Here is a 286,231-nt window from a genome sequence, read left to right on the forward strand (position 1 = left end):
AGCACAGTGTCCCAGGTGGAGGTATAAACCTGGGGTTGAGCAGCATGGAGATAACACCCAAAGCCACACTGCTTCTAACAAAATGCTGAAGGGTCCCAAGGTGGGGAGTGGAGTGGAGCCCTCCCTGGGACACTCAACATTTAAAAAAAAAAAATTTTTTTTTTAATCTTTATTTTTGAGAGAGTGACAGAGTGAGAGACAGAGAGACAGAGGGGAGGCACAGAGAGAGAAGGAGACACAGAATCCAAAGCAGGCTCCAGGCTCCGAGCTGTCAGCACAGAGCCCGACGCGGGGCTTAAACCCACGAACCGTGAGTTCGTGACCTGAGCCGAAGTCGGACACTTAACCGACTGAGCCACCCAGGCGCCCCTGGGACACTCAACATTTAACTGTAGTCTGAGTTAAAGCTGGCAACAGAGGTGAGAAGAAAACCAGGAGAACTGGATGTTCCTGAGAAGGTGGTCGGTCCTTGAAGCACGAGGGAGGAGTCCATTGTGGTGACTTCAGCTAAGACTCTGGGGAGCCAGCATGTGCTTTGGCTCCGCTCTTGTAAATCTCTGGGGACCGCGGTGCTGTACTGTGGCCAGAACAGGAGGTGAGGAGGCGACTATAGGGAAGTCTCAAGGCTTTTGCCATGAAAAGAGAACAGTGGGGCAGGAGCTAGGGGGGCACATGGGGAACGGAGGAGGAGCCCGGGGCTTCTGACCCATCGTTTCTGTGTTCTTTAAAAATGAGGTGAGGCCATTGCCGAGGGGGGCAGGGGTACAAAAGGTTAGAGGATGAGCCAAGGGCCAGACAGCGAGCACTGCAAGGGGCCTGGAGATGAAGCGTGGCGGAGGTTGCTAAGCAGAGACCTTGTCTCTGGGGTGCAAGTAGCTGGGCCCCAGGCAGGGATCTGCCAGGGCAAAAGAAGTCCAAAAGTGGAGGAGTGAGAGTTGGACCAGAAGATGGAGGCAGCCTTTCTGTGCTAGAGATCCCAGTTGGGGACCACTTTGTTCTTCCCACACAGCCCTGGCCTGGGATTGAGGAAGGGAGGGCTCCTCTCTGCTGGGGCCAGGGCCAGGGCCAGGGAAAGGGAAAGGGTCGGGAGGGAGTGTGTGGGTAGAGCTGTTCTGGGGTCAGTTATCTATCAGAAACCCTTCCCTGCCTGTTCCTTAAATCAAGCTGGCCATTCTCTATCAACTCAACCCCCCGGGGCCCAGGGCTCCCGAGGTCCCCAGTGTCAGAGGGTTGTACAGGCAGCTCCGAGCCCAGTTCAGAACATGATGTTCCCACCAGGGCAGGGGCGGGACTCAGGTCCCCCACAACCCTACCTCCTCCCCTGCATCCATAGCCCTGGGAAGTATGCCAGTTGGGGAGGGGCTGGCTGCAAATCACTCCCGATTTTGTTGTTGTTATGGAACAAAAGGCAGGAAAATTACCAAGAAAAGGCTCCCACAGGACCAAGATGGAGGCGGCTCCTAGCACATTGTCCTGGACACACACCTCGTCCTCACCATGTCCAGGCTGCAAAGAGCCACAAAGGACACTGGAAATTCCCGTTGTGCTGGAAGGCCGCCTGGTCTCAGCGAGCCCTACTCTGGCACTCTTAATGTACCTTTGCCTTCACTTTGTAAACCTGGCCTATGACCAGTTCCCAGGTGCAAGGCTAGCCCTCCTGGGATATAAAACTAGCTTTATCCATTTTTCAGGTATGAGAATAACTCACATAGGTTTTCAGTTGTGAGGCCAGTTCTCTGTCAGGGGGTGGGCCTGCTTTTTGCTGTGAGCCAGAGATGCCCAGCTTAAAGTGATCACAAGGGAGAGACCATACCAGCCACTGAACCCCAGCCCCCTACTGTGGTTGGGCCTAGGCCCAGCACAGGCAGGGAGGGGCCGGACTGGAATTCCACTGGGCCAAGGCATGTAGGCAAAGCCAAGGGCAGTGGAGTGGATGCCCTCCAATAGCCTGCTTCCTTCTTTACAGAAGAGGAAGCCAAGGTGCTGGAGGGTCTCCAACTCCTCATCTGACCAGCCTTAGCCTGGAGCTGCCAGTCCAGTGGAGCCATCTTGAGTTCTGAAGGGTCAGTGCCCTGAGTTGGGGGGCTGGGGGTCATGTGCTTTCTGTCTCTCAGCTCTGTCCTGGTTAGGAGAGCACTCTGGCTTCCAGAGCTGGAAGCTTCAACAGCCCCTCATCTGGGGTCATATGAGTCTGTATGTGGCCTCATTTTGCATCGTGGGCATGGGGCTGTGGGCCAGCTCTGGGACAGGACGCCAGGAGTCCAACGTGGCTCATGTGCTATTCCATCTTGCTTGGGATTGATGCACATCTGCCCCAAAGGCCTCTGCCCTGATTGTCCTACAGATCCAAGCCTCGGCATCAGGTCCCCCACTCCTCCAGCTGCCCAGGCTGGGCTCATGGCAGGCATGGGAGAGTGTGCTGCAGATGTCCCCTCGAGCCTAGGCCTTTCACTTTCAAAATGAAAATGTCCAGGCTAGCTATGCTTGGATGTTATGCTGGAAAGTGCTGGTTTGCTTGTCTGGTGGGTCTAGACTTAAGCTTTTCCTTTTTACCAGTTTGCCAGAAAAATAACCAACTGCAAATCCCTGCTTCCTCATTCTGGGGGCCTGAGGACCTGGCCAGAAAGGAGATTGCTGGATCTGGCTTTCCTCAGAGTACACAGTGACTTTTGACCCTTGGCTCAGTGCAATTCTGCACAGGGAGGAAGTGGTAGGGCGATGGCCAAGAAGGCCATGGAGATTTGGCTGGTACTACTTAGACCTCCTTCCCCAACAGCTGACCGGCAAATGCCCATCCTTCTGCCTATCAGGATGGACTGATTGGTGGGGTCAGGTCCTGGCTTTCCTAGTGTCTGTGGGTAGCTCCTTTCGTTTCACACTCCAGCCTGGGCAGCCTCCTGCCCTCTAGTCTACAAATGGGTTGGGCACTGCTTGACTTATGCACTTAAAGACAAGCCAGATAACTGGTTTGATAGAAGAGAAAGAACTCACAGGAGCAAGGATTCTGGTTGGGAAGAACTCAAAGAAAAAGGGGTAGAAATGTCACCCAGTAGAAACAAATTTCAGAAAAGTTTGATTTTTTAGCACATGACATTACAAAATGCAACCTAGACCCAAAAGGCATCTCTGGCCAAGTTTCACCATGATGTTTAGGATGACTAGGATGACGGTGACAATTTCTGAGGAGTCCCTACCTGGAGGGAGTCTCCTTCAAATCTCAAATCTAGTCTTTCTCCTTTTACAGTGCCTCAGATGCTTATGTAACCAGAATGGTGTGATGTGGGCTAGAGCAGTGAGGGATAGTGCATGCTTGGCACTCACTTTACGAAGAGGCAATGGCAGCCCTGAAGGAGAAAAACAGCATGACCAAGGGAAGCAATAAGGTATTGGGAACATGATCATCCTTGAAATAGGAGATCCGGGCTGCTGCCTGTGAGTCTGGAAACATGGGCTCCATCATCAGTGGAAGAAAGGTCCAGAATGCCTTGGTGAATCTTACTATCATTGTTCTTGCTAATTCCTGGAGTTTAAACACAGTGTCAGGAATGGCCACAGCAGGTCACCAAAATGTGCTCAATGAATAAATAAACTGAGTTCAGACCGAATTTCTAACACTCTCATTTAGAACTTGGGTAATACTCATCTAAATTCACAAGTGGTTATTATTCAGTATGTTCCTGGTCAACACCCTGCATTTTATCTGCATATCCCCCATATAACCAGGTAACAGTATCTGTGCCGTCATCTGTGACGGAGCATTTGTCTGTAGAGGAGATGGGTAAAGGAAGCGAAATTTATACTTAACATGATGCCTTATGAGACAACCACAGATTCCTTAATCACAATATAAGTAAACTGTTTTAATTCTGTTATAAAATGAATGCACTAAGATCACCGAGGATATATTCAGGTACCTTTGATGGGGCAAATTCAGAGCTTCATGTTAGAACATTCAAGAAAGCAAAGTCCTCAAGTGACATGTACTCTGAGACTGTGAACAATATGATCTTAACATTGTCCTGGCGCTTAATAACTGTTCATAGCAACACCACCACTAAAACCACAAAGGCCAAACCATTTAATTTTAAAGGCCATTTTGGCTTTGAGAGAGTTCAACTACTAGTTTCTTGAGCCCCTAGGGGATATTTTGTATGTTCACCCACTACTTGACGCTTGTGTACCACCAGGTCAAGGCAAGATCAAACTGGAACACGATTTTATCGTAGAACAGCTTCTTTTGGTCACTTGGAAAGAAACTGCAGGCACACTGAGTTATCACAGAATCATTGCTAGTTCTTGTTACAGCCATGTTACCGAGAAGGAAATGGTAGAAGTAACACTGCCAGACAGGAGTTTTCCGCTGAGCTTCATTGGTGAGTTTATCTTCCCTGCAAGGGATATACTGGATGCCCTTCCACACCATCTTCAACAACTCAAATACCATGCTGTCATAGTTAATTTCATGTGTCAAGTTGACTGGGCCATGGGGTGCCTAGATATTTGGTCAACCATTGTTCTGGGAGTTTCTGTAAGGGTGTTTTGGGATGAAATTAACATTTAAATCAGTAGATTAAGTAACACACATTGCCCTCCCCAATGTGGGTGGGCCTCATCAAATTAGTTGAAGGCCCAAATATAACACAAGGACTGACGCTCAAGTAAGAGAATTTTCCTGCCTGACTGCCTTCAAACTGGGGCATTAGCTCTTCCTGAATCTTGAGCCTGCCAGCCTCTGGAAAGGAACTACACTATCAACTCTTATGGTTCTTAACCTTTCAGATTCAGACTAGAATTTAATCATCAGCTCTCCTTGGTCTATAGTTTGCCAGCTCATCATACAGATCATGAGACCTGCCTGCCTCCATAATTGCATGAGTCAATTCCTTATAATAAATCTCTTTACACACACACACACACACACACACACACACACACACACACACACACACACAATCCTTATTGGTTCTTGTTGGAGAACCCTAATACATATTCCTAGGTCTCCTCTCTAATTTTCAAGAGCTCACATCCCAATCCCAACAATGTATCTGCCAGATGGGTACTATTATGGCCTGGAACCCTGAAATGAGAGGACAAACAACACAGGGCTGCACCAGAAAGTCAGACATGATTTGTCAGCCTTTATTAACCAAGAGCAAAGCCGAGCCCTAGAGTTTCCTTTTAAAAAAACCCAACCTTGTTTATGGCAAACAATGATTTAATTATATGTTCAATACTACAGAGCAAGAATTGATCACTTTCTAATCACTCATTCTTCTGAGATTAAAATGTAAGTGTAAAACAGTTAAAATAAGATTGTCCCCAATGATTTAAAAACAATTCCAATTGACAGACATTTCAAACACTATGTGTAGAACTCAGGACCAAAAAAAAGACCTTAAAACATTTTACCTTTGAGGTAGCACAATAATGCTGAATTAGATTTCTTTTATTACAATGAGCTTAAGAAAACAATGAGGAATCTACCTTTTGCTCAAGGTGGGCTAAATGGTTTTCTGCAAATCCCCCATGAGGTTAGTGACAGTTTTCTTTTTTCTTTTTCTTTTTTTTTTTTTTTTACGTATAAAGATAGCCCTGCAGTGTGTAAAAGGAAACCCACAGGGGAAGGCTGCTTCCCATAAAATAGACATTAGAATCATTGAGGAACGTCAGCAGTCAAGACAGGAGGAACAAGAGGTAATTGTAGTGAAAAACCAAACAACTTGTATCTTGTCAAGAATGGTTTACAAGTACATGTCAAGAACAAAAATTTCAACATTAGCCCACTGAAAACAAAAATTAAAAGATGACGTTCATGGGTCTTTTCCCTTCTTCTCTGTGCAAAAATGTTTTCACTTTTTTGAAATGAGAGAAGATTGTTTCTACACTGCAACATGACATGGAAATTTTGTGTGCCCAGGGTGCTGCTGGGCACCAGCGGCACTTCTCACTGACTACCATTGTGAGCAGAGAATCTGGGCAATAAGAGGATGAACATGACCCCTTCCTGGCTACAGAGCCATTTCTTGCCACTTTGCTGCTGAATTCACTCATTAAACTGCTCAAAGAAAAACTGCACTCTCACTTGAGAATCTATAGCACTTATATATAAAGACTATCAACTAAGAGGATAGCCCACTTCAACCCTTTCTTCAGAGAATACAGCCAAAAGAAGACAGTGGGTGTGATAAACTGGGGCCAGAAGGAAGGATAATACTGTAGGTTGGACCTCAAGGCTCTCAGGAATATTCTTTACCATTCCAAACAATAGCTAAAATCCAGGAAAGAGGGCATGAAGCTCTAACCCATGGAAGAGAACAATGTAAAACAATTAACACAGGGATCTCTTCCTAATATGCTCCTCCCCTTGAGGCTCACCCAACAGTTCAGGGCTTGCCTGACATAATGTGGACACTAGAGCCCTCAGCTGAGCTTGGTCTGCCACCTTTGAATCTCCATGCTGCAAAGAGAACTGGGACACTGTCAGACTCCTGGCACCTTGGTAATGGTTGTATCCTGTTTCACTCACCCTGGTCCTTTTAAGGTCTTCCTCAAGCCAAACCCCCAAAGGGCCCTGTATGCAGTGACGGTTTGGACTCATGATCTATATATCAATCTGTAGTTAGAGCAGGAGGACTTAAGACTGATGGATTTTACGCTGTAAAACAGCAACCATCAGTGAGTTGGGGGTATCAAAGAGGCTTCTGTGAAGAGGAAGACTGAACTGGGATGTGCAAGGAGGCAGGCTCAAAAGGCCCATGCCTAGCAGCCTGCAGGAGTGACTCTGGCACTAAGCTCACAGCCAGCCCTAACTAAAGCTGGCATGGGGGGTACAAAGAGGGCATCTGCTCAGTATCTAAACAGCGTCCTCACATAGTTGGGGCCAGACCTCTGTGACGCTCCTAAAGCTCAATGTACCTGCCACTTTTGGAATAAACAGGGGTGATTCCTGTCTGCTAAAGTGCAAGATCTGCTTTCCTAACTTACTTGATAATAAAGCAACACCCTGGAGAAGAACAACCTTGGAAAATCGTGGGAAAAACCACATGGGCTTTCCCAGTGCTAGCTGCCTGTTTTGGGGTATTAGTTACAACCTCTCACGATTCTGAGACCTGCGATGCAGGCTACCTAGGGCAGTGTGAAAAGAGTCCTTCTGCTTTCACATCACAGAACGCAAGAAAAAGGGAGAATTGACCAAAGTTGTGGTAGGTCACCCTTCCGGAAATCTCTCCACCACACTGTCCATGGCAAAAGCAGAGAGCCTGGCTTATGTGGACAATGGAAGTGACATGTGGGCTCCATCACTATCTATAACAGGAATGACTCAAGCCCCAGCATGTGATCTCTTAGGGATCTATTGAGTTACACAAATTTAAAAAATAAATCATATTGGGAAGGGCCTCTTGATTTAATATAAACTTGGCTACAACATTCAAATTATCTCTATGCAGCCTTCACACTACTCTTAGGATCTCTTGTAGTTTCTTGATTCTAAGTCATTGTGAAGGAAAAAAAAATCCATTCTGAAATATATTTAATTAGGATAATTCATCAGCATTCTACCTGATAGAATTAAAAGGCTAAAAAAGTTTTAAAATAAGCTAAATTACTTTCCTCTGGGGTTAATAATTGGAACCCCAAATATCCCAACACCTTAATTAGAAAGGTTTTTACAGTAATTCTATGAAATTGTGAGTAATTCTGATTTTTAAAAACAAAGCGTTGATCTTCAGGATGGATGCCTGAGTCAGCTGACAAACGATACACGCGAATAGGTCTAATAAGAATTCCCTAAACACAGAAATAATTTTTTTTTTTATTTCAAAAAAAAAAAATAGCTGCTTCTTCTTTAAAGAGTTTAAAATTGATAGTTCAACAGCAAAGCTATGTGATAACACCGGAGTAGAAGGAAAGGGCTCTCTTTGTAGTAGTACAACCTCTTGCTGGCACACCGCCATTAGCTGGTAGGGACAACTGGGAACAAGATGGCAGGAGTCGCCCAGGGAAGTATTTGGGTCAGATAAAGTGATGGCACGTCCAGACCCTGGCTCCTTAGAAATGCATAGTGATTCACTCATGCAAACTGCACAGAGATAAATAAAACAAAACAAAACCTACTAAAACAGAACAAAACACCCCAACCCAGAAAACCTTCCCTGGCTCTCTGCTACGTGAAGAATGTGCTGAACCCAAATTTTCTGCTCTAACACAGGTCCTCATGACCAATCGGTGTGCCCTGGCGCACTGACCTGCTGGGCCCTGGGCAGGGCCCTTTCCTAAACAGCACTGTGAGTTTGGAGACAGCTGTCATGGGTATAGCTGTCAGCAGACAGTACAATGCCACAGGACCACAGACCTCGGTCCTACCAGCTGCCATTTTCTACTGTAAAACCAAAGGCTACAATTGTGAACAAACGTGTGGACTTTCTCAAAGGACAAAGGAGAAGATCGAGGGCTACAACATTTCCTCCCTTGAGAAAGGTCGGGGGTGGGTGTCTACAGTTATACACAGGTTTGTGCAGACCTGTGGTGACTTCCAACAGCAACAGTAGCAGCCAGAGAGGAAAGGAAGATGATTACACTTTGGACTTTGTATCAGGCACTTAAATTGTTGGAGAGACATGCCGTTTTGAACGAAAGATGTGACAACTGGGTTGGAATAATCATTACAAGTGGTCTAATAATGGGCTTTCAGAAGCAAAGTGGAGGAGGTATGGGTCGAACCTCTGCCCATCTTTTAGTGCTGACTTTCAAGTTTTCTAAATGCCCACGGCCATAGCAATGGCAGTGGCGGTGGCAACAGCAGGAACAGTTCTGTTGTGTCTGTCTTCCATGTATGTTCTGTGGCTGACCAGAAGGTTTTGGTGTCACACTGAGAAGGCTCTGTGGTGTGGCACACCTACTGCCCGGGATCGATCAAATCCATGCTGGAGCCAAACATCTTCACCAGTTGTTCCTCGTAGTGTGAGATGTTTCTCTTCATGATGTCCATACACGGCCCCAGAAGCCTCTCAAATGCTTGCACATCCATAACTGCATTGTTAAAAAGAGGTGCATGAGAGAATGAATTCTCTACATCATTAATTCAAAGTCATTTCCCACATGCAAACTTTTTCTTTTTAATTTAAAAAAAAATTTTTTTTTTTTTTTTAACGTTTATTTATTTTTGAGACAGAGAGAGACAGAGCATGAACGGGGGAGGGGAAGAGAGAGGGAGACACAGAATCGGAAACAGGCTCCAGGCTCTGAGCCGTCAGCCCAGAGCCTGACGCGGGGCTCAAACTCACGGACCGCGAGATCGTGACCTGAGCCGAAGTCGGATGCTTAACCCACTGAGCCACCCAGGCGCCCCGCAAACTTTTTCTTAAGTATACCCATTCACGTTACAGGGGATAAGACTGTGGGATCCTGGGCACCTGGAAAAAGGAGGGATGTTTCTACGTGAGTACAGCCTGACTGTGTCATCTCGGTTTGTGACTTTGCAGAGCCTGGCAGCACCTTTCTCTTGATCCCTACAGAATCCTGGACACCTGCCTCCATTTCTGCTCTTTTCACAGGCTATACTGCTGTATTGCTAAAGGATATATACCCATTTCTAGTTGGTCCCACAAGCTGTTCATGCCTGGGTGTGTGAGAGAACTGGTGGAGTCAAGGCTTGCTGCTGGGAAAAAAATACTGCATGTTAGAAAAAAAAAGTATTATGCATAAAGAATTTATTTTTCTTACCTAAGCATTTGACGTCTCCCACTGCATAAGCTGAAGCAGCTCTGGGTTTGTTGGTGACCAGTGCAAGCTCTCCAAAGTACTGCCCCTTATGGCAACGGGCAATCTCGACCTCCTGGTTCCCACCATCCTTGTTTGCTTTAGTCTAGGGCAGGTGGAAAACATGACCTAGACTGATTCCAGAATCACAGCTGGACATGTCCAGTCACACACACTTGCAGTCCCGTCTCAGTACACTTAACACAATTATTTAGACATTCACTCTGCAGAGACCATGTAAACTGCATGGGCTAATTACTGCACCATGTAAACTGCATGGGCTAATTAGTCTCTGGTTTAATTAGAGGAGCTGGCTTTTACCTCGGGCTTCATCCAATTCCTAACAACCTTTTAGAGGTAATGGATAAATATCAAGAGGTAAAGAGCAGACCATTTTCTTTGGAAGATTTATATATATATATATATAATTATATATATATATATATAATATTAATATATACTACACGATTATATAACATCAGTATATTATATATTAACATAAATATATTTATTATGTATTTTTATTTATTATACATACATATATGTATATGAATGCTCTCTTTTTGGTAGATGCTGACTTCTGAGGCACAGGGGAAAAGACAGGTCATTTGCAAATTCCTTCTAAATGATGTCAATGTTTCTCTTAGGTAAAGTCACAATCCTAGGCTACTTCTTGATTTGAGATCATGTCTTTCTTGGCCAATACTTCACAGTGACAAATTTTCTTTTTAGGTACTGTCTGCATCTTAAGTTAGTGGTTCCCAAGGCACCTGGGTGGCTCAGTCAGTTAAGTGTCCAGCTCTTGATTTCAGCTCAGGTCATGATCTCATGGTTTGGTTCCTGAGTTCACGCCCCAAGTTGAGGTTCATGTACAGCCTGGCACTGGACTCAGCACTAACAAGCCTGCCTGGGATTCTCTCTCTCCTCTCTCTCTCTGCTCCTCCCTCATGCACACATGCACACTCTCTTTCTCAAAAACAAACTTAAAAATAGTTTAGGGGCGCCTAGGTGGCTCAGTCGGGTGAGCATCTGACTTTGGCTCAGGTCATAATCTCATGGTTCGTGGGTTCGAGCCCCGTGTCGGGCTCTGTGCTGAGCGCTCAGAGCCTGGAGCCTGCTTCGGATTCTGTGCCCCCCTCGCTCTCTGCCCCTCCCCCGCTCATGCTCTGTCTCTCTCAAAAGTGAATAAAGATTAAGAAAAATTAAAAAAAAAATAGTTTAAAGACTTGGATGTAAATTTAAAAAAATAAATTAAAAAAAAAAAACAGTTTAAGTTAGTGGTTTCCCCCCCTACCACCACACATTTTTTTAGAAGAGCTGAGTAACTAAAAACAATTTTTTATAATGTTCAACCTGGAAATTTAGTGGTTTAACTTTGTATTAAGAAATCGAGCAGGTTGTAATTTATGCTTATCAAATTACTGAAAATAATGTACTATATTATATTTAATATCTAGAGGTTTTTTGTTTGGTTTTGCTTTTTTTTTTTTTTTACAAATCCATTTGCCAAGCTAAGCAATAATTTGTTTAAGTAAAAAGATTATTTAGAGTTTATTTATAAGAATTAGTCTCGGGGCGCCTGGGTGGCTCAGTCGGTTAAGCGTCCGACTTCAGCTCAGGTCACGATCTCGCGGTCCGTGAGTTCGAGCCCCGCGTCGGGCTCTGGGCTGACGGCTCAGAGCCTGGAGCCTGCTTGCGATTCTGTGTCTCCCTCTCTCTCTGCCCGCCCCCCCACCCCGTTCATGCTCTGTCTCTCTCTGTCTCAAAAATAAATAAAACGTTAAAAAAAAAAATTTAAAAAAAAAAATAAATAAATAAAAAAGAATTAGTCTCAATCTTTAAGAGCTACTTTAAGTTATAGGCAAATAACCTTCCTTGCACACTACTGCCCTGACCTGTTTGCTCTGCAGTTGATCTGCTCCATTGGAGCCAACACTCCACTTCCAATTTCTGTAGCATTCTCTGGGGCTGCAGACACTTATGTGCCCACCTAGTCCCTTCTCCAGAGTAGCATTTACCACATGGTCATGTGAACACCAGCCCCCTGAGGGTTTTGTTATAATGCAGATTCTGATTCAGTAGGTCTGGGGCAGAGTCTAAGATTGCATTCCTGACAAGCTCTCCCAACCCCCAGGGCCACAGTGCTGCTGGTCCCACACACCCAACACCACTAGGCTGTGATCAGGAGGTGTCAATGAGTATTTGAGAAATATGCAAACATGTATCACTAGTCCAAAAACAATAAGTAAAAGAACATAGATGTTTCAACCTATTGTTTCATGTGAAACAGCAGATCCATTTTTAATCACAAATCAAGCCACCTTACAGGGAGTAATCATATTTATCCTTCTCTATATAACCTTTACTAAAGATATTCTATAAGAGACTTCATATTAGGTCAGTATTATATTTAACTATTTTAACAAATTCTATATTCTTTTAAAAAATGTTTATTTTTTATGAGAGAAAGAGTGTAAGCTGTGGAGGGGCAGCGAGAGAGAGAATCCCAAGCAGGCTTGGTGCTGAGAGCCTGACGCGTGGCTTGATCTCACAAACTGTGAGATCATGACCTGAGCCAAAATCAAGAGTTGGATATTTAACCAACTGAACCACACCCAGGTGCCCCTAAATATTCCATATTCTTAAAAAAAATTTGAACAGAGAAATCTGGTGAGGACGGATTTATGATAAGGATTACTCCTCCTATCTATTGGTCATTTTAGGTCTTCCTATCCATGAAATGGTATGATAACAATGGTCCTACAGACCTCCCCTTCCAGTGCTCTAGAAAGGAAGTTTTTTTCATATTCAACACCCACATGTATGTCTTTATCATGTATTCCCCCCACTTTCTACTAGGGGTATTTATCTTTTTCTTATGGATTTGTAGCCATTATTTCTCATATTATTAATTATGTAACAGACGCAAAGGCAATAGGAACAAAGAGAAATATACTAAATCCCTATCACTGGAGGGACTTAAACATGGGTCTTTGCCAGTCACATGCCTCATATAACAATGACACTAGATACTAGACACACTTCCCATTTACAGCAAACAGCTACTTTCTGTGCATGCACCTGGTATAACTTGCCTCGTCACACACAGACTCACCTTGCTTCTGATCAGGATGCTCACCTCGCCGGACTCTATAATATAGAAGCTATCAGCCTTTTCACCCTGGAAAGGGAGAGGAGGTCATCAGAGCTATATATTGGCACAGGACACAGAAATAGATAATTTTCTCATTGCTCAAACTCCAATTTGTATTTATTTTTCAACTCTACAAAGTAATCAGTGCCTAACAAATTCAGAACAAAATGAGAGGATCCTGGTCACCAGGGACTTCAGTCCAACTATGACTGACACATCTCTCACTTCCTAACATGGAATATTCACATTTCTCTCCACAAATATGCCCAGGCTGCCAACTGCGCACAGCATCACTATCTTTGCTGCTCATGTTAGTCTGCTATTGAAACCTGTGACTGGGACCAGTCGCCAAGGCTGCCACAGACAATATCAAGGTGACTCCTGGCTACCTCTGGGCATGGGGCTCAAGGATAATGCAGCCCTCCAGAGGACAGTGTGGATCTGAAGAAAGCCCTGCCTTGGGGAGGGAGGTACTGTGATGTGGGTTGATGTCAACCTTATAAGCCTCAGGCTTTTCTTTCACTTGTTTGGATTTTAAACCACTTGGCTGAACCAGTCATTCAGGTAATTCAACAAGTAATTAAGTACTTACTATGTGCCAAGGCACTGTTCTAGGCATGTGAGACATATCAGTGGGCAAAACAAATATCCCTACCCTTGTGGAAATTACAGTCTAATATGGTAAACAAACTGTAAACAATCAACATAATGAATCAGCAAATTATACTGTTGTGTTGGAAGGCAATTAAGTACTACAGGGAGGGAGCAATGTGGGATCTGGAGTGCTAGGGAAGGAGATGGCTACAGTATACAGCAGAGTTTCATCTGAGGGTGAGATCTGAGCAAAGGCTGGAATGAGGGGAGAGAGGCAAGCAGACACTGAGAAGAGGATTGCAGGCCAACTTCAGTATCTGACCCCTTCCTCTTAACGTGTGGGGCAACAACCATCTACACTGGATAATTCAATACTAGTCCTGTGTTCTCATTCCATGTGGGTCTTATGTCTTCAGTAGAGTCTATACTTCTGAATTTTCCTAAGACTTAAGTGTCGTTGGCCACTGCACAGATCTCCAAGTGGACATCTTACAGCTGAGGCTGCCATTCTTAAGTAGTTAATCTAGTCCCAGTTCATTAGATAATAATCATTGCTTTATGTGAGTAAAAAGCACAGCTTTAAAAAGGGCTGTCTGTGGGTTTCTGTGCTGCCATGTTGGGTAGGTACCCTGTACCCAGCAGAGCTAAATCAACCATCCTCAGACATAATGACCTGTGAAGAAAGCTGGGCTGTAGGAAGAAGCTGCTGGCATGCTGGTGCTGAAGAGTCACAGCATCCAAGCACAACTGTCCAAGGGGGCTTAGGGCAGCAATCTCTAAATGCTGATGACCATCACTGATCTTCAGGGATGTAGGGAAACTTCTCTTGGTTTCAGCTCAGGTCATGATCTTATGGTTTGTGGGTTCGAGAACCTGTATTGGGCTCTGTGCTGGCCGCCTGGAGCCTGCCTGGGATTCTCTCTCTCTCCCTTTCTCTCTGCCCCTCCTGTGCTCTCTCTCTCAAAATAAATAAATAAACTTAAAAAATACTAAAATGCCCATATTGGAAAAAGAAGACAGGCTAGAAAGTGAAAAGCTAAGCAACCAATTCAAGAGAACTGGGGAAAAAAATAGCAAAACGAAGTCGAAGAAAGGAAATGAGATAAAGACAGAAAGTAATGAAATAGAAAACATTCAACCAGATTAATAAAAGGCAAAAAAGTGGTTCTTAAAACAGACTGAAAGAATTAGTAAGCCCCTTGCAAGATTGAACAATAAAAAAAAAGAGAAGGCACAAAACGACAATATCAGGAATTAAGATGGGATCATTCTAGATGTTGTAGATACTTAAAAGGTGTTACAGGAACATTCTGACCTACTTTGTGCCAAAAACATTGAATTTTAGATAAAATGAATAAATCCCTAGCAAAATAGATCTTACCAAAACACACTGAAGAATAGAAAACCTAAATAGTTTAACAATTAATAACTTAATTTGTGGTCAAAATCTTCCCACAGGGGCACCTGGGTGGCTCAGTTGGTTAAGCGTCTGACTCTTGGTTTTGGCTCAGGTCACGATCTCATGGTTCTGTGAGTTCAAGCCCTGTACTGGGCTCCACACCATCAGTATGGAGCCCACTTGGGATTATCACTCTCCCTCTCTCTCTGCCTCTCTCTCTCTCTCTCTCTGAAATAAGTTAAAAAAAATCTTCCCACAAAAGAAACATCACTAAGTTCCTTAAGATAGCCAAGGAATTCTAGTCTTATGCAAACTCCTCAGATAATAGTAAGAGAATAGAATCCCATTACGATTCTAACACCCTGATATCAAAATCTGACGAGGCTGCTATAAGAAAGGAAAATTACATATCAGCCTCACTTGGGAACACAGCCAGAAAATCTTAAACAAAATATTAACAAATTGGATTCATCAACATATGAAATGGATACTACACAATGGCCAAGTCAGTTTATCTTATCTCAGCAACACAAGGCTGCTTTAAGATTTGAAAATCAAATCAATGTAATCACTGAAGTCTTGTTAATAACAGCTAAAAACTAGAAACACACTTAATCTCCATCAGCAGTGGGAAGACAAATAGTTTATTTACATGCTGGAATACTATACAGCAATGAAAACCAACAAACTACAGCTGCACACAACAATGTGGGTGAAATGTTGAGCAAAAGAAGGTACAAATAAAAGAATACATACATTCTAATTCCAATTTAGAAATTAAAGAAAAAGACAGCAAGACTTAGCCATATTGTTTATACACAGGTGGTAAAAATTATAAAGCAAAGTAAATATATGACTATGATAAAAGTCAGCATAGAGACATAGTAGAGGTCTGTGACTAGGAAGGGCAGAGCAGCTTCTGAGGTGTGAGGGTATTTCTCTGAAAACATCTAAAAAGTACATTTCTGGATTATAGAGTAAATTCAGCTTTATAGAATAAGGATAAACTTCTCTCAAAAGGGGTTCAGCTAAGTTATTCTCCTATTCACTGTGAATAAAACTTCCTGCTACATCTTGGAATTATCAGATTCTTACCTTTTGCCAAACTAATAGGTATGAAAATAGTTCTCACTGGGGAGCCTGGGTGGCTCAGTTGGTTAAGCATCCAACTTTGGCTCAGGTCATGATGTTACCGTTTGTGAGTTTGAGCCCCATATCGGGCTCTGTGCTGATAGCTTAGAGCCTAGAGCCTGCTTTAGATTCTGTGTCTCCCTCTCTCTCTGCCCCTCCCCTGCTCTCATTCTATCTCTCTCTCTCAAAAATAAACATCAAAAAAATAAAAAAAAAATAGTTCTCATTGTGGCTTTTAATTTGCATTTCCTTGATTACTCAATGAAACTGAAGCCAATTCATTTTTCACTGATGCCAGAACTATACTCTGAGAACACAATTCTCATAGTGATATCCTTCCTCTCTCTCAAAAACCTTTGAAAATGCTTTTCAAACATTTCACCAAGTTTTTTTTTTAATTTCTTTAAGTTTATTTACTTATTTTTGAGAGAGAGAGAGAAAGCAGGGGAGGGGCAGAGAGGGAGAGAATCCCAAGCAGGCTCTGCACTAACAGCATGAATCCTGATGGGGGCTCAAACTCATGAACCATGAGATCATTACCTGAGCTGAAGTTAAGAGTTGGTCACTTAACCGACTGAGCCACCCAGGCTCCCCTTGAAGTGTATTTTTATATACTAGCAATAAATAATTAGAAACTGAAGAAAGGAAAACCACTTACAATATCGTAAAAAATGTAAAATATCCAGGTATAAATTTAACAAAGATGTGTACGACTTGAAAAGTATAAAATACTACAGAGAAAAAGTAAAAGGTAACCTAGGGGCACCTGGGTGGCTCAGTCGGTTAAGCGTCTGACTTCAGCTAGGTTATGATCTTATAGTTCATGGATTCAAGCCCCACATTGGGCTCTCTGCTGTCAGCACAGAGCTCACAGAGGATCCTCTGTCTCCCTCTCTCTCTGCCGCTCCCTTGTGCTTGCTCTCTCTTTCAAAAATAGACATTAAAAAAAAAAATGACCTACATAGAGATATACTAAGTTCATGAACCACTGACAGTAAGCTTTTTTGATTAGAATGTAAGTGACTGACATCAAGCTTTTGATTATTGAGGCAACCATTTCAAAGACACCTACCTTGAATAAACATATTGCCAGCCACACTAAATAAAGAGCCAGGCTGCCCCACCTATGAAGTCTCCCTTTTATTTTAAATGTTTATTTATTTATTTTGAGAGAGAGACAGAGAGACAGAGAGAGAGAGCCCGCGCGAGCGCGCACGCGAGTGGGGGAGGGGCAGAGAGAATCCCAAGCAGGCTCTGTGCTGTCAGCACAGAACCTGATGCAGGGTTTGAACTCACAAACCATGAGATCATGACCTGTGCTGAAATAAACAGTTGGACGCTTAACTGACTGAACCATCCAGGTGCCCCATGAAGTTTCTCTTTTAGAAAGCCCTGAGAAATGCAGAAAACTGACCACTTGAGTGACCCCACTTTTCTCTTCCCACAACCCTAATTCCTGCTCTTACGTTTTAAATTTGCCAATAAAGAGAGAACCTGCCAAACCCTGGGCAGCCCACCCTCATCCCCAATAAAGACAGAATTCCAGGTCCCCACCTCCACCCTGTGACCTCACTGTGTGGCCCTGGGTGTGCCATATACCCTCCAGGATCTGTGAGTAATAAACTTTGTTTTTTCAAAGTTCCTTCATGGTTGTTGCTAAGCCTTGCAGTCATAACAAGAACCACAAGGGCCAGTCCAGACACAACACTGGCTCTGGAGAAATGTCTGTGGGGACTTTTGAGAAGTGGTACAGGACGAGGTGAGTGCCCCAGGCATTCCTAGCTGACAGCATCACTACTGATGGCCTGAGACTGACACAAAACACTCACTATTGTTACAATGTCAATTTCTCCCCAAATTGATCTATAGTTTCAACATAATCCCCCCTGAAAAATCTCATTGGTAGAAAGTATAAAGCTGGTTCTAAAATATATACAGAAATGCAAAGAGCATTGAGGAGCCAAAATAATTATGAAAAAGAACAAAAATTTTGGAGGGCTTAAACTATCTGATTTTAAGACTTAGTATAAAAAGTTTTTATAATCAAGACAGTGCAGTATTGGCACAGAGACAGACATGTAGATCCATGGAACAGAGACCAGAAATAGACCCAAAAATATACGGCCAAATAGTTTTCAGTACAAGTGTCAAGGCAACAAGATAGGATAATCTTTCCAACAAATGGTACTGGAACAATTGGACATCCACATGCAAAACCTTGTAAAAACCTTACAACAGCATAAAAATTAACTCAAAATGGATCACAGATCTAAATGTAGGAGTTAAAACTAGGAGATATCTATAACTACTCTGCTCAACATAGTAGCATGTGGCTATGGAGCACTTGAAATATGGCTTCTAGGGGCGCCTGGGTGGCGCAGTCGGTTGGGCGTCCAACTTCAGCCAGGTCACGATCTCGCGGTCCGTGAGTTCGAGCCCCGCGTCAGGCTCTGGGCTGATGGCTCAGAGCCTGGAGCCTGTTTCCGATTCTGTGTCTCCCTCTCTCTCTGCCCCTCCCCCGTTCATGCTCTGTCTCTTTCTGTCCCAAAAATAAATAAATGTTGAAAAAAAAAAATTTCTTAAAAAAAGAAATATGGCTTCTATAGATTTAGGTGTGCTGTAAGTACAAAATATACATTGAATTTTGAAGACTGAGGAAAAAAAAAGAATATAAAATATTTCATCATTAAATTTTTATATCACTTAGATGCTGAAATGGTATTATTTAAAGATATTAAGTTAAATATGTCATATTATTAAAATTAAGTTCACCTTTTGAAAAAAACTTGGCTGCTAAAAAAATTCTAAATTACATCTGTCTCACATGATATTTATTGAATGGTGGCCTAAAGGTAAACATTATGAGAAAATTTTATTGACCTTGCAAAGATTCTTTTAAAATAGGACACAAGAAGAATGAACTGCAAGAGAAAAAAAAAACTACAAACTAGACTCTTCAAAATTAAAAACTTTTGCTTTTTAAAAACTGCCATTAAGAAAATTAAGAGACAAGGCACTGCCACAGCTTGGAAGAAATAGTTGCCAATCATCTGCCTGATAAACGATTTGTGCTTAGAACACATAAAGAACTCTTACGACTTAATAATAAGAAGCCAAATCACCTAATTGTAAACAGGGCAAAAGATTTACAAAAACTTCACCAAAGAAAACATAAGGATGGCAAGCAGTCACAGGAAAAGATGCGGCAAATGCAAATTAAAACCAAAATGAGACACCACTTCATACCCACTAGAATGGCTAAAAGTAAAAAGACTGTTGATACTAAATGTTGATGAGGATGCATAGCAACTGGAATTCTGGTACAGTGCTGGGAGGATGCAAAGTGGTAGAGGCATTTTAAAAACGGTTTGGGGGGCGCCTGGGTGGCTCAGTCGGTTGAGCGCCGACTTCGGCTCAGGTCACGATCTCGCGGTCCGTGAGTTTGAGCCCCGCATCGGGCCCCTGTGCTGACACCTCAGAGCCCGGAGCCTGTTTCAGATTCTGTGTCTCCCTCTCTCTGACCCTCCCCCATTCATGCTCTGTCTCTCTCTGTCTCAAAAATAAATAAACGTTAAAATAAAAAAATAAAATAAAATAAAATAAAATAAATAAAAATTAAAAAAAAAAACGGTTTGGCAGGTTGTTAAATATGCTTTTACCATATGGCTTAGCAATTCCATAAAAACATATATCCACACAAAGACTTGTATAAAAGTGTCCACTGCAGCTCTATTCATGATTGCCCCAAACTGGAAAGACCTCCAATTCCCTCAACTGGTGAATGGAAAGATAAATTATGGTATATCCGTACAGTGGAATACTACTTAGCAATAAAAATAAACTATCTGCTGACACATACAACATGAAAAAAAAGTCTCAAAAACGTTGTGCTAAGAAATCAGACACAAAAGACCACATTATGATTGCATTTATATGAAATTCTAGAAAAGGAACTTCTGTAGTGTTGAAAAGCAAATCAGTAGCTTCCAGGAATAAGGGGGTGGAGCAGGGGATCGACTACAAATACAAGTGAGGAAACTTCTTGGGGTGATGGAAATGCCCTGTACTATGATTGCAGGGATGGCTACCAAACTCTAGAATTGTACACTTAAATTTGGTGATTTTATTGTATATAAAATACACTGTAACAAAGCTGCCAAAACAAACAGAACAACATAAAGCACAGTTTCTAATTCAGTAGGTCTGGGGTGGGGCCCAAGAACTTCATTTCTAATGATTCCTATCAAGTTCCCAGATGACACTGATGCTGCTGTTCTTGGGACCTCACCTGGAAACCTCTGTCTAGGGACACTGTCAAAAGGGGTCTATAATAAGCTGAGGTCATCTTAATTTGTGCCCATTCAGCACCATCTAGCACTCTCATCTTCAAGAGCACAGACACTCCAGAAAACACTGTAGCTTCTCATACCTCTTGACATACCTTCTAAAAACCTGCTGACATACTCCTGAAGGCCTGGGGCTTTCAGGATGACATGAAGGCCCTTTGGGAGTAAATTAAAGCATCTCAGGTTCAGAAGCAAATGTGACTAGTCAACAGGTCCCATTCCTGCAACTCAGTGCTACATTCTTACCATACCAGGACACCTGTCCTGGAACACAGCTCACACCCACAGGCCTTGTTCATATTGTTCTCTTGCCCTGAAAGACCTTTCCCTGACCTCAACTGCTGAAGCTGCACTTATTCTTTAAGCCCAGCCCAAATGGCATTTCCCCTACAAAACATTACAGAATACTTCCTTTCCTACATTCTGTCATTTACACATTCCTTCATTATAGTGTTTATATCTGGTCCTACTTGTATATTGTAATAAGTGTTTAGAGAATCAAACTAATTTCTAATTGAAGGAATTATTAACAGCAGGAGTCCTAGAAAACAAAGGCATTTCAAAAGGCCATATAGTTTTTTTGTTAGTCCTTTTTCTCTGGGAGTTTCTCTCTCGCCTGCTGTGATTAATAAGCCTGGTACAGGGGTGGGCTCAGGATTTAGGCTTCACCAATCTGTCTTTCCTCCTCCTAGCCCCAGCTCTGGCTTCATAATGGGGAACACTACCCAACCCAGGCCAACCAGGTATCTTCCCAGTGCTCTTACCAAACCACAGGCAGAAGTTACACCTGGAGAAGTCTTTACACATAATTAAAAACATCATCAGAGCAGACAAGGAAAATTATTACACAGTATTCATCACAACGATCCAGGTCACTGTGTGATGATCCTCACAGCATCCAAAAGTCACAAGAGAGAAAGGCACAAAGGAAACATTAAAGACAACTTACAAATCTGATCAATTACTGAGGACTGAAGGCTGGCTTGTGTTGGATTGACTAAGAGGGCACCTTTGTGCCAAACATAGAAGGTAAAGGGCACAACCCTTCAACTTTCTCCAGACTTTAACACCAATGGATGAAGTTTACTCAGGGTCAAAAGAGAACTATGTCCAAAAGAACAAACACCAGAAGCCACAGAAAGGTGAATGGAGGCAAGAGATGTGCATATGTCCGTAAGAGGAACATCAACGGGCTTCAGAGGACTCTGCAGGAAGTGTGCCCTAGTAGCTGGCAACATGAGCTCCCAAAGTGAGAGGACAAGGGTTGCACTAGTCCTTCAGGAGGGTTGACTCTCTCAGGAAAGGAGCTGCACAGGGCCCCACTCACCTGTGTGATTATGCGCTCTCCGTCCTTATAGACCTTCTCTCCTATTACATCCACAATCTTCATTCGTTCTGACACCTGAAACAATGGACATACCCACAGACTCTAAGGAAAAGACCTCAACTGAAAGTCACAAATGATATCTATACAACACAGAAATGGGTTAGAATAGTACAATTTGAAAGCTTAATAGATTAGTTTTAAATCTTAAATCTCCATAAACAGACTCTTATTCATACACTTTACCTCTAGTGATTTAAGGAGAGGCACAGATTCAATAAATGACTCAAACATCCTTCTCTTTTTTGCATTGTTTTTCACTATGATTCTTCTAAAAGTCACACGGTCCTACAAGAAAGAACATGAAAATTCTGGTAAATGCCTCTGTAAGAGAACATCTATGGATGGTTTAATTAACTGGGTGACAGCAAATATCAGAGGACCATGGAATGTACCGGGCCAACTGAGTGTTTGATGACATTTTAATCTGAGTCATCGCTGGAAGAAAAAGACTTGTAGCTTGTTGTGTCAGACAGATGTCCCACACATCATTGCTTGCTATCTGGTACTCCATGAGTGCCACCTATGGGTCATAAATAGAATACAAAATACAAAACTCCCAATCGAATACTTGTAAGCTCACAGTCATTGTTCAATGTGAAAAGATGCACCTTTAGAAAAAGGAGATAAAACAATCTGAGGGCTCTTGCCCTGAAAGACGTTACAATCTCAATGGGGAGACAATATAAAATATGTGGGAATAAAAAAGCTATAGTCCAAGACAGCATATGAAATGTGCTAGGTGAACTGTAAAGACAAGAGTTAGTGTCATGAGAATTCTCAGGAGGGAGAGAGTGTCCCTAATCACAGTTAGGCTGGAGTAATCAAAGATAGTCTTGTTGCAAAAATATAAATTTTGGGGAGACCTAGAGTAAGGGGAGGATTTAAATTAATGGAGAGAGAGGGGAGGCAGGAATGTGAAAGGTCATTCGACCCCAGCAAGTCATGGAGGCAAGGCTAACCAGAGCTATAGCCAGGCTCCTCTCAGATACATGTATATGTGTGTAGGGAGGGACACACAGTCAGGAGAAGGTTAATTGCTTAGTTTTAGGTTTCTTGTATCTAAGTTAATTGTACCTTTTGTCCACCTCAGGCTGTCGGGAGTGGAAAGATTTTTTTTTTCTTTCAGAGTACATAATGAAATCCTAAAGGCCAGCAGAATGAAACACAGCAAGGGGGTTAGGAGATGTTTAACTGTAGGTTTTCTATTTTAGTATTCTCTATGATGGGGTGGTAGTGGGGTGGAGACACCACACAGAAGACAACTGAGTTGAGATCACCCAGGAGCCTTTTAAAAATATAGATGCCCAGGTCCACCCTAGATCTGCTGCTTTATGATTCTCCTCTCCCTCTGCAGGGCCTACACATGAGTTCACAGCTTTGCTGCTCAGGACATTGTCTATCTGTGAGTATCAGGCCATTGTCATCGTAAAACTGGCTCAGATTAGAGGGAACGTACTTGTGCACAGAACTAATTAAAAAGTCCTGCATCTCTTGCTGCCTGCCTGCTTTCTTCCTCATGGACCCATTGTGCAGAAGGTGCTGACCACACAGCCCCCAGGAGTTCTAGACCCACACCCCCCAACTCCCAGGCCTGGGGAATGCAGGCATTTCTCTTCCCTAGAGGTTTCAATCAGATTTTGGCCTGACTCTCCTTGGCTCACGCTGCGTCCCCTGCCCTAGATGAACTAACTAATCATATGGCTGGGCAGTTTGCACTGTGCCTGGCCAGGCTGGACTCATGTGTCTCCTGGGCTGGGGTGGAGTGGGAAGGAGAGGGAAGGCTCCCCTGGAAAGATGCTGGGTCACAACAGACCCTAGGGTTTCTGATGCGCAGTCAGACTGAAGTACACCAACCAGATACAGCCATGTTGGGGATCACACAGTCACAGGCATGACACCCCCTCCCTTACATCCCCCCCAAGTGTTAGAGGCATGCAGCTCCCTGAGAGTTGAAACTCTGTTCAACCTGGTGCCCAAGCCCTGCAAACCTCTAACCCCAGCCCCATGGCTTCCCTGGCTAGGACTGCCATATCCTAAAATGGAAATAATACGCACCTCTGAGGGCACAGACAGGCCTTATACTCCTAGCATGAGCTATGGCGGACTGCAACCCTCCCTCTCAACTGCTGTACAAGTCATGTCTGCTCTCCAGTATATAGCCAAATTCTGTTCCATTTCTTCTCCATCTGTCTGCTTGAAAAGAGCCATTCAATCTTGGATTGTTCTAATGGGTTGCATCATTTGCCACTACTTTTTTAAAGTCCAAGGTTAGGGATGTATCATTTAAAATATTACTGTCATACTGTGGAATATTACTCTACTATCTTTAGACTTCAGTTTCTACATGTTTTCTGGGCCAATCTAGGCATGAGTGCTATGGAAAGAGGACAAGCAATCAGAAGTAAGAAAATGGAAATTATAAAATTCTCTTCCTTCTCTTTGAGTAGGCATTGTCAGAAAAATCCAGTATTTAAAACACCCACCTATAAAGTCACAAAGATTGCTACAATTGCAATAGCAAACTCTTTCTAGCTGAAGAGAAAACAACTGATAGCTCTCACAGTGACTTATTTGTGTTCCAACCCTTTCTACGTGTACTTCCCTCCTTTTTTTTTTTTAATTTTTTTTTCAACGTTTTTTATTTATTTTTGGGACAGAGAGAGACAGAGCATGAACGGGGGAGGGGCAGAGAGAGAGGGAGACACAGAATCGGAAACAGGCTCCAGGCTCTGAGCCATCAGCCCAGAGCCCGACGCGGGGCTCGAACTCACGGACCGCGAGATCGTGACCTGGCTGAAGTCGGACGCTTAACCAACTGCGCCACCCAGGCGCCCCTACTTCCCTCCTTCTGCTGTGCAAGGCCAGCTCCCGTGGCTGCAGAGGGCATGAAAAAGCACCAGACACCAAGCCAGCTTTCTGGGAACTTCCAATGGAGCTGTGAAGAGGAAACCTGAACCGTGAAATAGTGGCTCCAGCAGGCAGCAAGTGTTCAGAGTCCAGCAAAGAGCCTGAAGTTTAAAAAAGAGAAGGAATGCCGCCCTCTCCTGTGACTGCAAGTGTTCCCTAAGACGGTTTCTATCGACTTTTACTCTAGCAAAACAAAGTGGGAGCAGGGACTAAGTGTAGTGGTCATGGTGGCAGCTGCCCCCAGTAAGGGAAAGAAAGTAGAATCCAACTTGAGAATACCCCCCTGCTTTGGCCTCAGAAGGCATTTCCAAGACCTTACAAGTTACAAGTAAGAAGTCAGGCTGTAGAGGACGTTCTGGGAGTCACTATCCTGGAGGTGGTTCTAAAGCTTTTGAGAGGGCTTGGGCTATTAAGTACGTGAACAAAGAAGGAGAAAAGCAGAGGCCAGAAGGGCATATATATATATTTAAGTTTATTTTTGAGAGAGAGAGAGAGAAAGAGGGAGAACCAGCAGGGGAGGGAGGGGCAGACAGAGAGGGGGACAGAGGATCTGAAGCAGGCTCCACGCTGACAGCAGACAGCGGGAAGCTGGGCTCAAACTCATGAACCATGAGATCACGACCTGAGATAAGTCAGATGCTTAACCAACTGAGCCACCCAGGTTCAGAAGGGCATATTGTTAGGCCACTTAAGACAGAAGCGAAAGGAAGAAAAGACTGCAAAGGATAAGGCTAGAAAGTAGAAAGACAAGGCAGAGATGTCAGGAGAGGAAGCTTCTGGACGAGAATGGTGATAAGCAGCACCACGATCATGGTGAGCAGGTGTCCCCATTCTGTAGCCCCTACCTTGTGTGGCACCAAGGCTGCCTGTCTTATGCCCCTGCTGAATTCTCATACCCCAACCATGAGGTAGGTGCTTTTACAGTTCAATTTGTTAAAAAATATTTTTTTTTTCTATTGAGACTTTCTCTTTGACCCAGAGGTTATTTGGGAATGTGTTATTTAATTTCCAAGTGTTTGGAGATTTTCTGGTTATCTGTTATTAATTCCTGGATTTCTTCCAGTGTGGTTAGAGAATATGCTGTCTGATTTCAACTTTTAAATTTGTCAAGTTTTATTATATATGCCAGGATATGGTCTGTCTTGGTGAATGTTCCATAGGCTTGATTGAAAAGAATGTGTATTCTACTGTTGTTGTATGGAGTGTCCTATAGATTTCAATTAGATCTTTTTGGTTGACGATACTGTTAAGTTCTTCCACATCCTTCCTGATTTTCTGTCTAGTTGTTCCACCACCTTTGGAGACAGAGGTGTTGAAGTCTGCACTTCAGCAGACTAATTGTGAATTTGCCTATTTCTTCTTTCAATTACTTTTTTTAAATTTTTTTTAATGTTTATTTATTTTTGAGACAGAGCATGAATGGGGGAGGGTCAGAGAGAGAGGGAGACACAGAATCGGAAGCAGGCTCCAGGCTCTGAGCCATCAGCCCAGAGCCCAACGCGGGGCTCGAACTCACGGAGTGTGAGATCGTGACCTGAGCTGAAGTCGGACGCTTAACCGACTGAGCCACCCAGAGGCCCCTCTTCTTTCAATTCTTACTTCAGGTTTTGCTTCATGTATTTTGAAGCTCTGTTGTTTGGTGTATACATAGTTAGGATTGCTATGTCTTCTTGGCAGATTAAACCTTTCATTATTATGTAATGTTTATGTAATCTTTGTCCCCAGTAACTTTCTTTGCCGTGAGGTCTATTTTATCTGATATTAATATAATTACTCCTGCTTTATTCTGGTTAATGTTTGCATGGTGTGTGTGTATATATATATTTCTATCCTTTTACTTTCAATATACTTACATCATTTATTTGAGTGAGTTTCATGCAGACTTGTCTCTGTCATTTAACTGATATACTTAGATCATTATATTTACAGTAATTATTCATATATTAGGGCTTAAGTCTACCACTTTACTATATGTTTTCTGCTGTTCCCCTGTTTTGTTTTTGTTTTTTGTTCCTCTGTATCATTTTCCTGTTATTCTTGTGGGTTACCTGAACACTTTTTAGAATTTGATTTATAGAACTTTTTATCTTATTTTTTATTTTTTAAAATTTACATCCACATTAGTTAGCATATAGTGCAACAATGATTTCAGGGGTTGCTTCCTTAATGCCCCTTACCCATTTAGCCCATCCCCCCTCCCACAACCACTCCAGTAACCCTCAGTTTGTTCTCCATGTTTATGAGTCTCTTCTGTTTTGTCCCCCTCCACTTTTATATTATTTTTGTTTCCCTTCCATTATGTTCATCTGTTTTCTCTCTGAAAGTCCTCATATGAGTGAAGTCATATGATTTTTGTCTTTCTCTGAATGACTAATTTCACTTAGCATAATACCCTCCAGTTCCATCCACGTAGTTGCAAATGGCAAGATTTCATTCTTTTTGATTGCCGAGTAATACTCCATTGTATATATATACCACATCTTCTTTATCCATTCATCCATCGATGGACATCTGGGCTCTTTCCATACTTTGGCTATTGTTGATAGTGCTGCTATAAACATGGGGATGCATGTGTCCCTTCGAAACAGCACACCTGTATCCCGTGGGTAAATACCTAGTAGTGGTCGTAGGGTAGTTCTTAGTTTTTTGAGGAACCTCCATACTGTTTTCCAGAGTGGCAGCACCACCTTGCATTGCCACCAACAATGCAAAAGAGATCCTCTTTCTCCGCATCCTCGCCAACATCTGTTGTTGCCTGAGTTGTTAATGTTAACCATTCTGACAGGTGTAAGGTGGTACGATTTATAGAGCTTTTGAGTACATCTGTTTGCACATAGTATTTTAGCAGTTGCTCTAGGCATTATACTTATATATGTAACTTATTACGGTTTACTTATGTCAACATTTTAGTAGTTTGAGTAAAGTGTAGAAGCTTTATTTCCATTTGGATCTCTTTACCCTCCCCCCTCCTTTTGAGTATAATTGTCTTAAATATTTCCTTTACGTACACAGAGAACCACATCAGACAAAAACTTTGCTTTAAGCATCTAAGATAATTTAGAAAACTCAAGGGAAGGACAGTCTTTTATATCTCCCCATAGTCTACTTCTTCTGTTGTTCTTTCTTCATGTTCCAAATTTCCTTCTTGTATCACTTCCCTTCTCTATGAATAACTTCCTTTAGCTCCCCCCCCCCCTTTTTTAAAGTTTATTTATTTATTTTGAGAGAGAGAGAGAAAGCAAACACAAGCAGGGGAGGGGCAGAGAGAGAGGGAGAGAGAGAGAATCCCAAGCAGGCTCTGCACTGTCAGCACAGAACCCAACACAGGGCTTGAACTCATGAACTGTGAGATCATGACATGCGCCAAAAATAAGAGTCCGATGCTTAACCAACTGAGCCACCCAGGCGCCCCACCTTTAGCCATTTTTTTTAAGGTAGGCCTGCTGGTGACAAAGTCTTAGTTTCCTTCTACCCAAGGATATCTTCCTTTCTGAAGAATATTCTCGCTAGGTACAGCATTCTGAGTTGACAGTTCTCTTTTTTTCAGCACTTGAAAAATGCTCTGCCACTCCCTTCTGGCCTTCGTGGCTAGGAAATTTGGTATCATTCAAATTGTTGTTCCCTTATAGTTAATGAATTTTTTCTCTCTTTCAAAATTTTTTCTGTCTAGGGGCGCCTGGGTGGCTCAGTTGGTTGAGCATCTGGGTCATGATCTCATGGTTCGTGAGTTCAAGTCCTGCATCAGGCTCTCTGCTGTCAACACAGAGCCCACTTCAGATGGTCTATCTCCCTCCCTCTCCACCCCTCCCAATCTCTCTCTCTTTCTCAAAAATAAATAAAGATTAAGAAATTTTTTTGTCTAGTTTTCTGAAGTTTGATTAAGTTGTGTCTTGGTATAGATTTCTTTGGGTTTATACAATTTGGAATTCACTCATTTTCTTGAATTTGCAGGTTTATTATCTTTCACCAAATTTGGGAAGTTTTCAATTATTATTTCGTTGAATAATTGTTTAGTTCCATACTCTTTCTCCTCTCCTTCAGGGATTGTATTAATTCAAACATTGTATCTTTTGTTACTATCCCACACACTCTGTTCATTTCATTTAAGTCTATTTTCTTTCTGTTGTCCAGACTGGGTGATTTCTATTTTTCTATCTTCAAGTTCATGGATACTTTCCTCCCCCATATTCATTCTGTTATTGAGCCCATCCAGTGAGTTTTTATTTTGGTTAATGTATTTTCTAGTTCTAAAGTTTCCCTTTTGGATTTTCTTTCTATCTTCTATTTCTCCACTGAGACATTTTATTTTTTTAAGTTTATTTATTTACAGAGAGAGAGAGAGAGAGAGAGAGGAAGGGAAAGAGAGAAGGAGAGAGAGAAAATCCCAAGCAGGCTCTGAGCTGTCATTGTAGATGCAGGGCTCAAACCCACGAACTGCGAGATCATGACCTGAGCCAAAATCAAGAGTTGGATGCTTAAGCAAATGAGCCACCCAGGCACCCTGACACCTTCTAATTTTTTTCAAGTGTGTTCTATTTTTTTTCAAGTGTGTTCATAATTGCTTGTTGATAGCTTATATAATTGGTTATATGACAACTGCTTTAAAATTATCATCAGCTAATTCCAATATTTTTGTCATCTTGGTGCTGGCATCTGTTGATTGTCTTTTCTCATTCAGGTTGAGAATTTCCTTGTTCTTTGTATAACAAGTGATTTTCTATTATATCCTGGACATTTGGTGTACTATGCTGTGAAGCTATGTATCTGATTTAATCTTATTTTGCAGCACTGTTTAGGTACAGTGTGCATGTACATGTGGGAGTGAATGTTCATCTCCCCTCTGGGTCCCATTGATACACCCTGGAAGGGAAAGTGGTGTGCCAACTAGTGACACCACATATCACCTCATTTTGCCTCTCTGCTGATGGGTAAGCCTGTAAGTTCAGCTTGCTGCTGGCCCCAGTGACACTGTGGAGAGGTAGAAGCAGTTTTTCCAAATACCGGTATTTGGTATTTGGCTGGAGCAGGGTGGTATTATCTGTTCTGCTAGGCTGCTCTTTTCCTGCTCCTTTAGCTAAAGCGATCAGGCTTTTCTTGGGGTTGTTTTTGTATGTACTTGTTGGTGGATCTAGGCTGAAGGCTTTTCCACAACGCCACCTGGGATATATATGGGAAGCAATAAAGAAAACCCAAGAAACTCACTCTCTTGTTCTTAAATCCCACGATCTCTAGCCATTCTACCTTCTTTCCATCTTCCAGGGTCTTCCTAAGTTTGTTTGTTATATGATATCTGGACTTTTTTTAGTTTTAAGAGAGAAGACTACTGAGGAATGGGACTATTCCACCTTGGCCTGGACCAGTACTTGGCTTGGACATCAATGCATTTTAAAACTCAGTTTATTTTCCCCCATTACTTATTGATCTACGATTTACCCTTGGATTTTTCAATCACTGGGCCCCCGAGTGTGTGATCTCTTCTGAAGCTGTTTTATCTTTCATCTCTCAGAACATTCTTTTTTTTTTTTTTAAACATGTATTCACCTTTGAGAGACAGAGAGAGATAGAGCACGAGACGGGGAGGGGCAGAGAGAGAAGGAGACAAAGAACCCAAAGCAAGCTCCAGGCTCTAGGCTGTCAGCACAGAGCCCAACATGGGGCTTAAACCCACGAACCATCTGATCCAAAGTCAGACACTCAACTGACCAAGCCACCCAGACACTCCTCTCAGAACATCCTTAGTTCTACATCAGTATATCACAGAAAGGTGCTCTATTATGTCTTTAATAGGCGATTTCATTTGAGAACTATGTTGATAATGCTATGGTATACATTTAATTCTGCTTGTAAAGTAAACGTAAACAAATTATCACAGATGTCAATACCTTAAAAGTGATATTTAAAATTTGGAATTTATACAAGAGAGTAATTATTATGTTTAAGGAGGTAGTGAGTTATGGAGTGCCTGGGTGGCTCAGTTGGCTGAACATCTGACTCTTGATTTCGGCTCAGATCACGATCTCACAGTTCGTGAGATTAAGCCCTGTGTGGGGCTCTGCACTGACAGTGCAGAGCCTGCTTGGGATTCTCTCTCCCTCTCTCTCTCTCTCTGCCCCTCTCCCACTTGCTTGTGCATGCTCTCTCTCTCTCTCAAAATAAATAAACAGACATTCAAAAAAAAAAAAAAAAAGAAGGAAGTGAGTTATAGGTTTTGAAGGCTTGATGATGCTGAAGGAAGCAAGGTGGACTATGGACAATACAGGACAGGGATCATAGCAGGGCTGTGCCGTAGACATTCTAGGAGAGTTCTCTTTCCCAGAATATGGCAGCCAGCCTTTCTAGTCACCTAAACCTATTGGATATTGCATAGACCAATGCACAAGTGGGTGGCGGGCCATAGAGAAAAGTGACTCCTAGAGATGGAAAACACTGTTGGCAGAGCTTTCCATGACAATTCTTTTTCTAGGCTGCCTCTTGTATAGAGAGTTATCTCTCCCCTCGCTCTCTTCCTAATAAAACCATGAACAGAAAGTGTAATAAGAGCTGACATGACTGCAAGGTCATAAGACTGTCTTTTCCCTGTAATCTGGAGTAAATGGTTTGTTGACAAATCACTTTGGAGAAATGGAAAAACACATTGGTGCAAGACCTTTCATAATGTCTTTTAGAGAACTGGCTATAAAATATAGTGTGAACCAACAGCCCAAGGACAGAAAACCAGAAGTAAGGGGAATCAATACTGTGCCATACAAGAGGAATCACTTCACTAACTCACCAGTCCCCAAAGGGAGCCTTCTGAAGTGGCAACGATGGTAGCAGCTCTCGGGGTGTTGTACATCAGAGCAAGTTCTCCAAAACTGCCACGGTTGTCATACTGACCAACTGAGCGAGTTTGATTATCTTTTGTTACTAAAATATCATAGGTTCCCCTGGAAGCATAACAAGAAATAATTTCATTTATTACTTCTAATAATAAACTTAAGAACCTGGCAGGTGGCACATGAATAGAAGGTACAAATGATATAAGACAGGAGATTTCCAACAGATTTTTACTAGTATACAGAAATACAAAAGAGTTTTGCATTTTGACTTTGTATTCTGTGACCTTGATAAACTCACTTATCAGTTCTAGTAGCTTTTTTGTAGCTTGGGATTTTCTAGGGAGGATCATGATATCAGCAAACAAAGACAGCTTTACTTTTCCTTTTCCAATCTATATGCCTTCCCTTCCTCCCTCTTTTTCTTCTTTTTCATTGTCTTATTGCATTGGCTAGAACCTACAGTATAATACTGAATAGAAATAAGAGCAGATATCCCTGTCCCGTTCTTGATCTTAAGGGGAACACAGTCGATCTTTCACCATTAACAATGATGTTGGCTATAGGCTTTAAAATAAATTCCTTTAATCTGACTGATGAAAAACCACATCTATTCCTAGTTTGCTGAGAGTTTTTATCATGAAAACGTGTTGCATTTTGTCAAATGCTTTTGCTAAAGGGATCAAAATGATTATATGGGATTCCTTTTGTAGTCTGTTGAAAACCAGGATATAGAATTGATTAAAATAAAGAAACCAAAAGGTACAATTTTCTATCTATTGACTACTAATGACTGCTCGAGAATAATACTCAGAACTGACAAACATTTAGACAAACAGGTGCTCTCAATACATCACTGACGCAAACTTAAACGTATCAATGTTTCTGCAAGATAAGTAACAACATATAGCAAATTCCTTAAAGAGACCCTTTTACCTGGTGATAACCATTTCTAGGGATTCTATAGGAGATAATCTGAAGAGGGTGGTTCCTGTCAGGTCTGAGAGGGGGTCAGAAGGAGCTGCTGAGATGGTATTAACAGCTCAAGAGCTTATGACACACTAAGGCCAGCAGATCAAATCCATATATTTCATGTCTCCCAATATGTCTTATACATGGAACAGAGCCAGAAGGGGCCAGGGACATGAAGGGTGAGGCAGTGTATTCATGTATAAAATTAGGCTGGGACTGAAAGATCCAAGTGACAATATAGCAAAATGGCTTCTTCTTCTTTTTTTTTTTTTTTAAATACGTGTTGACTTTTAAAAAAAATTTTTTTTTTAACATTTATTTTTGAGACAGAAAGAGACAGAGCATGAACGGGGGAGGGTCAGAGAGAGGGAGACACAGAATCTGAAACAGGCTCCAGGCTCTGAGCTGTCAGCACAGAGCCCGACGCGGGGCTCGAACTCACGGACCGCGAGATCATGACCTGAGCCGAAGTCGGCCGCTCAACCGACCGAGCCACCCAGGCGCCCCGCAAAATGGCTTCTTTATGAAATCAATTCACTTGAACACTGGCAAATAACATGTTTATAGAGAACATCTTGCTTAATTGTAAAAGAGACTTTCTAATGTTGATAATGGCAACCCAAATATGGGTTGTACTGAGGACTAAGGACAGCAGTAGATAGAGGGGGCAGGCTGTGGACAAGAGGCACAAGCTTTGAGAAGCTTGTACACCTGCTCCTAACTCCTCTCTGGGATGAACAAAAAAGCATAGGGTAAAGCACTTGCCCTGAATCATGAATCTTAATAACTGTAGCCACACGACTGCAAAGCTCCATCTCCTACCGTTCTATGACATAAAAGTTGTCTCCATCATCTCCTTGGTCAATGACATGCTCATCAACTTTGACTGTCCTTTCAAACATGGCATCAAGGACTTGAGAAAGTTGTTCCTGCAGGGGATACACACAAAGAGAAAATATGGCTTTTACGTTTGCTAGGGCAAAAAAATGACTATGCTCATCTCAGTTTGTGACTACACAGTGGAAGTACACATATCAGACTGCTCCCATATTCAAGCAAAAACCTAAAAGCTGTCTGAAACAAATGTTTTTCCTGTGACCATTCAGCTTTGTATCTCCATGAACACAGCACAGTTGCCAAGTTTTCTGAGGCAGTACTGCTTTGAAAAAACATTTCATAATTTATGCAAAAACAGGTATATAAATCATTGGTGTCCATTCTCCCAGCCATGCCCACATGACTGTCAGGTGCCTTGATAGCTCTACTATGTCATCTGTAAAGCCATGTGATGCCATCTTCCTGTAGGTGTTGATCTTAACAGGATCATCAAATCTAAAGGGCTGAGATGGACTTAGAAATTACCTCACAGAGCAGCACAAGTGCTCTGACTAGCCACACACATCACTTAACCTCTCCAAGCCTCAGTTAATCCATATTTTAAAAAGGGTTTAATAGTTTCTAGCTCATTGATTTTTATGACTAAAAAAGAAAAACCTAAAGGAACTATTTATCGCACAACAGGTACTCCAAAATTGACATCTGTTCTTGGACAGCTATTATTGCTTCATTTATAAACAACACGTACAATTGCTTACTTACCAATAACTATAACCAGAAGGTAACTATACTGATATAATGACAACAAAACACGGCTATTAAATTCTAACAAAACAGTGGTCTCAGTCTAGGGGCAGCATCCCTTTGTCAGGGAGGGAGATCAGTGACTGTCAGTGGGCACTAAAGAATATCAGTTTCAGCTCAAAGAAAGACTTTATCTTTGGAGGAATGTAGACTGAAGACCTGACAAGGAAAAATTGTACGGCTGCAGAATTCCGTGTCATTTAGTGTTCTGTCAGTGTGACTGTGCTGCCTAAAATAACTGAGTATCACTAAAAGCATGTCTTTAGTTCCACAGTCCCATGTGTGTTGAATACTGTAAAAGCTGACAAATACTAAAAAGGAAGTGCTATTCCTGTACATTCCACATTCACGTGGAATGTGAGCCCAGTGTTGCCAGAAGTCTCAAGTTTAGATACAGGTAACAATTCAAATTTTCCTGTATAATACGGACCAAACACACCTAGCTGTAACTGGCCTGTGGGCTGTCCACTGGCAGCCTCTCAGTCTGAGTAACTTTACTCTGGCCTGGACTCTTCAAAAACATCAGTGTCATGACAATAAGGTGTAAGGGGAGAATTCTAGGTTAGAGATGACTAAAATGACACCAGGGCAACCAAAAGCAACATGTGATTCAGGATTGAAAAATAAAACAAAAAAGCTATAGAAAATTTTACTGGGAAAATCAGAATATGGCCTGGATGTTAAATAACAATACTGAACCGATGGTAATAGTGGTACTGTGCTAATGCAGGAAAATATCCTTGTTCTTAGAAAATACATCTTATAAAGTATTTAGTGGCTAAGAGTCAAGACGTCTTAAATATATTCATAAATAGCGCTGAACAAAAAAAAGCAGCTCATATGTATTTACGTGTGTGTACATATACAAAAGCAAGAAATGTGGCAAAATGTTAACAACTGGGGAAGGGTACATGAGTGTTCATGGAGCTATTCTTTTGACTTTCCTATAAATTTGAAAATTTCAAACAAGAAATTTGGAAAATAATTTTTTTTAATGTTTATTTATTTTGGGGAGGGAGAGAGAGAGGGAGGGAGGGAGGGGAAAGAACGAGCCAGGGAGGGGCAGAGAGAGAGGGAGACAGAGAATCCCAAGCAGACTCTGCTGTCAGCACAGAGCCCAACATGGGGCTCAAACTCATAAACTGTGAGATCATGACCCAAGCCAAAATCAAGAGTCAGATGCTTAACTGACTGAGCCACCCAGGCGCCCCAGGAAATAAATTTTTATTTTATTTATTTATTTTTATTTTTATTTTTTAAAGAATGCTTTATATCCGATACGGGGCTTGGACTCACGACCCTGAGATCAAGAGTCGCATGCTCTATTGACTGAGCCAGCCAGGAGCCCCAGGAAATAAATTTTTAAAAACTGAAATAAGGGTGCCTGGGTGGCTCGATTGTTTAAGTGTCCAACTCTTGATTTCAGCTCAGGTCATGATCTCAGTTTGTGAGACTGAGCCCCACATGGGGCTCTGTGCTGTCAGCTTGGGGTTCTCTCCTTCCTCTCTCTGCTCCTACCACTCTTTCGAAATAAATAAATAAACTTAAAAAAAAAAACTGAAACAAATATACTCACCACAATGGCTATAATTTTGAAAGATAGACAGTAACAAGTGTTGGTAAGAATACGGAATAATCAGGAATCTCCTATATTGCTGAAGGAATACAAAATGGTACAACCACTTTGAAAAAGTTATGGCAGGTTTTTATAAAATCAAACATATCTACCCTATGACTCAGCAATTTTTCCCTCAGGTATTTTACTGAAGAGAGATGGGGGGGAAAAACATTCAAAAAAAGACTTGTACAAAATATCCATAGCATTATTCATAAGAGCTAACAACAAGAAAGAGACTTAAAAACAAAACAAAACAACAACAACAAAAGAGACTAGGTATCCATCAACAGAAAAATGGATAAGCAAACTAGTATTTTCATATAGTGGAATACTACTCAGCAACAAACAAGGAATGAACTAACATCACCAGCAATAACACATACTGATATCAGTGACCCCCTGATATGATGTTCAGGGAAGAACACAATATAATTTCTGTTGCAGGCTGGCTAAGAATGTGTGTACCTACTCTAGTCATGAGGAAACATCAGAGAAATCCAAATTTGAGGTACATTCTATAAAATAACAAACCAGTAGTCTTCAAAGTGTCCAGATCATGAAACACCAGAAAGGACTGAAAACCATGGCAGACTGAAGAGAAGTTAAGAACTAAATGCAATGTGATTTTCTGGATTGGATCCTTAACCAGAAAAAAACAAATTGGTGAAATCTGAATAAGGTTTCTAGTTTAACGAAGAGTATTGTAAGAATGTTAATTTCCTGGTTTTGATAGTTGTCCTATGGGGATGTAAGATGTTAATACTGGGGGAATCTGGATGAAATCTGGTATATGGAACTCGGTACTATCTTTGCAACTTTTCTGTCAATCTAAAACTAGTTCAAAATAAAAGGTGAAAAAGGAAAAGGAATGAACTATTGATCTATGCAACAGGAATGAACTTTGAAAACTGAGTGAAAGAAGTCTCACACACAATACTGTAGGCTTCCATTCATATGAAATCCTATGAGAGACAAAATTAATTTACTGTAGAATAAATCAAAATAGTAGTTGCCTCTGAAAGGAAGGGGCAAGAATTGATCATGAGGGGGCATGAGGGAATCTTTTGGGGTCGTAGCCATCTTCCATAACTTGTTAGGGAGTTTGGGTTACCTAAGTGTACAACATTTATCAAACTTCAGAGAATGTACATAAAACTCCTGCTTTAAAAAAAATTTTTTTTTAATGTTTATTTATTTTTGAGAGAGAGACAGCGGGTGAGTAGGGGAGGGGCAGAGAGAGAGGGAGACACAGAATCTGAAGCAGGCTCCAGGCTCTGAGCTGTCAGCACAGAGCCCAACACGGGGCTCCAATTCACAAACCATGAGATCATGACCTGAGCCGAAGTCAGATGCTTAACCCACTGAGCCACCTAGGCACCCCAAAATTCATGCACTTAAAAAAATTTTTTTAATCTTTATTTTTGAGAGAGAGAGAGAGAGAGAGAGAGAGAGAAAGAGTGTGAGGGGGAAGGGGCAGAGAGAGAGGGAGACACAGAATCCAAAGAAGGCTCCAGGCTCCAAGCTGTCAGCACAGAGCCTGACATGGGGCTCAAACCCACGAGATCATGACCTGAGCTGAAGTCAGAAGCCCAACCAACTGAGCCACCCAGGCGCCCCAAAACTCATGCATTTAAAAAAAAATGTTGTATTTGAAAGCGAGAGAGCATGCACATGTGCTCGTACATGGTATCAGGGGAAGGACAGAAAGAGAGGGAGAGATAGAACCCCAAGCAGGCTTTGTGCTGTCAGTGCAGAGCCTCACACAGGGCTCGATCCCATGAACTGTGAGATCATGACCTGAGTCAACATCAAGAGTTGGACGCTCAACCAACCAAGCCACCAGGGGCCCCAAAACTTAAGCATTTCATTGTATGCAAACTGTATATAAAAAACTTACAAACAAATATTGAACTCTAGTTCATGCCAAAGTGTTTAAAGGAAGGTACAATGATATCTGCAACTTACTATGAAATTAACCCAAAAAAGTAAGATGGGTTAATGCAGGGGCCAGCAAACAGCTGCCTGTTTTTGTAAATAATGTGTGTGGGTTTTTTTAAATTCATTTATTTATTTTGAGAGAGAGAGAGAGCACAAGCTGAGGAGGGGCAGAGAGACACAGGGAGAGAGAGAGAATTCCAAGCAGGCTCTGCACTGTCAGCACAGAGCCCAACATGGGGCTCAAACTCACAAACTGCAAGATCATGACCTGAGCTGAAGTCGGATACTTAATGGACTGAACCACCCAGGTGACTGTTTTTGTGAATACTGTTTTATTGGAACACAGCCACATCCTTTCATTTATGTATCGTCTATGGCTGCTTTCCTGCTATAATAACAGAGTTGAGTAGTTATGACAGACATATTTACTACCTAGTTCTTTAAGAAAAAGTTTACTGACCCCTTTGCTGAAAGATGGGTATATGGTATACAATGCAGCAAGCATAGTAAAATGTTAATGTTAGAATCAAAGCAGTAGATAAATGTGTGTTCCATAAAAGTCTTTCAACTTGTATTTGAATATTTTCATGACAAAAATGCCAGAAAAATATAACTAAATCTGAAATTTTCATTACCATTTTTCAACATTAAAATGGTAAAATAAAATGGTATAATGGTATTCTTCAACACTAAGAAAACTCTGAATATTAGACTGACACAGCAACTTCCCTTAGAACATTAAAAGGGATTTTGTTCAGTAGATAAAGAAGCAAGTCCTCTTTCCCTTGATACAGATGGATCTTCTAGGGAAAATAAGTGACACAGACCAGTATTTCTCACAACCAGCCTTTCCTTGAGGTCATGGGCCTTGTTTTATTCCGCCTGAGACTAATAAAGCTCCTGCTCTCTATCTCCATCAAGGGAGGGAAGACAGGTTCAAGCATAGGTCCTACGCCAGAGCCCTGAGGACACACACCACTCCCCATGCCTGAGTTCTTTGCTGAGAAGTAATCACAAGAGGTGCCCCACATTCAAGGTCTGAGAAGAAGTCACACACTTCCAGTGGGTTAATTGCTACCAGAGAAGAGAACTCCATACTAGCAACTTTGGATAAATTACTCTGCAGCATAAATTCAGACCCTCCAAATGCTTTCAGCCAGGGTCATATAAACCTGAGCATTTCCTTTCAACATGGCCAAAGAGCATGGTCCTTGAAGGATACTGTCTTTGAGGAAGTACCAAAGCAATTCAGAGAAATACTAGAAGTCATCTGAAAAGCTCTTTATGATGAGTTATGGAAGTCAACACAATGCAAACATTGTAAGGAGGATGAATCTAAAGTTTTATACCTCATATGGCTGAGGCTAAGATTACAAAAACTTTTTTTTTAAGTAGGTTCCACACCCAGCACAAAACTTACAACCCTGAGGTCAAGACCCAACCTGAGATCAAGCGTCAGATGCCTAACTGGTTGAGCCACCCAAGCACCCCCACAGAAAAACTGTTTAAATGACAAATAGGAGAAAAGCCAAAATACAAAAATATTTTTAAAAACCAATGTTACCTGATCAAGATTTTTGAAAAGGAGAATATCTTTGCAAGCTTCCTGAAGTCTGCATCTCTGTTGATCAGTTTTAGGATGAATCACCTGCCAATCCAAATAAAACCAGGGAAATATTTTTATTCCAATTTAAAATCTGACTTTATTCACACATCAGTACATTTCTTTCTCCTAAGTGGGAAAAATTAAGAGCACATTTACTGTAACTTTAATTCTATACAAATACCAAGCGGGATCCTGATCATGGAGGGGCAATGTGATGGGGGTGAAGAGCACTCACCCTGGAGCCACTCACTGACTGTGTAACTGGCAGCAAGTCAGTTACCCCCCGGGAGCCTCAGTGTCCTCATCTGTAAAGCAGAGGGCTATAGACTTGTTCATTCAACAAATATTAAGCATCTACTGGGTGCCAGGCACTGTTCCACTTCTGGGGACACAGCCAACACACAGATAAAAACACCAGCTCTCATCCAATAAATATGTAAAACATGTTAGAGAGTGACAGGAGAAAAATAAGAGAGCTAAGGAGAAAAACAAGGTAGAGAAGGGTGATAAAAAGTGTGTGTGTGGAGGAGGCAGATAAGGCCTCACTGAGAAGGTAGCATCTGTGTAAAGATCTCAAGGAAATGAGGATAACTTCAGGGAGTGAGCCATGTGGACATCTCTGTGGGAAGAGCACTGCAAGCAGAGGAACAGTAAATGAAAACAAGGCCTTGTGGCAGGTAAAGAGCATGTTTGAGAAATAACCAGGAGATGGGTGTGACTGATGCAGAGTGAGGGGGAAAGATCAGGAAGAGACCAAGTTGGGGGGCTGGGTGAGAGTGATGCCCAAATCACAGAGGGCATTATAAGTCACAGAACCAGAACTCTTCCCTAGCCAAATGGAGGCAATTTGAAGCTTCTGACTGAGAGGTGAAAGAGATCTGACTCATGTTTTTAAAGGTTCATACCGGCTACTGACTGCAGAACAGCCTTGAGGGAAGAGTGGAAGCCAGGAAACTAGTGCAATTATTTCAGTGCCAAGATGCAGTGGTTAGGACCAAGGTGGTAACCATGGAGGTGTTGAGAAGTAGTGGAATTCTGGACATGTTTTGAAGCCTGAGCCCATTGGATTTTCTGAAAAACTGAATGTAGGTATGAAAAAATAAGAGGAGCTGAGGGTGACCCTCAAGTTTTGGGCCTGAGCCTTCTTGGGAGGATGGAGCTGCCATAAATTGAGCTGGGGGAAGACTGTGGGTGGAGAAAAATGTTTAAAGGGAAATGATCAGGAGCTCACCTTAAGTCTGAGTTGCCTACTGAAATCTAAGTGGAGACGGCAAATAAACAATGGCTATAAATGCTGCAGCTCAAACATCAACAATTTAGTAGTGGTGGTGGTGTTATCTACTAAATCAGTGTTGTTGGAAGGATTAAACAAGTTCATACATGCAGTATTTAAAACAGTACCTGGCATTTAGTAGGTGCTCAAAAACTTTTATCATTATTACTGATAGTCAATAAATGTTTATTTAACCAAAAAGAAATAATCAGTGCCTAGTATAGCTGTTATAATTCAGAGACCTAAGTCCTGTCTTCACCCTAAAAAAAACTATGTTGCTTAATCTGACGAGAAATAACAAAATGTCAAAAGTATTAAGTATTTTAAATTTGTGATATTAAAAAGTTAGTAAAAAAAACTGTTTTAACTTTTAAAAGTCATCAAAAATTTTTACAATAGCCAGAATAAATTTTTTCAAAATCTACATATCTATTATAGTCATACAATGGGAATAGCGTTTTATTATTAGAATACTGCAGAAATCTTTCATGGACTGCTCATTTTAAGGTACACTTGAAAGATCATTAAAGCTTATTTTATAACATCAATCTTTGAAAAATGGTGGTTCATATTTGCTTTTATAAAAATAATTTTGTAATTATATAAAAGTTTAAAAATCTGAGTTTTTAAGAAAAGACCAAAAGTATACCATAGTCCTGCCATAACCACTGTTAACATTTGGGATATATCCTTCCAGAGATAATTCTCTGTATTAATAAATACAAAGATGGATAGATGGATAGATAAATAAATATATATGTGTGTGTATACATATGTATTTTAAAGTTTATTTACTTTTTTTACTAATCTCTACACCCAACACGGGGCTCAAACTCACAACCCCGAGATCAAGAGTTGCATTCTCTTCTGACTGAACCAACCAAGGGCCCCAGATAAATACATTTTTTTAAGTTATTTTTTTATTTTAGAAAATATACCTCATATAAACAACATTCCATGCCATTAAACTTGGTCCTGTACCATCATTTCCAATGGCTGAAGAATCTCTTGATTTGAGTGCCATAATTTAGCCCCTCGTAATCCTCTAGTTTGGGTCATTTAAGTTGTTTCCATTTTTTACTATGACAACACCTCAATGATCCCTGTTTGTACATCCTCAGGAAGGATCTCAGGAAGGATCCAGCTGTTTGTTAAGGATGAGTTCTCCTTCAGGTAACTGCTGAGTCAGTTGGCTTGACTATAGTTAAGGCTCTGACAGCTACAGCTAGGCACCCCTTCTTACCACAACCCCAACTACTCTTGTTTTCATTCTTCTTAATATTTTCCAATCTGGTAAATAAAAAAAATAGCATCTTGTTGAGATTTTAATTTGTACTTATTTTAATTATCAGTATGATTAGATTTGGCATATAGAGGAGGAGAAGAGTGAGTGGGGAATAAAACAATTCTACCTAATACCTTTACATTAGTATCTTACCCTTGGATCAGTATCTTCCTCTTCCTCATCAGGGTTATAGGTCTCAGCACAGACTAAATTTGGAGAGGAAAAAAAATAAAGAGAAAAATGAATAAAACAGATGTAAGCTTTTACGGGAAAAATAGAAGGTGAACATAGTTTCCTTTCATTCACTGTTTTCTAAAGCTGTAGTAATTTTTAAAAGCCTTTTCTTCAATTAACAAATATATTAAGTACCTACTAATGCCAGGCATTCTATCAGGTGCTAAAATTCCAGCTTCCTAGGGATTGGTAGCCCCAAATAGAAGAGAGTTGATAAAATGTATCACATACTAAATCCTATGGTAATGGCAAGGACAAGTAAGGAGGTGCTATCTTTACTGAATTTTAAAGCAAGGGTGGAAAACCACAAAGTACAATATATGCAACATAAACACATATCCATCCATGTGATACTATGGAATTATCACACACAAATACTATATGATTTCCCTCATATGTGGAATTTAAGAAACAAAACAGATGAACATAGGGGAAGGGAAGGAAAAATAAGATAAAAACAGAGAGGGAGGCAAACCTAAATGGATGATGGGTACTAAGGAGGGCACTTGTTGGGATGAGCACTGGGTGTTATATGTAAGTGATGAATCACTAAATTATACTCCTGAAACCATTATTACACCATATGTTAACTAACTCGGATTTAAATTAAAAAATAAGCCCCACGTTGGACTCTGTGCTAACAGCTCAGAGCCTGGAACCTGCTTCCAACTCTGTGTCTCCCTCTCTCTCTGCCCCTCAGCCACTCATGCTCTGTCTCTCTCAAAAACTAAATAAACATAAAAAAAAATTGTTTTAATTAAAAAATAAAATAAAGGACCTGTGAAACACACACACACACACACACACACACACACACACACACACGGATAAATTACAAAAAGAATCAATTAAAATTGCTCAACATCACTGGGGCGCCTGGATGGCTCAGTCGGTTGAGCGTCCGACTTTAGCTCAGGTCATAATCTCACCGTTTGTTGAGTTGGAACCTGACGATGGCTCTCTGCTGTCAGCACAGAGCCCACTTCAGATCCTCTGTCTTCCTCTTTCTTTGCCCCTCCCCTGCCTTGCACACACTCTCTCTCTCAAAAATAAACATTAAAAAAAATTGCTCAGCATCATCATGTACATGAATGACTTTAAAAATAAGAATGAATTTCAAACAAAACATGATACTATGTATCAGTCTCTATTCCGGGTACAATATTATCTAAAAACCAACTTGATTTTGTTTTTTAATTTTTTTTAATGTTTATTTATTTTTGACAGAGAGAGAGAGAGACAGAGCATGAGCAGGGGAGGGGCAGAGAGAGAGGGAGACACAGAATCCAAAGCAGGCTCCAGGCTCTGAGCTGTCAGCACAGAGCCCAACGCAGGGCTTGAACTCATAGACCGTGAGATCATGACCTGAGCCGAAGTTGGACGCTCAACCGACTAAGCCACCCAGGCGCCCCCCAACTTGATTTTTTTTAATAGGGAACCTGTGTTTGTGCCGGCTTCCTGCAAGACTTGTCTTTATTGCAATTCAAAGATTTAGAAAATATTCACTGAACATTTGTTTATAATAGCAAAATATCAGAAATGGTATAACTACCTATTTGAATAATACAGCTATAAGGAAGAATGAGGGGGGCACCTGGGTGGCTCAGTCAGTTAAGCATCCAACTCTTGATTTCAGCTCAGGTCATGATCTCAGGGTCCTGAGTCAAGCCCGCACATCGTCTGGCTCTCTGTTGGGCTCTCTGCTGGGTGTGGAGTCTGCTTCAGATTCTCTCTCTCTCTCCCTCTCCCCCTCCTCCCCACACCTGCTGGCTCGCTCTCTCTCTCTCTCTCTCTCTCTGAAAGAAAAAGAAAGAAAGAAAAGAAAAGAAAAGAAAAGAAAAGAAAAAAAGGAGAAAAAAAAGAAAAGAAAAAAGAAAGAATAAGGAAGATCTCCATGGGCTAATAATGAGTTCTAGGGGAAAAAAGCAAGGTGAGGAATATATATAGTATGCTATGCCTTCCATAAGAAAGGACTTCTATGAGAAAGGAGAGCTAAGAATGGGGAGAAATAAATATGTAAATATGAATATATACACAAAATGTTTTTTTACTTATCTATTTTTCCAAAGGGAAACAAGAGAAGAATAAACCAGGAAATTAGCATGCAAGGAATCCAAATGGTTCTTGGTCCCTATACTCAATGCTAACAACTAGGGGACAAAGTGACACTGCTCTAAATTTAACTCGTGGTTTCTTAAACACATTTACTCACTGCAGCCTTGGTCTAGCTGCATCCCAGCTTTCCCTTCCCATTGATTCTCTGAACTCATGGAATACCTGAGAAATGGTATGTCCAATAGACAGGACTCCCTTCCCTGCCTGGCCTATAGTACTCTAGTGTGGACCACACCTCTTGTACTGTAATGCCATCAATATTCTGCCTGTCCAACAGGGACCCAATATCCTTACACAGAGAAAAATCAGGGAGTTAGAAGGGAGTAAGAGGACAAATACCATTCTAGTCCCTAAAACAGCATCAAGTGATGCTCTGCAGGGAGGTCTCCTGAGTTCCTAGCTGGCAGAGGCTTTGGGTAGCTGAGCCAGGTAAGCGACAATGGGAGGTAGATAAATGCCTTTTCCCAGCCATTCCTGATTCCACAAGATGAGGTCAGTGTACATCTATCTCAGATCTGTCCTAAAGATTAAGACACACAGCTTCCTGAGTTCCTAGATGCTACTGCTGCCACTTTTTGCTTCTTCACAGGTATCTCAGTAGGAAATCTGAGGAAGCTGCACTGAGGGCAGACACCATGTTAAACTGCAAGCCTCTTGGTTCTCTGTGCTCTTGATTAATGTTGTCATTAACAGCTCAGTTTTCTAAACTAGAAATCTGTAACTTATCAGGGCTTCCTTCGTTCACCTTTTATCCAATGAATATATCAAATTCGACTTCAGAAATATTCTCATATCTGATCTTTATTCGATCTATTCCAATTCCTTGGTCCGGGAACTCAAAATGTCTTCTTAGAAAAATGCATTTAAAAACTTTCAATTTGGAGACAGATGGGTACATAGGTATTACTATACAAACTTTCTCTATTTCTGCATATGTATGAAAATTTTCATTTAAAAAGTTTAAAATAGTAAGCCTTCAATGAGGAGACTGGCAGCATTTTACTGATAATGATACAGTCTTGGACTAGCCTATTTCCAGGCTTGCTTTTCCTCTGATTTTGAAGGGAAGTACTTCAGCAACTTAGCTTACTTTTATATTTTTAGACATTAACGTAAGTGATGCAGCAAATGTTACAGTTTTAAAGTCTTAAGGTACAGAAGTATGATTTAAACAAAAGTAGTTATTCCCAGTAAAATTATTAATGTTTCAATTTGTGGAAAAGTATTATGCTTTTATTTTTCAAAACTGGTTTTGAATTTTTTCCCTTTTCTTTTGAACTTCAGACTTACCTCCCTTTGCCTTTTCCCTGTTTCCACCCAACCTCTCTACTTCTTCCTGGTCTTGATCCCAGATCATTTTTCTCATCTTCTATATAAAGAATCCATTTTTAAGTGTCTATGTGATTGTTGCCCCTTGTGTTTATACACATCAGGGAGCTTGTTTCAGTGCACAAGTGACCTGGGAGAAGCCCAGAGTCTGTGTGATCCCCTCTGAAGCCTCAAGAACTACACTGAGTGTCATGAGATGCTCAAGACCTACTGAAAATGAAGACTGAAAGAGTACTACAATCCCTTGTTCACGGGAATTTGTTTTGCCACAGTTCTCCAGCAGATGTCACTGGTTAGCAACATGAAACTGTACAAAGTGACCAGAGACTATCCAGCACAATTTCTTCTTCCAAATTTTAACTGATGCTTCCTTCATCCAGAATGTGAATCATTTTTTAAAATATTTTACTTCTAAGTAATCTCTAGTCCCAATGTGGGGCTTGGACTTATGACCCTGAGATCAAAAAGTCACACGCTCTACTGACTGAGCTAGCCAGGTGCCTCCAGAAAGGTGAATCATTAAATGTGCTGGTGAAAGAAAACCCTTTCATTTCTACAAAGAAATGAGCCGGATCCTGGTCACAGCCTGAGACCCTATGCTGTCCTGCGAGCTCCCATGAAGAATTAATTCAGCCTGTGCGTATTAGTCAGCTTGGGCTGCCATTACAAAATACCAGTCTGAGTGGCTTAAAGAACAGAAATCTATTTCCTCACAGTTATGAAGGATGGAAGTTCAAGATCAAGGTATTGGCACATTGTTTTTCTCCTGGGGCCTCTTCACTTGGCTTGTGGATGGCTGCCTTCTTGCTGAGTCCTCACATGGTCCTTTGTCTCTATGGTGCACTCATGGTGTCTTTTCCTCTCTCTCTCTCTTTTTTTTTTTTTTTAAGTAGGCTCCATGCCCAACTAAGGGCTCCAACTCAGACCCTGAGATCAAGACATGAGCTAAGATCAAGAGTCAGATGCTTAACCAAAAATAGCCACCCTACTTCCTCTTCTTATAAGGAAATCAGTCCTACTGGATTAGGACTCCACCCTTAACACCTTACTTAACCTTAACTGCCTCTTTTTTTTCAAAGGCCCTATTTCCACATACAGTCATACTGGGGGGTTAGGCTTCAACATAAGAATTTGAGGGGGACACAATTCAGTACTTAACACTGGATTTGTAAGTTATCTTAAGTAATGCTTGGTGATATTTCAGCTGAAGATAGCTATTGGTGGAAAAAATCCTGAATACTGTGAAAGGATATTAAGACAAAAATCAGTATTCCACTGTAAGTACGTAAGCCTGAAAAGGCAGAGACACCTGGTGAAGGAAAAGCACCTATCACACAGACATGAGTGACTACCATGGCACCAGATTCTCAGCAGACTCTACTGACTGGGCACGTTCATCAGATGCTCCCTGCCTAAACGTGGCATGATGCCAACACACAAATTTCTGATTAAAATGCTTGGAAGCTTCAACATGTGTTTAATAAATGAAAGGGTTTTCTGGGGATGACATATTTTAATTAACAGAATCAGACTAACATTTCAAACTCAAAGACAGTTAATACTACTTTAGGACTATTTCAAGAAAGCCGCTTTTAAAGAATTTATGAACTCTTTTCATTTGATGAATTTATCACATGATGTAAAAGGACTGCTGTGCTAGAACTTAAACTTGGAAGGCATAGCTTTCAATCCCAAATGCTTTGCAATGGAGAGGCAGCGTCAAGCAGGGAAAGAGCTCACCTCTGAACATGAACTGGGGTCTGAGCTTGGCCCTACCCACCACTATTCACTATTTCCCTATATCCTAGATCTTTGGTCTGTCTCTTCAGTGGTAAGAGGAGATGGGATAATGATACTAAAACCATGTAAAAGGTTAATAATAGGAGGAGATATTTAAAACACAGGGCTGGGCTCACAGGACATACTCAATAACTGCTAGGTCTCTTTATGCTGCTTTACATTCCAAATTATTATTCGGTCAGACACACTGAGTTATCGTTGGAAGTCTTCTGCAATCTCTGACACAGCACATGTCTTCACACAACTAGTTATTGCTAAACTCTATGGATCACATAAGGAGCCCCATTCCCTACCTCTCTTGCCAAACTTCTTTTATCTCCTCACCTACAGCCAGAGCAGCAAGAGCTAGTTCATCCCCCTTTGAGTCTTAAGACATCCTTTTACCTAGAATGCATCCTTCTTGGTACTAGCCACACAGTAGCCATGTTTTACAACTTCCAGTGCAATTTCTGCCTCCTTCAAAGAAGTGTCTCTTGATTTTTTTTCTGCCCACAGTAATTTCTCCTCCGGATTTCTTTTTTCCTTTTTTTTTTTTTTTTTTTTAATTTTTTATGTTTATTTACTTTTTGAGAGAGAAAGAGAGAGACAGAGTGTGAGCAGGGGAGGGCCAGAGAGGGATGGAGACACAGAATGTGAAGCAGGCTCCAGGCTCTGAGCTGTCAGCACAGAGCCCGACGTGGGGCTCAAACCCACAGCTGTGAGATCATGACCTGAGCCGAAGTCAGACGCCCAACCGACTGAGCCACCCAGGTGCCCCTCTCCTCTGGATTTCTAACCTGTTCTTTTGTTCCTTCCTTCTATCCATCCATCCACATTTACTGACATTGTTCTAAGTGTTAACTATATGCATCAATGAACAAAACAGACAAAAATTCTCTGATTGGAGCTTACCTTCTGGCATAGGGAGCTAGATAAGAGGATAAATGAGAGAGAGAGAGAGAGAGAGAGAGAGAGAGAGAGAGAAGGAGAGGAACAGTAAGGAGAAAATAAAGTAAGGGAGATAGGGTGTGTGTGTGTGTGTGTACTGAACCTTACTAAAGACCTAAGTGAGAAGAAGTCTTTCAAGTGACAGTCTAAAGGATATAAATAATCCACAAAGATGGTTTTGAGGAGATTTGGGAGCAAAAGTCTGATTAGACTGGCCTCAAGAGAGAATAGAAGAAGAAAAACTAGATACAGCAAATATGGACAACTCCTTCAAGGAATCTGCTATAAAGATAGAGAGACAAAAAAAGTGGTGGCTGGAGAGTAAAGAGTGGTTTAAAAAAGTCGTATTTTATTTTTTACGAAAGGGAAGTCAATGCTACATTTTTTTGCTGAGAATAATAATCCAGTTGAAGGACGCAGATTATGCAGGAGAAAGGCAGTAACTGCTGGAAGGATGAAGGGATGAGATCTAATGTATAGGTGGACACTGGACTCAAATGCAAGTAAGGAAGGATAGATGTGGTAGGAGTCTATGGAAACTATCTTCTGTTGCTTTTATTTCCTTGGTTAAGAGAACAAAATCATCTGCCAGGAATGAGAATTTGGGAGGAGGTACTGGTTTGGGGAGAGAGAAGGTAAGAAACGCTTATCTAGGAGAGCAGAGTGAAAGAAGTATGGAGACACAGTATGAATGCTGGCATCTAAAGCCTACTAGAAGTTAATGATCAGGTGCTCAAAGTAAGGTCAGCCAACGGGCCTGTGTATTTTCCCTCAATCAAGTACAGCTGTGGTGCACATACAGCCTAAGAGGACAGTTGGGATTAACCAGAATGTGTTTTAGACAAGCAAGGAAAAAAGAAAAAGGAAACTGAGGATATGTGCCACAGAGTGGTTATAATCACTGAGCAAGGAATTTAAGGTTAGTAAAAGAGGAAGTGAGGAACAGTAAAAATGAAGCAAGATCAAGTTGTCAGCGGTGGAGCAGGGCAGCAAAAGAGCCCAGGCAACATCAGGCAGCGGGAGACTGGGATCGCTGAGTATGAGTTGTGATGCCTGTCGTTCCAGAGTATGACCACGGGGGTGAGTGGTTGAAGTAGGGTGGAAGACAAGAGGTGAAGAAATGGAGGGCAAGATTTGAAGAATTATCTAGATGGAAATAAGAAGAAACAGCCCGTGGATTATTAGATAACTAAAACAAGGAAGAGAAGCGACTGACAGAATATAATAACGTGAGGTTTGAAGGCGAGGGTTTTAGGGAGGAGGGAGAGAGAATGGTTTGGAAGCAATAAGGAACAACAGAAACATTCACCCATCTATCATCAATGTTACAAGGAAAATGGAAGAGAAGAACCATCATCTGAGAAGCCTGTAGGGCAAGCCAAGCTTCAGCTAGATCAGGAAAATAATACACTCCAAAAACAGGCTGAGATTTTAGGGGATTTAGATGAAAACTGACTGAGAGGGTCAGAGGGTACAAGGAAGGGTTCTTAGAGATAGAAAGTACTCAGGACAGTGCTACCTTTGGGCACATTATCACCTTGGCTGTTCGAGTGACTTAACCTCTGCTTTGTCCTCAGTTTCTGCATCTGTCCACTGGGGATAATCATGGCGTGTACCTCATAGTACTAATGTGAGGATTATGTTCAAGGACATAAGGAAGGCAATTAGAGAGATCTTAAAATGTACACCTACCACACAGTCTGCACTAAAAAAATGTTAGTTATTCCTACAGGCTATTTTCTCTCCCTGCATAATCATTTTGATTCTTCTAAGAATCTTTTACTTTCACTTAACATTTGAATAATATTAAAAAGTTTTTTTAATTTTTTTTTAACGTTTATTTATTATTGAGACACAGAGAGACACAGAGCATGAGCAGGGGAGGGGTAGAGAGAGGGGGAAACACAGAATCTGAAGTAGGCTCCAGGCTCTGAGCTGTCAGCACAGAGCCCGATGCGGGGCTCGAACTCACAAACTGCGAGAACATGACCTGAGCTGAAGTTGGTCGCTTAACCAACTGAGCCACCCAGGTGCCCCAATATTAAAAAGTTTTAGGGGCGCCTGGGTGGCTCAGTCGGTTAAGCGGCCGACTTTGGCTCAGGTCATGATCTCGCGGTCCGTGAGTTTGAGCCCCGCGTCGGGCTCTGTGCTGACAGCTCAGAGCCTGGAGCCTGCTTCAGATTCTGTGTCTCTTTCTCTCTGACCCTCCCCCATTCATGCTCTGTCTCTCTCTGTCTCAAAAATAAATAAACATTAAAAAAATAAAAATAAAAAAATAAAAAAATTAAAAGTTTTAAATCTTCAATAAGACTGTAACCTCTAAGGAGGAGGGATGATATCATGTACTTGTCTGAGTTCTCCACAGAGTTCAAGGCCTAAACAACACTGACAGAAAGCCCAAGCAGCAATTCATGAACTAACACCACCTGTGACCTCTGCAGAAGATGTCACTGTACTCTCTCATCTCCGAGATCTGTCTTACACATGTCAAGAGATATCACTAATTGTCTGGGGAAAAAGGGGTATAGGGCAAGGATAAACAGAAATGGGAGATAATAGTGCATACAGATCTCACACCAACCTTAACTGCCACTCTATTTCTTCTCTGTAGCTGTCTCTCTACACATAAGAACATATTTTTTTCTATCTCCTTTCAACAGACTTTGGTGTACAACTTACCAAAGGCTTTCTGAAACATAAATGAGCAGATTTTCTCAAAGAAAAGGATGGAGGGATAGAAAAGGGATTCCAAGTGTTACTAGAAATTAGGTCATATGATAGTTTAAAATCAAGAAACCTTCCCAAGAATGAAGAGATATAAAAGAATGGTGTGAGGGGTGCCTGGGGGGCTCAGTTGGTTGAGCGTCTGACTCTTGACTTAGGCTCAGGTCATGATCTCAGGGTCTGTGAAAATGAGCCCCAAGTCAGGCTCTGTGCTGACAGCACAGAACCTGCTTGGGATTCTCTCTAACTCTCTCTCTCTCTCTCTTTCTTTCTCTGCCCTGCCCCGCTCAAATGTGAGCATACACACTCTCTTTCTTTCTCAAAATAAATAAATAAACATTAAAAAAAAAAAGAAAAAGAATGAGGAACACCTAGGTGGCTCAGTCAGTTAAGCATCCGCCTTTGGCTCAGGTCATAATCCCACAGTTCAGGAGTTGGAGCCCTGTGTCAGGCTCTGTGTAGACATCTCAGAGCCTGGAGCCTGCTTCAGATTCTGCATCTCTCTCTCTCTGTCTCTCTCTCTCTGCCCTTCCCCCAACTTGCACTCTGTCTCTCTCTCAAAAATAAACATTAAAAAAAAAAATGATGTGATACATACAGCTCACATAGTAATTCTAAAACACATTAACCTCCCTACTATACAATCATAGAAACTCTAAATGTATCCAAAACTCAAACATTTTACTTATGAGGAAACTTGCAGAAAATATATTTATCAGTTCTGTAAAAAAAAGGAGGACTCTTCTTAGCTTCAGAGAAATCACGAAAAAAAAGAAGATATATATATTCAATAAATATTTAGTGAGTGCTTGCTATGTGCTAGGCAGTGTTCATGGTACCAGTCACATATTAAAATTCAAGTCAATAAAAAATAGCAAAATTAAAATAAGCAGCACAACCAACTTGGGAAACGTTGCATTGAAACTTTCAAAAGGTTAAAAATGATGACAGAAATTTGCTCAAACTTACAAAAAAATAATCGCGATCATAATAGATAAAAGAGAAAAATACTACCAAACTAGTCCCATAGGAGAAAATAAAACATTTCTCATATTTGGAAAACACTCATTTTTGTTAATAATCAAAGGAGTGCCAAATAAAACAATCTGAGGTACTATTTTACATCTAAATTAAAGTAGTAGGCACCACCTATATCAGTGAGACAGTGGCAGAAGAGAGGCCTTTGTAGGGTGTTCTTTCTCCCTGCAGTCTATTCTGTAGAATGCCTCTGGAAAGCAATACACAGAAAAATCCAGGCAATGCTCAAGTCTCCGACCAGAGAGTGCTACTCAGCACTATAACTGAGGAAATAATTTTAGTGGTTCAACAGTGTATGCAAGAAGTTAATACAGCATAATCTAGAATACCAGAGAAATAGCAATACAGAAAGTAGTTTTTATGAATAGACATTTTCCCAAAGAAGACATCCAGATGGCCAACAGACACATGAAAAGATGCTCAATATCGTTTATCATCAGGGAAATACAAATCAAAACTACAATGATGTATCACCTCACACCTGTCAGAATGGCTAAAATCAACAACACAAGAAACAAAAGGCGTTGGCAAGGATATAGAGAAAGGGGAGCCCTCTTGCACTGTTGATGGGAATGAGAATGGTGCAGCCACTCTGGAACACAGTATGGAAGTTCCTCAAAAAGTTAAAAATAGGCGCGCCTGGGTGGCTCAGTTGGTTAGGCGCCCGACTTCAGCTCAGGTCATGATGATCTTGAGGTCCATCAGTCTGTGCTGACAGCTCAAAGCCTGGAGCCTGCTTCATACTCTTTGTCTCCCTTTTGCTCTCTGTTCCTCCCCAGATCACACTCTGTCTCTCTCTCTCTCTCTCTCTCTCTCTCTCAAAAATAAACATTAAAAAAAGAAAAATTGGGGCGCCCGGGTGGCTCAGTCGGTTAAGCGTCCGACTTCAGCTCAGGTCACGATCTCGCGGTCCGCGAGTTCGAGCCCCGCGTCGGGCTCTGGGCTGATGGCTCAGAGCCTGGAGCCTGCTTCCGATTCTGTGTCTCCCTCTCTCTCTGCCCCTCCCCCGTTCATGCTCTGTCTCTCTCTGTCTCAAAAATAAATAAACGTTAAAAAAAAATTTTTTTTAAATAAAAAAATAAATTAAAAACAGGACTACCCTAGAATCCAGCAACCACACCACTAGGTATTTACCTAAAGAATACAAAAATACTAATTCATCTCTCTTCCTCCGCCCCACTTGTGCTCTGCCTCTCAAATAAGTGTTAAAAATTTTTTTTTAAAAAATACTAATTCATAGGGATACATGCACCCCAATGTTTATAGCAGCATTATCTACAATAGCGAAATTATGTGAATGGCCCAAGTGTCCATCAATTGATGAATGGATAAAGAAGATGAGGTGTTTATATACAATGGAATATTACTCAACCATAAAAAAGAATGGAATCTTCCCATTTGCAATGACATGGATGGAGCTAAGTGAAATAAGTCAGTCACAGAAAGACTAAGAAGCATATGAATTCACTTACATTGGAATTTAACATGTGGAATTTAACAAAACAAATGAGCAAAGCGTTGTTAAAAAAAAAAAAAAAGAGAGAGAAAGAGGGAGGCAAACCAAGAAACAGACTCTTAACCATAGAGAACAAACTTATGATTACCAGAGGGTAAGTGGGTGGGGGGATGGGTTAAACAGGTGATACGGACTAAGAAGTACACTTGTTGCAATGAGCTATATGCAAGTGTTGACAAAAAAAGTAGTTTTCAGAAGTCATAATTATGAACATGGAAAAATACTAATGACATAAATGAGACAAACTAATATGTACATATATACTCAGAACTTGAAACAGAATGGAGGAATTGCAGGTAATTTTTATAATGTTCTGTAATGCTGCTAACTTATCTTTTTATTTACAAGATCAGTTTATTTTTATTTAAAATAATCCCATCTTAAAACAGCATTTTGGCAGTATGTTATGAAAGAGAATACATACCTGATACTCGCCGATCAAATCTGCCAGGAATTGGGACTGCAAAACAAAGAAGAAGCAACATTCAGGCATCATTATGTCACATGACCCCACCTTTAACAATAGAACTAAAAGCACTTTAATACCAAATGTTGGGTCAATTCATACTCTTCTATAATCAACCACAGAGAGTAGTTCAACATGATCATATAAAGGCAACATAAAGAAGAATTTATCTTTTTGAAAACAAGCTCATTATAACTTCAATGTACTCAAGGTGGCAAATTTACTTGTTTACATTCATGTTCATCTAATTTGTATCATATTGGGACACCTGGGTGGCTCAGTCGGTTAAGCATCCAACTCTGGATTTCAGCTCAGGCCATGATCTCATGGTTCATGAATTCGAGTCCCACATCTGGCTCCACACTGGCCGTGTGGAGACGGCTTGGGATTGTCTCTCTCTCCCTCTCTCTCTTTCAAAGTAAATAAGTAAACTTAAAATTTTCTTAAAAATAATAATTTGTATCATATCAAATGAATAAGAAGTCTACTGGGGCACCTGGGTGGCTCAGTCGGTTAAACATCTGACTTCAGCTCAGGTCATGATCTCATAGTTCATCAGTTCAAGCCCTGTGTCGGGCTCTGTGCTGACAGCTCAGAGCCTGGATCCTGCTTTGGACTCTGTGTCTCCCTCTCTCTCTGTCCCTCCCCTGCTCATGCTCTCTCTCTGTCTCACAAAAATAAATAAAATGTTAAAAATTTTAAAAAGTCTACTAAATTTATTGGTAATGATATTAAAAAGTTAAATTTTCTTCTTTAATATTCTTCAAAGATAATACCAAGACTGCCAGATAATAGCATTTAAATTTCATTTTACTTTTTATTTATTTTTTTTTTAATGTTTATTTATTTATTTATTTGTTTGTTTTAATATATGAAATTTACTGTCAAATTGGTTTCCATACAACACCCAGTGCTCATCCCAAAAGGTGCCCTCCTCAATACCCATCACCCACCCTACCCTCCCTCCCACCCCCCATCAACCCTCAGTTTGTTCTCAGTTTTTAACAGCCTCTTATGCTTTGGCTCTCTCCCTCTCTAACCTTTTTTTTTTTTTTCCTTCCCCTCCCCCATGGGTTTCTGTTATGTTTCTCAGGATCCACATAAGAGTGAAACCATATGGTATCTGTATCTGTCTTTCTCTGTATGGCTTATTTCACTTAGCATCACACTCTCCAGTTCCATCCACGTTGCTACAAAAGGCCATATTTCATTTTTTCTCATTGCCACGTAGTATTCCATTGTGTATATAAACCACGATTTCTTTATCCATTCATCAGTTGATGGACATAAATTTCATTTTAAAACAATTTAATAAGTTTTACACTAAAGTGAAAAAGAAATTAGCTGTTAAGTTATATTCTCATTCAAAACGGGTAGGTTTTCTCCTGCCCATGGTTAGTGTATTAATCAGAAAAATGTACCACATGTCTTTAGGTTGAAAAATAAACATAAATTTTCTCTTTGCTAATTTTTCCTGTTTTTTACCTATCATTCCTTATGTTTGGTGGTTATCTAAATTCTCAGTACTAAACTATATCATTTGAATAATGTAGGGTTTTTTTTTTAAGATTTTTTTTAAAGGAAACTCCACCCAATGTGGGGCTAGAACTCATGACCCCAAGATCAAGAGTCACATGCTTTACCAACCGAGCCACCCAAGTTCCCCAAGGTGGGTTGTTTTTTTTTTTTTTTTTAACTTTCAGAGCTTAATCTGATTATCGTAATTTAAAAAATTATGTAAATATCCCTTCTCACCCTCCATAAAAGGAGAAATTTGAAGATTAGTGAAAAATAAATTGAAGGTGGCTCAGAGAGCCAAACTCAACTAATATGAGGCCTCAACAAAAATAGACTCAGGAAGGAGACAAATGCTTATTCACCACAACAGAACAAGAATTATCTTTTTGTATAGCTTGGGGTAAAAGTTATGTTATTGGAACAAACAGGTAAAATTTCAAAAGAAAACCCGAGCCATTATTGATAGAAAGTACCTATGATAGTCCTTTCCCACTTCCTCAGTGAAACTGTGGATTTGTCAAAATTAATGCACCCACCAGCAAAGAAAGATGGTAAATTCAGTTCAACAGATATAGGTAGGGTACCTAGTACATGACAAGCACTGTTAGTAGACAATTTGGGAGACAGTAGTAGATTAAAACAAAGACTCCTGGTTTCATGAAACATGCACTCTAGCTTGAGTTGTGTGGGAGAGTTTCCTTCAATCACTTAAAACACACGTTCCTGTCACTCAAATAGATTAGATGAAATGTGTAAGAGCTTACACTCTCAATCCAGGCCTCATGGGACTTCCATAATTAAAACCCCACTAAACATCAGTATATAACCTAAAATTATAAAACATACAATGAAACAATTTAGCATGGGTGCTATCAGGGAGTATATCAAAAAAGGATTAGATATTAAAATTATGGAACTATAATCAGAACAGAATGTTTAAAACAAAGACAAAAATGGGAATCAAAGCATAAATAAAGGAATAAGATACAACCAAAACAAAGCAAGGAGGATTGAAAAAAATTTGGAATTTCTAGGAAAAAAAATAACACATTGAAATTTTTAAAAACTATGATGTGAGGTAACTTCTCTGGGTACATAACATCTAAAAGTGCTGGAAATTGTAAAACATCACTACCAACAACTTACTACAATAATACTGATGTAAATGTACAGATATAAATCGCAAGGAAAATCAGAAAATATCTGGAGATAAATGAAAACAAAAACAATATACTAAAACTTAAGGGTGTACTAAAAGTGCAAAGAGGGAAATTTGTAGCTACAAATGCTTATGTTCAAAAAGAAGAGGAGTGCCTGGGTGGCTCAGTCGGTTGAGTGTCCAACTTCAGCTCAGGTCATGATCTCACGGTTTGTGGGTTCGAGCCCCGCGTCGGGCTCTGTGCTGACAGCTCGGAGCCTGGAGCCTGCTTCGGATTCTGTGTCTCCCTCTCTCTCTGCCCTCCCCCGCTTGCACTCTGTCTCCCTCTCTCTCTCTCTCAAAAATAAATAAACATTTTTTTTTTAATTTTAAAAAAGAAAAAAAGAAAAAGAAGAAAAATCTCAAATTAATAAGCTAATTGTATACCTTAAGGAAGTAGGGGAAAAAAGGGCAAACTGAACCCTAAAGCAGCAGAAATAAGGAAATTCAGAGTGGAGAGAAACTAAAATAAAGCATAGGGAAAAAAAAATCAGTGAAACTGAAAGTTGATTCTTTGAAAAGATCAACAAAATCAATAAGCTGCTGATTGACTTAGACTGGCTAAGAAAAAAGAAGAGTTAAATTACTAAAATTAAAGTGGGGATACTACAATGGAATACACAGAAATAAAAAGGATTATGATACTCTGAAAATAGTATGCCAACAAACTGAATAACCTAGATGAAATAGAGGAAATAGACAAATTTCTAGAAATACACAAACTTCCAAAACTTACACAAAAGGAATAGAAAAATCCCAACAATCTGTAACAAATAGGGGGATGAAACTGGTAATCAAAAATCTCCTGACAGGGACGCCTGGATGACTCAGTTGGTTGAGGATCAGACTCTTAATTTCGTTCGGCTCAGGTCATGAATTCATGAGTTCAAGCCCTGTATGGGGCTCGGAGTGTGGAACCTACTTAAGATTCTCTGTCTCTGTCTCTGTCTCTCCCTCCTTCCCTCCTTCCCTCTCCCTCTGTTCCTTCCCCTGCTCACTTGTTCTCCTTCTCTAAAAAAAAAAAAAAAAAAAAAAAAATCCCTGAACAGAGAAAAGCCCAAGACTAGATGTCTTCATTGTACATTCTACTAAACATTTAAAGAATTAACATCAACCCCTGTTATACTCATCCAAAAAAATCAAAGATAAGGGAATACTTCCTAACTTATTTTATTTTTTTCAGTTTTTAAAAAACTTTTCATCTTATTTTTTATTTTATTTTATATAGAGAAAGAACACACACGGTGCGGAGAGGGGGAGGGAGGGAGGGAGGGAGAGAGAGGGAGAGGGAGAGAGAGAGAGAGAGAGAGAGAGAGAGAGAGAGAGAGAGAGAATCCTAAGCAGGCTCCAAGCTCAGCACAGAGCCTGACAAAGGGCTCAATCTCACAACCCTGAGATCATGACCTGAGCTGAAATCAAGAGTCGGACGCTCAACCAACTGAGCCACCCAGGTGCCCCCTTAACTCACTTTGTAAGGCCAGCATTACCCTGATACTAAAGACAGACAAAGGCATTGCAAGCAAACAAAATATTCATTATGAATATAGACATAAAAAATCCTCAAAATCCTCAAAAAAAATAGTACCTAGCAACATATTAAAGTGATTATACACCATGACCAAGTGGGATTTATCCCAGGAATGCAAGGGTGGCTCAAAATAAAGAATGTCAAGCAAAATACACCACATTAATAGAATGAAGAGGTGGGGAGGGGCAACTACATCAGCATCTCAATGATGCAGAACAAGCATTTGACAAAATGACACTCTTTCATGTAAAAAATAAAGTGAGAATATAAGGGAATTTCCTCAACATGAAAAAGGCACATATGAAAAACCCACAGCTATCACCAACTCAATGGTAAAAGACTGAAGGTTTCTCCCTAAGATCAGGAACAAGACAGGATGCCTGCTTTTGCCATTTCTATTCAACATATTACTGAAAGCTCTGGCCATAGCAATTAGGAAATAAGAAGAAATAAAAGGCATCCAAATTAGAAAGGAAACAGTAAAATTATCTGCTTGTGGAATGACATGATCTTCTATGTAGAAAACCTTAAAGAATCCACACACACAAAAAAAGTTAGACTTAATAAATGAATACAGCAAAGTTGCAGGATATAAAATCAACATGCAAGAGGTGCTTGGGTGACTCAGTTGGTTAAACCTCCCACTGGCTCAGGTCATGATCTCACAGTTCGTGAGTTCAAGGCCCACATCAGGCTCTCTGCTGTCCACACAGAGCCCACTTCAGATCCTCCCTCTCCCTCTCTGTCCCTCCCCTGGTCACACATGTGCATGCTCTGTCCCTCTCTCTTTTTTTCTCTCTCCCAAAAATAAATGTTAAGAAAAATCAACACCCAAAATTGTATTTCTATACAACTGCAATGAACAATCCAAAAAGAAAATATTTTTAAAACTCCATTCATGGGGCGCCTGGGTGGCGCAGTCGGTTAAGCGTCCGACTTCAGCCAGGTCACGATCTCGCGGTCCGTGAGTTCGAGCCCCGCGTCAGGCTCTGGGCTGATGGCTCGGAGCCTGGAGCTTGCTTCCGATTCTGTGTCTCCCTCTCTCTCTGCCCCTCCCCCGTTCATGCTCTGTCTCTCTCTGTCCCAAAAATAAATAAAAAAAAACGTTGAAAAAAAAACTCCATTCATAACAGCATCAAAAAGAATAAAATATTTAGGAATGAATTTAACCAAGGAGGTGAAAGATTTGTACACTGAAAACTACAAAACATTACTAAAAGAAATTAAAGGAGACATAAATAAACCTTTTGCATTATATATCAAATCATCATGTTGTACACTTTAAATATCTTTAAATTTTTTTTTTAACGTTTATTTATTTTTGAGACAGAGAGAGACAGAGCATGAATGGGGGAGGGTCAGAGACAGAAGGAGACACAGAACCCGAAACAGGCTCCAGGCTCTGAGCGGTCAGCACAGAGCCTGACGCGGGGCTCGAACCCACAGACCATGAGGTCATGGCCTGAGCCGAAGTCGGACGCTTAACTGACTGAGCCACCCAGGCGCCCCTAAATATCTTTAAATACTTGTCAATTGTACCTAAATGAAGCTTGAGAAAAAAAGACAGAAATAAATGGAAACCCATCCCATATTAAAGGACTAAAAGACATAATATTGTTAAGATGACAATACTATCCAAAGTAATCTACGGATTCAATGCAATCTCTATTAAAATTCCAATGGTGGCTTTTTTTTTATAGGAATGATAAAATCCATCCTAAAATTCATGTAGAATCTCAAAGGATCCCAAGTGCCCAACTATTCTTGAAAAAGATAAAGTTGGAGGACTCATACTTGATTTCAAAACTTACTACAAAGCTACAGTAATCAAAACAATATGGTATTGTCATAGGGATAGACATATAGACCAGACCCATGGAATAGAGAACCCAGAACTAAACCCTTCATATATGTGGTGAATTGATTTTCAATAAAAGTGCCAAAATCACCCAAGGGGGAAAGGATAGTCTTTTCAACAAATGGTGTTGGGAAAACTGGATCTCTACCTGCAAAAAAAATGAAGCTGGACTCTTACCTTTTTCACCATATATAAAAATGAAGTCAAAATGGACCAAAGACATAAAATTAAAATTATAAAACTCTTAGATGAAAACACAGGAAAATCTTTATGACACTGGATTTGGCGATGTTTTCTTGGATATAACATCAAAAGCATAGGTAAAAAAAAAAGAAATTGATAAACTGGACTACTTCAAAATGAAAAACTTCTGTGTATCAAAAGATACAACAGGAGTACATGGGTGGTTCAGTCAGTTAAGCGTCTCTTGATTTCAGCTCATTTCATGGTTTTTGAGTTCAAGCCCTGCTTCAGACTCTGTGCTGACAGAGTGTAGAGCCTGCTTGGGATTTTCTCTCTCTGACCCTCCCCACCCCAGCTCTCGAGCTTGCATGCTCTCTCCCAAAATAAATAAACTTAAAAAAAAGACACAACGAAGTGAAATGGCAACCCATGGAATGGGAGAAAGTATTTTCAAATAATGTATCTATTACATCCAGAATAAAGAATTCCTACCACTCAACAAAAACAACAAAAACCAATATGTACAAATGACAGATAACCACATGAAAAGATACTCAATACTACTAATCAACAGAGAAATGCAAATGAAAAACACAATGAGATACCAATTCACACCTTTTAAAGATGGCTACTATTAAACACTTTTTTAAAAATACTTATTTTGAGAGAGAGAGAGAGAGAGAGAGAGAGAGAGAAAGTGGGGAAGGTGTAGGGGGAGAGAGAGAGAGAGAGACTGAATCTGAAGCAGGCTCCAGGGTCTGAGCTGTCAGCACAGAGCCCGAGGGGAAGGCTGGAACCCAGGCACCCCTAAAGATGGCTACTATTTAAAAAAAAAAAAAAAAAAAAAAAAGCAAACAAACAAAAAAAAACAAGAGCAGGGGTGCCTGGGTGGCTCGGTCGGCTAAGAGTCTGACTTCCGCTCAGGTCATGATCTCGTGGTTTGGGAGTTTGAGGCCAGTGTCCCAGGCTCTGTGCTCACAACTCAGAGCTTGGAGCCTGGAGCCTGCTTCGGATTCTGTTTTCCCTCTCCCTCTGCCCCTTTCCTGCTCATGCTCTGTCTCTCTCAAAAATAAACAAACATTAAAAAACAAAACAAAACAAGAACAGATAATAAGGGCGGCAAGAATGTGAAGAAATTGGAGTCCTTTTGCATTCTTGGCCACAATGTGAAATGGTGCAGCTGTTGTGTAAAACAGTATGGCAGCTCCTCAAAGATTAAAAACGAATTACCATACGATCTAGCAATTCTACTTCTGGGTATATATCCAAAAGAACTGAAAGCAAGGTCTCAAAGAGATATTATAGTACACCCACATACATAGCCAAAAGGTGGAAGCAACCCAAGTATCCATCAATGGATGAAAAGATAAACAAAATGTGGTATACATACAATGGGATATTATTCAGCCTTTAAAAGGAAGGAAATTCTGAAACTTGCTATAAGATTCTACGAATGAATCTTGAAGACATTATGCCAAATAAAGTCAGTTACAAAAAAGACAAATCTTGTATGATTCCACTTATATGAGGTACCTAGAATAGTCAAATTCATAGAAATAGCGAGAATAGCAGTTGCTAAGGGGGAGGGGAGAGGGAGGAGTTATTATTTAATGGGTACAGAGTTTCAGTTTTGCAATACCCAAAGATGTCTAGAGATAGATGGTGGTGATTGTTATGAATGTACTTAATGGCAGTGAATTACTTTAAAATGGTAAATTTGGGGGCACCTGGGTGGCTCAGTCATTTGAGCGACTGACTCTGGATTTTGGCTTGGGTTATGGTACCAGGGTTGTGGTACCAGGGTTGAGCCCCGTGTCAGGCTCTGTGCTGAGTGTGGAACCTGCTTAAGATTCTCTCTTTTTCTGTCCCTCTCCCCTGCTTGCACTTGCCCCTCTCTCTCAAATTAAAAAAAAAAAAAAAAAAAGGTAAATTTAGGTTCTGTGTATCTGTCTACAATTTTTAAAAATGTAAATACGTGTAAAGCAAAAAATGACATTATAATGTATATGTGTGTGTACACATGTGCATGTGTATATAAAGAGGAAGTAAGAGAGAAAGCAAAGCATGGCAAAACATTAACAAGCAGTCAATCTAGGAGTTCACTTGCTCTTTCAATTTTTCAGTAGGGTTGCAATTTTTTCTAATAAGTATTTAAAAATTAATCTCAATGTAGCCCCTCAAATCAAACATGATAGACTTTCATTTTTTATCATTTCATTTTTATTCTGTTGTCAAATCATGTTTCTGTATAACCAATTCAAAGTAAATTAAATGCATGCATAGTCTTTTTTTCTTTTGAATTTTTAAATTTCTATCATCTTTATTAAAGTATATGTATATTTATGTTAAATTTATATAAAACTTATGTTTACAGTTTATCTGTACGTGTACTTATTTTATTTTGTCCAATGTTTATTTATTTTGAGAGAGCATGAGCATGAGTGGGGGAGGGACAGAGAGAGGGAGAGAGAATCCCAACCAGGTTCTGTGCTGTGTGGAGCCTGATGTGGGGCTTGATCTCATAAACCATGAGATCATGACCTAAACCGAAACCAAGAGTCAGATGCTTAACTAAGCCACCCAGGCACCCCTTAATTTTTTTTATTTGAATATTGTTGACCTGTTACATTAGTTTCAGATGTACAACATAGTAATTCAACTTCTGTATACATTATGCTATGCTCATAAGTGTAGCCTACCATCTGTCACCATTCAATGCTATTAGAATATCATTGAGTATATTCCCTATGCTGTGCTTTTTATTACTATGACTTATTCATTCCATAAGTGGAAGCCTGTATCTCCCCCTCCGCTTCACCACTTTGTCCATCTCCTCATCCCACTTCTGGCAACTGTCTCTGGATTTATAGGTCTAATTCTGCTTTTTGTTTATTCATTTGTTTTTTAGATTCCACATATGAATGAAATCATATGGTATTGTCTTTCTCAGTCTGACTTTTTTCACTTAGATAATACCCTAGGTCCATCCATGTAGTCACAAATGGCAAGATCTCATCTTTTATGGCCCCAAATAGCCAAAGCAATCTTGAGGAAGAAAAACAAAGCTGGAGGTATCACAATACCAGATCTCAAGATATACTACAAGGCTGTAGCACTCAAAACAGTATGCTACTAGCACAAAAAGAGATACATAGATCAACTGAACAGAAGAGAGAGCCCAGAAATAAACCCTCGCTTAAATGGCCAATTCATCTATGACAAAGAAGGCAATAATACATAATGGGGAAAAGACAGCTTCTCTTTAATAAATGGTGCTGAGAAAACTAGACAGCTACATGCAAAAGAGTGAAGCTGGACTACTTTCTAACACCATACACAAAAATAAAGCCAAAATAGATTAAAGATCTAAATGTGAGATGTGAAACCGTAAAAATCTTCGAAGAGAACAAAGGCAGTAATTTCTGACATCAGCCATAGCAACATTTTTCTAGATATATCTCTTGAGACAAGGGAAAAAAAGCAAAAATATATTATTGAGACTACATCAAAATAAAATCTCCTACACAGCAAAGGAAACCATCAACAAAACAAAACAGCAACCTACTGAATAGGAGAAGATATTTGCAAATGATATATCTAATATATCAAAACATAGGGGAGCCTGGGTGGCTCAGTTGGTTAAGCGTCCGACTTCGGCTCAGGCCATGATCTCGCGGTTTGTGAGTTTGAGCCCCGCACCGGGCTCTGTGCTGACAGCTCAAAGCCTGGAGCCTGCTTCAAATTCTGTGTCTCCTCCTCTCTGCCCCTCCCGTGCTCATGCTCTGTCTCTGTCTCTCAATAATAAATAAATGTTACAAATTTTTTTTTTATTTTTAAAAAATTTTTTAAAAATGTTTTATTTATTTTTGAGACAGAGAGAGACAGAGCATGAACAGGGGAGGGGCAGAGAGAGAGGGAGACACAGAATCTGAAGCAGGCTCCAGGCTCTGAGCTGTCAGCACAGAGCCCGACGCAGGGCTCGAACTCACGGACCGCGAGATCATGACCTGAGCCGAAGTCGGACGCTTAACCAACTGAGCCACCCAGGCGCCCCCAAAAAATTTTTTTTAAATATTCAAAATATAAAGAACTTACACAATTCAACACCAAAAAAACCCAACCCAACCCAACCCAAAACAAAACAAAAAAACCAAAACCAAAAACCCAAATTAAGACAGGACACCTGGCTGGCTCAGTCGGTGAAGAGTGCAACTCTTGATCTCGGGGTTGTGGGTTTGAGCCCCATGGGAGGTGTAGCGATTACTTAAAAATACAATCTTTAAAAAAAAATGAGAGACAATTACTGTATGATTTCACTCATATGTGGAATTTAGGAAATAAGAAAAATGAACAAAGGAAAAAACAGACCAAAAAACACTCATATACAGAGAACAAATTGGTGGTGGCCAGAGGGGAAGTAGGAAGGGGGATGAGTAAAATAGGTGAAGTGGATTAAGAGTACACTGACTGTGGGGTGCCTGGGGGCTCAGTCGGTTAAGTGTCCGACTTCGACTCAGGTCATAATCTCATGGTTCATGAATTTGAGCCCCACATTGGGCTCTGTGCTGACAGCTCAGAGCCTGGAGCCTGCTTTGGACTCTGCGTCTCCCTTTCTTTCTGCCCGTCTCCAGCTCACGCTGTGTGTGTGCCTCCCTCAAAAATAACATTAAAAAAAAAAGTACACTTATTGTGATGAACACTGAGTAATTTATAGAATGGTTGTATCATTATAATGTAAACTTGAAACTAATGTAATACTATGTTAATTATATTTGAATAAAAACTAAAATTAAAATAAAAAATTTTAAATGGGCAGAGGACTTGAATAGATGTTTTTCCAAAGACATACAGATAGCCAAGATACATGAAAAGATGCTCATCAACACTGTCAGGGAAATGCAAATAAAAGCCACAATGAAATATCACCTTATACTTGTCAGAACGGCTAAAATCAAAAGGGCATGCATAGTTTTTTAAAGTAAATTAAATAATGTGCTGAAATTCATTGCGTTTCATAATATATGGAACTAAAATTTTAATTTTTTTTGAATGTTTATTTATTTTTGGGAGAGAGAGTGAGAGAGAGAACAAGCGGGGAACAGGCAGAAAGAGAAGAAGACAGAGGACCTGAAGCAGGCTTTGCACTGGCAGCAGAGAGCCCAATGTGGGGCTCAAACTCACAAACCGTGAGATCATGAACTGAGCCAAAGTTGGACGTTTAACTGACTGAGCCATCCAGGCACCCCTAAAAGTTTTAAATGCAGACTTAAAATCACTATTTTCATAAATCATGCAAAAAAGACAAAACGATTTTTTAAATTTCTGAAGCATTCTGTTGCTACAAAAGAGTACAAAACTATAAAAAAGGAAAAGTTGACTTGTAGTGGAAAATGTAATTAAAAACAAGAGTCTTAAGGCATTTAGCTTGAATGAATGAGTGGATGAACATGCTGCCTGATAAACCGATGTACAATTTATTTTTAAATTAGTACATGTCTTCCAAGGTTTTATAGGACCAGAAGAAACAGCTGCTGTTGGAGCAAGATACACTGCCAAGGCATCCAGAGAATGTTAATAACTATAGCAGTCAAAGAGACCACCTTGTTCTAATTTCACCACTACTTAGCTCAAAACAGCCCATCAGACTTTATGTGGATCAGATGAATACTCAACTAGCATAGCAGGTATAAGAAAATCCTCCAACGGAAAACACTGCCTAAAATGTTCTTCAATTTTCATTAAAAACACATACTGATAGGGGATAAAAAGACTTAAAATGTAGATTACCTGGTCTGAAAACATGGCCTCAAAAACATTAAAAATGCTACCTTGGTGGAAGTTAAAGTTCATCATTCCTGATGAAAGGAACTACTAAATGTTGACATGCCTTGAAAATTAAAACATGGTTCTCCTGGAACAGGTAGACTATTATATGTGAAGAATAACATTAAGAACATGCTAGAGAAATTGAAAACATTTCCAAAAGTCTCTCCTGTTTTAAATTCAAACGTGGAGCTTCCTGGGTGGCTCAGTCAGTTAAGCCACCTACTTCAGCTCAGGTCATGATATAATGGTTTGTGGGTTCTAGCCCTGCATCAAGTTCTGTGCTGACAGCTCAGAGCCTGGAGCCTGCTTCAAATTCTGTGTCTCCTTCTCTCTCTGCCCCTCCCCTGCTTGCGTGGTTGCGCGCTCTCTCTCTCTCTCTCTCTCTCAAAAAAAAAAAAAGAAAAAACATTAAAATAATTTAAAAAAATAAATTCAAACATGTGATTCAACAAGATAAAAGACTTTTCACTATAAATGTAGCAGGGAAGAGCATAAAAACCTGGAGAACATAATCAGCACAACTAAGGCAGGGCAAAGCTCAGAAGGACACAACATTCTACGACTGTTGGAAAGGCAAACAGCAGGTACACTGAACCTAAAAGCTGGGCTGGCAGGATGTTAGCAGCACCAACTGTGTACAGAGGTAGGCGATGAGAGTAGGATATTAATGAGGGCCTTGTGTTTGGGGGACCAGTATAACAGCACAGCAGAGTAAAACTCAAAAGTGGCATGCAAAGCAGCTGTGAGAGCAGGCCAATAAGAGTGGTGAATCACACAAAGGGGAGTGCCAGGAAGGACTGCCACCAACGGGTGGCAGTTGTGCCAGGCCCTCATAGGCCAGGGGATCAAAGTGCACCTCTGAGCAGATGAAACAGCCTGAGGAAAGCTCCAAAGGCAAGAAAGTTTTCAGCGGAGTGTGACTGTCCCAGGATGACTAGAAACACAGATGAGGGAGAAGCAGGGTATCAGGGGAGTAAGGCAAGGAAAGTGTTGGGCAATCTGCTTAGGGTTCTGAGACCCAATCAATCAATAAACTAGAGAGCTCATTGTTGGCTTACACTAAAAAACATAATAGTAACAATATATATTTTTTAAAGGTAAAGAAGGAGGGGTGCCTGGCTGGCTCAGAAAGAGCACTATTTTCCTAGGGTTATGAATTTGAGCCCCACGTTGGGTACAGAAATGATTTACTTACATACATACATGGAAGAAGGAAAAGAGAAGACAGAAAAAAATCCACCATGATTTCACACTCACAAATTCATTCTGCTTTCTCTGTGGATCAGGGAAAGGGAAGAATGCTGTTATTCTTCCTTCACTTTTTCTCTATTTCTCCATTCAATATGGATATCATTCGATCCATAAATAAGGGTGCTGTCAAAGATCCCCCAATCATAAAACGTCAGAGTGGTACAGTATCTATGAAGTCCTCTGGTCTGGCCGTGACAAACAGGATTCATCTCACATTGATAGCGACTCTAACTGATGTTACTGCTCCACCTGAATCATCACTGACTCTTTCCCTTCTTTCATTACTCACATCTACCGCATTAACAACTCCATCTGTTTTCCCTCTCACTTTATTTCTTATATCAATCTACTTTGCTGCAGCTCCACCGTTACCCTAGCCTGAAGTATACCATTTCTTGCCTGGATGACCTGCAACAGGCCTCCGAACTTATCTTCTGACTGCCAATCCTGCTCCACTTCAATCTATTCCCCACACAGTTATCAGAGTGATCTTAGAATTTTGGAAGGCAATTTGGCAGTTTCTGTCAAAATTCTAAATGCGAACTGCCTTTGAGTTAACAACAATTCCACTTCTAGGAATTAGTATTGTATGTAGCAGCCAGGAGGAAAAAAAAAAAGAAAGAAAGAAATGGTCTAAAAAAAGAAATGAAGGAAATGAAATGTTGGTATAGCAAGAGTATGCACCTCTGTGTAGCCATTAAAATGGATGCAAGAGACCTATATGAGCTGACAGGGAGACCTTCAAGAGACACTGTTACGTGAAAAAAAGCTGCATAAGCACAGTATATGATTCTAATTTTCTAACAATTTTGTCTTCAAACTATTACATACCACAAATTTAAAAGACAAATAGTACTATAAGCTATAACTAAGAAAACAACATCAGCAAACACAGCCATCCTCCAATCCATCTCTCCCTACTTCTAATTCCTGCTCCTCAGAGGCAACCACATCAACTTTTTGGGTATTTCTCCTGAGATTTACTTTAAATTTCCAAATAACAATTGCCTTGCTCATCCAATTTCAGTTTTAATTATCTTTTGACTTTTAACTCTGGAAGAGTAGGAATAGGCTCCCAGAGTAGCAAGATAGGATGATCTGGATTCCTGGCAACTTCTTAAAGCTTCCTGTCCTACTGGCCCTGGGCTGCTACACCTCAGGCTTTCTTTAAGTGCTATTAGTTCAGATTTTCTGTCACTTACAAACCTAATCCTCCTAATAAATACAGAAACAAAAGCAAATTCGGCCCATCAAGATGACAAAGAATGCTGGAAATCGTGAAGATGAAGTAACAGTTTCTAATATATATGAGCAAGGCTCTGGCCTAAATGCTTTATAGGTACAAAGTCACTTAATTCTCACACAAACCTTACAAGGTCATGCTTAAAAGATAAAGAATCAAAGACCAGAATGGCTAAATAACTCACTCTACTAACAAAGGTGGAACCAGGCTTGGTGGCAGACAGTCTCAGCTTCACAGCCCATGCTCTCAGCCTGCCACACAAGTAACTATAGAAGGTTAACATCAAGAATCACCCAGAGGATGCTAGCAGGATAACTGGCTAACACTCACATCCATGCAACTTTGTGAAAGTACCTTCTTTCTTGAAATGCCTAAAATGTCTTCAAATGAAGTTAAAAGCCACCATTAGAAATGTGTATCTAGGGATGCCTGGATGGCTCAGTCAGTTAAGTGTCCGACTTTGGCTCAGGTCATGATCTCACGGTTCAGGAGTTTTAGCCCTGCATCGGGCTCTGTGCAGACAGCTCAGAGTCTGGAGTCTGCTTCAGATTCTCTGTGTTTCTCTCTCACTGCCACTCCTCAACTCATGCTCTCTTTCTCTCCCCCCTCTCAAAAATAAATAAACATTATTATTATTTTTTTTAATTAAAAAACAGAAATGTGTATCTGGAGTCCTGGAGCGCCTGGGTGGCTCAGTCAGTTAAGTGTCTTGACTCTTGATTTTGGCTCAGGCTGTGATCTCACAGTTCATGGGATGGAGACCTGCACTGGGCTCTGCGCAGACAGTGTGGAGCCTGCTTGGAATTCTTTCTCTCCCTCTCTCTCTGCTCCTCCCTCCCTATCTCTCTCTCTCTCTCAAAATAAATAAATTAATTTTTAAAAATGTGTATCTAGAGTCCTAATTGAATAATTTTTTTACCTAATTGAATAATTTCTGAGAATACCTCAGTTTATCAAAAAATAATACTTTCAAACTAATCGAAATTTATTGACAAACCAGGTCAAAAAAACTGAGTACTTTTCTAAGACCAGCATGCACAGTTCTTTTTAAAACTGTTCTCTTTGTCAGGGCGCCTGGGTGGCTCAGTCTGTTAAGCATCTGACTTTGGCTCAGGTCGTGATCTCATGGTTCGTGTGTACATGTTTATGTGGATATATGTTTTCATTTCTCTTGGGTATATACATAGGAGTAGAATTGCTGGGTCATATGGTAACTCTATGTTTAACCTTTTGAGAACCTGCTAGACTATTTCCAAAGCTGCTGCACCATTCGACATTCCCACTAGCAGTGCATGAGGGTTCCAATTTTTCTACATCCTAGCCAACACTTGTTACTATGTATGTTTTATTATAATAACAAGTGGGTATAAAGTATCTCATCACGGCTCTGATATGATTCTTAATGGCTGATGTAAACTGTTTTACTACTGCTAAAAATCCTTATTTTTGAAGAGCTAACAGGATTGCATTCACTAACAACTTTAGAAAATAATCTCTGCTCCTCTGTGACCTGATGTCACAATCAATTCTCAAGTCCATGATCAGTAAAAGCCAATCTGGACTTCACAATCATTGTTCTCTTGCTGGTCTTAGATCTCTGTTTTTCAAAAGATTATCTGTCAACAAGCAGAAAGTGGCTTTAATCATAGAGAATAACTTAAAATTTATGTTTATGAGTGAAGACATCTGCATAGGCATATTCATCATCACAAAGGCTTGTCCTGGACATATTCATTTGCCTTGAAAAATGTCATTACATATCCAGCAGGATGAGAAGATGTGACAAAACCCACCACCTAACAAGTAAACATAACTCGCCATGATAAAAATCAGTAGTTGTTCAATTGTCAATTGGTTCATAGTTTATGTCCTGCTACCGTTTCTTTCCATTCCTCGATGGCTAGAATTACTATGCACGCTATTTAAAACTCCAGAGCAAAACGGCAAAGACAACTTTTAAAACACACCTGATAAACCTGAAGCCCAACGGAATCAGATCTGATTCTACATCACCAATCTCAGTAGAATGGTGATCTCCTCCTCCCCCTCCTCATACATGTCTCAAATCCATTTGTATATTCCTGCTTTGTTCCTGAGCTCCAGACCTATTTCTCATTGACTCTGGAGGTTTGCACTTGAATAACCAAGGCCAAATCTGTACTAGGTCTCCTGGTCACCATCACCATTGAAGCCTATCTGTACCTCCTCCCTCTGCCTCACCACATCACCCTTCCCCCACCCCACACACATTCAATCTTGGGCTTCAAGATTTAGTCTGCTCCTGAAATTTGTGTCCACTCTTTATGCTTCCTCTAGCCTCAACTTTAAAAAAATACCCCAGGGGTGCCTGGGCGGCTCAGTCAGTTAAGCCTTTGACTTAGGCCATGATCTCACCATTCATGAATTCCAGCCCTTCATTGGGCTCTATGCTAACAGCTCAGAGCATGGAGCTTGCTTTGGATTCTTTGTCTCCCTCTCTTTCTGCCCTCCCCTGCTTGCACTGTCTCTTAAAAATAAACATTAAAAAAAAAAAAAAATACCCCCAGAGAGTACCCCAGAGAACTTCCATACAGCTCCAATCTTCCAAATACAGACTACTAACCACATCATTCCCTCAATAAATAAAATCTCTGATAACTTGCCTCTTTGAAAATCATCCAAAATATTTCTTTCAAGGACTTTTCACAATCTTCTATTTCACTTCCCTGATCTTAATGCCTGCCACTTTCTGCCTCACCAAGCTACAGGTTTTGTATTCTGAGGTTTCTGTGGCTTTGTTTCTCCTTTAACTTGGCCTATAAAATATTACTGTCTTCTCTGCCTGGCAAACAATGCTTGCTTTGTTGGTCTTTGTCCCCAGGTAGAATGGGAGCGTCTCAAAAGCAGAGGCCATGTCTACCTCATCTTGGAATCTCCAGCACTTAGCACAGTGGCCTGACATACAATAGACACACAGCTGTTTGAGCTGGAGTAGACACTATGTAGCTGATGTCCTAGACCAATATTTCTCAAACATATTTTGGATAGTAAAAAACACATCTAATATATGGTAACAGATAGGATAATGGTGGTTACCTGGAACTGGGAGAGCAGGGAAGGTGGGAAAGGGAGTTGTTTAATGGGCACAGAGTTTGAGATTTGTAACATGAAAAAGTTCTGGAGATCTGTTTCAAAACAATGTGAATATACTTAACACTACTGAACTGTATGCTTAAAAATATTTAAAATAATAAATTATACATTCTATGTATTTTTACCACAATTAAAAAACACATTTAATACATTTAATGCCATTTAATATGGCAACCCACTATTCATATATACGTACAATAATAACTGAAAATAGGTAACCTTAGGGGTGCCCTGGGTGGCTCAGTCGGTTAAGCATCTGACTCTTGATTTTTGGCTCAGGTCATGATCTCATGGTCATGAGACTAAGCCTTGTGATTGGCTCCATGCTCAGTGTGGAGCCTACTTAAGATTCTCTCTCCCTCTCCCTCTGCCCCTTCCCTGCACATGCTCTCTCTCTCAAAAAAAAAAAAAAAAAAAAAAAAAAAAAAAAAAAAAAAGTAATTTTATTACATGCAATAAACTCTAATATTTTCTATTTGATTTTTTTTTTTTTTTTAAACAATGCTGGTGGGGCGCCTGGATGGCTGAATCAGTTAAGCGTCTGACTCTTGATTTTGGCTGAGATCATGATTTCTTTGGGTCATGAGACTGAACCTGGCATCGGGCTCTGTGCTGACAGCATTGAGCCTGCTTGGGATTCTCTCTCTCCCTCTTTCTCTCTTCCCCTCCCCTTCTTGCACACATGTGGATCTCTCTTTCTCAAAATAAATAAATAAACATTAAAAACAAAAAACAACACAAAACAAAAACCCGGGGCGCCTGGGTGGCTGAGTTGGTTGAGCGTACGACTTCAGCTCAGGTCATGATCTTGCAGTTCCTGGGTTCAAGCCCGGCATCGGGCTCTGAGCCTGGAGCCTGCTTCGGATTCTGTCTCCTTCACTCTCTGCCCTCCCCACTCACTCTCTCTCTCTCTCTCTCTCTCAAAAATAAATAAACATTAAAAAAAATTAAAAACAAAAACAAAAACAAAACACCCAATGATGGTCACTGCATTCTAAATTGATTTCAAAACTCAGTAATGAATTACAACCCACAGGCTAAATATCACTGCTCTGGAATGCACTGCAACTTTTCTCACGTCAACAAAGCAGGGATAAATATCTCATTGCCTCTGCTATTATGAGCCTTCCCAAGATATCCTTTCCTTCTGTTTTGCTGGACTAAAGATAGCAAGAACACTCTAATGTTGGAACATTATACAGTAGTATTTGAGATAATTAATTCAAGATGTTGCCTATTATGTGCCAGCTACTGTATCAGGAGGTATATAAATAAAACAAATTCCTTAATCAATAGAATTTACATTCTAATGGGAGAAACAAGCAAGAAATAGACATGTGGCGTCAGATTACTATAAACTATAGAAATGGGAAGCAGAGTCAAAGGAAGCATATCAGAGATTACTCTGGGTTCACCAAATCCTGTCTTCTTTTCCTATTGGACACACAGCTAGACTACGTTTCTTGGCCTCTCTGGCAGTTAGGGACAATATTGAACTGTTCTGGCCAAGTTAACACTGGTGATTGATGTCACCAACTCCAGCTTGACCCCTCAAAATCCTCCCATGGGAACCTCTACATTCTCTTTCTATTTCAACTAGTTGCAGAGGAGTCAGCAGAAGACTCAATCTCCAGAGAAGCCCCTCCCAACCAGAGTTTCCTGAGAGAATTAAGCCCTTCATACAATGATTTGAGTGACTAATTCCTCAGTTCTCCCAAGGATGGCATAGCATTAGTACCATTTCCAGAATCACAGAGAGATTAACTCATGACATGCAATAGATGTCTTAGGGCATTAGGGCTTAATTAATTCCCCAGATATTCTAGAGGATTAAGGAGCCTGGGTCTCTGAATGTGTGGGGAGCAGAGACCCAGACCTGCCAATGTACAGTAGACTATGACCTGAGCAAGAGAACAAAACAAAACCCTGTATTTAATAAGATAAATAATGATAGTAATGGAATATAACTCATAGAAGAATCCATGAGTCCATACTGATATATATTAATAATACAATAAATAAATACATAAGTAAGAAGGGAAAATTCTTTCTTAGAGTAAAATTCTAACCAGTAAATGAGAAAGGAGTGATGGAAAATTTTTTTAATTACCATTTGTCAAGCATCATAATAAATAACTGAGGCAAGAATCATCAATAGATACTAAAACTAGTTGGTAAAAAGTACCAGGAGAAATAGGATCTTTATAGTTTCAAAGCATCTCCCCACAAGATATCAACTAATTAGAAAAAAATGGTAACTTTATGATGGAGTAACCTGGCCAGATACATCCTTAGCCAAGTGATTAAAGCTGACAACACCAGTAATAGGACAAAAGAGACACCTTGTGTCTCCTGATGTAATGCACTGAGGACACAGCAGTATCTCTGTAGTATTCTTACTAAAAATGTATAACCTGAATTTAATCAAGAAGAAATGACAGATAAACCCAAATCAAAGGATATTCTAAAAAATATGTGGCCAACACTCTTCAGAAGTCATGAAAGATAAAGACTGTTTAGTTCAAAGGAGATTAAGGAGACATGACAACATTTGATTTTGGATAATAGGATCCTGAATCAGAAAAAAGTATTTTTTTTTTTTTTTGTTATAGAGAACACTATGGGGACAGCTGATAAAAACTGAATATCTATAGATGAGATATTAGGTACTAGCATTATATCAAAGTTATTTCCTAGATTTTGATCATTGTATTGTGATTATGCAAGAGAATACCACCTCTTCGTTTTTATTTTAGTTTTTTTTTAATGTTTATTTCTGAGAGATAGAACATGAGCAGGAGAGGGGCAGAGAGAGAGCGAGACACAGAAACTGAAGGAGGCTCTAGGCTCTGAGCTGTCAGCACAGAGCCCGACATGGGGCTCAAACTCACAAACCATGAGATCATTACCTGAGCCAAAGTCAGACGCTTAACCTACTGAGCTGCCCAGGCGCCCCTCTTAATGTTTATTTCAATATTATATTAAAATATCTATCTTGAGGGGCGCCTGGGTGGCTCAGTTGGTTGAGCGGAGGACTTCGGCTCAGGTCATGATCTCGCGGTCCGTGAGCTCGAGCCCCGCGTCGGGCTCTGTGCTGACGGCTGGGAGCCTGGAGCCTGTTTCAGATTCTGTGTCTCCCTCTCTCTGACGCTCCCCTGTTCATGCTCTGTCTCTCCCTGTCTCAAAAATAAATAAAATGTTTAAAAAAAATTTTTTTTTAAATCTATCTTGATTCCTGAGTTTTTTGGCACCTATTCAAATTTTGTGCCCAAGGTAAATGCCTCATTCTCCTCATGCTAGTCCCAGCCCTACTATTATAATTCAAAAACCAAAAACAATAAAACAATGTGTGTGTGTAACAGAAATAATATGACAAAGCAAATGTGGTAAAATGTTAACATTTGGGGGATGTGAATATGAGAATTCTGTCTTCTATTTGCAACTTTTCTGAAATTATTTCAAAAGAAGTTAAAAAAATGAGTTCTGAATGAAAACGTGGATATCTGGAATATTAGAAAATATGTTTATTGGCAAAAGAATGGTTAAGCAGATCCATGACTGATTACAGAGCTTTCAAAAATCATGTTTTTGGAGGGGTACCTGGCTGGCTCAGTCAGTAGAGCATGTGACTCTTGATCTTGGGTTGTGAATTCAAACCCCACGTTAGGTGTAGAAATTACTTTTTTTTTTTTTTTTTTTCAACGTTTTTTTATTTTATTTTTGGGACAGAGAGAGACAGAGCATGAACGGGGGAGGGGCAGAGAGAGGGAGACACAGAATCGGAAACAGGCTCCAGGCTCCGAGCCATCAGCCCAGAGCCTGACACGGGGCTCGAACTCACGGACCGCGAGATCGTGACCTGGCTGAAGTCGGACGCTTAACCGACTGCGCCACCCAGGCGCCCCTAGAAATTACTTTTTAAAAAATCATGCTTTTGGAGACAATTTAATAACAAGGAAAAAATGCTCATTATAGGCGGAAAAGAGTAAAAGCTGCCTGAATATGCTATATGATGTCAGCTTTTACATGCATGTTTTTACCTATGCATAAATAAAAAATAAAACCACCAAAATATTAATGATGGCTTTCTTTGGGTGGTAGAATCAGGGACAATCTACATTTTGTTTATGCTTTTATATGATTTCTAAGTTTAAAAATAACAATATATACTGCTAGAAGAAATAGATTCTTTTAATGTAAAGTATGAAACGAAACAGAACTATGAACCACGAGCTCTTTGTTAGTGAACACCGAAAACAGCATTGAGAATCAGAACTTAGCATAGTATCTCTTAAAAAAATTTCATAGGGGCACCTGGGTGGCTCAGTTGGTTAAGTGTACAACTCTTGGTTTTAGTTCAGGTCATGATCTCACGATTTGTGAGTTCAAGCCCCACATCAGGCTCTGTACTACCAATGCAGAGCCTGCTTGGGATCTCTCTCCTTCTCTACCCTCCCCCCCAAAATAAAGAAATAAACTTAAAAAAAAAATACTTTTTTTTTTTTCCTAGCTGAGATATGTGACCCTCTCAAAAGAATATACAATGAGCTCATTTACTGCTAACTTTATATTTGTGTTTGTTAACATACTGAAAGATGGCCTAAACATTTAGTAAGGAATTAGTATTAAAAATGTAACGGAGGGGTGCCTGCGTGGCTCAATCAGTTAAGCATCCAACTACTTTTTTTTTTAATTTTTTATTTATTGATTTATTTGGGGGGGAGGGGCAGTGGGAAAGAGAAAATCTTAAGCAGGCTCCACCCCCACCATGGAACCTGATGTGGGGCTCCACCTCACGACCGAGATCATGACCTGAGCTGAAATCAAGAGTCAGACACCTAACTGACTGAGCCACCCAGGTGCTCCAAGAGTCCAACTCTTGATTTCAGCTCAGGCATGATCTCAGAGTCGTAAGATGGAGCCTGGGGCTCTGTGCTGGGCATGGAGCCTGCTTAAGAGTCTCTCTCTCCCTTTCTCTCTGCCCCTCTTCTGCTTGTGGGAGAGTGAGTGCATGTGCTCTCTCTTTCTCAAGAAAAAAAGTAACTTATTAAGCAGTAATCAAAAATCAATTACATAAAATGATTACTAAAATCAAGGTTTATAGAAATGCAAAGGAAGTTCAGGGCAGTGATTTAAACAGGTAAGAAATATGAAGTAAACGTCTATGCAGAGAGTACAAAAGGTCACAAAATTCAGGGCGCCTGGCTAGCTCAGTCAGAAAACGTGCAGCTCCTGATCTTGGGGTCATGAGTTCGGGCCCCACAATGGATATAGAGATTACTTAAGTAAACAAAAAAAAAATTTTTTAACCACAAAATTCAAAATAAAACTTAGTGATAAATGCCAGAAAAATTAAAAACTCATATGCAAGCTCAATAATGACAGTAAAAAACAAAATTGAATGTCATTTGTCATACTTTCATTCACTTAGAACATGGACTGATTCTTCTGAAACTCTTCCAAAAATTGCAGAGGAGGGAACATTTCCTAATACAAAATTATCATGCCAGCAATGTCCTGATACCAAAGCTAGACAAAGATACCACAAGAAAAGATACCACAAGACAAAGATACCACAGTAACACTTATGCATATAGATGAAAAATCCTAAAAAAAAAAAAAAAAAAAAAAAAAAAGTAACCCCAAACTAGCAAATCCAACTGAATCCAACAACATATTAAAAAGATTATACACCATGACCAAGTAGGATCTATTGCAGGAGTGCAAGAGTTAAAAAAAAAAAAAAAAAAAAAAAAAAGGAGTGCAAGAGTAGTTCATCATAAGACTATAAATGTAATGTGCCACATTAATAGAATGAAGGAAAAAACTGCCCGCTCATCTTAACAAATGCAAAAAACATTTAATTAAGTTCAGCAGTTGTTCATGATAAAAAAAAAGTCAGAAAATAGGAATGGAAATTCATTAACATGAAAAAGAGTATTTATAAAAAAAATCCACAGCTAACATCATACTCAATGGTGCAAAACTGAAAGCTCTTCTTCTAAGATCCAGATCAAGACAAGGATGCCTACTTTCGCCACTGCTATTTAGCGATGTCTCTATTGTAGATAATGTGATTCTATGTACAGAAAAATTCCAAAGAATCCATTTAAAAACTACTAACAAATGAATTCAGCAAAGTTACAGGGTATAAGATCGACAAACAAAAATCAAGTGTGTTTCTATATATTAGTAATGAACAATCCAAAAAGGATATTAAGAAAACAATTCTGGGGCACCTGGCAGGCTCAATCAGTAGAGTATGCAACTCTTGATCCTGAGGTGGCGAGACTGAGCCCTATGTGGGGCTTTGTGCTGACAGTACGGAGCCTGCTTAGGATTCTCTCTCTCCCTCCCTCTCTTCCCCTCCTCCCTCTCAAAATAAATAAACATTTAAAAATAAATAGCACCAAAAAGAATACCTAGGAATAAATGTAACAGAGGAAATGAAAGATGTATACACTGAGAACTACAAAACATCACTGAAAGAAATATACCTGAAACTAATATAATACTATATGCTAACTACACTGGATTTAACTTTTTAATTATCTTTGGTTTTCTCTTTTTTTTTAATTAAATGTTTTCCTTTTTTAGAGAGAGTGAGCACAAGCAGGGGAGAGGGGCAGGGAGAGAGAGAGAGAGAGAGGGAACGAATCTTAAGCAGGCTCTATGCTCAGCATGGAGTCTGACACAGGGCCCAATCCCCTAACACTGGGATCATGACCTGAGCTGAAATCAAGAGTCGGATGCTCAACTGACTGAGCCACCCATGTAACCCCTTTGTTTCTTTCTACCTACAAAAGAAATACAGATTCATTTAAGCAACCCTAATGTTACAGAAATATACAAGACAGAAACAAAACAAAACAAACAAACCCCATAAAAATTAAAGTAAACCTAACTAAATGGAAGACATCCCATGTTCATAGATTAAAAGACTTAATATTGTTAAGATGGCAATACTCTCTAAAGTGATCTACAGATTCAACACAATCTCTATCAAAATTCCGATGGCCTCTTTTGTAGAAATGGAAGAGGTGATTCTCAAATTCACATGGAACTGTAAAGGGTCCAAATAGCCAAAATAATATTGAAAAAGAAAAACAAAGGAACACTCAGACTTTCCAGTTTCGAAATTTACTACAGGGGCACCTGGGTGGCTCAGTCGGTTGGGCGTCCGACTTCGGCTCAGGTCATGATCTCACAGTTTGTGAGTTCGAGCCCTGCGTCGGGCTCTGTGCTGACAGCTTGGAGCCTGGAGCCTGCTTCAGATTCTGTGTCTCCCTCTCTCTCTGCCCCTCTCCCGCTCACACTCTCTCGCTCAAAAATGAACATTAAAAATAATTTAAAAAAAAACTTACTACAAAGCTACAGTAATCAAAACACTGTACTACAAGCATGAGGACAGACATATAGACCCATGGAATAGAATTTAGAGTCCAGCAATAAATTCAAACATCTATGGCCAAATGATTTTCAACCACAGTGCCAACAACATTCAATGGGAAAAACAGTCTCTTCAGCAAATAGTGCTGAGACAACAGGATATCCAAAGAATGAAACTAGAACCCTACCTAACTCCACATACAAAAATTAACTCAGAATGGGGGTGCCTGGTAGGTCAGTTAGTTGAGCATTCAACTCTTGACTTTGGCTCATGTCATTATCCCAGAGTTGTGGGATCAAGGCCCATGTTAGGCTTTGCACTGAGCGTGGAGCCTGCTCTTCAACCCCTGACCCCTGGGGGCTCTCTTTAAAATAAATTTTAAAAATTAAAAAAAAATGTTTAATTCAAAATGGATCAATGACCTAAATATAAGAGCTAAAACTATAAATAGAAAAAAATAGGAGTAAATATTCATGATCTTGGATTTGCCAACAGATTCTTGTATTTGACACCAAAACTTTGTGCATCAAAAGATATCAGAGTGAAAAGACAACATATAGAATGGGAGAAAATATTTGCTAATCATATATCTAGTAAGGTTTTAATATCCAGAATATACATAGAACTTTCATGACTCAACAACAAAAGACAAACAACCCAACTGAAGTGAACAAACAAAGAAATAATAACAAAAACAAAAACAGAAACAGACTCATACAGAGAACAAACTGGTGGTTGCCAGAGGAGGGACAGGTAGGAGGATGACTGAAATAGGTGAAGGGAATTAAAAGGCAAGAACTTCTAGTTATAAAATAAGTCACAGGGAGGAAAGTACAGTATAGGGAATATAATCAATAATATTGTAATAACTTTGTATGGTGACAGATGGCAACTACATACTGCACATTATGTAGAATTGTCAAATTACTATACCATACTATAGTAGAACTATATACTATATGTCAACTACATACTGCAACAACAATTTTTTTTTAATGGGCAAAGGACTTGAATAGATTATTCTCAAAAAAAAAAAAAAGACAAAGAGGCAACAAGCACATGAAAAGATGTTCAACAACATTACTGGTCATTAATGAAATGCCAATCAAACCACAATGAGACACCACCTCACACCCACCAAGATGGCTTTAATCCAAAAACTGGTAAAAATGGGGCGCCTGGGTGGCTTGGTCGGTTGAGTGTCCGACTTCGGCTCAGGTCATGATCTCACAGTCCGTGAGTTCGAGCCCTGCGTCGGGCTCTGTGCTGACAGCTCAGAGCCTGGAGCCTGTTTCAGATTCTGTGTCTCCCTCTCTCTCTGCCCCTCCCCCGTTCATGCTCTCTCTCTGTCTCAAAAATAAATAAAAACGTTTAAAAAAAATTAAAAAAACAAAAACAAAAACTGGTAAATGAATGTTGGCAAGGATGCAGAGAAACAGAAACCTTTGAACACCCCTGATGGGAATGTAAAATGGTGTGGTCACTGTGGCAAACTGGTGGTTCCTCAAAAAGGTGTATTTGAATAATCAAACGACCCAGCATTTCCACTCTTAGGTATATACTCAAAAGGAATTGAAAACAGGTACTCAAACAGATATTTGTTTATAAATGTTCACAGAAGTACTATTCACAATAGCCAAAAGGTAGAAATAACCCAATGTCCATCAACAGATGAACAGATAAACTGCAGTAGAATATGCAGTGGAATATTAATCAGCCATAAAAAGGAATAAAGTAGTGACACATGGTACAACTTGGATGAACCTTGAGAACATCGTGAAAGGAGACAGACACAAAGGCTCCAATATTGTATGATTCATATTCTGAATACAAATTATTCAAAAAAGGTAAATCCATATGTCCATGGAGAAGAAAAGCAGACTGATGGTTGCCAGGGAATGGGAGAAGGGGAACCTGAGGAGTGATTACTAGGTACAGGGCGTTCTTTTGGGGCAACAGAAAAATTTTGAAACCAGAGGAATGGTGGTTGCATTAACACTGTGAATGTACTATATGCTAAATGCCACTGAAGTGTATACACTTTAAAATAGTTAACTACATGTTATGTGAAATTCTTGATTTTTAAAAAGTATGCTAAGTAAAGGAAGCCAGGCTCAAAAGACCACATACTGTATGATTCTATTTATATGAAATGCCCAAAAAGGGTAAAACCAGAAGGACAGAAGTACATTACTGATTGCCTGGGACTAGGGTGGGAAAGGGAAGTGACTGCAAATGGGCACAAGGGACTTTTGGGATAATAAAAAGTTCTAAAATTGTGGTAATGACTGTACAACTCTGTGAATTTACTAAAAATAGTTGAATTGTGTGCTTAAAATGAATGACTTTTACAGCATATGTTATCAATAAAACTCATTAAAAAAATTGAATCATATTAATATTAAATACAAGGAACATGGGGAGGAAATGAAAGAGTCCAGAGAAAAGCAGGAAAAAAAATCATCCTTTTTCATTCAATAAATATTTATGGAGTCCTACTTACACTAGGCACTGGGATTAGGGTGGAGAGCCAAACAAATCACCTGTCCTCGTGGAGTTTATAATCTAGCTGTGGTGACAAACAAACACATCCTGTCATACAATACATAAGGCACGGACTCAGTAGGTTCTGAGGTATATTAATAGGAAAAAAAATAATTTATCATACCCTTTTCTCATTTGGCATTACTGGAACTATGAACAGAAAAAGGTTTTACTATTTTACTTGAAGACTTGTGCTCTGTTTAAACTTTTAAAAATTTAGCATGGGTGGCTCAGTCAGTTAAGTGTCTCACTTTGGCTCAGGTCATGATCTCACAGTTTGTGAGCTTGAGCCCAACATGGGGCTCTGTGCTGACAGCTCAGAACAGGGAGCCTGCTTTGAATTCTATGTCTCTGGCTCTCTCTCTGCCCTCCCCCGCTCATGCTCTCTCTCTCAAAAATGAATAAACATTTAAAAATAATAAAAATGAAAAACTGAAAATTTAGCTCTGAAATATGCTCAGATTTTTTAGATTCTGAGAACTTGTGAACACAACTGATTTCTACAGACAGAAAAAACCTAGTCTAATCTTGTGTTAGCACAGTAATCAACTTAGACATAACACTCGGTACATATTAAAACACAAAGAACTAAAAATAAGAGACAAAGACTGGGGTGTGATACTCATTGGAGAGGATAGGAGATACCTCTTCCAGCTTTTGGATATAGAAGACAGAGTCCACTTGAGTAGAGATTTGGGCAACAGAGCCTGAGTTCTTCCTTGGGATTGACAAAACTGCAATTTCCAGAAAGTTTTGTGTGACTTAGGTAGCTGCTGTGAGCCACGTTAAATGTTCTAAGTAAACCCAGATAAGGCAAAGGAGGGAAGTTATCAAGAATTTTAACAGTGAAAGGTCACTGAATAGGATATTCAATGGGCTTTATAATCCTTTCTATCCACCTAAAAAGTTAACAAATTTGTAGTTTTCAGCTTCTCTTAAGAAAGATGTATTTTAGGGTACCTGAGTGGCTCAGTTGGTTAAGCGTCTGACTTTAGTCCAGGTCATCCTCTCACGGTTCCTGAGTTTCAGTTCCAGCCCCACATCGGCCGTCATGCACTGTCAGTGTGGAGCCTGCTTCGGATTCTCTCTCTCCCTCTCTGCCCCTCCCCGACACACACTATCTCTGTCTCTCAAAATAAATAAACAAGCTTTAAAAAAAAAGAAAGAAAGAAAAGAAAAGAAAGATGTATTTTGGGGGCACCTGGGTGGTTCAGTCAGTTGAGCATCTGACTCTTGATTTCGGCTCAGGTCATAATCTCAAGATTCCTGGGATCAAGCCCTGCGCCTGGTTGGGATTCTCTCTCTCCCTCTCCCTGTGTCTCTCCTCTACTTGTGTGTGCATACTTTCTCTCTCTTAAAAAAAAAAAAAAAAAAAATTCAGGGGGCACCTGGGTGGTTCAGTTAAGTGTCCGACTTCGGCTCAGGTCACGATCTCATGGTTCACAAGTTCAAGCCCCACATCGGGCTCTGTGCTGTCTCTCAGCTTGGAGCCTGGAGCCTGCTTCGGATTCTGTGTCTCCCTCTCTCTCTGCCCCTCCCTGCTTATGCTCTCTCTCTCTTTCAAAAATAAAAAAAAAAAAATTTAAACAAACAAAAACAGCAGAAGGTCCGTCACCCACAAAGACCTTTAAGAAAAAAGATGTATTTTGAATTTTGAACTAAGTTTGAGCTTTTTGCTAATTTTAAACATTCTTCAATGCCTTATTCTATTTGTATTTCCATAAAGTTCTAGGAGATAAATCTGATGTGCACCAAAGTGGAAAACCATTGCTAAAAATTGATAACATATCATAGAATCAGAGTAGTTCAAAGCTTATGAAGCCCTTAAATCAGAGTAGCTCTCCAGCAATTCAAAGCATAGCTCTCTCTAACAGCAAACAGCTAGTCCATTTTTATTTTCTAATTTCAAGCTTTGAGTTTTGTAAATATTTAATCATGAATTTCAACATGTCTTTTAGGATATGAATAAAATGGGTGGTTTCGACTCTCCAGTTCTAAAGCCTTTTGATATTCAGAAATGTTGGCATATTTACATGAAAGATTGAATATTATATATTCCATTTCAGATTTTTGTTTCTTTTGAAAGCACTGGTATTTAGAGATGGTATGCTACTAAGAAACTAGAAGATTCTTTTTTTTTTTTTAATGTTTACTTATTGTGGGGGGGGGCAGCAGAGAGAGAGGGAGACAAAGCGGGCTCTGAGCTGACAGTAAACAGCCCAATGTGGGGCTCGAACTCACGAACCACAAGATCGTGACCTGAGCTGAAGGTGGATGTTTAACCGACTAAGCCACCCAGGTACCTTGAAACTGGAAGATTCTTAATCCTCCAAGTACATAAATGTTGCAGTTTAGAAGAGGGGGAGCAAATCATTTTCCACTCCCAAAGGCACTGATTATTCCATAAACATTAACACACACTGCATCCAAGAGGTACCACCGAACACAGACTCTGTCTCGTCTACCCTCAGCCCCAATGCAAAGGTGTAAAGATGCAAGTCAGGGTTCTTTATTTATTTTCCTTCATATGCCAACATTCATTTCCACCTTTACCACACCCCAGGCATCCTTTCCAACAGATATCAGCCTAACCTGTTAAGAAAAGTGAAAGCCAAAGATCTAAGCCTATCAAATTCTTTACACAAGGAATATCTGCCATATTTTCATGACAAAAGCTGTACCACCATCCTTTAATCTGTCATTTTGCAATATCAGTCATTTATTCTTAATATTTTTTTTAATTTTTTTTTAACGTTTATTTATTTTTGAGACAGAGAGAGACAGAGCATGAACGGGGGAGGGGCAGAGAGAGAGGGAGACACAGAATCGGAAGCAGGCTCCAGGCTCTGAGCCATCAGCCCAGAGCCCGACGCGGGGCTCGAACTCACGGACCGCGAGATCGTGACCTGAGCTGAAATCAGACGCTTAACCAACTGCGCCACCCAGGCGCCCCTATTCTTAATATTTAACAAGACTTTGCAGAACAAGACAAATATAAGAGTCATAATAAGATTTGAAGTCAAAAACAGGTCTGCATTCTAAAGTTCAGAACTTAACCTCTCTGAGGCCTTGGTATCCTCACAAATTCAATGAGAACAGTATTTACTCACCACAAATGACCTGAGAAGGGACTCAATGACCCTATGTATGAAGGTGCTATGACGGTAAAATGCTAGGGATATCATAGTTTTGTTTTGTATTTTTTCAAAATTGTAGATCTTTTAAAAACTGGAACTCAGTTTCACATTTTTCACAGCTACTATTTCACCGTGTGTACCCTGTTCATACATTTTTTTTTTAGTTACAATTTTTTTTAGTTCCACTATGTGCAAGTACTGTGCCAAGAATCTGAAATGCATCAGCGAATGTAATTGTCTCAACAACCCTATTACCATTCCATTTTGTAGCTGAGGAGATTGAGACTAAGAGAAGTGCCCTCAAACAGAAAGTCACACAGCTAGGAAGTGGTTAAGCCAGGATATAACTTATCTAAATTGGACAACTCACTAAAAGCAGAGCTGTCATTAAATACAATGCCTGTTTATATTTTTTTGGGAAAAAATCCACCATTGTTTAATTATGGAACCACAGCAATATACCGTATATTAGAATTCCCCAGCTTTCACCTGGAAAGGGATCATCGCATCACATTGCCTGTTTGCTACCCCCATCCCATGATAAGCTCCTGCAGGCATGAATGCTCTTCTCTTCTGTAGCCCATTGCCCAGCAAAATGAGCATGTGCCCAACTAAAGCCAGAACGCAGAGGAGGAGTTGAAGGCTGCAACAGGGTTTAACTGTAAGCCCACCTTCACCCCCATGGCATCACTTAGTACCCCTTCCTCTTTCTATCTAGGTATCTGGACTTACCACTTAGGAGTGGCCTCGCCAATATTTCAAGTCCTTGTGGGGCTTCACATCAACCCTGCCCCCACTCTCATTTCCAAATAGGCCACAGGACAGGGTAGATGATCCAAGCTGGGAAAATCATAGTGTTTCCACTGCCGAAGCACAATGACTTGTTCCAGAATGGGAACCTGTCCCAAGCCAAGTGGAGCAAGGACAGAAAAACTGCTCATGCTTTTTTAAATTGCTCATTCTCTGACTGATTATAGGCACTGGACAGCCAAAGGAGGGTCTTCTGCAGGGGAGTAACAGGGTCATATATGCATCTTAGAAAGATGATTTCAGTAATAACCAAGGAACAAGACACCAAGGGAATAAGACACACAGTGGGAAGACCAGCAATGGGCCTACAATAATAGTCCTGACAAGAGAGGAAGGCTGAAACCAAGACAATGGTAACAGGAATAGAGAAAAGTTAACACTTTGAAATTGCTTTCTACCTTGCTGGAAATTGCTGGAAGCAATTTCCTTTCCTAAAAGGAAAAACCTGTTTTCTTTGAACCCCACATGTAGAGATGAGCATTGTGAACACCTGATTCATGTAGGAAGTACTTAACTGAGTTCCTAGAAAGCAGTAAGATGAAGAGGTTATGAGCATAAAGTCTGAGTCTTGCCGCTTGAGTTCAAATCCCGGTGTTATGTCACTTACTGGCAGCGTGACCTTAGATGAATTACTTAACCCTTGTGCCTCAATTTCCTCATCTAAAAGATCAGGATAGGGGCGCCTGGGTGGCTCAGTCGGTTAAGCGGCCGACTTCAGCTCAGTTCACGATCTCGCAGTCCGTGAGTTCGAGCCCCGTGTCGGGCTCTGGGCTCATGGCTCAGAGCCTGGAGCCTGCTTCCGATTCTGTGTCTCCCTCTCTCTCTGCCCCTCCCCCGTTCATGCTCTGTCTCTCTCTGTCTCAAAAATAAACAAACATTAAAAAAAATTTTAAAAGATCAGGATAGTAATAGAACCTACCTTATAGGGTTGCTGGTGTGCAGAAAAGGAAACCCTTGAATTGGCTGATAAAAGGCTAGTAGTGGGGCATCTGGGTGGCTCAGTCAGTTAAGCATCCAACTCTTGATTTCAGCTCAGGTCATGATCGCATGGTTCATGAGCTCGAGCCCCACTGTCAACGCAGAGCCTGCTTGGGATTCTCTGTCTCCCTCTCTCTCTGCCCCTCCTCCCCTCTCAAAAATAAATAAATATTTTTTAAAAAGTTCTTATTGATCGTCCAACCAAAGATTTTAATATGTGCACATTCCCTGGTTTTCAAGGATATGAGTTCTAAGATCAACAGAAAAGATTGCCCAACCAATTATAGTTATCATACTAGTCACTATGATAATTATATAGTATACATTATCTTTAATGTTCACCACGATTGATAGTCAAGGATTCCCCTCTTAAGAATGAAAATACTGAAGGAGCACCTGGGTGGCTCAGTTGGTTAAGCGTCTGCCTTTTGATTTTGGCTCAGGTCATGATCTCACAGTTTGTGAAATCCAGCCCCACGTTGGGCTTCATACTGACAGCGTGGAGCCTGCTTGGGATTGTCTCCCTCTGTCTCTCTCTGTCCCTCCCCAGCTTGTACTTTCCCTCTCTCTCAAAATAAATAAACTTAAGAAAAAAAAAAAGAATGAAAATACTAAAGGTCAGTGCTGTGACACAGCAAGGGTATAAACCAAGGTCTGCCTGATTTAGTGTAAGTCAGTTTCCAGTGAATTTAATTAACATGAGTCAGTCATCAAGGGACTGATCATATATGGGCATATTTAAAGCATCTATTTTCTGGACCTGAAAAACAGAATAACAAATTTTAGAAGTGGTGACTCAACTAAGGAAAACATCCTTTTTTTTTTTTTTTTTTTTTTTTATAACATTCCTGCTAACCCGTAACACTAACTCTCTTTCACTTGGCTCAGTTCAGGCCCTAATCACTATTCATTTGTATCATTATAATGGATTATAAGGGGGTCTCCCAGCATCCACTCTGGCTCTGCTTCAAACCAGCTCTTCACACTGCTTGCCTAGGGTACAAACATGATGGTGTCCCTCCCATTTATAAAGCTTTTTTTTTTTTTTTTTAAGTTTATTTATTTTTTGAGAGAGAGAGTGCAGAGGAGGAGCAGAGAGAGAATCTCAAGCAGGCACTGCACTGTCAGCACAGAGCCCAATGTGGGGTTCGAACTCACAAACCTTGAGATCACAACCTGAGCTGAAATCGAGTTGGCCACTTAACTGACTGAGCCACCCAGGCGCCCCTACAAAGCTTTACTAATGGGTCACCAAACCACAGCAGCATTTTCCAAACTTGTGTGGCCAAAGACTGTTTCAAACTAAAAGAACATCACTTGGCACTCACAATATCTACTGAGTTCTTGGACTGGAATAGAGAGGAAAACATGGCCTCAGTAACTGAGGCAAAAATAAATGAATGGGGCGCCTGGGTGGACCAGTTGGTTAAGCGTCCGACTTCGGCTCAGGTCATGATCTCACGGTTTGTGAGTTCGAGCCCCATGTCAGGCTCTGTGCCGACAGCTCAGAGCCTGGGTCCTGCTTCGGATTCTGTGTCTCCCTCTCTCTCTGCCCCTCCTAGCTTGTGCTCTGTGTGTGTCTCTCTCAAAAATATTTAAAAACAAACAAACAAACAAACTTTATGGTCAAATAAAAAACAAATTGGGGCCCCTGGCTGGCTCAGTTGGTAGGGCACACAACTCTTGATTTCAGGGTCATGAGTTCAAGCCCTACAACTAGGCATGAGGTCTACTTCAAAAAAATAATAAATCAATTTAAAAAACATTAAAAATTAAGCCATTTTAATTTTCTTATAAACAAAATTTCACAAGTTATAAGAACACAAAACAAATGTCACAGACTAGCAATTGAATGGAAATCACATATCATGCTAGTTAGTAAATCTTAATCATGCAATGTAAGCTGTAGATTCCAAGTCACACATGTATGTGTTCATGATGTCCCAGTATTCTTAACTTTTATAATTATATAAATGTGTTTAGAATTTCTAGTTTTGTACTTTAAAAATACATTTTAGAATAAAAATTACTCAATTGTCACTTTTCTTTTTTTAAGTCCTATAACATCTATTACACGGGCATTCTCCCTCCAGCTTTAGCAGGTGGCAAGATAACCCAGGAGCTTGTTAAACTGCACAGTGTGTCACAACTTCCCTTTGGGTCATGTTGTTCAGTGAAGAGTACAGCAGTATACTTCCCTGTGTTTCAGAAAGAAGGGAAAAAGGTATGGAAGTTTCTCAAAAAATTCAAAATAAAAATACCATATGATCCAATAATTCCACTCCTGAGTGTTTACCAAAAAAAAAAAAAAAAAAAAAAAAAAGGAAACACTAATTCAAAAAGATATATGTGGGGCACATGGGAGGCTCAGTCGGTTAAGCATCTGACTCAATCTCAGCTCAGGTCTTGATCTCAGGGTCATAAGTTCCAGCTCCATGATGGGCTCTATGCTAGATGTGAAGCCTACCTACCACCCCCTTCCCCCCCAAAAAAGATCTGTGCAATGCTATGTTTACTGCAAAATTATATACAATAGCCAAGATATAAAAGCAACCTAAGTGTCCATTAATAGATGAATGGATAAGGAAGATGTGGGGTGTGTGTATAAATATACATAATGGAATATTATGCAGCCATAAAAAGGATGAGATTGTGCCATTTGTAGCAATACGGATGGACCTAAACAATATTATGCTAAGCAAAATAAGTCAGATTTTTTTAAGTTTATTTATTTTGAGAGAGACAAAGACACCACAAGCTGGTGAGGGTCAGAGAGAGAGAGAGAGAGAGAGAGAGGGAGACAGAATCCCAAGCAGGCTCCACACTGCCAGCACAGAACCCAACACAGAGCTCAAACTCACAAAACTATGTGATCATGGCCTGAGCCAAAACCAAGAGACGGACGCTTAATCAACTGAGCCACCCAGGTGTCCCGCGAAATAAACCAGATTGATAAAGGTAAATGCCATATGATTTCATTCATATGTGGAATCCAAAAATACGAGTGAATAAACAAACAAAAAGCAAAACCAGACCTATAAATATAGAGAACAAACTGATGGTTGCCAGAGGGGAGGGAAGGGCAAAATGGGTGAAGGGATAGAGGCTTCCAGACATGGCATGACTAAGTCATGGGAATAAAGGGCATAGATAGCATAAGAAATATAGTCAATGATACTGTAATAGCATTTTATGGGGACAGATGGTAGCTTTACTTGTGAGCACAGCATAATACATAACCTTATGGAAGCACTGTTGCATACCTGAAACTAATGTAACACTGTATGCCAACTATACTCAAAGTAAAAAAAGAAAGAAAAAGAAGGAATCAAAATAGATCTATTTTCATATGTGCACATGTGTGTGCACGCACACACACACATTTTAATGGAACAATATATCATTAAAAAAATTAAATGTCAGTAGCTCTTAACTTTGGCTATCCATGAGAATCACCTGGAATCATATAAAAATTACTGATGCTTGGTCTCACTCTCCTTCAATTCCTCTCGCCAAATAATGAATTGATTGCACCCAAGCTTGAGGCACCCTGAATGGCTCAGGTTAAGTGTTCAGCTCTTGATTGAAGCTCAGGTCATGATCTCATGGTTTGTGAGACTGAGCCCCATATTGGGCTGACAGCACAGAGCCTGTTTGGGATTCTCTCACTCTAAACTCACTGCCGTCCCCCGCTCGCACATTTGCCTTCTCTCTCAAAATAAATAAACACCAAAAAAAACAAAAACAAAAACAAACAAAAAAACCTCCCAAGGTTGAAAACCATTACTACAGAGGAGGGAGGGAATCAAGTGGAGGCTTTAAGGGTAGAAGCCAGACTTCTCTGAATATACCTTTTTTTGTAGATTTAACTTTGAATTTGAAAAAGCAATCCCCAAAACATAAAGCAAACTAACTGTGTATTGAATTGAGAGAAAAACCATAAAAATAACTATTTCAAGAGACTTGAACTGGATACCCTAGTGGGATATATCCTAAAGATAATAAGAACTCAAGAAAATCTTCAACAGTTTGTTTCAAACATCGTTACTTCCAGCCTTATGATTCTGAGACTGTTTCATGTGCATTATGGGATTAAGAAAATGAGTAATTATGTTACTGAACACGGGAATTTTCTGGCATTAGAGAAAGGATATACATTAGGTTAAGTAAAAGCAGTATAGTCCTGAATTTGAATTGGAAATATAACTAAACCCAGTAGCAATGAGTATCTCTACCATCCAGATTATGGTCTCCACCATTTTTGCCTAAAAGGAAACAAGGCTCCTTGAAGAAATTGCTGATTGCTGGTCTGGAGCTAAACATGTAACAAGACTGGGAAATTTTCTACCAGAAATCACAGATGCTATAAAAAACTGCTAAGATTGGGGCACCTGGGTGGCTCAGTTGGTTAAGCACCCGACTCCTGGTTTGGGCTCAGGTCATGATCTAGCAGTTCGTGAGTTTGAGCCCCACATTGGGCTCTGCGCTGGCAGCTTGGACCCTGCTTGGGATTCTCTCTCTCCCTCTCTCTCTGCCCCTCCTCTGCTTGTGTGCTAGTGCACACGTGCCCCCCCACCCCCCCCAACCCCCAAAACAATTATACTTAAAGCGGTTTCCACTACACAAAAAATGGGATGAGCATCAAATAAGAACATATAGCAATGGACTAAAACACCAAATACAATTAAAATAATTGAGTTTATATGGTATTTTGTCAAAGACTTCATTGGTCATCTTTGGAGGATGCCAGAGAATCAATTTATTATTCTGAAAACAGGTAAATAGAAGAAAAGACTCTGCATTTATCCGGTCTTTCCTGAACAAACTATTCTGCAGAGTGATCAAAGTTAATGAGAGGAAGTTTTTCTTTACAGAAACATTCCAGTATGCAGTGAAGAAAGAATTACAGAATTAATGCCATCTGAAACTTGAGTGAATTAATGGATACAATCCAGGCAATGGTCAACATGCTTATCAGCATCATAAATGAGAGACCAGTTAGCCATATGTCCCTTCTTTTTTTTTTCTTTAATTTTTTTTAAAGTTTATGTATTTATGTTGAGAGAGACTAAGTAGAGTAGGGGTAGAGAGAGGGGGGAGAGAGAGAGAGAATCCCAAGCAGGCTCTGCACTGTCAGTGCAGAGGCTGATGCAGGGCTCGAACCCATAAACTGTAAGATCATGACCCAAGCCAAAAACAAAAGTCAAGAAACTTACCTGACTAAGCCACCCAGGCACCCTGCCTTATGTGCCTTCTAATGGAAAACACATCAGAAGCTATGAAATAGTTGGTGGAGGTGGTGGGAGGTAGCAGGTGGGGAACAAACCTGAATCTGATCAAGCCTACACAACAATGGCTCTCAAACTTTAGGGTACATCAAAATCATTATGAAGATCTTGTTAAAATACAGATTGCAGGCCCCCATTCTCAGGGTTTCTGATTCAACAGAGTAAGACCAAGAATCTGTATTTCTAACAAGTTTCCCAGTTGAAGCTGATGTTGCTGATCCTAGAACCTCACTTTTAGAACCACTGCTCTAGTACTAATTATGAATTTAGAGAAAAAAATGGGAGAGAGGAACTGTAATGCAAACATCATGGGGATGCAATCAGTAAACACCAGACTGAAAAATATCTACAAAATAAACTTCCTTGTACAAATAAGCTTCAAAAGAAAAAAAAAAAAAAAAAAGAGAGTGGGAATGGGGGAGTGGAGAAAGAGAGATCCTATAGTTTAAAAGAGACTTAAGAGATAATGCAGCCAAATGTAACCTATGGACCTCATTTGGAGACTTTAGTTTGAATGCAGATTGACTATTTGATACTAAGGAAATATTGTTCATTATTTTAGAGGTAATAAAAATTTTATGGGTATATTTTTAAAACTAGTCCTTAAAGATATAAGGTTAAATATTTATGGATACGATTATTCCTATAATTTTATTTAATTATCTGGGAGGAAGGTGGTTTGAGTAGGAATGACTCAAAACTGGTGCAAGCTCACACCAGATCAGGAGAACTGCTTCCAAGAATCTTTCCTCAGCTAGGGGCTCCTGAGTGGCTCAGCTGGTTAAGCGTCCAGCTTCAGCTCAGGTCATAATTTCACGGTTCGTGAGTTTGAGCCCTGCATCGGGCTCTGTGCTGACAGCTCAGAGCCTGGAGCCTGCTTTGGATTCTGTGTCTCCCTCTCTCTCTGCCCCTCCCCTCCTTGCACTCTGTCTCTCTCTGTCTCTCAAAAATAAATAAACATTTAAAAATTTGAAAAAAAAAAAAAAGAAAGAAAGAAAGAAAAAAGAATCTTTCCCCAACTCTTTGTTCAATGAAATTGTGTCGGGAGCTTGAAATTGGCACGGTAAATACGTGGGTAAATATTCCCCAAGGGAAACTAGCAAGCATTATAAATCAGAGCTGGTTGCCATGGTATCAGTACCATGAAGTTGGGTGATGAGTAGATGGGTTTATTACACTATTCTTCTTGCTATTGTCAATTATTAACATTTTCCATCATAAAAAAAAAAAAAAAAAGAAAATCAGCAGTTCTGTGGGCAGGGTGATTCTGATACAGATGGTTCACTTACACAGTTTACAAAACACTGCCCTAACACATTCAGCCACTAAACACAGTCACTTATTCTGAAATAACCATTGCCAAACACAACCCCTGCCCCACGTATACTAGTAGATGTGATATCTCTCTGCTCCTAAAGTGCCTACTGACTAAAAAGATCCATCTTTAACCCAATGCCATTGTCCAAGACTCAAAGAAGACAGCTCCATTTCAAGGGCTGAGCACTCCTTCTCTATCATAACACACAAAAACCCCATATGTCTACTACATCACACTAAAATCTCCTAAGAGTGGAGACAGGGACTTCCCTGCCACCTTTTGTCTAGCACAACCTTGGCACACATAGACACTAAATATAAATGGACTGAATGAATTATTCCTATCATCCAGGCTGAAAAGGACTAAAAGCCAAATCTCCTTTCTGATGTATATATCCTCGCACCAACTCACATATGGCCACCAATTTAAGTAGAATTGTAAAAGGAATATAAAACTATTCTGACACCAATTGGTGGATTTCAATACAATTCTGATGTTAACCACCCAGAGTAGCATCATAATCCACAGTTAAAGAACATGGTCCCTAACAAGACTGCCCCTGCCTCAGATGCAACTACACTTTGGGAGTCGCCAGGCCAATCATATTTCTGACCTACTGGCTACAAATTCAGAGGTTCCCACAACTCAGGTATGATTTGTTAGAACAACTCACAGGACCCCAGAAAGCACTATACTTACAATTTTATTATAAAGGATACAAATCAGGGCTAGCCAAATGAAGAAACATACAGGATAAGATCTGGAAGAGTCCTGAACACAAAGTTTTCCATGCCCTCTGGAATCAGGGCACATCACCCTCCTAGAATATAAACGTGTTCACCAAAAAGGAAGCTCCACTAAGCTTTAGAGTTCAAAGGTTTTTTTCAGGGTTTTATTCCATATTCATGATTGAATCCTGGGCCACATGATTTTAAACTCAATCCCCAGCCCCACTTTTCCCCAGAGGTCAGACTGGCTCAAAGTCCCAATCCTCTAACTATATGGCTGGTCCTTCTGGTAACCAGGCCCCATTCTGAATTATCGCATTAACATTAACTCAACTGTGATCCAAGGGACTCATGAATAAGAAAGACACTCCATCCCTTGGGAAAGTCTAAGAATTTTGGAAGGCACAAAGACCAAGCACATTCTTTATTATACAACAAAAACAAACTGCTAAAATTCTCTCGCCAAGTTACAAAAATAGACAAATGTAAAGATATCTAAGACCACAGATGCTCACTCATTTTAGGAGCATTAAATCCCATTCTCATTTATTAGCCTTTCAGATACCACTCATCTAGTAGACTACACACCATTAAAAAAATTTTTTTATACATTAAATTTAACTACATTCCAAGAGTTATCTAGTGACTGCAACAAAACTCTGTAACATCACCAACCAGATTGGGCTTCTCTTTCTCTTTTGTGTAGTTGAGAGTTGGCCTGGTAATGGCAAGACAAATCACCTCCTTGTTAATAATAATGGAATCACCAAACAAAAGAGCCTCAATAATTTTTCCCAAAGGAGCCATCAAGACTATGGCAAAAGGTGACAAGTATGCCTATTTATGGTATGAAACAAATCTTCCTCTAATAATAATTTTACTTTTCTTTAAAAATACTGGATGTCTTGGGGCACCTGGGTGGATTAGTCGGTTAAGCGTCCGATTTCGGCTCAGATCATGATCGTGCAGTTCGTGAGTTCGAGCCCCGCATCGGGCTTTGTGCTGACAGCTCAGAGCCTGGAGACTGCTTGGGATTCTGTGTCTGTGTCTCCCTCTCTCTCTGCCCCTCACCAGCTCGTGCTCATGCACTCTCACTCTCTCTCTCTCTCAAAGATAAACATTAAAAAAGATTTTTTAATAAAAATAAAAATACTGATGTCTCAAAAAACGGAAATGCTTTAATTGTAACATTGCAAACTGAACAGTAATTCTCCAGCCACTGGTTTAGCCAAAAACTTTTTGTCCAAATTTCAACATCATTAATCATTGTCTTCACACATAGTATCTTGTGGGGGTATCACATCTTAAAACTCTTTCTAACAACCTCCCAGGCAGGTATTAGGACTTGGACTGAGAAAAACTCAAGGCATCTATTTTTTTATTTTAATTCATTTAAGTGGAACCTTAAATGCAAAATAAATAATAGAAGTTAAAAGTTTTAGTTACTGGGCTGTGAACACTCCCCCCCCCCTTTTTTTTTAACTCCAAAGAATCATAAACTAAGTTTTACACCTAAGAGGAAAAATGACATGAGAAAAACTTATTTTGAAGATACGATATACAAGAACAGTCCTAGCCGACCACATATTTCTAGAGACAAAATAGCTGTGCCAACACCTATTTTAGTCTGGAGCCACATCATCCAAAATTATTACAAAAAGATTTAATGAGCAAAATGTTTCCCCTATTATTTCCCTCAAGTTGCTTTTTATTTGAAGGGGAAGCCTTGATCCATTTTTACTGAGGAAACATTTAATCTTGAAATAATATCTCATCCTTCACCAGAACTGTAAACTAAAGCTATTCTGTGCTACAGGTGATGAAAACAAGCTCCTCACAGTCTCCAGAATGGGCACATATGCCCAACCTGTCCTTACCTACATATTACACACTGGTGTCCTCAAATGCATTTGGTTCTTCCAATGAGGACATTTCAAAGCTGCCCGTAGATTACTAAAAATGCTTTAAAGCTGAGGTTTTTTAATTTAATGTTTATTTATTTATTTTTGAGAGAGAGAGGGAGAGAGAGAGAGCGCGCGCGTAAGGGCAGAGAGAGAGGAGACACAGAATCCAAAGCAGGCTACAGGCTCCGAGCTGTCAGCACTGAGTGCCACATGGGGCTCGAACTCACGAACCATGAGATCATGACCTGAGTCGAAGTCGGACGCATAACCGACTGAGCCACCCAGGCTCAGTTTTTTGTATTAATGCTAGCGTAAATCTTTTGTGTTCTGTGAATAAGTGTCCTCTAATTATTTTTTTAATAATCCTATTTCCTTAGTAAGGGCCACCATGCAAAAAGAGGCTGCTTTTTCTCTTGTACGGTATTTGAAAATTATTTCTTCCACACCATTCTCATAGCTGCTTTCAAAAAGAGCAGTAGGGTTCTCAGTTTGACTAAAAGCTTGGAAGAAAAAAGAAGGCCACACATCTTTTAGACGCACAAATGAAGTGGGTTCCTAAGGAGCAGTAACCCCACATTCTCACACCCAGGAAGCTGCTGAGTGCCACGCCCCACCCTCACCTGCCTCACAGGGAATACAGGCCACAGGAGCCTCACCAGAGTCACAGATATGTTCATTACCATGTGATAAAAACAGGACTTAACGTATCTCTCAAAGAGGAAAACTAGGCAGAGGAGCAGTGTGTGATTCATAGTACTGTGTAGCTCACTTCTCTAACTGGAGACTATTCTGTTCTTTTCTATAATAAAAACAGTGTGTGAGCAGATCACTGAGGGACATCATTCTTTTTCTAAAACTGACAATATTTTAACAGTAAGTATTAGAAGCAGGGCTTAAAAAAAAAGCACTTAAAATTCAGTATTCTCAAGTATCTCCATTAAAAAAACTAATCCAAGGATAATTCAATCACCTCACTGTGGATTTAAAATATCTGGCTATTTCCAAAAACCACAATGTGAAAGTTAGTGATTTCCTCATTATCATAATTGCTTCCTAAGTATTTTCATTATAATAGTGACCTTTTAGTTTCTTTCATTTTTTTAACAGAGTAAGAAGTTTATAAGAGCAACATATGGAAAATTCCCAATAGCTCATCATTTCTCATCAGATAGTGAAAAGTTGTGAGACTTGAAAGAAGTTCAAAGGGCGCCTAGGTGGCTCAGTTGGTTAAGCGTCCAACTTCGAGTCAAGTCATGATCTCACGGCTTGTGGGTTCCAGCCACGCAACAGGCTCTGTGCTGACGGCTCGGAGGCTGGAGCCTGCTTTGGATTCTGTGTCTCCCTCTTTCTTTGCCCCTTCTCCACTCATGCTCTGTCTCTCCCTGTCTAAAAGTAAATAAACATTAAAAAAAAAAAATTTACGGGGCTCCTGGGTGGCTCAGTCAGTTGAGCGTTCAACTTCAGCTCAGGTCATGATTTCGCGGTTGTCTAGTTTAAGTCCTGCATCGGGCTCTGTGCTGACAGCTCAGAACCTGGAGCCTGCTTCAGATTCTCCCTCTCTCCCTCTCTCTCTGCCCCTCCCCTGCTCGCACTCTGTCTCTCTCTCCCTCAAAATAAATAAACATTAAATTTTTTTTTTTTTTTTTAATTTATAAGGGCACCTGGGTGGCTCAGTCAGTTAAGTGTCTGACTTCAGCTCAGGTCATGATCTCATGGTTCGTGAGGTGGAGCCCCACGTTGGGCTCTGTGCTGACATCTCAGAGCCTGGAGCCTGCTTTGGATTCTATGTCTCTCTGCCTCTCTCCCGCTGGCACTCTGTCTCTCTTTCAAAGAGTAAATAAACATTAAAATTTTTTTTTAATTTTATTAAAAAAACCCAAAAAGAACGAAGTTCCAATAAGCTGTCTTTTCATTAATTTCTAGTTAAAAGATTTTGTATGAAGAAGTTGTTATTTTTTAAAAAGAACCTTCCCCCAAATAAAGTCTACATTATAGCAATCTTAAAAAAAAAAAAAAAAATGCAGAAGCACCTGGGTAGTTAACTGACCTCGGTCAGTTAAGCGTCCAGCTCTTGATTTTGGCTCAGGTCATGATCTCACGGTTCTTGAGTTTGAGCCCCACATCAGGCTCTGTACTGGAAGTGCAGCACCTGCTTGGGATCCTTCTACCTCTCTTTCTCTCTGCCCCTCCCCTGCTCACTCTCGTGCACGAGCGGTACAAGCTCTCTCAAAATATATAAACATTTTTTTAAAAATGCATTTATTTCTCTTTCATGGATCCATGGTATTAAAAATAGCCAACAGACAGATAAGCTTAGAAAAATCAATAACAACACGTTTCAAGAGATAATTTTCCCTTCTTAAACATTCACCTTTATGAGATTCAACTAGTAAAAGACAAGGCCTTTAAGTAAAACCTTAAATTATCTTTTAAAATAAAGGCAAATAACATTCCTTTCCACTCTCTGAAAAGATGTCCCCACTTTCTTTCTGTTCTCACCCACCCAGCCTTAAGGCCTTCTTGCATCAGCTGCCTTCACTGGCTCCTTTCCTCTGACAGGAACGTGCTAGGGGGGACTATGTCTTACCAATAACAAAAACCTTCCTTCACACCCACCTCTCTTTCAAGTTATCACTGGTTTTTTCTTCACTTCTTCAAAATGGACTCCCCATTCCTTATGTGCACCTTCTGCAGCCATCTGCTGTCACACACACTCCCAGTGCTGCTGCCACCAGACCTCTTCCACCACAACTCCACTTGGAGCCTCTATCCCTGTGCAGTGTATGCAGTTTTTTGTTCTTTTTTGTAACGCAAGCGACTGACTTAAACAATGATTAGGCATTCACTTCAAAGAGGCATCTACTTCTAGAGGGCTATCTTGAATAAACACATTGCCAGCCACTTAATTAGATAAAAAGCCAGGCTGCCTTCCCTCACTGAGCCTCCTTTGTTTTAGAGATCTTGGTTGATTCTGATAAATGATTTGGAACACTTGTTTTTTCTCCTATGTTTTAAATTCCCCAATAAAGAGTGAGCCGGAAAACCCTAGGCCCCTACCCTCAACTCCCAATATAAAAGCAGAACCCTGGGCCTGTGTGTGCTCCTGCTCTCACTCCCAGGCACGTGCACTCTCCCCCCACCCCTCCCCGGCTAACCACCCTCAACGTCCTCGCTGTGTGGCTCCACGTGTGCTGTGTAATTTCCACATCCTGTAAATAATAAACCTTAATTTCTTCAAAGTTTCCTGATGGTTATTGCTGAAGGGTGTCTTGCAATTATAATAAGCACAAGGGCCAGTCCAACCACAGCACAGGCTGTGACCAGCACATAACACCCTGAGAATTACAGCTGAGTGCAACCACTTCAACACCAGCCTTACCTCTGCTGACCTCTCCATTGCTTCCAACACCACTGACTGACCAGTCCCTTCTGCTGCTCCCATATCTGTGCTCCCCCAGTGTACTCTATGATGCCAGTCTCCAAAATCAGCTGTCAGAAACTCACTCACTAAGTATCCATTATGGACCAAGTGTAAGCTAAGCACTGGAGACAAAGAATAAGACAGCTTCCCATCCTCAAGGAGCTTCTGTTCTACTGATAGAGAAACAACAAAAAGCAAAGGAGAATTCTAGATCATTACTAGAGTTCTAATGTAACTACCTGGGGTGCTATTAATCTCAACAACAAAAGGACCCACTCTAAGCAGGACAATTTGAAAAGCCTCTCTGAAGCTGAATCCTAAGAGAAGAGGAGCCAGCTTGTCAGAGCCAGGAAAGAAAGATTCAGGAAGGGCCTGCAGCAATCATACAGTAATTAGGGAGAGTGAGGCAAATGTAGAAATAAGCTTAGCAAGCAAGGATGGGTAGGGCTAGAGAGAAAAGGTAGAGAGAAAGACTGGGACAAAATCCTGCAGGATTGTGTAGACCAGGGAAGATATGCAGATTTCATTCCAATTGCAATGAGGGGATTTAAACTGAAGAATGATATGATCTGATCTCCATTAAAAAAAAGTATCTGGCTACTAGCTGGAAAATGGACTAGAGAGGACAAGGTGCTCTTTTGGGGTAGGGATCCATAAAAAGCAGACTGGGTATGACACTCAAAGCATAGCAACAAAGGAAAAAAAATAGACAAATTGAACTTCATCAGAATTTAAAACTTCTGTTCTTCAAGAATGTAAAAAGACAACTCACAAAATAGGGAAAAACATTTGCAAATTACATATTGGGTAAGACACTGGTATCTGAAATATGTAAAAAACTCGTACATCTCAACAACAAAGACAACCCAATTTAAAAACGGACAAAGGAGCTGAATAGACATTTTTCCAAAGAAAATATACAAATGGACAAGCACATAAAAGATGTTCAACATTTTTAGTCATTAGGGAAATGCAAATGAAAACCATAAGATACATTTCACACCCACTAGGATGACAATAATCAAAAAGACAAGTGTGGCAATGACATGGAGAAATTGAAATCCAAGTACACTGGTAAGAAGGTAAAATGGTTAAGCCACTGTAGAAGAGAGTTTGGCATCTCCTCCAAAAGCTAAACACAGATTGTTATATGAGCCCACAATTCTACTCATGGGTGTATACCCAAAAGAACTAAAAACAGGTACTCAAACAAGGAAATGCACAGGTATGCAATAGCAGCACTATTCACAATAGCCAAATGGTAGAAAATGCCCAAATGTCCATCAACCGATTAACAGATAAACGAATTACAGTACATACATATAATGGAATACTATTCAGCAATAAAAAAAGAATGAAGTATTGATTGATACAGGCTACAATACAGATGAAGCTTGAAAACACAATGCCAAGAGGAAGGGGCAGACACGAAAGATCACATATTGTATGACTCCATTTATATGAAATGTCCAAAACAGGCAAACCTACAGAAACAGAATGCAGACTGGTGGCTGTCAGGGGTGGGAGGAGGCAGGAGGAGGAAATGGGTACAAACTGTTTAATGGAGGATTATCACTTACTTGGGAGTGATAGAAATGTTTCAGAACAAGACAGAGATGGTTATTACACAATATAGTTAAGTGTATTTAATGCTAATGAATTGTTCACTGTAAATTGATGAACTTTGGGGCATTTGGGTGGCTCAGGTGGTTAATCATCTGGTTCTTGATTTCAGCTCAGGTCATAATCTCCTAGCTTGTAAGAGTGAGCCCCGCATTGGGCTCTGTGCTGACAGCTCAGAGCCTACTTGGGGTTCTCTCTCTCTCCTTCTCTGCCCCTCTCCTACTCGTCCTCTCTCTCTCTCTCTTTCAGAATAAATAAACATTTAAAAATAAATAAATAAGGGGGCCACCTGGATGACTCAGTCAGTTGAGTGTCTTGACTTCGGCTCAGGTCATGATCTTGCGGTTCTGAGTTCAAGCCCCGTATCAGGCTCACTGCTGTTCGCCTGTCAGCACAGAGCCCACTTTGGATCCTCTGCCCCCCTCTCTCTGCCCCTCCCTGCTTGCGCTCCCCCAAAACTAAATAAATATTTAAAAAATAAATAAATGATGAATTTTATGTTACATGAATTTCACTCAAATTATTTTAATTATTTTTTTAATCTTTATTTATTTTGAGAGAGAGACAGAGTGTGAGCAGGGGAGGAGCTGAGGGGAGGAAGACACAGAATCAGAAGCAGGCTCCAGGCCCTGAGCTGTCAGCGCAGAGCCCCACGCAAGGCTCGAACTCACGAACCATGAGGTCATGACCTGAGCCAAAGTCGGATACTCAACCCACTGAGCCACCCAGGAGCCCCTCAAATTATTTTTTTTTTTTTTTTTTTTTCAACGTTTTTTATTTATTTTTTTTTTTGGGACAGAGAGAGACAGAGCATGAACGGGGGAGGGGCAGAGAGAGAGGGAGACACAGAATCGGAAACAGGCTCCAGGCTCCGAGCCATCAGCCCAGAGCCGGACGCGGGGCTCGAACTCACGGACCGCGAGATCGTGACCTGGCTGAAGTCGGACGCTTAACCGACTGCGCCACCCAGGCGCCCCTCAAATTATTTTTTTAAAAAGACAATAATGGGGCCCCTGGGTGGCTCAGTTTGTGAGTTCCAGCCCTGCATCAGGTTCTGTGCTGACAGCTCAGAGCCTGGAGCCTGCTTTGGATTCTGTGTCTCCCTTTCTCTCTGCCCCTCTCCCGCTCGTGCTCATTCACTCTCTCTCTCTTTCAAAAATAAACATTTAAAAACTTATAAAAAAATAAACAAACAAACAAATAAATAAATAAATAAGAGGATGTGGAGAAACTACATCCACATGAGGGTCTCATTCTCACCCTGACTAAATCTTGTCTTAAATCTTGGCATTTACCCATACTTTTTAAACACAGAATGTTAGGGGTGCCTGAGTGGCTCAGTCACTAAGCATCAACTTCGGCTTAGGTCACGAGTCCCACATCGGGTGAGCATGAGCCCCACTTTGGATGAGCACAGCCCCACTTCGGGTGATGAGCACAAAACACGAGCCCCAGGTGAGCCCTGCTTCTCTCTCTCTCTCTCCCTCTCTGCCCCTGGTGGGATTCTCCTTCTCTCCCTCTCTCACTTGTGCCCTCTCTCTCAAAAAACAAACGAAAAACCAGAATGTCTGTCAGAGGTCCCAGGATCAGTGTGGATGAGGGAGCATTTGATGAGGCAGGCTGAGGGCAAAACACAAGCTAGCACCACCCCCCTCCCAGGTGGGACAGGTGTCATATTCTTTGGACACTCCCAGCTACCCCAAAACAAGAAAGGACAAAAAACAAATGGTTAAACTGATAAGGGACTCCACCAGTTTACCCAAAAAAGGCAATCCCATCAACAGCCTAAAGTCCAGGAACTCCCTACTGTCTTAATGTCAATGCTTTGCTAGAGGGAAAAACAACCTTAACTTGACAATAGCTGAGCCTGGATCCAGTAAGTCTTTGGCATGTGAAAGTCTCTTTGGAAACTCCCTCTTGACTTAATCTCCCCAGACTCCATAAAACAGTCACCACCACCCCCCACTTACAGTGCAGCTCTTCCTGCCCATGGTCCTGTCCCCATGCTTTAATAAGATTACCTTTTGGCACCAAAGACGTCTTCGAAAATTCTTTCTTGGCAGTCTGCTCCAGACCCCATGAACCCCATCATCACCTCCAAAACTTCATCACCGTCATGGCCTTATTCTCTTCAAACTGGATAGGACAGCCTCATCCACTCCCATATCACACTGATGGCTCCTCACACCTCTCATCTAGCCTTGACCTGTCTTCCAGTTCCAGGCCTGTGATTACCATGGCCTGCTGGCTATTTCTTTTCTTTTTTTTTTTAAGTTTATTCATTTATTTTAAGAGAGAGCACGAGTGGGGTAGCGGCAGAGAGAGAGGGAGAGAATTCCAAGCAGGCTCCACACTGTCAGTGAAGAGCCCGATGGGCGCTCCAACTCACAAACTGAAGATCATGATCTGAGCCAAGATCAAGAGTCGATGCTCAACTGACTGAGCCACCCAGGGATTCAGGCCTGCTGGCTATTTCTACCAGGCCATCCTGTAAGCCTTTCAAATTCATGCAATAGGTCCAACTCTGTCTTCCCCTTGAGAGGAAAGGAAGGAAGAGGACAGGAGAGAGAAGAGGGGAGGGAGAAAGATTAATTTTGAAATTTTCCAGTGTGATACTGTGATATAATATTTACTTGGTCTTTGGCCCTGGTTCCTTGCACAGAGCCCCTAAAACCCTTGGAATTTCCTAAGTGATTGAGAGGAATGTCTTTTGTTATTCATAATAAGGCCCTTTCAACCACACCTAAGCTTATGCTAATGAGATGACTAGTTACTAGAGGAACCAACCAGGTGATTGGAACTTTCAGTCCCTAGACCAAGAGGGAGGGGAGAAGGGCTTTGAATTGAGCTCATCACCAATGACCAACGATTTAATCAACCATGCCTACATAAAAGAACTTCCAGAAAACCTAAATAAATGGGTTCAGAGCTTCCAGGTTGAACACACTGAGGTGCTGGAAGGGTGGTATGCTCAGAGAGGGCACAGAAGCTCTGTGCCCCTTCCCATATACCCTGCCTTATGTATCTCTTCCATTTGGTTGTTCCTGACTTCTATCCTTTATAATAAACTGGTAACAGTAAGTAAAGCATTTTCCTAAGTTGTGTGAGCCATTCTAGCAAATTATCAAACTCCAGGAGGGGGTTATGGAAACCCCCAAATTTATAGATGGTCTGTTAGAAATATAGGAGGCCAGGACTTGTGATTAGCATCTGAAGTAGGGAGGCCATCTTGTGGGACTGAGCCTTTAACTTGTGAGGTCTGCACTAACTCCAGGTAGTGTCAGAAGTGCTTTAAGAACAGAAACAACAGCTTTTCTTTATCTAGTATCTTTATTAACAGCACCATCCCTCTGGTATTCCAAAGTAATACCAGGTTCACCCCAGATATGGTGTGAGGAGGAGTAAATCTTGACTCTCCTCTCTCTCTCACCTTCCAAAAGCTATGAGTCAGGGCACCTGGCTGGCTCAGTCAGTAGAGCAGAGTGTGTGACCCTTGATCTTGGGGTCCTGAGTTTGAGCTCCACATTGGGGGTAGAGATTACTTAAATTAAATTAAAAAAAAAAAAAAAAAAAAAAAAACTAAAACAAAAGCAAGGAGTAATTCTTACCAATTCAGTTAAAGTATCTGAAGTATACAGCCCTACATGAAACGTGAGCAAACATTAGATGAAGATGAACATTCAACCTCCCTACAATGAATAAAACTGAAATTAAAACATTGAGAAAAAATTTCCCCAAATTAGTACTTTTTAAAGAATTTTAATACCTTGTGCTATCAATGGCACAGCAAATTTGGTATTCACATATGTTGCTGATGACTGTGTATACTGATCGGAACAATCCTTCTGAAAAGCATATGACTATACTTATTAAATGACCAAAAAAAGTACATTTTGACCTAATAATTATATTTCTATCAATCTGTTCTAGGGGAATAAGCCAAAAATTTTAAAAAGGCTTATGCAATCTTTGAGGAAGACATGGTCACAGCTGCAGTGGAGCTTGGGGTGCTGGCTCCTGCTCTTGACTCACTGCTGTTGGCTCTCCCAGAGGAACAATTCTGTCAGGAAGCTCAGCTGCAGCCCTGGCTCTTAAATATAACAGAATAATCACCCCAGGAACCAGAGGTAGTGATTCACCAAACTACAGTTACCCTAACCAGCCACAATGTAAAACCAATGTAAAAAAAAGTTATGTGTTGACTTGAAGCAAAAGAAAAGAACCTCAAAATGGATGGACCAGTTCAGATGCCTAACAAGACCCTGAGAATCACTACTTAGAAAACTCCTTGTGGTGATGGTAGTAAGACTTGGGATCTTTTTCAGATGAGGATCCACAAGCAACTCACTGACCTGCACGGTCCTTCTGAGATTGTTAAACAGATTACTTCCATCTGAGCCAGGAACTGAGGATGAAGTCATCAATGCCAATGCTTAAATTAATTACTTTAATAAATTATCAAAACCCATATACATAAAAAAGTTCATGCAAACAAACATCTGGAGGCAACCTAAAAGGAGAATAATTAAGTAGAGTATAATATATTCACTTAATTTACAAAATGCAGCAAGAAATCATTAGGACAACAAAATACCAGCAAACTACATCCAGCAGTATATCAAAACGATTATACCTTAAAATGTGACCCAGTGGGATTTATCCCAAAAATGCAAGGGTGGTTCAACATACAAAAATCAATCAGTGTAGTATACCACATTAAAAGATGAAAGGAAAAAGCTACATCATCTCAACTGAAGCACAAAAAACATCTAACAAAATTCAATACCCTTTCATGATAAAATCACTCAACAACCAGGAATTAAAGGGAATTTCCTCAACATGGTGAACAGCATTTATTAAAAACAAAAACAAACAAACAAAAAAACACAACTAACATCTTACCCAATGGTAAAAGACTGAAAAATTTCCCACTAAATCAGGAAGAAGACAAGGATGCCTTGTTGATTCACGTCTATTCAGCATAGTACTGAAAGTCCTAGCCAGAGCAATTAGGCAAGAAAAATAAATAAAAGGCAATCAAAATGAAAGGGAACAAAACTATTCACAGATTACATGACCTTGTATACAGAAAACTCTAAAAAATCCACAGGTTTCAGGGTACAAGACAACACACAAAAAAACAGCTGTAGCTGTATATACTAACAATCAACATTCTGATGATTAAATAAAAAAACAGGCCTCTTTTTAAAAAACGTTTATTTATTTTGCAAAAGGGGGTGGGGAGGGGCAGAGAGAGAGAGAGAGAGAGAGGGAGAGAGAGAATCCCAAGTAGGCTCCATGCTCAGCATGGAATCCAACATAGGGCTCAATCCCATGACCTTGGGATCATAACCTGAGCTAAAATCAAGAGCTGGATGCTTAACTGAACTTAGCCACCAGGTGCCCCAGAAAATAGGCTTTTTGGCAGAAATGGAAAAACTGATCACAAAATTCATATTGAATTGCCAGGAGCCTCAAAAACCTAAAATAATTTTTTTTTTTTTTTTTTTAAGTAGGTTTCCACCCACCATGGAGCCCAACATGAGACTTTAACTCACAACTCGGAGACCAACACCTGAGCTAACATCAAGAGTTGGCACCAACTGAGCCACCCAGGTGCTCCCCCAAAACACTTTTACTTATTATTATTTTTTAATGTTTATTTATTTTTTGAGAGAAAGAGGGAGACAGAGCATGAGCAGGGGAGGGTCAGAGAGAGAGGGAGACACAGAATCTGAAGCAGGCTCCAGACTCTGAGCTGTCAGCACAGAGCCTGACATGGGACTTGAACTCACAGACCATGAGATCATGACATGAGCCAAAGTCGGATTTAGCTTAACCAAATGAGCCACCCAGAAGCCTCGTCAAAAACAACCTTTAAAAAGAAAAACAAAATAGTGGTGTTGGTTGCACAAAATAATGAATGTATTCAATGCCCCTGAATTTTATACTTTAAAATGGTAAAATAATAAATTTTATGTATAGTCTATCACAATAAAAAAAGTCATTATGACAACACAGTAGAGAAATTTTTAAATGCCTATAACCTTTTCTATTAAAAATAAAGAATAAGACAAGAAAGGGGTGCCTAGGTGGCTCAGTCAGTTAGGTGTCCGACTTCGGCTGAGGTCATGATCTCATGGTTTGTGAGTTTGGGCCCCTCATCAGGCTCTGTGCTTACAGTTCAGAGCCTGGAGTGTGCTTTGGATTCCGTGTTGCCCCTCTCTCTGTCCCTGTGCCCTCCCCCCACCCCCACCTCCTACCCTCCACCACCCCCACACCCCCGCTCAAAAAAAAAAAAGCATAAATAGGTATGTGTATGAGCAGAAAAGTTTTGATTTTGAAGATCCAGGTTCAAGGCAGTAAAAATGCTCAGGAAAAGAATTGTTCACTGAGGCAAAAAAGTTAACAAACTAAATTCTGGAGATCATAAGCCATCATTTAAAGGGCAGAGAGGCCAAGTGGTGGACGGAGAGCCGGGTGAATGAAGACACAGCTGCCAAGAGGAAGAGAATTTCAAGAGAAGGTGGTTCAACAGTGTCAAAATCTTGCTGAGAGATCCAGATATGTGAACTGCGGGAATATTATTATTAAGCAATTCCAAAAAAGTTCTGCTAATGTTGTTTGGACCAACTCCTATGTTATGTGGTCTATGCTGTACAGTAAAAATGCTGGGGAAAAATCCTAAAAAATCCACTAAAAAAACTACTAGAACTAGTAAACAAGCCCAGCAAGGTTGCAAGAAACAAGGTCACTATTTTTAAAAATTAACTATTTGTACACACTTGCAATGAGCAATGTGAAAATGAAATTTAGAAAACAATTCCATTTACAATAACATCAAAAGGAATGAATTACTTAGGAATAAATTTAACAAAAGAAGTGCAAAACCTATACTCTGAAAACTACAAAATATTGTTATCTTTAAAAATTAAAGAGGGTCTAAACAAACGGAAAGACATCCCATATTCATAGATTTAGATGACCTAATAATGTTAAGATGGCAATACTTTCCAAATTAATCTACAAATTCAATGCAATCTCTATCAAAATCCCAGTTGCTTTCCTTACAGAAATTGACAGGCTAATTCTAAAATTCATATAGAAATTCAAGGAACTACAAAAGCCAAAACAATTTTGAAAAAGAGCAGAGTTGGAGAACTAACACTTGCTGATTCCAAAATTACTACAAATCTTACTAATCAAGACAGTGTAGTAGTGGGATATGACAGATACACAGATCAGTAGAACAGAATGGAGTTAGAAACAATGACATACCACAGTCAATTGACTTTCAACAAAAGTACCAAGACAATTAAATGGGGGAAAAAACCATCTTTTAATGAATTGTGTTGGAACACCTGGATAACCACATGCAAAAGAATGAAGTACCTGACACTGTCCACAAAAAAATTACTCAAAATGTACCAATACCTAAATGCAAGAGCTAAAACTATAAAACTCTTAAAAGAAAACAGAGGTTAATTTTCATGATCTTGCTTTTGGTCATGGTTTCTTAAATATGACACCTAAATCACAAACAAAAAAGAAAATGATACATTAGACTTCATCAAAATAAAAAACTTTTCTGCTTCAAAACAATATCAAAAATTGAAAAAACAACTCACTAAATGAGAGAAAATATTTGTAAGTTGTACATCTGATAAAGGACTTGTTTACAATACATAAAGACCTCTCACGACTCAAAAATTAAAAAAACAACCCAATTAAAAAGTGGACAAAGGACCTGAATAGACATTTCTCAAAAAAAAGATACACAAATGACCAAGAACCATTTGAAAAGATGCTCAACATCACTTAAGGAACTGCAAAGCAAAACTACAATGAGGTACTACTTTCCATCCATGTGGATGGCTGTTATAAAGAAGACTGTAGGGGCACCTGGGTGGCTCAGTCAGTTAGGCCTGACTTCGGCTCAGGTCATGATCTCACAGTTCATGGGTTCGAGCCCCATGTCGGGCTCCGTGCAGACAGCTCAGAGCCTGAAGCCTGCTTTGGATTCTGTGTCTCCCTCTCTCTCTGACCCTCCCCTGCTCACACTCTGTCTCTGAAAAGTAAATAAACACACAAAAAATTTTTTTTAATTATAAAGAAGACTATAAGTGTTAACAAGGACATGAAGGAATTAGAACCCTTAATACACTGCTGGTTAGAATGTAAAATGGTGCAGCCACTTTGGAAAACACTCTGGCAGTTCTTCAAAAGGTTAAACAAAGAGTTACCGTATGATCAAACAATTCTACTCCAAGGTGTACATATCAAAGAGAAAAACATGCGTCCACACGAAAACTTGTACACATGAAATATTCATAGCAACATTATTCATAAAAGCTAAAAAGTGAAAACAACCTAAATGCCCATCAACTGATGGATAAAATAATGTGGTATATCCATACAATAGAATATTCAGTAATAAAAAGGAGTGACACATTAATTTATGCAACAACACTGATGAACTTTAAAAACATTATGCCATGTGAAAGAAGTCTTAGAACAGTTTTTGTCACCGCAAAAAGAACCCCATACCTTTTAGCCATCAACTGCCAACACCTCCATTCCCCTCTCATCTGCTTTCTGTCTCTATAGATTTGCCTATCCTGGACATTTCATATTAATGGCAAAAGACCATATACTGCATGATTCCATTAATATGAAGTGTCCAGGATAGGCAAATCTATAGAGACAGAAAGCAGATGAGAGGGGAATGGAGGTGTTGGCAGTTGATGGCTAAAGGGTATGGGGTTCTTTTTGCGGTGACAAAAACTGTTCTAAAACTAACTGTGGTGATGGTTGCACATATCTCTGAATATAATAAAACCACTGAACTATACACTTTAAATGGGTGAATTATATAGTATGTGAATTATATTCCACAAAGCTGTTACCAAATATATATATAACACATAAATATACTATTAATATGATATGATATGATATAATACAATATAATATTAATATGTGTGTGTGTGTGTGTGTGTATATATATATATATATATATATATATATATATATACATATATATATATATATATGCTGGGAGACCCACAGGTGTATGTTTTATGATAATTATAGAAGTGAATCAAGTCTGGATACCAATTATTGTCCTCATGAGGATGCAGTTACAGAAACATATTAATAAATCTAAACTCTTGGGGCGCCTGGCGGGCTCAGTCGATTAAACATCCAACTCTTGGTTTCTGTTCAGGTCATGATCTCACAGTTTTGTGGGTTCAGGCCCCACATCAGGCTCTGCGCTGGTAGCACTGGAGCTTGCTTGGGATTCTCTCTTCTTCTTTCTCTGCCCCTCCCCCAGGCACGCACACGCATGCGCTTGCTCTCTCTCTCTCTCTCTCTCTCTCAAAATAAATAAATAAATTTTAAAAAAATTAAAAAATAAATCCGAACTCTTCAGGTTTTCCCAAGAGTTAAATATTCATTATAATACTTCATACTTAATGTGCTATTTGATATCAAAACTGTTATTAAAAGAGTGTTTCAAATAGCATATAATTTTATAAACTGAATTGGTGGTTAGCCATACTAAACAAAATCTCTTTGTTATATACATATCTAACACTACATATCCTATTTCTTATTTTAAGTATTATAGGCTTATTGCCCTAATGTTCCTAATCACTGGATATGTATTTCTTTTCTTGTCTTTTTAAAAATTGTGGCAGGGGTGCCTGGGTGGCTCAGTCGGTTAAGCATCTGGCTCTTGATTTTGGCTCAAGTCATGAGCTCACAGTTGGTGAGACAGAGCCCCAAGTAGGGCTCTGCACTGACAGTGCGGAGCCTGCTCAGGATTCTCTCTCTCTCCCTCTCTCTCTCTGCCCCTCCCCTGCTAGCTCACTCTCTCTCAAAATAAACATTTAAAAAATTGTGGTAAAATATACATAGCATAAAATTTACCATTTTACACATTTAAGTGCACAACTCACAGCATTAAGTAGATTCACAGTGTTGTGCAACCATCACCCCTATCCAATTTCAGAACTTTATCATCCTGAACAGAAACTCAACACCCATTAAACAATAACACCCCATTACCAGCAACCTCCAGCTGCCAGTTAACCTGTATTCTACTTTATATCTCTCTGAATTTACCTATTTTAGGTACCTCATATAAGTGGAATCATAAAATATTTGTCTTTTTGTGTCTTGCATATTGCAGTAGCATAATGTTTCCAAGGTTCATCCATGTTGTAGCATGTATCAGAATTTCATTCTTATTAAAGGATGAATAGTATTTCATTGTATGTATATACCACAATTTACTTATCCATTCATCTTCTAATAGGACAGGGGTTGTTTCTACCTTTTGGATATTGTGAATAATGCTGCAGTGAACACTGGCTGTAACTATATGTTTGGCTCCCTGCTTTCAATTTCCTGGGATATATACAGAGCAGTGAAATTGCTCGATCATATGGTAATTCTATGTTTAACTTTTTGCGGAACCACCAAACTGTTTTCCACAACCCCAGACCATTTTACATTCCCACCAGTAATGAACAAGGGCTCCCACTTCTCTACATTCTCATCAACACTTGCTATTTTTTTTCATAATACCCATCCTCATGGGTGTGAAGTGGTATCTCATTGTGTGCAATGTATTTTTAGTCTATTATCTGTAAATAAAAGTTCACCTTGTGTTGATTTCTATAATTATACGTAGCACAGCCACTTTAGAAATATAAATAACAAATATTTACATGTTAGTAAAATAAAGCACAGAGTTACAAAGATTTAAGTCAACTCAATTTTTAAAAAGATATCAAAGATGACAAAGATAACACAAAACTTGTAAACTTTCACTCATCTGGGACTAATTTCTAAAATACTAACGTGTATACATAAAAATTTCACAAAGCAGGTTACAGCTTTGTGATTTATAGATATGTCAATGAAACAAACATAGCAGACACTCCTGAAATAAAACTTTTAAAGACACATTTATCCTTGGGAGATCACTGTCACTGTCCCCATTTTAAAGTGAATCTGAAATCAAACAGGTCTGACCACTTCTCTTAGACCACAAAGCAAATCTGTGCAGGAGATTTGGAAAATAACAACTTGATTTCAAGACTTTAGGCAAAAACCTCATAATTTAATATGCAATGTCAAAGAAACACAGAAGAACCATTTCTACTCTTAATGGTGAATAAACTATGGGAAGTTGTCCACAACACTGAAGCTTAGGACCTCCAACAGCAATGACCGATAATTAACTCCTTGTTAGTGTGACCTGAATGTGGATTCAACTCAGAACTAGTTTTGTTTTGTTTTTTTCCAGTATGCTCTAATAACACTAAAGTCTCTAACTCGGTCTCTGTTTTCATTGTTTTGTTAAATTTTGGCGGTTCAAAACTAGGATTATTCTACTGTTAAACTGACCAAGCTTAGGTTAAAGCAACCACGGAACACGGAATTGCTTTTTGACAGCCTTGCTTAAACCAGATATAGAAAAGAGTTGTCTTGGGGCGCCTGGGTGGCGCAGTCGGTTAAGCGTCCGACTTCAGCCAGGTCACGATCTCGCGGTCCGTGAGTTCGAGCCCCGCGTCAGGCTCTGGGCTGATGGCTCGGAGCCTGGAGCCTGTTTCCGATTCTGTGTCTCCCTCTCTCTCTGACCCTCCCCCGTTCATGCTCTGTCTCTCTCTGTCCCAAAAAAAAAAAATAAATAAAAAAAAGAAAAGAGTTGTCTTTTTTCCTACACCCTATATGCTAAACAAGATAATTATCGTTTACCCTCACCAAATGTGATCCAATCGTTTTAGTCAAGTTTAAATATATACTACATATATTTTAATAAATATTTTCAGAAATTTTAAGAAATACTAAGAATATTTTAAGAAATGCATGTCCAGTTATGCAGAGGCGAAATGACCCGACTGGTATTTGCTTGAAAATACTTCAGCAAAGAAAAAAAAAAAAGTAGAAATGAAACATTTGTGACAGATATTTAAACTGTTGAATGTGGATAGTGGCATACAGGGGTTCATTTCACCCTTTGTCTACTTTTGTCTATGCTTAGTTTTCACCATAACTTTTCACAAAACGAATGATTTCCAAAGTTACCATCCCGGTTATTGAACACGAGCGAGTCGGTGGATGTGAGCGTCCTTGTCTTCGGCACGAAACCGGGCGAAGTGTCCCCCAGTAGAGGCGAGGCCGACGTGGGCTCCGCGCCACCACGCGGGCCGAAGGCGCGCACATTTGCTCCGAGGCTGAATCTGACAACTCACTCGGTGCGCTCGGGGCTCAGAGGACCGTGGAGCGCAGCTGGGAAGTGGAGCACGCGGGGCTCACGCCCGCGGCTCGGGAAACCCGGGCAAACTCTGCTGGAGAGCTCCAAGGTCCCGGCCCAGTGTGCTCGGCCCCCGCGGCCCCTCTAGATCGCTGGAGACCCCTGCACCCCCCCCTCCGTCCCCCCACCGCGAACGTCGGCCCAGCCCGCCGCCTACCATCCAAGTCCTCGTCGTCCTCCGACTCGCTCTCCGCCTTCGCGTCGGTGACCAGGCCAGGGCCGGGCTCTAGAGCCTGGGAGCCGGAAGGAGGGGCAGCGGGCGGGCTGGCGGCTTGCAAGCGGGCCTCGCGCAGGCGGGTGAAGTAGTCCACCGCGAAGTCGACGAGGTCGGGCGGCTGCTGCCGCAGCACCTCCACCGTGTAGCCCTGCAGCAGCTCCGTGAGCCCCGGCGGGATCTGGATGTGGCTCATGCCGGCGGCGGCCGCGAGGACAGGCGGGTCCGGGCCGCCGGCGGCCACTAGCTCCGCGCTCCCTCACGCCGGCCTCTCGCCTGGTGCCCGCAAGGTCTCCTCCCGCGCGACCCGGCTCCGGCCTTCCTCGCGCCGCGCCGCCCTTCTGCCGGGTGTGCGTCTCCAGGCCGCACGACCCTACGCTACTACGGCTGGCCTGGCGCCGCCGCCGCTGTCACTGGGCAGCCGCCGCCGCCTCAGGGACCGACAGGCGGGCAGGCGGGACGGGCGGGGCAGGAGCCCGGGTTGTGACGCACGCGGCCGCGGGCGTGCGCGCCCCCGCCGCCCGCCGGCCCTCAGTGCGCGTGCGCCGCTGGGCAGCCCGCTGGCTCGGAGCCGTCCGAGGTCGAGATCAAGTCAAGGTAATGAGTGGTCTACCCGCCAAAGAGAGTCGTCAGTGCTTTTCACCTAGTCCCTAAGACCTTTCATGTATTGTTTCAACACTCGCTAAGAGCCTCCTGTTTGCCAACACCTGGTAGGCTCCACGGACACAGCCTACAGCCAGATAGCCAGACGCAGGCACATACATTAAAACCTCAGTGTGGTTCCAGTTGTGGTGGAGAGCAAGAGGCCCCACTTTAGGAGGTGACATTCAAGCTGACTCGGAGGCCTGGTAAAAAGTTAGGACCACCCTGGTCACTGGGTGGAATGGTGGCATGACCACAAGACCCTCGGAAGTCTGGCAAGAGATCTGCAAAATGTCAAATGGCGAAGGCCTTGTAGAGGCCCAGTAGGAGTTTCAGTGATAGGAGTAGGAGTTTCAGTGATACAGTAATTTGGGAGCCACAGGCAGAGAAATAAGCCTGGAAGAGTCACTAAGACAAACTTGGAGAAACTGGAATAAGGCCCAGGGCAGGAACAACCTCTATGCCTGTTCCTCCTCTTGAGCATTCCCACCAGGATTCCCAGGACTAGGCCTGCGCACCTCTTCTCTTCCCACACTCCACCCTGGACTCACACTGATGGTGTTGAGCAGACCACAAGGCACTGTTATCCTTTGCCCCTAGGGAGGGGGCATAGGTGAATTGGAGAGGCTAGGCTATTTCCCAAGTTGCCCCCTTCACCCACACGAGATTGGAAGGGAATAGAAAAAAGTGCTGGGTCACAATGCTGACAAAAGGCTGGGTAGGCATAGGACAGAGTCCTGCCTCTCATTGCTGGGCCCAGCCAGAAAGTGACAAGCTGTAGGCTTGGGAACCTCAAAGGCATTTAGGATGGTTAAGCTCCACCTGGTAATTACCTAGTATTAATTAAAATCAGCACTAAGACCTCTCATATTGGCTTGGCACACACCCAGGAGCTCAGTGCTGCTGGGAACTGAGTTTCTGGAAATAAGAGCAACCGATCCCCACTGGTACAGAAGCCACCCACGCTCTAGGCCAGGTAGGCCTGTGATTCCAAACAGCAGTGTCTCCCTGGTCATGTTCCTGGACCCCTAGAAAGAGTCTTGGGCCCTCTACTTTGTGAGAGGAGGGATAGTATCCAACTTGTTTCCTGCTGGTCCTTACTGCACACTCTTTAGAGAAGATTTACTGAATGAATGAATGAATGAATGGTTTCCACACACCAAGCAAAGCCAGTGAAACTGTTCTCCTGACCCGTCTCAGAACTAGGATACTTTTCTTCAAAGCTGTGTTTCTGATCTCAGCATATGAACACTGCACTAAGGATAGGCAGTAAGAAGCTAAAGGGGCAGGGTTCCCCAACTCTTCTCTGCTCTTGAGTAAACCGACCCTTCCAAGTTTTCCAGGAGTCAGAACATACCCAGAAAACCTGGGTGTGACTCCCACTGCACCACTACGCCTGAGGATCTGCCTGCTTCAAACAATCCTACAACCAACCCTTTGGAAAGGCGAATTCATAACTCCACTCCCTAGTTTGCTCATTCTTCAGGTTTTATATGTTTTACAGGGGGACAGGTGCCTGTACAGTTAGGACTCTGACCTCAATTACAAAATAAGATAGAGGAAGGCTACTCCAGGGCTGATGACAGAGCTGGGTGTGGGTAGGCTCTCCCAGTCACACCAAGGAACTTCCATCAGCCTCTGCCAGGAGCAGGTCGGTTTGCTCTCAGATGCACCAAAGCTTCACCATCTATCCAGCAAACGGGACATTCAAAGGGCATCTTTGGAACTGGAAGGAATGACAGCAACAGAAAGCAGGAAACCCATAGCTGTTCCAAACCAGCCTGAGAGAGAGGAAGGACAGCCAGCCAGCCTCGAGGCCCTACTTGGCTCCCCTCCCCTAACACCTGGTCCAAGAGCAGGGATCCATCCCCGCACCTTCCAAGAAGCCCTTCTGTAGTAAGTGGAGTCTCAAGGGCCTTCATGAATGCCTAGCTGAGCTGGCCAAAGAAGGGTACCCTAGAGAAAGAATACTAGGGCCCTGAATCCCACATCTTCTACCCTTACCCTCCTAGGACTGCCTTTGTTCAAGCCTGTCCAGCTGCACCATTGGACGTTACTGTGGCAACCAGACCCACAGGCAGCCAGTAACCGGGAAACAGCTGCCAACCGTGTGATGGTGGGTGAAAAGACCAAAAACAGAGACTCTCAAGAGTAAGAGAAATACAGAGACTGTGGTAGAGAAGAGGAGTTCCCAGAGCACTGACATGACAGGCACTCAGCTCCAAGCCAGTCCTAGGAGTCACTACCCAGCAGGCAGTCAAATCTTGCAGACTGCCACACCACCAACCACAGGCAGACATGAACACAATGGGGCCAATTATCAGAGATTTTACAACTATGGATACACAGTAATACAGGTGGGGTACATGGTTAGCCCCATAGTAGTGGGTCTGGTGAAAATGAACATGGGTAGGGCACCAACTATTACGTCCAACAAAACAGTGGATTTCATGTAATCTTGATTGAACTCACAACCGTGTGATCAAGACCCGAGCTGAGATCAAGAGTCAGATGCTTAACCAACTGAGCCACCCAGGTGCCCTGATAGGTTTGTTATTTTAAAGTTTGGTTGTTTTTTTTTTTTTTTTTCTCTTTCCAGGAAGAAGGGATATACCCAAACTCTCCCAGACTCCTCTGGAAGGCTGCTCTTGGCTCAGACCTCCCAGCTTATACTCCTCTGCCCTCTGATACCTTCTGCCCACTGGGGGTGGGGGAGGAGACTCAGCCCCAGCAACAACACCTCCCTCTTCTCTGCCCAAAGGGGATCTCTAAGCCACTCCACTCCCCTACTTGTCTCCAGGGACCCATTGGTCACCTGATCACCTCTGCACACCAGCCCCACTGGTCCAGTCAGTCATACCAGCTCATTTAGTATCTACCACCATCAGTTTCTATTTTGCCTTAAAAGTGTTTATGATCCTTGTTGACAGGAATAATTGGGGAAATAGGTTATGTTTTCTCTGTCATCACCCAAGCTGTCCTTCAGCCTCTATAATGCCTCCCTCATGGGGCCACTGCCTTTGGTCCAGAAAGTCTGGTCTATTTTAATAAGCATCCATGCCCCAGGAAGCAGTTAAATCCCAAGGCACGTGTTTCTGCACCTGTGAGCCACCCCCTCCCAGGACACTGTGTCCCCAGAAAGTGTCAGTCTCTGTAGTGGACCTTGGATCTGCCTCAGAGACCCGTCAGGGCAAGGACTGAACCTGGAAAGCAAGGGAGAGCCTGGCTGGAGAGTCACAGGCCTACATGCTCACCAGAGCAGAGAAAGCAGAAAAGAGAGCCCTCAGGGAACATCTGGCCCTGGGGCTTTCCCAGTGCCTGTAGGGACTGTGTGCTATCTGTGGCCTGACTCACAGGTCAGATGCCTGGGCTTTGACCCTGTGGCACAGACAGGCCCCCTGGAGCTTGGGTCAAGCAGCCCCAGGACAGCCTCTGATAGCATCACAAGCCTTTCTTCAGGCCTGTGGATACCCAGACCTCACTCTATTACCTGTCCTCTATTATCAATTTGCCAATGATCTTGACAGATCAGTTTATCCTGTCTGAGCCATAGCTTCCACATCTGAAAGTGGGGGTAAAAATTCTTGCCCACTAAACATTGAGTTACATGGGGATAAAGAAAGAAGACCAAACCAATGAAAAGGTTAGAAAGGGCATAGGGGGTTCCAGACTCAAAAGAACTGTAGGGAAAGAATTATGTGTTGAGATAGTATGACCTTACAGCAGAAATGGCATTACTGTTGCTTTTTTTTTTTTTTTTTTTTTTTTTTTTGAGAGAGAGAGAGAGAGCACACAAGTGGGGGAGAGAGGCAGAGAGAGAGAAACTTAAGCAGGCTCTATGCTCAGGGCAGAGCCCAACACGGTGCTCGATCCCACAGCCCTGGGATCAAGAGTTGGACATTCAACCGACTGAGCCACCCAGATGCCCCACTAGTGTTGCTTCTAATAGGCTTGTTGCAACATCCCACCATCTGCCTCTCACCTTTGACCCACTTATACTCTGCTTTGTGCCTGGGTGAGGCCGTTATCACCAGTTGGTTGTTTTAACACTTGCGTCTCACTTCTACCTTAAGACTGTGACAGTCAGAGAAATTGCTGAGGAGGGCCCCAACCTCTTCCCCCACCTATCCCCATCAGGGAGAGAAAAGATATAACAGGTGGCATTTCAAAGTGCATCATAAAAAGGAAGTGCCAGTCAGGAGGGAGTTACTCACCATCTGTTCTGCTCCCTTCACAAATATGCCTCCTGGGGCTTCCCTATTTGACTTAACACCTACTGAACAACCAAAGGAGTAAAAGAATCTACCACCACTAACATCAAGGAACCAAAACATTCCATTTTAAAATGGAAGTTGTTTCAAAGGGCAAATTATCCAGAAGCACAGACTGTAAAAGTGATCCTGAGCCATGGGAATGACTGTCATTTGGCTGGAACGTAAATGCACTCACATGGGCTTCCAGGCAAAGGCTGAGGTTGCAGCACTGTCTCAAGGACAGGGTGCTCCCGAGAAGAGGTTCAGGAAACACATATGTGGCCATCTCCAAACCAGTGAGAGATTAAAGACATGCTGCAGAATGAGGGGGCAGGTGTAACACTGAATTAATCTTCCCAAGCAGAGGGCACACAATTTTCATCTCTAAATGTTTTTTGTTTTGTTTTACTTGACCATAATTCCTATCTGGTCATCCAAAATATGTTCCCTGGGAGAAAGTGTCCTTCCTTAAACCCCCAAATCTTCAGCTTCCTGTCCAACTGGCCATATCCACTCCCAGATGGGGGTGGGTCCCTACCCCCTCACCCCTTTATGCAGAGTGATGGCTCTAAAGCCAAAGTCCAAGGATCTCTGTGCAACTGCAGTAAGGTGGGAAGTGCCAGCAGAACTGTAACTGCCAGATGAGACAACGCCAGAGAAGCCCAGCTCCTGTAGCCTTGCCATCCACCAGACAAGGACAAACTAATTTGTCTCCTTCACCTCCTCTGGATGCACCTAGGCATCAATTTGTCTAATTAGCAAGGCCCATTTGGTGACATCAGATCACAGTGACCCCAATACCCATATGAAGAGTCAAGATTGATTTTGGCTTTTAGAACAATCAACTCTCTGTTAGCTCAGACAGCCATGTGGCTGAGGGCAGAGAGATAAAAGAATGAAGAGAAGGGCTGCAGGCTTGTACTGAGAACTGCGGGAACAATTAGCAATCAAGTCACCTGGTACCCCCACACCCTTCCCCATCAAGCAGCTGCTGTTGGGACATCAGGGAAGGCTGGGCTAGCCAAAACTTCTTCCTCTTTCTCCTGCTGAAGCCCCTGCCTGAAGCCACAAAGGACAGATACCAGATCCCTGACAGCCTCAGTCAAGGCTACAGGCTACCTGTTGAAATGACCCAAATCAAAAGAAAATTTCACACAATGCAAAAATTAGAAACAATATTTATTGTTTCCTGTTAAAAGAGGACGCTCTCATGAGAAAAGAGTGTGCAAAAATGGCCTTTTCTACACCCTAGGTTTTGTCATTTATCTCAGCAGGGCTCGGACTGTTGATTCCAAACCCTCCTCACTCTGTAGGAGGGAAAGCTCTCCATCTACTCCTGGGAAATTGGGCTACTTAAAGTTATGATTACCTGAATGCATTAAAAAAAAAAAAAATCAAACTGTTAACAGGCTATCTGCCCCTAGGCACATTTGTTCAGTCCACTTGGACAGAGAGATGTGGGCCTCAAGTCCACATCCTCACGTGCAGGCCAGGATTATATGATACCCTGGAAATCTGTTATGTGTTCCTTGGTAGGGATTGAAGAACCCCCCAGCTCCTGGTCAGCTGGTTGAAAACATGCATAGTGCCTCCAGTGAGACGCTGAGATTCCCTCTTTCTCGAGGAGTATTTTGGGTATAATAGGGCCTGTAGTCAACCAGTAGACAGCTCTCTGACCACAGGTCGTATCTGGTCTGAAAGCTACTTACTCCACCTCCAAATCCTCTTGAGATCCCTTAAACTGACAAGAGTAAATTCAAGTCTCAAAGTGGCAGACCAAGTTATACCAGGTAGAGGATGTCATTAAGGCAATGGTCTCAACAAGTCCATGCACACAGCTCTGATCCCACCATTCCCCTCCTTTTGCCCTTCAGGACTGACTAGTCCTGCCCACTGCTTCTTCCTCGGTGATAGCTTCCATCATCCAGAAGCCTCGAGCAGCCTTCAGCCTCACAAGTTGGGAGTGGCCCAGTTAAGGAACTTCATGGCAACTTCAAAGCCAAGGAAACAGGCCTGAGAAGGGGTTGGAAGGAAGAGAAAAACCAGCAGGCGTTGTGACTATCACAGAGACCACAGCTAACCCTGTCAGGACCAGAACTACTCCCTAACTTCATCAGGACCCTCCCTAACTTCATTCCTACCCCAGGTCAGGGAATCAAGCTGTGCTTTCTCATTCCTGAGAGGGGAAGAACATCCATGTCTCACAACTGCCCACTTCTGATGGCCAAGTCGGAAATCAAAGCCCCTCCCCTCAGAGAATCCCAAAGACAAACCCTCCTGAAGCTTCAGGAAAGGAAGCAAATAAGGAGGCTCTGGCTGAGGGTAGGATTTGGGGAAAACTGAGCTCCCAATCTAATCCTAGGAGCAAGCAAAAGTCAACCCACCTAGACTTTGGACACTACTCTAAGCTCCAAAGGGAAAGTACAGCCCCTGTCTGCCACTCACCGCGTTGGCTGGAAAGGCTCGGATCATCACTGCATTGAATCCCTTATACAAGGATGTGACTCCTTCATCCCGGATCAGCTCTCTCAGCACATCTCTGAAACCATTAGGATATTTTCCAGGAGGTGCTGTGGGTGAAATCCAACTGTTAAGGCTTTAGGAAGCTTCCTGACCTAACCATGATGACCCACGTGGGGACAATTTTGTAGTCAAGTCTTCCTGCAGGGTCACAGCATCAGGAAGAAGACACCTTACAGGTCATCTGGGACAAGTCCACAGACAACACAGTTCACTTTGGGAGAAACAGACACACTGTCTGGATTACTGATGCTAAGGGAGTGGAGAAGAATAAAGAATGAAATAATCCTCTGCTCATGTGAAGGCAGAAGAGTTGATTTGACTGCTTACCTCACTTATTTTGTGTTTTGGCCAACAGGAAGTGAGTCTAGGGTTCCTAGAACACAAATGACTACAAGGGAAAATGTTGATCAGACAGATGCTGGGTGCTGCTGTGGAGAGTGAGTATCTTCAGGGCCCTAAGAGCTCTGCACCCCAGGGGCAGCCAGTGCTGGGACCCACTCCACCCTCATCTACCCCACTACCCTCCACTAACCAGTCTGGAAGCGGGACTTGAGCACGTCCGGGGGGATTGCCACAGCCCAGTTGAAGATCCCAGCGATGCCCCCAGCCACCAGGATCCGAGGCACGCTGAGCTCACTGACACTGCAGAATACCAACCGCAGTCAGACAAAGGCTATGAGAGTGGCGTCTAGACCATCCCTCCTATGGCAGATGGGGCAGTTAGAGAGAGGGAGAAACTGGCCAGAGGGAGGAGGTCCAAGGCCAGGGCTCCTGTGACATGGCAGCTGCCACTCCTTGGAGGAAGTTTCATGAACTTGTTTTATATACTTGCTCCAGTAGGTGAGGTACAGAGTTAGCGGTATTAGATGGGTCTCAGCAGCAAGGAGAGTTAAGTGGATATGGAACCAGGAGCAAGCCCCACTCTGCCATCAGACCCATTCACAGTAAAGGGCAACCAACCCATGACTGAGCAAAGTGGCTTCTAAGTTCTTCTATTCTCCTTACCTCTTTCCTTCTGGAGTGAAGATATTTTTCAGCCACTCATATGTCATGAAATACATCCCACTGGCTGGAACATCTGTTAGCAGCAAGAAAGAGGTGAATTAAATGATATAAAATCCTCACAGATTTCTTGAATTTAGAAGAGTCAAGCTTGGCACTGGCCCCTTCAAGGCTCCCTGGGAAGGTCCTCAGCAGCACTTCTTACCTGCATTAACTCCTGTGCAGTAATTAGATGCCACTTTGGGGCAAGCACTAGTGTGAGTGAGCACAAACATGCATGACAACATTTCATCTTCAAAGCCCCTTCTGAGTAGTCCCCACTGACATGCCCACTCCAAGTTACAGGCACTGCTAGTCTCTGGCCTTCCTCCAAGCTACCATGTTAGGACAAGGATGAGGCTGTGTCTGCCTTTCGTACTGCCACCCCAGCAGAACATGCCTCTCGAAACCATGGTGAGGCCCAGTGTCCTTAAGTCATTCTTTCCTCCCACTCATCCCTCCAGCCACAATTTCTACCTACTTTCCAGTCCCCTGTAACTGCCACTGTCTTAAGACATCCTTGAGGGCCAGCCTGCCAGAAGGATGTTGGTTCCCCCTGCCCCCATCCTCATTTGTGTCCATGCTGGCTGGGGTGAGACTGCCTAAAACCAGGGCACACCATGCCAGCCTTCTCAGCCATAAGTGTGGTTTGCATGGTGCCAAAGCTAATCTGGGGACCCAGGTAAGACCCTCTGTGGCAAATGCACCTCAGATGAGCCCCCAACCAAGGTGACCTCAGGTGGAGAACCTAAAAGGTTACCTCGCATGAGGGTGAGCACTGTCCCTTTGTAAATGCCTCGGATCCCAGACTCCTGATACAGCTTCTTTGCACAGTCCAAAGCCCCAGTGTATTTGGTTTCCCCTGAAGAAGCCTGAATCTGAAAGGGAGAAAAGTCATCAAAGTCAGCGGCAGCAACATCGAAGTCAATAGACTCAGCATGTTACAGAAGATTACAAGGTGAGTGTGGATGTGGTCATTAGGCATTAGACCAAGAAACACTTCACTGTCAAACTGACGGTTATTTGGAAAATAGAATATTGGTGGAAGTCACTAGGAAATAAAGCTAAATAAAAATATCACAAAGTATGCATATACTGACAAGAAAAAAAAATCAACAGAAGAATTGGAAAATAAGTGGAGGAACCCTCAAATCCAAGAGCATTCCCAATAAAGCTAGTTGGAAGGTCTAGAAAGGAGACAAATACTTCAGTCATTCACTTATTCCTTCAACAAATATCCACTGAATACCAAACCCATTCCAAGCCCTCACTGATCAGGAAGCCTGGTTAAGGAAAGGTGAACAGGAAATGGCATTCAGAGTTCTAAGTCCTGGGATAGAAGTCCTATGCAGAGCCAGGGGAAGGCCAAGGAGAGGCCCCCATCCCAGCTTCAGGGATCCAGAGCCTAAGAGTCAAGAGCATGAGAAAGGCAGGCTGGGGTAATCCCAGAAAAGATCCGAGAGAAAGATCCCCATGCAAGATCCATAGGAAGTACAGAGTCAAAGGGAATCAACACACAGAGGCATCAACCAAAGAATAATTAAAGCTGGAGAGTTTGGCTTTAACAGTCCCAAGGAGAAACGCTTACAAAATAAACATAGAAGTCCAATAACTTTCTTTTTTTTTTTTTTATGTTTATTTACTTTTGAGAGGAAGAGAGGGAGAGAGAACGTGTGCCTATGAGTGTGCACGAACAGGGGAGGGGCAGAGAGAGAGGGGGACAGAGGATCCAAAGCAGGCTCCACACTGACAGTAGCAAGCCTGAGCCTGATGCAGGGCTTGAACTCACGAACCATGAGATCAAGACCTGTGCCAAAGTCAGACACTCAACCGACACATATCCCAAGTCTAATAATTTTCTTACACACCAGCAATAACAAGTTGAAAATCATGGAAAATAATTCCATTCAAAATAGCAATAAAGGGGCACCAGGGTGACTCAGTCGATTGAGCACTGAACTCTTGATTTCGGCTCAGGTCATGATCCCAGGGTCATGGGATCAAGCCCCACATGAGGTTCTGTGCTGAATGTGACACCTGCTTAAGATTCTCCCTCCCTTAGGGGCACCTGGGTGGCTCAGTCGGTTGAGCGTCCAACTTCAGCTTAGGTCATGATCTCACGGCTCGTGAGTTCAAGCCCCGCGTCAGGCTCTGTGCTGACAGCTCGGAGCCTGGAGCCTGCTTTGGATTCTGTGTTTCCCCCTCTCTCTGCCCCTGCCCCACTTATGTTGTGTCTCTCTCTCAAAAATAAATAAACATTAAAAATTTTTCTAAAAATAACAAAATAGCAATAAAATATATGTATATCAAGCAGTAATAGGATTTGCATAAATAAAACTCTAAAATATCTCTGGGGGACAAAAAAGAAGAAATGAATAAAAAGTCATAATTTCTGGTTTATTGGAAAGATCAATTTTTCTAAAAATAATAAATTTAAAACATTGTCAATCAAGTATCAATGGCTTTTTTTTTTTAATTTTTTTTAACGTTTTATTTATTTTTGAGACAGGGAGAGACAGAGCATAAACGGGGGAGGGTCAGAGAGAGGGAGACACAGAATCTGAAACAGGCTCCAGGCTCTGAGCTGTCAGCACAGAACCCGACACGGGGCTCGAACTCACTGACCGCGAGATCACGACCTGAGCTGAAGTCGGCCGCTTAACCGACTGAGCCACCCAGGCGCCCCTCAATGGCTTTTTAAAATACAACTTCCCCAAATGATCTGGGCACATGTAGGCCTGGAATGTCTGAGGAATAGCAAGGAGACCCATGTGACCAGAGGACACTGGAGCTGACTCACAGTGACCTGGGAGGCCAAAGAGGATCGGTATGGAATTGACATATTACTATCAGAATCTTCTGTTTAGTGATGAAGGTGACCTGGGGCAATGTGACTGCAAATGGAGGGATGAGAAGGGATAGACTTGGCATCTGTTGAAAGCAAACTTGAACTATTCAACAGATGGGATATATACAGTGAGAAGGAGAGGAACCTAGCATGACTCCTGGGCTTTAGAGCTGAACAACTAGAAGGATGGTGTTGCCACAACTGAGTTGCAGAAGGTTGTAGGTGGAGCAGTTATTGGGAAAGACCAGGAGTTCGTTTTTGCACACAGTGACTCTAAGGTGCCTATTAGTGTCCAAATGGAAATGTTGGATAAACTAGTCTGGAGTTGAGGAAAAGGCTGAGTTGGAAATACAAACCAAAGAATCATCAGCATATATATGGTGTTGAAAAATCATGAGAAAAGAAGAAATCATCAAGGAAATGTATGTAATAAGAATAAGCTCTGTGGAGCATGAACATTAAAAGATCAAGATGATGATGAATCGGGGCTCCTGGGTGGCTCAGTCGGTTGAGCGTCCGTCTTCAGCTCAGGTCACGATCTCGCGGTCCGTGAGTTCGAGCCCCGCATCGGGCTCTGGGCTGATAGCTCAGAGCCTGGAGCCTGCTTCCGATTCTGTGTCTCCCTCTCTCTCTGCCCCTCCCCCATTCATGCTCTGTCTCTCTCTGTCTCAAAAATAAATAAACATTAAAAAAAAAAAAAAAAAGATGATGATGAATCAACAAAGGAGACCAAGAAGACCAGCCAAGTAGGTCAGAGGAAAATCGGAAGAGAAGCCAAGTGAAGATAGCTCTTTAATAAGAGGAGGGAATCAGCTGAGTCAAATTCTAATGATGGATCAAGAAAGACGAGGGCCAAGAACTGAACACTGGATTTAGTGCAAAGCTCACCAGTGACCTTGACAAAACTATTTTGTTGGAGTTGTGAGGTAAAAGCCAGACTAAAGTGGGTTTAACAATTAGGGAAAAGGAGCTAGAGATAATGAGTAAAAAATACAAACAAAAAAACCCAAAAACTTCTCAAAGAGTTTTGACATAAGGGGGAGGCAAAGACATGAAGCACAGAAATTGATGTGGGAAATAGAACTTTGTATTTTCAAGGTGAAAATACAAGCATGTTTATACTCTTACTGCTGAGAACAATCTAGTGGAGTGCAAAAATTAATGTTGAAGGAAAAGAAAGAAGAACTGTTGAAGTGAGGTCTATGGATGGGTAAGAGGAGACAGGATCAAGCAAAGGCATGGGCCACCATCGGTGGAAACAAGCTGAGCAGCCGTGGATGTAGTAACAGGTGCCAAAAGGTGGATGGAGGTGGTGGAGGGCATCTGGTGAAGTCTTCTTCTGATAGTTTCAGTTTTCTCAGTGAAATAGAAAGCCAACTTATGTGCTGAGAGTGGAGATTTGAGAAGAGAGGAGAGGTATAAAGTAGTCACCCAGCAGGCAGAGGAGTGCAAGAGAAGAATACAGATAGAGACTGTCTCATCTAGGAGCAGAAAAGGACCTCAGGCACATTGGAAAAGGAAGAAGCCGTGATGGCAAAGACTGATGAACACGGTTACTGAAAATAAACATTTCCTTAGTTAAAATCAATATACAGACTTTGTTTCTAGGAAGTACTTTTCCCTATTCTTCCTGCTACAGTGCAACAACAACAAAAAACCCTAGACATTATTTTTATTTTATTTATTTTTTCAGTGCAGAAAAGGTGGTTTAATTAAAGCATGGGGACAGAACCCATGCGCAGAAAGAGCTGCCAAAAATCCTAGACGTTATTTAAAAATCTTTTTTCATGTTTTTTATTTATTTTTGAGAGAGAGAGAGACAGAGAGACAGAGTACGAGTAGGAGACAGGCAGAGTGACAGGGAGACACAGAATCCATAAAGCAGGTTCTAGGCTCTAAGCTGTCAGCACAGAGCCTGACGAGGGACTCGAACCCATGAACCACAAGATCATTACCTGAGCCAAAGTCGGACGCTTAACCGACTGAGCCACCCAGGCGCCCCTAGACATTATTTTTAAAACAAACATGAGAAGAGTCTGAAAGTTTGAAGAAAAAGGAAGACTGGCTAGGGACCTTCGAACTTGAGTAATGACATGGTGGTGAGTTCTTTGGATTTTCTTTTTGATATATCTCCGACTTGAAGCTGAGGAAACTGGCAATCCAGGAACCCAAACAAACATAAACCAAAAGAAAAAAAAAAAAAAAAGCCTCAAGAAAAGCCTGTGTTCTCTACACAAAGGACCAGGAAAGGGATAGCCTAGAAAGACAAAAATTTTTTAGGCAATAAACACTTTACTCCCAGCCACTCACCATAGGAAACAAAAAACAAAATATGGGCCTCACTCCCATCCACACCATCAAAGACCAAGTGGGGAGCTTAGACTTCCACCCTTGTAGAGCTGTAACAACATGCTGTCAGGGTGGAGTCAGAGAAGGCCAAGTAGGGAACTAGGACTTTCATCCCTGCCAGCCAGTAACAGGGCCCTTCTACGGGGTCAGTGGAGATGTTGGAACTCCCATACCCACCCAGCAGCAAAAAGTGCCCCACCCTGCGATGCCAACAGAGGCTGAGTGGGGAACCTAGACTTCTACCCCCACCTGGTAGTAACAAAGCAGCATCTTTCCCTTTCCTGATAAAAAGTCAGAGAAAGCCAGCTAAAAGATAAAGTTTAAATAAGATCCACAGTTGCAACGTAATATATAAATATCCAGGTCCCAACTGAAAATCATTCATCATGCCCCAAACCTGGTAGATCTCAAACTGAAAGGAAAAAGACAAATAACAGATGACAATACCAAGGTAACAGAGCCATTATTATTATCTGACAAAGAAAGATTTGTTTTGTTTGTTTTTGTTTTTTTTAATCTGCCAAAGATTTTATTTTATTTTTATTTTTTTTTAATTTTTTAATGTTTGTTTATTTATTTATTTATTTATTTATTTTTAACATTTATTTATTTTTGAGACAGAGAGAGACAGAGCATGAGCAGGGGAGGGTCAGAGAGAGAGGGAGACACAGAATCCGAAACAGGCTCCAGGCTCTGAGCTGTCAGCCCAGAGCCCGATGCGGGGCTCGAACTCACGGACCGCAAGATCATGACCTGAGCCGAAGTCAGACGCCCAACCGACTGAGCCACCCAGGCGCCCTGATGTTTATTTATTTTTGAGACAATGTGAGAGACAGAGTGCGAGCAGGGGAGGGGCAGAGAGAGAGGGAGATACAGAATCTGAAGCAGGCTCCAGGCTCTGAGCTGTCAGCCCAGAGCCTGACGTGGGGCTCAAACTCACAAACTGTGAGATGGTGACCTGAGCCGAAGTTGGATGCTTAACCCACTGAGCCACTCAGGCACCCCTATCTGCCAAAGATTTTAAAGCAGCCATGGGGAAAAAAAAAATCCTTCAGTAAGTAATTATAAATATGCTTGAAACAGATGAAAATATAGAAAGCCACAGCACAGAAATAGAAGATATAAAGAAGAACTAAATGGAAACTGTATAATTGAAAAATGGAGGGGTACCTGGGTGGCTCAGTTGGTTAGGAGTCCAACTCTTTTTGTTTTTTTTTAAGTTTATTTATTTTGAGACAGACAGAGACAGCACGAGTGGTGGAGGGGCAGAGGGAGAGGGAGAATCCTGAGCAGGCTCTGCATAGTCAGTGCAGAGCCTGATGCGAGGCTCAAACCCACAAAACCATGAGATCATGACCCGAGCCAAAATCAAGAGTCACACACTCAACCAACTGAGCCACCCAAGCACCCCAGGAATCCAACTGTTGATCTCAGCTCAGGTCTTGATCTCAGGGTTGTGAGTTCAGGCCCCCCATTAGGCTCCAAGCTGGGCATGGTGCCTCCTTAAAAATAAGAAGAAAATTGGGGGGCCTGGGTGGCGCAGTCGGTTAAGCGTCCGACTTCAGCCAGGCCACGATCTCGCGGTCTGTGAGTTCGAGCCCCGCGTCAGGCTCTGGGCTGATGGCTCGGAGCCTGGAGCCTGTTTCCGATTCTGTGTCTCCCTCTCTCTCTGACCCTCCCCCGTTCATGCTCTGTCTCTCTCTGTCCCAAAAATAAAATAAAAAACGTTGAAAAAAAAAATTAAAAAAAAAAAAAAATAAGAAGAAAATAAATAAATAAATAAATAAATAAATAAATAAATAAATAAAACAACTGAAAAAGAAAAGAAAAACACAACTGAAATAAAAAGTTCAATGGATGGCTAGCTCCAGAGCAGAACAGAAGAGAGAAAAAAATCAGTGAACTGGAAGATAAAACAATGGCAAACCCAATCTGAACAACAGAAATAAAACAGACTGAAACAGACTGAACGGAACTCAAGGATCTGTGTGACTATAATAAAACAATCTAATATTTGTGGCCTCAGGGTCCCAGAAGGAGAGGAGAAAATAGGATGGGACTGAAAATGTACTCGAGGAAATAACTACTAAGAAGTTCCCAAAATGTTCCCAATGTGGCAAAACATAAACATATAGATTCAACAAGCTAAGCAAATACTAAACAGAATAAACCCAAATAAATCCATGCAATGACACATCACAAATTAACTTCTGAAATCTAATGACAGAGAAAAAAAAATCTTAAGAGCAGCCAGAGGAAAATGACACTTTAGCTAAACAATTTGAATGACAGCAGAAACCAGGATGATAGAAACAAATGGCACAGTATCTTTCAGGTACTGAAAGAAAAGAATTGTCAACCCAGAATCCAATGTCTAGCAAAAATATCCTTCAGGAATAAAGGGGAAATCAGGCATTCTTAGATGAAGGAAAACTGAGAGAATGTCAACAAAAGATGACCTACCCCAAAAGAATAGCTGCCCCCAAAAGAATGGGAAGTTCTCTACACAGAAAAGAAACAATGAAAGAAGGAACTCTGAAACATCAGGGAAGGAAGGAAGAACACAGTAAGCAAAATTATGGGATAGAGATAAAAAGGCCAATCTACCAAGAAGACACAGCAATTCAAAATGTGTATGTACCAAACAAACAAACAAAAAAAAACCTACAAACTATGTATAGCAAAACTGATAGAATTGAAAGGAGAAACAAACAAACCCACAATTACAGTTGGAGATTTCAACTCCCTCTATCGACAAATTGGTAGAACAAAAAGACTGAAAATCACCAAGGATAAAGAAGAACTCAATACTATCAACCAAGAGGATCTAATTGACATTTATAGAACACTCCACCAAATGACAACAGATTACACATTCTTTCAAGTGCCCATGGACATAAGCCAAGACAGACCATGGGCATAAAACAAACCTCAAGAAATTTAAAAGATTTAAAATTTTTGTTTGCGTTTATTTACTCATTTATTTTGAGAGAGAAAGAGAGGCAAAGAGAGAGAGAATCCCAAGTAGGCTCCATGCTGTCAGTGCAAAGCCCAGCATGGGGCACAAATTCACGAACTGTGAGATTATGACCTGAGCCAAAATCAAGAGTCAGATGCTTAACCGACTGAGCCACACAGGTACCCCTAAAGGTTTTATATAATACAGAATACGTTCTCTGATCACAATGGACTAAAAACTAGAAATCAATAATCTCCAACACTGTAAACCAAACAACACTCTTCTAAACAATTCAAAAAGGGGGCGCCTGGGTGGCTCCGTGGGTTAAGCGTCTGACTTGAGCTCAGGTCATGATCTCGAAGTTTGTGGGTTTGAGCCCTGTGTCGGGCTCTGTGCTGACAGCTTGGAGCCTGGAGCCTGCTTCAGATTCTGTGTCTCCCTCTCTCTCTGCCCCTCCCCAGCTCACACTCTGTCTCTGTCTCTCTCAAAAATAAATAACCATTAGGAAATAATAATAATTCAAAAAGGAAGTCTCAAAGGAAATTAGAAAACACACTGAACTGACTGGCAATTAAAATATATCTAACTTTGGGATGCCTGGCTGTCTCAGCCAGAAAAGCACGTGAGTACTGATCTCAGTCAGGGTTGTGGGTTTGAGTCCCATGTTGGATATAGAGATTACTTAAATAAATAAACTTATATATATAAATAAGTTTGTAAGACATAGCTAAAGTGCTGCTGAAATGAAAGCCTATAGCACTGACTGCATACATTAGAAAGGAGGAAAAGGCTCAAATCAACAATCTAATAAGCTCTCACCTCAAAAACCTCCCTAAGGAGCACCTGGATGGCTCAGTCAGCTAAGTGTTCCAACTGTGGCTCAGGTCATGATCTCACAGTTTGTGAGTTCAAGCCCCGCATTGGGCTCTCCACTGTCAGCACAGAGCCTGCTTCACATCCTCGGTCCCCCTGTTCCTTCTCTGCCCCTCCCCTGCTCATGCTCTCTCTTTCAAAAATAAACATTTGTAAAACAAAAACAAAAACAAAGAAAAGCAAATTAAACCTACAACAAGCAAAAGGAAGTAAATAATAAAGATACAAGCAGAAACCAATGAAATTGAAAACAGAAAAATAGAGGAAATCAGTACAACAAAAAACTATTTTCTTGAAAGGATCAAAAAAATTAACAAACCTCTAGTGAGGCTGACAAAAAAGAGAGAGAAGTCACAAATTACTAATATCAGGAATAAAACAGAAGATACCACCACAGACCCTGTAGACATCAAAAGGATAATAAGGGAATACTACAAACAACTCTACACACAATTTAACAACATAGATGAGAAAACAAAAACATAAACTACCACAATTTGCCCAACATGAAATAATTAATTTGAATAGCCTTGTAACTATTAAGAAAATTGAATTCATAATTTTAAAACTCTTCTCTCCCAAATCCATAATTCATTATAAAATCCTAACAAAGGTTTAAAGAATTAACACCAATTCTACAATCTCTCTTAGAAAACAGAAAAGGGAGCACTTCCCAATTCATTTCATGAAATTAGTATTATCCTAATATCAAAACCGGATAAAACAATACAGGAAAAAAAAATATGACAGACCTATATCTTTCATGATTGTACATGCAAAAATCTTTAACAAAACATAAGCAAATAGAATTCAGCAACATATAAAAAGAATTATACACCATGTCAACTTGGTGGGTCTATTCTAGCAATGCAAAGTTGGTTCAATATTTGAAAATTAATTGATGTAATCTACCATATTAACAAGTTAAAGAAAACTCACATGATCACATCATTACATGCAGAAATAAAAAAAGTATTTGACAAAAGTCAATATCCATTCATGATAAAATTCTCAGAAAAAAGGGTAAAAGAAGGTAACTTCCTTAACTTCATAAAGAACATCTACAAAAAAAAGTATATCTAACATATTTAACAATGAAATAGTGAATACTTCCCTGTAAGATTGGGAAGAAGGCAAAAATGTCCATTCTCGTCATTCTTATTCAACATAGTACTGGAAGTTCTAGCCAGTGAAATAAGGAAATAAAAGTTAAACATATCAGAAATGAAGAAATAAAACTGTCTCTATTTGCAAATGGCATGACTTTCTACATAGAAAATCTCACAGATTGTATAAAAAAAACAATCCTAGAACTAATAAGGGATTCAGGAAGGTCACAGGACATAAGATTAACATATAAAAATCAATTGTGTTTCTATGAGCTAGCTAAGAACATGTAGATAACAAAATTAAACTTACAGTACCATTCCCAATGCCATTTTAAAAAAGATTTTATTTTTAATCTCTGTACCTAACACTTGGGCTTGAACTCACAACCCTGAGATCAAGAGTCACATGCTCTACCAACTGAGCCAGCCAGGCACCCCTACAATGCCATTTTTGAAAGTCAAAAAAAGAGAGAAGACTTAAATATAAATTTAAAGAAACATGTACAGGATTTAGATGCTTAAAAGTACACAGTACTGATGAAAGAAATTAAAGTTCTAAATAAATGGAGAGACATACCATGTCCATGGATTGGAAGACTCAAAACAGTATCAATTTCATCCAAATTGACCTATAGATTTAACATATATCTCAGCAAAATTTTTCTCAATTTTCTATATTACCCTAAAGTTTATATGGAAATACAAAGCAATTAGAATAACTAGAATAAGTTGTTTTTTTTTTTAAGAATAAAGTGGGAGGGATCAGTCTACTCAATTTCAAGACTTAGTACATGCCTATATTAATCAAGACTGTGTAGTATTAGTAAGAGGATAGACATATAGATCAATGGAAGGAACTACAGAACAAAGCAGTAGATCCACACAAATATGCCCAGTTGATTCTTTTTTAAGTTTATTATTTATTTGAGAGAGAGAGGGAGAGCATGAGCAGGGGAAGGGCAGAGAGAGAGAAAACAAAGGATTCCAAGAAGGCTCCACACTGTCAGCGCAGAGCCTGATGTAGGGCTCAAACTCGTGAACCGTGAGATCATGACCTGAGCCGAAACCAAGAGTCAGACGCTTAACTGCATGAGCCCACCCAGGTGCTGCTATGCTGAGTTGATTTTTAACATAATGTAAACAATTCAGTGAGGTAAGATAAGTCTTTTCAACAAGTGGCACTGATGCAATTGGACAGCCATAGGCAAATTTTTGTACATTATATACAAATTCATTCAAAATGGGGTCACATACTTAAATGTAAAATGTTAAACTATAAATAGAATTCTTAGGGACACACCTGGGTAGCTCAGGCAGTTAAGCGTCTGACTTCGGCTCAGGTCATGATCTCAGTTCATGAGTTCGAGCCTCGCATCAGGCTCTGTGCTTATAGCTCAGAGCCTGGAGCCTGCTTTGGATTCTGTGTCTCCTTCCCTCTCTGACCCTGCCCTTCTCCTGCTTTGTCTCTCTCTTTTGTTTCTAAAAAAAAAAAAAAAAAAAAAAAGAATACTTAGAAAAAAGCACAGAAGAAAATCTGGGATCTCAGGCTAGGTAAAGAGACCCAATGCCTCAAATACCTAAAGTCCAATCCATAAAAGAAAAATTAACAAACCCAACTTTATTAAAATTAAAAATGTTTGCTCAAGGGGTTCTTGGATGGCTCAGTCAGTTGAGCATCTGACTCTTGGTTTTGACTCAGGTCATGATCTTATGGTTCATGAGTTCGAGCCTTGCATCAGGCTCTGAGCCTGCTTGGGATTCTCTCTCTCTCCCTCTCTCTGCCCCTTCCCCACACAGAGAGGGAGCACAAAATAAACATTAAAAAGAAAATGTTTGCTCAAGATACTCTGTTAAGAGGATGAAAAGCCAAACTATAAACTGAGAGAAAATATTTGCAAACCATGTATCTGTCAAACCACTAGTATCTATCTATCACTTCTCGGCATTTTGGCTAAGATCAAGCATAGTATTTGTTCTTATTAGTTTAAACCACTAGTATCTAGAATAAAGGACTCTAAAAACTCAACGGTAAAGGGGCACCTGGGTGACTCAGACGGTTCAGTGGTTGAGCTTCCGACTCTTAATTTTGGCTCAGGTCATGATCCCAGGATTGCGTGATCGAGCCCCACATTGGGCTCTGTGCTGAGCGAGAAGCCTGCTTAAGATTCTCTCTCTCTCTCTCTCTCTCTCTCTCTCTCTGTCTCACTCTCTCTCTTCCTTTGCCCCTCTCCCATGTTTGTTCTCTCTCTTTAAAAAAAAAACAAAAGGGGCGCCTGGGTGGCGCAGTCGGTTAAGCGTCCGACTTCAGCCAGGTCACGATCTCGCGGTCCGTGAGTTCGAGCCCCGCGTCGGGCTCTGGGCTGATGGCTCGGAGCCTGGAGCCTGTTTCCGATTCTGTGTCTCCCTCTCTCTCTGCCCCTCCCCCGTTCATGCTCTGTCTCTCTCTGTCCCAAAAATAAATAAAAAACGTTGAAAAAAAAATTAAAAAAAAAAAAAAAAAAAAACAAAAACAAAAAAAAAAACCCTAAACATGCAACTACCATATGACTCAACAATTGTACTCCTGGGCATTTATCCCAGAGAAATGAAAACTTATTTTCTCAGCAAAACCTCTGAATACAAATGTTTATACCATCTTTATTCATAATAGCCCCAAACTGGAAACAACCCAGATGTCCTCCAATGGATGAAAAGTTAAACACACCATGGACTATTAAAGAGAAATGAATAATTCATACATGCAACAATCTGGTGAATCTCCAGAAAATTATCTTGAGTTAAAAATGCCAATCCAGGGGCGCCTGGGTGGCTCAGTCAATTAAGCATCTGACTTTGGCCCAGGTCATCATTTCAGTTTGTGAGTTCAGGTCCCACGTTGGACTTGTTGCTGTCAGTCAGTGCAGAGCCTGCTTCAGATCCTGTCTGTGCCCCACCCCACCCCACCGCCGGTGTGTCCCTCCCCCTCCCCCAAAAAAGAATTCATAATTACAAAAAAAAAATTTTTAAAGCCAATCCAAAAAGTTTACTTGGGAACTTTACTATAGTATGATTCCATTTATATAACATTCTTGAAATTATAAAATTATAGAAATGGAGTATAGACTCATGGTTGCTGGGCCAGTTAAGAACTAGAGTGGGAGAAGGAAAATGGATGTGGCCATGGCAATGATGGAAATATCCTGTATCTTTACCATATCAATATCAATATTCTGGATGTAATATTGTTCTAGGGTTTTACAAGATGTTACCTTTATGGGAAAACTGGATAAAGGGTACATGTGATCTCTCTGTATTATTATTTTTCCCTTTACATTATTTTTTACAAGTGCACATACATCTATAATTATCTCAAAATAAAAAGCTTAATTAAAAAATACACAAAATTGGAATAAAGCTTGCACTGTTAAAAGCTCAAAAAAATACACAAAATTAAATGACAAATGCAAACCATGGAAAAGACTTGCCACATACGGTAAGTAATTAACAACCTTAACACGTCCAAAGCTTTTATAAGCCAAAAAAAACAAACAAATGAGCAAAGAAAAATAGGTACTTCATAAAGAAACAATACAAACAAGAAAAATTGGGGTTCCAGGTGGCTCAGTTGGTTGAGTGACCGACTTCAGCTCAGGTCATGATCTTGTGGTTCGTGAGTCCGAGCCCCACATCAGGCTGCCTGTCAATGCAGAGCCCGCCTCAGATCCTCTGTCCCTCTCTCTCTGCCCCTTCCCACTTGTGCTCTCTCAAAAACAACCATTTAAAAAAATAAAAACATGAAAAAATTAAAACAATGCAAATTTTTCACCCATGAGACTGGCAGAGATTGTAAATTAGATGCTGCAGAGTTTCCTGGTCAGTGGGTGCTCCTGTATTATTGACTGAGAATAGAAAGGGATAGGACTTTATAGGAGGGCCATTTGGTAATATGTTTTAAAAACTTTTTAAAGTATACACCTTTAGGGGGTGCCTGGGTGGCTGAGTTGGTTAAGCGTCCGACTCTTGATCTTGGCTCAGGTCATGATTTCATGGTTCATGGGATCAAGCCCCGTATTGAGCTCTGTGCTGACAGTATGGAGACTGCTTGGGATTCTCTTTGTCTCTCTAGCTCTCTCCCTGTCCCTCCACCTCAAAATAAACAAAGTTTAAATAAATAAATAGATAAATAAATAAATGTACACACCTTTAAACATACTAATTTCATGTCTGGACATTTATTCTAAGAAAATAATCAGGTATACATGGGGTGCCTGGGTGGCTCAGTCAATTGAGCTTCCTACTTTGGCTCAGGTCAAGATCCCACAGTTAGTGGGTTGGAGCCCCACATTGGGCTCTGCGCTGACAGCAGGGGCCTGCTTCAGATCCTCTGTCTCCCTCTCACTCTGCCCCTCCCTGGCTCTCTCTCTCAAAAATAAATAAACATTAAAAAAAAGAAAAGAAAAGAAAAGAATCAGATATACACACAAAAACTTATTTATAAAGATCTTCGCTATCGTATATAATTTGTCATGCCCCAGATAAGGAATTATTGGGTAAATGACAGCCATGTAATGAAATAAGATACAGAACATGATGCTTGAGAAAAACAACCACAGAAAATTAGGATACATCAAGTGAAAAAAGCTGGTTATAAAACTAATGCATTATGTGACCTCAATTTTATTTCAAAAGTTAACATTTCCTAACATACATGTTTACCAAAAAGGCTAGAAGAATTCACATAAAAACATACCAGTGGTTACCTCAGTGGGGTGGTATCATGGGTGATAAATACATTTTTTTCTTTGTGCTTCTCTGCATTATCAAAATTTTCTAGCAAGAATTATGTGTTAAATTACTTCAGCTATTAGAAGAAAACAGCAGTAACTTTGTTGTTTTAAAAGGAGCCTGTGTGGTAAGGCAGGAGACCAATTCACACCCTTGGCTGTCAATGAGCCAGGTACTCAAAGGGCACTGAGTCTTTGGGCAACTGGTAGAGACATAAGATACACAGGCAGAAGTAGCCTCCCTTCCACCTCTGAAGAAACACGGTTCACCTTTCAGAGTTCCTGAAGTACTGTTAATAACAGTGGATAAGTCTAGAATGACACATCACAGGTGTGACATTTTGGTTGGTTTGTTACACTGTCCTGGTTCTCGATTCTACTACGATTGCTTCCATGCTCTTGAAAACCTTGAAACTGTTTTGCACACCTGACCTGAAGCCTTTATAAAGGGTGAAAGGACATAAACATCCACACAAAATTGCATACTGAATGGAAAAAGCTAGCTGCCTCCCCCCAGATCACATTCCCCCACACCAGCTCATACCCTTACCTGTAGCAAGCACTTGATCCGTTCTCCAGGGGTCATAATTCCCGTGGTGAATACACCAGATAACATCCCAGCTGCAAATATTTGGGGGTAGCTGTATTGAAAACAAAAACCAGAGGCAACCCCTGTGACTAACCACCCAGGACAGCAGCAATCCCAGCACGAAGGATGACTTTGTAAGAAAAAATAAGCACTTGGACTAGGCAGAAGCCTGGCAGAAATAAATCATATTTTGCACAAAAGCAAAGTTCTAGGTGTATTCTGAGGTCAAATTTTCCAGGGCAGAGGTCTCAGTACCAAGAGTAATATGAGCTTGGTCAAGAAGGCCACCTGCACACTCAGTTGGCCTCACCCACAGAAGCTTTATAGTGAGACATAGTTCCCTGCCTGGGCCTGTCATGCACAATGACTACAGATTAGTTTTTAGGCTTCACTGAGCCTTGACTCCCCATTTGTAAAACTCAGGGTTGTTGTGGAAAAAAGCCTCCAACTCAAGATTTAGGTCTCAGTCAACCCCAGTTTCCCTCCAATCTCACTTCCTCTGGATCAGCAAGGGCCTAAGAACATTTTAAGCCAAGACTCAAGCGAGACAGCATCAAGGCTAGGGGGACAGTTGTGGCCATTTCCACAGGATGAGGGGCACCCAGGCCAATTGCAAAGAGTGTGCTGTTAAGATGCTGAAAAAGGCCCAGACAGGGATGGTACCCAGAGAGGCATGATGAGTTCTGTAGCCCTCTGGGCAGGGAATGATCCCTCAGCGGCCAGAGAGATGGATCCTCACCCTGGCCCCTACAGAATAAACCACACGAAGTATTTGGAGGTGAGGCTCCAGGTATCTATAGCACACAGCTGTCTGTGCTACCTCTGGCATCTCCTTTTCTATTAGTAATACAAGGGTCACCAGGAGGCAATGGAGCACAAAGCTATAATTAACATCTCAACAGAGCCTCCACAATTTAAGAAAGGTTACTAAAAATCTTCAGTTACTTGCCAGAGCCTCAGGCCCCTCCTGACCCCAACCTCTGACAGTTGAGCCTTCAGCCAGGTCCCACTCAACAAGAGCCCAAGACCTGGAGAACAGATGTCAAACGGAGTAGAGAGACATCTACTGCAGTCCTTCCCTCTAGGTAGGGCATACGTTTCAACAGCCCTGTTTTTGTTGTTGTTGTTTTATATTCTCACTCCAGGCAGGGCCCACACATATACCTCAGGCATGCAGACCTAGCACACAGGTTGGCTGTCGAACAGTCAAGAGACTTGCTTTCATGCACGGCCTCCTTCACAGACACAGTTCACACTGTTGTCTCCAAGAGGAGCCCTCTCAGCAACTGAAGTTCTCCTCAGGAGACCAACATGCTCTGTACTTTGCAGGATGCCCATACTCCAGGCCAGGCACATCCCCATCTCTTGGGAATAAGGACTTTTCTCTGAATGGGTTCTCTGTGTGTGCCCAGAGAACTCTTTAGACACTCTATGACTGCCTGGCCCATTCTGCCACTCCCCACCCCCACCCTAGGCTGGTATCTGTGAGTCTGAACCTTCTTGGGGATCCACTCCAAGATGCTGGTAATGCTCATTTCCATACTATCCTCAAATACCACTGCAGGGAGGGGAAACATGGCAGGGCTGATGTCCAGAATTTAAAACATGGCAAGATTATACGAGTGGGGTCCTCAGTGTCTCAACCTTTGCTCAAGCAGGAAGGGTATTTCTTTGTATGCTGATGTGATTGTACAGGGAATACAACCCACAGGTCTAAGTACTAACAATGACCCCACTGGGGGTTTTAGTGCATCGCCCCAGTATAACTATGAGCTGGTACATGAGCTAGAATACCAGCTTCTCAGAGAAGACATGTGTCCCTGGGACATTTGGACTACCAACAGCCAAACACAGCTTCAAAAGGACCCCATACACATTCACATTCGTGGCCACCTGTGGCTATTTATAGAAGCTTGTCACATTCAGAGGGTCACAAGGACTCCAGAAATAGTTTCACATTATAAGCATCTCATCTATGTCCTAGACCCTTACTCAGCATGCTGTGGCCTGAAGTAGTGACAGAAAACAACCACACAGCACCCTGGGCTTCCTCCCTCAAACTCTTGGACCCAGGCCTGGCCAGCCTCTGTGGGATCTGTGCTGCCTGCAGCCCTTCCCAGGAGTTGTTGTCACCCTGCAAGTCTCAGACTGAGGACATCTTATCATCCCATGTTTCCACTCTGAATCCCCCTGCATGCCAAGAAGGTGGTCTGATGAAAAGTACATCATAGTGAATATAGTCAATAATATTGTAATAACTTTGTATGGTGACAGATGGGAACTACACTTACCATGTGAGCATTTCATAATGTATGTAATTGTTGAATCACTACATTATATACTTGAAACTAATATTATGTGTCAACTATACTTCAATTAAAAATTTAAAAAGGTTTAATTAAAAAAAAATTGAGAGGCACCTGCGTGGCTCAATCAGTTAAGTGTCCAACTTCGGCTCAGGTCATTATCTCCTGGTTCATGAGTTCAAGCCCTGCATCGGGCTCTGTGCTAACAGCTCAGAGCCTGGAGCCTGCTTTGGATTCTGTGTCTCCCTCTCTCTCTGCCCCTCCCCTGCTCATACACACACACTCTCTCTCTCAAAACCAAATAAACACTAAAAAAAAAAAAAAAAATTGAGAAACACCTGGGTGACTGAGTTGGTTAAGGGTCCTTCCCTTTTCCCAAGCAGGGGATGGAAGACAAGGCTGCTGTTGTCATTGCTGTAGCACTGGGGACTGTTCATGGCATTTTACATACTTTTTCACATTCAGACCTCTCAATGCTATGGGGTTGATATTACTAATATCCACAGTAAGTGATACTACTTCATAGAAGAAATTATGACAACCTGGTAGGGAAGATGGGGGAGGATTCGGGGTTGTTTTCTTTTTCCCTTTGGTTCACAGGGCAAAAGAAGCTCAAGTACCTCCCTCATGTGGAGCAACCAGGAGCCAGTGTTAGGGGTCCAGAGGGACAGCCACTCCCTATCTGCCAAGATTTTTCACTTTGACCCATGTCACACCACCAGGTGGAACAGCTTCAAGTGCTCCAGACCTGTAAGTACTCACCTGAGCACATCCTCTGGGCATTTCTGTTGCAGTTTCTTCCCCAAACCAAACCCAAAGAAGCACACAGCGAACATGGGGGTAACCCCAATGATGGGGGCAGCCATGCCCCGATATAGCCCCGTGATGCCCTGCAAGGAATCACAGAAACAGAAGCTGTTTATAGACACGAGTACCCTTTATACTGCTGAAACAGCGACGTACTGTGTCCTCTAAACTGTGGCTTCCTTCCTTCACCTCTTCTCCGAGTGAAGAGAACTTTCAAAAGGAAGAAAAACCCCTGGGAGCCTGGGTGGCTCAGTCGGTTAAGTGTCCAATTCTTGGTTTCAGCTCAGGTCATGATGTCACAGTTCATGAGTTTGAGTCCTGCCTTGGGTTCTGTGCTGATGGTGCAGAGCCTGCTTGGCATTCTCTCTCTCTCCTCCTGCATCTCTTTCTCTCTCTCAAAATAAATAAACTTAAAAAAAAAAACAAAAGGAAGAAACCCCCAGAAATAGTTGTCCTTTTATACACTGCTGAAGAAACCAGAAACAGCTTTTATTCTGGAAAGCAATCTGGCAATATGCAGCATGCCCTTTCATCAGGAAATTCTGTGTCTAGAAGTTTATTCTAAGAAAATACTCAGAGATGTAAAAAGAGAATGACATTAGGCATTTATAAGCTCCCAAAATTTTGGAATAATCCAAAAAACTCCCAAATAGGAGATTAACGAGACAAATGATGGGAATTCCATAAATGGACTATCACACGGCCATTAAATCACATTGTAACATGAGAAGATGCTATTAAGTCTACTTAGAGACCACTAAAAAGGCAGGCTAGAAGATAAGATGTACAATGTGATCTGACTTCCTTGGAGTGAGATGACAGGTAATTAAGAAATTTTTGTATTTTCCAAGTACTAAGACAGAGGGTTTTTATTATTAGAAACAATAGTAAGACTGCACATCAATTTTCACTCATGTAGTTTGTGATAAAATCAACTATGCCAGTAGCTAATAAACAGACAAACAGATATCCCAACCAAATGAGGTTCGTAACCAGGGAAAAAGATTTGGGACCCAGGAGACCAAGGGTTGAGCCCAAGAGAGGTAAAGGAGGCTTCTGGGATGGCGTTGGGTACTGTGGGCCTGGAAAGAAGCCAGTCCACACAAGAGTATGAGGATAGAGGACCCCAGAAGGGAAGTTTCCCAAAAAAAAACAAAAAACAAAAAAAACAAAGCAAAACAACTCACAGTGGAAGAACAGATTACAACTGTTTAGGCAGTGTGGAAAACCAAACAGAAAGGTACTCCACAGAGCTTTCTTAGGTACAAGATAACCGAGATAGCAATTCAAAGAAACACAAGCAAAAGAAACTGACACAATTATTTTACCTAACCTCAAGAAAAACAAAAAGTCACACAAGAAATAAAATGCGCATCATACTATATTACTTAAGAGGAAAAAAATATATATAAAGTTGTAATCATGAAAACAGTAAATTGGATTAAACCACAACATATGATAAAACTATACAGGCAGGGCAGAAAGAGGGCATAAAGAAATGTAAGACTAGGGGCACCTGGGTGGCTCAGTTGGTTAAGTGTGACTCTTGGTTTAGGCTCAGGTCACAGTCTCACGGTTTGAGTTCAAGCCCTACATTGGGCTTTGTGCTGACAGCGCGGAGCCTGCTTGGGGTTCTCTCTCTCAGCCACTCCCCTGCGTGTGCGCATGTGTGTGCTTTTTCCTCTCTCTCAAAATAGATAAATAGGGGCACCTGGGTGGCTTAGTCTGTCAAGCATCTGACTTCAGCTCAGGTCATGATCTTGTGGTTTGCGGGTTTGGGCCCTGCATAGGGCTCTGTGCTGACAGCTCAGAGCCTGGAGCCTGCTTCAGATTCTGTGTTTCCCTCTCTTGCTGCCCCTCTTCCACTTGTGCTCTCTCTCTCTCTCAAAAATAAATAAACATTAAAAAAAAGTTTAATAAATATTTTTTAAAAAGCATTAAAAAAAGAAACGTTAAGACTTAAAATCATCTACCACAAATAGGTAGCTAACACATATAAAAAGTGTATTAAATATAGTTGTAAATGTATATTTTTTTAGGTAGAAACAGCATAAACAACTGGAAAAGCTGAAAAAAATTACCTCTGGAGAAGAGGTGGATAAATCATTTTGCTACTTTGTTACAAGCCTTTCAGTAACAAACCCAAGTGCTTGTATCACTTTAATACAAAATAAGGAATAATTTTAAAAACAAATGTTATAATTGCTCATTTTTTTTTACACTTTTTAAATTTAATTTTGTATTTTTTTAAATTTATATCCAAATTAGCATATAGCGCAACAATGATTTCAGGAGTAGACTCTTTAGTGCCCCTTACCCATTTAGCCCATCCCCCCCCCCACAACCCCTCCTGTAACCCTGTTTGTTCTCCATGAGTCTCTTGTTTTGTCCCCCTCCCTGTTTTTATATTATTTTTGTTTCCCTTCCCTTATGTTCATCTGTTTTGTCTCTTAAAGTCCTCATATGAGTGAAGTCATATGATTTTTGTCTTTCTCTGACTAACTTCACTTAGCATAATACCCTCCAGTTCCATCCATGTAGTTGCAAATGGCAAGATTTCATTCTTCTTGATCGCCGAGTAATACTCCATTGTATATATATACCACATCTTCTTTATCCATTCATCCATCGATGGACATTTGGGCTCTTTCCATACTTTGGTTATTGTTGATAGTGTTGCTATAAACATGGGGGTGCAGGTGTCCCTTCGAAACAGCACACCTATATCCCTTGGATAAATGCCCAATAGTGCAATTGCTGGGTCATAGGGTAATTCTATTTTTAGTTTTTTGAGGAACCTCCATACTATTTTCCAGAGTGGCTGCACCAGCTTGCATTCCCACTTTTACATTTTTTTTTTAACGCTTATTCATTTTTTTTTTTTTTAATTTTTTTTTTTTTTCCCAACGTTTTTTATTTACTTTTGGGACAGAGAGAGACAGCATGAACGGGGGAGGGGCGGAGAGAGAGGGAGACACAGAATCGGAAACAGGCTCCAGGCTCCGAGCCATCAGCCCAGAGCCTGACGCGGGGCTCGAACTCACGGACCGCAAGATCGTGACCTGGCTGAAGTCGGACGCTTAACCGACTGCGCCACCCAGGCGCCCCATAACGCTTATTCATTTTTGAGAGCCAGCGAGAGACAAAGCACAAGTGGGGGAGGGGCAGAGAGAGAGGGAGACAGACAGACAGACAGAAACCGAAGCAGGCTCCAGGCTCCAAGCTGTCAGCACAGAGTCCAACGTGGGGCTCAAACTCACGAACCTCGAGATGATGACCTGAGCCGAAGTCGGACGCTCAACCAACTGTGCCACCCAGGTGCCCCTATAGTTGCTGCTTAAGATAGAACTGCAGGAGAAATAGGGTGGTGCTCCACACCTGGAGAGTCCACAGACACAGGCTGGAGAACCTGTCTCTCTGCAGATCCTGGGCACTCACAACCAATCTTCTTTCCTGAACTAAAGGGGCACAACTGTACCAGTCGGCACTCCTGGGTCCTGCAAAGGTCTAACATTGTCACACGCTGTAAGCAGACTGTCTGAGGACAAAGTGCAAAGGCAGAAAACAGTAAAGAGTGAAGGGGGAAGAGAAGGTTCTGAGGAGGATCTACAAAAGCAGCATGTGACAAAGTCCTTCCAAAGCCTACAGCTCCCTGCCGGGGCTGAAAAGCATGTCCAAGTCCTAAGGGCCTAACTAAGCCCTTGCCTCCTGGTTAGCCTTCCTTCCACTATCCTGGCCCACCCACTTGCACGCAGCACAGCCAAGACCTCTGGCAGTTTCAGAAAGCAGAGAGGTCAGTCTGGCACAGCAAAAACCAAGGATGTGCATACATATGGACGAAGGAAACCTATTCAACCCTGCAGGGAGTTGGGTTTGTATAAGCCATTCTCACCAGGCCCCCAGGACCCAGCACACTGCCAAGCCACTAAACAGATGCTCAGTGTTCCTTGACCAAGAGGCATGTAAACCCTGCCTTTCTTCCACCAGCGCAGAAGATTTGGGGCAGATCCAAAGCCTAAAGCCTCAATGGAACACCGATGAGACTCAGCTCTGGGAAGCACAGATGAAAGAAAGAATGCCTTAAAGAAAAAAAGGCAGCACCATCTTGGGCATGGATCCTGTGGGAACCATGGGAACAACTTCTCCCCCAAGGCTTAATCCATCACTTAGCAGTCTCCCTTCTTTATCTGGGTGACACCTAAGCACCCTGAATTCTGCCTTTCAAATGAGAAAACCATTTTATTAGCTTTAGTCATCCATATAAAACAGCAGCTGGAACCATCAAAGACTCCAGAGCAACAACAGGAGGGCATGGGATGGCACAGCGAGAGAGCCGCAGCTGTGGGCTAGCCCTCCAACAGAAAGACACCCTATCCCCCCAGGGAAGCAACAAACCAACTCTGTGAATGTGGTCCTCTGAGTAAGAGGAATGCCCAACACCTAGATACCATACCTCTCTAACAAGTGTCTTCCGGAAACAGTCAAAGGTCCCAGAATACATGGGTGGCTGTCCAGGCAAACTTGGGGGCTGTGTCTGCAGTCGGACCTGAAACCAGAAGTTAAAACACAATCATCTCCCAGAAACAGAACTGCTTGCCAAACTCTGAACAGAGAATAGTTGTGCCTGTGTACATGTCTTTGGCACTTGCTTAACCTGCTAGATTCAGACTTCTCTTTCCTCCAATTTATTCAAACTCTGTACTCACATGTCATTAGTAGCATGCCTTTTTTTCCCCTCATCTAGTCACTTCCACCACTTATTTCTTACCTAATGGATCCCACAATGACCCAATGGGATAGGTATTCCCAGTTTACAGATAAGAAGGCTGGGTTTACAGAGTTCAAGTGATATGCCAATAGTTATGACCAGCTTCCTATTTGTGGTGGCATGCTGGTGGTTAGGTAAGGCACTCCACAAAAGCATTCTGGAGTAAGGTGGATTTTTTAAATGTATTTAAAAATATGTAAATTTATTTTGAGAGAGAAGGAGAGTGCAAGCTGGGGAGGGGCAGAAAGAGGAGAGATAGAATCCTAAGCAGGATCTGCACTGCCAGTGTGAGCCTGACATGGGGCTCAAATCCACGAACCATGAGAGCATGACCTGAGCCAAAATCAAGAGTCATACGCTTAACCAACTGAGCCACCCAGGCACCCCTGAGTAAGGTGGATTTAATCCCACTTCTGCTGATCCTCATCCTTCTTGACCTTTTGATATATACAGTGCTTCAAAATGTCTCTTCTTGAAACCTCCCTTCTTAGAACTCCCTCCTTTGTCTCCTTTTCTACTCCGGCATTCTTCAGGCTTAGCACCCTACCCATGTGGTCCATGATCCCATTCAGAAAACTCAGATTGCAGGGCTTCAGCTGCTACTCAGTGATGACTATCACTTGGCCATCTCCAGACCTTCTCTCCCATCTTTAGGGCTATACTTCCAACTTCCAAGTAAAGATCTCCCTACTCAAATCACCTCTGGAATCTCACCTTCCTGATGAATGTTCCATTTGTGCCAGAGCAACCTAGCTACCTCAGGATTTGAAACCATAGCATCACCTCTGACTACTTCCTATTGCTCTCCCTACTCTTACTGACATGGGCACCAAGTCTATTGGAGTGGTCCTTCAAGATGCTTCCAGAATCCTAATTTCTTCCTGTCTGAGTCCTTTCCTAGGCCAAGTCCTAACCCATTCTTACCCAGTATAGTGGTTTTCAATTATGTCCACTAATTCCTTGATGCTCCTTCCCCTTCAAACTTAAGTCCTAATTCACTCCCCTTGAATGTGGGCCAGACTCAGCCAACTTACTTCTATCAAGTAGAGTATGGTGGTATTGATGCTATATGACTTCCAAGGCTAGGTGACAAAAAGGCCAGCTTCTGCCTGACTCTATATCAGGTTATCTGCTTTGGGGGAAGTCAGTCACCATGTTATAAGGACACTCAAGTAGCTTAGAGAGGCCATGTATGGAAGAAAGAAGGCCTCCTGACAAGAGCCAGCACCAACTTGCCAGCATGTGAATGAACCACGTGGAAGCCAATCCTTAAGATGAGTGTAGTCCCATACAACATCTTTTTTTTGGGGGGGGTGGGGGGGTTGGGGGAGGACACTGTCTTTGGGTAATTTAAGTAATTTAAGTAATCTCTACACCCAACGTGGTGTTCAAACTCAAGACCCAAAAATCAAGAGTCATATGCTCTAGCAATTGAGTCAGCCAGGCACCCTGGTTCAGTACTTTTTCTCAACAGCTTTTTAAGATATAATTTCCGGGACGCCTGGGTGGCTCAGTCGGTTAAGCGGCCGACTTCAGCTCAGGTCATGATCTCACGGTCCGTGGGTTCGAGCCCCGCATCAGGCTCTGTGCTGACAGCTCGGAGCCTGGAGCCCGTTTCAGATTCTGTGTCTCCCTCTCTGACCCTCCTCTGCTCATGCTCTGTCTCTGTCTCAAAAATAAATAAACGTTAAGATATAATTTCCATACCATAAAATTCACCCTTTTAAAGTGCACAGTTCAATGGTTTTTAGTATTTTGAGTTGTGCAACCTTCATTACAATCAACTTAGAACATTTTCATCACCACAAAAAGAAACTCCACACCATTAGTAGTTACTCTCTATTTCTTGCTCCTCTAAGCCCCTTGCAATCACTTATCTACTGTCTCTATAGGCTTGTCTAATATTTATTCAATATTAAGTCCTTTGCCCATTTTTCAGTTGGGCTATTTGTCTTTTTATTGAGTTGCAAGAGTTCTTTATTCATCCTGGATGCCAGCCAACATCTGCAACCTCACAAACAACCCTAAGTCAGACTATCCACCTAAGCTGCTCCCACAACCCTGCCTCAGAAAGACTATGAGAGTTAATGAATGTTATTGTTTCGTATCACTAAATTTTAGGGTAAGTTGTTATAATGTGATAGATAACTGATACATCCAATTACTTCTGCAGTCTACTTCCTGGCTGTTTTTCCTGCTCAGAGTCCTTCTGCTTCCAAGTCCTTCTCATGGTGCTATCATACTAAACTTTTCAAAGCACCATTTTCGCCCTGCTCTTCCTCTGTTTCTTTAGAATCTCTTATTCTTATATTTGTTAGGGCCTCACATGTCACAATAAGGAAATCACTTTCTAGGCAATGGAGAGGCCATGCAAGTCTGAAGAATTTACAGGACAGAATAGTAGAAATGTAAAACAGAACTGCTTGACATCTGAAATCCCTTTTATTGGCTTTCAGATCCTCCATAATCAGGCACAACCTCCCTAGCTCAGTAAGGAGAGAGAGATGGATCAAAACTTCTGAGTGATACCTTTCTGTGATTCTGTATAGATTTCACACCTGTTCCATCATGACATCAACCATCCAAGCCAGCAAGAACATTAAAGTACTCCATGGTTGATCTTATTTTACAGCCTGATTCCCACTGCCAAGCCAGTATCTGCCTTCGCTTCTGCTCTTGCCCTGCCCAGAATGTCTGGGTTCTCCACTTCTCCAGTCAGAACTCAGCCAGCCCTTTACCACCTACCACACAGCCTTTCCAAGCTCCAACTCTGAAGTGCTGCAGTCCTTGCCTTCTTAGGCAACAGCTAGTCACCTTGGACCTCTGAAGGTGCCCCTAGGCCAGGCTTTGACTGGAACCCATGTGCCTCTCTGAGGTCAAAAGGACTGCAATCAGCAATTTGTGGTTTTAAGCTAAAAAGCGGCTTTTTGGCTGTTAAAAATGCCAGGGAACATTTTCAGTCATTTACACTTTAGTACAGAGATCACTGAGCCCTTCCTGAGAGTAACATCTGTGGGGAAGAAGGGCAAGAGGATACAGAAGTAAGAGCAACACTTGTATAAGGCAGCAAGTGAGGGTTTTGTTTTAAGAGAGGTTCCAAATGCCTCGAACTTACAAGATATCTGGCTACGTGGATCAAGTGTAGGAAGAGAGGCCAGACAATTCTCTCATACTAGTCTTAAGTCCCCTACACAGACTTCCCACCCTGTAAGACTCATGTTGGCTCCCCACAGGCCCACCCTGGACACGATCTGTCAATTTCCTCCAAATGTGTGTCCAGAAATAAGGGTAGAAAACTAGGATGAAGTTCTGAATGCTAAGTCACAGGGCATGGACTTTGGTCTCCAGGCAGGTCTTGCTGAATGTGCTGCAGGGGAAAGAATTGAAGCAAGATGTGAGGAAGACCAGTGAACAAGCCCTAATGAGTTTCCTCCTTCCCAAAGCCTCAGTTTGACCATGGCTTCCTCACCTGGGAGTTGTGAGGATCAACGCAGCCCTGGGCGAAGTCAGTCACCTGCTTTTCTTGGAAGGAGCTTATCCCTGAGGATATGATCACTTCCCACCAGAGGCCTATCAGGCTTATGTGAGGTGATAGGCTGAAGATGGCCAACCCCCTCTCTGGGACGGGAAAGTGAGAAGGAAATGATGGGGGCACTTTGGCCCCATAGGAATGTGTCAAAAGACATCTCTAGAATAATTGTACCTCTGTCTAGCTCTCTTTCTGAGGAGGGCTTTAACAGGTGACCTGTTTCAATCCTGCTGGTAATGTTGTAAGGTTTGCTGCAATCAGAGCTTTGGGCAGGTGCTTTTTCTTTCCTATCCCCAAAGAGGTGGCGCAATGCCGGACCGAGAACTTTAAATCAGAGCCCTTGGTGGACGGTTAGAGTCTGCTCCCTCTGCGCTGTATGACTCTTTGAGGCGCGAAGAACAGCTTCTCTGCGACCCCCAAAAAGAACGAAAGGGAGATTCCCTGGACTTCTCACGTAAGCTCCCACAGGCCCCGCTTCTGCCCCGGGCTGCGCCTCGTGGGAGACGCTGCTTTCTGCGCCTGGCCGGGGCCTCCTCCCTCCAGCCCGCGCGCGCCCCAGTCTCCTCGCACCTTGACGGTGTCCAGCGGGTGCCCCACAAACACCAGGCACATGCCGCCAAAGCCGCCGGCCAGCAGGTTCTTGAGTGGGCTGATAGGCTTCACCTCGTCTGCCATGGTCCGTCCGTCTGGCCGGCACTGTGTCAGTCTGTTCCGGGCCTGCCCTGCTCCACTGCACCAGCCGCAGCGCTGGCACCGCCGACCTTTCACCCACTTTCGCGTGGGCGGGGCAGGAGCCTAGGGCAGGAGCCTGTGGCAGCCTAAGCTGCCCAGTCCGTCTTCCGCTGGGGGGCGGCTTCCGGCCGATGTCCCGCCCCTCTGTAGGCATGGTTTGAGGTAGCAGAGCTGGCCCTGACCCCTTCCGGGCTAGGTTGGAAGTGCAGACGGTTAGCTTTACCCGTCCCGAAAGTCTTCCCAGACTTAAATGTTTTCTCCTCTACGCGTCGCATTCCTCCACTCACTCCGCAGAAGCCGACCGCGCTCGGCTTAGTGCCAGGCGCCCTTCCACGTGCTGGAGGCGCAGCTGGTAACCAGGCACACGGATCCCTGTCTTTGTGGAGTTTATAGACCATGACGAAGATAAATAAGTGAAAGCTGCATAGTGTATCAAGTGGTGATAATTGCTATGGAGAAAAACCCGGAAAGAGGGTTAGAGAGTATGGGAGAGAGGGGGCGAGTAATATGCAATTTTAAGTAGGTACGGGAGGGTTTCACTGAGAACGTGAGGAAGTGAGTCCTGCCCAAAGACATGGGGGTGGGGAGAATGGAGGGTGAGGGACCTAACAAGCAAAGGAAAAGAAAATACAAAAGCCCTGAGATGGGCTGTGCCTGGCCTCTTTGGAGAACCACAGAGAAAGGCCTTTGTGGTTACAGCAGAGTGAGGAAGAGGAGTAGCAGATAAAGACGTGGAGATATTGGTGGCACATTCAACAGGCTTTGTGTGCCGCTCTGAGGACGTCAGCTTCTACTCTGAAGGAGATGGTAGACAGAAGCCATTCTGGGGGTGCCTAGGTGGCTCAGTCGGTTAAACGTCCTACTTGGGCTCAGGTCATGATCTCCTGGTTTGTGGGTTCGAGCCCCGTTTTGGGCTCTGTGCTGACAGCTCAGAACCTGAAGCCTACTTTGGATTCCGTGTCTCCCTCTCTGTCCCTCCCCCACTCTCACTCTGTCTCTCTCTCAAAAATAAATAAACATTAAACAATAATAATAAAGACATTCTGGGGTTTTGAGCAAGGGAGTGACATAGTCTGACAAATGACTTAACAGGATCCCTCTGACTGCTGGCTGGGAATAGACTGTAAGGAGCAAGGAGGAAGCAGGGAGGCTTGAGGAAGCTAAAGGTCATGGTCAGAGGTGCTGGTTTGGATCAGTGCACAGAAAAGGAGGTGGTGAGAAGTATTTGGATTTTGGATATATTCTGAAAGGAGACCCTAAAGGAATTGTTAATGAATAGAATATAAGGTATGTGAGAAAGGAGTTAAGAACAATGCTAACGTTTTTACATTATTGACTCTAGGTGGGTGGTATCCAGGTATTCACTATCTTATTCTTTCATCATTTCTGTATGTTTGAAATTTTTCAAATTAAAAATTTGAACAGGAGTGCTTGGCTGGCTCAGTCAGAAGAGCATGTGACTCTTGATCCTGGTGTCATGAGTTCGAGCCTTTGTTGGGTATAGAGATTACTTAAATAAATAAAACTTAAACAAACAAACAAGCTGTGAACAATAGACATGCCCCTACTCTGTAGCAGGTACCTCACTGCCAAGCTGACCTGATGATAGTCCCCCTTTGTAGGTATTGCCAGACCACAGGGAAGCCTGGAGTGGGAAAGATGAGCCATATGTGCTGGGGGCAGAAGGATGAGTAACAGGCTCTGAGCCTGGCTGGTTCAGAAGTCCTATAGGGGAGTGGAGGGCAAGGATGCTAGGGCAAGGCCCCAAAGCCTGTCTACTCTGCACCATACTCTTTTTCTAAGAGGGGATGGGGAGCCACGAAAGAGTTTTAAGCACAGTGGTGACATGATCAGATTTGTTTTAGAAAGTCTGTTTTGGATGGACGAACTTGTGTTGAGAGAGACTGGAAGCAGGGAGACCAGACAAGAGAGAATACAGCAACCCAGGCAAAAGGGAGTGAAGGCATAAACTGAGGCAGGAGTCATAAAAGGACGGGAAAGGAGTTAGAACCCAAAAGCTAGTATTACCAGAAACCTGCAGCAACTCCGGGTTTCAGACACACTGTAATTGTGGTGCCCATGGCACATCCGTGGATACATCTGGTCAGTATTAGGTATACAGCTTGAGAACTAGGAGAAAGGCGAAGGCCAGAAACAGAAACCAGAAAGGTTTCAACATAAAGATGTATATGCAACCCCTGGAAGACTATACCATGGGGAAATGGGATGGCATATTAGGAGGAGCCCCCAAAGCAGAAGTTGTTACCATAGTTTTAGAGGAAACCCAAAAGAGAATCACGCCTCTGAGTAAAAGGGATGAAAGGATCAAATGCCGGGTCAAACTAAGGAATATTAAATGCTCTTTAGGTTTAACTATTAGTCATTGGTGACCTTTAGAAGAAGCTTGCTAGGAGTGTCGACCTGGCAGGTTGACTACTGAACAGGCAGCAAAAAGGTAGAGGCACTAAGACTCAGTTAATTACTGGTTCAAGAATTTTGGCAGGGAAGCAAAAAGAACAAAGGGTTAAAGGAAGGTTTAGATTTCAGTGTTTAAGATGGGACTGAGGCTGAGGGAAATATCAAGGAAAGAGAAAGAGGGGCGCCTGGGTGGCTCAGTCGTTTAAGCATCTGATTTTGGCTCAGGTCATGATCTTGTGGGTTCGAGCCCCGCGTTGGGCTCTGTGCTGACAGCTCAGAGCCTGGATCCTGCTTCGGATTCTTGTCTCCCTCTCTTTCTGCCCCTCCCCCATTCATGCTCTGTCTCTCTTTCTCTCTCTCAAAAATGGATCATCATTAAAAAAATAATAATAAAAGAGAAAGAAAGTGCCGCTGATAAGACATGGTCCCTAAGGTGCTAGGTATGGTTATCTGGTATGTGTGGCATCACCCAGCAAGCTTCTTCTAAATCCCTGGGATCTTCAGGGCTCCGACTCTGAATGTCTGGAATTAAGTCCTGGCATAAACATATTTAAAGCTTTTTGACTGAGTTGGAGAAGCACCCATTGTTAAGAATCTTTGAGATAGTGTTAAAAAAGAATTTTTTTTAAAAACAGGGGCACCTGGGTAGCTCTGTCGATTGAGTGTCCAACTTCAGTTCAGGTCATGGTCTTGCAGTTCGTGAGTTCAAGCCCCGCGTCGGGCTCTGTGCTAACAAACAGCTCAGAGCCTGGAACCTGCTTCAGATTCTGTATCTCTCTCTCTCCCCCTCCCCGTTCATGCTCTGCCTCTCTCTGTCTCTCAAAAATAAATAAATGTTAAAAATATTTTAAAGAATCTTCGAGATAGAAGAAAACTTAAAACTAAGCAAGGAGACAGCTTATAGGCCAATTGTAAAGTAAGGTAGCATAATGCCTGACATACAGTAGGTACCTAAAAGGATGATGTTGTTGAGTAAGTTAGAAGTGGGTTTATGTCCTCAGAGGGCTTCAGTATGGCTGAGGAGAAGACTCTCAGACATTAGAACAAGAAAGGGCTGGTAGGAGAGAGCTCGAGTGAAAAGCAGGTTGTCAGCTCCTGAGACCTGAGATTTCTTCCTGACTTTCTTCGCCAGTGAACATCATTGTCTTTGTTTCCCACAGATCGTGAGGGAATTTTAACCAGGAGAGGTTCCAAGCCACATGTTTACTGAGCCCCTCTGGTTTGCAAAACTCTGTGCTAATCACTAGATTGACCTCAGGAGTTTTACTGAGCAGAAGGTCCAAGATTCAGTGTTTAGTAATGGGGCCTTGTTTCTCTCATTTACTGTTTGTATCATTCTGGCTACAGAAGAGAAGCTAAATTAGAGTTAACCTGCACTCAGAGTAGCTTCTAGGAAAGATGGTGTTTGATATAGAACAGCCCTCCTGGTAAACCTGAGCACCTCCATGACAGACCTCAGAATGGACACTACTCAAGCCCACCAGGTCCTATTAAATCCTCAAAGAGTAACTGATAATCCACTAAACAAATAGTCTTCCTGCCTACTCATCTGGTCAGCCTTACCCACAACTAGAAAACTTACATGGAATTTAATCTGTGTCATTTTCTGGCCAAAAATCATCCTGAGCTCCTCACTGAGCCACCCAGGCACCCCATCCTCAATGCATCAGAATAAAATACAAGTAAGGGCCCCTGGGTGGCCCAGTAGGTTGAGCGTCCAACTTCGGCTCAGGTTGGGATCTCACGGTTCATGAGTTTGAGCCCTGCATTGGGCTCTGCATGGTGGTGTGAAGCCTGCTTGGGATCCCCTCTCTCTCCCTCTCTCTCTCTGCCCTCCAACCCCCCAGTTCATGCTCTCTCTCTCTCAAAACAAATAAACATGAAAAAATAAAATAGAATACAAGTAGTATTCTCTGGGCACTCAAAGCTTTTCATGATCTCATGGTAGCTTACTTCCCCAACCTTGTTTTTCTCTAGATTGTATCTTCACCTCTGAGCAAACTGAGTGTCTCCTGGTTTACCACACAAACCTGTTACTTAACTGCCTCCCACCCTCGCTCCAGGCCTTTACACACACTTTCCCCCTCAGCACATACTGTCCTTCCCCTTCCTCCTCAATAACAAGCAGATGCAAGAGATGTATACCAAGTCGCTTCCATATGCAAGACAGTATCCAACCAGTGGTTTTTAGCCATTTTCACAGTGGAGAATCTCTGGTGCCCTCTCCCCAGAAAAATGTACATATACATATGCACCGCCAGGTTTGCTTTCAATTTCATGAGAACTTGAAGCCATCCTTGGACCTCAGATGAGAAGCCCTTTCCTATCCTAGACTGTGGAAATCAAATATGGACTAATTTTCCTAATGTCCCTTCTTTGGTCCTTTTTTCTTTTCTTTCTTTTTTCTTGGCCTCAGATTCTAAGTCTGGGCTGAAATCTCTCCTTTCTCTCTTCTCATCACGGGCTCCAACCATACTGCCCACAGGGATCTCAAACTGAATACACTTAAAGGTAAATGGCATCGGGGCGACTGGGTGGCTCAGTCGGCTAAGCGTCTGACTTCGGCTCAGGTCATGATCTCGCAGTCTGTGAGTTTGAGCCCCGCGTCGGGCTCTGTGCTGACAGCTCAGAGCCTGGAGCCTGTTTCAGATTCTGTGTCTCCCTCTCTCTTTGACCCTCCCCCATTCATGCTCTGTCTCTCTCTGTCTCAAAAGTAAATAAACGTTAAAAAAAATTGAAAAAAAAAAAAAAAGGTAAATGGCATCTAGGAAAAAAGAACCCACAAGAAATCTTGAATTTAAAGATACTTCACAGGGGCACCTGGATGGCTCAATCGGTTAAGTGTCTGACTCTTGGTTTTGGCTCAGGTCATGATCTCGTGGTTTGTGAGTTTGGGCCCAGTGTCAGGCTCTGTGCTGGTAGCGTGGAGCCTGCTTGAGATTCTCTCTCTTTCCCTCTCTCTCTGCCACTCCCCCACTCATGTTCATGCTCTCTCTCTCTTTCAAAATAAATAAATAAAACTTAAAAAAAATACTTCACAGGTGAGTTGAATTAAAGTATGGCCACTTAGTTGGATAATCAAACTGATAAATCTCTTTAAAAAGCAAGGTGGAAAAAAAGACAAACTGAAAAATAAGGGAAATCGCAGTACAGAAGACAAGTTCCAAAGTTCCCACCTCACAGAGAGCCTGGGTGGCTCAGCTGATTAAGCGTCCAACTCTTGATTTCAGCTCAGGTCATGCTGCCATGGTTTGTGGGTTCAAGCCCTACGTCAGGCTCTGTGCTGACAGCTCAGAGCCTGGATCCTGCTTTGGATTCTGTGTCTCCCTCTCTCTGCCCCTCCCTGGCTTGAGCTCTCTCTCTCTCTCTCTCTCTCTCTCTCTCTCTCTCTCTCTCAAAAATAAATAAAAACATAAAAAAAAAAGAAGTTCCCACCTCTCTAATAGTAGTTACAATAGGAAAGGACTGAGTAAGGGGAGAAATATATAACCAAAGAATAAAGAAGAAAATATCTCAGTTGGAAACTCACATCTTTCCACTGAAAAGGGCCAATGAATACCAAGCAAGATGAATAATAAAATTTTAGAACAAAAGGGAAAAGAATCTTAAAAGCTTTCAGAGTGGGAAAAAGAGGCTATCAAGCAAGGAATAAGAATAAAAACATAGGTTCTTCATTCACTACGCTGACTGCAAGCAGCAGAAAATAAGCTCCAACTTCTGAGGTAAAATAATTTTGAACCTAGAATCTTATACCCAGCCAAACTAGCATTCAAGTGAGAGGAAGCAACAAGCATGCTTTCAATGAAGAAAAGAAAAACTTGGGACAGTTTCCTACCCACATGCCTTCTCTGAAAGAATTACTCAAGAAAATACTACAGTCAGACAAATAAATCGAAGAAAGAAAACATGGTAAGCAAAAACACTTGCAAAACTTATAGTTATCTTAATAATCATTGATGTTAAATTAAAAATAAGAATCTGATACAAAAATGCCAGAAGATTCATGTGCATTTGGCTTTCAGCTTTGTCCAGCAAAGCCAAGGATGGCAGAAAGGATTACTTAAGACTCTATGCAAGTCAAGAGAGGTGAAAGGGAAGCTAAAAGAAGTCTCCCCAAGCTGCTTGCAAGCTCCCGTATTTATTGAGCATACATTTAGGGAAACATTGTGCAATATATCAGTGGGCTATGTGCCAGTAAGAACATAAAGAAAGCATGCAGAAAAACAAGACAGGATAAAATATTCCATGAGATAACATAATCTAAGGAATTTATGAGTATAGGCAGGACCTAACCCTTAGATATACATTAACTAGATAACCTAAGTGAGTGCCCCCTAGATATACATTAACTAGATAAGTGAAGCCAAGCCTGCGGTTTTCAGCAAGGCTAAAAAAACAGTGTTCTGCTTTGCAATGCATTCCCTATAATCTCCTAACCCAGAATATGGCTATTTGATTTTCCACAGATTCACATGTGAGGTGGTACCTGGGCCATATCCAACAGGTTTCTGTATATGGTTGCTCTCACGGATACTTATTTCTATATTTTAGAGGCTAACATAACCCGGTTGCCAAAATCAGACAAAGATAGCACTCACACACAAAAAGGAAACCAGAAACTACTATTGCTTAATGCATGAATAACAAAAATATTAAAAGTAAAACATTAGCAAATCAATTCCACAAGGTTTTAAATGGATTAGGTATTATGACCAAATATGGTTTAAAATCAGTGAATCATGGGGCACCTGGCTGGTTCATTGGGTGGAGCATGAACACTTGATCTCAGGGCCATGGGTTCAAGCCCCATGTTGGCTATGGAGCCTGCTTTAAATTTTTTTTTTTAACGTTTATTTATTTTTGAGACAGAGAGAGACAGAGCATGAACGGGGGAGGGGCAGAGAGAAAGGGAGACACAGAATCGGAAGCAGGCTCCAGGCTCTGAGCTGTCAGCCCAGAGCCCGACACGGGTCTCGAACCCACGGACGGCGAGATCACGACCTGAGCTGAAGTCGGCCGCTTAACCGACTGAGCCACCCAGGCGCCCCTATGGAGGCTGCTTTTAAAAAAAAAAAGTTAATTTTTTTTTTTCATCTGTGAACCTCATAATGTGATCATAACACTAACGTAGTAAGGATGGTAATCCTATGATCATCTCAATAAATGGTAAGAACCATGTAATATTTGTGGTAGACATGGAATTGTACCACCTAGAACCTTCTTCAGGGAAGGCCTGGCTGCCTACCTGTGGAACATACAGTAGCAGATAGCCTCTAGCTCTCAGTCTTTCAGGATATACCTTAGCTTCAGATAACTGCCTCCTCTCTGGTCATACACTTCCCAAGACAGGCCATATGCAGTGATTGAGCAAGCATATAAATCCAAGTATGTAAAAGCATATAAATGTCTGGCCAGTCTGGCCTAGTATGAGATACTCTGATAGGCACTGTTCATTCCAGTGATCTCTGCTACATAGGTGGCAGCTTCGCTGGGACTGCAACACAGTTTAACTTTTGCCTCTGCCTAATTCTGCTTCCTGCCCCTTCCCTTTACATATGTTGGTCCCTAATAAATACCTTGCTCTCCCAACTCCATCTCAGCATTTGTTTCCAGAAAGTCCGACCAGCAATAGTAGTATTCAGTATCATTCCTTACCAAAAACAAAATAAAAAGTGGGGTGCTTGGCTGGCTCAATCAGAGGAATGTGCAACTATTGATCTCGGGGTCATGAGTACAAGCCCCATGGTGGGTATAGAGATTCCTAAAAAATAAATAAATAAACTTTAAAAAAAAAGAAAAGCACATAAGACTATAAACTTAAGATCTTAAGTAAATTCCCTTGCAATAGATAAAAAAGTAACTACCTTAAAAAATAATAAAAGAGGGGTACCTGGCTGGTTCAGTTGGTAGAGCATACAATCTTGATATCAGGGTTCTGAGTTCAAGCCCCATGTTGGGTGTGGAGTCTACTTTAAAAAAAAAAAAAAGATATTTAAAAACAGGAGCCTAGTAACTAAAAATATTTAAAGGTAAAATATTGGAAACTTTCCTATTAATGACAGGAACAAAGGTAAACATGCTTTTGGTCATGATTACTGCTTAACATTTTTTTTTTAAATTTATTTATTTATTTTTGAGAGACAGAGAGAGTAATCAAGGGAGGGACAGAGAGAGAGGAAGAGAGAGGATCCCAAACAGGCTCCCTGTTGTCAGCTCAGAGCCTGATGTGGGGTTTGAACTCACAAACCATGAGATCATGACCTGAGCTGAAACCAAGAGTCGGGCGCTTAACTGACCGAGCCATCAAGGTGCTCCTTGGCTAAGAAATTTTTGAAAAAAAAGGGTTCCTGGGTGGCTCAGTCGTTAAGCATCTGTCTCATCAGGCTCTGCGCTGTCAGGAGGAGCCTGCTTGGGATCCCCTCTCTCTCCTTCTCTCTTTGCCCCTCCCCTGCTCTCTCTCTCTCAAAAACAAACTTTTAATTTTTTTTTAAGTTTATTTATTAATCTTGACAAAGAGAGCGCAGGAGGGGCAGGGAGAGAGGGAGAGAGAAAGGATTCCAGGCAGACTCTGCACTTCCATCGTGGAGCTGGACGTAGGGCTCGGACTCACAAACTGTGATTTCATGACCTGAGTCGAAATCTAGTCAACCTACTGAGCCACCCAAGCGCCCCTAAGAAGATCTTTTTAGATAATGTAGAGAACAGATATCATAGCAAAAGGGTAGAAATATGGAGACTAGTTAATTGCTCACATCTAGGGACACATGATGGTTTGTACTAGAGCAGCAGAAATGCCAAATCAGGACATACGATGGAGATATAACATTTACAGACTGAATGCAATATTTGAAAGGGAAAGAAGAGTCATAGAAGACTTGTGAATTTTTGGCCTGAGTAAACAGTGAGAAATAGTGGCATTATTGAGCGGGGACACATTGGAGGAATAACCAGTTTGGGGATAAAATTGAGTTTTGTTCGGGACATTGCCAATATGACCTCCAAATGGGCATATTGAATGGACACTTGAATATATTGAACGTGGAGGTTAGGGAATTGGGTAGAGCTAGAAAGAAAAATCTGTAAGTTATCAGTGTACTGAAGGTCCTTGGGCAGAGGTTAGATGAGATTGCTAGAGAATGAGTGTAGATGGAGCAGAGGATGAAGATGTAGTGAATCTCCTGTGCAGTACTCTTCACAGCAATTTCATACTTATTTTACTATTCCTCTAATTTCTGCATCTCTTACTAGACCAAAGCTCCTAAACTACAGCAACTGTGATCTCCTTTCCTCACCATTTATCTGACAACATGGTGCCTGGCCTTCAGCTGGCCTCAAAGAATCAAAGGCATTAAAGTTTTTTTTGTTTTTTGTTTTTTTTTTTTTTAAGAGAGAGAGAGAGACAGAGAGACAGAGACAGAGCGTGAGAGGGGCAGAGAGAGAGGGAGACACAGAATCTAAAGCAGGCTCCAGGCTCTGATCTGTCAGCACAGGACTCGATGTGGGGCTCAAACTCACAAACTGTGAGATCATGACGTGAGCTGAAGTCAGATGCTTAACCAACTGAGCCACCCAGGCGCCCTTTAAAGGCATTTTTTAAAGGTGATTTGGCAGTATCTATCACAATGTGAGATGAAGATACCAGTTGATACACCAATTCCATTTCTAGAAATACAACTCCAAACTTTTTACATCTATGCAAAAAGTACATCTGAGGGTGTTCAGTGTAGTACTATTTGTAATGGTGAAAGATTGGAAACTGATGCCCTGCAGAGGGGGCATGGTCAAACAGATGATAATACATTTATACTAGAAAATACTGAGAAGGGGTCCAGCACTGTGGAGAGAGGGTAGGCTCTGGAGCCACATGGCCCAGTTTAGAATCTCAGCTTGGCGACTTCCTAGCTTTATAATTTTGAGCAATTACCACAACTTTCTGTGTCTTAGTTTGCTCATTTGTGGAATTGGGGATAATAATAGCACCTTCCACTAAGTGAAAAAAGAAGAATTTTATAATAGTCTGTTACCAACGGGGTGTGGGGCGGGGGGGGTAAATGTGTGTGTATAGCTGTGAATATAGATATGTAGGTAGATGAATAGAAAGGATTCGGACAGTGGTAATAACCCCAGATAGGATAAAGAGAATGGAACAGAGTTAATGGGAATATTCACATTGCTATAAACATTTTTGTATTAATTTTACACAACTTTAATGTATCAATATATGACTTGCAGAACTCAAATCAATAAAGGCAAAGATGAAAGCTACATGTATAAGGTATATATATGTAATATGTGATGTGATAGATTATATTTTCCAAAGATGGCCACACCAACATATATCCTATTCCACATGCTTTTCTTACAATGTGATACAATGTTGGTATTCCTCCCTCAAGGGTGGGGCTTCATTTTCTTCCCTTGAACCTCAGAGAACATTTGTAACTGCTTGGACCAATAATATGTGGTAGAAGGAAAGCTGTGTGACTTCAAAGGCAAAGTCATAAAAAGAAATATAGCTTCCACCTGGCTCTATTTTTCTTAAGACACTTGTCTTTGGAACCTAGCTATCATGTTACCAGGGAAACCAGACCACATGGAGAGGTCATGTGTATATGTGTTTTGGCTAACAGCCCCAGCTAAGCCCCCAGTTGACAGCCACCAAAAACCATTGGATGTATGAGTAAATAATTCTTCCCATGATTCCAGCTCCTAGCCTTCAAGCATTCCAGCTAAGGCCCTAGATATTGAGGAGGAGAGATAATCCACTCCCACCTTGGCCTGTCTGGATTCCTGTACCACAGAAATCATGAGACTTTATACATTTTACATGCATATATATTTTGAAAATGTAATATTGTACACATCTCATTTCTTATTCTTATCACTTAAGAGTATATCAAAAATACCTTTCCTTGTCAATAGACATCTTAGTACAGCATCATAGTTAATGGTTTTCTTTATTGTATATATCTTACCATAATTTAACAAACTCTTACTTTGGGACATTTTGGATCCTGCAAACATTTTCTATTTGAATCACCATTCCAAAGCACATATCTGTGCACATACTTTTATGCATATCCTTAAATGTTTTGGCTTAATTCTTTTTTTAAAATGTTTGTTTATTTATTTATTTATTTATTTATTTTTATTAACTTGTTTTTTTATTTTTTTAAAATTTACATCCAAATTAGTTAGCATATAGTGGAACAATGATTTCAGGAGTAGATTCCTTAGTGCCCCTTACCCATTTATCCCATTCCCCCCTCCCACTACCCCTCCAGTAACCTTCAGTTTGTTCTCCGTATTTTCGGTTTTGTCCCCCTCCCTGTTTTTATATGTTTTGGCTTAATTCTTAAATCTCTATTTCCTGGAGAGAAATTTCCACTAGTTAAAAATATTATCATCAGCCCAATAAATGTTTACTTAATAAAGTAATATTGAAAATAAGGTTGGATCTGTGCCCTTAAGAAACTCACTTTTAGCAGGGGAAAGACACGTGAACAAATAAGGATAACACATAGGATTCCAATATATTGTATGTGCACCCATGTACTTGACACATGAACAAATTCTATTTTGTAAATCCAATAATGCTACAGAAAGACTGTTCCCTTTTAATTGCTGGAGAGCATTTATTACCAGTAACCCAAAGTGAGAACCCAGCTATGAAACTGAGATTTCATTTGCACAAAATATATCTTCGGTTCTTTGCTAATTTAAAGGCATGTTTTGTCAAAACAAATGAAATAAGTACATTGGATTTTAGTAGACTTTTATGTTGCTAATGCATATAAAATTCATAATCCTACAATTGTTACTCATTGCTACTAGTTTTCACTCCAAATTAATTTGGGCTTTCAAGTAGTTGTTTCTTTTTTGGGGGGGGAGGGGTGTGAGGCTTTCTAGAACTTGGCTGCACCTTATTTAAGTACATGCTCTGAGTTAAACTGGAAGCTGAAAACCATGTATAAGAAATACAGGAGGGGCGCCTGGGTGGCTGAGTCGGTTGAGCAGCCGACTCTTGATTTCAGCTAGGATCATGATCCCAAGGTCATGAAACCGAACCCTGCGTTGGGCTCCACCTTGAGTGTGAAGCCTGCACGAGATTCTTTCTCTCCCTCTACCCCCTTCCCTGCTCAAGCTCTCTCTCTCTCTCAAAAAAAAAAAAAAAAAAAAAAAAAAAAAAAAGCGATACAAGGATACATGCAAGAACTAAGAAAGAAAAAAAAAGCAAGAACTAAAGAACTCGTTACGCATAGTTATCTTGAATATCAGTACATACACGACTTGTGTATGGGTGGAAATAGTTTGGATTATGAGGACTTCAACAGCCAGGATGTTCCCTAACATCACCCGCTTCACACCCGCATTTCCACTTGTCCAGCAGCAACTTGAGTGAGCCTCAGTGGCTCTATCTACCCACAATACTTGGCAACAGGTCCTAGAAGTTATGGGGAGACAAGGTAGCACATACTTCCTATACTGTTTGAAGAAACCGTGCAGCAAGGCAATGTGGAATTTAAGAAACAAAATTTCTATTCACTCTTGTACGGTGAATGGGAAGCTGGAGAACTGGGCGGAAGAGTAAAAAGGAAAAGCCGAGCCCGGATGGTCTCTGCGGCTCGGGGGCCACCAGGCGGCAGCCTGAGAGTGTAGGCAGAAATTGCCGTCCCGGCGCGCTGACCCGAAGGCCCAGTTCTCTTTCCACCAGATAGGGGCCGGGAAACAATAGTCCTTTATCCACTCCACGGACGTCATTAGGTCTTCTGTGCGCTACACTCGAATTCAAACAGTGAAGCGAGGAGTCAGAAAAACGCTGGTTAAATATCCTGGCGGGCGGCGCTGGTGAAAGCCGGAAGAAATGCCTTGACCACTCTCCAATAAGCCGACCCCTCTCCCCCGAGGCCTCCCTCAGCCTTCTGAGCCGGCCGTACCCCGCTCACACTCGGGATCTGAGTGCTGAGGTGTAGCGAAGCGCCAGCCAAGGGACGCTAATACCCAGCGCCAGTCGCGACCTCAGCGACCGCGGGTCGACCCCGGGCCGGAAGTGACGCAACCGTACTGAGCACTTCCGGAGCTGCGGAGACGGCTCCGCGGGAGGAAGGAGCGCGGGCCTTGACCGGCGTCGGCCCGTAGCCTCCGCTGCCGCTTCTGCTACAGTGTCCGATCCGTCTGGCCCGGCCAGACCCGGTCTGGCCTGCCCGGGCTCAGCGGCCGCGGGCTGCGGCTCCCGGTAAGTGTGCGGCGCAGGTCGCGGCCTTGTTTACCCCGGCGCGCCGGGGAGGGGGGGTGGACTCTCCGCGCGCCTCCCTGGCCCGGCCGGGGCTCCGCCTTCGTCGCCGTCCGCGAGGCCCCCGTGCCCCCCGGCCGTCGGTTCACCGTCTCAGCTCCCAGCGCCGCCCGCGGAGGGGCGGCTGAAGGCTACGGCCGGGGCGGGCGGGCGCCTGGCGTCTCTCAGTTTTTTCTCCTCCCGCCGTCTTCTCAGCTGGTGGAGAGGTCGGAGGCCAGCGCCTCTGACCGACTAGCGCCGGCGCATCTGGGCCCTCCCTACCGGGCGCGCCGGGGAAACGCGCCGCCTCTGGGGCTTCCAACTCCAGTCATCTTTCGGAGCCTTCGCAGTGCCATTCGCACGGTTAGTTAACGCCCGCCTGCGAAGGGACCACTGGCGCGTGGGCTCCGTGTCCTCGAGGCTGTCCCGGCGCCTCGGTACCGACATTCGGCCCAAGAGCTGAGCTGCGGTCTCGCCGGACGCTGCTGTGCTAGCCGCGGGAGAGGCAGCCGTGTTTTCGAATGACTTCACCTCTGTACTGATTGTTGCTCTGTCCCGTAGAACTTTCTGCCACAATGGACATATTCTATACTTCTGCTTCTAAGTAGGATAGTCCCTAGCCACACGTGGCTGTTGAGCATTTGACTTGTGGCTAGTGCTACTGAAAACCCAACTTTTAGGTTTTATTTAATTTTTAAATTAAATTTTAATAACCACATGGGGCTAGTGCCAACCATCTTAGGATGGTGTAGTGTAGGGTTTTGAAACTAAGTTGCTGGTTCATATTTTAAAAGTGCTAAGTAGTTTTCTTTGGAGATTTAACCTTAGTAAGTGACCATTCAGAGCCAAATATTATGTCTGGAGTAAACATCGTCGGACTCGCCAAAAAGTGTTTTGTTCTTGTCAACTTTAAACTGAGAAGTCTTCAGTTTGGATCCTTTAGCCCAGGGAGGGTGTCACGTCTTTTGAACACGTGACTTTGGCTCTGGAGGAGAAGTAATTTCTATTACTCTTCTGTCTAGGGTGTAGGGATAATAGCTAACATCTAAAGGAAGTTAAAGCGTTGTCATCAGTTCTGTTAATAAGACAATAACATTCTGGACCCTTTGAGCAATGTCAGCACTCTTTTAAGTAGAATTAGGGATATTTTAACTTTGAAAAGATTAAGTGTTTAAATCTAAACCTAGAACACCTACTAAGTGTGAAATGGCTTTCTCTTTTTTGGAGGGGAGTCTGAAAGTTTACCCTGCTTCTTGAATATTTAGTTGGTGAGAAGCCTATGGGCAAACCTCTAAGCTCCAATCCTGGGGAGAAATCCAGAGAAAGTGGAAAGCATGGCCTTTTGTTGTGATTCTGCAGGTAGATAGTATTAGGTTTTCTGGGAGGGTGATGGAGATTTATGAATCCTTATAGGTCATGAATCTTGTGGAAGTATTGTCTCTGGGTAATAGTGGTTGCAGCAGTGTGATCTGGACAAGTTACTTAACTTTTTTGAACTGTAGCTTCCTCATTTGTAAGAAGTGGATGATAGTCACCTTGTAGGATTGTGAAGATTTAGTGAGAATGAGTCAAACCTGAAATTGGCTGTCATTAAATGAGAACTAATATTGGTAGTGAAATTTTGTAGATGGGAACAATATTTATAGAGTTTATTTGCCCAAGAAGCAGTATCTTGCATAAAAATACAGGTTAAAAGATATTTAAAAAATCAGTTCTCTATTAAAAAAAATTTTTTTTAATGTTTATTAATTTTTGAGAGACAGGCAGAGCACAATTGGGGGGGGGGGGGCAGAGAGAGAGGGAGACACAGAACCTGACACAGGCTTCAAGCCCCGAGCTGTCAGCACAGAGCCTTACCGGGCTCAAACTCATGAACCATGAGACCATGATCTGAGCCGGTCAGCACTTAACCGACTGAGCCACCCAGGTGCCCCAGTTTTCTATTTTAGAAATAATTTTACATAATCATTGGACTTTAATTTTCATTTAGTTTATATTTACCTGTGTTAGAAGTATTTTTTTGAAGTTATAAATTCTGGTTTTCTAGGAAATCCTAAAGGATAAAGAAATAGACATAAGATTTCTTATTGAGTAAGCACGTAGTAGTACTTAGTTTTGGATAGTGAGATCTGTATCTGAGAAGGTCGGATGGCCTTTGAGCATGTCAGAAGAGAGGCAGCAAATGGATGTTAATATAGCCTACTTGACATCCTATTGGGGGACACTTTTTATTTCACAATAACTTTCATGAGTAAAGGGAGGTCTGAAATATTGGCGATATTCTGTATTAGATTATCACCATGGAAGTGACTTTATACTAAGTCTCATTTTAAGCCAGTTGCAGTTTACTTTGCTAACTTCTGTGTAACCTTTAGGATTGAAATTGTGCTAGTAATTTAGGAAATCTGAGCCATAGGAGCAAAGTGGTGGGTTTCCAAACTGAGGAGAGGGATTGGGTATCTATTTACATCACCAGTACTCCAGGTTAAATTATTATCAGCTGTTTACTTTGAATACTTTCTTTTTTAGAAGGCCATGTAACTCTTTTCAGTATAATGACATACAGGTTTCTGTGGGACTTACAAGAAAATAATTTCATAGTTACTCTGGTCTCTTGCTGCATATCCTTTTAAATGTCTTTGCTTTAAAAAAAATAAATTTGCAAAACCAGGGTGCCAACTTAAAAAATGTAAATAGAGTTGTGTCTTTTCATTTTAGATGGAAGTTATATGACATAGAATATTTGGGGTGACATCTTGAAAGATCTTCAAGAATTACAGGTATTTTTAATTTAAAGATTAACTTTTTTTTTCTAAAGGAAAAATACCATAGTTTATTTGTAATTAGGTCATTCTATACCAAACAATTTGTTAGAAGTCAAACTGCAAATTCCCTTTTATTAATGTGATTTAAAAAAAAATTGGGCATTTATGGTTAGCATGTCAAACTTCAATTCCCTGCTATTTTTATAATATCATTAAAAGGTGGCTCTGTAGTCCTTTAGACTGGTTACAGAGTCAGTACACGTTCATTTTAATGTGTTTTAATTTTTATCTTTGTCTTATTTATGGTCAGATAGACTTCATATATACTTTTGCATTTAATCCAGATTTGGTTATGGAGGTTATTTACATACCATTCAATCCAGATGCTCTTGCATTTTAAAGTCCTATTAGTTTTTAGATTTAAATCACTGTTTAATACTGTTTCTTGCAGATGATCACTTGGAACGGTACTTATGCAGAAAAGTTAATGGGTTTTTACCAAAATCTTCTCTGAGGTGAAGTTAGGACTTGTGATTGTTTTGCTTTCTCAACTAGTATTCTCTTTTCATTTGTAATTGAGTAACATTTTGACCTCTGAGGGTTTTTTTTAATAACTTGTTCCATTTGAACTCTTTTTCTTCATCTTAAATAGATTTTGGTTTTTCCTACCCTTCATTCGGTCAAGGCAGAATATGCGTAGTTTTCCTTCAATTTGTAGTTTTCCTTCACTATTGGATCAATTTCTTTGCCTCAAAGTACCCCTTTTAAAGAATCAGAGGGGTGCCTCGCTGGCTTAGTCAGTGGAGCATGCGACTCTTGATCTCGGGGTTGTGAGTTCAGGCCCCACACTGGGTGTAGAGATTACTTAAAAAAAAAAAAGAAAGGATCAGTAGAATCCTTTAAAACTGAAAAATCAGTTAACTCTGCAGACTAGAGGAGGATGTTGAAGAGCTTTGTGCCTTTTATTTTTTCTTAACTAACTATGCACCTGTTTTTCAGATATCTGAGAGCAATGTCTGTGGAACAGTGGTATTTTTTTCCTAGACATTACGGTGGGAAGGAACTATGTCATTTGTGTACTTTATGTGTCACCGGTTAGTGGGGTGTAATTAGCAAAGAGATTTTAAACTTTGGTAGTTCAGCCTTTAGGTTGCTTCACCTGTGGAGATGTGCCTTTTTTTTTTTTTTTTTTAAGTTTGTTTATTTTGAGAGAGAGCGAGGGACAGAGGGAATCCCAAGCAGCTTCCTCGCTGTCAGCACAGAGCTCAGTGTGGGGCTTGATCTCACAAACCATGAGATCATGACCTGAGCTGAAATCAAGAGTCAGATGCCCAACTGACTGAGCCATCTAGGCGCCCAGTGCCTCTTTCTTAAGGACTCCCACAAGAAGGATAAATCCATGGGAATTTGACCCCTTGACATAGAGCAGATGGCCTTCCTTATTTACTTTTCCATGTGAGGCCCTTCTTGTGAAGTTACCATCATTAGCTGCTTCTGCCCTTCAAGGAAAGAGTTTCCCTTCGATAAGCTTGGGCAGGGAGATGATGGTGAAGTTTCCTGTATGAGACCAGAGTTGGAATAGGCCATAATGGGGGGTAGGGCCAGCCTATGACATTTTGATTTTTGAATGGTTTCTGTTATAACTTATAGTGAAAGTAACACTTATTTTTTTCTTTTCCTTCCTTAGAAGACAAAAAACACTAATGCATTTGAGAAAGTGGTAAAGTTTGGGGGGAGGGGAAAAAAACTGCTTTCCTGATCTGCAGCTTGGCTGGATGCTAAGATGTCTGTGGACATGAATAGCCAGGGGTCTGACAGCAATGAAGAGGACTATGACCCAAATTGTGAGGAAGAAGAAGAGGATGAAGACCCTGGGGACATAGAGGACTATTACGTGGGAGTAGCCAGCGATGTTGAGCAGCAGGGGGCCGATGCCTTTGATCCTGAGGAGTACCAGTTCACCTGCTTGACCTACAAGGAATCCGAGGGTGCCCTCAATGAGCACATGACCAGCTTAGCCTCTGTCCTAAAGGTGAGCAGTATTGTCAATTCCAGGTGTAATGCCCCCAGTTAAATCTAAATATGAGCTGTTGCTAACTGATGTCTCCTCTGTATTGATCAAATGAATGGCCCTGTAGTGAAACCAAATTTAGGTGTATGCTGCATTAGTTGGACACATTTGATGCTTCACTTTGTTTTCTAATATATGTGTATCTAAGGTCCTCAAATTCCCAAATTACTAAGAATTAAAAAGGAAGGGTGGGGTGGATTCAGGATAGACTGGAAGTACATTGAAGCGGAATTGCATAGATTAACACTGGTTTCAGAAAGTGAGTTTTATGAAACTTTATGAGGTAAGATATGATTAGCCTCAGGATTGTCATCCTCTACATGACCATGTATGAATGACTGGCAAATGTCTTGAGAGGTACCCAGGGTATGCCCTGAATAATCAGTGCCTCTGTGCTAATTGAGCTCCGTTGCATCATAAACTAATGTCTCATGTTGAAAGAAATTTTAGCTTGTGTTTCACTGATTTTGGGGTTTTATATGGAAAATTTAAAGAGTTGGTTATTCCAGCAAGAATCTTATTTTTAACACTTAAACTAGCATGCTTTTCAATCTTGCGCCCCAGGCCAGTTATTGTTCTTACCATGCACATTTTGTGCTATGTAATATTAGACTAGTACATAGTACACTCACATAGAACACTGTGTGCTATGAATATCTTTATGTCATTTAGACAATTTCCCAGCATGTTTTCTTTCTCTTCTAATGTTGGCCATTATGTGAAAGTGGGGACATTTCTCTTATTTCATTGTTTTCGCTGACCTTCCTTCAGAAACTGTTATATGGATCTTGTTTTCTGCTCAAATTGAAGGTCAAGGACACATTGGCATGATTTCAACCAAATAATTGTTGGTATTTAAATGGAAGTAACTAAGATGTGCTGTGTTATTTTTGTAAAAGCTGCTTTATCTACTAGTTTAGGGATTTTTTTTTTTTCCAGGTAGTCAGCAAAGGCTAACTAATATCTTGGATTTATAGTCAGGGCTTTATTACCAGCTAGTTGGAAGTTGAAATCTAAAACTTTTTTTGTGACTCACTTTTGGAAGGATTGGAGACTTCTTGTGCTCAGCAGAAAGCTCTGAAGAATGGAGACCCATTGGAACATCTGGATTTGGGATTTCTACACCATAACTTTAGCAAAGCTGCTGGGACCTCTGTTTCCAGAGGACATTTCCCTGGTAGAAAAAGAAGCATCAGGTCTCTTCCTCACAATGCACACCTCTCTCTATCTGATCAACTCGTTTCTTTAACCATATTGTTAGGTTATACACAGTGTTGGCATTTAAATAGAAAAGGTATCATCAGGTGTGTGGCTATGTGCTGGAGATTATCAGTTGACTAAGTGCATCAGGATGTTCCATCTATGCATAAGAATTCTGTTTGTCAAGCAATCTGTGCTGATTTTCCTACCCTTTTGGAGACAGGTGAGGGACCCAGGCACGTGTCCTCCTTTTTTTTTAAATTGTGGTAAAATACATGTAACATTTACCATTTTACATTCTTTCTTCTTATTAAGCTGATACAGGGTCAGCCCCCTGGAAAGTCTTCCTCCCAGAGAAAGCCCTCCCTTTCCTTCTTCACTTTTTATACCCTCAGAGGTCCTTCAGTCTAACTTATACTTTTCCTGAGCAAGCCTTCTTGAGACCCCTACAACATAGTGGTTGTACTCTCCTTTGGTCTCAGGGCCCAAACATCACAACCCATGTATATTAGAGCACATACTGCAGTCTTCTGACTGTTTTATCTTGTTTAACCCTTTTGCATATTTTTGCATGATCTCTCCAACTAGATTGTCACTTCTTAGAGGGCAGAAACTGCTTTATTCCTTTTCTTCCCCATCATTCCTGTCTCAGTGTTTCATCCATAGTAGGTGTTGAATAATTTCTTGGATACTGTGATTTCTTGGATACTGTGGGTTTTGTCAACTGTTGATGACAATAGCTGATGCTGTTGGTATGAGCTAGATTCCCTAGTCCCCTGCTGTACATCCTTCTCTGTTGTCATGAAAAGGCATTATGGCCATGTTGTTCAAGTGTCAACTATAGTCATTAGAGATTAGATTGCCAGGTAAGGTATTATAGGAGAGGAAAAATCTCTGACAAATATTTGTAGTCGATTATGTAGGTATGAGTCTTTAAGGAAAACAAAGTTAAAGATCATGAAAAGAAGAAGCAAAAAGTACTTGGTGTAGAGATGAAGGAGTAAAAAAAGATGGAAGAATGTTGAAACACAAGGAAAGGGTTAAAGAGAAAATGGGGCAAAGAAGAAAATAGCCCATGAAAATTTAGATCTTGGTAGAAGATAGATTTTTTTTTCCCCCCTCCCTAGACCTCACTGAGGAGCATGTTAATAACCCATTTTCTTTCTGGGGCTGGGCAGCAAGGGTCTGGGTTCTTTTGGTGGCTTGGCTACATATAAAGGGACTTAGTGGTGTTTTAAGTAGTTTGGGAATTTGACCAAAGAGGCTAGGCAAAAACAGCTAAATTAAGAGTAAAGAGGAAATCACACACAATCTTTCTTTTTCAGACTGGCTAAAAACTAATGTTTTTATTTTTGTGATATTTTATTTTTCTATATAATATATCATGAGGCAGGAGGGGATAATTTAAGTGCTGCATTTACAGAATGGTGTTTATTGCTGCTTTGGCTATTCTAGCTCCCCTGTTGCATGTGTATCAGAGAGTGGAGCTCAGTGGTGATCATCCAAATCACTGCTGGTGTTCCCCATTGGTCATGGTGTTTGCACAACTCCATGACATATTGAGATACTTAATTATTTTATTGATTTAGGTGTTTGACTAGTAGAAAACATGACACGTATGTGGTTTAAAACTCTGCCATATGAACAGTTGTCTGTGAATGAAAGCTAAGTTTGAGGACTGGCTTGACTTTTTCACTGATACTTGTGTTTATTTTACTTTGTTGTGTATTGTTAGTTGCCAATGGATGAGCCATTCTTCAGCATAAAAGTAACTTTATTATTGCCTTTTGAGATTTGACCTCTCTTAAATATTAAAATTCCAGTCTGGGCTTTTGGTGTCATGAGGGCCCCTGGTGTCAGGGTAACTTCCTATATGTGTTGTGAGACAGATCCATGAGTAAGATCATTAATTGAGAAAGGAAACTTCCCAGGAAATCAGATTAAGGGCTAAGGATAGACAACAGAGAAAATGCTTATCTGTTAGGGGGGGGGGGGGGCAGCTACTGGTGTTCAAATAATAGCAAAACTAGAAGCATTGTTTTTAGAATGAGCTGTCATCTTACAGATAGAATACAGTTGACCCTTGAACAATGCAGGGATTAGGGATGCCAACCCCCACACTGCCAAAAATCGATATATAACTTTGACTCCCCCAATCTTAATACTAATAGTTTACTGTTGACTGGAAGCCTTACCAGTGACATAAACAGTCAACACATGTTTTGTATGTTATGTGTATTGTGTACTGTATTCTTACAATAAAGTAAGCTAGAGAAAAGAGAATGTTACTAAGAAAGTCATAGGGAAAAGACATTTATAGTACTGTAGTGTAAAAAATTTGCATGTAAGTGGTTTTGCCCAGTTCAAGCCCATGTTCCAAGTGTCCACTGTAGTCATTAGAGATTAGATGATTGCCAGGTGAGGTACTATGTTATAGGAGAGGAAAAATCTTTGACAAATATTTGTAGTCAGTTACGTAGGTATGAGTGTTTAAGGAAAACAGTTAACTTTTTAAAACACTGTATTTATTTTTATATGAAACTCACACAAAGATTACTTGATTGTTATTGTTATAGATGAGAGAGGTCTTTTCTAGTAGTAACAGACATTTTTATTGCAAAATGTGCACTAGTTAGCCAAGAGGAATTTTGTCATTCAGTGAATCCTGTTAGTACTATTCTGTGAAAATCCTGAGGCATTTGCTGTTGGCTGCTCAAGAAGGAGCTCAGCCATGGGAGAACCCCAGACAGTCTAGGCTGGCTTTCATTGGTGATGGGCCAGGGGAATCTCGTGCATGGTGCGCTCCTTCTCTCAGTAGCACATTAGGGGTGTGGGCGGGAGACAAGTGTTGTTATGTTGTTCAAGGCCCCACCCAATTGCATAAGAAGGGAGAAGAAATAGTCACTTTGGGCTAGATCTAGTCTATGGAGCAACAATGAGCTGTCTGAACTTGTGACTGGAGAACCTTGAAAGTGGAGTAGAAGGGCAGTGCAGGTAACACAAGTCCAAGCTCCATGGGTCAATGAAATGGGTGGAAAAGTTACCTTCTGTGCTAGAGTGGGAGACTAAGAACTATAGGTAAAAGAGAATAACACATGGAGGATCATAAATGCAGCCTGAGGTGTCTTTACTATTTGGAGGAAAGGAACAGAATTTTTAAACTTCTTCAGTGCTGGACTGCACTATTTACTTCTTAAGCCTGGTGTTCGTTCCCTGGATGGGATTGGAGAAATAGGCTGGTTGTGAGTGTTTGTACTACAGTTCTTGCTTTATGAATTGCTGTACTAACTGCAGTGGAGCTGGGAAAATGTTATGTAGAAATCTTTATTCTGCCACTCTTGAATTTGTTTTAAAATCTAGTGTTAGATATTCAGCAAAATGTGGCTGGAAAATCTCTTATGATTCTTCTGGATCATTTTTCCCTTTTGTGGATGAATCATAATTGGTTTTCAGGGCTTCTGACTCCCAAGTGCAGAAGTCTTTATAGTCTCGTGTTCAAAACAACCTGGTTTCTACGCATTTCTCACTTGTAACATGAGCAGTTGATGTTCTTAACACAAAATACCTTATATTTAACCTTTCTCTTAAGTGGCATCAAGTTTTTGTATATCTAAAAAAAGACTTTCATTTTACTTAATCAGCTTTTTAATATCCTGATATAGCTGGATTTTGGACCATTTTATTTTTATTTACATATTAGTTAATGGTAATTGTTTTTTTATTACTTCTCAGGGGAAAGTATCCTCAAGCTGGGCTTGGTAACACTGAGTGTGTGCTGAGCAGCCGTCTGATTTCTATTTTTATGATCTGATGTCAGGTTTCTTTGCATGCCTGCATCTCAATAGAATCTAGATTCAATTCCTGTGTTTCAAATAGTTGGTTATTAGTGGGCGTGTTGACATACTTCATGATGCTTTAGTGTGGAAGTCTGATGTGTGTTTTACTGATGTATAAATTTATTTTAAAAGGGTGATGAGAAATGTCCAGAGTGACACTGAGAATTGCCTAAGTACAACTAGTGCTACAATTGTCCGTCTTGCCAGTTTAGAAAGGTTATTATCATCATTGACTTTGTGTCCTCACTGTGCACCTGGCACCACGTACAGCAGGTTCACCGTCTTCCAGAAGAGAAGCCTTTAATCAGATTCAAGGCCAGCTTTCATTCTAGTCTTTTTCTTGTGCTTTCACACTGTCATAGCAACCATGTGTAATCAAGGGGTGATTTTAACACCACACTTGTGTTCTAATCCTGAACTATTTATTTATTTATATTTAACCTTATATTGTTGAGGTGTTACTACAGTATTTAAGAAAAAATATCCTTCGTAATTCCATTAACCTATAATAAAAGTTTTCTTCCGTGCTTAGTATCCTTCAGACCTTGTCCGTATTCGTGTGTAATATTACTGTGCTTTCAGTTCATTCATTCAACCAATATTTATTGAGCACTTACTATCTGCCAGGCACTGGAATGATATTCTTCTGCTCTTTTCTTGTATACAGGCATGCCTCAGATATTGCAGGTTTGGTTCCAGACTGCTGCAATAAAGCAAACATCACAACAGAGCAAGTCAAATGAGTTTTGTGGTTTCCCAGCGCATATAAAAGTTATGTGTACACTGTACTATAAAGTGCAATAGCGTTATGTCTATAAAACATGTAAAAACCTTAATTAAGTATTTTATGGCTAAAAAATGCTATTACCTGAGTTTTCAGCAAGTTGTAATCACAGATCACCATAACAAATATAATAATAATGAAAAAGTTTAAAATACTGCAAGAGTTACCAAAAAGTGACACAGAGACACGAAGTGAGCAAATACTGTTGGAAAAATGGTGCCGACAGACTTGCCTGACCCATGGTTGCCACAAACCTTCAATTTGTAAAAAATGCAGTATCTGCGAAGGACAATAAAATGAGGTATGCCTGTATTTTAAGTATTTCCCCTTGTTTTTACTTCATCCTCATAAATTACTTTTAATGGGTAAATATCACACCATCATATTGAGCCATAATTTGCTCAGACTTTCCCTGATGGGCATTTAGGTGAATACTTATATGTGTGACAGTTCTTGTGAACTGGTTATACTGCTGTGAACATTTTTGTGAATGTGGCCTTTGTGTCTGTTGGGCCTTGGCAAAAGCCTGGGCTGGTGGTCAGATGGTTGGGCTCCGTTCCCTTTTCTGCCATTTAATATAATGTGACCTTGGGCAAGTTCCTCAACATTTTTAAGCTTCAGTTTTCTCGTCTGTAAAATAATGATAATACCTCCTTCACAGTATTAAATGAGATGATGCACATAAAGTGCCTGGCACGTGAATATTCGAACATGAATGTTCAAACAGATGTCATGGTGGAGGCAGGGCAAGCGCAGAAAAATGGGGAGTGTTACTTTCACATATTTGCTATGGTTCCTCAGAACATATTCTTAGGATTGTGTGTTTTGAGTCATAGGGTAAAAGCCACATTGAGGAAGGTTCTGGGTGACATATTGCTGATGATGCCTCTGAGTATGCGTGTGGTAGTTAGATCATGTACTTTGGATTCTTTTGCCTTCATCCAGAACCTCTGGTTCTCTTCTCCAGGAGCCCACTGATAAGAAAAGTAAAAATAACACAAAATGAATTTTGAATTGGGACCAGGAAAGAATGTAGGGGAATATAGCCTGTTATTCCTACCTTTCTGTTTGACTGCAGTGTTTGGTCTTGGGCCTGCATTGACAGCACTACTTAATGAAGTGCTTAGTTGATTTTAGGGTTCTTATTATTGGGGTATCTCCTTACTTGTGCTTTGTCCCACCCCCAGCCCCCCGCCAGCTTTAAAAATTTTGTCTTTGCCCCTACTGCTCTAGGAAAAATTTGAATGATTAGATTTCTCTGCCCAAAAGAGGGAAGACCTGTAGGAAAGATTTGAGAAAGGTACAGAGTGAGATACAGGAAGCTTTTCATCTTGCTCTTCCTAAAATGTGTCTGCCCTGTGGCTTGATTACTCAAATTGACATGAATTGTCAGATTTGAAGCTTATGTTTTGTTCCCTTTTCTTTGAACTGTCACAAACCTGTATACATATGAAATGGTTTTACTGTGAAAACCACAAGTTATCAACCATAAATAGAGAAAAATACAGGGAGGACAAACAAAAGTTGGTTTGGAGATTTTAAGAGAACAGAGCTGTTCTTATAATCATGAACAAAGAGTGGTCTCTATCTGGGAAAGTTGCTCTTTTTCACTAGCAGTTTCTTTCCTGGTACACGCTCTACTCACTCTCATTTCTTTTATCCGTTATTTTAGGCTCTCACCATCATTTTCCAGAGTCGGTAGATAGCCTTGCCTTCTTTTACAAGAAATAACTTTAATGCCATCAAACTTAGCTTCCTGGATTCTGTCTTAATTGATGATACCACCATCCACCAAGCTGGAAGCTGAGAATTTACCCTTGACTCCCTTCTCCCACGAAACCCTCCTTGATCCCCAGGCAGAGTTGGATATCCTGTCTCTCTACCACTGTGTGCACGTTTCTTGCTATGTACTTATGGTGATTAGAAATTGTAAGCCAGGGCTTAAATTCTTTGAGAGTTGCTTGTTGTTGATCTGACTGTCTAAGCAGGTCAATAAATGCAAAAGTTGAGGATTTAACCCCAAAGCTCTACTTCTGTGTGCTCCCATTGGTAGATAGAAGGCATGCTTGTTAGAGGACTTCCATGAAGCCAGGTGAATTCTAAGCAGAGATCATATATACCTAGTAGATGTATGGTTCCCAGCTTGGGGTGCATCTCGGAATTAGTTCTGTCAGTTCTGATTCAAAAGCGTGAACTTCATGCAGGTGTAATAAAACAGAATCTTCAGACACAAAGTGAGGTATTACATATTATATTGATGTGGAGAATTCATGTGGAAGTACAAAAAAATTGTGAAACAATTCAGGTTATTGAAGTGATGAGGAAAGAGTTGTGTCCTTTCTTTGGCTGCTGAAAGGATGTGTCCAGTGTTCAGAGTGTACTGATTTCATAACTAGAGTGGGAGTAGGGTAAAGACACCCAACTATACTGGCAAGTTGGATAGGTTACCTGTAATATTTTTGATGTCTAAATGTACTTCTTATGCCATCAGTTATCAAGATAAAAGTGTGTTCTTATCTCCATGTTGATAATGAGTAGCTACAAAAATGACTAATAATATCTGCAATCATAAACACAATGTGAATGTTTTAAAAGTTTTCAATTTTATGACGTAGACAATGTCATCTTTTTTGCCAGTGTTTTAACATTGGCTTCTGCTGCAAGATGGCTCACTGCCCTCACATACCTTTGTACCCCCTCCGTTTGTTTTTGTTTGTTTGGTATTCAAATGTCTGTAGCAGTTTTATGTGCAGTAGCCAAAAACTGGAAACAACTCAAATATCCACAAACAGATGAATGAACAAATAGTGGCATTCCCATAGAACAACATACTTCTTCTCTGCAGTATAAAAAGAGTGAATGGTTCATCATTGATAAATCCCAAAAACGTATGCTGCATGAGGGAACCCAGGGGGTAAAAAGAGTAAATATTTTATGATTCTGATCATATAAAGTTTTAGAAAATGCAAACTCATTGTGAAGGAAAGTAAATCAGTGGTTGCCTATAGAGTTGGGGGGGAAGGGAGAAGGATTATGAAGAGCATGATGTAAATTTAGGGGTGGTTTTCTCTTTTGAAATATCAGGAAAATGAAAGTAAAGGCATATTCATGTTATAAACTCATAACAAAGAGAACAGGTTGAGGGGTGGTATGTGGGGACATTGCACACAGGAGCCAATTTGTCCAGCAGATCTTTGAAGAGACTGTGGGCTCTCATTTGACTGGCAAAGGCTGGAAGAGATAAGTGAGCTGGGAATGAGGGGATTAATTAATTAAAAGTTTCTGTGTAGGACAGTCAGCCCTGCCCCCACTTGGTTTCAGGACAAAATAATCTGCCTATTTTTAAGAAATAGAATAACCTGGGGAGAAATAGGGCCCTTAGAATGTGAGGTTGGATGACCTTATTGGTCAGTTTGGAGGTTCTTGAGTCTTGTGTATTAGCTGCCTCTGATTAAGCACCCTTAAAGAAAAGCCTGTCAGTTGACACATTCTGTCTGTGTACACAGAATTAGGATTTGCTTTCCTGACCACCCCCCTTTTTAAATTTAATATTCATATAAAATTAACCATTTTATATTTCATTTCATTTTATCTTATGTTATTTTATTTTAATTTTAAGAAAACATGAGTGGGGGAGGGGCAGAGAGGGGGAGAGAGAATCCCAAGCAGGTTCCGCACTAACAGAGTGGGGCTTGAACTCACAAACTCAGATGTGATCTGAGCTGAAATCAAGAGTCAGATGCTTAACTGAACCACCCAGGTACCCCTAAAATTAACCATTCAAATTCAAATTCAGTGACTTTTAGTACATTCACAGTGTGCAACCATAATCTCTACTTCTGAAACATTTTCATTACCCAGAAGGAAACTTGGTATCCATTAAGTAGTTATTTTCTGCTCCCCCCAGCCCTCAGCAACCACTAATCTGCTTTTTGTTTCTATGGATTGACCTATTCTGTATGTGTCATATAAATGGGATCATGCAATATGTGACCTTTTGTGTCTGGTTGCTTTCACTTAGCATGATGTTTTAGAGGTTCGTCGCAAGTTGTAGCATGTATCACAACTTCATTCCTTTTTCTGGCAACCTTTCATTTTTTACCGTGAATAGCTAACCAAGGATCACCAGACATTTGAGAAAAACATGCAAAATAGAAGAGAAACAGGAAAATTGACCTTAGGTGAAGCAGACCAGTAGATGATTTTGCTTGTTTATAAAAGTGCACTATTTAGTATTCTCCAGGATATTCAAGAAGATGTGGCATCCATGAAACAATCAGAGATGCCATCTGGAAGAAACTGTCGAAATAAAAAAGCTTGTGGAGATGAATTACGGGTTTGCCAAGTTAAAATATATTCCGTAGATCAGAAGATAAAATCAAGAGAAAAATCTCAATATAAAGCCAAAATACAGGCAAAAATTGTATGCAGAAAAAAAGAGACATGGAGGATCAATCCAGAGATCTATCATCTACCAGAATTTCTGGGAAATGAGGACAAAAAATTAAAAGAAGGGATATTTCAAAGTATAAGAAAAAAATATCCAGAATCTACAGAGAGGAGCCTATTGAAAGGGTCTACCCTTTGCCCAGAAGGATAAAGGCCCACCTGCTACAATTGTCACTATGAAGTTTCAGAAAAGAATAGATAGAAAACCTGAAAGTTTCCATGAAGATACACTGGGTCTTCTGAAAAAAAATGGGAATTGGATATGTCATCAACAACAATGACAACCAGAAGGCAGTGGAACAGCAGTCTTCCTTCCAAGTCCTGAGGGAAAATCGTTTTGAACCTAGAGTTCTGTCATTGCAAAATAAGCTTGTTTTCAGAAGTGCGAGGACTCCCAAAATTTCCTTTCCTTGTACCTTTTCTGAAGCGGTTACTTGCAGATGAAAATCAAAAAGAGGAAAGTAAAGAATTCAAGAAATGGTTGAACTAATAACCCAGTTGTCCAATGAAAATTTTCATGTTACTTATACAACAACCCTGGAAAGCAGTCAGCCCAAATTTGAACAGTTTTGGTGGGATCCAAGAAAAATTTATTCGAGAATAAGAATGGGTAGATTTCAAGCAATAGATAAAATGAAAAAGCTGGAAGATAGTTGGAATATGGTAAAGAGACCATAGGGCTCTTTACAAGGGACAAGGGAACTAGAATCCCTATGCAAAGCAGAAAAACTACATGCAAAAAATTATAAGCCAAATATAAAGCAAACACATATATGGCACAAGTATAAGTAAATGGTGGTGATTGAATAAAGATAATGTATTTGTGCCTAATGTATGGATATCCTTCTTTGGCCCAAGGACAGTGACATTGGAAGCACAAACAAGAAAATGCAATTCGGGTCCTGTAAACAATATTTTAAAGTTAACAAAGGTAACTGATAGAACTGATAGTAATATAAATATAAAAAGGTTGGGGTTTGGAAGGGGAAGGTAGGGAGTGGTATAAGTAAACTAAATCTGCTAGAGAATTGTGGGCACACTTAGTGAGGTTGGTGACAACCAGAAGAAATGGTAGAGATTTCTCCTGTATTGGAAGACTGGGAGGCTGGGGAGGGATGGGGTGGTGGGTATTGATCCTTTTCATCAAAGTGCTCTTTATGAACCATTTGATTTACTTTGTTCATTGTTCATTGGTGATTGGGGTAGGTTAAGAATTTGTTGATTCCCAATAAACAAGTGTTTTCTGAGTGTCTTCTGTTGTTTTAACTTTTAGATAGATGCTGAAAGATGGGGAAAAAATAGTTTGACCTCTACCATAAAATAATTTTAAGATCTCTTTGCCTTTAGTTTCTGCCACCTCTTTTTTTAAAGTGGTGAGAGAGGAAATATAAATAAATCCTCTTCTACTTTTGTTTCATATTTTCTGATACATCCACTAAAAGTTCCACTTTGATTATCTTGGTCTTTTGAAAAACTTAAAGTAGCTTCTCCAGACTCCAATCTGAACTCCTTCCTGTTGCCCCTCTCCCTAACCCATATGTTTGATTTTTGCCTCCTCAAACCTCCTGTGAGCCTCTCTGCCTTTCAGAACCCTCTGCAACTCTCAGAAGACCTCTTACATTTTGTTTGTTTGTTTGTTTGTTTTTAACCTTCCTCAGAGGAGCTATATTTGGCCTTACCCTGCCTCTTTCAAGCCCATGAAGGCTTGAAAGCTCTTGGTGCCTCTCTGGCTTCTGGAGGAGAATGTGGGTATGAGGTGACAGAAGGAAGCGTTAGCATGTAGGACCTAGTACTGGCACTGCTATTGTTCCAGGTGCTTGGGTATGGCAGAGAAGGAAATTGTTATACATCTCTGCCCTCAAGGAGCTTCCTTTCTGGCAGAGTTGTTCTTTCTTCCTTTCTTCTTTCCTTTTTTTCTTTCTAGAGACAGCATGTATGGCTGCAAGCATGGGGGAGGAGCAGAGAGAGAATCTTAAGCAGGCTTCGCACACTGCATGGAGCCTGACATGGCAGGTCCCACGACCCTGGGATCATGACCTGAGCCGAATTAAAGAGTCAGACACTTAACAGACTGAGCCACCCAGGCACTCCTTGATGGAGTTTTATGTAAACAGAAGGGTTATAAAAATAGCATTATATGTTTTGAGCGTAGCTAAGGCCAGCAATCTGTAGCTCTGTCTTTGAAATATGCTCTTGGACTTTGTGGCTTTGTCAGTAAGATATGCTAGCCTCTGAGGTATCCTGTAGAGAAGAGGGGGGATCTGAATGATACTGCCCAGATAGTATTTGGTATTACCTCTTACTTGCCTCCTCACAGTAGCAGTAGCTACAAGAGGAAGAGCATTATTTGAAATCATTTTTGGATAAGATGGGCTCTGGCTGCAGAAACATGGTAAAAGATTTGGATTTTAATCCTACTATGTGTAATTCGTTGGATGTCAGCTCCCGTCTGCCTTTTTTTTTTTTTTTTTTTTTGGCTTTGGTTACTGGATACGACCTTGGTTTGTAAAAATGGTGATCATCCTGCTTATATGGAACCCCCTGGAAAACACAGAATTCTAGTAGGGGCTCAACCAGCCTTTTGTACTAAGTACTTCCCAGAGGTTTTCTATTAAAATGCACACCCTAAAAGATAGTCTGGCTGGGTTTACTCCATGATAATGTAGCTGGTTGGGGGATAGATGAGGTACAGATAGAGTGGACCTGGCCATGAGTTGATGTTGGAGCTGGGTGATGGATGCATGGGTCTCATCATATTCTTCACTTTGTAGATGCTTGGAATTTTTCATAATAAAAAAGTGTCCTTATGGTCAAGGATGATGACTTTCATATTTTTGCTTTATTGTGTTTTGTGTAAATAACTTTATTTGGGGAGGTTGTTGGGTTTTTTGGTATTTTAACGATCAGAGACAGTACTGAGTTAAGATTAGACTGGAGAGAAATCTTCAAATTTAATCAGATTTTTAAAGCATGAATAATGTGGGTTCCTCAGTTACAAGTGTGCCCTCCCTCCGTGGAGACCTTTAAAGAAAAAGTGAAAGGAAGCCAAGTTATGATCAGGTGCCAGAGAGCTGACCTTCTAGAAGCTGAGAATATGTAGATGTGAAGTATGGGAGAATGAAGGCCCACCCACTTAAATTTGATTGTAGGGGTGAGCCTCGCCTAAGGTAGCTGGGACCCCACTGCCACCACCATTGCTGCTGATTTTGTCCCATTCTAGTAGGCCGATGTTCACCTACTCCTTTGTCTCTGTGCTTTAACCTTGTTTCTTCCTCTTACTCCTTTAGTATCTTCTCGCCTCACCCCCCACCCTCCAAGACCTGAATTCATCCATCTTGATCTCCTTACGCTAGCTTTCCTTTATCATGTCCCTTTCTATCCTGGCCCAGAAGCTCACCCACAATTCACTCCTTTCCTTCATCTCTGCTGTTTAGTGAATGACCACTAGTGTTTGTTAACAAATGTGATTGGACTACGAAGTGGCTTAACACAGGCTGAGGCATGGAGACCCATTCGTGTAGCCTTAAAAAATTTCAGGCAGTTGGCAAGTAAGAATTCTAAATAAAAATTGAAACTACCACCTGTATTTTTTCAGGCCGTTGATGCTCACTGCCATCAGCTGCATCCTCCCTATGGCACTGGTAAGTGTGGGAAGGGATGGTGACAGTTTTGGTGGGCTGCTGGATTTCTTTTTTCTGGGGGAAAAAATTCTGTTTGCGAGCTGTGTTATTAACTTGTCCCTGAGGGCTGGACAGCTTGAATCAACTGTAGGAGACTAAAAAGAGGAAGAAGCAACTGACCATGTTCGTGGGTTTCCGGGAGAACTGTTGTCAAGAGCAGAGGCTATTCACTGCGTGCCTTGATCCTTATATAAAATCAACATATCTTATGCATTATTTTTGAATAATAAACATATACGATCCAAGTGCTCTGGGATGTCAAGTAGTAACTGTTAAATTTCCTGAAAGTCTTAAAACATTTTCCCCAAAGATGGATGTTGGCTGTGTTAGAAAGGGTCTAGAATGTTGTATGTACTTACCATTTCCTTCAGTAGCTCTGGTATTTTAAGTTCTTTGTGGTCAGGAGATTAAGAAGAGGTAGGCTCAGGGACCTGTGATATAAAAAATCATTTTGCCACAGTCAGCTTTCTGCGTAGGGACCTAACGGAGAAAATATACAGCAGTAAATTTGAAATACAGGGTGGGGCAGCAAGTCAGAATTGCTGAAGTATAAGCCGATAACCAAATTGCTGCTGTTGTTGCCTTATCTAAGGTCTTGAAATCCTGCTGCTGTCTCCTTGTAATGAGTGGGTTGGAGGCCACGAGATTCAGAGGTTTTATCAAGGTGTTCTCCACTCTAACTGACAGTTTGATGTTTACACTATTTCATTTCTCTAGTCTCTGAAGCCCTTAGAACATGGAAGAAAGTGTCTCCAGAATATCTACTGAAATGCAGAGGTTGTGGACTTATGTACTACTGTTAACCAGTGAGGACCTCCTTGATGGCAACAAAGGCTAAAGCATTCTTGTACACTTTATTACATCTCTGTGAGAAAATCTTAGCATCATTGCCCAAATTCTGGATTTCCCACTGGTTCCCACTCCCTACCGCCCAAGTCCTCCTTATGAAGTAGGGATAGAATTGTGTAGCACACTTAATATATTGTTTATAAGAAACAGAAAGGAGAACTTGACTCCCAGCAGCTGTCTACTCCTTTAGATATCTATGCACAAGTGGTAACTACTGGACATGTTTTGAGGACCTGTATCAGGGAAATATCTTTTAAGCATCTGTCCCAAACATAGATTATAGAAGATGACAGAAGGTTTTTGTCTGCAACCTGTGGGATATATTGATGACCAGCAGTAAAGTCCTTTCTGGCATGCATGTAACTAAGGGCTTCCTGGAATAAAGATATGGGAACCACTTGAGGGTTTGAGGATTGTAAATGGAATGCAAAACCAAGCAAGATTGGATTGACAATGCAGAGCAGTGGTTAGGGTAAATGACAACAGAGGGCAATCCCACAGTTTTTTTCAATCTAGAAGGAAAGCTCCTTAGAGGCTCCTGACCCTAGGAACTGGTCAGGTTTGAGGATACAGGGAAAGAGGGAAAAAGGGCAGGGAAGATAGGCTGCTCTTGGCTTCTGCTCTTAACCTTATCTTTAACTCTGTAAAAGCCTTCTCTGGGCCACCAGAGACTCGAGGGAACCCTTCAGTCTTTGATGAACTTTATACCACTACCTGCCCTCCCTTCCCCACCTTGATCAGTCACATCCCTTCCCCAGCTCCCAGGAAAAGTAAAAGAGTTCTTATCTTTGGGGCTTATGTTCACACTGACCAAGGCTTTTAGACATGACTGTGATAACCCAAAGACAGGCTTGAGAGCTGTGCTTTGTGGAACAGCAACATTTAAGGAGCCAAAAGACTAGGAGCAGAGCATCTAGTGGAACACTAAGAAAGCTTGGTCTGGGAGGTCGAGAGAGAGCCAGAGAGCATTATAAAGTTAACTAGCATTATAGACCTGTATGGAAGTTGTATCTATTTATGCTGAAATTCACATTGTATGATCAGTTAACCTTTAGTCAAAACTATGTTAAAACTCTGAAGGAGGATTTTTCGAAAGGTCAGAGTGACTAATGCAGTAGCTTAAAGGTCAGCCTTTTGTTTATTGTAACATTTGTTTATGCAAGTTATTGCCATTATGTTAAATAAATTTGGCAAACTTTTCCGTCCTGACTTCTATTATGAAAAATTAAAACATACAAAGAAGTTTAAGGAATTGTATAGTGGACATCCATATACCTGTGATCAAGATTATACAGTTGCTAACCTTTTGCTACGTTTGTTTTGTTATATATCTAGCCATTGACCAATTTTATTTTTATACAGCTTTATTGAAGGATTATTTACATTCCATTAAATTCACCCATTGTAAAGTGTACCATTAGAAGAATTTTAGTAAATTTATACAACTATGTAACCATCACCACAATCTGAGTTATAGAATATTTTCATCATCTGGAAAGTTCCCATGTGTTGGTTAGTAGTCAGTCCCTGCTCACAGCCCCAGGCAACTAGTGATCATCTTTCTGTATGTATGGTTTTACCTTTTTTTTTTAGAAATTTCATATCAAAGGAATTATACAATATGTAGTCTTTTGTGTCCAGCTGCTTTCACTGAGCATAATGTTTTTGAGGTTCACCCATGTCATATTACATGTCAGTAGTGCTTTCCTTTTTATTGCTGAATTTTCTGTTGTATGGATATATTACATTTTTTTTATCCATTCATTCATCAGTTGTGGACATTGGGTTGTTTCCAGTTTGAAGCTATTCTGAAATAGGCTGCCATGACCATTCATGTCTAGGGCTTTAAATGGACATATGCTTTCATTTTTCTTGGATAGATATCTGGGAGTGGGATTGTTAGGTTGTAATATGTGTATTTAACGTTTTAAGAAACTGCCAAACTGTTTTCTGAGGTGACTACTATTTTACATTGCTGCCAGCATTCTGTAGGGGTTCCAGTTTCTCCACATTCTTGCTAGCTCTTGGTATTGACAGTCATTTGGATTATATTCATTCTAGTGAGTGTGAAGTGGTATCTTGTGGTTTTAATTTGCATTTCCCTTATGACTAATGATATTGAAGATCTTTTGCTTATTTACTGTTCATACATTTTTGGGGTGAAGTGTTCAAATCTTTCATCCATTTTTAAAAATTAGGTTGTCTTCTTGAGTTGCATGTGTTCTTTATAGATTCTGAATTAAATCCTTTATCAGATACATGATTTGTAATTATTTTCCCTCTGTGGCTTATCTCTTCCATTTTCTTAATGTCTTTGAAGAGTAGAAGTTTAATTCTGATGAAGTTCAGTTTATCAATGTGCTTTCATTGTCTTATGTAAGAAATCTTTGCCTAAGCCAAGGTTGCAAAGATTTTCTTGTAGAAGTTTTTAGTTTTACATTTAAATCTGTGAACTATTTTGAGTTAATTTTTGTGTGATATGAAGTGTCCAAGTTCTGTTTTGTTTTTGCATAATGATGTTCAGTTATTCCAGAACCATCTGTTGAATGTTTCCTCTCTTGAATTCCTTAGCACCTTTGTTTAAAATTAACCATAAATGTCTGAGTTTACTTCTGAATTTTATTCTGTTGCATTGATCTTTATGTCTGTTTTTAAGCCTGTATGTACCCTCCTGCCTTGATTACTATAGCTTTATAGTAAGTGTTAGAGTCAGATGGCATAAGTCCTCCAACTTTGCTCTTCTCTTTCAAGATTGCTTTGGATATTCTGGGTCATTTCCATTTCCATGGATTTTAGGATCAACTGTTAATGTGTGCCTCTTGCCCCCCACCCCCGAAAAAACCCTGCTTTGATTTTGATTAATTTTGATTGTCTTCAGTCTGTAGCTATGTTGTTCAGTATGGTGGCTATGAACACATGTAGCCATTGAGATTTGAAATGCGGCCATTTTGAATTGGTATATGCTGTGATTCTAAAATATAAGTGTACTTTTCGGGCACCTGTGTGGCTCGGTTGAGCGTCTGACATCGGCTCAGGTCATAATTTTCGCGGTTTGTAAATTCGAACCCCATATCGAGTTCATCGCTCTCAGTGCAGAGCCCACTTCAGATCCTCTGTCCCCCTCTCTCTCTCTGCCCCTCCCCGGCTCATGCTTTCTAAAAAATGAATAAATAAATAAAACATTTAAAAATAAAATAAAAGTGTACTTTGAAGATTCATATGAAAAAAAGGATGTAAGGGGCGCCTGGGTGGCTCAGTTGGTTGGGTGGCCAACTCTTGATTTCAGCTCAGGTCTTAATCTAATGGTTCATGAGATCAAGCCCCATATTAGACTCCGTGCTGACAACACGGAGCCTGATTGGGATTCTGTCTCTGTCTTTCTCTGCCCCCCACCCCGCCCCCCCACGTGCATGCTCACATGCTAGCTCTCTCTCAAATAAACTTAAAGAAAAAAGATGTAAAATAAAATAGTTCTTGAATAATTTTTTGTGGATTACCTGTTGAAATAATATTTCAGATATATTGGTCTAAATAAAATATATTACTAAAATACATTTCACCTGTTTAAAATTTTAGTTTTCATTTGTTTGCTGCTGTATAGAAATACGTTTGATTTTTGTGTATTGACTTTGTGTTTTGTTATCTCATAATTCATTTATTCTAGTAGTAGTTTTTGCATATTAGGATATTCGGAGTAAACAATCAATTTTATCTAAGAATAGAGACAGATTTGCTTCTTTTTCCAATCTTTATTTAATGTCTTTTTTTTCTTTTCTCTTTGCCCTATTGCCCTGGCTAGGGCCTCCAGTATAATGTTAAATGGTCAGGATGGTCATCTGTGCCATTTTCTTGATCTTAGCATTCAGTATAATGTTTTTTCATAGGTGCCCTATATCAGATTCAGGCAGTTCACTTTTTCTCCCTCACCTCTCAGGTAATTCACTTTTTGTCCTGATTTGCTGCAAATTTATATCTTGAATGAATTTTGTCAAATGGGTTTTCTGTGTCTGAAATGATCATTTTTTCCACCTTTATTTTGTTAATTCAATGAATTACAGTAGTTTTCACATGTTAAATCAGCTTTCCATTCCTTGGATAAACCTCACTTCATTATCATATATTGTCCTTTTTCTATATTGCTGGATTTAATTTGCTAAAATATTTGGATTGATTTTTGTGTTTATGTTCATAAGGGATACTGGTCTGTAATTTTCTTTCTGTTATATTTTTGTCAGATTTTTATATCAGGGTTATTATGTTAGCTTCATAAAATGAATTGGAAGAAGTATAACTTCCTTGAGTTTCTAAAAGTAAGATTGGTGTTGATAGAATTCAACAGTAAAAACTTATGGGCATGGGAATTTTGTGAGAAAATTTTTGATCATAAAGTCAATGTCTGTAGTAGATATAAGAGCTATTCTGTTTATCTTCTCTATTTTGTGTCAGTTTTGCTAAGTATTTTTCAAGAATCTTGTCAATTTCACCTAAGATTTAAATTTATTATCCCTTTTTCACCCATTATTGGTCATTTGTATTCTCTTTTTCTTAATCTAGCTAAAGTTTTTATCAATTTTATTGATCTATTTTTTTAAGTTTATTTATTTTGAGAGAAAGAGTATGCAAGTGAGGGGTGGGGGGCGGGGTGGGGGGAGGAATCCCAAGCAGGCTCTGCCCTGTCAGAGTGAGGCTTGGACTCATGAACTGTGAGATCATGACCTGAGCTGAAATCAAGAATTGGGTGTTTAACTCATTGAGCCACCCAGGCACCCCTTGTTGATTTTTTTGAAGAATCAACTAATGGGGTTTGTTAATTTTCTTTTTTTTTTTTTTTTTAAGTTTTTTAATATTTATTTTGAGAGAGTGAGAGCAAGGGAGGGGCAGAGAGAGGGAGAGAGAAAGAGGAAATCCCAAGCAGCTTCCACGCTGGCAACACAGAGCTTGGCACAGGGTTTGATTGAACTCAAAAACTGTGAGATCATGACCTGAGCTGAAATCAAGAGTCGGGCGCGTAACTGACTGAGCCACCCAGGCACTCCTGCTAATTTTCAATATTATTTGGTTTGGATTTCATTTATTTCTTGTTTTTTTTTTCTTTATTATTTTTTTCTTTTCACTTGCTTTAAGTTTTATCATCTTTTTCTAGTTTCTCAAGGGGGACTTAAGGATTTTATTTCCTAGTATAAACATTTACAGTTGTAAATTTCTCCCTGGCATCATGTTAGCTGCATCTCACCAAATTCTGTGGTATTTTCATTATTCAGTTCAAGACATTTTCATTTTTTCTTTCTTTCTTTCTTTCTTTCTTCCTTTCTTTTTTTTTTTTAGTGTTTGTTTATTTTTGAGAGAGAGAGGAGCACACACAAGCGGGAGAGGGGCAGAGATAGAGGGAGACACAGAATCTGAAGCAGGCTCCAAGATGGGAGCTGTCAGTGCCTAGCATGACACAGGGCTTCAACCCACAAACTGTAAGATCATGACCTGAGCTGAAGTTGGACACTTAACTGACTGAGCCACCCAGGCGCCCCTCAAAACATTTTCTAATTTCTCTTGTGATTTATTTTTTTTTCTTTCTTTAAAAAAAAAATTTTTTTTTAGTATGTTTTTATTTTTGAAACAGAGAGAGACAGAGCATGTGCAGGGGAGGGGCAGACAGAGAGGGAGACACAGAATCCGAAGCTAGCTCCAGCCTCTGAGCTGTCAGCACAGAGCCCGACGCAGGGCTCAAACTCGTCAATCACGAGATCGTGACCTGAGCAGAAGTCGATGCTCAACCTACTGAGCCACCCAGGCGCCCCTCTCTTGTGATTTCTTATTTGACACACCAGTTCTGCTCAGAAGTATGTTCTTTAATTTCCAAATATTTGCTACAGAAAAGGGCATTCTTGGCAGAGAACAGTTAGCAAAGTGCATGGGGATGCTAGAATCACTTGGTCTGTTGCTGGACTCCAGGGCACAATGGTTCTGATGACTTCCACTAAGGGCTTCAGGTTTGTCTTGTCAGTACTGGAAAGCAGTGATGGGTTTTAAGCAGTGTGGGAACTGATCTTGGCAAGATGTAACAGCTCTGTAAGAGCTGTCTTAATACTTTTCAGTCAGGGTTTCAGGAAGGTAATCCTAAAGGTTATGGAGTGGAGGGGTCCAGACAATAGTACTAATAGGTTGCTAATTTCTTGATCAAAACAGTGTAGCAAGGGTTCATCTTGATTCTGCTGGAAGATTCTGTTCTCCACAATTGAAAATATAGAGAAGAATGGAAGACTCCCCAGTTGTGAAGTATTGACTCTGATAGATTCTGAATAACTCTTTGATCATTAGACAGTAATGGCATGAAAACTCAGGGAGTTCTTTCCTGCGAGAGTTTAGCTGTTTGTACTCTTTAATGTTTTAATATCCTCCCCAAGGTTTGTCTTGGCCCTTTTGTGGAAAATGGCTTAAATAGTGCCCCTGCCCCCAACACACATCCTTTTCTGCCCCCAAATCACCTCTGGTTGCTTCCTCTGAGATACTGCTGGGGTGTGTGTGCAGTCAGTTCTCTCTTGTGACCCCAAATCAGGGATGAGGTAGCCTCACTGCTGAGACTCCTTTTTTTAGCATAAATTCTTCTAGGTCCTCTTCTTCTACCCCTGTGCTGTTTTTGCCAGAGAGCCTTTTGGAACCTGACTTCCCTATAGATTCCCTGGTGTCCATTATAGGGCAAGGTGCAGTCACACTGCATTTTGCTTAAATTGTCTCTGGGTGTCTTCAGGCTTATATTGGATTATTGAGGGAAAGAATCCCTGATTTTCTGTGATACACTGTGGACACAATATGGGCCATTTTCACACCCCCATCTGTGACTTAGGGATCACAGTAGCACTTCCTGCAGAAGGCTAGTGGGGGGTGCATACAGCTGACGTGTGTGTGCCTACTATCTTGTATATATTGACGTATTCTTGGCTGTTGGCACTGAAAGAATAGATTCCTATCACTCCACTGTCAGTTCCATAAAGTGCTAGATGTATCTTCTCTTCACATAATCTGTTCTCACCAAAACTCAAATCTGCTGGGATATTCTGAGCTGGTCATTAGTGGATTTGCAGTCATTAATAAAATTTCTGTTTCAACAGAGGGCCAGATTTTCCATAGGTGGGCTGCACCTGGTGTGCTAATTCTGAGGTTTTGTTGTTGCTGTTAGTGCTGTTCAAATCAAGGGATCAGACGAGGTAGAGTGTTAACATTCTGTTTCTTAAGGAAGGTTGAAGAATTCCATCTTGAAAATCCACAGATTACAGACATGATATCATTTAATAATTGGTGTCATTGAGTGGTCCCCCTGTGTCCAGTAAAGTTCAGGATTCTGTGGATGAGAGGCAGCCTGACCCCTGTCTCAGCTTAAAGGCTTCACCTAAGCCATCAATGGTGAGAAAGGGGAGGTGGCTGTTAGACATGGCCAGGACTTCTCTGGGTTTCCCAGATGGTTTCATACCACAGCATGGCAAGACATTTAGAAGTCAGGACAGACGATGGTGTAGGTCTGACTGGGCTCCATTAGGTAAGAGATGATAGAAAAGGCTGTGAGGAGGTCATCCAAAAACAGTATCACTGTCAGGTTTTTAAGAAAGTTTGTAGCCAGGAGCTACATTCAAGACCATTATTTAAGTTTAAACTGTATGTTTTGTCTCTTTTCATTTTGTGATAGTGGTTTGCTGTGGATAAATAGTTTTGTTATGGCTACAGTGAGGAGAAATGTCAGTTATAATTCAGGAATCCTAGACCTAAAGTCTCCATGGTCCTCAACAAGAAAATACTACAGCAACATGCCTGAGTCTGATGCCTCTTCCCATTCATGGAACAGAAGTGGGGACCCCCATCCTTAGTGAAGTGTGCTGTCTTGAGACCTGGGTTTTCTCCAGATGTTCCTGGGCTGCAAGACAGAAAGGCATTCACTCAGTGCACAACCTTTGATGCTGATTATGCACTGGGACATGCCCTTGCTTAGTAAGTTGCATCTGTCTCCTTTCAGGAGTAACTTGAGCTCTAGGAGCAGGGGTTGCAAGTTGGTCACTGTGTCTCCCCTCTCTGCAGTTCTTATTTGTGGACCAAGCATGTACTACCTTACGGTTCCTTGGTAGCTCCAGTTTAAAGACTCAGTCCAGTAAACAGAGTACTAAGGTTCTGTGTGTTCTCTTAGCTCCCTGGCCTCAAGTGTGCTTCTCGTTTCTCCTTGATTTAGTGGCACCCTCCTGCTCTGCAGTGCTCTCTCTGGGAAGCCTCATCTAGACCTCCAAACACAACCCCATCTTCTGTGGCCCTACCCTACTCTTGACAACCTCAGGCTGTTCCTTTTTGTAACTAGTCTGCTTCCCCTATTAACAGGATATTGTGGCTATAACATGTACATGCTATCTTACTACTGGCTTATTTAGCCTAATATTAAAATATGAACTTCTTCCTATGTCAAACTTATTTCTGTAACATCCTTTTCAATGACTGCATAGTTCATTGCATGGATATGTCATATATTATTTACCTAGTTCCTTTTTATTAGACATTTAGGTTATTTTTAATTTTTTACTCTTGTAAAACACTGTGGTACACCTATCCTCTATGATCTCTTCAGAAAAATTTACAGAAGTAGAATTGCTAGCTCAAAGCACTTCTGAGACTCTGTGACAGCCATAACCAGTGTGCTTGAAAAACATTTTTTTTTTAATTTTTTTGTTTATTTTGAGGGAGAGACAGACAGAGTCTGAGCAGGGGAGGGGCAGAGAGAGAGATACAGAATCCAAACAAGGCTCCAGGCTCTGAGCTGTCAGCACAGAGCCCGATGTGGGGCTCAAAGTCAGGAACTGCAAGATCATGACCTAAGTCGAAGGCAGACGCTTAACCAACTGAGCCACCTAGGCACCCTTTTTTTTTAAATTATTATTTTTTCAATGTTTGTTTATTTTTGGGAAATAACAAGTGTGCTTTAAAAGGTAGGGGCCACAAAGACTGCCCATAGACTTTTTTCCCCCCAGTTTATTATTTTGAGAGAGTGAGAGAGAGAGAGAGAGAGCGCGTGTGCACATGCAGGAGGAGCAGAGAGAGGTAGAGAGAGAGAATCCCAAGCAGAATCCGCACTTGTAAGCACAGAGCTTGATGTGGGGCTCAATCTCATGAACAGTGAGATCATGACCTGAGCTGAAATCAAGAGCCAGACACTTAACTGACTGAGCCACCCAGGTGCCCCAAGGCTTTTAAATCTTCCTGCATTCAGGGCTCATTGGTTGGCAGGAATTTGGAGATTTTATACAGGTGTGTGTTGTTTTGCTGGAATTATACAAGAAGTCCAAGCCTAGAGATTTTCTGCAAGTAATGGGCCTAACTAGAGGTGCACTTCCCATGTGTGGCCTCCTACAGCAGCTTGAGGGAACATAGACCACTTTAGAGAACACAGCTTTTTTGCTTAAATTGAACACTGGATTGTTAACTGTAGACAGGGAGGTTTTGCTTAAGATTCAATTCAGATTGATTTCTTGGAAGGGTCATTAATGAAAACAAAGAAAAGTTAAAGAGATCTGGGAAATCACTAAGGTCATAAGAGTCTGAACTTAAAAGATGAAGCAGAGAACCAAGAGGAAGAATTTGGAAGTCAAGCCTGGGCCTGCTATAGACATGAATGTGTATGCACTTCTCAAAATGTGAAGCTCTGTGAAAGAAACTACAGTTGTAATTTGATTTTTTTTTTCTTTCTTCTTTTTAGGTATCTCATTCAGTTGCTAAACTTATATTAGTTAATTTCCACTGGCAAGTTGCAGAGATACTGGACAGGTAAGGTGTTTGGAGGAAGAGACATGGCATTGCCCATAGCTTCTTTCTCTGCCCACCCACCCAGTGGTGATTATGTTTTGGAGTATATCCTTGCAATGTGCATATTATATATTTAAAACACTGGATCATATTGTATATCCTTTTTTCCTCTCTGTATATGGTGAATATTTTTCCATGTTTGCATTATATTTTTTTCTACCTCAGTTTTATTGCTGGCTTAGTATTTTATCACATAGATGTTCCATGCTTTTTCCTAACTCCTGTTGTAGACAGTGAAGTTAGTTCAGTTTTTTTATGCCTTTTTAAATTTGTAATCAGTGCCCTTCTAGATAACACTTGCCAACATCTCCATTTGTTTCTTTTGGATATATCAAGTGAGGAATGCAACATACTTTTGAATATTACCTTCAGAAAAGGTGGGCCAGCTTACCATCAGAACCAGAGCTCTTGGCTCTGATCTTCAAGTCTTGAGGTATCCTGGAAGTTCTCAGGAGGAGGGGTTTCTCCTCCTCCTGCACCCTCTGGGACGAGTCCCTGTGTCCCACCTTCATAGGCATGTGCTTCTTTCTAGCTTAGGGTTTCTTATCCTCAGCACTCCTGCCATTTTGGGATAGATAACTCTTTGTCATGGGGACACTGTTCTGTGAGTTGTAGGAGGTTTGGCAGAATCCACTTGAAAAGACAAAATAACAATAAAAAATGTGCAAGGGGCGCCTAGGTGGCTCAGTTGGTTAAGTGTCCAACTCTTGGTTTTGGCTTAGGTCAGGATCTCACAGTTCTTGAGCTTGAACCTGAGCCCCACATTCAGCCCCACTGCTCCTATCAGTGCAGAGCCTGCTTGGGATTCTCTGTCTCCCCCCCCCCCCCGCCCCTCCCGCTCCCCCCCCCAAAAATAATAAACTTTAAAAAAATGGGCAAAATACCAAACAAGCATTTCACAGAAAAGAAAGCTCAAATGACCATTAACATGAAAAGATACTCAACCTTCATAATAATCTGGCACACTGAAATTAGCACCCCCAGTATGTGAAATCAAAAAGATCAGCAGATACTGCCAAATAACCCCTAGAGAACAAAACTGCCACTGGTGAGAATCACTGGTTGCCGCTCCTGCCCTTTCACACCACAGTGAGTCTTTTTTTGAATGGTGTGATCCATTTATCTTCAGAGGAAGGAAGGTCATACCTTTCCTTTTCCAGGCTAAACATAACTGGGATGGCTGTACCCACTGGAGCAGCGTAGCTCACTCAGGAAGGAGCACGTGTGCTCCTGATCCCACCCACTGCATTCTCACTCTCACTCTCTATCCTTAAGAGCCGAATACATTTAGATAGACTTCTGTGTGAACTTCCATTGTCTGCAGTGCTGTTTCTACTACTCACAATTCTGGAACCATGTAGGTTCCAGCAGTGGGGTACCTCTCACTGCCCAGACTCTGTAGCCTAACTTGGGAAAGGACAAGATGGCTGCAGATATTAAGGTTACTAGCGTGAGAAGTAGGAATAAAAGCAGTGGAAGGGAGGCATTCTAAGTGAAATAAGGAAGTCACACTTACATGAGACATTGTTCCCTGCTCAGATTCCTGATTTTTGGGTAATGCATTTTCCTGGGTTTTGTGTGGCACTTTCATTGCCACAGGATAATTGTTTTTATTTTTACTTTTTAAAATTTATTTATCTTGAGAGAGAGTGTGTGTGAGTGAGGGAGGGGCAGAAAGGGAAAGAGAGAATTCCAAGCAGGGATTCTCTTATGTTATGCTGATAGCACAGAACCTGACACGGAGCTTGATCCCACAACCATGAGATCATGACCTGAGCCAAAATCAAGAGTCGGACACTTGACTAAGCCACCCAGGCACCTGTTTTTATTTTTATTTTTTTAACATTTATTTTAGAGAGAGTGAAAACAAGTTGGGGAGGGTCAGACAGAGAGGGAGACAGAGGATCTAAAGTGGGCTCTGCCTTGACAGTAGAGAGCCCAGTGTAGGGCTCGAACTCATGAGCCGTGAGATCACGACCCAAGCCAAAGTTTGATGCTTAACTGACTGAGCCACCTAGGCGCCCCTTTTTTTAAAAAAATTTTATTTATTTGTATTTTTATTTTTTTATGTTTATTTTTGAGAGAGAGAGAGCACGAACAGGGGAGGGGTAGAGAGAGGGGAGACACAGAATCTGACGCAGACTCCAGGCTCTGAGCTGTCAGCACAGAGCCTGATGCGGGGGCTCGAACTCAGGAATGGTGAGATCATGACCAAAGTCAAATGCTTAACCGACTGAGCCTCCCAGGTGCCCCTGTTTTTATTTTTAAATGTATATATTTCATACCTCATTCCCAATTTTGATTATGAAATACTAATTTTTCAAAAATGTATGTGCACACGTGATAATGTATAGGTTTTAAAGAATGATTAAGCAAACACATTTAAGTGTCCATTCAAATAAGAAGTGGACATTTTATTCTGAAGCTTCTGGTGGCAGTTCCTGCTTAGCCACACCCCCTTCCTTCTCTGAAGCAACCAGTATCTTGAATTCAGTATTGATCATTTTCTTATTTATTCTTTTTAATTTTTTTTTTTTTTTTTTAATGTTCATTTTTGAGACAGAGCATGAATGGGGGAGGGTCAGAGAGAGAGGGAGACACAGAATCCAAAGCAGGCTCCAGGCTCTGAGCTGTCAGCACAGAGCCCGACACGGGGCTCGAACTCACAAACCGTGAGATCATGACCTGAGCCGAAGTCGGATGCTCAACCGACTGAGCCACCCAGGCGCCCCTCTTATTTGTTCTTAAATTATATATCCTTTACTTTTGGATGTTTTTAGAACTTTACAGACATGGAATCATGCTGTCTGTATTCTTAAACTTTTTAAATTAACAAGGTTGCATCTTAAGACATCCTATCCATATTCCTGTCAACATTTGTGACTGTGAATTTTAGTTTTTTGTTGTTATAAATAATGCAGCTCTGAAAACTCATGTGTATGACCGCTAGTGTCATATAATTTTTCTAGGGTTGAGTGTAGGAAGTGAGTTACTGGGCAATAGGGTGTGTGTTTCTTTAGCTTTGCTAAATGACAAAATGTTTCCAAAGTGATTGTACCATGTTATATGCCCACCAGTGGTATGAATGTTCCTGATACTGTCACCCTTGAAGTTTTACAATCTGGTGGGTGGGTATAAATGGCATCTAATTGTTTTTAATTTCAGTATCCCAGATTATTATGGAGGTTGAGCATCTTTTCTCGTTCATGGCCGTTTGTGCTTTTTTTTCCTATGAAATGCTTGTTCTGTCTTTGTTTTTTATTGTTATTTTGTCTTTTCAAATGGATTTGTAGAAAATTTGCTTTTATTTATTCTGAGTATCAGTCTTTTGCCTGTTATGTATGTATTGAGTTACCTTCTATTTATTTATATAGCCGGGTTTTTCACTTTATGGTGTGTTCTGATGAACTGATATCCTTTTTTTTTTTTTTTTTTTTTTTTTTTAAGTTTACTTATTTATTTTGAGAGAGAGGGGTGGGGACAGGGACAGAGAGCTGAGAATCCCAAGCAGGCTTTGCACTGTCAGCTTAGAGCTCGATGTGGGGCTCGAGCTCGTGAACCACCAGATCATGACCTGAGCCGAAGTCAGATGCTTAACCAACTGAGCCACCCAGGCACCCTGAACTGACGTTCTTAAATGTAACATAATATTTCAGAGTTTTCCTTTATGCTTTTTTTTTTTAATTTTAATTAAGTTTTTATTTATTTAAGTAATCTCTACACCCAATGTGGGGCTCGAACTCATGGCCCCAAGATCAAGAGCCACATGCTTCTCCCCGATGAGCCAGCCAGGAACCCTGTATACTTTTTTCTGTGCCCTTTTTTTTTTTATGTTTATTTATTTTTTAGAAAGAGAAAGAAAGAGTGCCCTCAAGCAGGGGAGAGGCCAAGAGAGGGAGAGGGAGAATCCCAGGCAGGCTCCACTCTGTCAGTGCAGAGCCTGAGTTGGGGCTCGATCCCACAAACCGTGTTATGAAACCTAAGCTGGAATCAAGAGCTGGCTGCTAAACCAACTGAGACACCCATGTGCCCTTTTTTTATTTTATTTTTTGAAGATTTTATTTTTAAATAATCTCTACGCATAGCGCAGGGCTCGAACCCACAGCCAAGAAGATCAAGAGTTGCATACTTTACTGACTGAGCCAGCCAGGCACTTCTGCATTTTCTATGTCTTAAGATATCATTCCCTGTTCTGAAGACACAGAGCTGTTTGCTTATATTTCATGAAAGGGATTGAAAACAGATATGGTATTTCATAAGTATTTTTCTTATAGTTTCGTATCTTTGAAGCAGGGTTATTATTCTCATACAAATTGAGAACTAAAAAGTTGAAAGAGGAAAAAGTATTTATACAAAGGAAAAGGAAGCTTGGTTCTGTCAGACAGTAATTAGAGACAAAGACACTTTAGTGCAACTGCAGCACTTGTTGATGTCTTCTGATTTTGTTCACAGGTTAAAATGCTTATCTTCATTTCTGATTCCCTTTATTTCTGCTTGTATTTTGCAGATACAAGTCTAATTCTGCTCAGCTGCTTGTTGAGGCTCGAGTTCAGCCCAGTCCCTCGAAACATGTGAGTGTCTCCCATTTGAGCAAGGCTTCTCCTGACACACATGGCTCTTGCTGTGGCTTAAGGTGTTATTGAGAACCATCTTGCTTTGTTTCTGGTACAGCATGCCTGAGATTTTTGTTCCAACATGGACCTAAATCTTCCATTTCCATTATAGTTGGAAGAGTTTCCTCATGGATGGAGAATAAATCATTGCCAGTCCTGGGGCCCTCTCCAGCCTCACCTTGCTCTTTACACTTACACACAGCCTGCGTTCCATTCCTGCTGGGTTCTTTGGTGTTCCCAAGCTTACTGCACGCCTCTTTGACTCTTCTCATGCTATCCCCAGCTTGGAATGTTCAGACCCTGTCCCCATCTTTGTCTGTGGGAGTGGAACTCATTTTTTAAAGACCCAAATTGAGCTCTCTCTCACAAAGCCTGTCTCCCGTGATCTCTCCTCTCCAAAATCCTCTAGTTATGCCTTGAAGTCTTTGCGTGTGTGATGTACCGACTCACTCATCCTTTCAGCTCCCCTACCACACTGTGTGTGCTTTAAGGATAGGAACTATATCTTACAGTGTGCATGGCAATTTCCTGTGTATTTAGGAGTTAGCAAATATTTTCAAATAAATAAGGCCATGTTGGAAACACTCTTTAGGAGGAATAATTGGGGCTCAAATTGCCACTTCAGTAGTTCTTGGGAGAACATTTCTAGGAGCATACTAGATAAACATGAGAATACGGTCTTTTTCTTCAAATTGTTTTTTGTATTCCCAGTGAGCTAACCAAGAACCTAATAGTGGACTTTTCCATCAGTTTGTGGCTTGGGCCAGGGGTCCCCACATTGTCTTTGTCTGTCAGTTTGTGTAGCATGGCATGGATTCTGGAGTTCAAGCTTTGCAGTTATTTGCCCACATCCTAGAAGGTTTCTTTCCTAGTAGGAGCCTTCCTCATCCTCTAAATTAATTGTACTCGACATCTCTGCAGTATGCTAAGGATGAGTTGTGACTTAGTAAAAGCTGTAATATTTTGTGTTTTGGGCATTAATAATGGGGAAAGCACTGTCTTTGACAAGTAAACCTGCAGTGGGACTATTAGAAGCTTTACACACTCAGCTCAGCCTCTAAGAGCCTCTATAGTACTTGTTGAGGGACAGCTGTGTTCATCAAATGGGGCAGTTTATAAAAGAACCCAGTAGCCTCTAAAAGCAGAAGTTGAACTGAATGACCTCTAAGGACCTTGGCAATTTGGAAATCCTGAGCTTTTCAGCCTGACATTACAAACTACTGTAAGTTTTCCATTCAGCCTTCCTCTGCCTCTCTGAATCCGAGAGATTGTCCAGGGCGAACACTCAGGCACCATCTCCTTTAGGAAGTCTTCCTCATCTATGCTTTCTGTTCAGAACTCTTGGGACCCGTAGAGCCCACACATTTCAGTTGAGCTCTAACACTTGTTGCAGGGTCAGAATCACTTCCCAAAGACCTAGCTGTGTGAGGCACCCCTGTGGCCTCCCAGACTCTAGAGGCTCCTCTTTACTCATTCTGTTCCGCCTCTCCCCAGGTTCCCACAGCCCACCCTCCTCACCACTGCGCAGTGTGTATGCAGTTTGTGCGGAAGGAAAACCTACTTTCTCTGGCCTGTCAGCACCAGTTTTGCCGTAGCTGCTGGGAGCAACACTGCTCAGTACTTGTCAAGGACGGTGTGGGTGTAGGTGAGTTTGCCACAGAATTTGTAAAAGGCTAGCATGAAGTATTTATCTTCAACTCTGCCCCTTTAGGTACTCAGGTCAGCTGCGTGTTTTCTTCTGAGGCTGATTGAGGTTTTTATTGTCAGAACCATTGGTTCCCATTGGTTCAAGCTTGGAACCAACCAACAGGTTGATTGGTTGAATAGTCGCAAGGTTTTTCTCAGTCCTGAACAAAATGAGATGATTAAGGCTATTGTTTGGGCATATATGTAAACATTAGTGTGAGTGCAAGGCTCCTTTTTGGGAGAACTGTCCTTAAGCTGCCTACCCTATCTTGATAGCCCAAGTGGCAACCATAACTCAGAAACACTCAGAGATTGCTGCTATTTAGGTAGCATAATTCAGATTTGGTGATTGGTTCTAGGAGTATTTGTTAGAATATGACTTGATATTGGATCTAACTTAGCATCACATTAATGGTGTCTGCAGAATCTCATTGTGTTGGGTAGAAATCACTTGCACATAATATTAAACATCACAAAATGAAATTGTTAGCCAAGAACCATATAGGTTTTTTTTTAATGTTTATTTTTGAGAGAGCGTGCACTTGCACGAGTGGAGGGGCAGGGGAGGAGTTGGGCAGAGAGAGGAAACAGAGGATCCAAAGTGGGTTCAAACTCCCAAACAATGAGGTCATGATCTGAAGTTAGACACTTAACCAACTGAGCCATCCAGGTGCCCCTAGGATTTTTCTTTTCTTTTTTTTTTTAATTAAGTTCTGTGCCCAGTCGGGGCTTTAACTCACGTCCTCGAGGTCAAGAGTGGCATGCTCTACCAACTGAGCCAGCCAGGTGCCCAAAGTACTGTATAGGATTTTTTAGATGATACTGCCTTTTTAATGGTGCTATTTATTTGTGATTTATATGTAATTTGAGAGAAATCTTAGTTGCATCATTGTAAACATATTAATTTCTCTCTCTCTCTTTTTTTTTTTTTAATACATTCTGTGGCTTCAAGGGTTTCCTATAAGGAATCCTATATGGAATTTGTTGGTTGAACTCAGTGGGGAAATATATTCTTGTTGTGTCTTCTGCGACGCAGTTGTCCATCGTGTTGCCTTTGTTCAACAGGAGTCTCTTGCATGGCTCAGGACTGCCCACTGCGAACACCAGAGGACTTCGTGTTTCCATTGCTGCCCAATGAAGAATTGAGAGACAAATACAGGCGCTACCTCTTTAGGGACTATGTGGAGGTATGACCAGCCCCTGTTGTGCCTCTGTCTTCCTGGACCTACTTCCCATCCATTCTCATCACAGTTACTTTGTAGACTAAGCTGCCATTAGGTGCTGTATTTTTTTTTTTTAATGTTTATTTATTTTTGAGAGAGAGACAGAATATGAGTGGGGGACGGAGCAGAGAGAGAGGGAGACACAGAACCCGTAGCAGGCTCCATCTCTGAGTTGTCAGCACAGAGCCTGACGCTGGGCTCAAAATCACACACCATGAGAGATCATGACCTGAGCCGAAGTTGAACGCTTAACTGACTGAGCCATCCAGGCGTTCCTACATGCTGTAATTTGAAGAAAGAGCTGCACAGCTTTTTAAAAGTTTAGAAACCACTAAAGTGGTAGTGAAAGAACATACGCCCTGGAGTCAGACTGACAATAACGTGAATCCCACGTCTCTTACTTCCTCACTGTGTAGGCTTTGACCCATTATTTTACCTCTCTGAACCTTGATTTTCTCTGATAGAATGGTCAGGCGTGCTCACCTTCTACCCAGCTGCTTAACAAGCTGTTGTATGTCAGGGGATGAACATGAGTCATGGAGATCTCAGGAGTTGCTCTTGCATTTGGTTCCCTGTGTGATTTAGCACAAAGAAGGGGTATTGCTTCTTGTGCAGTTTAAAAACCTGTCCAGAATTCCAGCGTTTGGAGTCCATCCCCTCCATTGGGCTTCCAGTTGAGACTTGCTGCTTTCATGCAGCACAGTTTTCATCTTTGTCTTTTGTGCCTGAGCTTACTGGATTGACTCATCTCGGTCTTCCCATGCACGTGCTGTGGGATAAGCAGTGCCTTGTTCTTTGTGTTGTTTGCTGCCTTTGGTACATGCGTGAGGGTCATCGAGCCTTTCAGAGTTTTTGTTTCTAGGGAAAATTGGTGTGTGATGTAATAATTCAGTATTTGTATATGTTATAAAGTGATCACCACAGTAAGTCACCATATAATTGACCCCCTTCACCCATTTTACCCATCCCATAACTCCCTTCCCCTTTTTGTTTTGTGTTTGTTCATTTTGTTTTTTAGATTCTGCCTATAAGTGAAATCATATGGTATTTGTCTTTCTTCGTCTTACTTCACTTAATATAATACCTTCAGATGCACAGCTGATTGGGCTGCGTTCCTTTCCAGACCTGGTACCTGTGCACTTTCATCTCACAGACACAATTCTGTATTCCATTTTGTGATCTAGCCTTAAGTCATTCCAGTGATTTGCTATCTAGTTTTAGCTGAACGTTAGAGGTCTTCAGTATCTACCTAATGCTGTTCCTTGTGGCATCCTTTCTGAATTCCTATAGCCCTTTGATGGAAGTCATCAGCTGGAAGAACAGAAGGTGTTTGAGCTCTCAGGGAGGTCTGATTTGGAAGCAGTGACTAGGGGATGTCCTCATTGTTTCCCCTTGGTGTGTTCACAGAGTCATTACCAGCTCCAGCTGTGCCCTGGTGCAGACTGCCCCATGGTTATTCGGGTACAGGAGCCTAGAGCTCGCCGAGTACAGTGCAATCGGTGCAACGAGGTCTTCTGGTAAGAGTGAGTGTGAGTGCTGAGCAACCCTGGGCTCCTGCCTTGTCCTCCTCCAAAGCACCACTGCTGTTGCTGTGGGTGAGGGTGGGACCGGGAAAGATAGGGTCTTAGAGCCTAAACAGCAGCTCTGCTCCAAGTGGGCTCCACTTGGGCAGTGCTCCAAGTATGTACCTAGCATCTCACCTCCCATGGGATGTTTGACAGTGCTCAGAGACAAAAAAAGTGGCACAGATTCTTGGAGACTATGCTGTGGTTTATGCTGCTAAGACTCATGGCACAGAGATTGTGTCTATGTGGGGGTGTATTTGCCTGCACAGATAATCCCATATCCCAAATCCCTGTATTTGAAAGCAACAATCTTCAGCATCTGAATCTTTCTCCATGTTGGCCTGCGTAGGTTAATTTTAAAACACTGTAATTCATAAAAGTAGTTTACATCTACTTGGAGTTTATTCCATTTGATAGATATGGGAATAGCTAACGTGTACTGAAGGCTTACCATGGGAAAGACACTATTCTCATCATGTCAACTTCATTGTCACAACTCTGTACAATTGATACCATTACCCTTATGTTCTTGGGGAAGAAATGGAGGTGTGCAAGGCAATGGCAGAGCCATAATTTAGGTCCATATCTATGTCTGTCCCTAATCATGCCTCCCTAGAAGATTCATGGTAGCGCTTCAGAGAAACTACATGGAAAGTGTGTGTGTGTGTGTGTGTGTGTGTGTGTGTGTGTGTGTGTGTGTGCGCGCGCGCGCGCGCGCATGCGCGCGCATGTGTTCTTGCCTTTCAAGACATTGTTGAGGGAGTCTGTGGCTTACCAAAGGTTAAGAACCAGTAGCATAGTTGCTCTCCATCATTTGTGTCACTTGTTATGAACTTGTTCCCCTGGGGCATTTGTTAGACTGTTTGCCTGAGAGCCTTCACTACCCAACATAGTATTGGCTTGGATAAAGGGAAATTAAAAACACAGAACTGTAGCCCAGTGAGTGTTGGAGTGTTTTTCTCTTCTGATTTTAAGTTTCAGGCATCGTCAGATGTATCATGCAGGCAGCACCCATTCTGACAGATGTGCATACTGTGTGCATCTGGCTGGGAGCTAAGTCAGGGCTCTCGGAAAGTGGATCTCGGTTTTGCCTGGGATCTGAGCTAAGTTATCTGTCTCAGAGCACCTTACCATGCACTTTGAGTAAACTCTGAATTTGACATCCTTTCAAAGAGGGTTGACACCACACAAGATATTTAAGACAGAAACGTTTTATTTGCGTGTATTGAGAGTATATCTTAGAAGTGCTTAGATTGAAGAGAAATTCATACAATATTTTAAGTATAATTCTGGGTAAGTAAAGATCCCAAAGGCCTTGAGAGGTAACTTTACTTCTTTGAAAAGCTCTAATTCAGTATCTTTTGGCTTGGACAGAAGGAAAATTGAAAACATAGGACCCTGGCCTAACAATTATTTGAATGTCTTTCTTTTCTGGTTTTAAGTTTCAAGTGTCGTCAGATGTATCACGCCCCCACAGACTGCGCCACAATCCGGAAATGGCTCACGAAGTGTGCAGACGACTCCGAAACAGCCAACTACATTAGTGCTCACACTAAAGACGTAAGGACTGTATCTTACCTGTCATGGATCTGCCCTCCTTAATGCTGCCTAGGTCCTCGCCTGGGAGGCTGGCTGGCTTTTTGAGTGCGGAACACCCAGGGCCCCAGGGCCCTTGCTGAAGTCTGCAGACCCTTTCCCAGACTTGGCAGAGTTGGCAGCGGATTATCATAGTATGCGTTGGATGCATTTATTTTAATAAAATGCTGACCTACCTGGAAAAGTTTGACCAGTAGAAGAACTAATTAGAAGAAAACCAGATTTTGTTTTAATGCCTCCCAGGCTTTAATAGCCCTGGGCGGGAGGTGGTTGATAGCAACACATAATAAAGAGCGAGGCTTTCACGCAAGCCTGGGCATGCCCAGTTCTCATTCTGAAACTTCCCATGGGAAAACATGGCCCTCAGCCCCTTGAACCCTGGGTGACTTGGCACCTATCCTATGCCAGTCATGTGCTGAGTTGCTGCACTCACAACACAGCTGTGACTGTGACATTAAACATAGTCTACTTCGTGGCAGTGGGAGAGCAGAGCGTCATACTGGTCTCTGCATTGCTGCCTACGTTGTGGCACCTCTCAAATGATAACAGGTGAGCTTTAGAGGTTGTTTCCTTGCTCTCTCGTGGAGGCAGAAGTCCAGGCAAGCTGACCAGGACGTGGTCTGGTGTGGCAGCTCTTGTGCTGCTTGGCATTCTTTCCAAGCAGGAAGACATTGTGCTGACTCAGCTTGTGCTTAATCTGAGCAGCCTTGTGGCAGAGACAGATGGTGGAAGACTTAGTGGGGCTCAGCCAGTGCTTGGAGTGTTTCAGAGCCAAATGTGCTGACCTCATTTCCTTGAATTGCTGTTCCAGCCTCAGCGACCCGCCACATTTAAGTGAGATGCTCCTCCCCAGAAGGGCTCGCACGATGAGCTGCTGGGCACGGGTGCCAGGAGCTTTGTGTAATTTGTCTTAGAACCAGCCTGGTGGTGTGTGAGCCTAATGGCGCCCTTCTGTCTCCTCAGTGTCCAAAGTGTAACATCTGCATTGAGAAGAACGGAGGCTGCAATCACATGGTGAGCAGAAGCCTATACCCTTTGCATATGTGCCATGGAGCCTTTGGTCAGCGTGCCCTTAACATGTTCTCTTCTGTTTCCCTCTGACAGCAATGCTCCAAGTGTAAACACGGTGAGTCCTAGGTGTGGTGCACAAGGCCCAGCAGCACAGTCTTGTGCATGGGTCTCCAGTGCTTGTTTAGTGAGTGCTTTTGTAGTAAAGTGACAAACAAAGGGCAGCCTTGGTCACTTATAATCGCCAGCGTAAAGCAGCTCTTGATTTTTGACTTATTACTTTCTGGTGCCTCTTATAATCCTGCTGCCATCTCGCTCACACATATAGTCAGAAGTGAAGGTTGGGATGACTCTCTGACAACCTCATGATCCTCAGTCACCCAAGAAGATTTCAGTGTGTTCTTTTTATTTTTGCCAAGGCAGGTAAGTTCGGGGCTTATCTGTGCTACTTTACAGATATCTTTTAGAGCAGCTGTTTTATTGGAAGGAGTAACATAATAGTCTTCCTTCAAGGTTTTATAAAGTTTCCACAGGGTCTTTTGATTTGGCCTTTCGGATCTTCTTCATCCATCAGGAGTGGCTTGCATAGAAGGACCTGTTGGTTTTGCTTGTCTTCCTGCAAGATCAAATAAAGAAATAAAATCCAAGTAGAAAGTATGTCCAGACAAGTCTACACAGCAGCTTTGATGCTGACCAGGGGGCCCTGAGGGTTTCTCTTTGTAAGGGTCTCATCTCATGCTATTTTTCCCAGGAGCCCACTGTAATCAGAGTGAACATGGCAAGGCATTAGAAGGAAATAGCGATTGAAGTGTAGAATGAAGATAGACCACTGGTAGTGGCATATTTCCTCAGTGGTATCCCACCCTGTGCATTTGAGTGAGAGGGACGTGTATCATCTACTTAGAACAGTGCATAAGACATGCATACGGTTTAAAGAGAAATGACAAAGTGAACACCCCATCACATTCCTCACACTCAAGAAGTTCCCTGTGTGTCCCTTCCCATAGTCTCCCCATCCCTTACCACCCAGAGTTACTACCATCCTTTGCTTTGCTATATAGTTCTACCACCTATACGGGCAACCCTAATATTTACGACCATAGCAAGCACAACCTACCTGATTAAGGAGATCACAGTTTTGCTGCTATTTGGTGAGGGCTTCCAGGAGAAGGGAAGCGAACAACCTCTAGGTCTCTGGGTTTGGCTTTAGCTCCTCCACGTTTTTATAAGAGGTCTTTTTGGTAAGTCAGTGAGCCAACTTGAATCCTGGTAAAACAGAGTTTACCCACTGTCGGTGTCTTTGGCAGAGATAGGTTATAGATCAGGTTTTGGCCATGTGACAGACTGGTTGGCTCCTCTCCATGAGATGGTAATTGTTGGATGTATAGTAGATCTTTATTTTTCCCTCTTTGCTTCCTTAGTGTAGAAGCAGACTTATAATTCTGAATATGAACTATTGGGTAGCTGTTGGTTTTATAGAAATGTTCTTTTTTAAATAATGACAGAATAGGGGAAAGCCTTTATTCCCAGCTTCATGTACAAAATCTTCTTAGGACGGGTGTTACGAGGGTGGAGGTAGTCAGGAGGGAAATACGTGTTCTGGACGAACAGATGGGCCTCATTGGACAAGTTTCTGCTTCCCAGTGGCATTGACACAGCATACTAGTGGTCTTGTACAGTCAGCATCTACCTGTGTTGGGTTAAAAAGGCACCAAGCTTATGTGCTCATGGAACTGAGAGGTTCCTCTGGCTACTGTTCATATCAACAAGAAAAGGCTACAGGGACAGTGGGATGTGACAGAGAGGAGATGTGCACATTCCATCTGGAAAACGGTACCCTTGGGAAGTTCTGGTCAGGTGACAACCCCACCCCACTCCCCTCACAGGATCTGTCTGTCCTACTGCTTTGCCTGTGCCTCTGGAGGAATGTGATCTTATCTTGTGGGTGTAAATGCCTCTTTCTCCATCCTTCGCAGACTTCTGCTGGATGTGTCTAGGAGATTGGAAGACCCATGGCAGCGAGTACTATGAGTGCAGTCGGTACAAGGAGAACCCCGACATTGTCAACCAGAGCCAGCAAGCCCAGGCCAGGGAGGCCCTCAAGAAGTACTTGTTTTACTTTGAGAGGGTAGGCATCTTCTGCAGCTGCTCCTCGGGGTTGGGCTTCTTCCAGTTGGCCTTCTGAGGTAGAATTCCCAGTGACTGGTGTACTGGTATGTGCACACGGAAGTCAGGGAATGGAGCTCCTTCAGTGGACCTGAGTGATACCTCCATAAATGTGGCTTTCAGGTTCCAGAGAGCAGCCAAGACCAACAAGCTCTTTGAATGATGGCTGAAGGACAATGAGGGGACCATCAGTCTTTTCCATCCACTATCATCTTAATCAGATTTAGAGGGCACTTCTTCCCAGGAAGACTCTTCAGAAGCCCACAAGCATGGCACATTTGGTATCTAAGCACAGTAGACCAATGGGTACCTAGCCTTGTTTAGTCTTCAGGGTTGGAGCCCTATTGCCCTAGAGGGTAGGGTGATCTGGCAGGCAGACAGGGTTAGTAGTGTGGACTGAAGAAGTCCTCCTCCTGCACTCTCAAGGACACACAGTCCCCATAAGTTAGATGAAGCTGTGGCCATCCTGTGCCAACCAAGGTGTCAGCCATTCTGAACTTCTGTGTGGACTTCTGCTCTTTTCTCCTTTCTCTGTACCCTGTAGTGGGAAAACCACAACAAGAGCTTGCAGCTGGAGGCACAGACGTACCAGCGGATTCATGAAAAGATTCAGGAGAGGGTCATGAATAATCTGGGGACATGGATCGACTGGCAGTACCTACAGAATGCTGCCAAGCTCTTGGCTAAGGTGTGTACTGCCTCACTCTTCTGATCCCTGGTCCAGCGCCTGTCTCTGTCAGGCCCAAACCTCTGAGGATGGGAGACATTGTATGGGGCAAGGGAACGCAGTGCTGTGTACAGCTCTGCACGCTTCTGCTTATGGGCCCATGTTTCCTTGGGCTGTGTCCCCTGAGGACCCAGCCTGCTGCAGGCAGTGAGGGGCACTTCCAAGAAGAGGATTCCACTGCCTCTACCCCAGGGAAGGAACTGCAAGCCCTTTTCTAGTTCTCCTTAGGGAGAACTCAAACTCTTTTCTTCTTTTGTCCCATCCACACATCACTCAGAGGGAGCTAAGAGATTGTGTGTGTGGACTCTGATGTCTGACTCGAGGGAAGAGCCTTTGAGGCAGCTGCTGGTAATAAATCAGAGTTTAAAAAAGCAACTGTGGGTTCTTCTGTGACCATTTTTGTTTCAGCTTTTCCCATGTTATCTCCCAATTAATCCGTGATTTAGCTCGGCCTCATTTCTTTTGGGCCCACACCTACAGGGCCAGGGCCAGGGCCAGGGCCAGGCTAACTCGCATGGTAGGGTAAGAATTGTGGGAGCTGCCTGAGATGCATGTGGGTTAGGTTCACAGGCACAGGTGCCTTCTCTCTCTCCTATTGCAGTGCCGATACACCCTGCAGTACACTTACCCATACGCGTACTACATGGAGTCTGGACCCAGGAAGAAATTGGTAAGGCCAGGCAGTCCTCTGCTCTGCCCTCTTAGCTTCACAGGTGCCCTTGTCTACTAGCACTTTCCAGGAGAGTGGGGACCAGACTCTAGCTATTGGGAGGGCAGAACAAAACTGTCAGTTTTTTTAAATATATATATATATATTTATTTTATTTTATTTTATTTATTTTATTTCATTTTATTTATTTATTTATTTATTTATTTATTTATTTATTTATATCCAAGTTAGTTAGCATATAGTGCAATAATGATTTCAGGAGTAGATTCCAGTGATTCATCCCCTAAAAACTGTCAGTTTTTGAAGTTCACTTCTCCTCTAGGCATCTTTAAATAGACTGCATGCCCTGGCATTCTGTGTAATAGTAAGGTAGATATGTCAAAGCCCCTGAACAGCTATATTTATAGGGCAATTGGCTAAAAAGTTCTGTGGTCACTTGGAAGGCCAGCACCCATGCCTGGGAGGATCTCCAGCATGCATGTCTCTGAATTATAGTGGACTCTTTTACATCTTTAATTCTGTATCTTAGATATGGGTTATTTCCCCCAATTATAAAGTAATTCACATTTATTTAAATGTTGGAAAACATAGAAAAACATTTGCATCGTCCATAATCCCACCAGAAGGAAATGGCCACTGTTAGCATTTTTCAGCCTTTTAGAATTATTTTTATCTATTTAATGTTAATTATATATGTCGCATTCAATTGTTATAACTGCTTATTGTTGCAGTTGTCATTATTTACCAGGCTGGTAAATACCGGTTTTAATAATAGGATAAATGATTTGTTATATGGTCATACCATCATTTGGGCATTTATTGTTTCTGACTTTCATTATTACAAATAAGACATTGAGGAACATTTTGTGTATAATTGTACAATGGGTATACAATTACTAAGTCAGATGGTTTGAGTATTTTTAAGACTTGAAAAGCTGAAAAACTGAAAGATTCTGTGAACGCCATGTCTGTGAAGATCCATTGTGATTTGCTTCTGCAACATCTGTTTCCCTGTATGTTGGGAGCATTCTTTTCAGTGGCTTAAATTTTCCCCCTGTCTTTTGGGGTAGAGGGTGAGTGTAGCCTTGCCACTTGGCTGTGCTCCTCAGGTAGCCTTTTGATCGGGTTCTGGCTCTGGCTCCAGGAACTAACTCTGCTCGCTGAGGACAGTGTCAGGGTTGTCGGTAGCTCTTGCGAGCCTGAGGTGCTGCGTCTGCCCCTCCATCTGCAGGCCCCGCCCCGGCTGCAGCCCCTCTCCTTTTGACCCTCCTGCTCTGCCCATACAGTTTGAATACCAGCAGGCTCAGCTGGAGGCTGAGATCGAAAACCTGTCATGGAAAGTGGAGCGCGCAGACAGCTATGACAGAGGGGTAAGTGCTGCCCACTTGTTGGTCCTTCTGTTGCAGGCCAGGGAGGACTGCCGTGTTAAAAGTGACAGGGTTGTTAGCATGCGGCCCAGAAGCTGCTGCTGAGAAGGGTGGGGAGGGCAGAACCTTTGACTCCTCATAGCCCCTGACATGGTGGACATGGCTTTGGCTGCTCCCTGCGTGGGACGGCTGTGCGAGCACCATCTTGCTTTCCTGCTGCAGGACTTAGAGAACCAGATGCACATAGCAGAGCAGCGGAGGAGAACCCTGCTGAAGGATTTCCATGACACCTAGGTGGGACACGGGCATGCTGGAGTGAGGAAGATGTGGCTGCGAGGCCTCCTGGCTGCCGTACTGCATGCTGCAGGCTCTGCCTTTCACGACCCCAGGCAACAGCCAGGGCCCCACTCCTGAGAGACACTGGCCGCACACCTCTTAGTCCACTTCTGTTTTCTTCTCATCTTTTTGCTTTTGTTTTTACCAGGGTAGAGGCCTGTTGAATTGGCCTCTTTTCAGGACTTTTAATTCCCCCTGGATGGTTGTTGGGAGGGAGGGAAAGTTTTTTCTGAATGACTATTAATAGTATTAGATCATTACAACTTATGTAATTTTCAAAAGTTGTATAATTATACAAAAAAAAAAAAAAAAAAGCAAACCATAGAATTACACAGAACCCTTTTTAAAAATAAATTGGCAATGGAGTGTTTTACCCTCTAGCTATTTTACTTAGAATATAACATTTGCTGCCTGCCCCCACTGCCTCAGAATGTCTACTGTAAGAGGGCCCCAGGGGTCTCTGTTTTTGGATTCTCATGTGTCTGGCCACAGCTGGTGTCCCAAGGGAAGAACGTGGGTGGCAGATGGTGGGGAATGGAGTTGGCCTGTGTGATGGGCACGGAGCGCAGAGAATCACATCATGCCTTCTGCCTGGTCCTTAGAGGCCTTTTAGTGGTTGGATGCACCTGCCTCACCTTGCAGTGAGGAGATAATACAGAAAAGGGCCTTGTCACAGGGTGTCATTGTCTGATGGCACTATGTGTCTGTGAGCTCATCTTTCTTCCAGGTTTACCTGGGTCTGGCTACTGAGACCAGCCCACAGCAAAGCATAGGTGAGCTTGTGGCCCTCCAGACCAGGGGATGTGAGTTCAGCACAGTTGTTTCATTTTGTCTCCTAAAGATAGAGATCTACTTTTAAAGGGAATTATTCCCCCAAATAAATTTGTTTTACCTTGGTCCCTTCTTTTGTGCCAGTGTTCTGGTGGTGTAACTAACCAGGTTCACAGATGGCCATTCACAACCTGACACTGTCCTGCTACACTGTTCTCTGGTGAACTTCAGGGTCAGAGTTCAGCATGGCCCTCCCAAGGGCACTGGTATTCCTGCCTCAGGGGCCTTGTTTGCACACATGGTTTTTATGTTATCTGGAGTGTGTTCTGTGGCTGCTCTGGAGGGTTGGGTGCTCTCCCACTTGCCTGGGTTTAGCTGTTGGAGGACACCATCTCTGGGGTCTGGGAGTCTTGAGGCCAGGAGAGTCCTTGGTTTGTAGTCTCAGCTATGATGCTAGAAGGGCTGGTCAGGGGAGAAGGCCAGCTTTTGCACAGTAGAGTACAAAGGAACAGGTGGTTTGTGTGGTGTCCTGCCTGTCCTGAGCCTGGTCCTATGGGCCTTTTAAAAGTTACTTTTGTGATTCCTGGGGTTTCTGTGACTTTGTTCACTGCCTCCCCTCTGAGGCTGTCCATACTCGACAGGGCCTCCTTAACCTCCTAGAAGAGTTGCTTGGGAGATCTGTGAAAATATTATTTTGGAAGTTCTTTGATATTCAAACATTTTCACCTTGGTCAGCAATTTCCCAGGTATCATGTTAGCTGTAAACTGAATCACTCTTGAAGATAGAAGACAGCTGTGACTCTTGGGATCATGGGGTACACAGCTGGCTACAGGCTCCCTCTCTTCCTGTCAGGTCCTATCTCTTTCTGTCACCTACAAGGGAGGAACTGTGGGGTGGAGTGGGAAAACAGGCTAGGAGGGCAGCAAATGAGCCCAGAATTGAAACAGTGGGGAGCTCACTGAAGGAGGAACATGCCTGCTTGCAGGACCTCGGGGTGGGTGTCAATGCTGCATTGACACGTGGAAGATCCTGGCGTCTGGAGCCTTTACCTCTCTTACCAAGTCCTTTCCGTGTCACCACCATGGCACAGGACCTGTGTTGCAGCTCTGCGCCTTAAGTCACACCCTGGGCATCCCTGGGCATTGTTTGGACTGCACGGCTGCCACGTAGTGCACTTGTACCCAGCTGTGGCCCCCAACCACTAGAGCTGTAGGAGGTTCTGTGCCCAGACAGTAGCCTGCAGCCCTTGACCTGTGGAGAGCTTCCTTTTGTGTCCCCAGTAGCTGTCCTTTGCTAACATCATCAGGAAGATGAGAAAGATCAGGCAGAATTTTTCTGCCCTACAAAGGATGGAAGATAAAGGAAGGCACAGTGTTTTCATGAATTTACCTTATATCTTTGTTTTCTTCAAAGAAAAAATTGAGGCAATGTCATCTGCTCAATGTTGAGTGGTTTATTCAAAATAAACTGAAAGTTTCTGATTATAAAACTGTGTAGGGTCTTTCTTCCAAGGATGTAAGTAACCTGAGCCAATACCCCAGGGGATTCTGGCCAGTGAGCGCCAACCAAATGGGGGTCTTCCTGCTGATCAGCTCTGTCCTCTAGAGAGCTGGGAAGAACCCACTGGCCTCTGTTCTGCCTTCTCTGGCTTGCTGGCGAGAGGGCATCCAGAGGGAAGTGGAATATCCTGGCAGTTTTTGCTCTCCTCTCCCTCCCTGGGTTGCAAGTCATACCACTCCCCCCACCACACACAGATCCTGGGATTGTAGCAGACTACCAGTGGGAATGCCCCACAGCTGCTGCTGAGGCCCTGAGCCCCTCATCCAGAAGACCCCCTGGGTCCCTGCAAAGCAGATGGGGAAGCCTAGGGTTATACAGTATGGCAGGGGTGTTGTGCCTTCACAGGGGCTCTGGGGTTACAAAGAGAGGACCCTAGACAGAAACCTGAGTGCACAGAGTTTAATCCCAAGGATTGAGGACAGGAAATGGAGTTTGGGTTCTGATCGAGTGGGTCCACGCTTGTGGTGGGAAGAGTGGCAGCAACTTCAGTGATAGCTCAGGGGTGAAGGCTCCAAAGCTGTGGGCAGCATGCAGAGGGCAGGCAAGGCCAAAGAGGCCCTAGACCCTGCCAGTCTGAACGCCACAGCTGCTCATCCCTGGGCCTCGGATGCACCACGCCCCATGCACAGTACTGGGCATACAGTGGTGTGCAAAAGATCCATGGGTTTTACCCTCTCAGAGCCTCCAGAACATGCGGGACACGGATGGAATTGATCACTATACCATCAGAGATCTTAAAAGAGAACAAGAGCTAACACATTCTGGCTAGAGGAGGGATTTTCCACGTAAGTCTCCAGGGTTCATGCAACAATCAGCATTGTCTCTGCCCTGTTTTGGGTACTGAGGACACAGCTATTGGCTTTGGCTTGTTAGGCCAGTTTCTGTCCCTACAAGATAATCACACTTAAGGGTTACTGAGCACATAGCCCATTTAGTCCTCTGAGACACCCAGGCGCCCCAGGACATCCACCCTCTTAAGGTGAGCCAGCCTGAGCAGTGAGAAACCTTACGGTCCTTTTAAAAATAATAAATTTAAAAATGGGGCACCTGGCTGGCTCAGTCGGTAGAGGATGCGATGCTTATCTCAGGATCATGAGTTCAGGCCTCACGTTGGGTTTGGAACCTACTTAAAAAAAGAAAGAGGGGCACCTGGGTTGTTCAGTCTGTTAAGCGTCCAACTTCGGCTCAGGTCGTGATCTCACAGCTCTTGGGTTTGAGCCCCACATCAGGCTTAGTGCTGGCAGCTCAGAGCCTGGAGCCTGCTTTGGATTCTGTTTCCATCTCTCTCTGCCCCTCCCCCACTCACTCTCTCAGAATATAACATTAAAAAGAAAGGAGGAAGGGAGGGAGGGAGACCTTATGGCCCTTAGGTGCCAAAAGGAACATGGGTTTTAAAAGGCCAAGAAGTTAGCTTATATCATGGTTGTGAAATTCCCACAACCAACAGCAGGTGGAGCAGAAATAAGCAATGAGCATCCTCTCCTATCCCCCTTCCCCTTCCACTGAGCTCCAACAGGCTTGCTTGCCTTCTGTTTTCTGGTGATGAGTTAAAGAAGGAGCTGTGCATGGCAGTGGGCATAACTCACTTGGATACAGGAGACAGGAGATAGGAATATAGGAGAATGGTTCAGAAAAAAATGAGCAGTATGAAGATTTTGAGGTGATCTAATTATAGGTATTAAAAGGCTAAAGAGGAAATGGTCTCAACGTTCATTCATGGGTACCAGAAAATGATGACATCCTTGGTAAAACTGTGACTCGGTTGTTGTTTTTCACATTAAAGAATTTAGAAGATTAATACAATTGGGGGGAAATTTTGTTTTCAATTGTTCTGTGTACGTGGAAGTTGAGAGACTTCTGACCTAACTGGAGTAAAGACAAGCTGCAGGAAATCTGGACACTTTGAAGTTGGTAATAGAGTTTTCTTCCTTCTGAATCAGAAACATTTCTTTTGTGACCATTCTAGTATTTATTTACTTATTTTTAGAATTCGTTTCAGGGAGCAGGGCCAGGCCCTTACTGCCTCTGTCTTCACCTCCATGCACAGGGAGTCCAGGCTTACCTGGTTACCCACAGAACTGTCAGTTCCCACTCCATCTGAAACGGGATGCTGGACCACTGGTGGTGTTTGGTCAGCATCCCAACTTTGGCCGAGCCATTGAGCCGTAACAGTTCCCATTACCACCTGGCCCTCTTCCCCTCTTAGAAATGTCCAGAATGTCTCCTTTGGTTGAGCAGTGTTTCTCTGTAGTATCCTAAGGAGATTGACAAAATGGTCCCTGAGGGTGGCTGGATGAGATGCACCCATGTGCTTGAGCACTGGTGAAACCTTCTGTTGTGTGTAAAATCTCTGAGAGAAAGAGGTGGCCACTCAAGCCCCCAGCCCGCTCTACTGGAGACACCAGAAAATACAGACTCCACTTTTCTAGAAGGAAATAGGGAGAGGGGGTGTATTAACAGAGTAGAGAGAAGCCACTAGTGGGACTTGCCTCAGTGGTGTTGCTCTTGTCTGCATGTCGGCTTCTGTTCTGGGGCATGTGCATCTCTGCCTGAGAATAACCCAGTCCTAGAAGAGCAGGGAACATGAAAATGCCTAGGCTTTGGCACTTGGGCACTGGTATGTCCTCCCATCTCCATACCTGGTGATAATCTGAGTTTAATCTTCCTCTGAGGTGATGGTGTCTCAATTATAGAAAAGTCCCTTTCTCCGTCTTCACCTGTGCCAGGTTTGAGGCAAGGAATGTTCCTGTGCACCTGAGTACCTGCTTGCATTGCTGCACGTTACTTACTGTTCAGGGTTTGAGCTTCCTGGTGTCAGGACTTCTTCAGAAGCCCTCTCTGACCACTCCAGACCAGATTCCACAGTCTACGCGTGTATGTGGCATCAAGCAGCTTCTTTTTTTTTTTTTTTTTTTTAAGTTAATTTATTTACAGAAAGAGGGTGCACGCATGGGGGAGGGGCAGAGAGAATCCCAAGCAGGCTCCCTGTCAGGGCAGAGCCCAATGCAGGGCTCCATGCAATCCCACCAATCATGAGATCATGACCTGAGCTGAAATCGGGAGTCAGCCGCTTAACCCACTGAGCCACCTAGGCACCCCATCATGAGGCAGCTTCTTAAGCCCTTACTGCTATGTTTCTGTGTGAGGTCCAGACTGACAGAGTGGACTTCCAAGGCGTTCTTGGCCTCCTACGCTGGCGAGCATCAGTGCCTAAATCTGTGGATCCTACGCCATCACATGCGCAGTCATCGGCCTCCTTGGCGCCCTCAAACCGCCGCATTATTGAGTCATCTTTTGGCACCGTCTCCTCGCTGCCACCCTACTCCCCGGAATGAGAAAACGCAGACCATACATTTCCAGAAAGAGGGAAGCGCATCTTAACCAGGGGACGGAGAAACTTCTAATGGGGTTTCCTTTAACAGTGCTGCTCTTGTCCGCATCTCCATTGGGAGTGGGGGGCGATCGGCTTCTACCCTGGGTAGTGATTCTCTCCTCCTGACGATAATCCAGCCCGAGAAGAGAAACTCCCAGGTGGGCCGGGTCCAGGGCGCAAAGGAGACCGAGCACGGCTCAGGGAGAAATAGGGCGGCGTGGGGGCGGCGCGGGGGCGGGCGGGGGCTGTTATGGCTGGCGCAGCATCCCAGGGCACCGTCTCCTAGAGACCGCGGCGTGCGCGGGCTCCGCGGCCGTTGTCCGGGCGACGGCGCTGCACGGCGCGGGCATCCCCGCGGCCCCTCCTCTGGACGTGCGCGCGACCTGGGCGCCATGGCGGCGGCGGCGGCCCCGAGGCCAGAGGCCGCGAGTCCGAAGTGGGCACCGCCTGAACGCGAGCGGGCCGGGGCCGCGGCCGGGCTGGACGACTGCGAGGACGCACCGGTCCGGCCGCTGTGCAAGCCCCGCGGCATCTGCTCGCGCGCCTACTTCCTGGTGCTGATGGTGTTCGTGCACCTGTACCTGGGCAACGTGCTGGCGCTGCTCCTCTTCGTGCACTACAGCAACGGCGACGAGAGCAGCGACCCCGGGCCCCAGCGCCGCTCCCAGGGCCCCGGCCCCGCGCCAACCCTGGGTCCCCTCACCCGGCTGGAGGGCATCAAGGTGAGGACCCCCGCCTCGCTACGCTCCAGGCCCTGCACGGCCGAGCCCGTGACAGCCGCCGCCCAGCCCACGACCTCCACGTTGCTCCCTGCGTCTGCCCCGCGCGAACCCCGCTCGTCGCGCTCGGGGCCCCGGGCGCCTGTACTTTCCTCGGGCGTTGCGGCCTGGGGCCCGAGCTGCCCGCAGTGCCCCTTTCCCTTAGGTGGGGCACGAACGTAAAGTCCAGCTGGTCGCGGACAGGGATCACTTCATCCGAACACTCAGCCTCAAGCCGCTGCTCTTTGGTAAGTTCGCCGGGCGCTCCTGGGAAGGGCCAGGGGCTGCGGTTTGGGGGTGCCTGGAGGCTTGTTTTGACCACGTGACTTCTGTTTTGAAAATGGCTGCTTCAGAGTAGCTCTTTTTCCACCCAAAGGTTTCCCAAAGTGCAGTACCCGCCCCCACCTCCATAATAGGGTTGTACAGGGTGACCTTTCCACACTCCCCTCTCTGACCCCTACTCTACAGCTGATCCTTCCATCACAGGGCTGGGCAATGTGACCCTGAGGCCATTGTCTAAACATTTCATTGAAACTGTCTTTGGACACTCCCTGCCATCATTAATTCTGTCATATTCTAGAATGGGGGAGCGTGGGAGAGACTAATAACCAGGTCCTAGCTGATCTCAGGGCCTCTGAGGAAGACTCTCACTCCCAAAGTGGGCCCTGTGGGCTGATGAAAAGCACTCTGTCCAATGTGAATGTCAGTGCCCCCAAACCTGCCCTCCTGGACCACCAGCCTTAGCTACCAGCACCTTGGGGTTCTTAGGATGGAGTTGTAGGCAAAACCTTCTAGGGTGGCCTCATTTGGAAGCAGCATCATAAGCTCACATTTTCCGAGCTCTGGTTATGTGCTAGGCTTCATGTGATCGTTTCATTTCATTCTTACACCCCCTCGGTGAGATGAGTGTGGATCCCACCCTCAGGTTACTGGGTGAGAAAGTGAAGCACAGAGAGCTGTGGTTGCTTGGTCAGGCTCATACAGCTAGTTCAGGGATGAAGCTAGGATTAGAACCCAGGCAGCCTGTCTCCAGGGCCCATACTCTAAAGCCAACATTCTGGCTGAGAAGATTCAGAAGTCCTTCAGAGACCACCAGTGTCAACAAGGTGGGGTTCCCCAGAACCATGACCTTGCCCAGGATAGGTTTGCCCACCCAACCCTAGGTACTCAGTCTCAGTGACACACTTACCACAGACTTGGGGCCATTCCTGCCTGCTGTGGGATGGTGTGGGTAAGGGGCTTTAAGAAGGGGGCTGGGGACCAAAGCAGAGCATCTGAGCACATGCCATTACCCCTGGGGCAGAGGGCCGTGGTTGAGAATTATACTTAGGCCTTTGAGAATGATTTCACATGCATGCTGTGTGAGGGGAAATAGGTAATGTCGGTCCTGTTCTGGGAAGGACCCTAGAAGGTTGTTACTGTTATTATTACTACTGCATAACCGATGAAGTCTATGCCAAACACTATTTTAAGGCTGAGAACACAGCATTGAACAAAATAGGAGGAAAACAACAACAACAACACACATCTGAAGCTGACATTTGAAAAAGAAGACAGTAAATAAACAAGCAAGTATATATGGCGTGTCAGATGGTGATACACGACTGCAGACAAATAAGGCAGAATTTCAACTGGGGTTGAATGAAACTCTTAATAGAGGCCAAGGAGGCCAAGGTAGGCCTCCCTGCAGACTTGTAGGAGCTGTGGGATCAAGGCAGGTGGCTGTCAGGAAAAGGTGATCCAGGCAAAGGGAACAACACTCACCCTTTTACTGCTACACTGCCATGAACAGACACATCTGAAGGGGTTGTACTGTCTCCCGTCAGCCTTCTTGGGACATGTAGACACTTAATTCAGATGAGCCATGAGGCCATAACCGTACCCCTCACCCCCTAACATGCAGCTGTTGCATCAAAGCCTTACAAAGCTGAGAATGAGAAACCCAAACCCCATAAATTGCAGGAAGCAGGAGAGATGTGACAAAAGGTCAGCTGGTCCTGGTTAAGCCATCCGATGGGTCTGTGTATCCGCAAATCACAAAGGGCTGTGGCCCCCATTTTCTCAAACTCTTACATTGCCTTTGAGTACGCTGGTGGACGGTGTCCCAGGTTTTACCCTGAGGCTTGCTCCTTGGTGAAACGAGGTGAGCCACATGAAGAAGAGATTAGTGATTACAGGAAGTCCACTTGTGAGGCAGGAAAAGCACAGGGGAGAGGGTGTGAGAGGAGGAGGAGTTCCTGAATGCGTGGTGTTGGATGAACCCAAAGAATGAAGCCTCATCTCAAGGAGGAGTGTCTGTCTTCTGTGCCTGTTTAGTCATCTACTGTCACCCTAAAAAGGCAGGAGGGCCTAAGGAGAATGGGCCTGCTGTGGGTTCTGTCACCTCTGCCCTGCTGCTCTTGGCTCCAGACCTGTGACCTTCAACCTCAGGGACCCAAGATGCCAGGGTTCAAGGGGTGGGTGTTCATAATGTAAGCTGGGGCAAGGGGGTTGGGTTCTGCCCCAGGGTGCCTCCACCTGCATGGGAGGGAGCCCCACCATTTCATGGGGAAGACCCCATGCAACCACCAGTCTCTCCCTTTGGGAGACATTTCCTGTTTCCCACCTTTATCCCTAGAGACATGGGGCAAGCGGGACCAGGCCACAAAGGCCCCACCCTGAGTTCTTGCCGTAATACCTACTTGACTGTGGTAGGCATTTTGCAAAGATTTGGACTACTGGAAGTCAGCTGAGGACTTCATCCTGTTCCGTTCAGAAGGGAGGTGTCCCAGTTTTGAGTCATTGTCATCTCTCTGGGGACACTGCCTTCTTTCATGTGGCTCACTTCTCCTTCCATCCCACCCCACCCTCATTCTGTGTTTGAACAGATCGATCTTACCACCCCCTTCCTTAAAAGTCTCCAAGATTCCCACTTCACTTCTAAGTTTCATTTGGTACCCTCATCTTCTGCTGCCCCCTCACTCACTCACTGCTGTCCCCAAGCTCATGCTGCCTTGGGGCCTTTGTGCTATGCTCACTACCAGAAAGCTCACATCTAGCTCTTCCCACAAAGAGGATGGCTTCAGCTCCATTGGGCCTCTACGCATACATCCCCTCCTCAGATACCTCCCTTGACCTCAAACTGGTCTTAAGAGGTTCCGAGATGCTCTTACATCAGCCTGCTTGGTTTTCTTCTCAGCGCTTGGCATCATTGGAGACTATTTTCTGTATTTATTTGTCATTTTCATGCCTCTGCCCCTAAAGATGAGCTGCATGCAGAGGAGGCCTGATTTGTGCTGGCTGTGTAGCCAGGAGCCAGAGTCGTGTCTATTGCTGGTCCTTATTGGCTGGCTGGAGGGATTTACTGGGCACTCAGCCAGACCAGCACCTATCTGCTTGCTTGAAGTGACTTCCCACCACCCTGGCAGGTGCCCCCGGATTCGGCACTCCCTTCAAGAGCAGCAGGGGGCACTTTCAGAAGGCCAACAAGAGCTTTAGCCCATTTTCTTACTATTTAAGGTAAATGAGTAACTTAACACCAGTACACAAAACAATTTATCTTAAAACCATGACTGCTTTATCATAGGATTTCCAAGTCAGTTCAAGAAAACAATTAGGCAGTTACTTAAGACCACTGTGTTCTTGACAAACACTGGAGGCCCAGAAATAGGGGAAGAACTTTTTGTGTGCATATAAGTTCAGATTTGTAAGCAGCTTAATACAATTTTCTGCATGGACCTCTCTCCACCCCCTGTGCTTTTGCATGGGCCTACCGCTTGGGGCAGTCTGTGTGTGGCTTGACAAGTAGCATCCTGCCCAGAATGAGCAAAGCCTGAGGCTTTGCACCTGCCCTGAAATAGATTGGGCTGCTGGGGCTTGTGGGCATTTGCCAGGCTGTCATCCCAGGCCTGGGACAGAAAGGTGGTCTTGCCTACCCAGCACACACAGCTGCCAGGGAGCAAGCCTCCTTCATGTCTGGGCAGAGCACTATAGCTCAGGAAGGGGCCCTTTAGCGTTGATCACAGAAGGGTTTATGCCCTGCTTGGGCTGTTCCTGGGGCTGGTCTATAAGTATCCATGAAGGGCAGCAGATAGAGGGTTTTATGTATGTCCAGCCAGGGCAGGACATGGTTTGTATGGCTGCTGCTGAGGCTGTGGCTACAAAGTCCCAGGCTCTTCCTGCATTAACTCCTATTCTGGGCACTGATGATGGTGCCACCTGCGCACCGCCAACTGCAGATTTCTGTGACCTTGGCTCCAGGCGTAGGCTGTGGTTACCAGCAACCGATGGCCCTGCACCTCCCCGCTTAGCACGTAGGTCCCAGCATGCCTTCCTCGCAAGAGGTTGTGCATGCATGTGGCATCCAGCTGCAGCAGCGACGCAGAATAGGCGCCAGTTCCACAGCAGGCAGTGGGCCTGCCTTCAGCACCTCTAGCCCGGAGTCCAGGTTGCAGTCTCAGAGGCCAAAGGACGAGCCGTTGCATCGGGAGAGCCTGACCTTCACTGCTGAATGGGACCAGAGGAGTGGGGTGATGTGCAGGGCTTCTAAGAATAACCCCCCACCCCCCACCACCTAGTGACCCACACCCTCTTGTGATGCTCTACCCTTAATCAGGATCCTAGGGAAGGGCTGAAGTCCTGGCGGCCACTCTCCTAGGCAGATTTGTTTGGTGTGTTGTTTTAGCAATGCCAAGCTTATTAAAGGCATTTATTTATTTTGTAGCTTTAACCAGGTATAGCATTTAAGTGTCCCCTCTTTCATCTGTCTTATCCAAGCTGGGAGCTGGGATGGAGGCACTTGTAAGGTGGGTGTAAGGAGTACTGGACGCTAGGGATGGGCTCACCAAAGTCGCTGGCACAGAGCGCGTCCAGAACCTCGTTGGATGAGCGGGCGTCCTGCAACTCGCAGTCCCTGCAGCTGGCGCGCGGCACTGGGGGGTGGGGGGGAGGGGCCGAGTGAGGCTCCGCCAGCCGAGAGTGGGGGAAGGGCCGTCAGCGCGGGCTGGGGGAGCCTTCCCATGGGCCCCTCGATCTTCACCCTTTCTGAGACCTGCTGCTGTGGCCAGTCCCTGTCTTCCCTACCAGAGAGACCCGTGTACCTGGCCCTGCGGGGAGCGGCTTGGAAGGGTGGGGCGCTGCCCGTGGACATGGCCTGGGGGCCGCGTGGGGACTCACGTGGGCGGCCCAGGCGGGAGCCTACGGAGACAGCCGCGACGCAGAGGCTGTGCCCGGCGGGGAAGCGGCCGCAGTGTAGGATGGCGGGCCAGGGGTAGCCGTAGCAGGCCATGATGGGCGCACAGCTGGCCTGCACGGCCTCACACAGGCTGCGGCACGGGTAGATGAGCCTGCGGAGGTGGGGGGAGGGGAAGTATCGGGTGGCCGGGCGCTCAGGACTTCCTGGCCCCTGGGCTGGAGCTCCTGTCCCTTCCCAGTGCAGAGGTACAGCCAGTGACTCCACGGTTGCTGGGCAACGACACCTGGTCACCTGGCAACAGCCCTCAGCCCCGCAACCTCCTCCCAGCGTTTAGGTCTTACATCCCCCACCGTCCTCGCGTGGTGCTCGCGTGGCTCGGGCCACTATCCCGCTTTCCAGCGCACCCCGCCCCCCTCCAGCCATGGCGGAAGTCCACTGACGGGGAGAGGGTTGTATGCGAAGGACCCTGCACTGGGGGCCTTCACTCCCCCATTTCGGAGGGAGAAAGCAGAGCCCTCCCTCTTGTCCTGAAAGGCCTGCAGGAGACTGCCGCTTCTGGTCGAGGCTGGGGTTGGCAAAGAGCGCAGAGGCCTGATCATTGGATTCTGAAAGAGCTCATTCTTGCTGCTACTGGCGTGGTCACCCTGAGGCTCTGGGAAGGTCCCTCACTCTGCAAAGAAGGAACTGAGGGAGCCGTTCACGGGATAGGTTAGGCTGGGGAAGAGGAATCAGCCTTGCCATCTCTGGACTCTGGGAGAAAAGGCCCCCAGATGAGATGTGGCTCTGTCTCTTGCTGGGATCTCTTGGGCAGAGTTTCCACACCCACTGGAGAGGGGCTTCTGCCCCGCCCCCCAGCCAAAAACAGCCTACCCACTTGTCATACCTTGTTGATGTTCAAGAGCCCTTGAGGATTCATGGGTCCAGAGGTGCTCACCATCGATGGTCCCTTACCTATGTCTCCTCTGTCCCATAGGCACCTGCTCCCCTGTGCCAGGAACACCCTGACAAAACAATCCTTCATCTTCATTTCCCTCCCCACCCCTACCAGCACCTAGCATGGATAGGTATCCAGCAGTGGTTAGTGAACAGACCCTGGCAGAGGAAAGGCCCCCCATCCACCCTCACCTAGGAGCCCCTGCCCTACCTGTCAAGGCACACAGGGGCAAAAAGGGAGCAGAGGAAGAGGCGGGCATCAGGGTGGCACTCCCTGGCCAGCAGGGGCAACCAGCTGACTGACTGCTGGACAGCCTCAGTTGCCGTGTCATGATCCAACAAGTTGGGCAGCCGCATCTCTGTGTAGCCAATGTCATGGCACAGCGCCATGGCTTGGGGAATAGGCATGCACCGTGTGGGGACCCAGGGAGCCCCTACCCCACTGTCACCCCACATCACCACCAGTGCCACAAACAGCCACAGCCTTTGATCCATCACCTGCTCTGTCTGCCTTGGTCTCAATGAGTTGAGGTTGAGGGCTTTATAGGGCTGCATGCACACCCCAGGAGGCTGTGTTTGTGCAGCCTCCTAGGTGCTGGGACCCATCTGCTTAGGCCCCAGTGTGCTGGCCTGAGCCATTTGCATTTGATTAGCACACTGCAGGGGACTGTAGAGGTTGGTGGCATCTCCTTTGGGTCTACGGATTACCAGCACTTAATAAACTGAAGAAACCTGGGCCTGTGTTTTCTTTTCTTTTTCTGGTTTACTTTTCTTGTTTGTTTATTGTTTAAACTATCAGGAGGTGACTGTTGACTAGCAGTTTGGTGTCATCCATTGTCCAGTGCTACCCCTGCCTCCCCAGTGGATGGCTCATACCCTTTCTGGGTTTACTGGGTTGAGGGGTCAAGCAAGCCAGAGTGGGGGGCCTTTGTCCTGCCTTTAGTGTCATCACATCTGGGTAACCTACCCATGGAAGCTGAATGTGGTTGTGAGCATGGACTCTGGAGTGCAACAGCCTGGGTGGCCCTAAGCAAGTTGCTGATGTCTCTGTACTTGCCGTGCGTCATGAATAGGAAGGCAAACTGATGGGGCCCTTTTTTCTAGGATGAGTATAGGGATTAAGGAGTTGACGATGTGATTAGGACAGGGTACAGAGTCTATACCACCTAAATGTGATCTGCTGTGATAACCACTAAAAATCATTTTAGTCCTGGCTCTGAGCAGCCATTTTCCTTCCTCTTGGCAATGACCGGAACTTCATGCTGGGAGTGTAACCCAAAGAAGTGGTAGACCACGCTGCAGTCCTGAGGGGTCACTGTGATGGTGTGGCCCTGCCTCCACCTCTTGGTGGCCTCTTGGTCCCCATCTAAGGAAGTCTTCTTTCCCAGGAATGAGGGAATGTAGCTCCTAAAAGTGCGTGGGGACATTGGGGTGTGGGACCCCCAGGTGTGAGGCTCACTTTCCAGCTCATCCAAGCTGCTTGTGAGGCTGGTGTGGTGGCATCCAGCCAGGCCTGACTGGCTTTTACTCGGGCTTAGAGGCATGACATTCAGTGTACACTTGTTCCCAAAGCAAAGGACACCCAGACGTCTTCCCAGAGCATCTGTCAAAGACCTGAGTGACCCCCACCACCACCACTGATGTGCCAGCACTGGGCATCTCAGCCCTGGGCAGAAGACTTGTGCAGAATAGAGGGCAAGGACTGGCCTACAGCACTGAATGTTTTACACTTTGTTTTTATTTGAACAATTCTGAAAAACAAAATTGAAAGCAAAACCCAGCCACCATCATCCACTTTTAAATATATACCAAATAAGAAGTGGAGGTCAACCCTCTGGCCTTCAGTCCCACTGCAAGGTGGGTTAACCCCTATCCAGCTTAGCTCTGGCGAGCTTTCCAAGACTCCTCTGGGACGTGTGTTCTCTCAGCATCAAAGAAAGAAGCCCCACGTTCCAAATGCTGGCCAACCTTTGCAGGACAACTCAATCTTGGGGTCGGAGTCCAGAGTAGAGGTAAAGGGGTGTGTGAGGTCCTGACGTGGTGACCACCAGGGGACAGAGAGTACCCTAGAAACTCTGCAGAGAAGGTACTGGTTGCATCACTGCCTGGGCTCAGCCCTCGGCTTCACCCACCTCCTCTCCTGGCAGAAATCCCTGGCTTCCTGAGTGATGAAGAGTGTCGGCTCATCATCCACCTGGCCCAGATGAAGGGGCTACAGCGCAGCCAGATTCTGCCCACTGAAGAATACGAGGAGGCAATGGGCACAATGCAGGTCAGCCAGCTGGACCTCTTCCGGCTGTTGGACCAGAACCATGACGGTCGCCTGCAGCTCCGCGAGGTTGGGATCCTGGGGTCTGGAATAGACACAGGGTGGGAGCTCCCTGAATTGTCTTTCTGGTGGCCTGCTCAGCCCTGGCCCTGAGAGTCAGGTGCCACCTCAGATCAGCTTGGGCATGCTCAGTTCCAGAGGCCCCCTCCTTCACTGGAGAGCCCCTGGCTGCCCTGGGAACCCCAGAAGATGGCAGGAGAATCCCCCTGGGGGTGATGACCTTTATTGCCACAGTTCCTGGGTGGTGCACCATCTGTGATCTGGATTCCTTGCTGCCACGGCTGGGGTCCCCACAAAACCCATGGTGGAGGGGTGGCAGCTCTGAGGTAGCCAGAAGTCTGCATCTCTCTTTTACATGCCCCTCACTCACACCAGGCTTCTGACAGAGGTCTTGGCAGGGTATGTGGTCCCTTGCCTATACAGAGAATGCCTCACTGAGCCTGGGCTTCTTTGACGAGCTTAGTGGTCATGCTGTGGCCAGCCCTCCCCTTGGTGTCTGTTCTCTGTTTGCACTCAGGCCTTGGCCTCCCCACCTCACCTCGGGTATCTGAGTGGGATACAGTGCTGTCCTTCACTCTGCCCCCAACCAGCTGATGGTGCTCCCCATGGAGGCCACAGTCCCAACAGGGGCAGGAATGCCTATGGCCTGCAGGCCTCTTAACTATCTTCCTGGCCTCCTCCCCAGATGCCTGTGGGCCTTTCTGCCTACCATCCCTTCAGCTCAGGGACCTCAGGCTCTGTTCTGTGTCCTCACCCATACCCCATCACCTGAACCCTTAACCTTTACAGCAAGAACTGGGTGACTGTCTATGCTCTAGGGGCTCTCCATCATTGGGGCCACTCCACTGAGGGACCATCTTGTGCTTTAGGTCCTGGCCCAGACTCGCCTGGGAAATGGACGGTGGATGACTCCAGAGAACATTCAGGAGATGTACTCTGCGATCAAGGCTGACCCTGATGGTGATGGTGAGCCCATACCTCGCCACAGTTCTGTCTCTGTGAGCCTCCTGCCCCCACAGCCAGGTGGCCTCTATACCCACCTTCTAGAGTAGCCAGAGATGATGAGGTGAGGATCCAGCCTTGCCCTCACTCCTGGGCTGGGTCATCCCACTCCTCTTGATGACAGTCTAGAGGGACATTCTTGGAGGCCATTTTGACCTCAACAGGCAGAGACTGGGGTACAGGAGGGGGCTTGCTTGGCTGGCAGAGGGCAGAGTGGGCACAGCAGGAACAGGGCAGTGAGACCAGCTTGAGCTTGGCTGTTCACCCTGCTCCATCTTCCTCTTTTCAGCCAAGCGTGAGGTCTTCCCCAGAAGCCACCCTCTCTGGTCTGAGATCTTGCTTGCTTTCCTCTTGCCTGCCTAGAGTCATGCTAACTTCTGGGGGTGGTTTGGGTAGGGGAGCTGTCATACAAGTGCCCCACCCCCTCTTTGGTAATAATCCTCAGGATATTTCTGAGGTGTAGTCATCATTCACATGCCCAAGTTCTGGACAGAATGGGGGAGATACAACAGTGAAACAGGACTTGGAAGAATGGCCCTGTGGCTGGTGAACCCAGAGTGAAGGATCTGGCCAAGACCTGTGGCTGGAGGGGCACCATGATGCTACCATCCCTATGTACAGAGCCGGTAACAGGCCCACAGGCCTTAAGTGTTCCTCACCCTCAGAGATACCTGGGTCAAACAGTAGAAGGTTTCTTTCTTGGGTTAGCCAGGATTACATGGAGCAGACATCAGCTACTCTTCCAGAACCCCCAAAGGGTGGATTTCCTGTTTTGTGGGTTGGACAGGAACAGGGAAAGAGTGTTCTTACTTGGGAGAGCGGCCTGGCTTTCTTTGTTGAGGTAGACTGGTAACCCAGCAGACAGGACTGGCCAGATAGATATCTTCCACTCAGGATGGGACCTGAGGTCATAAGGGAACTCCTGGGGACCAGCCCCAGCTTAAACCCTACAGCGTGGAAGGCCCTGGACAGAACCCAGCCCTGACTGCTGTCTTTCTTCACCCTCTACAGGACCAGAGGGTAGCCACCATGTGCTTTAGAGCCACGCTGGAGGCCAGCCAAGGGCAGTGCTTGGCCTAAGGTCCTGGCCATATGGTTCACGCTTCCTTTGACCACCCTGCTGTGGCCAATCTAGTAGGGGTTAGGTCCTTTGGGGGACCAAATCAGGGTTTAAACTGAGGAAATGAATTTCCCTAGGTCTTCCTATAGGGCCTGATGTGACAGAAGGTTCATCTTACCCAAGAGTCCAGGTTGGGGGACAGGTACACATGGTCCCCCAGTGCCTGAGGCCAGGGGTAGGTAGGATGGTAAAGCCTGCCACTGTGGCTTCCTCACATGGGCTTGGGGGGCATGATGGTGGGGGCCCTGTGCAGGAGTGCTGAGCCTGCAGGAGTTCGCTGACATGGACCTTCGAGACTTCCACAAGTACATGAGGAGCCACAAGGCAGCATCCAGTGAGCTGGTGCGGAACAGCCACCACACGTGGCTCTACCAGGGTGAAGGTGCCCACCACGTGATGCGCTCCATCCGCCAGAGGTGAGCCCTGGAGCAGGAGAAAGCCATGTGGGGCCCTCACAGAAGTCCTTGGCTGGGGCCTAGAGGACAGACTTGATTAGCCAACTCAGGATTAAGTTCTATTCATTAGACCAGGATTGGGACCCATTAAAAAGGCAATTAACAAAGGCAAATTAGCCCTAATTGTGGGCAAACAATAGACATTTGGGATTAGAGATAGATTGGAATATTTGTTTTTTGCTAATTAGAAAAATGACTTCTTATCTCCGTCTACAGGACCCCCTGCTCCTGAGCAGCCAGGGGTTTTAGATAAGGAACCTCCTTCCTGGAGGGAGTGACCCCCCCCCCCCACCCCCCACCCCACCCCCCCCGCAACTTGGTGGAAATCTCATCTTTCTCACCCAGCGAGGTCTCTGGCATCCAGGGAGAAGGGTTCATGGGTAACCCCTTCCTGCTCTTACAGGGCCAGTCTAGGGTGGCCTAAGGGGCTTCCAGGGGAGGTGGGCAGGGGCAGAGCTTGTGGCATTCTGGGGGTCCAGCTCCTTCAGGGTGCTGCCTTGCATGAGATTACCCAGCCAAATTCCTACTGCCTACCAGGGTGCTACGCCTCACCCGCCTGTCACCTGAGATCGTGGAGCTCAGCGAGCCGCTGCAGGTTGTACGGTATGGCGAGGGAGGCCACTACCATGCCCATGTGGACAGCGGACCTGTGTACCCAGAGACCATCTGCTCCCATACTAAGTTGGTAGCCAATGAGTCTGTACCATTCGAGACCTCCTGCCGGCAAGTACCTCCCACCTGGGGTGGCCTTCAACTCCCAGACTAGACACTCCCATGACATAAACACAGTTCTGCCCTATGGGCATGCCCCCAGGGCCAGGAGAACATGGGAGCATCCTGGTTGAGGATACCCCATCTCTTGCCCTAGTTTGTTTACCAAGTGGCAGGAAAGGGGTGGCCATCTTGTCTCAGTGGCCAGACTAAGGTATGCACAGACACTGAAAAATTTCCCCAGAACTCTGAGGTAAGGGGAAAGGCTGGATTTCTGGCTTTTTTTTTTTAACCCCCATCCCCGGGGTCTTGATTCTGCCTCCATTGCTGGAGGCCTCAGCTTCTCCCTTTGAAGCTTTGTCCCCCTCCTCTGCTAAGGCAGGGAGGCGGGTCTCTTCTCTTCATGTGGCTGCTCTGGGTCAGCCCCTTGTACTCCCCACCAGCCCTTCTGCATGGTCACGCTGCTTCTGCTAGCCTACCTTTCCCAGCCAGCCACGTAATTTAGCTAAGTGCACCTGTGATGTTGGCCACACAAAACATTGTGACACACAGAAAGAGATGGTTTGTGGGAGGAGTAACAGGCTAGGGTCTTGGCACTGACCTGCAGTGTTGTCACTGATCCCAGCCTGCCCCTCTGGCCCTTGGGAACCTGGGCAGCTTATCCTGCCCACAGGTAAGCTCCTGGGAGTGCCCACAGCTGGGGACCTGCTCAACGGGCCCCCTGCCTTACAGCTACATGACAGTGCTGTTTTATTTGAACAACGTCACCGGTGGGGGCGAGACTGTCTTCCCTGTAGCAGACAACAGAACCTACGATGAAATGGTAAGGGCCAACCAGGCTGTTAACTCTGGTGGGATGGCAGGTTCTTGGGCAATCATAGTATATAACCTTCCAGACCTGGGATGAGGGGCCCAAGTGAACCCCTGGGCACATCTGACTGGTTTCCCTCTGGCCACTTTTGGCTGCCTGGCCTTGGCTTTTCGCAGTGGGGGCAAGTTTGAAAACCTTACCATCCTGCTGTCCACAGAGTCTGATTCAAGATGACGTTGATCTCCGTGACACTCGGAGGCACTGTGACAAGGGGAACCTGCGGGTCAAACCCCGGCAGGGCACAGCAGTCTTCTGGTACAACTACCTGCCTGATGGGCAAGGTGAGGGCCTGTGGCCAGGCCAAGCATGCCTTGAAGGAAACTTCCCTTTATCCAGCCCAGACTGCCACCTTGGTGGGATGTTTCTAGCACCCCTACAAATGGTTTTCTGCCCCTAGTGCCTCCCAAAGATCATCCTTAGTGACTTCAGTGGCCTGCACCTGTGCAGCCTCCTAGGTTATCTTGAACCCTGTGATTGATTCCCTGATGCTCCAGCCTTCCAGCTCACTGGGGCTGGGGACACAGGTCTGTCACCAACCCAGGCTGTGGACAGGCCTGGCAGTAAGAAAGCTGGTTTCAGAAGACCAGTGGTATTGTCAAGAAAGAGTATTGTCAAGGTATTGGTTGGAAAGAGATGCTGAGTCCCCAAGGACACCTTGGGGCCAGATTTAACCACCTAAGATGTGTACAGCTGGGCCCACCCTTGTCATGCCCTTGGCCTGCATAAGGTCAAGCTCAGGTTAGCTCAGCCTAGAGTCCCTTCGGTCGCCTCCCTTGCTCATACCATCCACCTCTCCTAGGTTGGGTGGGCGACGTGGACGACTACTCGCTGCATGGGGGCTGCCTGGTCACACGTGGCACCAAGTGGATCGCCAACAACTGGATCAATGTGGACCCCAGCAGGGCGCGGCAGGCGCTATTCCAGCAGGAGATGGCGCGCCTGGCCCGCGAAGGTGGCACTGATGCGCAGCCAGAGTGGGCCCTGGATCGGGCCTACCGCGACGCGCGTGTGGAGCTCTGAGGGGAGTGTTGGCCCCAGCCCCCAGCCACAGGCTGCCCGCCGCCCCAGACGGGGGTGTTGGGGGTGAGACCCGCCTTTCCCCTGTCCAGATGCAGGCCAAAGGCCTGGCTGATGTCTTGCCCCATTCCTGCCTCCAGCCGCGACTAGGGCACAGTTCCTACATTCGTGTTATTTATTGTGTACAGACCCATGCTGCCCCCTAAAATAAAACCACACGGCTTTGAGCCGCTGGGCCCCCGAAGCAGCGGGTCGGGCCGGGGGAGGGGGAGGTAGATTGGGCTAGTACGAGCCCGCCGCTGCGCTTGGAGAGCGTCACGCCAGGGGGAGGGGCGAGGGCGGCCTCGCCAATGACGGGCTGGATTGCGTGAGGCGAAGGGTCGTGATTGGACATCGGCAGCGGGCGACCCTGGGCTCAGCTACCTGTTGCTAAGGCCGCTGTAGATCGGCTCTGCTGCGTGCGAGGAAGGCTCGTCTCGCGAGAGCTCAGCTCCCTTCTTGGCCAGGGCAGCCGCAGCAGCAGGAGGACCGACATGGACGCTCACGAGGACTACGTTTGGCCGCGGGCAACCTCCGAGCTCATACTCCTCCCGGTCACGGGTCTGGAGTGCGTGGGGGATCGGCTGTTGGCGGGTGAGGTTTGGGTTGAAGCGCATGCTAGTGGAGAAGAAACCGTGCGCTCGCGTGGGGCGGGACCGTGAGAACAAAGGGATACCCCCAAGGAGGAGGACGGGCGGCGGGATGAAGCCCGACCGAGGGGGGCGGGAGCCCAGGAGATGGCGGGCAGGAGACCCAGCCGGAGGAGCCCTGGAGACAAAAAAAACCCGATGTGGCTACTGAGTCCCTTCATAGTCTGCAGCCGACGTGGAAAGAGCGGTGGGGCTGCGGGAAAGTGCGAGGAAACGCAGTGATATGGAGGGCGAGTGGTGTGTGGCCCCTTCCTGGAGTGGAGCGGGGGGCGGGGGGGGGGTGGGTTGGGATGAGCCGACCCCAAGGTGGGCGGTCCTGAGGGCGGGGCCCGGTGGCGGGGGTGTGGCCTCAGGGCTGTGTGAGGCTTCTCCGTGGAAGATGGGGAGGACCAGATTGAGTGGCGGGAAACTAGAGATGAGACCTTTTTGAGTGAGCCAATGCTTGGGGAGGCAGACGCTAAGGCCCCTTCTGAGATGGTTGCGTCCAGGAATTCCGATGTTGATGCTTCTTGGGGGAAGGTCAGGTCAAGAAGCATAGGCCATCAAAGCCCTGAGACCTGAGGCAGCAGACCCTTGGGGAGCATTGAGGACTGACTGGAAGACACTAGTGATTGATGGTGGTGCTGCTGAGTTTTTTAAGGGTCCTGAGGCAGGGCTCTGTCAAGTCTTGAGTGAGCTGCTTACTATCCTAAGGGGGTGGGTATGTGTGTGTGGGGAGGGATGGCCCAGTTGTGATCTGGTGAAGGGTGGGGACTCTGGGAGTTCAAGGTGCCTACGATGGGTTAGAGTCCTAAGGCTTCTGCAGGAAGAGATAGGTAGGCAGAAACTCAAAGAACCACAACAATGAGCCAAAGGCTTTGAGGCTGAGAATTTGTTACTTCGGGAGAAAGAGGGAATTTCTGTGAGGCTGAGCAGGGGTGGGGTGGGACAAGTGCTGGAGAAAGGAGCAGAGGCCAGACCGTTTTAAGCCTAGATCTGACTTCATAGTGGTGGTGGAGAGCGGCCCCATGAAGGGTTTTAGGCAAGAAAATGACCTGGGAAATGCAGGTTAGAAAGCTCTTCAAGTGAATTCCTCTACTCCAGTGACTTCCAGAGTGACTTTTGTATTGCTGCAATTCTCAAATTCTGTCCATGTGCACCTATAATCTGAATTTCCAGCCCTCTTTGCTTATGAGTTCCAGGTCCAAGTGCACAGGTGCCTTCAATTTGAAATATTCCTACTGGGTGCTCCAGCTCAGCAGAGGGAACAACAGCCAGTCAGGTGCCTGAGTCTGAGCATCTCCCTCAGCTCCCAAGCCAATCTGGTTGATTTTGACTTCATACATGTGGCCACTGTCTGTATATTGCCGTCATTTGAGGCCATGCAACTTTGTCTCCTAGACCCCCTCAGGAGCATTCTCCCAGCCTATCCTTGAGCTCTTTGTTTCTTATTCCAACCACACGACTGTGCTCACCTCAGGGTCATCAGACTTGCTATTCTATCTGCCAAGAAAGGTTCACCCATCTCCCCCATGCTTGCTCTTCCTTTGGTTACCACTGCTTATTGATTCCTCTCCGTCTATATGTTATGTTCGCAAGGTGGCCTCTCCTGACACCCAGTCTGTTTATTTTTTAATTATTATTTTTTAAATTTTATTTTTGAGAGAGAGCGCAGGGGAGGAGCAGAGAGAGAGAGAGAGAGGGAGACACAGGATCTGAAGCAGGCTCCATACTCTGAGCTGTCAGCACAGAGCCTGATGCAGGGATCAAACTCACCAACTGTGTGATCATGACCTGAGCCAAAGTTAGATGCTCAACCGACTGAGCCACCCAGGCGCCCCTCACCCAGTCTGTTTAGACGAGACCAGGGTTTCTCAGTATCAGCACTTTTGACATTTTGGCCCAGATCCTTTTTTTGTGTGGGGGGCTGTCTGTGCTTTGCAGGACGTTTAGGAGCATCCCTGGCTTCTACTCCTAGTTGCCAGTTAGCATAGCTCCCAGTTGTGACAACCAGAATGTCTCCAGATATTGCCAGATGTCTTCTGGAGGGAAAATCCTGTGGAATAGATTTTCCTCTTTTATACTCTTAAAGCAACCTGTATAGTTCTTTCTTGGAACTTACCAGAGTTACAACAATGTAGTTTACTTGGGTGATACTGTTTATTGTCTGCCTGATGGGCAGGAGTCTGGGTCTGTGCTTGTCTTACTCACTACTCCAGCATGTAGTTAGTTCCTTGTCTGGTTTATAATTGATGCTCAGTTCATGTCTATTGAATGTCGAAAAATGGAGATTGCAAGCTAAGAATATCATGAGGAACTGTTAATGTCATCTCAGGTTAAGGTGATATCCTGGGGCAAAGTCACTGTGGTGGGGAGGATTTGCAAAATCTTTAGAAAATGAGCACTCGGAACATGAGAAGATGTGGGAAGTTTAGAGGAGTGAGTGGTGAGCTTCCTGCTTTGGGGCTGGGGCTGAGTAGAGGGTGGCAATGGTTGAGAGAACTTGAAGGTGAACTAGTAGAGTGGGAAGTGCCTGCAGGGCAGGCAGGAGGTGGCTTAGGGTCATGGGAACCTTGGCTGTCAAAGTAGGGGCTGCCTCTCCTGGTTCTTCTCATCAGTGTTGAACATGCTCACATCTGAGCTTCAAGGAAGAAGTTTCTGGAAATCCAGAGGCGTTCTGCTGTGGCCCCAAGGTGGGAGGATCACCTTTAGGGACAGCCTCTGCCCTGGGGGAGGGATGGGTTGGGGGGGGCGGAAGAGGGCGTGTAGAAGCAGATGAGGCTGAGGATTTGGGAGAAAGGCTGACAGGCTTCCAATGGAAGGATGAGAAGTTAGGTGGGGCGAGGAAGAGCCTGTGTTTGAGGAAGTCAGGTTGAACTGAGTATCTGAATGTCAGCATTGAAAGTCCAGCTGAAGCTGAGGCCGGGGATTGTCCAGGGTTCAAGCCTGCAGGGTCGTGTGTTCTAATGCATTCGCAGGCTACATGCCCGCGTTTTCCCTGCCCTCGTCTCTTCATGACTTATCAGAGGTGAGGTTCTGATGTGGCTCTCTGCCTCTGTCTAGGTGAGGGGCCAGATGTCCTGGTGTACAGCCTCGATTTTGGTGGCCATCTGCGGATGATGAAGCGCGTGCAGAACCTGCTTGGCCACTATCTTATCCATGGGTTCCGGGTGCGACCAGAACCAAACGGAGACCTTGACTCGGAGGCTATGGTGGCTGTGTTTGGGAGCAAGGGACTCCGAGTTGTGAAAGTTAGCTGGGGACAGGGCCGCTTCCGGGAGCTCTGGCGCTCTGGCCTATGGAACATGTCTGACTGGATCTGGGATGCACGTTGGCTTGAGGGGAACATAGCCTTGGCCCTGGGCCATAACTCAGTAGTGCTATACGACCCTGTGGTAGGGTGCATGCTGCAGGAGGTGCCCTGCACAGACAGGTGCACCCTCTCCTCAGCCTGTCTGATCGGAGACACCTGGAAGGAGCTGACCATAGTGGCAGGTGCTGTTTCCAATCAGCTCCTTGTCTGGTACCCAGCAGCTGCCTTAATAGATAATAAGCCTGTGGCCCCTGACCGACGGGTCAGTGGGCATGTGGGTGTCATCTTCAGCATGTCGTACCTGGAAAGTAAAGGCTTGTTGGCCACAGCTTCAGAAGACCGAAGTGTCCGCATCTGGAAGGTGGGTGACCTGCGGGTGCCTGGGGGTCGGGTACAGAATATTGGGCACTGCTTTGGGCACAGTGCCCGTGTGTGGCAGGTCAAGCTACTAGAGAATTACCTTATCAGTGCTGGAGAGGACTGTGTCTGCTTGGTATGGAGCCACGAAGGTGAGATCCTTCAGGCCTTTCGGGGCCACCAGGGTCGTGGCATCAGGGCTTTAGCTGCCCATGAGAGGCAGGCCTGGGTGGTTACTGGGGGTGATGACTCAGGCATCCGGCTGTGGCACTTGGTAGGGCGTGGGTACCCAGGTTCGGGGGTCTCAGCTCTCTGCTTCAAGTCCCGTAGCAGGCCAGGTACCCTCAAGGCTGTGACGCTGGCTGGCTCATGGCGACTACTGGCAGTGACTGACACAGGGGTCTTGTACCTCTATGACTTTGAGGTCAAGTGCTGGGAGCAGCTGCTGGAGGATAAACGCTTCCAGTCCTACTGCCTCCTGGAGGCAGCCCCTGGTCCTGAGGGCTTTGGACTGTGTGCCATGGCCAATGGGGAGGGTCGTGTCAAGGTTGTCCCCATCAACACTCCAACAGCAGCTGTGGACCTGACCCTGTTCTGTGGGAAGGTGCATAGTCTGAGCTGGGCCTTGCGTGGCTATGAGGAGCTCCTGTTGCTGGCATCGGGCCCTGGTGGTGTGGTGGCTTGCCTGGAAATCTCAGCCGCACCCTCTGGCAAAGCCATCTTTGTAAAGGAACGTTGCCGGTACCTACTGCCTCCAAGCAAGCAGAGATGGCACACATGCAGTGCCTTCTTACCCCCTGGTGACTTCCTGGTGTGCGGGGACCGTCGGGGCTCTGTGTTGCTGTTCCCCTCCAGACCAGCTCTGCTCAAGGATCTTGGGATTGGGGGCAAGGCTGTAGCTGTCACTGGAGCACTTGAAGCAGGTAGTGGCAGTGGTGGGGATGAAACTGAGTGGGGCCCTGTGTCCACCCTCCCTTCTCTGCACGGGAAGCAGGGTGTGACCTCAGTCACCTGCCATGGTGGCTACGTGTATACCACAGGGCGTGATGGCGCCTATTACCAGCTCTTTGTGCGAGGTGGCCAACTCCAGCCAGTCCTAAGGCAGAAGTCCTGTCGAGGCATGAACTGGGTGGCTGGGCTCCGTATGATGGCTGATGGGAGTATGGTCATCCTGGGTTTCCATGCCAATGAGTTTGTGGTGTGGAGTCCCCGATCCCATGAAAAGCTGCACATCGTTAACTGTGGTGGAGGGCACCGCTCCTGGGCCTTCTCTGATACCGAGGCGGCTATGGCCTTTGCCTACCTCAAGGATGGGGATGTCATGCTGTACCGGGCTCTGGGTGGCTGTACTAGGCCACACGTGATCCTCCGGGAGAGCCTGCATGGCCGTGAGATCACTTGTGTAAAGCGTGTGGGCACCATCACTCTGGGACCTGAATTTGAGATGCCCAGCTTCATGCAGCCTGACTACTTGGAGCCCGGCAGCGAGGGGCCTGGCCTGACTGACATTGTGATCACATGCAGCGAGGACACCACTGTCTGTGTCCTGGCGCTCCCCACAGCCACTGGCTCGGCCCATGCACTTACAGCTGTCTGTAATCACATCTCCTCGGTGCGTGCGCTGGCTGTGTGGGGCATTGGTACCCCAGGTGGCCCTCAGGATCCTCGGCCAGGCCTGACTGCTCATGTGGTGTCTGCGGGGGGCCGGGCTGAGATGCATTGCTTCAGCATCATGGTCACCCCAGACCCCAGCACCCCGAGCCGCCTCGCCTGCCACGTCATGCACCTTTCGTCCCACCGGCTAGACGAGTACTGGGACCGGCAGCGCAATCGGCACCGGATGATCAAGGTGGATCCAGAGACCAGGTAATGTGCACTGCTAGGTGGGAGTGTAGGGTGGTGTCACGCAGGGCAAGCCCCTTACAGCTGCTCCCAGGTTTGCCCTGACCTGTGTCTGGTCTCGGCAGGTATATGTCCCTAGCTATCTGTGAGCTCGACAGGCCTGGCCTTGGCCCCCTTGTGGCTGCAGCCTGCAGTGATGGAGCAGTGAGGTGAGAATGGGCATGGGGGGTGGTAGGGCCAAGAGACAAAGCCTGGTAGGTTGTCCAGAATGGGTTCTGAGCTGGGCCACTCTCCGCCCCCCAGGCTCTTTCTTTTGCAGGACTCTGGGCGGCGGCTGCAGCTCCTGGCTGAAACCTTCCACCACAAGCGGTGTGTCCTTAAGGTCCATTCCTTTACACATGAGGCACCCAACCAGCGGCGGTGAGAGAGGCTGCATGGTGGTCCTGCGTGGGCCAGGTGGGGGCTCCTGTTGCTTTCCATCCCCCTCACTGACCTAGCTGCCCTCCCCTGGCTCCCAGGAGGCTGTTCCTGTGCAGTGCAGCTACTGATGGCAGCTTGGCCTTCTGGGATCTCACTACTGTGCTAGACCATGGTTCCACTGCCCTGGAGCCTCCAACGGACCCCGGGCTTCCCTACCGTGAGTAGCCAGTGTACAACCATGGCTGTCCCTCCCCACCTCACACTTTGCCTTCACCCATGTGGCAGCGAGGCCCTGATAACCAACTTTTTCCTCCAGGACTGGGCACCCCCTGCCTGACCCTCCAGGCTCATAGCTGTGGTGTCAACAGCCTGCACACCTTGCCCACACGTGAGGGCCAACTTGTGGCCAGTGGCAGTGAGGATGGCTCCCTCCATGTCTTTGTGCTGGCTGTGGAGGCACCAGAGCTGGAAGAGGCCGCTGGGGGTGCTGAGCTGGTGCCCCAGTTGCATGTGCTAGAGGAATACTCTGTCCCCTGTGCACATGCTGCCCATGTGACAGGCCTCAAGATCCTAAGCCCAAGCCTTATGGTCTCAGCCTCCATCGACCAACGGCTGACCTTCTGGCGTCTGGGGCATGGTGAGCCCACCTTCATGAACAGTACCGTGTACCACGTCCCAGATGTGGCTGACATGGACTGCTGGCCTGTGAGCCCTGAGTTTGGCCACCGCTGTGCTCTTGGGGGCCAGGGGCTTGAGGTTTACAACTGGTATGATTGAAGTGTCCCGCGGTGGCCGGCATGCTGGGTATGGGGCCTGCTCGCAGATGGAGTGGAACAGGAGTGACTGTCTGTGCCCATGCCCAGTGTGCCTTGAGGGGAGGAGGCGGCAGCCGCGGGTTCCTGACGTCAGAGCAGGAGCTGGAGGTGAGTAGGGTGCCATCTGGGCAGACCAAAAATATGCCCTACTGCGTATAATAGGACCAGGCTTTATAATAGAAGTAGTTTATTTTTGGTTTCAGGTCCCTAACAAAATCTGTGTATCTTTTTTTCAGGTGATGACTCTGTAAACATTCCTAGATATTTGGGGTCTCTGTGGCCTTAGATATGGTTCAGCGGAGGGAGGCCCAGCGTGGCTAGGCCGGTGTGAAGCACTTCACGCACGGCCCGCAGAAGCTGGAGACGGGCAAACATTTGACCAAACAGGTGTGGTCGAGGTGCCTGTTGGAGAGAGGGCCTGCTGGTCTCGTCCTTTGCTTCCCTTGCACCCCCGCAACCCCCCACCCCGTTTTGCTGTGCACTTACTCCTAGGATGTGTATGCGGTTATAGTAGGAGCTGAAATCCATGCTGAGCTGTACCAGGAACTTGCACATCTAGAGACAGAGACTGAGTCACTGGCTGGTCTCTGATCTTGTGCCCAACCCAGAATAAAGCATTGAGTGTGCAGTGTCTGTCCCCGTCTCCTCTGCCTCACCGTCTCTGTGCGTGCGGTCGTGTGCAGCCCTGGGGCTGTGCATGCCAGGGCTGCTGTCTGGCTCAGCAGGTCTGGGAAGGGGAGGATGCCATTGAAGAGCAGGAGCCACTCACCCTGGGAGGAAGAAGGGTGCTGGGAGATGAGGTCCCAACCTCCTGTGGGTGCCCAACTACCTGGGGAGGGCACTCACCTCATCCTGTAGCACTGAGAAATCGAGACTGCTCACAGGTGGAAAAGTGGGGTACAGACCTTGTTCCATGCTGTGCCTGTACCCTTCAAACAGTGTGGCAAGACGGGCACAGTTATACATGACGAAGGTGCCGCTCTTGGTGCCCTTTGTGGAAATGCTGTCGGCCAGGGCCAGGAGAAGCTGAGGAATGGGGGCACAGCTGCAGCCACCACACGTGCTGTCCAAGCCCTGATCCTGTAGGTCACCCAGGCTCACCTGACCGTGCGGGGCTGTGCTGAGCATCTCAAACTTGATGGTCGCCACGGAGAGAACGCTGAAGACCTCTGTCCAGGCTGGGTCTGGGGGAGTGCGGTCGGTGAGTCTCCACAGGCAGGGAAGCAGACGGGCCGCCCCTCCTGCAGAGCACAGCTAGGGGTTCCCGGGCGCACGCACCTCGTGCCAGGTCCCTGCCGTGCTTCACTGCCGACGCCTTGCACACCTGGGCGTGCCGGAGCCTGCATGAGGAGAAGAGTGAGCGGGGCAGGCGGGGTGGTGAGGAGTTCCCCTCCACCTCAACTACCCTGACTAGGGGGCCTCCCTTCCAGTCTCACTCACTCGTAGTACTCAGGGGCGGTGAGGGTGCTGGGTGCACCAGCCACTTTCACCGGGCCACAGACCAGGTGCTTCTGTCGGGAAGAGAACAGGCACTCAGCTAGGAAGCGATACCCTCCAACACCAAACCCTTCGGGAAGCCTAAATCTGGTGCCTGGACTCCCCCCCGCCTTTCAAGCCCACCCCAGGACACAGTCCAGTTTCTTCAGTGTTCTCTGGGATGTGCCTCCGGACCCCACCTTCTCTCAGGATGCTCACAAGCTGCGGCAAATACCCACTCACCGAGCCTAACCTCCCCCTCAGGATCAGGCGTCACGTATGGACACCCTGGCCAACAGGACGCTTGAGGGTTTTCAAGGGCCCTCAGGATGGTGGGGGCGGGGAGGAAGCCACTAAACCTACCTGTGTGAGCGGAGCCTGGTCATCCAGCTTCCGCCAAAGCAGGTCCACCTTTTGTTGCTGGAACTCCTCCTCACAGCTCACCACGTGCACAACCATGCAGCGGTCTGCGTTAGCATCTGGGGCCGCAGCCTACGGTGTGTAGGAAGACGGTCACCGAGCGAACACAGGACACTCGGCTGGCCAGTGTCAGCCTACGGAGTCGGGTCAGTCACTAACCAGGGATGGAGGGCTGTCCCCTGGCCGGCAGCGCGCAGCCTCCTGCAGCTCGGCTAGCACCGAGAGCAGATCCTCAGTCACTGCAGAGAACACGAGGGCGTTGAGGCTAGCCAGGAGCACAGAGTCCCCACCTTCTCTCCAGCCCTGCGAGGCTCCAGCTCCTACCCAGACACTTGTCCAGGTTGGGGTCATAGCCAGCTGCGCGTCCCCGTTCTTGCACCAGCTCCTTCAGGCACACTGTGCCCAGGACGCCGCGGGGCAGGGCTCCCCGCTCCTGGGCAGGGCTAAGCTCTGCAAGCGCGCGGTTCCTCAGGGCTTCGGTGGCGGCTCTCTCCGAAGCAGCGGGCCAGTCCACGCGCAGTTGCTGCAGGAAGGTCGGCATGTGCGGGTCTCGCACGGCGGGGACGAGGCGCACACTCTCCCTGCGAAGCGAGGGCGACCGCCTCAGCCCTATCACCCGGCCCAGCTCCCCCCTACTTCCCACTCGCAGCTGCTTGCGTCCCAGCTTCCTACCCCCGCCTCTTTGGCCCCGCGTCGCGCTCACCCGTGAGCGCGCAGAGTTCGCGCCAAATGATCGGCCACGAGCACGGCGCGCAGCTGGCTCAGGCGGAGCGCGCCGGGGGCGCTGCGCAGCGCCGGGCAGTGGAGGAGGATGCGCGGGCCCGGCGCGGCGGGCGCGGCGGGCGCGGCGGGCGCGGCGGGCGCGACATAGGCGGCCACGGCGCCGAGCACGCGCTCGAAGACGGCGGGCCGCTGCAGCTGGAGCGCTAGACCCGCGGGGGTCGACGTGCAGCGCAGCACCGGGGCCACGCCGGGGCCCTGCAGGCCGGCGACTGCACGGACCACACGCTCGGGCACCTGCGAGAGGAAGGGCGATGAGCGGGCTGCGGCGATGCCCCCCGCCGCATGTCCCCACTCGGCCGCTCGCGCCCACCTGTCCGTCCCCGAAGCGCGCTTGTAATGCGGGCCGCGGCGCCAGAAAGTCTCGGGCACGCAGGTGGCGGGCGCGCGTCTCCTTGAACCACACGGGGTCGCCAGGCCCCAGGGCGGTGTTGAGGGCCCCTAGCGTCTCTCCGACCCCCAGGCGCCCCGTCGCCATGGCGACCGGAAGGAACCAGCAGAACCGGAAGCAAACCCCCGGGAGGTCGAACTTCCGGGAGGACCGACAGGCCAGGGCGCGTATCCGGTGGCGGCCCCTGAGCTGACAGGTGCGCCAGAGGGAACCTGATAGCCGCTTTAGACCTTCGGCCCCAGCTCTCCCTCTGCGTGGCCAGTCTGCCCTGCCTGTCCTAGGTTCCTAAATCTCCGGGTCCATCTTAGACCTAGGGTTCTGTCTTCGCCACCTGCATTAGCAACCAGGGAAAGGATCCTCCCTACTGGGTGGGGCCCAGATCGCTGTTTCTCCCCTCGAAGTCTTACCTCTGTGTATTTGTGATGACGTTTCATTCCCCACATTTGACACATGATCAAACGTCAGAAGCTCCAAATGAATTTAGTGGGATAGGGCAGCTAACATTACAGCCAGCTAACATTTCACGACCACCTAAAAACTCATTTTTAAAAGAATTAGTATTCTGCGGTTTCAGGTTATTCAGAAGTATTTCCTCCTTTGCGATTTGGGTCGTCTTTACATCGGATAAATGCCTACTCTCGTAGAATTGCTTCTCTTGATTTTTGAGGAATTAGATCCATCAAGATAGTTTCCAGAATTACCAGCTTTTTTTTTTTTTTAACGTTTATTCATTTTTGAGAAGCAGAGACAAGAGAGTGAGTGGGGGAGGGGCAGAGAGAGAGGGAGATACAGAATCCGAAGCAGGCTCCAGGCTCTGAGCTGTCAGCACAGAACCCCGTGCAGGGCTCGAACTCAGGACGAGAGAGATCTCATGACCTGAGCCGAAGGCAGATGCCCAACCGACTGAGCCACCCAGGCGCCCCCAGAATGACCAGCCTTTAATGCTTTCCTTTTAACCTTGTGTACTTTAACAGGGATCCTCCGGCTTCCTGGTTTAGGCAAGGAGCCATTCTGAGCCAAATAAACAATGTGATCATGAGAAGCCCCAGCTAAAGGACTGTTCCCAGTTGGAGCATCCCATTCCACTAGAGAGACAAAGCTCTTTCCTCTGTCCCACCAGTGATCCTGAATGTTTTCACTTCAATGTAACTTAAATCCCCTTTTCTTCCATTTTCTTTAATGGAGATTGAACCTGACACAGCACACAGTGCTGGGAAAACCATGATTTCTGCTCTGAAGCAGTGAGAGTGCCCAGGGCTCAGAAAGGAGAGAACCCTAGAAAGGGGCAGCAAAAGTTTGTCAAGACCCCTTTCTGGGCCAGGGCTCCAAGGCCCTGCTGGGATCGCAGAAAGAGCACTGGGCGGACACGACATTCCCGATGGCTTCTTGGGTGCCCACTCAACGGGAGTGATCGTGTCATTCCAAAGCGCTTTCCATTCCGCAGGCGCATGACCCTGGGGCAGCTACTAACAGGGTTGGGGGCTGGAGGCGGAGCTGGGGACTACAGCTACTCTCGGTACACGAAGACGGTTGGGGTGGGTTTTCCCCAGGAAGTGAAGGGCTATCTTTAGCGAGCTGCGGTGGCCCTGTGGGACTCACCGCGATCGCAGCCCTGTCCAGAGGCCCTGGAAACGCCCTCCCTTGTCAATGCCACTCCAGGTTCCAGAGATGACCACAAACCTGGCTCTCCGACGTCTACGCCCACCACTTCCAGGCTGAGGGCGCACCTGAGACAGGGTCAGAGACCAGAGCGACCCAATAAGTATGTATGGGGGTCAGAGGCTGGCCCACCCCACCTAGGCCAGGACGCTGCTCTGGCAGGAGAGCAGGGAACGAAATCCAAGCGCAGCTGGAATGCTCTGGAGACAACAGCTGCTTTTGGGATTCCGTTGCCCGCTGTCCAGCCGTGGCGGGTGGGAATGACCCCGGGGCGGGGGGGGGGGGGTAGTTCCATGTCCTGGGGCCAGATCAGGACCCCCATTCCCAGTACCAGGAGACAGACCTACGAGTGGGCGGTAAAACCGAGTGTAGTGGGAACGAGGCGCTCACCTGGGCCCCCCCAAAATAGGAAGGTTGGTGGGGGTCTCCCCTGGGACCGGTCCAGATCCGGATTAGATCCGCAGGGTAAGATTACTCCTGTTGGTCCCATGAAGCCAGGCCACCAGTGCGGAGACGGTGGTGGGAAGGGCTTCGAGATCAGCCTAGAGGGAAGCTCACCCGTAGGGCCGGAGAGGAAGTAAAGCCGCGCGCCCGCCTCAGGGACACCCCCGCACCCCGGGCCCTTTGTCCCGTGACTATGCCAGCGCCCGGAGCGCTGGGGACCCAATGGCGGCGATAGGACCCCCGGGAAGCCATTGCGACCGTCCTCCGCTATGCCGAGCCTCCCTCCCGCCCGGTCCCGTGGGTAGCAGACGCGTCAACATTCCCTTGAGGCCACGACACGGTGGGGGCGCGAAGATGCCCGAAACCCGCGCGGGCGCCAGCGACTCTCGCGCCAGTAGGCCCTCTGATTCGGTTCAAGACGGGGGGTCGGGGAATTCTCGGGCCGCGAGCAGCGTGAGCGACGACAGGGCGATGCTCCAGCAGCTGTCTAGTTCAATATCTGGTTCCGTTCGGCCCGGTGGCTCCCACCCGAACGGCTACAATCGCCCTACCACGGCGTCCCCTTCCTCTTGCTGGGGCCGCAGATTTGGAGCCATTTTAAGGCGAAACCAATCAGCCACGCCCCCTCGCGCTCCTGAGAAGCCAATCCACGCGTGGCCACGCCCCGGGAGACGCGCGGCGACGACGCCAACGGTCGCGCGGGTGACGGTTGAGGAGGGGCGTGATTCGCAGAAGTGCGGGGGAAACCTGAGCTGGCCGCTCCGCCCTCGGAACCCGACGCCCCAAAGCCTGGGATTAGGGGCTTGGATGCTGGCCCCACGCCCTGGCCAGGTGTGAGGGACTCGACCAGGTGCGCGGCATCCCCGCCCCAGGCTCCGGGAGTCCTGCGTTAATAGCTGAGGGCCGGGGACCAAGCGGCGGCGGGGGCCCAGGCAGCGCTCTGAGGCCGGCCACGCCACCAGGTGTCCGGCTCCCCCAGGACGGTCTGTGGGGGCCTGGGGCGGGGCGGGCGGCAGGTGCAGACACCGGAGCCGCGGTAGGGGACGGGCCCTCCTGGGACAGTTTTCCCGGGACGGCTCCTTCACAATCCCGCGCTGGGGCAGCCGACTCGCGCGGTGCCCTCCGGGACGCAGAGGGCGCTGTCAGCGCGCTGCGGAGAACTTCGCCACGACTCCGCTGACCTAGCGCCGGGTTCCCTGCACGCGGGTCCGCCATGGTTGCCTCGTTCGCTCTTCGCGGCCTGTGCCGAGCTCGAGCCGCCTTTCGCTGTGACCTCGCAGAGCTGCTGTGGTGAGTCCAGACCCAGCGTCCCTGATTCTCTCGCCCCCCGCGACCGGCGACTCCCCCCCCCCCCCAACGGCTCCCTAGAACCTGAGCATACCCCACCCGCAGGGTTCCAAGGCGAGGGCATCGGCTCACGCCGGCGGACGATGAGCTGTACCAGCGGACGCGCATCTCTCTGCTGCAACGCGAGTCCCCGCAATCCATGTATATCGACAGCTACAGCAGCCTCGGCTTCATGGTCAACGGAAATCGTGTGCTTGGGCCCTGCGCGTTGCTCCCGCACTCGGTCGTGCAGTGGAACGTGAGCAGTGAGGAAGTAGAGGTCCAGAGCCCCAGGCCTGTCCCCTGATTCTGTCCCTGGCAAACTTGGCTTTTCCGTTACCCCTTTGTGGAGCAGGTAAGGGCTCTGTGGGGAAAGCTGCGCGAACTTGTACTTAACTTGCCTCCTCCCAACCCAGGTAGGAACTCACCAGGACATCACTGAAGAAAGCTTCTCTCTCTTCTGGTTGCTGGAGCCGCGAATAGGTACTGGAGAAGGGGAGGGCTGAGGTGCTTCCAGCCCCAGCAAACCACCCAGCCCCAGCCTCCCCACTGACCCGCCATAAGCTAATCATGGCCATCTTTCCCTAGAGATCATTGTGGTGGGCACCGGAGACCGGACTGAACGACTGCAGCCCCGGGTGCTGCAAGCCATGAGGCAGCGGGGCATCGCGGTGGAAGTGCAGGACACGGTAAGTCCTGCCACTTGGAGTGCTGAGCAGGGCCCAGTCCTATTTCTAGCCAAGCTGATGCAGGCTTTCTCTTTGCAGCCCAATGCTTGTGCCACTTTCAACTTCCTGTGTCATGAAGGCCGAGTGACAGGAGCTGCCCTTATTCCTCCACCTGGAGGGACTGTGCTCACAACTTTGGCACAAGCTGCAGAATGAACCGCCAGGAGCTGACCTAACCTGTCCAGGAGGGCCGTGGCACTTTTGCAGTGCACACGGGTTTCCAGCGCTTTCACTAGTCCCTCCCCTTTGGCACTGTAACACTTGTCTTTCTTGCCAGCAAGTTAATAATTTAATCCACATCTTCCATTTTGTTCTAGTTTACTGCTAGTGAGGAGCTACTTGGCTCAGTGGGCTCTTGGTGGGGGTTGCAAAGAAACCAAGGGATCACCTTTTTATCTAGGCTACTTACCTCCTCAGAGGCAGGAGGCAGTATAGGCACCTGTTTCAAACTGCGAATGTTAACTACTTGCTCACATGCAGATTTGAGGGGACCTCAGTGCTTTCTCCACAAGATCCCTTGGAGATTCAAGTTAGAGAATACATATGTGGATCTCAACCTGGTCCCACGTGGCCAAGCACCTGTGAGTGCCAGTCCAAAGCCCCCATGGACTGTTCCATGACCTGTCCTAAGTAGCCATAATGTGAGACTGCACTCTTGTGAGTCAGAGCTGGCCAGACTCATCTTGTGAGCTGCCTCAGGAGGGACTTTTTGAATCAAGAACTAGTTCCTCCTTCCAGATCCAAGGAGTATCCTGACCTCAATGTCTGAGGCTTTCCCCACAAATGAGGGTGTTGTGTTTGTGTGCATCTGTGATAGTGGCAGCTGCACAGCCACACCTGCTTGTTGACCTCAAAGATCAGGCATTGTTTTTTTTTTTTCCCAAACTTTTATTGAAAAACCAAGGGGGTATGCCGTATCCCTTTTCAGAAAAGCCTCTTCTCATACCTGTAAGCAGAATAACAAGCTGTGAGGTGTGGCAGGAGGAAGGAGGCACAGCAAAAACCTTTGCTCTGAAGGTAGATGGGTACAAAAGGGCTGGTCACTTACGAATGGAGGCTGTGGACACCACCTTCCACCTGAGCTGAGGATGTTCTCTTCTCAAACTTGAGTTCTCCAGAATACATCATGGCTCTGAAGAGGGACGGATGTCAGATGTGGGTAGCTGGCCCTCAACCACCCCCTCTACCCATGTTCAACTCCCCAAGCTTACCGGACTTGGGTCAAACTCTTGGCACCAATGTCTTGGCAGGAGTGCTGGATGCCAGCAATCAGGTAGGGGACAAATTTGTGGATGGACCCTTTGTCCTGCACAGCCCCAGACACCCCCTGAGCCACCTTGATTTTGTCAGCTTCACTGTGGGGAGAGACAGGACAACACAAGCAAGGTCAAAGCATAGATGAAGCTGCCAGTACAAGGCTGTCAGTACAGGATAACTGACTTTCCTGTCCCACCTGAAATATCGGTTCTGGCTGCTGAGATGCTTGTCCATGGCATCAAGAGAACCCATACCACGATATTTCTTTAGCCGGATTCCATCAGAGAAGAAGTACTCGCCAGGGGCCTCAGTAGTAGCAGCCAGGAGGGAGCCCATCATAACTATGGACAGATGGGAGTGCTGGGGGCAGACTCTGAGTGGCATTAGGGAAGGAATCCCACCAAATTCCCTGGGTGCTGGGCCTCACCTGTGGAGGCCCCAAGGGCCAAGGCTTTAGCGATGTGGCCCACATTTTGGATTCCTCCATCAGCAATAACAGGAACACCAAAGCGCCGTGCATATTCTGACACCTTGTATACTGCTGTTGCTTGGGGCCGCCCGCAGGCCAGCACTATTGAGAGAGGAATATATGGGTGGATGGAATTAATGGGGACAGGCAAGGGGCCCTGTGGCCATAACTCAGCACCCCGGAGCTCTCAGCCACAGATGCACCAAGACTGCAGCTTGGCCGAGAGAGTCAAGTCTGGGATGGCTGCTGCCCCGTCTGCCTTGAACAGTACAAATAGCTGTGATGGCCTCCACTCAATCCTGCATGTGCGCGTGCATGTGTGCATGGCCCAGGGCAGCCTCAGGCACATGCAGTCAGCAGCCGGGAAAAGCCCCACCCACCTGGTATCAAGTGGACGTAGGGGGTCACCGTGCAGTTAGTAACCCAGAGGCCCACCCCTTCCTGCCTAGTTGGCAGCTTGGGCAAGATCAGGGGAGTGGTTGTGTAGAAGGAAGAGTGGCTTGCTGGTTCTTGAGCTGTGCCTACTATAGGAAATGTGGGCAGACTAGGGCCTACCTGGGAAGGAGATCCTGCCTTATGAGCACCCCGGGAAGAGGAGGGAGCTGTGTTTTCCAGCAGCCCCCAAAACCATGGTCTGTCATTCAGTTTGCCCTGCCCACCCATCAGCACCACAAACCCCGGGAGCTACAGCTACAGTCAACCAAGCAGCCGGGCAGTGGGCAGCTGGGCCGGGCCAGTGGGCCGGGCTGGACTTACTATAGCAGCCCGTGACAGTAGAAGGGCATTTGGGGCTGTGGGACTTTATGTCTGGAGGGATCTTGGGAGCCACTAAATAAAACAAACAGACCAGAGTTTAGAGAGGGTGCAGAGCAGGAGCAAGGAGGCCAGGCTAGGTGAGGGGTGGGGTGGGAGGGAGTGGCAGGTGAGGAATGACGAGCTCGTCTTCCAGCATGTCACCCATCCAAGGGGCCCATCTGGCCCTGGGGCTGCCCCTATTGGAGGACTCCGTATTGTTCCCACAAGAGCGCTTGGCTCAGGCCATCTGGGACTAAGGGCCCTGTTGAAGCCAGAGTCTCTGAGGGCCTGCTGAAGCATTTCCTACCTTCCTGGGTGATGCAGATGGAGCCACTGCCCATGCCCACCCGCAGGGCATCTACGCCAGCATCAATGAGGTTCTTGGCCTGAGCAGCTGTGACCACTACAACAGGGAAAAGCTTGTGTGAAGGTCTAAGTGGGAGCTTAGCTTCCCTCCTCTTGCCCCACGTCCTTCAGTGCCCAGTCTTGCCTCACCATTGCCTCCAATAACTTGGAGACTGGGGTATTTCTCTTTGATGTACTTGATCATGTTGATCTGGAAGATCGAATTTCCCTGGGAAGAGTCCTGGGACAGAAAGAAAGTCCCAGTGAGACTGGTATTACAGCTGCCCCTACCACCCTACCCTGCCTATGTGACAACTCACCAAAACCACTACATCCACACCAGCCTGGGCTAGCAAGTCCAGCCGATACTTGTCATCTTCATGAGTGCCAATGGCTGCTCCACAGAGCAGCTGCTTCTTGGCATCTTTGGAGGCCAGTGGGTAATCCCGGTTCTTCTTCAGGTCTGTCCGGGCAATGATGGCTACCAGTTCATCATCTTCATTTACAATGGGTAACTTTCCTGGAGGTAGGGCAAATACATAAATCAGAACCCTGGTCTTTGGTTCCAGAACCCTTCCACCTCTAGGACTCACCTTTCTTGCTGCGCTGCAAAATTTCATTTGCTTCTTTCAATGTGATGCCTGCAGGAGCTACCACCAAGTCTTCCCTCTTCGTCATGATCTAGCAGTGAGGGGAGCTATGAGAAAAGGCCAGAGACCAGACTTCCCAACAGACCCTGCCCTAATACAGGAGGGAGGTTCCAAAGACCACCACGATCACACACCTGCACCCAAACCACCCTCCTCAAGTGAACCCAACAGTCTGTGCAGCAATATAGTGGCAGGGGTGAAAATTCAGTAGAAAGGACAACATGGTACACAGAGCCTCCTGTTACATAGTGGAGACAGAAATGCCATGCCAGAGCAATGACAAGAGAATTGGAAGAGGAGGTCGAAATTGATCCTTGAGTACTGCCTGCACCTTGGGGGTGGCAAACATTCGGGCCCATTCAGAGCCTCTGGTGGGGAAGAGATGCACGAACCCCATGAAGGGATCAGAAACTTGGCTGGGCACTCATCTTTTCTGGACTGCAAAGGCCCCCAGAGATGCCATTCAGGCAACAGAAACCTTGTCTTAAGCCTTGGCTGCTAGAGCTTGGCTTTGCTTTGTCAGTAGCACCTACCTCTTCCAAAAACCGGTCGTGCTCCTCCTCCTTGAGAAAATCAATGTCCCTTGAGGAAATGATGCCAACCAGGCGGCTTCCCATCCGTCCTGTGTCAGTTATTGGGATACCACAGAAACCATGCCGAGCTTTGGCTTCAAACACATCCCGCACTCGATCCTTGGGGCTGAGGACCACAGGGTCTGTGATGAATCCCTGCTCATATTTCTGGAAGGGATGGCAAGAATATTTCTGAACGGCCTTTACCAGTTTGAAGCCCGGGGTCTGTGCCAACTCCCCCCTCTGGCAGTGCCACAGGACCAAATCACAACTCAAACCCAGGAATAGGAAACACGGGTGGGCTGTAGGTACTGTCCACCTGGTCCTCTTCTGTTGCCTAAGGACACAGGGTCTCATAGTCTTCTCAAGAATTGAACCCCAAAGTGGGGAAAAGATCAGGAGAATATATCCCCCATTCCCACCCCCCACTCCACCTCAATGCAGTTCCCAGGAGCTCTTGACCACTATCCTTGCCCTTCTGACCTTCACTTTCCGAACTTCGTTGGCTTGGAACTCCGGTGTACAGTTGTGGTGGATGAAACCAATACCACCTGTAAGCTGCACGATAAACAGAAGATAGTGAAAAAGTGACAAAGAGGTGCTCCTGGGTGGCTCAGTTGGTTAAGCATCTTGACTTCAGCTCAAGTCATGATCTCACGGGTTCATGGGTTTGAGCACCACGTAGGGCTCTCTGCTGTCAGCACGGAGCCCACTTCGGATCCTCTGACCCCTGTCTCTGCCCCTTCCCCACTCATTCTTTTTCTCTCAAAAATAAACTTTAAAAAGAAGAAAAAAGTAAAGAGCAAGAGCAGCATGACTCTATATGCCTTTGGGGAACAATGTGGGGCCCCTCCTTCTGTCCCGTCATGCTCACCGCCATTGCTATGGCCATGCCAGCCTCTGTGACTGTATCCATGGGTGAGGAAACCAGTGGGGTCTTCAGAGTAATCTTTTTGGTCAGAGCAGAAGTCAGGTCCTGAGGAGATACAGCCAAGTAATGTGGGAAAGCACCTCATATGCCTCAGGGTGGTGCCAGATCCCCATAAATCAGGTGCCCTGCATGACATGCATGCCAATCAGACTATTCTACAGAATCTACCCCCAAGCCCAATTTGGTTTGGTAGCTGAGAGGACAGGGCAAAGGAGTACCTTACCTAACCTGATGTTCAGGACCCAGTTTCTGGTGATACTCACCACCTGGTCTGCAGTGAAGTCGATGTACCCAGGGAGAATGAGAAAGTCACTATGGGGAAGGGGAATGAATTGGGAGTAAGGCTCAGGTTTAGGGCGGCTTAAGATTCCATCCCCACTGATCACATCAAAGGGCATTTGGGCCTAGAGGGCACTGCCCTAGCCCGTGTCACATTAAGGGAAGACAAATCACAAGGTGGAGATGTAGATAGGGGACCTTTTCTGCCACCTAGCTGTCAACAGCGACCCTGGCATCCTGACAACTCCATGTGCCGACAGAATGGAGCTTCTAGTCTGAAATCCCAAGCACTGCCAAGATGCCTCCTCCATTCCGCCCCACTTCAGATCTACCAAATGGAGCCGGAGATGATGGGGGATTTTCCGCAACCTGTCCCCACGCCCGAGTCCCAGAGGGCTCAGTGGAAAACCCCACCCGGCCTCCCACCGCAGCGCGCCGCCCCTCTCCTCGCCCAGGTGAGCCCGCTAGGCCCGCACTTGTAGGTGAGGCCGTCCCCGCAGTTGAACAGCTGCTGTGCCGTAAGCCCGTCGTCTGGCACGTAGGACGTGCCCCCGCTAATCAGGTAGTCGGCCATAGCCAGGACCGGGCAAAGCCGCGTGTGTCCGAAGACCGCGCCGCAGAGGCCTCAGCCGTCTGGGCCGCGCCAATATAAACCCGCCGATATCGTCATTGCGCCCTGCGCGCCACTGACGTCAGGACGCAGTGCGAGCAGGCGGAGCCTACGCGACTCCGGGGCGGGACTACCGAAGGAGCGCATGCGCGCAGCATGCACTAGGGCTTGTAGCCTTGTAGTTGGGTGTTACCGTGTCTGCTCCCTCCCACAAGACCTTGACCCGTTCAATTAGCAGGCAAGGCTTTGCTTCCACTGGCCCGCCAGGATCCTCCCAAATAAAGAGGCGATGTTCACTAGCATGTTGAAAAGACGTGCTTGTCATTCTTAATAAACAACTAGATTAAGAATACATAAGAGAAACAGAGTGGTATCTTTATATGATACACAAGTGTATGTTACAAGAATTCCATCAGGCACAGGAGCCTCAGGTTTAAGGCCTCAATGCTAGGCCAAAAAAAAAAAAAAAAAAAAAAAAAAAGGCATGGTAAAGTTTTTACTTTAACATCTAAAATGTCACTTGTCATAAAGGAGGGTGTAATAGAAATTGTCTTTAATAAATCATAATTGAAGTTCCCCTCATTTTCCTTCCATTAAGATGCTAAGTTTATGTCTGAGCATGAAGAAAGAAAAAGACGGTGGCTCCCCTGTGGTCAGCGACGTCTGCCAGTCAGAGTGGAAGCCAGCTGGGGAGATTCCCTGGAGGGTCCATCCATCACTAATTCCATCTTTCTAGAGTAAGGGAACGGGCCACATTTCTCCTAACAGTCCAAGCCCTTTCCCAGGCCCCAGACAAAAAAAGAAAAAGCCAGCCAGCCACTTTCTAGGACATCTGGCTTTTCAGGAAACCCAGCACCCCCACGGGCTGAGGAATCTGCCGCAGATTTACGGAGACGCACAGGAGGCAAAGTTTCCTTTTACATTTTAAACAGAAGCAGTCTGAAAGGCTTCATAACTACACCAATAAAAAAAAGAAAAAATGGAGGCCTCTTCTTTAGTGTGAAAGTCTGTCCATTTTTTTTCCTGGATCATCTCCCTTGCACCATGGCTTAGGCATCTCAGTGCATGGTGCTTGCGTTGGCCACTGCAATGGCCTCCTGAATTTCTCGTATCACCAGGATCCGAGTCAGCATCTGTCCCATCTGTTCTCTGCTGATAGGCTGGACCGAGTACCAGATTGGGCTATTGGGGGCCACCACTGGCTCGGGCGTCAGATAAAAGGTGTCATTCCGGCCTTTCACACTCTGGGGGCTGAAAAATATATCAGTAAAAGCTGGGTAAAACCACAACAGTCTCAACCCTCCCACATTGGAATCTACTGGACAGATGCTGTCTGCAAAAGTTGGGAAGACAGCAGCTCTTGGAGGTATGGTATCATAGCTACTGAATTCCATGCAGCCAACACATATTACCTCTAGGACCTCCTTTGGGGCTACTGCAAATGTCAGTAATAGGCTACCTCCCTTCCACTCCTCCCTTACATGCTGCCAGCTGTGAATACCTCTGAGTGATACCTAAGGATGTGGGGTTCATCTTGAGTCCAACTATATCCCACCTGGAACCAATTTCACCACTTACAAGGTCATCTCCAAGTCTTTCCTCATGTTGTTTGCCTCTACCCAATCCACTGACAATTCCTCAATTTTACCTAAGGGACTCTATCTGCCTTCCCAGCTTGGCTAAGATGCTGGGACCCTTACTTAGGCTCACACTCTACCCCTTCAATGTTTTGCTGTACTTATTAGCACATGTCGCTGTCTAAACAGTTACATTCACCTATCCACTCAAGATTTATCAAAGGGCCACTGTGTGCCAGGTCTGCACTAGGAGCTGGTGTTCAAGAAATGAGCAGAATCCAAGACTTCCCACCTTATGGAGCTTACAGGTAAGAGGAGAGATAGTCAACAATTAGATAAATACACACAAAATGACAATCAGTGATAAATGCTACAAAGGAAAGAGCCCAAAAGAACAGGTAGGGAATCTGGAAATGCTTTCCTAATAAAGCTGAGAAGAGGATTGATAGGAGCCAACTAGCCAAATATGGGGGCCCGTAGCGGGTGGGGAAGGCCTGCCCAACAGGGAAAAATTTTTTTAATGTTTATTTATTATTGAGAGACCGACACAGAGCATGAGCATGGGAGGGGCAGAGAGAGGGGAAGACACAGAATCTGAAGCAGGTTCCAGGCTCTGAGCTGTCAGTACAGAGCCCGACGTAGGGCTGGAACTCACAAACCGCGAGATCATAACCTGAGCCAAAGTTGGACACTTTTACCAACTGAGCCACCCAGGCGCCCCATCAACAGGGAAAATTTCTATGCTGAGGCCTTGCGGGTAGGGAGAGCATGAAGTCCTTGAGTGGAGAGAAGCCAGCATGGCTAGAGAGCCAAGAGCTACATGGACATGAGATGAGCAAGGGAAGTATACGAAAGGCCTCGTTGGCAACATTAAGATTACTCTTCTTTATATAATAAACTAAAACCACTGAAGGTTTTAGTCTAAGTAACATGTTAAGAACTATAGCACAGAAACATCACTTTGGCATTGCTGTAGAGATGACATGTCAAACTGAAAGGGCAAGACAGCAAAAGCAAAGAAAACGAATCCCCTCTAGATTGATGTTGCTAGTGACAAAGGTCAAGGACAGGAAGATGTTAAGCTATGCTATGTGATGGAAGCCACTTCTCTATACTTTCCTCCCTCTACCTTCATTCCCCTCTCCAAGACAGGGGACCATATAAAATTACAATGCTGGTCATTCCACATGTTTTTGGGAAACCAGTAAGGTTGCTTCTATATTTAGCTTTTGGGAAGTGTGTATTTACTCTCAGTTCGTGACTAAAGAATGCCTTTGTATACAGGTACAGTGCATGCATGCACACACACACAGTCCCCCAGCCACCATAAAGCTTCCTCACCATTTAAAGAGGTAGAAATCGTAGAGCTTGATGGGACATCTCAGTGGATTCTCTGGATTTTCCGTCTGCTCTGCATACATGTCATCTGTAACTACAAAACACACCCCCAACACCAGAGACATGGCATCAGACTGCTTTAGCTCAGGCCCAGATTAGGAACCTTAGGCTTCTAGCCATCCCAAACTAGACTTATTGGGAGGAAAAATGGTGTGAGGCATGAAGGGAAAGTATGAAAGGAAAAAGCAGCAATCATTTCTGGGGCATCTCTGCTTCTAGAAGAGTTTGAAGTTTCTGGCTGGGGAGAAGGGAATGGAGAATTCTTATCCAGCAAATCCCAACCTTCACACTAATCACTAGTCCCCCGGCACAAGGACAGGGCAGGACAAGTTGCACCTGTTTCCGTAGCCCCTACCTTTCTGGCCAGTCTGGTGTATCCCAAGTGCCTTCAGGTACCGAATACTCGTGCTTTTATCCTTAGGATTAGAGGGGTTCTTCTTTGTCTGTCGCAAAACCTTGGAGAAGGCCAGCTTCATATGCTGGTCCACTGTCTTCAAAAGGAAGTATCTGCACCACAAGTGAAAGCAAGGCAAAGGGAGGGGTGCCAGGAGGAGACCATGACTCAGCCTCTGCCATCAGTGTCTCGGAGGAGCTGATGCACACACTCCCAGGATCTGGGCAGGCCCACACCCAAAAACACTGTCTAGTGGAGGAACCACATCAAGACTGATGGCAGGGGTCTGGCAAGGCTGTCTGCCTCACTGGTCACCACACAAATGTAGCCAAATGGGGCTGAAGGCTTTCAGTAGCCCAGATGCTCTCAAATATGTGTCAAAGGAATTCCTAAGTCTACCTGGATAGTTTCCACCCTCTTCACTGGGCAGATGCCAGCAGTGGCTAAGCATGGAGCTTCTAGAACACTTACTTGGTGTTAAAGAACATGAGGGTGGTCAGCAGGGTGGAAGGGGAGTGAGCCCCGAGCTGCTTGCACTCCCACAGCATCTCCTCAGTCACGTGGCTGGGCAGGACATAGCCTAGGAGGAATAGAGTACTGCTACAACAAGACGATGGGAGAAGGGCCCTCAGAGGTGCAGGATGGGAAGTGGGAGGCACAAGGACCACACAGGAGTACAAGTTTCCCAGAAAAATCTCCCTAGAGAATGGCAGAATCACCTGGAAGCTTGAAACACAGATGCCTGGGTTTCAGCCCAAGTTTCTGGGGTGGGACCTGATAATGTGCATTTCTAACAAGTTCCTGAGAACCAGTGCCCTATATGATTCTTACCTGATGTTAATTCTTCCTCTAATCCAAGATTACAACTGGGCAAAAGAACATAGTGTAACACCCAAAACTATAAATCAAACTCTGCATATATGCATACTTCTCTAGAAAGAGGGTATAGAGCTTTCATCATATTTTTTCAAAGGTGTCAAGGGCCCAAAGAACCAATATGTGTGTCCTTGTTAAACCTCTTGTGTTTTCCACCTCTAAAAAGCAAGCTCATTCTCATTCCCTGTCTGGATAAAGGGGAGAATGATATTCAGAACTATTACAGGGTTCTCCCACAGGGAAGGTCTAACTTTAAGACGCTGGTTCATAAGCAAACTGAGGGCTGGGCAGGGGCAAAGGCCAATGTTTGATCAAAAGCCCTGTGCAGCCAGGTCTATGTGAACAGAAGATGACACTTAGGTTGATCACCAAGCCCCCATCATGTGTTCATTCAACAGTCGATGTACCAGTGTTTATGTGCCAAGTACTGAGGCCCTGGTGAAACAGTATTCTCCTGCAGGAGTTTCAGGAATTCTCCAAGCAGACAGTGAGGATGCCACATCCTAGGAGCAGGGAAAGAAATATTCTGCCCAACACATTCCTCTTCTCTACTCTTGCCAAAGCTGGTCCCCTAAGTCCATTAGTGCACTCCCATCTCTTTCTGGCAGCACTATCTCTACTCTTCTATTTTGTGGCCCACTGGCAATACGATAAGATTCCCTGCCCTCAAAATATCTGAAGCAGATGAGTGGCACAAGACAGCCCTGTTTGGGGAAGGCCAGAGCTAAAAGTGGTCCCACACATACCTTAGCATGCACTATTTTCTTTGGATTCACTTCACTCTGCCAACTGGTAGTATCTCTTCCCTAGCTTTACCCACTTCCTAACACAACTTAAAGTGAACTTTAGTGTCTAAAAACCAGGACTCCTGGCATGGGAGAAGGGAGATGCAGAGACATCATATAAAAAGCCTTGTAGTTCTGAATCTGAACTGCAGGTATCAAAATGATTTTATTTTATTTTTTAGTTCTGCCCCCCTGAAAGGCCTAGAAACAATGACCAACCCAGAAGCAATGAACACCCCTATGCTACTTAAAATACCATTTACCACTAAAAGGAACCAGGTTCTATGCTGAACTGACCAATTCTATACTGAGGCAGAAAACAGAAAATGTCCAAGATGAGCACGGAACATCTGGAAAATCAGAAATCAAGGAAGTAGGGCCATGTCAAAAGAACTTAAAAGCCAATTTAAAGAGGTCCAAATGGCCAAAGACAGAACAATCTGCACATCAAAAAAGATTACCTGCAATGGAGTAAACCATATTAAATGTTTAAATCCATCAGTTCACAAGGATTCTTTAAAAAGTGAATTGTTCATCACTGGATGAAACCAGTGAACCAACTCATTACTGTAAAAACTGCTAAACAAAGGAGAAGAAACAAGCCCTTATTCTGCCTCTACTATAAAATCCATAATCTATACTGCTAGGCATTGAAAGAGTGATCAGGAGAAAGTTGTGCTCTGTATTTCAGCTAATAATGAAGAAGTAGTAACATCAGAATACCACTGTTTGCAACTCCTAATGAATGAATGGATCTAGATATTATGGGTATCAGATGGAAGTATATAGCCCATCTATGATGTCTCCTTCCAAAAAGGAAACACAAAATTCAAAACCCCATCAATGAAGTCTTTATCTGCAACTATCTGCAACATTTACAGTTATGTGAATACAAGGAACAGAAAACTATACTAAACTACAATATGGGGATGTAATCAGACTGACAATTTAAAAGGCTACTTTCTTCTATAAATAAATTGCAAAAAAAAAAAAAAAAAAAGAATTAAGGAATCAAGGGGAAAACTAAAGATTAAAGCTAAGTATTAAAAGACATACCAGCAATTTCAATGTGCGGATCTTATTTGCACCTTGACTCAAAACAAAGTCAAGACATTTTTGAGACATTAGAAATTTGAACAAAGGGTAGATTTTTATGACATTATGGAATTATATCCCCCCCCCCCCCAGTATAATAAAGGCATCATGTGTCAAGCATACTAAAATATTTATGAATAAAGTGTCTAGGAGTTACTTCAAAATAATATGGGAAGGGAAAAAAACAGATGGGGCACCTATGACACAAGATTTGCCATGGACAATGGGTACAAGGGAGTGTCATTTATCTCAAGTTTACTTTTATATATGCTTAAAATTTCCACAATGCAATTTTTAAAAAGCAAAGTTTGCACAGCCACACTTGGCTTGAAAATTTGCACATCATGTAGAGTGATTCACTTATTTGGTTTCTGTTCTAATGATAGTCCCTCAGAAAGGACTCTTTCCTAATGCCCTTAAAACTTTCCATTCCCCTGTGCTTGGTTCAAGTCACTTAATCATATACACTGTCTCCCCCCTATTAGACTAAAAGTTCCATTTTATTCATTATAATATTATCTACACCTGAAATGCTACTTGGCACATAACAGGCATGCAAAAAATATTTGCTTAAAAAAGAATTTTTCTTTTAGGGCTGTCTGGGTGGCTCAGTCAGTTAAGCCTCTGGCACTTAATTTCAGCTCAGGTCATGATCTCATGATTTGTGAGTTTGAGCCCTGTGTCTGGCTCTGCTCTGTCAGCGCGGAGCCTGATTGGGATTCTCTCTCTTTTCACTCTCTCTCTGCCCCTACCCAGTTCATGCGCTTTCTCTCTCTCTAAATAAAATAAATAAGTTAACTAAATAAAATACCTATTTTTTAAAGGTTAAGCGTGTAACTGTGTGGTGATGGATGTTAACTAAACTAGATCATTATGCAAGATCTACACATATCAAATCATTATGTTGTATACCTAAAACTAATATGCTTTATGTCAATTATCTCAATTTTGTTTTCATTTTAAAATTCCTGTTAGATTAATGCAAAAAGTAAATAAATAAAAATAAATAAAAAACAATTGGCAAAGCCAGGATTAAAACTCAGATATTCATGTGAATATAAACTTTTCAACTCATCTGGGTAAATACTAATAAGGAAGACAACTACTAGATCATAAGGTAAGAAAAGGTTTACTTTTTTTTTTTTTTAATATTTTTAATGTTTATTTTTTAAATTTTTTTTTTTTTTTTTTTTACTTTTGAGAGAGAGAGAGAGAGAGAGAGAGAGAGAGAGAGAGAGAGAATATGAATAAGTATAGGGGAGGGGCAGAAAGGGAGGGAGACAGGGAATCCGAAGCAGGTTCCAGGCTCTGAGCTGTCAGCACAGAGCCTGATGCGGGACTTGAAGCCATGAACAGAGAGATCATGACCTGGGATGAGGTCAGATGCTTAACCCACTGAGCCACCCAGGCACCCCTCATGTTTATTTCTGAGAGAGACAGAGAGCGAGGGAAGGGCAGAGAAGAGGGGGACAGAGGATCTGAAGCAGGCTCCATCCCAATAACAGCCTGATGCAGGGCTTGAACCCATGAACCGTGAGATCATGACCTGAGCTGAAGTTGGACACTTAACCAACTGAGCCACCTAGGCACTCCAGAAAATGTTTACTTAAAAAAAAAAAAAAAAAAAAAAGCCAAACTGCTTATAAAGGGATTGTACCATTTTGCATTCCCACCAGCAACGAATGAGCATTCTTGTCCTCCCTATCCAGCAATTGGGCCTGCCACTGCTTGTGATTTTAGCCAATCTAATGGGTGTATAGTGGTATCTCATTTTAATTTGCAGTTTCCTGATGATATCTAATGATAAGCATCTTCATATACTTATCTACCACCTGTGTTATCTTCTTTGGTGAGGAATCTGTTTAGATCTTTTCCTTTTTTTTGGTTCAGGTTGTTTTTTATTGTTGAGCGTTAGGAGTTCTTTGTATATTTTGGATACCAGTTCTTTATCAGGTATGAGTTTTGCAAATATTTTCTCCCAGTTTGTGGCTTGTCTTTTCATTCTCTTAACAGTGTCTTTAACAGAGCATAAGCCCTTAATTTTAACGAAGTCCAACTTATCAATTATTTTCTTTCATGGACTGTGCTTTTTGGTGGTATATCCAAAAAGTTACTAACTACCAAACCCAAGGTCACCTAGATTTTCTCCTATGTTATCTTCTAGGAGTTTTATAGTTTTGTGTTTTACATTTAGGTCTATGACCCATTTTCAGTTAATTTTATGAAAGGTGTAAGGTCTCCATCTAGATTCATATTCTGGTATGTGGATGTCCCGTTGTTCCAGCACCATTTGTTGAAAAGACTATTCTTTGTCCACTGAACTGCCCTTACTCTTTTGTTAAAGATCAGTTGGTTATATTTCTGCGACTCTACCTCTGGGCTCTCTATTCTTTCACCAAACACCTGCACACAATGTTTACAGCAGCTTTATTCATAATTGCCAAAATCTGGAAACAACAAAGATGTCCTTCAATAGGTGAATGGATAAACAAACTGTGTGGTACATCCATACAATGGTATATTATTCAGAAGTAAAAATAAATGAGCTATCAAGCCATGAAAAGACACACAGGAACATTAAATGCGTATTGCTAAGTCAAAGAAATAAATCTGAAATAGCTACATACTGAATTATTCCAACTATATGACATTCTGGAAAAGGCAAAACTATGGAGACAGTGAAAAGATCAGTGATTGCAGAGATTTGGGGACGGAGGGGATAAATAGGTGGAGCACAGAGGATTTTAGGGCCCTGAAACTTCTGTATGATACTGCAACTGTAGATACATGTCATTATACATTTGTTGAAACCCACAGAATGTAGAACAGGAGGAGTGAACCCTAATGTAAACTACAGACTTCTGTAGTGTGTCTAGCAAATACATCATATGAATACAAAATACTAAATAATAGAGGGAAGAGTGTGTGAGGGAGTATATGGGAATTCTCTACCTCCTGCTAATTTTTTCTGTAAACCTAAAAGTGGTCTAAAAAGACAAAAATTTATTAAAAAATAAAACCCCAAATACCTCAGACATTCTACTCTAAGACTCTTATTCTTTCAGGAGTTTTATGAGTAAACCAAAAATTATGCTCCATATATGTAGAACATATGTTCAAACATATGGGAAAAAAATCTCCAGTATGTAACATGAGCAACCTATATGAAAGAATTCATAATTCTTAAGTTTTGCAATGATTCTAATTTTAATCAATAAAATTTTTTTAAATGTTTTATTTATTTTTGAGAGAGTGAGTGCATGCATGAGAAGGGGAAGGGCAGAGAGAGAGGGAGACACAGAATCCAAAGCAGGCTCCAGGCTGAGCTGTTAGCACCGAGCCCACCACAGGGCTCGAACTCACGAACCATGAGATCATGACCTGAGCCGAAATCAGACACTTAACTGACTGAGCCACCCAGGCACCCCAATAAATTTTAATTAAAACAAACAGAAGAGTAACAACCCAAGGCTCTGCATGCCCCCGTGTCCTGGCCACACTGGGACCAGGGTTTCTCTGTCTGATGTGCAGTGCCCCTTCAGTATCAGGCCAAGCAGTACAGAAGTTCATGCTGGTGCCAAGGATTTATAGCCTCCTCACCCACATGCTGTCATAGCCAGCCACAAAAACAGCTGATCTTTTATAAACCCAGGTGGGAAAGACATCCAAGGACTAGGAAGACTCTTACCAAGTGGAGTGACTCGGGGCTGAACATCTTTCAGAACTTCATGTAGCCACTCCGTGAATCGAACATAATAAAGATCGGAGAAAATGTCATCAACCCTTCCATTTTCAAAAAGATACTAAAAGAAAAACAATAAAAGTTGTTGGTAGTCTCCTGAGTAGAACTTCCAGGGTAAATAAATACTGTATCACTACCTCTCCCTACCTGTTTCTGCTTCCTTAACAAACCAACACAACAGGTCAAAAATGTCCAGCATGTGACGCTTCCACAGCACACTTCAAATCATGTGAAATGACTCTCACAACACTCTAGAGAGTAGGGTCAAAGGGGCAGATTTTGTGAATACTATTTCTCCCAGATAAGGCACTGTCTTGTGGTAGCAAAAAAACAATACAGGCTCTGGGGCCAGCCTCTTATTAGCTATAGTGTAAGTTAAATAACTCATCTGAGTATTTTAACTTTTGGGGCTCAGTTTCTTTGTAAATGGAAAGGACTGTGCCAGCCTTCTAGGACTAGGGAGAGCATGGAATGAAACAGGGCATGTAAAGCAATCCACTCAGTGCCCTGGGTGACTGGGAAGAAAGAGGAACAAACTGGGGGGCAGACTTTTCTCAGGCCCAGGCAACAGGGTGGTCCCAACCAGCAAGTGCTTTCATCATACTGTGGGTTTCTCCACAAGAGCATTCACACACTAAGAAATCCGCCTTTGTTCTCTTAAACTGCCAGTTCTAAGACAAGTTTCCGTTACGTTTCACGTTAGATGTCCTGAAAGCCCAACTACAGCTGTATATTCTAGCTAGACTCTCGAATAATTATTCTGTGTTAATGCAGGGAACAATGAGAAAATGGGCTGAATGTTAGCACCAGATTTTATTTTGGATAAATTACTTTTATGCAAACCATGTGTTTACTTTTAATGAAGTGTTATATACAAATCCTTTGTGATTAAAAAGTTTTAATATACCAAACATTTTAACAAAAATTTCTCTAGATGACAGAATTATATATGATGTCTATTTTATTTTTTTGAAGTGAACATGTTAGGTCTTTTGCAATTTTAAAAGATGTACATTTAAAAACTTATTATATAGTTGAAAGAAAACTTCCCTATAATCACTTGCTTATCATTTTACTAATTTGAGTAACCAGCAAATACCCAATGGGAACAGCTCAAACATGTTCCTGCGAAGCTGTTTCCTACCTTTTGAATACACAGGAAAATATAGTAGAGCACATCTGGATCATAGGGTTCACCTTCTCCATTTCGAGCTTCTCTTGTCATTAGACAGAGCCCATAATTCAACTCAGCCACAGCAGAAGAGATGAGATCTTCCTGGAATCGAAGCAGTTGGCGCCCTGCAACACAAGCCAAAGGTAACCCCCAAAGGTGAATGGGAGGGGATCTTGATAACAGTAATCTCTTCACAGGTTGCTCAGATCCCCAGAAGGAGGGCTCAGAGAAGACACTGATCATCAGGGTGCTAGGACGGAAATGGTCACCTGTATCTAAGGTCAGAATTGGCCCACTAAGATAGTAATCCTGTATGCCCTGTTTACACCAAGGCTTTCCTTCCCACAATCCTCCCCACCACACATACCCTCAAAGTTATTAGGGCCAAGACATGAAAGCAAAAACAAAACCCCCCAAAATCCACACTTTAAGAGGAAGAATACGAACATATTGCTAAGGAAGAAGGCCCTTGAGCACACTCACTGGTCCTATCTCCTTCCAGAATTTACTCTGCCCAGATCTGCTAGGTTGACTCCAGAAATCCATGTGTACAAAAATGTCTGGTCTTGGGCAAACACCATAAATCCTCTCATTACCAGCTTGTTGCTGGTCTTGAATTTAGCATACTATTTCAGATGGTGATCCCTAACCCCCAGAGCCAAGGGACACCACTTTTCTGCCATTTTGTCCTCCAGCTGCTTTCATACCACTGCATTTTAGAGAGTCCACCCTCCTCTCTCCTTCACAAACACTCACTCCCGATGGGTGCCAGTCTGTTCTGAGCATCCTTCTCTAACTCAGCATTCTTGGTCTGGGCCCAGTTTTTCCATACTTCAAGCCCTTCTTCTGGTTTCAGAGAATTTGGAAGCAGAAGTTCTGGGGAAGGCTGTGGCTGTGACTGTGGTTCAACTTCAGCAACCTGGACAGTCTGAGCCTATGAGAGAGAAACCATCAAAATGTGTCAATATTGTTTTCCATCAGGCCCTTCCACAATACTGTTAAAAAAATGTTACCTGTGGTTTTTTTAAATTAAAAACAACAAAAAAAAATGAAAAACAACTTTCTTCTACTTGTCCTACTTCCAAAAAATTTTGTGGAGTTCTACTCCTTACCCCAGGGACAGCTAAGGCTACTGCAGTGCCTCTCAGCCCTGGCTGGACTTTTGAATCTCTGAATTACAAAAACCAGTATCTGGGCTCCACCCAGAATCTTTTTTTTTTTAATTTACAGTAACCTTTGTTTTCATTGATATTTCATTTAACATAATTTCAAAGAAGATCTGTGCTGTAAGATGAGCCAAACAACAGAAACCCTAAAGCTCCTAAGAGATTTTTTTCACACTGTTCTGAGTAGGACATGAGGTTTTGGGGTCCCCAATGTTGATACTTAACATTTTAAAATTTTTTATTATTTATTTAAATTTATTTATTTTTTAAATTTATATCCAAGTTAGTTAGCAATAGTGCAACAATGATTTCAGGAGTAGAATGATACCTAACATTTTACCTCTTGAGATTTTACCAATAGATAAAGAAAAGAGAACATCAATACACAAGAATTAAACTGTAATAAGAAGCTCTTGGGTTACATACCACCCACCTTTTTAAGGCTGTAATGATAATGAAGGATTTCTTCTTCTGGAAAGTTCAATGTCATTTTTTGTTTTGTTTTGTTTTTTAAGTAAAATGTCACAATATGTGAAAATGTTGCACTTGCTTCTCTTAATACGCTAAAAATGGTGGAAGTTTTTAAGTTCTTCATGAGTCCAAGCTGGGTCATGACTACTACTTCTGGGGATACTTCTGGGGTCTATTCAACACACTAATTCCAAGTTTGGCAACCATCAGCAAAATGACCTGCAATTAAGCCCACAGACGTTTTCCAGAGTGGCAGAATCTCATTCCCATAATGTCAGCTAAGGTTCCAGAGGTGGCTAGGAAAACCCAAATGTTCCCTGGATCCTGAGACAGATGATAAGCACCCAGGCCTGCAAAACTACTGAAATGAAGACCAGCAGCCAGTGACGGGACACTACCTGCTTTTGCACAGCCAATGATCCTACCAGAAGCAACCAGTGCTGCGTTGCCAAAACCAATCCAATGTAAAGGCACTCGAACTGCTTTTCCATAGGTCTGCACCAGTTGACAAGGCATACAAGCCTTGAGGCCCCAGAATCTTTTTAAACAGATTAGTCTTTCAAAGACCTTCTCACATAAAAAGGCCATTCTAAAGTTCAGTCATTTCTCAGAACTACTGGCCCAAAGCACAGCTTGTCAAACTATAAAGTGCAAACAAATCACTGAAGGATTTTATTAAAGTGCAGATTCTGATTTGAAAGGTCTCAGGTGGGACCTGAGATTCTGCATTTCTAACAAGTTCCCAAGTGAGGGAGCTGGTTTGCAGAACACACTTTGAATACCAAGTGTCCAGAGTAGTGACCATTAAACTTTTGGGCGCACTTTAAAAACTTCTGGGCTGCTTTTAGAAAATACCCATGACTGGGCCTCATCCTTGCAGATTATGATTTAATTGGTCTGAGGGGGGGGGGGGTCTGCCGCCAGTACTTTTAAAAGCTCCCAGGTGATTCTCATATCCAGTCATGGGTGAAAATCATCCCTTTTAAAAGAAAAAGGAAAGTACAACAAACAAGTTATGTTCTCTCCCCTGCAACTATAAGATGAGAGGGTTAACACTGAAGGATCTATATGGCTTCTCTAGCTATATATAAGGTTGGTTTTCTCCCCAGCATATTCCTTCTCAATAATACTGCTCTATTTCCTAAGGACATTTTTGAAGACAAGAGGCACTACTCTACCTTCCTGCCTCCAAAGGAAGTCATCCCATCCCATCCTCAATGGTCTAACAGCCAAGCCATGCACACAAAGGGGCAGAGAAATGTCCATGAGCCTCAATCACAATCCTCATTTTGGGCAGGATAGATAGCATCATAGATACCAAGCATAGATTCTTGAGTCTCACTCACTTGTCTATATTCTAAACAAATTCCTTTGAGCCATTCATCATGCCAGGGCCTACCCAAAGGGCTAAGCAATGTCAAATTATTCAAACTGAAGGCAAAATAATTTATATACGACACATTAATCTGCTTGTCAATGAATAAAAATAAAAACTCTCCTTCCTATCTCTGCTCAATTAAACAAGGAGATAAAACAGTATCAGTGCAAGGTTGTTAAATGTTTGTCAACCCAGGAACTCCACTGTAGACACGCTTCCCAGTTCAACTACCAATCTCCTTGGTGAGTCTTAACCACTTTTCCAGTTTGGATTTCCATGTTTGTGGAAATGATTGCTAACTATGCACCTCCAAGCTAAACATCCCCTTAATATACCCAGGGGGTACTATATGTTTCCAAGTGAACATCTTACAACCAACCACCTCAAACTAATATCTACAGAGAGAACTCAGCATCTTCCCCATCCAAAACTATTCTCCTCAGAGTTCCCTCCCTACCTTGTTCAACGGCAACACCATCTACCCAAGCTGCAAAATCTAGTAGGAGTCTGAACAGGTAAGTAGGTGGGGGCCAGGGCATGTGGGGCAGTACTTTCCTTCTGGTTTTTAGACAGGTGCCCTTCACCCACTAATGTAACATTCCCAAGCATCTTGACAGTAAACTTCTTCTATATCTGTCTAAATGTCAGTGGGTAGGGGTGGTAGTGATCCCAACCAGGATGAAAACTACTGATGTAAGTGGGGCCTTATATACTGTGGTGTAGAGTTTTCCTATTTATAATGGAGTCCTTGGAGAGTTTTAAGCTGAGAAGTGACACAATCTTACATTTTAAGAAAATTATTCTTGCTGATTTATGGAGAATGGATTGAAGAGCAAAGGTACTGGTGGCCTGGACCAGGATGGTGACAGTGGAGAGAATTTAAGAAATTCTGAAAAGTGTGGTGGCAGAACCAAAGTGGCTTCTTGAGAAACTGGCTGTGAGAGTAAGGGAAAGGAGACTCAAGGATGATTCTTGGGTTTCTGGTTTAAACAAATGGGTGGAGGATGGTACCACTTTCTGAGAGGGAAAGTTTTTTTTTTTTTTTAACAGTACATGTATGTATGTATATATGTATGTATGCATGTATGTATGCATGTATGTATGTATGTATGTATGTATGTATGTATCTATCTATCTATCTATCTATCTATCTATTTTTAAGTAAACTCTATACCCAATGTAGGGCTCAAACTCAACCCCAAGATCAAGAGTTGCATGCTCTACTGACTGAGCCAGCCAGGTGCCCAGAGGAGAAGTTTTGACAGTGGTAGAGGTGATGCTAATGAAAAGCTGAAATATCCTCAGTAAATCCAAGGAAATGAAAAATAGGCTGCTGGATGTGTGCGAAAGGTTCTAAGAGGAAAGGCATGGTCTAGAGATAAAGATCTGCGTCAATGCAGCACAGGCTCTGGGCTCCAGAGCCAGTCTTTCCAGGGCTAAAGCCCAACTCTGCTAAATACTAATCCTGGCTCTGGTCTTACTGGTTTAATCTGTGTCTCAGTTTCGTCCTCTGTAAAATAGTGGTACACACCTCATGAAGTTGATATGAGAATTAAATGAGTTAATATGTGTAACACTGAAATAGTGCCTGGCAGACAGTGTCAGTGACTATCCTCTTCATGGCACCAGCCATCTAGAGGGTGCTGAAAACCATGGCCATGGACAGAAATCCCTTAGGGAGAAAAGAAGGCCAGTACTGAGCTCTGAGGAACATCTACATGTATGGTTTAGACAGAGCCACCAGCAAACTCTTCTGAGAAGGAAAAAGAACCAGTAGGGGTAGGAGGAAAAACCACACCAGAAGAGAATTCCAGGAAGACAGGTATGATCTGTTGTTTAATATGTTGCTGTGAGATAAAAACAGACATGCCTCTTAAATCTGGCCAAAAAGAGGTCACTAATAACCTTAACAAGAACAGACTCACAAACTGAAGAGAAAACCTTTTAGAAGGCAGAGTCGGCTTGCGCAGATAATGCTTTTGAGAACTCTGGGAATAAAGCACAGTGGAGAAACAGGGCAATAGATGGAGGTGCATATGAGCTCAAGGGAGGGCGGTTTCACCATAAATCTCATTTTAAAGTGGGTGATAAGAGAACTTAAATAAAGGGTATGGCAGGTGAAGGACCACAACACTTTGTCATCAGCTCTCCTTAGGGTTCAACTCACATCACAATTATCTTCCCACAGGCTGTGAGTACTCCAAGGGCAGAGACTCTCTATTCATATTTGTTCCCCAGCACATAGCACTAAGCCTAATAAGGAAGGCAGAGGGATGTTTGTGGTATAAATGGATGAACTCATCTTTCCTGCATGATGGGTATTCTTCTCAATTTTTCCTTTTCCGGTAATACCTGATATACATTCCTGTTAAGACTTTCCCAAAGGAAACATTGCCCCTGAAGAATACAGGCCTACTAAAATGAACTCCAGAAAAGATCTTCCGATACAGGGTCCAGAAGTACAAATTAAAAGAGGACTTTTAAATTAAAGAGGATTGACTTGTGAACTGGACCATGAGGCCCAAGAAAGCTGAGAGCCCTGATGTCCTCCATCCTGGTAAGCAATAGCTGAGTGCAGAGCTACATCACAATACTCCACGCTGGTCTCTTCTACGTGCAATTAATTCTATACATCTGTACTTGACTCTTCTTGTTATCACAACTTTTAGGATTCTGGAAAAATTTCCTACCAAAGATCAGATCAAACTCAACTCTTCACTTTGGGAAGATAAATCCTTTGCCTCCCATGCCAACTCCTCTCCCACAGTTCCCCTCTCATGTTGCACTAGGCCATGTCCCTTCTGTCCATCCCTGGTTCTGTATTCATGCTGCTTCACTCTGGTCAGTTGATCCTATAAACTAGAGATCAAATACCACTTTTTTCCACAAAGATGCCTCTGCTGACTTTTTAACCTAGGATAGTTTCTGAATACCAAGTTTATTTTTGTGTGTCGAGCACACAGCACACTTGATTATGCTGCCTTATATTCAAAAAATAGAAATCATACATTCTTACTCCAAAACTGGACTGGAAGCTACCTGAAGCAATGACTCTGTCTTGCTCAACTTCTAGGCCTGACAGCTGGATATTTAATAGGTCCTTAGCAAAGTCACCTAAGTTAATATATTATCTATGAAACCACTTGGTCAGCCTTTGCTTAACCAATTACATATGGCCTGAGTTTCTGAGTATGGGCGCTGTTTGTTCCAGCTCCCTTGCATACATTCCCAGGAGTCCCTGAGACACAGTGCCTTCAGCAGTCCCATGAGACGAGAGTCCCTGAAGTTTACTAACAGTCTTAAGGAATAAATTTATCCATACCTCCGTGGTATCCTTAAAAAAATTTAACAATTAGAAAACATAAAAGAATCAAGCAATTTTAAAGTTGAAATTTCAACAGGGTTCTATTATTGTAACTTTTCTGTAAGTCTAAAATTATTTCAAAATAAAAGTTAAAAATTTTTTTCAATATAGTTTCCATAACAGAAAATTAACGAAAGCTTAACTATTGTTAAATACCTTTGGGAAATCACATTGCAGTGGTGGCTCATCTGACACTCCCAAAGGTTATCACTTTTAACAGGCCCTCTGGAAAGTGTTTTTGATCATCTAATTCACCTACATTGTGTCCACAGATGATAACTAAAAAGGAATAATTTCACAGCCTCTCTGCTGTGATGAGTTTACAGTCTAGTGCATACAGTCTAGTGAAAACTAGTTTTCATCTAGTGGATGAAAGTCTAGATCCATTCGTTTGTAATGCAGAAAGTAGCTTATTAAATGCAGATTAACACTTGGTGTGTCTCGTTAGTCTTTACCTTGAACTTTACTCTTAAGATATTATAAAGAAGCACCTGAAGCATCTACCCCCCCAAAACAGTTATTGATCCTTTCATCTACCTCCAGTTACCAGGACAGAACTCCTGCTCATTGCATAGCTTCATCTGCTGCTTCTATTCCCCCTCCCCAACCTCAACCAAAATATAAATATTATATATTACTGCAAGACCAACATCGTTGCAGTAAACAAGCCAGAGGTGCTGGAGGTTACCAGGAAAGTTCTGTGTTGCCCTGGGCCCCAGGGGAGCAGGCTGCCCTACAGAGAAGTCTCACTTACTGAACAAGTAACCTGGAGCTGCTGCTGCTGCTGCGGTGGTGGCGGTGGTGTCTGTTCCTGGGGGGTTTGTTGTTGTGGCTGCTGCTGGGGGTCCCATATATGGACAGTCTGAGCTGTATTCTGGTATGTGCCTGCCACAGCCTGCACAGCCACTGGAATGTGGATGTTGCCATTCATGAACTGTGCTGGAAAGAGAGAGTTTGCAAGGGTCTGCACTACCTCTTCATGTGAGTTTTTCACTACAGACGTGGTGCCCACCATCTTCTCCTTGTCATCCTCCAGCTTTACAGCTGCCAGGGCCGTGGGTGAGCCACTGACGTGAACTGCATTGTAGGCTTCCTGGGGAATGGCAATGTGGGTAATGCTCTGCTGTTGAGGATCCCCACGGGGCTGGGCAGAGTAAACAGGGATGGTCCAGGTTTCTCCTGTAGGGCTAGTAATGGTCCCAGTGGCACTATACAGGTGGGCACTGTCTACTGTCAGTAAGTCTGGCCTCAAAGACACATAACTCTGCTGCTGGCCCTGTGGAATGGCCAGCACAGTAGCCACCGGCTGCCCTGAGATGGCATAGGACACAGTGATGGGCATGTCCACTTTGCGTTTCTTCACTGGCTGGAGGACACTGGCTGTGCCAACCCGTCGCTCCCCTTCCCGGGGTGAGCCCTGCTGAGACGGTGGTGGGGAAAGGGCACCCACGGTCTGGATTTGGATCTGCTGACCCCCAGCAAGAGACTGGCCGGCCACCAGCTGAGCCTGGATCTGCTGATGTGGGATGTGCTCCTCTGGGATCTCTGCAGCCTGGATCTGCTGGGCCGCCTGCACGTGCTGCACCTGGATCTGGGCTGCCTGCAGCTGTGAAGGGCTGGGGCTCTGCAGAGACGGGGTCTGGATGGAGGGGGCTGCCGGCTGTGGTGCTTGGCCTTGGATCTGCACCTGGACCTGGATGGGCTGCTCAGCAGGCTGGTGAACGGTGAGCTGCGGGGAGAGCTGCTGAGCCGAGACCTGCTGCGGAGACTGCTGTACCTGCACCTGTACCTGCAGCGACAAGATTCACCAGTGAGTGAACCAGGCAACATTAAGAATTCAGCCCCAAAAGGAAGAGATCTCAGGGAGAGGCCCTAGGTAATGTGAGGAGAAGGGGCTTCTTTGGAGACCATAACCCCCAAAACCATGTGCATAATTCTCCAGCATCACACAGCATTCAGAGCAACAATTAGCTACCAGAGCAAGCAAGACTATCAACTTGGATCTCTGAAGAAAATATCAGAACTTCTGCTTATGTTTTAATTATTGTTTTAAGGTGTGACCCCACCCCTTTGTTTTTGCATATTGGTATAGTACAAGTAGATAGTTTATAAAAATATATTTTGGTGTATGATCAAAAACAGTTTATCCATGGGGTGAGTAATAAAAAGTGTGGGGACAGGGGCACCTGGGTGGCTCAGTCAGTTAAGCATCAGGCTTTGGCTCAGATCATGACCTCGTGGTTCATGGGTTCAAGCCCTGGATTGGAGTCTTTGCTGACAGCTCAGAGCCTGGAGCCTGCTTCGGATTCTGTGTCTCCTTCTCTCTCTGCCCTTCCCTCACTAGCACTCTCTCAAAAATAAGTAAACAACAAAAAAATATATACTAAAAAAACAGTCTGGTGGGGACCAATGTTCTAAAGGGTCAGCAAGACAAGTACATTTTACAGGCATGCAATTCTCAACCCAGGATCAAAACTACTCCCACCACAGACTAGTGGAAAACACAGTAGAGACAAAACTCTTGAATTTGGAGAGATCTCCCAATATTGCTATTAAAATGTAGGCACTGATAAATAATTTCTTAAGATATCTTTTTTTTTAATGTTTATTTACTTCTGAGAAAGAGAGAGAGAGAGAGAGAGAGAGAGAGAGAGAGAGAGAGAAAGTACAAGTGGTGAAGGGGCAGAGAGAGAGGGAGACACAGAATCCGAAGTAGGCTCCAGGCTCTGAGCTGTCTGCATAGAGCCTGATGCAGAGTTTGAACTCACGAACTGCGAGATCATGACCTGAGCCTAAGTTGGACGCTTAAGCGGCTGAGCCAACCGGCACCCGTTAAGTAAGATATCTTTAAAAAAGAAACATTAAACAAACCCACAATATTCCTGACAATTTAATCTAAGAAGGTTACTATATCCTCCTTCTGATTTCTGATGATAATGCAGTTCATTTCTTATTGTTGTTACCTCAGCATACAAAGCAGCATGAAAGGATGCCTTGTATAGCCTGTGGTTAAAAAAAAAAAAAAAAGAAAGAAAGAAAGAAAAAGATATTTCCTTCAGACACACATATCTAAACTCTAAACACTGGTAGGAAGGTAGAAAGGAAGGCAGATGAGAGATTTTATCTATCTAATAAAAGAAGTAGACACATCGGGGTGCCTGGGTGGCTCAGCTGGTTAAGCGGCAGACTTCGGCTCAGGTCATGATCTTGCAGTTCTTGAGTTCAAGCCCCGCGTTGGGCTCTGTGCTGACAGCTCAGAGCTTGGAGCCTGTTTCAGATTCTGTGTCTCCCCCTCTCTCTGACCCTCCCCTGTTCATGCTCTGTCCCTCCCTGTCTCAAAAATAAATAAAACGTTAAAAAAAAATTTTTTTTTAAAGAAGGAGACACATCACAAAGATAATCAAGCATGGTGCTAGGACAACTGGCTATCCATATGAAAACAATGAAGTTGCATCTCTTAATTATTTCATACACAAAAAAATTAAAAAGGATCTGAACAAACATTTCTCCAGAGAAATGCAAATGGACAATAAGCCAATGAAAAGTCGCTCAACATCATTAGTTATAAGGAAATGCAAATCAGAACCACAATAAGATGCCACTTGAAAGCCATTAAGATGGCTATAATTAAAAAAAGACCGAACTACTGGGACCTCATCAAAATAAAAAGCTTCTGCACAGCTTAGGAAACAATCAGCAAAACTAAAAGGCAACTGACAGAATGGGAGAAGATATTTGCAAATGACATATCAGATAAAGGGTTAGTATCTAAAATCTATAAAGAACTTCTCAAACTCAACACCCAAAAAACAAATAATCCAGTGAAGAAATGGGCAAAAAACATGAATAGACACTTCTCCAAAGAAGACCTCCAGATGGCCATGGAAATGGCACATGAAAAAATGCTCAACATCATTCATCATCAGGGAAATACAAATCAAAACCACAATGAGATACCACCTTACACCTGTCAGAATGGCTAACATTAACAGCTCAGGCAACAACAGATGTTGGCGAGGATGCGGAGAAAGAGGATCTCTTTTGCATTGTTGGTGGGAATGCAAGCTGGCGCAGCCACTCTGGAAAACAGTATGGAGGTTCCTCAAAAAACTAAAAACAGAACTACCCTACGACCCAGCAATTGCACTACTAGGTTTTTATCCAAGGGATACAGGTGTGCTGTTTTGAAGGGACACATGCACCCTCATGTTTATAGCAGCACAATCAACAACAGCCAACGTATGGAAAGAGCCCAAATGGCCATCGATGGATGAATGGATAAAGAAGATGTGGTATATATATACAATGGAGTATTACTCAGCAATCAAAAAGAATGAAATCTTGCCATTTGCAACTACGTGGATAGAACTGGAGGGTATTGTGCTGAGTGAAATTAGTCACAGAAAGACAAAAATCATATGACTTCACTCATATGAGGACTTTAAGAGACAAAACAGATGAACATAAGGGAAGGGAAACAAAAATAATATAAACACAGGGAGGGGGACAAAACAGAAGAGACTCATAAATATGGAGAACAAACTGAGGGTTATGGGAAGGGTTGTGGGAGGGGGAATGGGCTAAATGGGTAAGGGGCACTAAGGAATCTACTCCTGCAATCATTGTTGCACTATATGCTAATTTGGACGTAAATTTTAAAAAATAAAAGATAAAATTAAAAAATAATAAAAAAAGAAAATAATACATAGTTTTTATTCTCAATAAATACTTGATTCAAAAAAAAAAAAAAAAAGACTGGAACGCCTGGGTGGCGCAGTCGGTTAAGCGTCCGACTTCAGCCAGGTCACGATCTCGCGGTCAGTGAGTTCGAGCCCCGCGTCAGGCTCTGGGCTGATGGCTCGGAGCCTGGAGCCTGCATGCTCTGTCTCTCTCTGTCCCAAAAATAAATAAAAAACGTTGAAAAAAAAAATTAAAAAAAAAAAAAAAAGACTGACAATAACAAGGGTTGACAGGGATGTAAAAAAATTGGAATCCTCATATACTGCCAGGAGGAGTGTAAAATTGGTACAGCTGCTTTGGAAAACAGTCTAGCAGTTTCTCAAAAAGTTAAACATACCTATGACAAACATGAAAAACCCACAGGACCCAGCAATTCCACTCCTAGGTATATACCTAAGAGGAATGAAAACTATGTCCACATAAAAATGTAGATACAAAGTTTATAGTAGCCTTATTACTAATAGCTAAAAAGCAGAAACAACCCAAATGTTCATAAATTGATCAATTAAAAATATATTTGGTATTTCCATAGAACAGAGTATTATTTAGCAACAAAAAGGAATGAATGAAACTTTGGTACAACTTAGATAAACCTAGTGAAAACACTATGCTAGCGGCACCTGGGTGGCTCAGTTAGGCATTCGACTCTTGATTTTGGCTCAGGTCATGATCTCATGGTTCATGAAATCAAGACCCGAGTAAGGCTCTGTGCTGACAGTGTGAAGCCTGCTTGGGATTCCCCAACCCCCCTCTCTCTCTGCCCTTCCCCTGCTCTCTCTCAAATAAACATTAAAAAAAATTATGTTAAGGGAAATCAGTCACAAAGACTAATGATTGTCTAAGAGCACAGGATTGGGGAAAATATAAAGGGGTAATGGGTACAGGGTTTCTTTTTTGGGTTGATAAAAATGGTCTAAAATTGGTTGCAGAACTCTGTGGGTAGATTTAAAAACTGCTGAATTATATACTTTATTTTTTTAAATTAATTATTTTTATGTTTATTCATTTTTGAAAGAGAGAGACAGAGCACAAGCAGGGGTAGGGCGGAGAGAGAGGGGGGACACACAATCTGAGGCAGGCCCCAGGCTCTGAGCTGTCAGCACAGAGCCTGACGCGGGGCTCGAACTCACAAACCGTGAGATCATGACCTGAGCCAAAGTCGGAAGGTCAACTGACTGAGCCACCCAGGCGCCCCTGAATTATATACTTTCAATAGGTGAATTATATGAGAATTAGATCTCAGTAAAGCCATTACTAATTAAAAAGATAAGCAAGGAGATTATGTAAAGGGCATAATAGACCTTGAAGTGAGACTTGAACTTGAATTGCTGGTATACTTTCCTAGCTGTGATTCCCCTTAGATGTAATATAAAGGGGGAGAACACCTAACTCCCTAGAGTTGTAATGAGCATAAAATAATATTTACCAATATACAGTAGGTGCTCAAAAAGGAGGTTTCCTTCCTTATAAGCATTATTTCTTCTTTGTAGACTTTGTTTCGAGAGACAGGGTGTGAGCAGAGGAGAGGCAGAGTTAGAATCCCAAGCAGGCTCCATGCTATCAGCATGGAGCCCAATGTGGGGCTTGATCCCACAACCGTGAAATCAAGAGTCTGATAAGCATTATTTCTTTACACCAGTGAGTCTCAAAATATAGCTTCCAGGCCAACAGCATCAGTACCCAGGCACTTTTAGAAATACAAATTCTCAGGTCCCACCTCAGAACTACTGAATCAGAAACTCTGGGGAACAAGCCTAGCAATCTATCTTAACAAGTTTTCCAGTTGACTGATGGAAGGCCCATGTTTAGAACCAGTGCTTTACATCAAGGACATAAAGGAAACTATGAAACCAATTACTATAGAAGCTTTTTTGGTCCTGGGATCCTCTCAAAAAATTATTGAGGACCCCCACTAGCTTTTGATTACATGGATATAGATGTTGATATTTACTGTATTAGAAATTAAAATTAGGGCACCTGGGTGGCTTAGGTGCTTAAGCATCTGGCTCTTGGTTTTGGCTGAGGTCATGATCTTGTGGTTCATGGGTTTGAGTGCCACATCAGGCTCTGTGCTGACAGTGCGGAGCCTGCCTGGAATTCTGTCTCTCTCTGGCTCACTCTCTCTCTCAAAAATTAATAAGTAAACCTTAAAAAAAAAAAAAGTCCCTTGATGTGGCAAATCTCATTTAAAAAAAAAAAACAAAAACTAAAAAAAAAAAAAAAACTAGGATATCACACAAACCAATCTTGTTAACATAAATAACACATGCCTATGAAAAGGCATACCTAGGTTTATTGTGCTCCCCACACACAATATAGGTTTTTATTTTTTTAATGTTTATTTATTTGAGAGAGAGAGAGCGCCAGCAGGGAAGGGGCAGAGAGAGAGGGAAAGAATCGAAGCCCTGACCTGGGGTTTGAACTCAAACTATGAGATCATGACCCAGACTGAAATCAAGAGTTGGATGCTTAACCAACTGAGCCACCCAGGTGCCCCTTTTATCATTATATTTTTTATAGTGATCTGTTGAGATCTTTGATGTTACTAAGTTACTTGTTATAACTGGGGACCAATGAACCTTGCCCATATAAGACCACGGCAAACTTAATTGATAAATGTGCATGTTCTAACAGCTCCACCAACAGGCCTCCTTATTTCCAGAGACAAAATAATATTGAAATTAGGCCAATTAAAAACAACAGCTTCTAAGTATTTAAGTGAAAATAAGAGTCATTTCCAAAAGCTAGAAATGACTAAACTTAGTGAGAAAGGTATATCAAAAGCCAAGGCAGGCCAAAAGCTAGGTCTCTTGTGCCAAACAGTTAGTGAAGCTGTGAATGCAAAGGAAAACTTCTTGAAGAAAGTTAAGTGTTACTCCAGTGAACACATGAATGATGAGAACACCAACTTTATTGCTAAAAGGAGAAAGTTTAAGTCAGCCAAAGACTAATTCAGAGCAAGACCCCAACTCTCAATTCTACAAAGGCTGAGAGAGAGGGGAAGAACCTGCAGAAGAAAAGTCTGAAGCTAGCGGAGGTTGGCTCATGAGGTTTAAGCTGTCTCCATAATGTAAAAGCATAAGGTGAAACAGCAAGTGCTGATGTAGAAGCTACAGCAAATTATACAGAAGATTTAGTTAAGGTAATTAATGAAAGTGGCTATACGAAACAACAGATTTTCAATGTAGATAAAACAGTCTTATATTTGAAGATGCCATCTAGGACTTTCATAGCTGCAGAGGAGAAATCAATGCCTGGCTTCAAAGCCTCAAAGAATAGGCTGACATTGTGTTAGGGGCTTATGCAGCTGGGTAACTTTATGGTGAAACTGAAGTTCACTTATTATTCCAAAGGTCCTAGGGCTAAGGCCCTTAGGATTTATGCTAAGTTTACTTTGTTTGTACTCTATACATAGAAAAACAAAGCCTGGGGGCGCCTGGGTGGCACAGTCGGTTAAGCGTCCAACTTCAGCCAGGTCACGATCTCGTGGTCCGTGAGTTCGAGCCCCGCGTCAGGCTCTGGGCTGATGGCTCGGAGCCTGGAGCCTGTTTCCGATTCTGTGTCTCCCTCTCTCTCTGCCCCTCCCCCGTTCATGCTCTGTCTCTCTCTGTCCCAAAAATAAATAAAAAACGTTGAAAAAAAAAAAATTGAAAAACAAAGCCTGGATGATAGCACATCTGTTTAACGTGGCTTACTGAATAATTCTAAGCCCAGTGTTGAGACCTACTGCTCACAAAAAAAAGGTTCTTTTCAAAATATTACTGCTCACTGACAATGCATGTGGTCATTCAACAGTTCTTAAATTTTTTTAAAAAAATGTTTATTATTTTTGACAGAGAGAGAGACAGAGCATGAGCAGGGGAGGGGCAGAGAGAGAGGGAGACACAGAATCCAAAGCAGGCTCCAGGCTCCTAGCTGTCAGCACAGAGCCCGACGCAGGGCTCAAACTCAGACCATGAGATCACGAGCTGAGTCGAAACCAAGAGTTGGATGCTTAACTGACTGAGCCATTCAGGTGCCCCAGCAATAAAGTATTTTTAAATTAAGATATGTACACTCTTTTTTTAAAGACATAATGCTGTTACATACTTAACAGACTACAGTTTAGTCTGAACAACTTCTATATGCACTGAGAAACCAAGTCATTTGACTCACTTTATTGCGATATTCACTCTATTGCAGTAGTCTAGAACTGAATTTGCAGTATCTTTGAAGTATGCACGTTATTTGCCAAAAAATTTTTTTTTAAGAGTTGCATTTTTTACATTTTTTGCAACTTTCTTTAATGGCTGACTTAATTGAAGACAGCTGGATTCTATCTGCTTCTGCATTCCATCTGTTGTGTATACATCACATGTGGCATCTAAAAAACTCCACTGTACATTCATAAGAAAATGAGAATGAAAAAGGCAGGTAACATCTCAGTATTCTAATAAAAACAGCTTTGATTTTAAGAAGTCCTGCAAGGGTACTGGGGATGACCAATCTTGAACCACCCTTTAAGAACCACTACTACAGGGGTGCCTGGGAGGCTCAGTGGGTTAAGTGTCTGACTTCAGCTCAGGTCATGATCTCACAGTTTGTGGGTTTGAGCCCTATTGTTGGGCTGTGTGGACAGCTCAGAGCCTGGAGCCTGCTTCAGATTCTGTGTTTCCCCCCTGCCCCTCCCTGCTAGTGCTCTTTCAAAAATGAACATTAGAAAACAAAAACAAAAAAAAACTACTATAAGGGCGCCAGCATGATTCAGATGTTAAGCATCTGACTTTCACTCAAGTCATGATCTCATGGTTTGTGAGTTCGAGTCTCACATCGGGTGAGCTCGAGCCCACTTTGGTGGGTGAGCCCTGCTTCTGATTCTCTCTGCCTCTCACTCACTTGCACCCTCTCTCTCAAAAACAAACAAAAAAACCCCACTACTATAGAGTTAATTACATAGTACACTTTATAATTGTTATTACCTCCTTAAAAATGAAAAATTTTTAATCTGGTTATCACTAAATTATAGCTCATATGCTTCATAATTTTACTGTACCCCTTTTAATGGATTTTTTTAAGAAACCATTTATCAACATTCAAACTTCCAACAGAATCAGAAACAAGTTATCACAATTACTATGGAAATACTATGGAATCAGAACTGGGGTGGGGGGAGGATCTACTCCTCACTCCAGAATAAACCAGCGCAAGTAATCTGATGCCATTTTAGATACAAAGTAGCTAGAATTTAAAATTAGAGGAGTAAGAGCTAAGAGTTATAGCACTTTGTGACATTTCTTTACCAATGTCAACATATTAAGAAATCCTACATTTTGTTTATAACCTTCAATCATAACTATCAAAGGTCAACAAGAATTAAATGTTATTTTTATTACCTCCCTTCCAATTTTTATTCATATAAAAACATAACTTTATTTTTTTAATTAAAAAAATGAAATTTTACTCAAAGAAGAGGAAACAGAACTGAAGTGAAGGAGGAGGAGAAAAAGAAAAAAAACCTAAGGAAGACATTCAGAAGTTGGTATTGTGATTCACTAGTTGCTCTATGTTTCTTAACAGGTTTAGCTATAATTTTCAAGATTATATTTAGATCAATTGTCTCGAAAAAATTACAGATAACTACAGAAAAAAATATATATATAATAAAAAGGCATTTTTAAACTTAAGCCTAGATTTAAGATGATTCTCAAGAGGTACAAAAAGGAAAACTATCATCTCTAAGCCTAGCATATCCTAGAAAAGTTACATATCAAATAGGAGAGGGGGGACATTACTAGGGGCATGAATTTGGTTTTATTGTTTCAAAAACCACTGTTTCTCACCTCTCAATCCCTCATGAATCACACCATATTTTAGTTCCCTTCACATTTAAATTATTCAACCTTATTGGGGCACCTAGGTGGCTCAGTTGGTTAAGCATCCATCCTCTGCTCAGGTCACGAACTCAAGGTGTGTGAGTTAAGCCCCACATTGGGCTCTCTGGTGTCAATATAGAGTCTGCTTCAGATCCTCTTTCTGGCCCTCCCCCTCTCATGTTCCTTCTCTCTTTCTCTCTCTCTCAAAAATAAATAAACATAAATTTTTTTTTTTAATTATTCAACCTTCTCATTTGGCTCCCTACCTTCTCCAGAGTTTCTAATTGCCTTTTTTTTTTTTCCAGTTGATCAGAAGAGACACGTAAAATAACTATACTTCTGAGCTCTTGACCACATAATATGTACCGCACTACTACTTTCTTCTTGAGCATTCTGACTTTCTATTTCAACCTGGACAGACTGCTTTCTGGCTCTTCTGTATGGCTACCACACTGCAATCAGATCTCAATTCTGAGTTGGTTCTACCATTTCTTTTATTTTCATGACTTTTCTTAAATTCTTTATTTCATTGAGTATACTATCAATTAAGTTCTTCAGAAAGTATGTCTAAATGTGGTCTGCAGAGCAGCACATTCAACATCAACCTGGAAATTTGTTAGAAATGAAAATTCTCTGGAAATGAAAACATTATGCCAAAGAGATATCTGCACTCCCATGTTTAGAGCATTATTTACAATAAACAAAGACATGAAAATGAATGAAGTGTCTGAACAGATGGATGAAAAAGTTATGGAATATATAAAAAATGGGATTTTACTCAGCCATAAGAAAGGAGGAAATTCTGCCATTTGTGACAACATAGATGGACTTTCTAGGGCTTTATGCTAAGTGAAATAAGTCAGAGAAAGGCAAATACTACACAATCTCAAAATCCAAACAAAAAAGGAACAAACCCATGGGGGAAAAAAAAGAGATCAGATTTGTGGTTACCAAAAGCAGTGAGTGGGCAAAGGAGGAAGAACAGGATGAATGTGGTCAAAAGGTACAAACTCCAAGTTATAAGATATGCTAGGGATATAATAAACAATTGGATGGATGACTGTAGCTAACAATGCTGTATGATACAGAGGAAAGTTAGTAGAGTAAATCCTAAGAGTTCTCATCACAAAGAAAAAAATTTATCTTTTCATCTATATCAGATGATGGATGTTAACTAAACTTATTTCATGATATATTTAAGTCAAATCATTAAGCTGTAGACTTAAACTTATATAGTGCTATATGTCAAATATATCTCAATGAAATTGGGGGGAAAGTGCAAATTCTCAGAACTGACTCCAGTCCTACACTCAAGCAGAATTCAGGGGTTGGGAGGGGTGGGGGAAACAGCCATTTCCATTTTAAGAAACTTTTCAGGTGATTCTAATGCACCCTGAAGTTTGATAACCACTAGTCTAGAAATTTTATTGGACCTCATTTGTCAATGTTATCAGTTTGTAGATGGTTAATCTTCCTTTTCCTCAGTGTTCAGAACCTAAGTAATCCAGAGCTCAACCCAACATTAAGACTAAGTACTCCAACTAAGAAACAATGAGAAACCATGAAGTAACGCATGTATTACCTCAATTAGGAATCTTTTCTTCCAATCACTGAAACTAAACAAACAAACATCTAATACCATTTCTTGATTTTTTTGTTTTCTTTCCGGCTAAAATGTAAAACCAAGATTTCATTTAAAGGAGAATCGGGGTCCTGGGTGGCTAAATTGGTTGAGTGTCCATGTCTTGGTTTCAGGTCAGGTCATGATCTCACGGTTTGTGAGTTCAAGCCCTGCATCAGGCTCTGTGCTGACAGCACAGAACATATTTAGGATTCTCTCTCTCTTCCTCTCTGTCTGCTCCTCCCCCACTCATGCTTGCTCTCTCTCTCAAAATAAATACTTTAGAAAAGAAAAAAAAAAGAATAAACTGGGGCACCTGTGTAGCTCGGTCAGTTAAGCATCCAACTTCAGCTCAGGTCATGATCTTGCAGTTCATGAGTTCCAGCCCCACCTGGGGCTCTCTGCTGTCAGCACAGAGCACACTTCAGGTCCTCTGCCCACCCACCCCCCCGCCTTTGCCCCTACCCCACTCACATGCGCATGCTCTTGCTCTCTAAAAAATAAACATTAAAAAAATATTTCAAGGAGAATAAACTCAGTGAGTGTGTCAGGTCAATTTCCAAATTCCACCTTATAAACGATTTTAAACTTTTTTTTGTAAGTTTACTTATTTTTGAGAGAGCAAGCAGGGAAGGGGCAGAGAAGAGAGGAAGACAAACCCAAGGAGGCTCTGCACTGTCAGCAGATTGGCAGCACAGAGCCCGTCGCTTAACTGACTGAGCCCCCCAGGTGTCCCCTCATGAATAATTTTAAAATTTATTTCCACAAGAAAGAATAATTCTTCTCTTACATTTCTCTGAAGCTCCACCGGTCCAATACCCATTAGTTACATGTAGTTGCCAATCACTTGAGATATTCAAACTATGATGTGCTACAAATAAGGTGCTACAAGTACAAAACATAACCAGATTTCAAGGATTTGTATCAAAGAAGGGCAAAACAGTTTATCAGTAATATTATACTGATCACATGTTGAAAAACTATATTAGACTAAGTAAAATGTGATTAAAAAAATCAATTTCACCTCTTGTATTCCCTTTAGAAAAGAGGCTACTAGGGGTGCCTGGCAGTCAGAAGACCATGCTACTCTTGATCTCAGGGTTACGAGTTCAAACCCCACACTGGGTGTAAGGATTACTTTAAAAAAAAAAAAAAAAAGAGAGAGGCTACTAGAAAACTTACAACAACGTATGTAGCTCACATTCCATTTCATTTTCTGAGTCTTACTGAGGAGGGATGGTTAAGGACAGTGCTCAGTGTGCTGGCAGAAGACCAGACTAGGTGAGGAATCATACACCTAGGACCAAACCTTTTAACAACTAGTCTAGCAAAACTTTAGGGACCTTGATAGAATTTCACTGTTCAAATAGCACTCTTCTGAAAACTAGTAGTCTTTATCCAAGTATTAAACATTTGCTAAACTCTGTTTTTTTAAATGTTTTTTAATGTTTTAAAGTTTTTAATATTTTTGAGAGAGAGGGAGAGAGACAGAGACAGACAGAGTATGAGCAGGGGAGGAGCAGAGAGAGGGAGACACAGAATCCGAGGCAGGCTCCAGGCTCTGAGCTGTCAGCACAAAGGCTGATGTGGGGCTTGAACTCACAAACTGTGAGATCAGGACCCAAGCCGAAGTCGGACACTTAACCAACTGGGCCACCCAGGTGCTCCTGCCAAACTCTTATGATATAAATGAACTTAGAAATGTGGTAGGGAAGAGATTTAACTGTGGGCAAAAGGCTGGATATGAAGGGGCAGAAAAGGCAGCAATAAATGGGTCACCAATTCAATCAGGATCCCAATCAGCCCACAAAGTGCCTGTGAGAGAATAGTTGACGGTAGTCTTGTTTTTGGCTGCAAAACCATGTTTGGAGAACACATCATATTATGAGCACTGCCTCTCAAGGCAGAAGCCAGAATCACTGTCCCAACATCCACTTCTGCAGCTAGAATGCAGGCATATGACCAAAGCTTCCCGAATTAGACACACTGTATGAAATTTGGACTCAGAGGGGAACAACATGAGGCAGCAGGAACCACAACCTCCATTTTCTGGTAAGAGTGGAGGAATATGGCAGAAATGGAGCAGGATGGCATAGATCCCAATGAGAGACTGTGGTAGGGCAAGGACCTGGGCCCAGGGGTATGGCAGAAGGTCTCTGCCAGAACAGGCCTGCAATGTGACCTGAGTCCTATTCCTGGATGCACAGCCTCCAAGACCCATTCTCTGGCCCTCCCATAAATTCCCTGAGTTAACAGCTATCCTTTAATCAATTTTTTTCTGAATAAATGAGGGGGATGAGGGGGAATGCTGTCTGATATTTGTAACTAAAAACCAATACCCAGATGGATACAGAAAATATCACATCAAGTTGAAAACTTTAAAACAGTATTTACCTTGGGAAAGGGGGTTGTTTAGAAGGGTATCAGAGATTTGAACTGCATTTGTAACAGTTTATGTATTAAAAGAAAAAAGGGATAAAAATGACATATTACCAACAGTGTGGGAATCCTTATTTATAAATGTTTGGATCCTTTTCAAAACTCTAAAAGGCAACGGGGGCCATAGGTAGGAATGGCATTAATGAGAAGTGGAAGAAGAAAACAAAAGCAACTATTATTTATTTATCGAGGATTACTATGTGCCAACGTGCTTATAACCTAGTATTTTATGTAATCCTCAAAGTAACTACAATATAAATTCTTTTTATTTTCATGATACAGATAAGGAAATGGACTCTATGTGGTTAAATCACTTGCCTAAGATGACACACATCTAAAGTAGCAGAGGCAGACCAGATTCTTCTGTCTCAGAGTCAAGTCTGGCTCTTAATTAACTTTCCTCATTCTCAGTAGCTCACACTACGATGAGGGGTTAGGGACCATCCAGCATGGAGGAAATGTGCAACAAGAAGAAAAAGAGGAAGAGAGACAAACGTTGAAATGACAAACGGGGAAGAGTTGCACTTTGAGCCACTGAAGCCTTGAGATCTTGACTTCTAGCACCAGAAGAAGCAAGTGATGAGAGGTCTCTTTCCCCAGAGTATCCTTCACTTGTGAGGCCAGTTTGACCAACCAGACTTGTATGAAGCCTCAGTTCCTGCCCTGTAGGAACTGAGAAGGGCAGAGAAGAAACAAGCAATTCTATGGGTGCTAAGTGAAACCCAACACCTGCGATTCACCATCAGAAGGCCTTCTCTCTGGCACATGCATTTAACTTCAAGTGGATGCTTTAGGAAGCACCCAACTCAAGAGGGCTCTTGAAAGGGAAGATCCAAATGAATCCCCGTCACCTAGCTCAGGCCAACCTACCAGGAACAGGAAACTTGGGGTCTTTTCTAGTATTGTACACACTGTCAAGGCTCTTACACGGGAGCTCTTGTTTTTGCCTTCAGAAGGTACTTCCTTAACTTAAATAGATGTAGGGTACTGGTATGTAATAAGAAATACATATTTTGGTCTCTCTGGTTCCTGGCTGGAGCTCCTAAAACCTTCGTTAATTTCCTAAGTGATAATAAAAGTGCCAGGAGCATCATGTATTCTAATGATGTATTCATGCATTCAACTCTTAGAGGGCTCCTGGATGGAGGCTGGTCACTGGTAAGACCAAACCATGATTAAAGTTTGGTACCTTCAGGGGCGCTTGGGTGGCTCAGTTGGTTAAGTGGCGGACTTCAGCTCAGGTCATGATATCGCGGTTCATGGTTCTAGCCCCATGTTGGGCTCTGTGCTGACAGCTCAAAGCCTGGAGCCTACTTTCGATTCTGTGTCTCCCTCTCTCTGCCCCTCGCCCACTCATGGTCTGTCTCTCTCTCAAAAATAAATAAAACATTAAAAAAAATAAAAAATAAAAAAAAATAAAAACAAAGCTCGGTTGGGGCGCCTGGGTGGTTCAGTCGGTTAAGCGTCCAACTTCAGCTCAGAGCTGTGCTGACAGCTCAGAGCCTGGAGCCTGCTTTGGATTCTGTGTCTCCCTCTGTCTCAAAAATAAATAAAAACATTAAAGAAAAAAATTTTTTTTTTAAATTATTTTTTATGTTTATTTATTTTTGACAGAGAGAGAGACAGAGCAATAGCTGGGGAGGGGCAGAGAGAGAGGGAGACAGAATCTGAAACAGGCTCCAGGCTCTGAGCTTGTCAGCACAGAGCCCGATGCAGGGCTTGAAGTCACAGACCATGAGATCTTGACCTGAGCCACCCAGGTGCCCCCCAAAAAACTTTTTTAAATAAATAAAAACAGAGCTTGGTATTTCAGCCCATGCTCCACTCTGTAAACAAGAGGGGCTAGAAATTGATTTACTAATGGATCATACCCATGTGCTGTAGGCTCCACAAAAATCCCAAAAGTATGGGGTTCAGGGAACTGTGTGTCAATGAATACACTCACATGCCAGGAGGGTGGTACACCCAAACTCCAAAGGGACAGAGGCCCCTCTATGTCTTTATTCTGTTCATTTGTATCCTTTATTGTATCATTTATTATATAATATTCCAGGAAACATGTTTCCCTGAGTTCTGTCAGTTGTTCTAACAAATTATGAAACCTGAGGAGGGGTAGGGAGAACCCCAACTGATAGATGATCAATCAGAAGTACAGTAACCTGGGACATGTGATTGGTGTCTGAGCTGGGGGGGAAGTCTTGTGGAATTGATCCCTTAACTTGTGGGACCTGATGCTAATTCCAAGTAGACAGCGTCAGACTGAATTACAGGACAGCCAGCTGGTGTCAGAGAATTGGTAAATGTGGGAAAAACCACACTTTTGGTAGTCTGAAGTGTGAATGTGTTAGTAGTAAGGGAACACAGTGAGACTTACTCAGATAGCTACTCTTCTAATTAACATGTACCTCTGTCTCCCACCAATTCACTAAAACTGTTTTAAGGATGTAATTACTTTGTATACATACAATAAGGTATGTGTTGCACAGATTGATTAAGTCAGAGGATAAAGGCAACTCTGAGGTGATGACAGATGTTTTTTAAAAGGCAATCTAATTTTGCCATAATTAAAAAAAAAAGCAATCTAGAAAACAGCCTGAGCTCTCAAGACAGTAAATTGTTTTAAATATCATTAATATATACTTAATTTTTAATTTTTCTTACTGTTTATTTTGAGAGAGTTGGAGCAGGGACAGAGAGGGAGAGAGAATCCCAAGTAAGAATGCCAAGCATGGAGCCTGTCGGTGAGGCTCAATCTCACAACTGTGAGATCATGACCTGAGCCGAAATGAAGAGTTGGATACTTAACTGACTGAACCACCCAGGCACCTGACGTAATTTTTTATTATCAAAAGGATTAGGTTGAGACACAATATAGTTGACCCTTGAACAACTTGGGTTTGAACAGCATGGGTCCACTTATATGCAGATTTTTTTCAATAAATGCACTATAGTACTGAAAATGTATTTTTTCTTCCTTATGGTTTTCTTTATAACACTTTCTCTAGCTTATTTTAAGAATACAGTATATAATACATACACCATACAAAATACATATTAATTGACTACTAAGGTTATCGGTAAGGCTTCTGGGTCCACAGTAAACAATTAAGTTTTGGGGGAGTCAAAAATTATAAGAAGATTTTCAACTGTGCAAGGGATCAACATCCCTAACCCCATGTTGTTCATGAGTCAACTGTACTATGAGGCAAAAGAGCCTTTTCACATGTGAATTGAGAAAGGCAGGTCTGTTCAGTACATACACTCTAGCCTCATCCATTCTTTCAGTGCATTCTAGTTACACCAGCTTTTTTGCCATTTTTTAAATAAGCAGGCTTCGGGCTTTCGGATTTGGAATGCTCTTTCCTCAGATAATCACGTGGCTCATCTGCCAACTCTCCTTGGTCTTAACTCAAATGTCAAGAGCACATTGGGGCTTACCCTGGTTACCTCCATCCGCTTTTTTTTCACTCCTCTGCATTATCACTATGTAACAAGATTTTTCTTATCTTACGTACCATCTATCTCCTTCCAGCTATAATGTATGCTCCTGTATACAGGGAGCTTTCTGTCGGCTCACTACTGTACCCAAGCATCTAGAGTAAAGGGCTTTACAAATAAAAAGACATTAAGATGTTTGGGATAGGGAAGAAAAGGTTAAGAACTATTGCTCTGTACATACAAGTTCAAAGCAAAATATTCTCAAACAACACTTTTCTTTCATTAGAAAAGCAGTTCATGTTTAATGAAAAATTCAAGCTCTCAGGGCATGTGGGTGGCTTAGTCAGTTAAGCATCTGATTCTTGATTTCGGCCCAGGTAATGATCTCACAGTTTGCAGGTTCGAGTGCTACATTGGGCTACGTGCGGACAGTACAGGGCGGCTTGGGATTCTCTCTCTCTCTCTGCCCCTCAGCTGCACACATGAGCACATTCTCTCTCTCA

The 286,231-nt window shown here is 43.5% G+C and overlaps 9 protein-coding genes and 3 pseudogenes across 23 annotated transcripts in view; 6 read left to right on the forward strand and 6 right to left on the reverse strand.

The window, feature by feature from the left end:
* Nucleotides 1–5,118: 5,118 nt before the first annotated feature.
* Nucleotides 5,119–113,871, reverse strand: PRKAR2A (protein kinase cAMP-dependent type II regulatory subunit alpha). Its single transcript, XM_078443093.2, has 11 exons — nucleotides 113,338–113,871; nucleotides 53,933–53,968; nucleotides 41,979–42,031; nucleotides 39,226–39,309; nucleotides 33,287–33,393; nucleotides 31,450–31,603; nucleotides 21,954–22,055; nucleotides 21,711–21,785; nucleotides 12,875–12,940; nucleotides 9,724–9,865; nucleotides 5,119–9,030 (listed from the first exon to the last, which is right to left on the reverse strand). The coding sequence occupies exons 1-11, from the start codon at nucleotides 113,588–113,590 to the stop codon at nucleotides 8,897–8,899; spliced, it is 1,206 nt and encodes a 401-aa protein (XP_078299219.1). The 5' UTR covers nucleotides 113,591–113,871; the 3' UTR covers nucleotides 5,119–8,896.
* Nucleotides 104,965–105,808, forward strand: LOC132675622 (small ribosomal subunit protein uS10 pseudogene; annotated as a pseudogene).
* A 5,580-nt stretch (nucleotides 113,872–119,451) lies between the features above and the next one.
* On the reverse strand, nucleotides 119,452–149,557 carry SLC25A20 (solute carrier family 25 member 20). Its single transcript, XM_060631007.3, has 9 exons — nucleotides 149,324–149,557; nucleotides 144,910–145,002; nucleotides 140,412–140,539; nucleotides 137,305–137,395; nucleotides 122,614–122,731; nucleotides 121,818–121,890; nucleotides 121,345–121,454; nucleotides 120,735–120,859; nucleotides 119,452–120,302 (listed from the first exon to the last, which is right to left on the reverse strand). The coding sequence occupies exons 1-9, from the start codon at nucleotides 149,426–149,428 to the stop codon at nucleotides 120,240–120,242; spliced, it is 906 nt and encodes a 301-aa protein (XP_060486990.1). The 5' UTR covers nucleotides 149,429–149,557; the 3' UTR covers nucleotides 119,452–120,239.
* On the forward strand, nucleotides 133,923–134,018 carry LOC132680006 (U2 spliceosomal RNA; annotated as a pseudogene).
* A 13,439-nt stretch (nucleotides 149,558–162,996) lies between the features above and the next one.
* On the forward strand, nucleotides 162,997–211,858 carry ARIH2 (ariadne RBR E3 ubiquitin protein ligase 2). 3 transcript variants are annotated; one of them, XM_060633649.3, is made up of 16 exons: nucleotides 162,997–163,139; nucleotides 165,894–165,955; nucleotides 167,628–167,972; nucleotides 192,534–192,601; nucleotides 197,148–197,211; nucleotides 198,748–198,898; nucleotides 200,005–200,126; nucleotides 201,570–201,679; nucleotides 203,170–203,287; nucleotides 204,287–204,337; nucleotides 204,428–204,449; nucleotides 206,308–206,459; nucleotides 207,042–207,185; nucleotides 207,826–207,894; nucleotides 209,181–209,264; nucleotides 209,484–211,858. In XM_060633649.3, the coding sequence occupies exons 3-16, from the start codon at nucleotides 167,724–167,726 to the stop codon at nucleotides 209,553–209,555; spliced, it is 1,476 nt and encodes a 491-aa protein (XP_060489632.1). In that variant the 5' UTR covers nucleotides 162,997–163,139; nucleotides 165,894–165,955; nucleotides 167,628–167,723; the 3' UTR covers nucleotides 209,556–211,858. The 3 variants fall into 3 exon arrangements, with proteins under 3 accessions (XP_060489632.1, XP_060489633.1, XP_060489635.1); XM_060633650.3 differs by lacking the exon at nucleotides 162,997–163,139 and adding an exon at nucleotides 163,224–163,538; XM_060633652.3 differs by lacking the exons at nucleotides 162,997–163,139; nucleotides 165,894–165,955 and adding an exon at nucleotides 181,876–181,921 and having other exon boundaries at nucleotides 167,858–167,972.
* Nucleotides 211,859–215,264: 3,406 nt separating this feature from the next.
* P4HTM (prolyl 4-hydroxylase, transmembrane) lies at nucleotides 215,265–229,898 on the forward strand. Of its 2 annotated transcripts, none has more exons than XM_078443091.2 (9): nucleotides 215,265–216,024; nucleotides 216,227–216,308; nucleotides 224,314–224,438; nucleotides 225,365–225,461; nucleotides 226,871–227,033; nucleotides 227,610–227,795; nucleotides 228,516–228,606; nucleotides 228,812–228,935; nucleotides 229,454–229,898. In XM_078443091.2, exons 1-9 carry the CDS (start codon nucleotides 215,695–215,697, stop codon nucleotides 229,672–229,674), a joined length of 1,419 nt encoding a protein of 472 aa, XP_078299217.1. In that variant the 5' UTR covers nucleotides 215,265–215,694; the 3' UTR covers nucleotides 229,675–229,898. The 2 variants fall into 2 exon arrangements, with proteins under 2 accessions (XP_078299217.1, XP_060489631.1); XM_060633648.3 differs by having other exon boundaries at nucleotides 215,266–216,024; nucleotides 224,314–224,504.
* Nucleotides 220,230–222,556, reverse strand: LOC144615708 (secreted frizzled-related protein 5-like; annotated as a pseudogene).
* A 112-nt stretch (nucleotides 229,899–230,010) lies between the features above and the next one.
* Nucleotides 230,011–237,719, forward strand: WDR6 (WD repeat domain 6). 2 transcript variants are annotated; one of them, XM_081794758.1, is made up of 7 exons: nucleotides 230,011–230,304; nucleotides 233,403–235,875; nucleotides 235,977–236,060; nucleotides 236,155–236,271; nucleotides 236,370–236,488; nucleotides 236,588–237,194; nucleotides 237,323–237,719. In XM_081794758.1, exons 1-6 carry the CDS (start codon nucleotides 230,205–230,207, stop codon nucleotides 237,046–237,048), a joined length of 3,354 nt encoding a protein of 1,117 aa, XP_081650884.1. In that variant the 5' UTR covers nucleotides 230,011–230,204; the 3' UTR covers nucleotides 237,049–237,194; nucleotides 237,323–237,719. The 2 variants fall into 2 exon arrangements, with proteins under 2 accessions (XP_081650884.1, XP_081650885.1); XM_081794759.1 differs by lacking the exon at nucleotides 230,011–230,304 and adding an exon at nucleotides 230,311–230,597.
* Nucleotides 237,257–240,284, reverse strand: DALRD3 (DALR anticodon binding domain containing 3). Of its 2 annotated transcripts, XM_060633643.3 has the most exons (12): nucleotides 240,076–240,284; nucleotides 239,686–239,999; nucleotides 239,307–239,563; nucleotides 239,142–239,221; nucleotides 238,926–239,054; nucleotides 238,527–238,597; nucleotides 238,365–238,426; nucleotides 238,188–238,270; nucleotides 237,933–238,112; nucleotides 237,743–237,856; nucleotides 237,573–237,641; nucleotides 237,257–237,488 (listed from the first exon to the last, which is right to left on the reverse strand). In XM_060633643.3, the coding sequence occupies exons 1-12, from the start codon at nucleotides 240,238–240,240 to the stop codon at nucleotides 237,369–237,371; spliced, it is 1,644 nt and encodes a 547-aa protein (XP_060489626.3). In that variant the 5' UTR covers nucleotides 240,241–240,284; the 3' UTR covers nucleotides 237,257–237,368. The 2 variants fall into 2 exon arrangements, with proteins under 2 accessions (XP_060489626.3, XP_078299216.1); XM_078443090.2 differs by lacking the exon at nucleotides 239,686–239,999 and having other exon boundaries at nucleotides 240,076–240,200.
* A 2,633-nt stretch (nucleotides 240,285–242,917) lies between these two features.
* NDUFAF3 (NADH:ubiquinone oxidoreductase complex assembly factor 3) overlaps nucleotides 242,918–286,231 on the forward strand; it is a 339,096-nt gene continuing 295,782 nt past the window's right edge. Inside the window, exons 1-5 of one of the 3 annotated variants that reach the window (XM_060633679.3) lie at nucleotides 242,945–243,546; nucleotides 243,649–243,862; nucleotides 243,999–244,065; nucleotides 244,171–244,271; nucleotides 244,350–244,614. In XM_060633679.3, the coding sequence (XP_060489662.1) occupies nucleotides 243,470–243,546; nucleotides 243,649–243,862; nucleotides 243,999–244,065; nucleotides 244,171–244,271; nucleotides 244,350–244,466 (576 nt within the window). In that variant the 5' untranslated portion in view covers nucleotides 242,945–243,469 and the 3' untranslated portion in view covers nucleotides 244,467–244,614. Of the gene's footprint in view, nucleotides 243,547–243,648; nucleotides 243,863–243,998; nucleotides 244,066–244,170; nucleotides 244,272–244,349; nucleotides 244,615–286,231 lie in introns of those variants that run through there. The other 2 variants (XM_060633680.3, XM_081794922.1) reach the window with 2 other exon arrangements.
* IMPDH2 (inosine monophosphate dehydrogenase 2) lies at nucleotides 245,175–250,286 on the reverse strand. Of its 2 annotated transcripts, XM_060633644.3 has the most exons (15): nucleotides 250,085–250,286; nucleotides 249,593–249,641; nucleotides 249,273–249,374; nucleotides 248,882–248,956; nucleotides 248,360–248,566; nucleotides 247,770–247,857; nucleotides 247,497–247,696; nucleotides 247,327–247,417; nucleotides 247,139–247,234; nucleotides 246,793–246,864; nucleotides 245,995–246,138; nucleotides 245,764–245,908; nucleotides 245,522–245,665; nucleotides 245,359–245,442; nucleotides 245,175–245,256 (listed from the first exon to the last, which is right to left on the reverse strand). In XM_060633644.3, exons 1-15 carry the CDS (start codon nucleotides 250,180–250,182, stop codon nucleotides 245,235–245,237), a joined length of 1,617 nt encoding a protein of 538 aa, XP_060489627.1. In that variant the 5' UTR covers nucleotides 250,183–250,286; the 3' UTR covers nucleotides 245,175–245,234. The 2 variants fall into 2 exon arrangements, with proteins under 2 accessions (XP_060489627.1, XP_060489629.1); XM_060633646.3 differs by lacking the exon at nucleotides 246,793–246,864 and having other exon boundaries at nucleotides 250,085–250,285.
* Nucleotides 250,523–286,231, reverse strand: part of QRICH1 (glutamine rich 1) — a 52,056-nt gene continuing 16,347 nt past the window's right edge. For all 7 annotated transcript variants that reach the window (XM_060633637.3, XM_078443085.2, XM_060633634.3 and 4 more), the window contains 8 exons: nucleotides 268,393–269,427; nucleotides 262,016–262,193; nucleotides 261,230–261,384; nucleotides 260,032–260,146; nucleotides 254,059–254,167; nucleotides 253,549–253,700; nucleotides 253,137–253,227; nucleotides 250,523–251,469 (listed from right to left, as the gene is read on the reverse strand). In XM_060633637.3, coding sequence (XP_060489620.1) covers nucleotides 251,277–251,469; nucleotides 253,137–253,227; nucleotides 253,549–253,700; nucleotides 254,059–254,167; nucleotides 260,032–260,146; nucleotides 261,230–261,384; nucleotides 262,016–262,193; nucleotides 268,393–269,427 — 2,028 coding nt within the window. In that variant the 3' untranslated portion in view covers nucleotides 250,523–251,276. The remainder of the gene's footprint in view (nucleotides 251,470–253,136; nucleotides 253,228–253,548; nucleotides 253,701–254,058; nucleotides 254,168–260,031; nucleotides 260,147–261,229; nucleotides 261,385–262,015; nucleotides 262,194–268,392; nucleotides 269,428–286,231) is intronic.

Source organism: Panthera onca, chromosome A2 (assembly GCF_046562875.1).
Source record: "Panthera onca isolate mPanOnc1 chromosome A2, mPanOnc1 haplotype 2, whole genome shotgun sequence".
In the NCBI taxonomy this organism is placed as follows: Eukaryota; Metazoa; Chordata; class Mammalia; order Carnivora; family Felidae; genus Panthera; species Panthera onca.

What these genes read in the sequence shown, in the direction of transcription:
- ARIH2 (XM_060633649.3), top strand. Translation starts at nt 167,724, where the DNA reads ATGTCTGTGGACATGAATAGCCAGGGGTCTGACAGCAATGAAGAGGAC. An exon ending in ACTTGTTTTACTTTGAGAGG is followed by an intron (nt 206,460 to 207,041) that starts GTAGGCATCTTC and finishes TGTACCCTGTAG; the next exon opens with TGGGAAAACCACAACAAGAG. An exon ending in CTGGACCCAGGAAGAAATTG is followed by an intron (nt 207,895 to 209,180) that starts GTAAGGCCAGGC and finishes CTGCCCATACAG; the next exon opens with TTTGAATACCAGCAGGCTCA.
- IMPDH2 (XM_060633644.3), bottom strand. Translation starts at nt 250,182, where the DNA reads ATGGCCGACTACCTGATTAGCGGGGGCACGTCCTACGTGCCAGACGAC. An exon ending in ACGAAGTTCGGAAAGTGAAG is followed by an intron (nt 248,567 to 248,881) that starts GTCAGAAGGGCA and finishes CATCCCTTCCAG; the next exon opens with AAATATGAGCAGGGATTCAT. An exon ending in ACGACCGGTTTTTGGAAGAG is followed by an intron (nt 247,858 to 248,359) that starts GTAGGTGCTACT and finishes CCTCACTGCTAG; the next exon opens with ATCATGACGAAGAGGGAAGA.
- P4HTM (XM_060633648.3), top strand. Translation starts at nt 215,695, where the DNA reads ATGGCGGCGGCGGCGGCCCCGAGGCCAGAGGCCGCGAGTCCGAAGTGG. An exon ending in GGCTGACCCTGATGGTGATG is followed by an intron (nt 225,462 to 226,870) that starts GTGAGCCCATAC and finishes GGCCCTGTGCAG; the next exon opens with GAGTGCTGAGCCTGCAGGAG. An exon ending in ATGCGCTCCATCCGCCAGAG is followed by an intron (nt 227,034 to 227,609) that starts GTGAGCCCTGGA and finishes ACTGCCTACCAG; the next exon opens with GGTGCTACGCCTCACCCGCC.
- SLC25A20 (XM_060631007.3), bottom strand. Translation starts at nt 149,428, where the DNA reads ATGGCAGACGAGGTGAAGCCTATCAGCCCACTCAAGAACCTGCTGGCC. An exon ending in TTCACTCCAGAAGGAAAGAG is followed by an intron (nt 121,455 to 121,817) that starts GTAAGGAGAATA and finishes GGTATTCTGCAG; the next exon opens with TGTCAGTGAGCTCAGCGTGC. An exon ending in GAGCCTTTCCAGCCAACGCG is followed by an intron (nt 120,303 to 120,734) that starts GTGAGTGGCAGA and finishes ACCCCTTCTCAG; the next exon opens with GCCTGTTTCCTTGGCTTTGA.
- PRKAR2A (XM_078443093.2), bottom strand. Translation starts at nt 113,590, where the DNA reads ATGAGCCACATCCAGATCCCGCCGGGGCTCACGGAGCTGCTGCAGGGC. An exon ending in TTTTCAAAAATCTTGATCAG is followed by an intron (nt 33,394 to 39,225) that starts GTAACATTGGTT and finishes TATCCCCTGCAG; the next exon opens with GAACAACTTTCTCAAGTCCT. An exon ending in AAGGCTCCCTTTGGGGACTG is followed by an intron (nt 22,056 to 31,449) that starts GTGAGTTAGTGA and finishes TCTTTCTTGTAG; the next exon opens with GACCGTGTGACTTTTAGAAG.
- DALRD3 (XM_060633643.3), bottom strand. Translation starts at nt 240,240, where the DNA reads ATGGCGACGGGGCGCCTGGGGGTCGGAGAGACGCTAGGGGCCCTCAAC. An exon ending in CGCGCTTCGGGGACGGACAG is followed by an intron (nt 240,000 to 240,075) that starts GTGGGCGCGAGC and finishes TTCCTCTCGCAG; the next exon opens with GTGCCCGAGCGTGTGGTCCG. An exon ending in CGGCAGGGACCTGGCACGAG is followed by an intron (nt 238,271 to 238,364) that starts GTGCGTGCGCCC and finishes GCACTCCCCCAG; the next exon opens with ACCCAGCCTGGACAGAGGTC.
- WDR6 (XM_081794758.1), top strand. Translation starts at nt 230,205, where the DNA reads ATGGACGCTCACGAGGACTACGTTTGGCCGCGGGCAACCTCCGAGCTC. An exon ending in GGGGGATCGGCTGTTGGCGG is followed by an intron (nt 230,305 to 233,402) that starts GTGAGGTTTGGG and finishes GCCTCTGTCTAG; the next exon opens with GTGAGGGGCCAGATGTCCTG. An exon ending in GGACCCCGGGCTTCCCTACC is followed by an intron (nt 236,489 to 236,587) that starts GTGAGTAGCCAG and finishes TTTTTCCTCCAG; the next exon opens with GACTGGGCACCCCCTGCCTG.